This window comes from Rhinopithecus roxellana, chromosome 9 (genome assembly GCF_007565055.1).
Source record: "Rhinopithecus roxellana isolate Shanxi Qingling chromosome 9, ASM756505v1, whole genome shotgun sequence".
Lineage (NCBI taxonomy): Eukaryota > Metazoa > Chordata > Mammalia > Primates > Cercopithecidae > Rhinopithecus > Rhinopithecus roxellana.
The window spans coordinates 20,159,868-20,448,225 of record NC_044557.1 but is presented as its reverse complement, the minus strand read 5'-3'; the positions used below and the strand labels follow the sequence as shown (position 1 = coordinate 20,448,225).

At 43.4% G+C, this 288,358-nt stretch overlaps 1 protein-coding gene across 15 annotated transcripts; it reads left to right on the top strand.

Moving 5' to 3' along the window:
* The first annotated feature begins 148,022 nt into the window (after positions 1–148,022).
* TACC1 (transforming acidic coiled-coil containing protein 1) lies at positions 148,023–274,867 on the top strand. 15 transcript variants are annotated; one of them, XM_030937343.1, is made up of 14 exons: positions 209,126–209,664; positions 210,626–210,741; positions 241,892–243,008; positions 246,354–246,389; positions 247,667–247,727; positions 249,551–249,671; positions 253,538–253,590; positions 258,265–258,390; positions 260,606–260,682; positions 262,381–262,424; positions 264,433–264,593; positions 265,440–265,546; positions 268,520–268,640; positions 269,777–274,867. In XM_030937343.1, exons 1-14 carry the CDS (start codon positions 209,504–209,506, stop codon positions 269,843–269,845), a joined length of 2,370 nt encoding a protein of 789 aa, XP_030793203.1. In that variant the 5' UTR covers positions 209,126–209,503; the 3' UTR covers positions 269,846–274,867. The 15 variants fall into 15 exon arrangements, with proteins under 15 accessions (XP_010383562.1, XP_030793194.1, XP_030793196.1 ...); XM_030937342.1 differs by having other exon boundaries at positions 249,551–249,758; XM_010385260.2 differs by lacking the exons at positions 209,126–209,664; positions 246,354–246,389 and adding an exon at positions 148,023–148,419 and having other exon boundaries at positions 249,551–249,758; positions 269,777–272,601.
* Positions 274,868–288,358: the final 13,491 nt, after the last annotated feature.

Sequence of the window (288,358 nt, the reverse complement as noted above, 5' to 3'; positions counted from 1 at the left end):
TTTTCTTTTTTTTTTTTTTTTTTGTAAACACAGGGTCTTGTTGTGTTGCCCAAGTTAGTCTCAAACTCCTGGCTTCAAGCCATCCTCCTGCCTCAGCCTTTAATTTGCCGGAGGATCAGATGTTAATTTGTCAATATGGTGAACTAATATAATTTGGGAATTCTTCTGATACAAAACAACTGGAAATCCTAAATATGATATAACAAATACCACTTTCAACATATAACTGAACATGTAAAAAACTAAAGAAATTCCCGGATTCAAAATTAAAGAGTAAACTGAAAAATAGACTGATAAATATGTGGTCAGAGATTGTGGCAGCCCTAGTAGGAGCATGGCTTGTTTTCAGACCTGGTGATGACCAGGGGTTGGGTCTGAACCTTCTCAGGGACACAGCTTTGGGCCTGCTTCAGGCAGAGGGGTTGGAACCAAGGCTCTTGCTTAAAGTTAGAATCATCTGTGGGCCTCATGCACAGTAAAATAATGGATTAAAATACATTCATTCACCAGCAGAAGGAGACAGCAAGGAGGCCTATCTGCTATGACTTGGGTCTGGATGGGAAGAAGGACCCCCTGAGAATTTGTAGTCACAGCCTGTACCTTGGCTGAGTTTGGTTCTAATTTATACTATCTGGGTGGTCCAGGAATTCTCCAGCTAAGACTTTAATGTTAAAGTGTCCTAAGGCTGATGCTACTGACGGCCTGGAGAGACGGGCAGCAGCAAACACAAAATCCCACTGGAAGGACACACCCTGATCCCTGGCTTTAAAGGATTTCCACAGATGGGATTCTGCTGGATGCGGCTCAAAATTTAAAACTCACTGGGAAACAATCCATCATGAGTTTACATCAGCGGCCATGACTAATAACTTCTGAAAATGGAACTACTAGATAGGAATTCATAAAAGTATATGCTCAAAAAGATTGAAGACATAAATGAAGTGATGAAAAATGTAAGAAAAGAGAAAAATATGATGAAAAAATGACAGGCACATGAAATGAAAAATATAGGCACCAAAATTAAAATATAATATTGTATAAAACAGCACGTTTATATAAAACAGAACATAATAAATAAACTTAAATCTAGAGTTAAAGAAATTGTCCATAATTCATTGCAAAGGTTTGAAAATACATAAAATGTAAAAAAGATGTTAAGAGACATGAAGGATGGACTAAAAAGGTTCGCTATGTATCTAACAGAAGTTCCAGAAAGAAAAATAAAAACAATGAAGCAAAGACAATATTTTAGAGGAAATGGTTGATAATTTTCCAGAGTTGATGAGCGACGTGAATCATAGATTCAGAAATTATAGGGGTCCCAGGCAGACTAAATTAAATGAAATAATAACTAGACACATTATGGTCAAAATGCAGAGCCTCAGAGACCAAAAGGAAGTGTTAAAAGCAACCAGGGCACTCTACAAGGGGAGAACAATTAGACTGTCATAAGATTTCTCAACAGTCATAATTGAAGCCTGAAAATCATGTATCAAAATGTTCAGAATCCTAGTAAAAAAAGAACAAATTTATACCTGGCTAAACTACCACTTAAGAGTGAGTGCAGGCCAGGCGTGGTGGCTCACGCCTGTAATCCCAGCACTTTGTGAGGCTGAGGCAGGCAGATCACTTGAGGCCAGGAGTTTGAGACCAGCCTAGCCAACATGGTGATGCCCCGTCTCTACTAAAAATACAAAAATTAGCCAGGCATGGTGGCACGCACCTGTAATCCCAGCTACTTGGGAGGCTGAGGCTGGAAAATTGCTTGAACCCAGAAGGCGGAGGTTGCAGTAGCTGAGATTGCTCCACTGCACTCCAGCCTGGGGGACAGAGTGAGACTCCATCTAACAAAAAAAAAAAAAAAAAAAAAAAAGTGAGTGCAAAATAAAAACATTTTCAGAACAAAGACAGAGACACTAACACAGTCCCTGAAAGAGGATATACTTCAGGAAGAATAAAGTTGAAAGCAGAAGGAAGAATTAAAATGCAAGAAGAAATGATGAACAAAGAAATCAGTAAACATATGGTCAGCCCTTTTTATCTGAGGATTCTGCATTTGTGGATTTAACCAATTGTGGATCAAAAAATACGCAAAAAATACAACAATAAAATATAATTATGGTCAGATCATGGTGGATGGGAGGCAGGACTAGACTGCAGCTCCAACTTGAACAGATAGAGCAGCATGCGGAGACTCACACCATGAATATTTGCTCCAGTATGACTGCAGGAATAAATCAGGAAACCTGAGAGGACCCACAAACCCCCCTGAAGGACGTGGATTGCCCCTGCAGGACCCGGAGGACACCCTAAATACTGTGAGGGCCCAAACTGTGGAAGCGGGGAAGGGAGATCGTCCACCCCCGAACACACACCCCCACTGGAGAAACTGAAGGCCTAGATTACAGGAGAAGATTTTGACCTTACCTGAAGCTGAGTTAATTTAGAGAGCCGAGCAAAATACAGGGGTAGAGGAAGCAGCGAGAAAAGTCCTGGGAGCTTGATGAGTGCCCTAGTAAGATGTTTTTGCCTGGCCTCACAGGAGTCCTTCGGGAGGGTGGCCAGAAGTGCTGGGAAAAGTCCACAGGGAGAAGAAAATCTCCAGCTGAACTTTGTAACAATTTGAACTAATGGAGAAGCCTCCTGGCCAGAACCTGGGGGAGGGCGTGAATCTGGTGTGCAGACTCCACAGGCAGGGGAAGAAGGAAAGCCATATTTGCTTTTGCAGCTGGGAGGCAGGTAACCTGGGACAAGTTCTCAGTCCTGCTTGCCCACTCCCTGGAAGCAGACTTGGTGCTGTTAGGGGGTGCACAGTGGGAGTGAGACTGGCCCTTCAAGTTGCATGGGAGCTGGGTGAGGCCTGTGACAGCCGGTTTTCCGCCACTTCCATGACAACTTGCATGACACAGTAGAGACAGTCATAATCCTCCTAGGAACATAACTCCATTGACCTGGGAACCTCATCCCCATCCCTCACAGCAGCCACAGCAAGACCCGCCCAAGGAGAGTCTGAGCTCAGACATGCCTAGTTCTGCCCCCACCCTGTAGGTCCTTCCCTACCCACCCTGGTAACTGATGACAAAGGGCATATACTCTGGGGAGTTGTAGGGCCCCACCCACTGCCTCTTCCTCCCCATATTACCACCTCTGATGCCCTTTGGAAAGTGCCACCTCCTGGCAGAAGGCCAACCAGCACAAAAATAGTGCATTAAATCACTAAATCTAAGAACCCTCACAGAGTCCATTTCACCCCCCTGCCACCTCCACCGGAACAGGTGCTGGTATCCATGGCTGAGAGACCCACATATGGTTCATGTCATAGGACTATGTGCAGACAACCCTCAGTACCAGCCTGGAGCCCAGTAGACTTGTTGGGTGGCTAGATCCAGAAGAGAGATAACAATCACTATAGCTTGGCTCTTAGGAAGGCACATCCATAGGAAAAAGAGGAGAGTACTACATCAAGGGAACACCCCATGGGACAAAGGAATCTGAACAACAGCCTTCAGCCCTGGACCTTCCCTCTGACAGAGCCTATCCAAATGAGAAGGAACCAGAAAACCACCTCTGGTAATATGATAAAACAAGATTCTTTAACACCCCCCACAAATTACACTAACTCACCAGCAATGGACCCAAACCAAGAAGAAATCCCTGATTTACCTTAAAAAGAATTCAGGAGGCTAGTTATTAAGCTAATCAGGGAGGGACCAGAGAAAGGTGAAGCCCAATGTAAGGAAATTCAAAAAATGATACAAGAAGTGAAGGGAGAAATATTCAAGGAAATAGATAGCATAAATAAAAAACAACCAAATCTTCAGGAAACAATGGACACACTTACAGAAATGCAAAATGGGGCCGGGCGCGGTGGCTCAAGCCTGTAATCCCAGCACTTTGGGAGGCCGAGACGGGCGGATCACGAGGTCAGGAGATCGAGACCATCCTGGCTAACACAGTGAAACCCCGTCTCTACTAAAGAATACAAAAAACTAGCCGGGTGTGGTGGCGGGCGCCTGTAGTCCCAGCTACTCGGGAGGCTGAGGCAGGAGAATGGCGTAAACCCGGGAGGCGGAGCTTGCAGTGAGCTGAGATCCGGCCACTGCACTCCAGGCTGGGTGACAGAGTGAGACTCTGTCTCAAAAAAAAAAAAAAAAAAAAAAAGAAAAAGAAAAAGAAATGCAAAATGGTCTGGAAAGTCTTAGCAATAGAATTGAACAAGTATAAGAAAGAAATTCAGAGCTTGAAGACAAGGTCTTTGAATTAACCCAATCCAACAAAGACAAAGAAAAAAGAATAAGAAAATATGAACAAAGCCTCCAGGAAGTCTGGGATTATCTTAAATGACCAAACTAAAAATAATCAGTGTTCCTGAGGAAGAAGAGAAATCTAAAAGTTTGGAAAACATATTTGGGGGAATAATCAAGGAAAACTTCCCTGACCTTATTAGACACCTGGACATCAAAATACAAGAAGCACAGAGAACACCTGAGAAATTCACCGCAAAAAGATCATTGCCTAGGCACATTGTCATCAGGTTATCTAAAGTTAAGATGAAGGAAAGAATCTTAAGAGTTGTGAGACAAAAGCACCAGGTAACCTATAAAAGATAACTTATCATATTAACAGCAGATTTCTCAGCAGAAACCCTACAAGCTAGAAGCGATTGGGGCCGTATCTTCAGCCTCTTCAAACAAAACAATTATCAGCCAAGAATTTTGTACTCAGTAAAACTAAGTTTCATATATGAAAGAAAGATACAGTCTTTTTCAGACAAATAAATGCTGAGAGAATTTGCCATTATCAAGCCACCACTACAAGAACTGCTAAAAGGAACTCTAAATCTTGAAACAAATTCTGGAAACACATCAAAACAGAACCTTTTAAAGCATAAATCTCACAGGGCCTATAAAACAAAAATACAATTTAAAAAACAAAAACAAAAAACCAAGGTATACAGGCAACAAATAACATGATGAATGGAATGGTACCTCACATCTCAATATGAACGTTGAATGTAAATGACCTAAGTGCTCCAATTAAAAGTGGAGCAAATATGCTTCTAAGACTGGAGCTCCCAAATTTATAAAGTAATTCCTACTAGAACTAAGAAATGAGATAGACAGCAACACAATAATAGTGGGGGACTTCAATACTCCCCTGACAACACTGAACAGGTTATCAAGGTAGAATGTCAACAAAGAAACAATGGATTTAAACTATACCCTGGAACAAATGGACTTAACAGATATATACAGAACATTTCATCCAACAACAACAGAATATACATTCTATTCAACAGTGCATGGAACTTTCTCTAAGATGGACTATATGATAGGCCACAAAATGAATCTCAATTCAAGCACTCTCTCAGACTACAGTGGAATAAAGCTGGAAATCAACTCCAAAAGAAGCCTTCAAAACCATTCAAATACATGGAAATTAAATAACCTGCTCCTTAATGATCATTGGGTCAAAAATGAACTCAAGATGGAAATCAAAAAATTCTTTGAACTGAATGACAATAGTGACACAACCTACCAAACCTCTGAGACACAGCAAAGGTGGTGCTAATAGGAAAGTTCCTAGCCCTAAACGCCTACATCAAAAAGTCTGAAAAAGCACAAACAGACAATCTAAGGTCACACCTCAAGGAACTAGAGACAAAGAACAAGTCAAACCCAAACCCAGCAGAAGAAAGGAAATAATCAAGATCAGAGCAGAACTAAATGAAATTGAAACAAACAAACAAAACCATACGAAAGATAAATGGAACAAAAAGCTGGTTCTTTGAAAAGAAAAATAAAATTGATAGACCATTAGCAAGACTAACCAAGAAAAGAAGAGAGAAAAATCCAAATAAGCCCAATAAGAAATGAAATGAGAGATACTGCAACTGACTCCACAGCAATACAAAAGATCATTCAAGATGACTATGAACCTTTATATGCATAAACTAGAAAACATAGAAGAGATGGATAAATTCCTGGAAAGATACAACCCTCCTAGCTTAAGTCAGGAAGAATTAGATACCCTGAACAGACCAATATCAAGCAGTAAGATTGAAATGGTGATTTAAAAATTATCAAACAAAAAAAGCCCAGGACCAGGTGGATTCATAGCAGAATTCTACCAGACATTCAAAGAAGAATTGGTACCTTTCCTACTGACACAATTCCACAACATAGAGAAAGAGGGAACCCTCCCTAAATCATTCTATGAAGCCAGTATTACCTTAATACCAAAACCAGGAAAGGACATAACCAAAGAAGAAAACTACAGACCAATATTCCTGATGAACATGTATGCTAAAATCCTTAACAAAATACTAACCAACCGAATCCAGTAACATATCAAAGAGATAATCCACCATGATCAAGTGGGTTTTACATCAAGGATGCAGGGGTGGTTTAACATACACAAGTTAATGTGATACATCACATAAACATAATTAAAAACAAAAATCACATGATTGCCTCAATAGATGCAGAAAAAGCATTCAACAAAATCCAACATCCCTATATTATTGAAACTCTAAGCAAAATTGGCATACGAGGGACATACCTCAATATAATAAAAGCCATCTATGACAAACACACAGTCAAGTAATACTGAATGGGGAAAAGTTGAAAGCATTCCTTCTGAGAACTGGAACAAGACAAGGATGCCCATTCTCACCACTCCTCTTCAGCATAGTACTGGAAGTCCTAGCCAGAGCAATCAGACAAGAGAAAGAAATAAAGGGCACCAAAATTGGTAAAGAGGAAGTCAAACTGTTGCTGTTTGCTGGTGATATGATCGTTGACCTAGAAAACCCTAAAGACTCCTCCAGAAAGCTCCTAGAACTGATAAAAGAATTCAGCGAAGTTTCCAGATACAAAAATTAACGTACACAAATCAGTAGCTCTTCTATACACCAACAACGAACAAGCTGAGAATTAAATCAAGATCTCAACCCCGTTTACAATAGCTGCAAAAAAAAATAAAATAGTTAGGAATATACCTAACCAAGGAGGTGAAAGACCTCTATAAGGAAAACTATAAAACTGCTGAAAGAAATCATAGACGACACAAACAAATGGAAACACATTCCATGCTCATAGATGGGTAGAATCAATATGTAAAAATGACCATACTGCCAAAAACAATCTACACATTCAATGCAATTCCCATCAAAATGCCACCATCATTCTTCACGGAATTAGAAAAAACAATTCTAAAATTCACGTGGAACCAAAAAAGAGCCCAGGTGGCCAAAGCAAGACTAAGTAAAAAGAACAAATCTGGAGACATCACATTAACTGATTTCAAACTAGACTATAAGGCCATAGTCACCAAAATAGCATGGTATTTGTATAAAAATAGACACATAGACCAATGGAATAGAACGGAGAACCCAGAAGTAAACCCAAATACTTATAGCCAACTGATCTTCAACAATGCAATCAAAAACATAAAACAGGGAAAGGACACCCTTTTCAACAAATGGTGCTGGGATAATTGGCTGGCCACATGTAGGAGAATGAAATTGGATCCCCATCTCTCACCTTATACGAAAATCAACTCAAGATGGATTAAGGACTTGAATCTAAGACCTGAAACTATAAAAATTCTAGAAGGTAACATTGGAAAAACCCTTCTAGACATTGGCTTAAGCAAGGATTTCATAACCAAGAACCCAAAAACAAATGCAATAAAAACAAAGATAAATTGCTGGGACTTAATTAAACTAAAGAACTTTTGCATGGCAAAAGGAACAGTCAGCAGAATAAACAGACAACCCACATAGTGGGAGAAAATCTTCACAGTCTGTATGTCTGACAAAGGACAAATATCCAGAATCTACAATGAACTCAAACAAATCAACAAGAAAAAAAACCAAACAATCCCATCAAAAAGTGGGCTAAGGACATGAATAGACAATTCTCAAAAGAAGATATACAAATACCCAACAAACATATGAAAAAATGCTCAACATCACTAATGACCAGGGAAATGCAAATCAAAACCACAATGCCATACCACTTCACTCCTGCAAGGATGGTCATAATCAAAAAATAAAAAAATAGTAGATGTTGGCATGAATGTGGTAAATAGGGAACACTTCTACACTGCTGGTGGGAATGTAAACTAGTACAACCACTATGGAAGACAGTGTGGAGATTCCTTAAAGAACTAAAAGTATAACTACCATTTTATCCAGCAATCCCACTAATGGGCTACCCAGAGGAAAATAAGTCATGTGAAAAAGATACTTGCACATGCGTATTTATAGCAGTACAATTTGCAATTGCAAAAACGTGGAACCAAACCAAATGCCCATCAATCAATGAGTGGATAAAGAAACTGTGGTATATATATATACACACACACACATATATACACACATATGTGTATATATGTGTGTGTGTGTATATGTATATATGTGACGGAATACTACTCAGCCGTAAAAAAGAGTGAATTAATGGCATTCACAGAAACCTGAGTGAGATTGGGGACTATTATTCTAAGTGAAGTAACTCACGAATGGAAAACCAAACATCGTATATTCTCAGTCACAAGTGGGAGCTAAGCTGTGAGTATGCAAAGGCATAAGAATGACACAATGGACTTTGGGGACTTGGGGGAAAGGATAGACGGGGGTGAGGGATAAAAGACTACAAATAGGGTGCAGTGTATACTGCTTGGGTGATGGGTGCACCAAAATCTCACTGTTCTCCACTAAAGAACTTACTCATGTGACCAAATACCACTTGTACCCCAATTACCTATGGAAATAAAAGTAAAAAATATAAAATAATAATTATGTTTAAGGAAGTGACACCTGTTATTTATCCTTGCTTGCCTAAGGCCTTGAAGCAAAGTATTAAGTAGACCGCGGTCATGAATGATTTCTGGAAGAACAGCTCCCTATTAAATATTTGGTCCTAACCCCAGCTTACTATGTAGAAATAATGTGTCATGTACAAGTGTGATGGCTGTCTCAGTGCAAATTCATCCACAGCTCTTGCTTGGGAAAAAATCCAGAGAGAAATGCCTTACTCAGTAGTGCCATAGTAGTTTTATTTTGAGAAACTTTATTACCTATAACTGCAACTTTCAAAAAATATTTTTAAAAATGTTTATAATTATAATGTTTCTTCATTTGTATAAATAACAATTATTTTAAAAAATAATTCAAATAAAAAGGTTCAGTATAACAACTATTTCCATAGCATCTACATTGTATTAGCTATTTTTTTTTTTTTTTTTGAGACGGAGTCTCGCTCTCTCTCCCAGGCTGGAGTGCAATGGCATGATCTCGGCTCACTGCAACATCAGCCTCCCGGGTTCAAGTGGTTCCCCTGTCTCAGTTTCCTGAGTAGGTGGGATTACAGTTGCTGGCCACCACGCCCAGTTAACTTTTTGTATTTTTAGTAGAGATGGGGTTTCACCATATTGGCCAGGCTGGTCTCAAACTCCTGTCCTCAGGTGATCCACCTGTCTCAGCCTCCCAAAGTGCTGTGATTACAGGCGTGAGCCACCATGCCCGGCCTGTATTAGCTATTATAACTAATCTAGAGTTGCTTTAAAGTATGCAGGAGGTTGTGTGTAGGTTATATGCAACTACTATGCCATTTTATATCAGGGACTTGAGCATCTGAAGATTTTGGTATCCAGAGGAGCCCTGGAACCAGTTCCCTGTGGATACTTACAGAAGACTGTGTATGAAAATATGAACATGCATTGACTGAATAAAACAACGATGATTAACTCTGGGGGTGTGACAAGAAGTGGGATTAGATACTGGGCACCTACATTGAATATGGGCGGAAACGATGAGTCATAATGCTAAATTCTAGTATTATTTAGAAAGGGGATTAAAATGATGATGTAGGCAAATATGCATGTTATAGCGACATAGAAATGTGCTGCCTAACTTTCTCTTCAAGAAAGAACTTGAGGCTGGGCACCGTGGTTTACACCTATAATCCCAGCACTTTGGGAGGCCAAGTGGGAGGGTTACTTGAGCCCAAGAGTTTGAGACCAGCCTAGGCAACATAGTGAGATCCCACCTCTACAAAAAAAGTGTCTCTCTCTCTCTATATATATATAGACACACACACACACATACACACACATATATAATTTTGCTTGTGTGTGTGTGTATATATATATATTTATTTATTATTATTTTTGAGACAGGGTCTCACTCTGTTGCCCAGACTGGAGTGCAGTGGTGTGATCTTGGCTTACCACAACCTCTGCCTCCCAGGCTTTAGTGATTCTCCCACCTCAGCCTGCCGAGTAGCTGGAATTACAAGCAAGCACCACCACTGCCTGGCTAATTTTTGTATTTTTAGTAGAGACAGGGTTTCACCATGTGGGCCAGGCTGATCTTGAACTCCTGACCTCAAATGATCCACCTGCCTCAGCCTCCCAAAGTGCTGGGATTACAGGTGTAAGCCACTGCAATGGATAATAATAATATAATTTTGTTTATACATATATATATATAAGCAAAAATGGACAGACTGTTAAGAAGATATTGGTAATTTATAATCACATTGGTAGATTTTTACATTTCTCTCAGTAATTAATAGATCAATCAGCTCAAAAAATTCGTAAGCATATAGAAGATTTGCATAATACAATTAGTAAGCTTGATATAACAGATATATAAAGATCCCTGTGCTCACTCTGTTCACCCCCTTCTCACCCACCAATTATAATAGTCATTTAGTGGGAAAGAAATTTTAAGTATGACACAAAATCCAGAAGACATAAAAGAAACAAAATTGATACATTTGATTACATAAAGACTAACACTTTCTCCATGGCCGAAAATACTACCAACCAAGTCAAAATCCAAACAACAAACAGTAAGATATTTACAACGGAAACAGCAGACAGAGGATTCCTTTCTTCAATCTATATGGAGCTTCTACAAACTAATAAAGACCCCCATGCAATAAAGATAAAGGGCATGCACAGAATTCACAGAAAAGGACATCCAAGTGGCTCTTAAATTACATGAGGCTGGGCCCCGCGGCTTATGCCTATAATCTCAGAACTTTGGGAGGCCGAGGTGGGCAAATCACCTGAGGTTAGGAGTTTGAGACCAGCCTGGCCAACATGGCAAAACTGTGTCTCTACTAAAAACACAAAAATTAGCTGGGCATGGTGGCAGGCAACTGTAATCCCAGCTACTTAGGAGGGTAAGGCAGGGAGAATTGCTTGAATCTGGGAGGCAGAGGTTGCAGTGAGCTGAGATTACACCACTGTACTTCAGCCTGGTGACAAAGCAAGACTCTGTTTAAAAATAATAATAATAATAATATGAGAAGATACTCAGTGGCACTCAGAAAATAAATGCAAATTTATTTTATTTTATTTTCAGACAGGGGCTCACTCTGTTGTCCTGGCCGGAGTGCAGTGGCTCAGTCATGGCTCACTGCAGCCTTAACCTCCCGGGCTCAAGCAATCCTCCCACCTCAGCCTCCTGAGTAGCTGGGACTGCAGGTGGGTGCCACCACACCAAGCTAATTTAAAATTTTTTTTTTTTCTGTAGAGACAGGGTCTTGCCATGTTGCCCAGGTTGGTCTTAAACTCCTGGGATCAAGCAATCTTCGCATCTCGGCTTCCCAAAGTGCTGGGATTACAGGTGTGAGCCACTGGGCCTCACCACTATTACATGTAAAATTTGTGTAACTACCACTCTAATTAAGTACAGAATAGTTCCATCACCCCCAAAGATCCCTTGTGCTATTCCTTTTTATTTCCTTCCTCCTTCCAATCCTAACCCCTGGCAATCACTGATCTCTTCTTCATCACTATAGTTTGCCTTTCTTAGTTTGACCCTCGTTGTTGTTTTGGATTCTAAAAAATCATGCACAGGTATTATCAATTAAAAACTAAATATATTTGGTTATTCATTGCCCAAATACTACCTCTTCCCTGAAGCATTTCCTGATTCCCTCAACTGGATAATTTCTCCTTTTCTGGGAAATCTCATGCCCTTCATTTTTATCTTTTATGCCACATATTATATTCTGTCTTGTGTTAAGGTTGTGGACATGTTCTAGATCCTTCCTCCTGAATTTTTAGCTTGAGAGCAGAAACTCTGTGTTGACCATGTTTCTTTGCCATCTGGGACCCAGGAAGCACTGCCCCATCCAGGGTTAGCTAATTCCTAGAGCTAACACACAACTTTCCTGTAAACTCCTTTTAAAAAAGTATTTAATTTTTTTTATTTCTATAGGTTTTGTGGGGAACAGCTGGTATTTGGTTACATAAGCAAGTTCTTTAATGGTGATTTGTGAGATTTTGGTGCACCCATCACCCAAGCAGTATACACTGAACCCAATTTGTAGTCTTCAACTTCTCACCTCCCCCAACCCTTTTCCCTGAGTCCCCAAAGTCCATTGTATCATTCTTATTCCTTTGCATCCTCATAACTTAGCTCCCACTTATGAGTGAGAACATACAATGTTTGGTTTTCCATTCCTGAATTACTTCACTTAGAATAATAGTCTCCAATTCCATCCAGGTTGCTGTGAATGCCATTAATTCACTCCTTTTTATGGCTGAGTAATATTCTATCACATATATATATAATGTATGTATCACAGTTTCTTTATCCACTCGTTAATTGATGGGCATTTAGGCTGGTTCCATATTTCCTGCAAGCTCATTTTTGATATGCAAACCAACCAATCCCAAGTCCATAGCCACACCAGATCTGAAGGCCAGGACACTAATCCCCTGCCCTAAATTGCCTGAGGGCCAGGTACTGGATAACCACCTCTAAAGCCCAGAGCCTGCCAAAATTATTCAAAGTTTTCATTCCTAGAGCTGTTGAGCTGCTTACCCTGCCCTGCCCATTCCTTTCCAAGATAACCACACACAGGCTGTTACCCTTGTTTCTTCTTGACTGACCCTGGTGCTTCCCATGGGACCGTGGGTGGTGGGTGCACTTCCTCCGCTTGGGAACAGTTTGAATGGCAGTTGTCTCCTGATCTGCTGTTTTCATCATGCCTAGATAAATCCCAGGTACATTTTATTATTATTATTATTATATTATTATTATTATTTTGAGATTGAGTCTTGCTATGTCACCCAGACTAGAGTGCAATGGCACGATCTCGGCTCACTGCAACCTCTGCCTCCCAGGTTCAAGCAATTGTTCTGCTTCAGCTTCCCGAGTAGTTGGGATTACAGGCGCCCACCACCATGCCCGTATAATGTTTGTATTTTTAGTAGAGATGGGGTTTCACCATGTTGGTCAGGCTGGTCTCGAACTCCTGACCTCAGGTGATCCACCCGCCTTGGCCTCCCAAAGTGCTGGGATTACAGGGGTGAGCCACCTCACCCAGCCAATCCCAGGTACATGCCTGGGATCTATTAAATAGGGCCTATTAAAATAGACCCTGCCCTACTGATCTTTCTATTCCTAACTGTGCCTAATACTATTTCATACATGCAATGGGGTTTCCGTAAATATTTGGTGAATTAATTCTAATTGAGTTGTTTGATCCCCATATGCCAGCAAATTTTATTTTGCTTTATTGATTATTAGCAAGCCACTCCCACTCCTTCTTCCAACAGATTTCCATGGTGCAGCATCTTCCACAATGCTTTTTCACACTTTGCCCTAGAGCAGTAACAAGCTCAAGAAGTTGAAAGCCCATAGCATTTTTCTCCCTGGTATGTGTCACTCCAAAAAGCCTCATTCTGTGAAATATATGGTGGAGCTGGCTTCTTGGTAGCCTGGCAGCCCTTACTTAGCCTTGCCTCCTTGGATAAAGTTTCCTGATGTCTGACACTTGCAACCTGAGGGGAGGGATATTGAGATCGTCTGAGGACGGATGCCAACAAAGACCTCTTTGTGCTGCAGCCTGTGTAGTTCTGTGTCTGGCTTTGGAGTGACGAGGGCTGGGACCTGTTCTCACCTGGGCATGTCACTGCTGCAGGAAGACAGCTGTCTGAGCTTGGGTCCCAAGTGCCAGATGAAGGGCACAGCCTAGCTGGTGGAGGCAGCAGCCTGCATGTGACACTTTTACAAATCAGGTTCAGAGCAGCTCATTATAACTGGTTAGATGGAGGAGTCTGAACTGCTGAGGTGTGAGCTTGCAATGGTATGATTTATTTTCCCCAATTGCTGCTTTCATTTATATAGTGTAGACCCTCTGTCCCACTGCTTCACATGCCCTAATGCTTCCCTGGATGGGTGCCATGCCTCCCCTGTCACTTTTGGACATTCACACAGTCTCATTACAGCATTTAAAGCTTGGGCCTGCTCACATTTCCAAACTTCATTCTTAAGCACAATGCAACGCTGTGTCCTCCCTCCTCCTGGGCTGGTGAGAGCATTGGCTCCCAGCAGCCTGGAGAACAGGAGGACGGTGTAGTCTGCCTCTGCAACCCTCCCTCCTTTTCTCTCTCCTTGATGGGGCTACGGGGCAGGAAGGAGGGGTAGAGGCAGAGCTTTTCCTATCTGACCAGCTCCCACCAGTGTGGGGAGACTTCCGGCCTGGCTTTCTTGGGGGCAATACTTCACTTCGATTTCCTCCAAAATGAGGAACCACTTCAAGGGTGGGTGGCAGTCTCCCTTTGGGTGCTTGTCCCCCTCTGGTTTAGGTGTCCTACTACCCAGCTCTGTGGCTGTCCTGGAACTCCTGGTTCTTTTTTTTTTTTTTTTTCAAGACAGGGGTCTCACTCTGTTGTACAGGCTGGAGTGTACTTGCACAATCATAGATTATTGCAGCCCCTCTTGGGCTCAAGCGATCCTCCCACCTCAGCCTCCTGAGTATGTGAGACTACAGGCATGCACCACCATATGGTAGATAAGAGGTTGCCCATGCTGCTGTCGAACTCCTGGCATCAAGTGATCCTCCTGCCTCAGCCTCCCAAAGTGCTGAAATTGCAGGTGTGAGCCACCACGCCTGGCCACCAGAAGCTTCCCCCTGAGGTCCTCCATATAGAGAACTGGAGCGGGGTGGGAGTGGCCCCATCTTCTTTCTAGACTCTCTATGCTACAGTCCCTTCAGATCCGCTGGCCACTCCAGTGAGCCTCACTTTCAGAAATCTTTAGTTCAGAAACAGGCATCGGTATGTGTTATGGGATGTATTCCCCAAAAAGATACGTGGGAGTCCTAACTCTGAGTACCCTATGCCTTGCCTTATTTGGAATTAGGTTGTTGCTGATGTAATGAGTTAAGATGAGGTCATCCTGGAGTAGGGTGGGGCCTTAATCCAACATGACTGGTGTCCTTGTAAAAGAGGAGAAGAGACACAGAGACAGAGTCACACAGGGACAAAATGGCTGTGTGATGATGGAGGCAGAGGTTGGAATATTGCAACTGCAAGCCAAGGAATGCCAAAACATATTCCTGCAAACCATGAGGAGCCAGGAAGAGGCAAGGAAGGATTCCTATAGGTTCCAGAGGGAACATGGCCCCACCACACCTTGATTTTAGACTCTCAGCCTCCAAAACTGTGTGACAAGGCATCTCTGCTGTTTAAGCCACCTGTATGTAGCACGTTGCTACGGCATTCCTAGGAAGCTAATGCAGCATCTCTGCTCACCAGTTTCAAAAGGTCAAGGAACATGTGCCAAGTACACTCCTTTTGGCCTCCATAGGTGGAAGAGGGGAACTAAAATGCCATGCACCATGGTCCTGTTTCCAGAATGTTCTCTGAAGAGTTTTTCAGCACCTCCACTCCAATAGACACTGTAGCTCAGTCATTATCTGGTGGGGATGAGAGGTCAGTCCTTCCTTCTTTCAGGCCTTGCCAACATTTCCTAGTGGTTCCCCTGGAGTTCCCCTCACTCCTCTTCTGGGCAGGGAAAGCCTTCATGCCCACTGCAGTGTTCCAAAGACTAGGGGCCCTCCTTCCTGTCCTCGAGCCTCCTCCTTTGGGCTGTGTTTGTGGTGGGCAGGCTGGGTCTGGCTCCTCTTAACTTGCCCCATGTGACCTGGTTGGCAGCCCTCTGGATGTAGGATATGAGGTCGTAATTTTGGTTTTTCTTTCTTGCCCTTACCCTTGGTCCTGGCCATAATTCTGGGTAACCAGAAGAGCTCGGTTCAACATCTTGTCCCTTCATTTAGGGCACACCCACTGCTTCACCAAAGCAGCCCCAAGGGGCTCTGCCCCGAGGTTGCCCTAGGAAGAAGCTCATCAAGGCTTTGGGCTCCCTCCAGGGAGGGCTGGGTCTCAGAAGCGGAAACCTCATTATGTTTCTTTCCCCCAGTCAGTATTGGAGGGGGAATCTTACTCTTGTCTTTTGTGAGCATCTAGAGCAGAACTGAAAATGGAAGAGCTGATTCTGCTTGAGGCCTGAGGTGGGTGAGGAGATGAGGAGAGTCACCCTCACCTTGGTTCTAGTGAAAAGGAAGGGAAATGTCCTCCGAGGAATCACAGCTTCCCACCCTTGCGCTCCACAGATTCCTCTCTGAGGGGCTGCTTATTTTTCAGAGTAAGGCTTATGGTTTGAGGTCTCTAGATAGCTCTGTTGTCCAGGCCCACCATGAAGACCATGGAGACAAACATCTGATGTCCTGTGGGGGCTTGAGCAGGCCACATTGGCCACATGGGAATAAAGAAAAATCTTGAGTTTCTTCAAGGGAAATTCCAGGCACCTAGCTGGCCTAGAGAGTAGATGAGCAACTCAATAAGCAAGAAGGTAATAGTAGCCTAAAACAGTAGCCAAGAAATGAGAGGCAGAAGATGTTTTGTCCCTTACAGAAACTAAAGATAACATCTAAGCATATGTCCCTGAGCTGTTTTTCAGAAACCTGGACCCCTACCGAGTGGATCTGCTGGCACACAGACCTCAGATAAGGGGGAGCTGAGGACCGAACTTTGTCTGCTGTTCTTTGTCTTGAAGATCTTCCTGAGGGGCCTGGAGAAGGTCATGCCCTTGGGCCAGAGCTAACATTCTTGTCTGCTGACCCTAAGGTTTCAGACAAAGCTTTTCCTCCTTGACAAAAGACTTCTCGCACATTATGAGAAGTGCGTCTTAGGCGATTTGTTATGTGAACATCACAGAGTGTACTTATATAAACCTAGATAGTAGAGCCTGCTACACACATAAGCTATTTCATATAGCCAATCAGAATTTCTTTAAATCCACCTACAGCCGGGCGCGGTGGCTCACGCCTGTAATCCCAGCTCTCAGGGAGGCAGAGGCGGGAGGATAGCTTGAGCCCAGGAGTTCGAGACCTGCCTGGGTAGTATAGCAAGACCCCATTCTCCACAAAAAGGAAAAAAAAAAAAAAAAAGATAAATCCACCTATGATCTATGCCCCCCCCACTTCAAGATGTCCCACCTTTGAAGCTCAAATCAATGTATAGTTTCCAATACTTGATTGATGACTGTACTTGTAACCTCTGCCTGTTTGCTTTTAAAAACACTTACCTCTAAGCTGGCCAGGTGTGGTGGCTCATGCCTGTAATCCCAGCACTTTGGAGGCTGAGGCAGGTGGATCACTTGAAGTCAGGAGTTCGAGACTGGCTTGGCCAACATGGTGAAACCTCGTCTCTACTAAAAATACAAAAATTAGCTGGGTGTGGTGGCGTGTGCCTGTAATCCCAGCTGCTTGGGAGGCTGAGGCAGGAGCATTGCTTGAACCTGGGAGGCGGAGGTTGCAGTGAGCCAAGATGGTGCCATTGCACTCCAACCTGGGCAACAGAGCAAGACGCCATCTCAAAAAAGCAAAATCAAAAACAAAAACCAAAACAAACAAACAAACAAACAAAAGAACAAAAACCGTTCCCTCTAAGCTATTGGGGAGTTTGGGTCTTAAACCTGAGCTGCCCAATTCTCCTTGCTTGGCGCCCTGCAATAAATGCCTCGCTTTCTCTTGCTGCAGACCCATGTCAGTGTTTGGCTTTGCTGCTTGGAGCAGTTGGGCCCAAGTTTGGTTTGGTAACAATATCTAGAGACTCTGTCTGGGCACAATCAATGTTTTTGCTTGCCTCTGTCATTGGCAAAGAATCAATGCTTTCCCAGACCACCTGGAGCAAGGGATCATGTGGTGCCTGAGCTCTGGAATCAGAGAGCTGCTAGTCGTGAGGGGCCTCTGGGAACTGGCTTCCCGCCCTGAGCTCTCTGGGGCCATGTGGTGTCCCGGTCCTGGCAGGCTGGCTTCTCCTATTCTGGTGTGTCTCATTTCTGACCAGCTTCCCAACCTTCTCTTTTTGTCTATGCCAAATGTGGAGGAAGCTTGTCAGATGGGCAGAATTCTTCATTCCAGGCCTGCTCTAGAGTTGCCAGCCAGCCGGTGGGTGGGATGCCCTTGGTCACATGTTCAACTCTGGTCCAATTATAGACCACCCTGGGCAAAGAGCAGCAATCCTTGGCCCCTCCCTGAGCTGAGGCCATGGGCAGACAGGATGAACTCAGCAACTTCATAGCAGACACGTCCAGTTTAAGGATTTGCTTTGCAGTGATTTCTGCATCCCTCCCTAACTTCTCCTTTTCTTTCTAAATCAGCCCTGGGTGGGCTAAGGCTATAATTTTCCTCAGTGTAAATTCCTCTGGGACTGGGAACAAGAGGCATTAGGAGGGCAATGAGTGCTGGAGAAGTAGATGGAGGGGCTGGAAGTTGGGAGAAAGGGCTGATGACTAACTCAGCAATTTTTGTCCTGCCTGGAGAGGTGAGACTATGGACACTTTAATGATGACAAAGTCCCAGGAATCCCCTCCCGCCCATGCCCAATGAGGGGAGTGACTTAATGTCTGCCAAAGGTGATGTGTGGAGGCCAGCATTCAGGTCACCTCCTTGACTTGGCTCCAGGGCTCCCAGCCCCTTCTCCCACCCTTCTGAAAAGAGGTACAATGTCAACAAATCCAGCAGTGCTGTATCTGACAGTAAGCCTATCTGTATACCTGGACACAAGAGAAACCACGGCTCTCCCCGGCTTGAATCAACCCAGGTATGAAAGTGCTGGCATGTATCTAGCTCCGATATTTAGGAGGGAGACATAAAATCTGTCCCCAAGGAGCTTCCAACAGAATTGAGATATCAGTCATCTCTAAAGTACCGTCATATGTTGCTTAATGATGGGGCTACATGCGGAGAAGTGCATCTTTAAGAGATTTCATTGTTATGTGAGCATCATAGAGCACACTTAACACAAACCTAGAGAGCAGAGCCTACTAAACATATAAGCGGCCGGGCGCGGTGGCTCAAGCCTGTAATCCCAGCGCTTTGGGAGGCCGAGACGGGCGGATCACGAGGTCAGAAGATCGAGACCATCCTGGCTAACATGGTGAAACCCCGTCTCTACTAAAAAATACAAAAAACTAGCCGGGTGAGGTGGCGGGCGCCTGTAGTCCCAGCTACTCGGGAGGCTGAGGCAGGAGAATGGCGTAAACCCGGGAGGCGGAGCTTGCAGTGAGCTGAAATCCGGCCACTGCACTCCAGCCCGGGCGACAGAGCGAGACTCCGTCTCAAAAAAAAAAAAAAAAAAAACATATAAGCTATTTGATATAGCCTATTTCTCCTAGGCTACAATCCTGTAGAGCATGTGTACAGAATATGGTAAGCAAGTATAATACAACGGTATTTGTGATCTAAACACAGCTAAACATAGAAAAGGCACAGTAAAAATACCGTATTACAATCTTATGGATCATCATTGTATACATGGGCTGGCGTTGACTGAAACGTTGTTATGTGGTGTGCATGACTGTGCTGAATAATGCAGGCAGTTACAAATCAGTCTTGAATGATCTGCATTGAACCCTATATGCTACTGGCAACCCCAGGGTATTACAGTGCAGGCTTCCTAGAAGGAGGGCTTCCTAGAAGTCAGTGAACAGGCAGTTCTCACTAGGGATGAGAGAGGAGGTAGGATTAATATTGGAACTACTTGGAGCTTGTAATAATTACAAATGTTTCAGTCTCTTCCCCTGAGATTCTGACAGTTCCTCCAAGGGGATGGGAGAATTTATTTTGAAAAGGTTCTCCAGGGGATTCTGATTCTCTCGCCTACTCCACACAGATCTCTCTGAGAACTGCTGCTCTACACTCGTGGTCTCTAAGCTTTTTTGATGAGGCATTCCATAGATAAAATGTTTAGGGTATGTGCCTTCAATATTTGGGTATTTATTTATTTAAAAATAGCACCCAGCAGGGCATGGTGGCTCACACCTGTAATTCCAACACTTGAGAGGCAGTGGCGGATGGATCGCTTGAGCCCAGGAGTTTGAGACCAGCCTGGGCAACATAGGGAGATGCTGTCTCTACAAAAATAAATAAATAAATAAATAAATAAATAAATAAATAAATAAATAAATACAAAATTAGCTGGGTGTGGTGGTGTGCACCTATAGTCCAGCTACTTAGGAGGCTGAGGCAGGAGGATCACTTGAGCCCAGGTGGTCAAGAACCATGACTGTGTCACTGCATTCCAGCCTGGGCAACAGAGCAAGACCCTGTTTCAAAACAAAACAAACGAAACCAAAACCAAGAAAACCTCTCATATACTTCTGTATTCATGTATTAGTCATCATAAAGGAAGCACAAACATATAGTTCAACAGGGGCAGGCTTAAAAATAAATAGAAATGGAATTTCTAATATTTTCTTATTGACTTTTAACAGATCACCTGGTTCCCCCCCTAAGGCATACACCGCCTTTGGGAATCACTGCTCTCGGTTCATATATGTATCCCTCATGCCTAGCTCAGTGTCTGACAAGCAGTAGGTGTCCAATAAATAATTCTGTTGGATGGATGAATAACAAATGAATGCATTAGGGCAAGATCTCCAAGAATATGAATATTTTGAAAATATGCAAGTAGGGAGATGGAATGAGCTGAGATTCTCCTTTATGGTTTACCATTATGATGCATTGACTTTTCTTAACAGTAACATGAAGATTAGATCTTGGAGGAGGACATTAACTCTGAGTAATGATGGATCGTTTAGTTAATTAAATTGAATGTATTTATTTATCACTCATTTCCATTAGCATAGCAGCCCCATATTCCCACGTTCTGACTGCTTGACCATCTCCCAGCCAGGCCAATCCACACTGTAAGATTCCATCAGCCAGACAGGGACGGGCTCTGGGGGAAGGGATTCGGTGAGGAGTCTCCCAGGAGAAAGAAGCCCCAAATCTCAGCTCTTAGTTAATTAGGTGCTCTGTAAAACAGGTTGGACGAGCTGAGTGAAAGGGATTATTACAGGCTCCTAATGGCTGTGAACTGATTTATTAGTGTGGCACCACATTTGCATGTGAGTTGGAAAGCTGGTAACAGTGCAGAGTGGAGTTTTGCAGGCAGTGGGATGGAGGGTTCAGGGTTGCTGGGGTACTCTCTCCAGGGATTTTTTTTTTCTTTTGACACAGAGTCTTGCTCTGTCACCCAGGCTGAAGTGCAGTGGCGCGATCTTGGCTCACTTGCAACCTCCACCTCCCAGGTTCAAGCCTTTCTCCTGCCTCAGCCTCCCAAGTAGCTGGGATTACAGGCATACCACCATGCCCAGCTAATTTTTGCATTTTTAGTAGGGACGGGGTTTCACCTTGTTGGCCAGGCTGGTCTTGAACTGCTGACTTCAGGTGATCCACCCACCTCTGTCTCCCGAAGTGCTGAGATTACAGGCATGAACTGTTGTGCCTGGCCATCTGGGGATTTTTAAAAACATTTCTCTTCCTACCCACTCCAGGAGCCTTCCTTGGGGGACGAATGAGGCACTCTCCTTCCAAGCAAGAGGCCACTCTCAAAGACGGCCTCCCGACTTTGTCAGTAGAACACCAGGGCAGGCCAGGCTCCTGCCTCATTTTGTAGATAACAATACAGGCTGAGAATCCCAAATCTGAAATTTTCAAATCTAAAATGCTCCAAAATTCAAAGCTTTTTGAGAGCTGACACGATGCTCAAAGGAAATGCTAATTGGAGCTGTATTAGTCCATTTTCACACTGCTGATGAAGACATACCTGAGACTGGTTAATTTATATATGTGTGTGTATGTGTGTGTGTGTGTGTGTTCATCTATCTATATAGATATATATAAACACACATATATACACACGCACACACACATACACACACATATATGTATATATACCCACATATATATGTATATATATGTACATATACCCACATATATGTATACACACATATACACATATAAATTACCATATATACATATATGTATATATGTATATACGTGTGTGTGTGTGTATATATATGTGTGTGTGTATATATATATTTTGAGAGCGGATCTTTTTCTGTTGCCCAGGCTGGGGTGCAGTGGCTCAGTCTCAGCTTGCTGCAACCTCTACCTCCTGGGTTCAAGTGATTATCCTGCCTCAGCCTCCTGAGTAGCTGAGATTATAAGCACCCGCCACCATGCCCAGCTAATTTTTGTATTTTAATAGAGATAGGGTTTCACCATATTAGACAGGCTGGTCTCGAACTCCTGACCTCAAATGATCTGCCCACCTTGGCCTCCCAAAGTGCTGGGATTACAGGTGTGAGCCGCCATGCCTGGGTAATTTATAAAGAAAAAGAGGTTTAATGGACTCACAGTTCCATGTGTCTGGGGAGGCCTCATAATCATGGTGGAAGGCAAAAGGCACATCTTACATGGAGGCAGGGAAGGGAGAATGAGAACTAAGCAAAAGGGTTTTCCCCTTCTAAAACCATCCAGTCTCGTGAGACTTATCCACTACCACGAGAACAGTATGGGGGAAACCACCCCCATGATTTAATTATCTCCCACCAGGTCCCTCCCACAACACATGGGAATGATGCCAGCTACAATTCAAGGTGAGATTTGGGTGGGGACACAGCCAAACCCTATCAGGAACATTTCAAATTTTTGGATTTGGGAGGCTGAATTAGTATAAATGCAACTATCCTGAAATCTGGGGGAAAAAAAAAAAAGACTTCTGTTCTTTAGCATTTCAGATAACGGATACTCAACCTGTAATGACACTTCTGTGATGTTTACTTATAGCACAGTTGCCAGTCTCTGTTCTTAAACTGCTTCACACATATGTTGACATATTGAATCTTTTACAGCAACACTGAGGGAAGGTGCTAAGAGTTTCTTTCTTTTACTGCTGGGGAAAGTGAGACACACAGTGACTAAGTAACTTGCCCAAGCTAGTTAGTGGCTAGTTAGTGGCAGTCTAGGATTCAAACCCCAGCAAATCTGGCCCGAAAAGCAAGCCTTTAACCAAGATATCACTGATGAGTGAGCAGAACTGCCCCTGACTTAAATGACCGGGTTTGCCTTTGACTCAGTTCAGAGCCCGGTTTCTGCTGATCTTCTCATTTCCCTTCTCCTCAGAACTCTGGTATCCTAGGTGCCCCCACTCCTAAGTCTCTAAATTAATTTGTCCTTAGCGCCCTAATTCACACTAAAGGGTAAATGACTATGAATCCCTTAAAGGGCTAGCCTCTCTGGGAAAACAGGTAAGCAGCATCCAGAATGTTAAAGGAAGGGATGAAGTGTCTTCAAAGGTGGAATCTGAAGCAGCTTCTGGGATGTCTGCTGTGGGATGGGTATTCAGAGGCTCAGGGTCAGAGTACACCCGCTGGCAGGCAGGCAGGCAAGTGCTTTTTCCTCTGGGGGTGCAGCCTCCCAGATGCTGGAGTGGAATGCAGCCCTGGCCTTGCCCCTCTCTCCTTGGTGGTCTCTGCTGGAACTCCGGGGGGAGCATCATGGAAAAGAGCAGCTGCCAGCCACCAGCGACGCCATCGTTAGAAAACTGGGCACAAAGTTTATAGCACATTTCCCAGTTTTAAAAGTGTTTGTTTGATATAAATCTTCTCAAACTACTCGCCCTTGTGAGGCAGGTTGGTTTGTCCTCATGCCAACGCCGCAGCCATCTTGGACACGTGGATGTTTGAATGGCAGTCCCTGCAGCTGGGTTCAAGGGTAGGGGTGGGGGCGCCCTGGTGACAGCCACAGCCTCTTGGAAGGCTAGGGAGAGAACAGAGACCCCACTGAGTGGACACAATCAGTCTGGATCCTTATCAGGTGTCGTTACACCTGTGGCCTGCAGAGTAGGGGCTTTTGATGGGGTTCAGGGGAGCCCAGGGTGGAAGGCGGGATCACAGAGACTTCTGAGGCTCTGTCCACAAGGGATGCCGGCCTCGCCTGGGCTCTGTGACTCGTGTGTGGCCTTTATGAGCCGTGACCAATGGCTCAAGGCCTGGGCTGGCAGCCGTGAGCCTTCATCCTAGGCAGGAATTCTAATTAAACTGGGGCTCCTGGGTCTCACTTACAAAGAGCTCAGCCCCAGACGCTGCTTTCGGGGCCCCACCCAGCTGGACATACTCTTTCATGCAACCTGCTATGATATGCAGCTCAGGGAATCCCTGCTTCATGCCGCTGTGGGCTGTGGAGGGCCGGGACCTGTGCTGATGCTTGGGATGGGCCCTGAGCTTTGACTCAAACAGATGTTTAGAGAAAACTCTCGCTGGGCTCTGGGATCATCCAGGGGCTTGGCTTGCAGATGCTGCCCCGGCTCTCTGTGCTGCTATTTTCTATCTATGGTCATCTCTTTCCCTCACAGTAAATGTGGTTGGTTTAGGTGTTCAGGGATCCAGGGAAATTCGGGGTGGTGGAATCCTCTCATCCAAGCTTCACCAAGGGACCAGTGGGAGGGGTTTCATTCAGCAGTGCCCAACCGAGTACCATGTGGACTGTGAGCTTTGAGCAGCCCGCTCCCCGATTCTTGAGAGCTGGATGAGGAACGGGGTGCTTTCCAGAGAGCTGACCTGAGGGATGGGTAAAATTTGTGTAGTCAGAGAGGAAGCCTGAGCGACAAGGACATATCTGCTTTACACATATTAAATAATATTGGAGGGCTGGGTGAGGTAGCTCAAGCCTATAAATCCCAGAGCTCTGGGAGGCTGAGGCAGGAGGATTGCTTGAGGCCAGGAGTTCAAGACCATCCTGGGCAACATAGGGAGACGCCCATTTCTACAAAGACAAGCAAACAAATAAAAAAACAAAAAAACAAATCTGGACATGGTGGTGCTGCCTTTAGTCCCAGCTACCGGGAAGCTGAGGTGGGAGGATCGCGTGAGCCTAGGAGGTGGAGGCTGCAGTGAGCTGCGATTTCACCACTGCACTCTAGCCTGGGTGATAGAGCAAGACTCCAACTCTAAAACAAATAAATAAATAATTAATAAACAAAGTAAATTAGGAGGTTTATCTGCACATCAGACATCCTTAATTCTCAAATGTGTCTGATTCTGCTAATTCCCAAAGCAAAGAACTGAAACAACTCTGCTGCTCTTCCACATTCAGCAATTAGGTTATCCTGTGGCTTCTTATTTTTCTCTTTAAATCATGTCCATTTCAGTCTAATTTCAGCAGTATAAAATGAAGACGTGTGTGGATGTGGCTGACAGGGGCTGTGAGGGGGGGTTTGACTGAAGTTGTGTCGACAGATATACGACTGTAGTCGCTCTGTCCCTGCCTTCTCTCCAGGGCCTCCTGTCCTTGCCACAGCCTCCCACCACCCCAACTCAGTCCAGGCCTGGGTCCCCATTGACAGGTTATCCTCTGAGTACTGTTCATTGGTGAACAAAGAGCTCAGTGAAAAGAAGACAGAGGGCCTGGGGGTGAGAGAAAATCTCCGAGGGGGACCTGATGCAGCCTTGGGGGAATAGAAGCTGCCTAGCTTCTTGAGGTCTGCACAAGCTAAGGCCTGGGCTCCGGGCAGACTTTCCTACTAGCCCAGAAGATACCTACACACCCAAACCACTGGAAACGCGGCTTGCTGACCTTGGCAGGAAGAAGGGCTGAGTCGGCCTTTTGCGTAACATAAATACTCAGCACAGTTGCCTATGACCTGCCCACTTGTCAAATCCAAGAAGGAAGGGACCTGCTGGCCAAACCCTTTTTTTCCCACTGGACATCAGACCCCAAGGAACTTGGAGTCTGCTCAAGTGAGTGATTTGGGCTCTTCACCCTCCCAGAACTGGCTGTTGATGGAAGAAACCCCTGCGTAGGAAGGATGGTAAGAAAATCCAAGGAGCTGCCTGTTCTATTGGGAAAATAAAAGGTCTGCTTTGAACAAGCATTCTTGGGAAGCTCCCTATCAACTCTTGTAGGGAAGCTCTGAGCCTTTTCACCTAAGCTGATCCAGGAGGGAGGAGGGAAGAAGAAAGCACAAAATAACTTGGCAAAAGAAGTTGTATTTCCCGGTGCTTTGCTCACCCATCTCAACACAGATGCTGGAGCCTTCAGCACCCTCCCAGCCCTATACTCAGGGTCGATCCTGACTCAATCCTTTGTTCATAATGTGCTGTCACCACCCCCAGCCCTTGTCACCATTTGCAAAGTTTCCCTTCCTTCCCTCTCTCTGTTTAGGTCCCACACATCCTTCGAGATCTGATTCCAGTCCCACGACTTCCATGAAGATGTGTTCCGCTTACTCTGACTTCTGTCTTCTTGGAACTCCTGTCACCCTGGATTCAGTGCCACACACATGGTTAACACTTAATTTTTGTCTAACGGTTTTGTGAAAATTAGATCTGTCCTATCAGCACCTTGTCACTATATAGTGAGCACAGCCCAGATGGATACTAGTAAGTGCAGATTGACAACGACTTCCCAGAAAGATGGCAGGTTCTTCCAGCAGCTGGGGATGGGCCACTGTACCCGTTTTCTGGGGCCTACCAGACCACGGGGCACATTGGAAGGAGGATCTTTGGTCTTGAAATTTGGAGGTGAGTCCCCAGCAGGAAGGAGAACTGAGGTGACAGATGTATCCTTTTGGATGGGGCCTGGTTTGGGGGCATTGCATAGTCCCACGCCAATCCCAAGGCGCCATTGGTAGCCCCTTTGTGAGGATTTGTTAGGGGGAGAGTGGACAAGATGTTGCCTTAGCATTTTAGGACCACAGTTTCCTTATCTGTATGAGTGGTTTCAGTAGGTGACCTCAATTTTGGGGAGACTGAATTGTGTCTTCCCAGAATTCATACATTGAAGCCCTGATCCTCAATGGGGCTGTATTTGGAGATAGGGTTTTTAGGAGATAATTAAGATTAATTTAGATCATAAAAATGGGGTCCTATCCAATAGGATTGGTGGCCTTATAAGAAATCTCTCTCGCTGGGTGCGGTGGCTTATGCCTGTAATCCCAGCACTTTGGGAGGCTGAGGTGGGCAGATCACGAGGTCAGGAGTTTGAGACCAGCCTGGCCAATATGGTGACACCCCGTCTCTACCAAAAATACAAAAAAAAAAAAAAAAAAAAAAAATAGCCAGACGTGGTGGCTTGCTCCTCTAGTCCCAGCTACTTGGAAGGCCGAGGCAGAAGAATCGCTTGAACCCAGGAGGCGGAGATTGCAATGAGCTGAGATGGTGCCACTGCACTCCAGCCTGGGTGACAAAGCAAGACTCCGTCTGAAAAAAAGAAAAAAAACACAAAAACAAAAACAGAAGAAAGAAATCTCTCTCTCTGAGTACACTCATGGAGGAAAGGGTGCAAGAGTACACAGTAAGAAGGTGGCCGTCTGCAAGCCAGGAAAAGAACCTTTACCCAAAGTCAAACCCTGTTCGACCTTGATCTTGTGCTTTGTAGCATCCAAAACTGTGAGAAAATAAAATTATGTTGTTTGAACCACCCAATCTATGTTTTTTTGTTGTGGCAGCCTAAGCTGACTAATATAAGAGTGTTCACTGTGTGCCAGGAACTCATACCTGTACTGAGGTTGTAGCAGTGAACAAACAGATAACAGGCCCTTTCCTCATGAAGCTTACACGTTTTAACAGGGGAAGACAGATTAAAAACAAATGAAGTAAAATAATAGTATGTCAAATGGTGATAAGTGCTACAGAGAAAAATAAAGCTGAGAAGGAGACAGGGAGTGCTAGAGAGGTGTGTTGAGGCAAGGCCAGGGTTCCTGATGGGTTTGTCTAGAAGACCTCACCAAGAGACATTTTGCAAAGACCTAAAGGAGGTAAGCAGGTCATCCACAGGAATATCTGAGATTTTAAAAATTACACTAAAAATATCCATTGTACAAGTAAAAGTTATGGAAACTGAAGTCTAACATTGGTTCGTAATTTAGGGATTTAGTTGACTGCAAGTTCACCAAGAGTCCTGGGCATCCTGTGGCTACTCAGAAAGTTAATGATACATGAACAGAAGTATAGTAGACAGATTGGGTAGTGATATTCCAACTGTATCCAGACTTTTGTATAGACTCAGAGGATGTTGCATAGATGCCTCCTCTATCCAGACTGTTGCATATCTAGACAGTTCTGAGCACCGCATAAGACCACTCCAGACCACAACAGCGAGGCTGAGATTTGGAAACCACGTGCTTGGGAACAGTTGAGGGAACCGGCAATATCTAGTCTGGAGAACAAAAGATGGCCAGGCATGGTGGTTCATGCCTATAATTCCAGCAGTTTGGGAGGCCAAGGTGGGATAATTGTTTGAGGCCAAGAGTTTAAGACCAGCCTGAGCAGCATAGTGAGAGCCTTTCTCTGCAATAATTAAAAAACTAGCTGGGCAGGGTGGCATGCCTATGGACCAGCTACTCAGGAGGCTGAGGTAGAAGGATTGCTTGAGCCCAGATGGTCAGGGTTGCATTGAGCTGTGATCATGCCACCACACTCCAGCCTGGCAACAGAGCAAGACACTGTCTCCCCTCAACCCCCACAAAAAAGAAAAGATTTGTACGGCTGTGCAAGGGGATCTTTTCCACTAGATGGAGGATTGCTAGAAGGGCTTATTGTGTGGAGACAATGCAGAAAAAGAACTGATCGGCAATAATCCCAAACCCAGCAAGTCAGTGCCGACAATGGGACAGAAGTCAGGCAGGTATACTTGATAATTAGACTTTCCCCTAGGATTGGTGGAGGATGATTGCTCAGGGGTTGGAGGAGGATGATACACATGGTCACACATCAAACATGCTGGGGAACAGATGCCAGCACCGGGGAAAAGCAAGGACTGATGGGTTTTTGGTCCAGTCAGCTCTAAGGGGTCAATCAGAATGTGCATAGAGTACCATGGAATAATGGGAAGTTACTGAACTGGAAAATGGGACCCTTCTACACATCAATTAACCTCTCGGGTTCAATTGTCTCCTATGAAAAATGTGGAAAACAACACCTGCACAGTTCAAGGGCAAGGGCAAACCACATAATTGTTTGAGAGTCTTTCCAGCTTAAAGATCCACTAATCTAAGTTACAGGGAGGAAGGCTGCAGTCCATCACAGAGAGCATTTCTAACCCTAAGTGCCACTGGACATGGAAGGAGTATCTCACCAATGGATTTGTTTCTGTAGGAGCTGGAAGGCATCCAGTGAGACACACTAGAGGAGAGATGACCTCTGAGGTCATTTCCAGCACTAAGGGTCTTCTGTAAGATGATAACTCATGTGTCTATGCTCCCTGCTCTGTCTTCAGCCACGCATTAGCCACTTATACTCAAATGTGACCCCACATTTTACCCTAGTATGAAAATCAGAACACGGCGTAGAGCAAAGTCAAACTGTAAGATTCTCCAGTTTCCCAACTTGATAGCTATTACCATTTGCCCCTTGAGTAGTGGAGTGGTTTTTGTCTCAGGACCTAGGTCTTCCAGTCATGGAAGCTGAAATAGGGTAAGATATATCTTGCAAAGACAGCTAGTGAGATGGGGGCTTGTAGAGGTAAGAATATATGATGGATACAGAGCAAACAGCTACTCAATTGGAGGACACTTTCTGAAAGTGACAGGGGCTTACTGCTCCTCCTGGGTTCTTGCAGAGCAGCCTAAGCTTCTCTTACTTCTTCATCAACTGCCCACCTGTCTTCTTCCAGACCTCTCTGTGTTCCATTCTAATAGGCATCCTTATGGATCGACAGAATCCTAACATTTCTGATCTGGAAGGTTTTTTTGAGAATATGTAGTTCAATGTTTCCCCAAATGTCAGTCTTTCACAGTTTTGCCATATACATATGCCAACTGTTCTATTATTTACTCAAGGTTTTATTTAAATTGAGACTTTTCAAAACGCTGCATGTTTTTATATTACCAACATAAATTGAAAACCAGCCTTACCATACATTTAAGATAGCCATGATTAATACAAACATTAAAATTTTAAAATATTTGCCCATTTACTCATGTAAAAGCATCTTAAGTACCTTATCATAGTGCATCCATACCATACTTTGGAAACGGATCCACAGCAATGCTCCTCCTAAACAGATTTGAAAGCAATGACCCAGAAAGGTGAAGTGACTTGCTCAAGTTCCACGATGGTGAGTGTCCTAAACTCTTGACTCCCAACCAAAGTCTCTTGGCTTATTCTATTTTATAACTCTTTAGATGAAGCTGATGAGGATTAAAGATATCTACCATATGAATTAGGGTTCCTAGGGCTGCAGTAACAATGCATCACAAATTGGGTGGCTTAACACAAAGAAATGTTTTGTCTCACAGTACTGAAGGCTCTAGTCCAAACTCGGGGTATTGATAGGACCATGTTCACTCTGAAGTCTCTAGGGGAGGATGCTTCCTTTCCTCCTCCATCTTCTGGTAGCCCTAGATGTCCCTTGGCTTGTGGCAGCATAACTCCAATCTCTGCTTCTGTCTTTACATGAGGTTTTCCCTGTGTATTTCTGTGTCATGGCCATTTTGTTACAAGGACACTATCTTCTTACAATGATACCAGTCATATTGGATCAAGGCCCCACCTTACTCCCGTATGACCTTATCTTAACATACCTAATTACACCTGCAATGACTCTATTTCCAAAAAAGTTAATGTAACATATCTTTTTAGGGGTATACAACTCAACCCATAACACCATCTGAAAGGGACCTGAATCTAATAGGGGACATTGAAAGACTTCAGATATATCATGAATAAAAGTAAAATGTTGGGACTACATACATTAATAATATATTAACTTGCACTGGCATTGTACACTGTGGTATGCAAGCACTATCTCAGTGGTTCCTCACCACAGCTCTGTGAAGCAAACAGGTATGGTAGATTGTTGCAGTAACAGTCCCCAGTGAATCATTCTCCCTGTGTCTATGCCTTTATGTAGCCCCTTTGACAATGATTCTGGGTCTGGCCATGTGGCTTGCTTTGATCAGTGTGATATTAGCAAATGTGATGCAAGCATAGGCTTGAAAGTGCTTGTGTATTGCTGTTTTGCCTTCTCTTGCTACCAGGAACTCTCCTGCTATCATGTGAAGCAGCATAGACTAGCCTACAGAGGATGAGGCCTCATGGAGCAGACAAGCTGTCTCAATTGAGGCCCTCAAAACCAATCAACCTTCAGCTGAACTGCCAGGTGACTGCAGCTGCATGAGTGACCCCAGGCAAGATGAGCAGAAGAGGCACCAACTGAGCCCAACCCAAATAGCTGACTTACGGAATCATGAACAAATAAAACGGTTGTTTTAAGCCACTAAGTTTTTAGATGGTTTGTTACCCAGCAATACATAATTGGTTTATCAGATATCACGGCTATTTTATAGATGAAGAAACTGACTCTCCAAGAATTTGATTGACTTGCACATCAGGACAAGGACTGGGATGGAAAAAGAAAGCCATGTCCTTCTTTGGTTTAAGAACCTAACAGACAAGTACAGTGTAATGACATTCTGATACTGGAAAATTAGTAATACATGATGGGTTTGAAAAATTTTGGAAGACAGAAATAAGGTATTCTAGGGGCTGAAGTCTGGCCAAATATAAAGAGACTGCAGAGATGTGGTCCATTTGGATTGGAAAGTCAAATGTGAATTGGCAGAAGTGAAGCCTGCAGAAACATGTTGGATACAGACTTGGCTCCCAGGGCTGAGAATTATAAAACTGAGGAGCAGGGTGCAGACTCCAAGCTCAAAAGAGGCAATTTTAGGGCAAATTTTTTAATTTTAATTTTTATAGATTTAGGGGATACAAGTGAAGTTTTGTACATGAATACATTGTGTAGTGGTTAAGTCTGGGCTTTTCATCTAAGCATCATCCAAATAGTTTACATTGTACCCAATAGGTAATTTCTCATCCCATCCCATCTCATCCCACCCCCTCCCATCTTCCACCTTTTGGAATCTCTATTGTCTATTATTAATTTTAGGATGAATTTTTAAAAAGGACATCTTTCCACAGTGGGCATGAAATTAATGGAACTCCTTAATTTCAAAAGCAGTTAAGTTAAAAATATAAATAGTTTTGTTTATGTATTACTATATCATGTCATATTTACTGAGGGCCTACTATATGCTAGGCATTATGTTTGGAGATGGGGATTCAGAAATTAGTAGAACATGATCAGTTCCCTCATATTCCAGCAAGAGAGATAGACAATCTGACTAATCCATCTACATGTGGTTATTGAGTCCTATGTGCAGATCCTGTACTATTTCCTGTGCTAGTTCTGCAGATGGAGGAGTGAGCAAAACAAACTTGCTTCTGCTCTCCTTGAGCTCACAGTTTGTTGGAGAAGGCAGATATTAGATAAATAACTAACTAATCATAATACATGATTGATTATTCATAGTGTTGTAAGATAGAAGTACAAGGAGCTTTAGAAATAGATATAAAAGGGAGTCATTTTCTAATCTGGGGAGCCATAAAAGACTTCCTTGAAGATTTTAGTCTTTTTTTTTTTTTTTTGAGACAGAGTCTTGCTCTGTCGCCCAGGCTGGAGTGCAGTGGCCGGATCTCAGCTCACTGCAAGCTCCGCCTCCCGGGTTTACGCTATTCTCCTGCCTCAGCCTCCTGAGTAGCTGGGACTACAGGCACCTGCCACCTCGCCCGGCTAGTTTTTTGTATTTTTTTTAGTAGAGACGGGGTTTCACCATGTTAGCCAGGATGGTCTCGATCTCCTGACCTCGTGATCCGCCCGTCTCGGCCTCCCAAAGTGCTGGGATTACAGGCTTGAGCCAGAAGATTTTAGTCTTAAGCTGACACAAGAAGGCTGAAGATAGGTGAGGTTGGCACATACAGGAGAAAAATCTTCATAGAAGAATCATCATTCAGCAAAGGGATGAAAAGAACTGTTTGAGGAACTGAAAGACGTCCAGTATGCCTGTGCTGGAAGGAACAACAGGGCAAAACCAGGCTGGAGAAGGTCCTACTCTGTCCTGTTGTGCACCCCAGGCGGGTGACCACTGAGACTGTGCCTCCTGGGCTCCCTTGCCCTCTGGCTTCCAGTTGGGTGTGGGTGATGGGAGGCATGAGTAGGAGATAAGAGAACAGAGGGAAGAGAAGCCATGGCCTTTCCCCTCCTGCTTTCTCCCTGCCTGGGTGCTGAGTTTCTGGTGGTGTCTGTATTCTACAATAGCAGTTCCTGTTGGGTGGCCCCATTCCCATAGCTCCAACTTTGTTGGTTCTGGTAGCACCTTTTTCCCTTGCCCATTCAGGCCTGGGAGTCACAATGGCTTCCCACATGTGCTAGTCCTGGAATGCATTAACTTCTCTTTTTATTTCTTTTAACGTTTGTATATAGTCTCTTTATCAAACCATCCTTGAAATTCTGGTTGAAGGTAATGTGATGGTCAATCTTATGTGTCATCTTGATTGGGCCAAGGAATGCCCAGACAGCTGGTGAAACATTGTTTCTGGGTGTATTTGTGAGGGTGCTTTTGGAAGAGATTAGCCTTTGAATTGGTGGACTGAGTAAAGTACTTGGCCCTTCCCTGTGTGAGTGGGCATCATCTAGTCCGTTGAGGGCCTGAATAGAAGAAAAGGTGGAGGAAGAGTGAATACACTTTCTGCCTGATTGCTTGAGCTGGGATATCAATCTTTTCCTGCCCTCAGTGCTCATGTTCTTAGGGCTTCAGGATCAGACTGGAACCTGCACCATTGGCTTTCTGGCTCTCGGGACTTTGAAATATACCTCTGGCTTTCCTGGGTCTCCAGCTTGCAGATGGCAGATTGTGGGAGTTCTCAGATTCCATAATCATGTGACCCAATACCTTCTAATAAATTTATTTATAGATATAGCTTACTGGTTCTATTTCTCTGGAGAGTCAAATGTAAGTTGGCAGAAGTGAAGGCTGCAGAAACATGGTGGAAAGGTGGATACAGACTTGTCTCCCAAGGCTTTACAGGTGTAGTCTGTCTTCTGCTCAGGAGTCTAACTGAAGGGCTCACTAAGGATTTTGGAATTTAAGGGCAATGATAAAATGTTTATAAGATTTTAGCAGAAGAGTGATATGATATTTGCTTTTTAAAAAGATTATCCTGAATTTTCTGCTTCCAGTAATGATAGAATAAGGTCTTACCCAACAGACTTTTCTATAAAAATCTACTAAAAATCTGGATAAGTAGCCAAAAGCAGCTATGTGAGAGTAAACAGAAGCAGACAGGCCCTTCTGGGGGAAGTACACCCTCCAAGGTAGGGAGTTTTACAAAGTGAGTTCTCGTTTTTGTGGCTTCTTTCCTGGGGCCAGGTGCAGTTGATGTGACCCTAGAGGAGGCATGGATGCTGGTAGAAAAACTGGAGTCTTTCTGAATTGGGAAACTGGAAAACTGAAGCCAGGAAACTTGTAGTTGCTGAAGAGAGTGGAGGAATCACAGAAGGGAAAGAGCCAACCAGAAGATCCTGAGTGCTGACCGCCATACCTCTCAATGACTCCCTGAATGTGCAGATCAGACTGAAAGTGATTCAGCAAAAAATAAAAATAAAAATAAAAAATTTGAACAGACACAGGAACTGCCATCCAAGAAGCAGGATTTATAATTACCATAAAAGAAAAATGACAGAATCCCCCTTTTCCACAACTTAGTATTTGTAATGACCAAGATACAATCTAAATTTACAAGACATACAAAGAACTATGAAAATGCAAAACTTAAGAGAAAAGAACATCCACAAAATGACCCCGAGATGCTCCAGATATTAGAACTAGCAGACAATGATTTTTAAATGATGATTATAACTATTTTTAATGAAACAAAACAAATAATGAATGAAAAACCAAGAAATCTTAGCAAAGAAAGAGAAATGATTTTTAAAAGAGAACTCAGTGGACATTTTAGAACTGAAGAATACAATGTCAGAAACAAAAATTTACTGCATGAACTTAGCATCTCCAGTGGAGATGACAGAGAAAGCATTAACAGTAAGTGACCTTGAAAATAAAGCAACAGAACCTGTCCAAATTGAAAAACAGAGAGAAAAAGATTCATTAAAGTCAAACTGTGGAAAGTCAAAAATAAAGGGCATTTTTTTTTTTTTTTTTTTTTTTTTTGAGACAGAGTCTTGCCCAGGCTGGAATGCAGTGGCGGGATTTCAGCTCACTGCAACCTCTGTTTCCGGGGTTCAAGGGAATCTCGTGCCTCAGCCTCCTGAGTAGCTGGAATTACAGGCACGCACCACCATGCCTAGTTAATTTTTGTGTCTTTAGTAGAGACAGGGTTTTGCTATGTTGACCAGGCTGATCTTGAACTCCTGGGCTCAAGTGATCCTCTTGCCTCTACTTTCCAAAGTGCTGGGATTACAGGTGTAAGCTACCGTGCCCGGCCATAAAGAACAAATCCTGACAGTAGCAAAAGAAGAATGACACAGTATGTACAAGAAAACAATTCAATTTAAAGTTGATTTTTCATCAGAAATTGTGGACTTCAGAAGAGTAAAATACCTTTAAAATGCAGAAAGAAAAAATTGTCAATCCAAAATTCTATAACCAGTGAAAAGAACCTTCAAGAATCAAGGTTAAATACAGACATTTTCAGGTGAAAGAGAATTTACTACCAGAAAACCTGCACTACAAGAAATACTAAAGGAAATATACATATATTATACATCATATATATAAAATATATACAGTATATTTCAACTGTAACATGAAGAATACGGCGAGACAGAGGAATATAGACCAGTGCAGTTGCAAGAGTTCCACAATGTATGTGAAATGGTACAATGTTCATTTTAAACATGCTGTAAAAACTTAAGGATGTATATTATAGTTTCCAGAGAAACTGCTAAAAAGAATGCAAAGAAGAATAGTTTAAAAGCCAATAGAGGCCGGGCACGGTGGTTCATGCCTGTAATTCCAGCACTTTGGGAGGCTGAGGTGGGCAGATCACAAGGTCAGGAGTTCCAGACCAGCCTGACCAACTTGGTGAAACCCCATCTCTACTAAAAATACAAAAATTAGCCAGGCGTAGTGGCACACGCCTGTAATCCCAGCTACTCAGGAGGCTGAGGCAGGAGAATCACTTGAACCCGGGAGACGGAGGTTGCAGTGAGCCGAGATCGCACCACTACGCTACAATCTGGGCAACAGAGTGAGATTCTGTCTCAAAAAAAAAAAAAAAAAAAAAAAAGTCAATAGAAAACAACCTATGGAATACCATAAAATATTTGCACACCATACATCTGATAAAGGGTTAATATCTACAATATATAAGGACCTCAAACCACTCAATAGCAAGAAAACAAATAATCTAATTAGAAAAAGACATGAACAGATATTTCTCAAAGAAAGACATACAAATGGCCAACAGGTATATGAAAAATGCTCAGCATCACTTATCACCAAAGAAATGCAAATGAAAACCACAATGAGGTATCACCTCACACCTGCTAGACTGGCTACTGGAATGTAAGTTGGATCACTTACATTATCCAATTTAAAAACTTACCATAAAGTTATAGTGACCAAGACAATGTGGTATTGAAATAAATATAGATATTAGATCAATGGAACAGACTAGAGAGTCCAGAAATAGACCCTCACTTACATAGGGAATTAATTTTTAAAGAGTAGACTTTTCCCTTCCTTTTTTAAAAATAGACTTTATTTTTTAGAGCAGTTTTAGGTTCACAGCGAAACTGAGTAGACAGCATAGAGAGTTCCCAGATACCCGCTGCCCCTACACATGAATAGCCTCCTCTACTATCAACATCTGGCATTGGAGTGGCACTTGTGTCACAAAGAGGGAACCTATGTCCACATGTTGTTATCATTCAAAGCCCATAGTTTAGGGATCGCTCTTGGTATTGTACATTCTCTGGGTTTGGAAAAATGTATAGTGACATGTTTCTACCATTATAGCGCCATACAAAATGGTTCTACTGTCCTGAAAATTGTCAACTGACTTTTGACAAAGGTGCCAAAGCAATTCAATTAGGATAAAGAGTCTTTTCAACATATGGTGCCGGGACCACAGAAGATTTGTATGAAGAAAAATCAACCAACCAACCAACAAAAAACCCCAAACACAAAAAAACCTAAATCTTGTTTCTTACCTTAAACCATTCATGGTTTAAAATGAATGCACTCAAAATGTATCAATAAATACATATATCATAGACCTAAATGTGAGAACTAAAACTAAAAGAAAGTATAAAAGAGGAATCTTTATTACATTATGTTAAGCAAATATTTCATAAAGATATAAAAGGTACAAATCCAGCTGATAAAATTAGCTTCATCAAAATTAAAGAATTTTGCTGTCCAAAAGGCAGTTAAGAAAACAAAAAGCAAGCCACTGACTGAGAGAAAATATTTGCAGAGCATACATATAACAGAGAGCTTGTACTTAGAACAAACAGAGAGCTCTTAGAATTCAATAAGACTGGTTGCTTAACCAGTGGAAAAGAAGCAAAGGATTTGAATAGAAAATTTTCAAATGAAGATATATGAATGGCCAATAAACATGAAAAGATGCCAACAGTGCTAGTAAAGCGGTAAATGCATGTTAAACCTCAGTGACATACACAGCCACTAGAATGAGCAAAGGTAGAAAAAAAAGACTAAAGCAAGTGTTGATGAGGATGTGAAGTGACTGAAACTCTCCCGCAGAGAACACAAAACGGTACAGCCACTTTGGAAAACTGTTTCACAGCACTTTTTTCTCTTCTTTTCTTTTCTTTTTTGAGACAGAGTCTTGCTCTGTTGCCCAGGCTGGAGTGCAGTGGTGTGATCTTGGCTCACTGCAAGCTCCGCCTCCCAGGTTCAAGTGATTCTCCCGTCTCAGCCTTCTGAGTAGCGGGGATTACAGGCACGTGCCACCATGCCTGGCTAATTTTTATATTTTCAGTAGAGACAGGGTTTTGCCATGTTGGCCAGGCTGGTCTCGAACTCCTGACCTCAGGTGATCCACCCACCTTGGCCTCCCAAAATGCTGGGATTACAGGCGTGAGCTGCTGCGCCCGGCACAGTATCTTATAAAGCGAAATATACACTTACCCTATGACCCAGCTATCCCACTCACAGGTATTTACCCAAGAGAAATGAAAATATATGTCCACAGAAAGGTTTGTATGTGAATGTTCACAGCAGCTTCATTCAAAATAGGTCAAAACTGGAAAGAACCCAAACTTCACTGCTGAGTGGATAATCAGACTGGGGTATACTCATACACTACTCAGCAATAAAAATGAATGAAATTATTAATACATGCACCATAAATGAATCTCAAAAATATCATACTAAGTGGAAGAAGTAAAACACAAAAAGCATGTTGTCTGATTCCATTTATATGAAATCTTAGAAAAGGCAAAACAGAGCAATTGTAGTTGCCTGGGTAGGGGTAGGGAGAAGATATGGACAGCAATAGTTACATTAACAAAGTTTTTATGGTGATGGAAACATCTATACCTTGATTGTGCTCATGCTTACAAGACTGTGTAAAGTTACTAACATTTCATCAAACTACCCAATTAAAATGGGTGAATTTTGTGTATAAAATTATACCTGGCTGCAGTGTACTGAACAGAACGGGAAGTGCGCATGAATGGACGGAGGGAGGCCAGTTGGAAGGTCTCTCTTCCCCGCCACCCCCTATTACAGAATTCCCTTCCCAATAGCTTTGCAGCTGGGGAGTCTGCCCTAACAGAATTGGGGAAACCTAGTTCTTTTCCAACTGACTATCATACAAAGGACCAAATCACCACTGCTGCTCTCATCTCCATCTCTGTCTCCCTGGCTGGTTCCCAAGGATGTTATTAGGATAACTGAGATCTTGTCTACAAAGCAATCCCAGTTCCATGGCGACAAATATCCACTAAGCCCAAGGAGGTTAAGCGGCTTATCCATTGCAACTTTATTTCTTTAGCCCCTCTGCGTTCCTATCTGCAAAAGGAAGGGCTGAACTACATGGCCTCGAAGGATCCTTTGAGCCCTAACAGCTTGTGATTTTAAGTCGAATGCAGGTTTGAGTTATTATTTATAGTCTTCATGTGTATGCTCCTCTGCAGGAATGCCCTCTCTCTTCCTCAGCACCCGGTTGCATTTTACTCAGTTTCCAAAGGCCAGCTGAAGTTCCCTTCACACTCCATGAAGCCCCTTCTTACTATTCTTAAGTTCTGCTGATCTGGACTCCTCTTGCAGTGACAGCCTGTACTGAATCATTCAGCACTTCCATATGATAGAATGCAAACTGCTTTGGGCTGTTATTATGTATATAATAATGTTCTTTTCTCCTCAACCAGTTTGCAAGAGCCTTGAAGGGCTTCTATTTCTTTCTTTTTTCTTTCTTTTTCTTTTTCTTTTCTTTTCTTTCTTTTTTTTTTTTTTTTTTTTAGACGGAGTCTTGCTGTGTATGCCCAGGCTGGAGTGCAACGGTGCAATCTCGGCTCACCGCAATCTCTGCCTCCTGGGTTCAAGCAGTTCTCCCGTCTCAGCCTCCCGAGTAGCTGGGATTACAGACATGCACCACCACGCCAGGCTATTTTGTATTTTTAGTAGAGATGGAGTTTCTCCATGTTGATCTGCCTGGTCTCAAACTCCTGATTTCAGGTGATCCACCTGCCTCGGCCTCCCAAAGTGCTGGGATTACAGGTGTGAGCCACCATGCCTGGCCCAAAGGGCTTCTGTTTCTTATGTTCTCGCCTTCCCCAACCTCCCTGCCCTAGCAAACACGCACACACACACACACGACTGAGTTTTGAGCATTAAGTACATTGTCAATCCAGTCTTGTTAGATTCTTGTTGCTCTTTTTCTGCGTCTACAACTTGCTTCTCTTTAATTGTTTAATTTTCACCTTCTCATCTGGCTGTCCTTGTGCAGGAATCAAGGAGTTCGGCAGCAAGTACTCAGAAATCAGTAGGAAGCAGAAATCTTACCCACAGCCCTGATACCTCCCACCGTCCTCACTGTCCCTGCTTTCACTAGAAGTTGGCAGTGTGTGCACTCAGAAATCTTCCCACCAAACAGATGTGTGGCCGGGCAGTGAGGAGGAGGAGACCCACACGTGAGGACTTTCTCCATATTCTCTCAGAGACCTTCACTGGCTCTAAAGCATGATTTGTTTTAGACATAGATGAATTTCTATTTGGCCTTAAGCACACGAGTCCCATACATGTGTGGATCAAGGCTTATTTCCAGGGTTTTATAGAAATAAAATGAATTTGCCAAATGTTGAAATGTGTGGTCCTGGAAGTCAGCTAGACCTAGGATGGAGCCCCGGATCTGCCACCTATACACTGTGTGACATTGGTCTAATTGCAGAACTTCTCTGTTTCCCAGTTTCTATATCTTTAGGATAAGGTTTATGAGAGACATGAAGGAAATGACACAGGCACCGTGCTCCGCACAGGGGAGACAATTAATTGCTCAACAAATGGTACGTGTTATTAGGTTTTCCTGTCACGCATAAAATGTAGGGTGCAAGGCAAAACAGTTCTCCTTTTCCAGCGGGGAGACCCCAGCGGGGTGTGCACTGGAGGGGTAGCTGCTTCCATCCTGCTCTATCCACGGGGCATGTTCTCTGATTCCCATCCTGAGGGATTCTGGAGGGCCCTGCCAGGAAGTGGGAAAGGCTGCAACTGGAGACTGTAGGATTCTGGGCGTGTCTGTGCAGGATTCAAAGACTCAGTGTTTTCCTTTTGAAGAGGAGTCTTTGAAGCTCATTAGCTCTGTGACAGAGGCCACCAACCAAATCAAATAGGGGTCCGACTTAGCCTCTGCGAGGTCCCCCAGCGACCTCTGCATGGGGATTTTGGAGAAGAGAAGCTTGTTTGCACTCCACTTTTAGACTAAAGCTCACTGTGAGGAGAGGCTGAGTGCAGAGCAGGATTGTATGAGTATCTAATAAGCAACAGCTCTTGGTGCTGATGAGAAAGCTTCCAACACAGCACAAGGACTCGCCTTCACTGCCCCGTCACAGTGTCATGCACATCTGGACACTTGGAAGAAAATATCATTGATGATGATGTTGCTCCTCCCCAGCCCCTGATCCACCAAAGAACTCTCTGTTGAGATGCACATTAAATTCCAAGACAAATGTGCCGCTGCGGTACTCACCACACACTCGTCAGTGGCACGGTTTTGATCCGTGCCGTTGAGTGAAAGGGTGGGGCTTCTTATTTTTTCCAGCATGGGTAGAAACTATGGGTTGGGACCATAGAGAATCTCACAATCACGGGGCGCCTGGAAGATCCAGCCCAGGATTCTGTGTCGAGGCAGGAATGTGTCTAGGTTAATCTAATTGTAATGAGTACACTGAGTTCTGTCTCCAGACCCCTGGGAGGTGAGGGAGGGAGGGAGATTTCACAAGTCCCCTTGTTCACCACTGGTGGTATTTCATAGCCCTTTCTCTACCCTGGAAGTGAGGACAAGAAGCTTCCATTCACGGGTTGGGGATGGAAGCTGTCTTCAGAGAGAATTGCGTGTGTAGTTGCACATATAAGTCTACACTGAGAAAATGCAAAGAACACTTTGCCCCCCATAAACACCTTTCCCCAGGCTGGTGCTGCTTGATGTAATGTTAAAGTCTTTAATCCCACAATTAGGGAAGATTAAAAGGCAAATATCTCTAGGTAGACCTAACACAGGGTTTTAAATTCACACATACATAAAAATGACTGAGGTTGGGAGACTTTTCTTCTGGGGTGGAGATGGTTAGGTTTTACAAACCCGGAGGAAGTGGGGCTATGAAGGAGCAGAAATGGTGTCAGAGGCGATTGAACCAGAGCATCTGCATCTTGAATAGGGGCTGGGTACAATGAGGCTGAGACCTACTGTGCTGCATTCCCAGACGGTTAAGGTATTGCAAACCACAGGGTGAGATAGGCAGTCAATACAAGATACAGGTCATAAAGACCTTGCTGATAAAACAGGTTGCATTAAGGAAGCCAGCTAAAACCCACTAAAATCAAGATGGTGACGAGAGTGACCTCTGGTCGTCCTCACTGCTACACTCCTACCAGCGCCATGACAGTTTACAAATGTCATGGCAACGTCAGGAAGTTATCCTATATGGTCTAAAAAGGGGAGGTACTTACTGACCGGGCGTGGTGGCACAAGCCTGTAATTCCAGCATTTTGGGAGGCTGAAGTGGGCAGGTCATTTGAGGTCGGGAGTTCGAGACCAGCCTGGCCAACATGGTGAAACCCTGTCTCTACTAAAAATACAAAAATTAGCTGGGCAAGATGGTGCATGCCAGTCATCCCAGCTACTCGGGAGGCTGAGGCAGGAGAATTGCTTGAGCCCAGGAGACGAAGGTTGCAGTGAGCTGAGATCACGCCACTGCACTCCAGCCTGGGTGACAGAGTGAGACTGTCTCAAAAAAAAATAAAAAAAAAAAGGAAAGGCATGAATAACCCACCCCTTGTTTAGCATATCATCAAGAAATAACCATAAAAATGGGCAACCAGCAGCCCTTGGGGCTGCTCTGTCTATGGAGTAGCCATTCTTTTATTCCTTTACTTTCTTAATAAACTTGCTTTTGCTTTGCACTGTGGACTCACCCTAAATTTTTTCTTGTGTGAGATCCAAGAATCCTCTCTTGGGGTCTGAATTGGGACCCCTTTCCTGTAATAATGGTGTTGATAGAAGAGTGCTGCCTGAGGCCTTTACTTGGGATCATTAGTTAAAGGCCTGTGTGGACCAGAATGGCCTTTCTTTATTAGAAATTGGCAGGGTTGGATGTGGACCCATTGGTGAGTATGGACTATGCCAAGTGGTGGGTGCTTGCTACTGATTTCAGATATACTCCTGGCCTCAGCAGGCTGACATTCTGATGGCCTTTTGCCTTCTCTATGTATTTAAGATGCCAAGATGCCTAGATGTCCCCAAGGACGTGAGAATGCCAACATTCTACCTCATTTAACCAGAGGAGACTCATGGGGCAGGAGGAGAAGGAAGGCAGTGGACAGAGAGAGACACCTCGGAGAGAAGGGGGTGGGAAGACAAATGGATTCAGGCACTTTTGAGTGTCAGAAAAGTGGGACTGGGGTGGAATTTGAGATGGGCAGGGAATTGGGGGTGAAGAATGAAGGAAGGAGGGAATAGGAAGCAAGAGAGTGTTTTTATTTATTTACATTTAAATAAACAAGTGCATGGAGAAAAAGAGAAGGAAAGAAGGGAAAGAGATGAGGGCAATGTCACACAGAGAATCTTCAGACACTTTAAAATGGACCTTTACTTCCCTGTAGCAAGGAATCAAGACAGTTTTTTTGCGAACATGTTTTCTCGTGCAGCTGTGCAGGGTAGATCTCACAAGAACCAGATCCTGGTTCTTCTGAGAATATTTTTTGAGGCTTTTTCTTGCCTTCCTGAGGCTGCCTGGCTAGCCAGCTAATAGTAAAGGCTCTCACTTTTCCTCCCCTCCCCACCACCCCATCCCCAGCTGCCTCTCCCTTTCCTCTGCCCCGCTGACCTCCCTCTCCTCCTCTCCTGGGCAAGCCCAGGCTCCTGCAGGAAAGGGCAGCCAGGATTGTGCCAAGCAGCCCACAGCTCTCGCAGAAAGTGCTGGAGAAACTTTAATGAATTCAAGACCTGCTGGGCTGTCCCAGAGAAAGAGCTGGGCTTCAGCCTTGCAGGAAGAAGCAAAAAACTGCCCCCTTGTCGGGAAGATTTACACCCTGGAGGCCCAGCAGGCCCTATTGCATCAGGCAAGCAATTACTTGGAAAACTACATTTTGTTGAAACAAAGAACACATAAAAAAACATCGAATTCCTTGCTGCTACCTCCCCCACTGCTGCTGTACTTCCCCAAGTCGCAAAGAACTGGGATTTGGCTGCTTTGAAATCAAACGAGTGAGCTGCAAGGCTGTACCCAGAGGAGAAGCTGCCCTCTCTAGGGAGAGGAATGTGGAGGCAGTGAACCGCCTCCAGCCCAGGAATTACCTCTTGTTTGAACCCTTTGCCCTTCTAGTGCAAGCATGTTGGAATTCCCTCATGCTGGGGTGGGGCGGTGTGGGCTTCGAACTCCAGAGGCAGTTTCCAGCCCTGCAGCCCTGCTACAAGATCAGCGGCAACCAGGCTCTGCCTAGCTCCAAAATCCCAACTGGTTAGGAGCAGCCACAAAATGTAGGTCCCCAAAGGCGGCCACAAGTCTCTAGAGAGTTCTCTGTGGGACTTGATTACTGTTTTCAAATACTTAAAAGGCTGCCATTTGGAGAGGGATAGATTTATTCAGTGTGGAGCCAGAGGATAAAATTAAGACCAAAAGTGGAAGCTGTAAGAAAGCAGATTCAGGGCTCAAGAAAAAGAACAGTTTTGCTGCTAATGTTATCAGGCAGTGTAAATGTATGGCCCCAAGGCCATACATTTACACTGCCCCAGCACTGGAGGTGTTGAAACAGAGAGAATTTGGAGAAAGTCTTTTCAATGTTTGCTGTCTCCCCCATGTGCTTCTGGGCGATAGGTACTCAGCTTTTCATGTCTATATGCCATGCCTGGCACAAACATAGCAAGGATTGGATGGCTGTTGAATGAATTAATGATTCAGTGAGTTACATTAAATGGCATTTAAGATCTTTTCCAACAGTGATGTGCTGGGGGTTCTGAGTGTTTTCTCACTCTTCAGAGGCCAGGAATGAGACAAAGTTTTGCTGGGAGAGAGCTGGGTCCACATATCGAGCTCCTGGGAGGCCAGCATGGGGTGAGGAGCAAAGCTGTGGGGCTCCTTTCCTGTGGCTCAAAAGACCAGGCTGGTTTCCAGTGGGATCCAACCCGCATACATGGGTTTGGGGCAGAGATCTCTTTCCCTCTCATCTTTGAGTAGAACTACTCACAGCTCTCTGAGAGAACCCCAGGGCTCTGTGAGCCTTCTCAAATGGGGAGTGACAGGGTTGGGGTGGGAGCAGATGGAGTGGGACTTTGGCTCCACACTCCCTAGTTTGAACAAAGCCACTTTGCTTTCATCTGTCTTATATATTCGGATTCCTTACCATATTTTTTGAAGAAATTATTATACACTAAAAAGTTGAATATCACAGGCCTGCAGGATTCATTCATTTGTTTATTTTTTGAGATAGAGTCTCACTCTGTCATCTAGTCTGGAGTGCAGTGGTGCCATCTCAGCTCACGGCAACCTCTGCCTTCTGGGTTCAAGCGATTCTCCTGCCTCAACCTCCTGAGTAGCTGGGGCTACAGGCACCCACCACCATGCCTAGCTAATTTTTTGTATTTTAATAGAGACAGGGTTTCAGCGTGTTGCCCAGGGTGGTCTCGAACTCCTGAGCTCAGGGAACCTGTCCACCTCAGCCTCCCAAAGTGCTAGGATTACAGGCATAAGCCACCATGCTCAGCCTCATTCATTTATTGAGTACTTACTGTGTACTAGACAGTGCTCTAGGCACTGGGGATACAGCAGTGGATCAAACTGACAAAAATCCCTTCTTTCATGAGCTTGTATTCTACTGGGGTAGACAAACAAACAAGAAAGTAAAGTGTAGCACATTAGAAGGTGATCAGTGATATGGAGAAAAATAAAGCAGGGAAAGAAATCAGGGTGGTCAGCCGGGTGTGGTGGTTCATGCCTGTAATTCCAGCACTTTGGGAGGCTGAGGTGGGTGGATCACCTGAGGTGAGGAGTTTGAGACCAGCCTGGCCAACACGGCGAAACCTTGTCTCTACTAAAAATACAAAAATAAGCTGGGCGTGGTGGTGGGTGCCTGTAATCCCAGCTACTCTGGAGTCTGAGGCAGGAGAATCGCTTGAACCTGGGAGGCAGCAGCTGCAGTTAGCCGAGATCGGGCCATTGCACTCCAGCCTGGGCGATAGAGAGAGGCTCCATCTCAAAAAAACACAAAAACAAAGAAAGAAATGAGAGTAGGGGAGAGGCTGTTGCAATTTTCAGTAAGGTGATCAGAGACAGCCTCACTGCTGTGGGAAGAGCATTCCAGATGGAGGACCAGCTGTGGCAAAGGGCCCAGGGTAGCAACATGCCCCACTGGTTCAAGGAACAAGGAGGTCTGCGCAGGTGAAGAAGTGGGGTGTGGTAGGCAGCGTCTATGATGGCCCCCAGTGAGCCCTGCCTCCAGGATCCCTGCTATTGTGTAGTCCCTGTTGTTGAGTAAGGGCTGGACCTGGGGATTTGCTTTAAACCAATAGAATATGCCAAAAATGCTGGGTGCCATTTCTGAGAACCAGTTACCGAAAGACTCTGGCTTCTGCCTTGCTTGCCTTCTGCTGTCGTGTAACTTGCTTGCTCTGCTGGAAGCCACCTGCTGCATCGTGAGCTGCCCCGTGGAGACATCGCCATGACAGGGCACTGAGGGAGGCCTGTGGTCGACAGCAAGTGAGCAACTGAGGCCCTTGGTCCATTGGAACTGAGGAACTGAGTCCCTCAACAACCAGGTAGATTCAACGTCCAGTTGAGAGGACCACAGTTCCAGCCGACACCTTTATTTATTTATTTATTTACTTATTTTTTAAATTTTCATTTATTTATTTATTTTTCCAAGGAAAATAGAGGTAAACTGCGAGGTTTTATTTAGATAAATTAAGCTTCTGTTTCACTCATTTCACAGCCCCAAGTCTTAACTGGCTTTTTTATTTATTTCAAGATATAGAAATCTCTACCGAAGAGAAGGAGGATACTAGAGATCTAAAAGATAGCTCTCTTTTAAAAACAAAAAGGAAACATAAGAAAAAACATAAAGAGAGACATAAAATGGGAGAAGAAGTTATACCATTAAGAGTACTATCAAAGTAAGTCTGTGGTTTAAATCCTGTCATTGGCTTAACAATCCACAGCCGATACCTTGATTGCAGCCTTGTGAGAGTCTGAGTTGGAGGACCTGCTAAACCACACCCCACCTCCTACCTGGAAACAGTGAGATAACAAATATTGTTTTAAGCCATCAAGTGCTGGGGTAATTTGCTATGCAGTCAAAGATAATAGCTACACAAGGGAGACTAGTAAGAGATGAGCTCACAGAGCAAATGGGAGCCAGATCATGTAGGATCTGTTGGTTATTAAAGCCCTTTGACATTTCCCTGTTGGCAGTGGGAAGCCCTTGGAGGGCAAAGGAGAGAAGGGAGATAGGTCATCCAACTTAAAAACCTATTGTCATAATCCAGGTGAGAGAAGATGACGGCTTGGACCATGGGGGTAATAGTCGAGGGATGGAAGTGGCCCAAATCTGAACATATTTTGAAGTAGAGTCAACAGAATTTCCTGCTGGATTGGATGTGAGGTGTGACAGAAAGAAGAGTCAAGAATGACTCCACGTGTTTCAACCGAGAGGTAGAAGAATGGAGTTGTCATTAAATGAGATAGAGAAGCCTGGGGGAAGATCAGGTTTAGGGGAAAAACTGACATGCTCATATGCTAAGTGAAATACGCCAGTCACAAAAGCACACATTCTGTATGAGCCCACTTATATGTGGTACCTAGCTTAGTAATATTTATAGAAATAGGAAGTAGAATGGTGGTTGCCAGGGGTTTGGGCAAAGGAGGAATGGAGGGGGCTTGTTTATTGGGTAAAGGGTTTCAGCTTTGCAAGATTAAACGGGTTCTGGAGATCTGTTTCACAACAATGCTAATGTGCTTGATACTACTGATCTGTACTCTTAAAATGATTAAGTTGGTAAATTTTATGTCATATATATATTTCCACAATTAAAAAAATTGGCCAGGCCCGGTGGCTCACGCCTGTAATTCCAGCACCTTGGGGGCCAAGGCGGGCAGATCACTTGAGGTCAGGGGTTTCAGACCAGCCTGGCCAACATGGAGAAACCCTGTCTCTAGTAAAACTACAAAAATTAGCTGGACGTGGTGGCGGGCACCTGTAATCCCAGCTACTTGAGAGGGTGAGCAGGAGAATCACTTGAACCTGGGAGGTAGAGACTACAGTGATGTGAGATCACGGCACTGCACTCCTGCCTGGGTGACAGAGCAAGACTCCATCTCAAAAAAAAAAAAAAAAAAAAAAATTAAGACAAAAGAAAAAGTAAGCAAACACTGGCTTTAAAAAAAAAAATGAAGAGGTCCAAGCCAGAGCTCTGGGGTACTCCAGTGGGAAGAGGTCAGGGAGATGTGGAGGAACCAGAAAAGACTGATCACAGGGAGCATCTCATGAGGTAGGGGGAAGACTGGGACAGTGTGGTATGTGGAAACCAAGTGAAGAAAGCATTTCAAGGCGATGGTGTTGATCAACTACGACAAATGCTCTTGAGGGGTCCAGAGAGGTAAACATTGGTTCGAACAATGTGGAGGTCATCAGTGACCTTGAGAAGTACAAGCTGAGCATCTCAAATCTGAAAATCTGAAATTCAAAATGCTCCAAGATCAACAATTTTTGGAGTGCCCACATGATGCTCAAACAAAATGCTCATGGGAGCATTTTGAAATTTGAATTTCAGATTTGACACGCTTAACCGGTAAGGAAATTGCCAATATTCAAAAATCTGAAAAAAAGTCCAAAATTTGAAACACTTCTGGTCCCAAACATTTGGGATAAGAGATACTCAGGCTGTATAGTCTCAGCAGAATGGTGAGTGTGAGAGCCTGAAAGGGTGGGCTGTGAGAGGTTAGGAGAAGGAAAATTGGAGACAGTGAGTGTAGCTAACTTTCTAGGAGCTTTGTTCTAAAGGTGAGCAGAGGCGTGGAGTCAAGGAGGCTTTTGGTTTTGTTTTGAGATAGGTAAAATAATAGCATATTTGGATGTTGACAGGAATGACATAGGAAGGGAGAAACAGGAATGCTGCAGGAGAGAAAGGGGAAAATTGCTGGAGGGATGTCCTTGAATAGGCAAGAGGGGACGTGATCTAGTGCACCCATGCAGGAAAATACACTCCAACCTCAAAACCCCAAAGGTTCCAGTAATCCCCAACTGTCTAGCCAGATTCTCCCCCTACTCTGTATTTTTTCTCATGGTGCTTCCTCCCCTAGAAACATTCTCCTCTTACTGTGGCACACTGAACTCCTGCCCTCAAAAGCCCTGCTAAGTGCTATCTTCCTCTCAAAAGTCTTCCCTCATCACCCCAAGGAGAGGAAGTTTCTCCCTTACCCCCACTGCCCAGAGTTCTTCATCCATGCCCTCTTGATTTTCTTTTCTCCCTTGAATTGCAGTTTCATCTCCGTCCTAGATGGAAAACTGCCCACGTGAATGAGTCGTACCTCAACATCATCATCATCATCACAGTTGTGCAGAGCTTACTATCTGCCAGCACCACGCTAAGTGCCCTATGTCATTTAATGAAATTGAAGCTTAATTTTACAAAGGAGCAAACAGAAGCTTGGAATAACTTGTCTGAGTCACAGAGACAAAAAGTGATTCATAGAGAGGTCTGTGTGACTCTGGCTGGTGCTAACGGTGGCTTGTTCCTACCTCTGTACTCCTTGCTACATCTCCCACTGCTCAGGGCCCGGCACACAGCGATGCTCAATGTACAGACAGATCTAAAGAAATACAGCCTGCCCCAGGAGGAACAGCTCCACAAATGTGACCGACTCTGCCTCTTATCTGAACCAATTTTTTAAAGCAGGGAAATAACTAGACACCACAGCCTGGCTTGCTGTGGAGACTGTGGGCCCCAGGGCTCTGCTGTGTGCCGGGTGTGTGCTGCACAGAGGCAGCGAGGGGATGCAGGGATCATCTCTAGAAGAGACCTGGAGACTCCTGGCACCAGCTCCAGGAACTCTCCATGATGAGGAATCACTGCCAAAGAAACACTTGAGAAGCAGGAGGAAAAGGAGGGGGACGAAGAGGGAGAGAAGACTTGGGAGGGCAGAGGAAAGGAAGAAAAGGCGAACGAAGAAAGAAAGAGGAGGGGAGGAAGAAGGACAGGAGAGGAGGGGTGAAGGGAGATGAGGAAAACGAAGAAAAGGGGGAAATGAGTTGGGGAAAGAGCACGAAAGCAGAGGACAAAGTGGGGAAAGAGGAAAGGCAATTCCTTGGGACATTTGATTGTGTGCTGCAGGTTGACTATGTGTGTGAACCAGTGGGCTGCTTGAGCTATGCCGTGGCTCTGTTCTAAAGAGAAGGGGTGCCCGTAATCCCAGCACTTTGGGAGGCCGAGGCAGGTGGATCACTTGAGGTCAGCAGTTCCAGACCAGCCTGACCAACATGGTGAAACCCCATCTCTACTGAAAATACAAAAATTAGCTGGGCGTGGTGGCGCATGCCTATACTCCCAGCTACTCTGGAGGCTGAGGCAGGAGAATTACTTGAGCCTGGGAAGTGGAGGTTGCAGTGAGCTGGGATTGCACCACTGAACTCCAGCCTGGGTGACAGACTGAGACTCCATCTCAAAAAAAAAAGAAGAGGTCTTTGTGACTTTTGTGGGAAGCAGAAAGGGGCCTTCTTCATTCTGTTCACTCAGCTGCACTGTACTCAGACCAACAAGTCAAGAGGAGTCAGGCGCAGAGCCTGGGTCTCTGGCCAGTGGAGAGCACGCTCCTAATAGGGCTGGCCTAGCACAAACCTTTCTCTACCTCTTGCAGCCCTACTTCATCCAATGTGTGTTCAACATGCTCTTAACAACCACTGTGTCAAAGTAGTTACCTTTAAAAGGAGGCTGGGCATGGTGGCTCATGCCTGTAATCTCAGTACTTTGGGAGGCTGAGGTGGGAGGATCACTTGAGCCCAGGAATTCAAGACCAGCCTGGGCAACATAGCAAGACCCCCATCTCTACAAAAAACAAAAACAATTAGCCAGATGTGCTGGCACACATCTGTGGTCCCAGCTACTTGGGAATCTGAAGCAGGAGGATGGCTTGAGCCCAGAATTCGAGGCTGTAGCAAGCCATGATCATGCCACTGTACTCTAGCCTGGGTGACAGAGCAAGACCCTGTCTCAAAAAAAAAAAAAAAAAAAAAAAAAAAAAAGCAATGTTTCTTTTGATAAAACTACATGGGTTTCTCAGGTCCTTGAGAGCAGCTTTTGGCTGGGGAAACGGCTGCTGGGGCACCGAATTGTGGGGAATGAAAGAACAGCACAGAGTGTGATGCAGAAGGAGCTGGAGTTGTGCCCAGACCACAGCTCAGCTCCCGAACCTACCCATTTTGAAGGCCTCTGAGGCCCAAATGTCAGCTCGGATATGCTCTGTGGACTCCATCAGTGCTCCATCAGCGCACTCCAGGGCCCAGGTGACAGGCCTTGGCCGTTGTTCCCATCCAGTGATCCCGGTATATGCTGGGACTTCCTGGAACTGAGCGAGCCTCCTGAGCCCCTCCTTAGGACCCTGCCTTCTGAGGCTGTGGGGAGGTGAGACGGTTAAGGTTTGAACCTTGGGCCCATGACTTGGGGCAGTGTAAGGGGCAGGGAATGTCCTAGAGCAGAGCCACCGCCTTCTGCACAGAGGATTTGACTTCAGGCCTGAGTCATTAAGGGACTGCCATGGCTATAAAAACAAGTTTGGCAGGTTTTTAAAGAGCTCAAATAATTGCCTATGCATGCCAACAGCTCATTAGCTCAAGCCAGATGCTTCAGTGCGGACAGGAAGCCTCGCACCCTGGGCAGGGGGCCCTGCGTTCTTCTGCCAGCTGGGAAGGGGTGCTACAGCTTGGCCTGCCTGGGCAGTCAGCTCCCCGTCCAGCCAAGAGATGAAGTAGACAGGCGTTTATCAGACAACGGGCACCTCGGCACTGAAATACCTCCAGTTTTTTTTTTTTTTTTTTTTGAGACGGAGTCTCACTCTGTCGCCGGGGCTGGAGTGCAGTGGCCGGATCTCAGCTCACTGCAAGCTCCGCCTCCCGGGTTCACGCCATTCTCCTGCCTCAGCCCCCCGAGTAGCTGGGACTACAGGCGCCCGCCACCTCGCCCAGCTAGTTTTTTGTATTTTTTAGTAGAGACGGGGTTTCACAGTGTTAGCCAGGATGGTCTCGATCTCCTGACCTCGTGATCCGCCCGTCTCGGCCTCCCAAAGTGCTGGGATTACAGGCTTGAGCCACCGCGCCCGGCCAATACCTCCAGTTTTAACACTTTCAGCTTCCAACTACCCAGTGGAAAAGCAGAAGAAATATAGACAGGAAGAACCCTGGCTGGAAGTTGTGTTCCCTTAGACAAGAACAACAGCCTTAGAAAATGGCTTTATTCATAGCTGAGAACCATCTCCACGTGGCCCAGGGAGTCTTGCGATTTGCAGACATGCTCACCTTCTTGCCATCCCACCTTTCCGTTGTACAGAACTCAGCATTTTTTTTAATTAAAAAAATTTTGATTTTAGACTCATGGTGTACACATGCAGGTTTGTTATATGGATATATTGTGTGATGCTGGGGTTTGGGCTTCTAATAATCCCATCATCCCAGTAGTGAATATAGTACCCAATAGGTAGTTTTTTCAACCTTTGTCTCACTCTCTCCCTCCTTTCTTTTGGGGTCCAGTGTTTACTACTCCCATCTTTGTGCCTATGTGTACCCAATGCTTAGCTCCCACTTATAAATGAGAACATGTGATATTTGGTTTTCTGTTCCTGTATTAATTCGCTTAGGCTAAGGGCCTCCAGCTGCATCCATGTTGCTGCAAAGGACATGATTTTGCTCTTTTTTATGGCTATGTAGTATTCCATGGGGCATATGTGCCTTATTTTCTTTATCCAGTCCACCATTGATGGGCACTTGGGTTGATTTCCATGTCTTTGCTATTGTGAATGGTGCTGCAATAAACATTTGAGTGCAGGTGTCTTTTTGGTAGAATGATTTATTTTCCTGCACCCAGTAATGGGATCGCTGGGTTGAATTGTAATTCTATTTTTAGTTTTTCAAGAAATCTCTAAACTGTTTTCCACAGTGGCTGAACTCATTTGCATTCCCACCAACAGTGTATAAGGGTTCCCTTTTCTCTGCAGCCTTGCCAACATCTGTTATTTTTTGACTTTTTAATAGTAGCCATTCCTAACAAGTGTGAGATGATATCTCGTTGTGGTTTTGATTTGCATCACTTTGATGATTAGTAGTGCTCAGCATTTTTTCACATATTTGTTGCCCACCTGCATGTCTTCTTTTGAGAAGTGTCTGTTCATGTCCTTTGCCCACTTTTCAGGGGGGTTATTTGTTTTTTGCTTGTTGAGTTGTTTGAGTTCCTTATAGATTCTACATAATAGTCCTTTGTCATTTGCATAGTGTTTGTAAATATTTTTTCCCATTCTGTAGCTTGTCTATTTACTCTGTTGATAGTTTCTTTTGCTGTGCAGAAGCTCTTTAATTAGATTCCAATTTTCAATATTTTCTGTTGCATTTGCTTTTGAGGACTTAGTCATAAATTTTTTGCTTAAGCCAGTGTCTAGAAGGGTATTTCCTAGGTTTTCTCCTAGGATTTTTATTATTTTAGGCCTTAGATTTAAATCTTTAATCTATCTTGAGTTAATTTTTGTATATGTTAAGTGGCAGGTGTCCAGTTTCATTCCTCTGCATATGGTCAGCCAGTTTTCCCAGAACCATTTATTGAATAGAGCATCCTTTCTCTATTGTTTATTTTTGTTGACTTTGTCAAAGATCACTTGGTTATAGACATGTGGGTTTGTTTTCAGGGTCTCTATTCTGTTCCATTGGTGTATGTGTCTATTTTTGTACCAATAGCATTCTGTTTTGGTTACTGTAGCCTTGTAGTTTAGTTTGAAGTCGGGTAATGTGATGCCTCTGGCTTTTCTTTGCTTATGATTGCCTTGGCTATTTGGGCTCTTTTTGGTTTCACATGAACTTTAGAATAGCTTTTGTCTAATTCTGTGAAAAATGACATTGGTAATTTGACAGGAATAGTGTTGAATCAGTAGATTGCTTTGGGCAGTATGGACATTTAATGATATTGATTCTTCCAATCCATAAGTATGGTATGTTTTACCATTTATTTGTGTCAGCTATGATTTCTTTTTTTTTCTTTTTCTTTCTTTCTTTTCTTTTCTTTTTTTTTTTTTTTTTTTTTTGAGACGGAGTCTCGCTCTGTCACCCAAGCTGGAGTGCACTGGCCAGATCTCAGCTCACTGCAAGCTCCGCCTCCCGGGTTCACGCCATTCTCCTGCCTCAGCCTCCCCGAGTAGCTGGGACTACAGGCGCCCGCCACCTCGCCCGGCTAGTTTTTTTGTATTTTTTTAGTAGAGACGGGGTTTCACCGTGTTAGCCAGGATGGTCTCGAACTCCTGACCTCGTGATCCGCCCGTCTCAGCCTCCCAAAGTGCTGGGATTACAGGCTTGAGCCACCGCGCCCGGCTCTTTCTTTTATTTTCTTTTTTTTTTTTTTTTGAGACAACGTTTCGCTCTTGTTGCCCAGGTTGGAGTGCAGTGGTGCAATCTTGGCTCACTGCAACCTCCGCCCCCGGGATCAAGTGATTCTCCTAAGTAGCTGGGATAACAGACACCCACCACCTTACCTGGATAATTTTTTGTATTTTTAGTAGAGATGGGGCTTCACCATGTTGGCCAGGCTGGTCTCAAACTCCTGACCTCAGGTGATCCACTCACCTCGGCCCCCCAAAGTGCTGGGATGAGCCACCGTGCCCAACCCTATGATTTCTTTCATCAGTGTTTCGTAGTTCTCCTTGTAGAGATATTTCACCTCCTTGGTTAGATGTATCCCTAGGTATTTTATTTGTGTGTGTGTGGCTATTGTAAATGGGATTAGATTCTTAATTTGGTTCTCAGATTGAATGGTATTGATATATAGAAATGCTTTCAATTTTTGTATGTTGATTTTGTATCTCAAGGCTTTGCTAAAATTGTTTATCAGATCTAGGAGAATTTTGGCAGAGTCTTTAGGTATAAAATCATATCATCAGCAAAGAGAGATAATTTGACTTTCTCTTTTCCCATTTGGATGCCTTTTATTGTTTTCTGTTGCCTGATTGCTCTGGCTAGGACTTCCAGTACTATGTTGAATAACAGTGGTGAAAGTGAACATATTTGTCTTGTTCCAGTTCTCAAGGAAAATGCTTCCAGCCTTTTCTCATTCAGTATGATGCTTGCAGTGGATTTGTCATAGATGGCTCTTATTATTTTGAAGTATGTTCCTTCAATGCTTAGTTTGTTGAGGGTTTTTAATCATGAAAAGATGTTGTATTTTTTGATGGGAGGGGAGATGGTGTTTCTCTCTGTCATCCAGGCTGAAGTGCAGTGGCACAATCATGGCTCACTACAGCCTTGACCTCCTGGGTTCAAGCAATCCTCCCACTTCAGCATTCTGAGCAGCTGGGACCACAGGTCCACAGGTGTGTGCCACCATGCCCAGCTAATTTTTAAATTTTTGGTAGAGATGGGGTCTCACTAGGTGGCCCAGGCTGATCTTGAACTTCTGGGCTCAAGTGATCCTCTCATCTTGGTCTCTCAAAGTGTTGGGATTATAGGAATGAGCCACCGCACCTGCCTGGATGTTGGATTTTATCAAAAACTTTTTCTGTGTTTATTGAGATAATCATATGGTTTTTGTTTTTAATTCTGTTTATGTGATGAACCACATTTATTGATTTGCTTACACTGAACCATCCTTGCATCCCAGGAATAAAGCTCATTTGATCATGATGAACTAACTTTTTGATGTACTGCTGGATTTGGTTTGCTAATATTTTGTTGAAAATCTTTGTGTCTATGTTCATCAGGGATATTGACCTGTAGTTTTATTTTTTTTGTTGTTGTGTCTTTGCCAGATTTTGGTATCAGGATGATACTGGTTTTACAGAATAGGTTAGGGAGAAGTCCCTCCTCCTCAATTTTTTGGAATAATTTCAATAGGATTAGTACCAGCTCCTCTTCGTACGTATGGTAGAACTTGGCTGTGAATCCATCTGGTCCAGGTCTTTTTTTGGTTGGTAGGCGTTTTATTACTGATTCAAATTTGATTACTCCTTATTCGTGTGTTCAGGATTTCTGTTTTTTTGTTTTTGTTTTTGTTTTTTCCTCAATATTGGGAGGTTTGTGTGTTTCCAGGAATTTATCCATTGCCTTTAGATTTTCTCGTTTGTGTGCAAAGAGATGTTCATAGTAGTTTCTGAGGATCTTTTCTATTTCTGTGGGATTGGCTGTGATGTTGTCTTTGTCATGTCTGGTGGTGCTTATTTGGATCTTCTCTCTTTTTTCTTTGTTAATCTACCTAGCAGTCTATCTATCCTCCAAAAAAAAAAACCAACTTTTAATTTTGTTGATCCTTGGCTTTTTTTTTGGGTCTCAATTTCTTTCTTTCTTTTTTCTTTCCTTTTTTTTTTTTTTTTTTTTTTTTGAGTCAGAGTCTCTCTCTGTCACCCAGGCTGGAGTGCAGTGGTGCAATCTAGGCTCACTGCAATCTCCACCTCCCAGGTTCAAGCGATTTTCCTGTCTCAGCCTCCAAAGGCTGACGCCCAGCTAATTTCTTTGTATCTTTAGTGGAGATGGGGTTTCACTATGTTGGCCAGGCTGGTCTCGAACTCCTGGCCTCAAGCAATCCACCCCCCGTGGCCTCCCAAAGTGCTGGGATCACAGGTGTGAGCCACTGCACCTGGCCTTGGCTCTCAATTTCATTTCAGGAACTTGGCATTTAAAGTCAGAAGGTTTCTTGGCAGGAGATTTTGCTTTGAATCCTGTCTTGCCTATTTATCAAAAGTGTAACCTTGGGAAGGCCAGTTGGTCCTTCTGAGTCTCAGTTTCCTCATTTCTACATCAGGATTGTTGCGATTTTGTGAGATCATATGTGAAAGTGCCTTATAAATAAGGAATCCAAGACATTGTGGGTGGAGAAATTTCAAAATTAGTAAGTGTCATAATGGGGCCTCATTAAATCTGGCTAATAAGGTCTGGCTTCCAGGACTATTTTATAACTCTCTAGGTCCTCATGGTAGAAAAGGAGAAGACATCTTTGGGGCCAATGTCTCAGTCTACTAGGAAGGTAGGCTTGTCTTGTCCCAAGGATAATGAAATATACAGCTTTAAAAAGGAAGGAAATTCTGACATATACTACAACATGGATGAACTTTGAGGATATTAGGATAAATGAAATAACTCACACAAAAAAAAACAAATACTATATGAATCCATTTATATGACATATCTAGAGTAGTCAAATTCATGGACACAGAAAGTAAAATGGACTGGTAGGAGGGGAAATAAGGAGTTATTGTTTAATGAGTATAGAGTTTCAGTTTTGCAAGATAAAAGAAGCTTGTGGATGGATACTGGTGATGGTTGCACAACACCATGAATGTATTTAATGCCACCGAACTGAATACTTTAAAAATGGTTAAGATTCTAAATTTTATGTTGTGTGTATTTTATCACACTTAAAATAATAATAATAAATGAATGTTTTTAAAATGGCCACCCAAATTTTATAAGCTAATGCCCACACAATTGGGATCTACTCTTGTACATATGGTATATAATAAAATATCATCTGATAATTTCTTTCAAGGAAAATCAAGATATAAATAAAGACTACTATGTTGGGCATGGTGGCTCATGCCTGTAGTCCCATCTACTTGAGAGGCTGAGGCAGGAGGATCACTTGAGCCCATGAGTTTGAGGCTCCAGTGAGCTATGATCATGCTGCTGCACTCCAAGCTGGGTAACAGAGTGAGACGCTCTTAAAAAAAAAAAAAAAAATCAAACATGTAGCAATAAATCTAACAAAAGAGGTATAAGATCTCCTTACTGAAAATTATAAAACATTACTGAGAGAAATTGAAGAAGAGATAGATGCTTTAGTTTGAATACTTGTCCTCTCCAAAATTCATGTTGAAACTTAATCCCTAATACAGCAGTATTGAGAGGTCAGGCCATTAAGATGTGATTGGGTCATGGTGGCCCTGCTCTCAGGAATGGATTAATCTGTTCATGGATTTATGGGCTAATGGGCTAATGGATTAATAAGTTGTCATGGGAATGGGACTGTTGGCTTTATAAGAAGAGGAAGAGAGACCTGAACTAGTACACTCAGCCCCCACCATGCAATATTCTATGCCACCTAGGGACTCTGCAGAGAATCTCCACCAGCAAGAAGGCTCGCATTAGATGTGACCTCTTGACCTTTGACTTCTCAGCCTCCATAACTATAAGAAATACATTTATTTTCCTTATAAATTACTGAGTTTCAGATATTCTGTTGTAAGCAACAGAAAACAGACTAAGACAGTAAATATATACCACGGTCAGGGATTGGAAGTCTCAGTGCTGTAAAAAGTCAATTCTCTCAAAATTGATCGATAGATTCAATACAATTCCAATAGAAATCCAAGCCAGGTTGTTGTTTTTTTGGTAGAAATTGACAAGCTGATTCTAAAATCTATGTGGAAATGGAAAGGGCTATGCATAACAAAGACACTCTTGAGGAAAACAAAGTCAGAGGAGTTATATGATCAGATATCAAGACTTATCTTAAGCTATGATAATTAATATTGTATGGAATTGGTACAAAGACAGACATAAAGACCAACAGAACAGAACAGGACCCAGAAATAGACCCACATAGACACAATCACCCGGCTTATGTCAAAGGTATCACTGAAATGTAACGAGATGAGGGTGATCTTTTCAGTAAATAGTGCTAGGGTTAATTAGAAGTCCAAATGAAAACAAGTAAATTTGGTCTCTAGAACATGCCATACACAACAATCAATTCTGGGTGAACCACAGACATAAGTATGAAGAGTAATACAATAAAGCTTCTGGAAGGTAACATATGTGAATATTCTCATGATATTAGAGTATGTGAAGATTTTGTAAACAGATCAAAATAAAACCCCCTTGTCAAAAAGGGATAAAATACTGTGAAGATTAAGAATTTCCATTCATAAAAAGACACCATGAAATGAGAGAAAAGGCAATATATATTTCTGTATTGCATATATCTGACAAAGGACTCATCTTTAAAATATACAAAACACTTCTATAAATCAATAAGTAAAAGAAAGACAACCTAATGAAAAAGAACTTGGCAAATCAGTATAGGCACTTTACAGGAGAGGGTCTCTAAGTAGCCAGGAAGCATATGAAAAGGTGCTTGTTGATGCAGCTATAGTGTGGAGCTCAGGTCACCCTCTGGGACTAAAGCCCTCATCTCCCTAGCTTCTGGGAGCCTTCTCCTCCCCTGTGGTCCTCTCTAGGAACTGCCCTTGGCAAAAGAGAACTCTACTACCCAGTCATACTCCTTTTCAAAGACAACCTGCATTCAATGATTGGTCAAAACCACATTAAGTGATTACTGTGAAGGCCTGGCCCCCTTGCCTCAAGGAAGACAACTCTGAAGAGTCAGGCCAGCTCCTGAGTTCCCATGGGATCAGCAGAAGCCTATTACAATGAGGCGTCCATCCTGTTGCCTTCTGTCTCTGACAGGTGTCCATCTAAGGGCATTCCCCAATCAACTTCCTCATGCAAACCTCCATCTCAGTCTGTTTCTCGAGGGACCTGACCCAAGACAGTAGTCAACTTCATTCGTTATCAGAAAAATGCAAATTCAAATGACCATGGGTCTAAAATGACTAAAATTGAAAATATTGACAATACTAAGTATTTGGGAGGATGAGAAGTTGTGGGAGTGTAAATTGGTACAAGCACTTTGGTAAATTGGCATTATTTACCAGAGTTAAAGGTACACATACCCTGTGGCCCAGAAATTCCACTTTTGGGTTTATATCAAAATGAAATGTGAGCATAAGTTCACCAAAAGACATATATAAAAATGTTTGTAGCAGTATTATTTGTAATAGCTCCAAACTGGAAATAACACAAACATCCATCAACAGTAGAGTGGTTAAATGAATTGGTATATCTATATGATGGAATAAACAAGAACAAACTGCTGTAATATCAGATGAACCTAAATATTGAAGAAAAGAAACCACACATAGAAGAGTACTGATGTGGCTTGACTCTGTGTCCCCGCTCAAACCCCACTTCAAATTGTAATCCCCATGTGTTGAGGGAGGGACCTGGTGGGAGGTGATTAAATTACGGGGGCAGTTTCCCCCATGCTGTTCTCTTGATAGTGAGTAAGTTCTCACGAGACCTGATGGTTTTAAAAAGTGTTTCGCAGCTCCCCTCTGTGCGCTCACTCTCTCTCTCCTGCTGCCATGTAAGACCTGCCTTCCTTCCCCTTTGCATTCCTCCATGATTGTAAGTTTCCTGAGACCTCCCCAGCCATGCAAAACTGTGAGTCAATTAAACCTCTTTTGTTTATAAATTACCCAGTTTCAGGTAGTATCTTTACAGCAGTGTGAGAACAGACTAATACAAGTACATACTGTGTGATTCTATTTCTATGAACTACAAAGACAGGCTCAATTAATTTGTGATGATAGAAGTCAGACTAGTGGTTATTTTTAGAGGAGTGGTAGTAACTGGGAGGGGCACTAGGGTGCTGGGGTGCTGGTAATTTTCTGCATCTTTATTTGGGTGTTCCTTAATAAAAATTCACTGGGCTTTAATGTATATATGTTATGCTTCAATAAAAAAGTTAGAGAGATTCAGCCATAAACAGAAAGGCGCTCTCAAACCATTAAAAAAAACAAAAAACAAAAAAAAAACAACAAAAAGACCTTTAAAGGCACATTGCTAAATGAAAGAAGCCACTCTGAAAAAGCTATATACTGTATACTTCCAGCTGTATGACATTCTGGTAAAGGCAAAACTATAGAGACAGTAAAAAGATCAGTGAATTCTGAGGGTTAGGGTGGGAGAGAGGAGGAGTACAGAGGGTTTTTAGGGCTGTGAAAGTATTCTGTAGGGTAATGTTGGGCACATGTCTTTCTTTCTTTTTTTTTTTGAGACAGGGCCTCACTCCGTCACCTAGGCTGGAGTGCGGTGGCGCGATCCTGGCTCACTGCAACCTCCACCTCCTGGGTTCAAGTGATTCTCCTGTCTTAGCCTCCAAAGCAGCTGGGATTACAGGTGCCTGCCACAACACCTGGCTAATTTTTGTATTTTTGATAGAGACGGGGTTTCGTCATGTTGGTCAGGCTGGTCTTGAACTCCTGACTCAAGTGATCCGCCTACCTTGGCCTCCCAAAATGCTGGGATTATAGGCGTGAGCCACTATGCCTGGTCAAGGGTACATGTCTTTACATTTGTCAAAACCCATAGAATGTACAACCCAAAGAATAAAGATGTTAGTAACAGAGGAAACTAATGGGGAGGGTCTGTAAGAAAATTCGGTACTTTCAGTCCCATTTTCCTGTAAACCTAAAATTGTTAAAAAATAAAGCCTATTTATTAAAAAAAATTAGAAACTGGGTGTGGTAGCTCACACCTGTAATCCCAGTGCTTTGGGAGACCGAGGCAGGAGGATCACTTGAGCCCAGGAATTCAAGCTCAGTCTGGCCATAATAGTGAGACCCTCTTCTCTGCAAGAAAATAAAAAATTAGCTGGACACAGTGATACACACCTGTAGTCCCAGCTACTTGGGAGGCAGAGGCAGGAGGATTGCTTGAGCCCAGGAGGTTGAGGCTGCAGTGAGCTATGATTGTGCCACTGCACTCCAGCCTGGGTGATAGAGTGAGATCCTTTCTCAAAAAAAGAAGAAGGAAGGAAGGAAGGAAGGAAGGAAGGAAGGAAGGAAGGAAGGAAGGAAGGAAGGAAGGAAGGAAGGAAGGAAGGAAGGAGAGGGAAGGGGGGGCAGAAAAGGAAGAAGGGAGGGAGGGAGGGAGGGAGGGAAAAAAAAAAAAGAAGAGAAGAGAGAGAGTATGTGAGAGCCCCAGAGCAGTGAAGCAATCTGCCGGCTGGAGCCACTGGACTGGGGCATGCATTTGGCTTGCCTCATTCCCATGCCCTGTGATCTTGCTGCCAGTCATTGTTCTGGGTGCCATTCAGGTCTGCACTCCCTGGGGAAGGTGTTTCTATTCTGAACCTTGCCTTTTAATATGTATTCTCAAATTGTTGAAAAAATGGTAAGTAATGATAATAGAGGGTTTTTTTTTTGTTTGTTTTTTGAGACAGAGTCTCGCTCTGTCACCCAGGTTGGAGTGCAGTGGTATGATCTTGGCTCACTGCAGCCTCAACCTCCTGGGCTCAAGCAATCCTCTCGCCTCAGCCTCTTGAGAGCTGGGACTACAGGGGTGTGCCACCACACCTTGCTAATTTTTTATTTTCTGTAGAGACAGGGACTTCCCTATGTTGGCCAGACTGGTCTCAAATTCATGGTCTCAAGTGATCCTCCCGCCTTGGCCTCTTAAAGAGCAGCGATTACAGGCATGGGTCGTCCTGCCCAATGTACCAGTGGTTGAGGATTGTTCCTCTTTAGGGTGTTTTCATTTGAGCTTTCAGGAATGGTGCCAGAGGAATGGTGGTACTTGTGAAAGAGGGAGGGAGGCTTCTCCGTCTCCATAGCCCTCTCACTATCCCAGGGCATTCTGAGAGGCTTGCTGACTTAGACATTTTGATATTGAAATGATCTCTAAATACCAGCCTCCTCCTTCCTTCACCACTGTAGCAAAAGCTTCTGCCCATTGAAGACAGAGAGGGAAGGAATGAGGGAGGGGAAGATGTGAGAAGCTATTTTTTGGCTTCAAAATCACAGGATCTTTAGGTAGTTGCCATCCTGGGCCATAGGAAAATGATTGCACTCATTTCTGAAGTTTGAAACACCCTCAACTGACAATCAGCTAGGACATAAAGTATCTAACATTGTACGTGGCACACAAAGAATGCTCCATAAATATCAAATTTCCTTTTCTCACTAGGGTGTGGCATGATCTGAGGATCCTAGAGGGGATACAAAGATAAGGCACTATCCTAGCCTTTAAAGAGCTTAGTGACTTAACAATATTCGGCTGTGAATCCAACCCACCGGAACGAAGAAAAAAGCACAGAAATCCCTCCCCACTGAGCCCCAGCCCCTTTGGAAGTGAAAATCAGAGGCATCAGTTTCTGCCTGCTAAGCCTCCTGCCCCTCTCTTTCCACCCCCCAAGTTTAATCTGTTTAATTATTTCTTCATGTGTGCTCTGGAGAGCCTGTTATTTTTATGGGTCTGTGTCTATTAATTTTTCTTCCCTAACCTTCCCTCTTTCAGCACAACCAGAGCGGTGCAGACAAGAGGACTGGAGTCAGGCTCCAGTGAACAGAGATTACACAGATATATATAGAGATGAGAGGAAGAAGTCAAGAAAATGTGGTTACCTCTGAGGCTGCAGAGAAGCTGTTAAGTGCTGGAGATTTAAAGCTTCATTCGCCTCTGTACTAACTTCAAGCTGTTCTAAGCACAGTCTTCCAGACGACAAAACTCAGACCAGCTGCGAGAGAAAGGATATGACTCTCTTGGGAGCCTTGGGTCTGATTTAGAGGGTGCTTAGAGGGACAAGTGGGAAGGAAGGAGTTGAACAATCAGAGTTTTATTTCTGGGGAGACTTTCTGTGCTGAAGAGAAGGCTAAGGACAGAGAGAAAACACTCATCGGTGATTTGTCACAGTTACAAAGAATAGGTTGAGAACTGGGCCTAAATTAGGGCAGGAAAAAACTTTTAGGTGAGTTCTTTAATCTAAGAAAGAACTCACCTAAAAGAGTGATTTAATAGTAGCAGAGTGAATATAGAGTGCAATAATTGTCTCAGTAAGATTTGGGCCACGCGCGGTGGCTCACACCTGTAATCCTAGCACTTTGGGAGGCCAAGGCACACAAATCACCTGAGGTCAGGAGTTTGAGACCAGCCTGGCCAACATGGTGAAACCCCTTCTCTACTAAACCCCTTCTTTACTAAACCTCTTGTCTACTAAACCCCTTCTCTTCTCAAAATACAAAAAATTAGCTGGGCATGGTGGTGGGCGCCTGTAATCCCAGCTACTCGGGAGGCTGAGGCAGGAGAATCGCTTGCCTCCAGGAGGCAGAGGTTGTAGTGAGCCAAGATTGCGCCATTGCACTCCAGCCTAGGCAACAAGAGTGAAACTCCATCTCAAAAAAAAAAAAAAGATTTGGATAGTCACCTATCTAGAAGCAGGAGGCTGGACCAGATGACCTCAGAAAGTCATTTCCCACTGTTTTGTTGGTTTTAAGAGCCGGTAGCCCGGGCACCCTGGAGCATGGCAAATCAGGTTTCCAAATGCAATTGAATTTGGTGAAGGTGGCAGTACCTTTGTAAGATTTTACCTAGCTGGCTCCCCGACTAGAGCAGAAATAACCTTACGGACCCTGCAGTAGAAAAAGCCTGGATCTGGAAAAGGAGCCACAGAACAAATGCTTTTTTGAGTGGCAGTTGGGAGGGAAGGTGGAAGTTGAGGATAAGCAAAGAGAAAGAGAATTTCATCTGTGGAGAAACTGGGAGAATTTCAGAGGTTAAACTGAGTAATCATTCTTGCAAGGGCGGCTGGGGTTGATCCTGGGCCTGACTGAATGAATCCCAGTGGCAGGGTTCGGGAATATGAGGGGGAGTTTGAGCTGACTGCTGCTGAGGAGGTGTTGTGTTCATCCCCAAGTCAGTAGCAGAAGCTTTCTCCAATGAGGGGTTCTCTGGGACAGTTTTGGAGCTGGCTAGCACTCAGGTTTAAGGACCTACGGATAGAAGATGACTTTGTTTCCCTTCCAAAGGTGTGTGATTGGGCAAAACAGAGAAATACTACATTTTCCTGTAAAAAGTGTCTGGGATGTAACTGCTACAGGGAGCAACTGGGCATGTGCCCAACAGCCTGTGCAGTCTTGGGCCTGCCTCCTAGGCTGGAGCCATGCTAGTGGCCTGCATGCATAGTGGGAATTTCTTAGATGGGCTTAGCCTTAGCAACAGGAAAGTTTGAATCTTGTTCTAGGGTTTGTTCATCTCCAAAAGCCTTCCTCAAAATCTACCCTGTTCCCCTTTCATCTGGGACTTTCCTCCATCAGTGTTTTGCCTTCCCAACCAAGGGGTGGCTGAGAGTCAATGAAAAAAAAAAATTATTATGGCCGAGTGCAGTGCTGCACACCTATAATCCCAGCACTTTGGGAGGCTGAGGCAGGGAGATTGCTTGAGCACAGGAGTTTGAGACAGCTTGGGCAACATGGTGAAACTCCATTTCCACAAAAAACACAAAAAAAATTAGCCAGGTGTGGTGGCACTTGCCTGTAGTCCTAGCTACTTGGTAGGCTGAAGTGGGAGGATCACTTGAGCCCGGGAGGTGGAGGCTGCAGTGAGCCAAGATTGCACCACTGCACTCCAGCCTGGGCAGCCAAGTGAGATCCTGTTCCCCCTGCCACCGCCCCCCGACCCCCCGCAAAAAAAGAAAAAATATTTATTGAACCCACTATTCACTAGGAAGCACAGTGTCCTTCATGTCACCCCCTTATGCCTCAGCTGCCAGAAAAACAAAGGCCAAATTTGTTGCTAAAATATCAGAAGCAGAACATCCTCAGTGCCTGAAACCATCAATGCCTTCTGATTCCTTCAGGTGGATTCCATTTAAACTGCTCCTGAACTGTATCCTTCTTTGGTGCCACCTTGAGTCACCTTGAAAATAAATTGAGCATAAGAGTAAACATTAACTTTCATGCTCTGGACTACGCTAGGCAAGTAGATGGGGTCCAAAGAGCATTTTCTCTGCATCACTCTTTCAATAAACACAAGAGGGAAGACCAGATGCACACAAAGGCGAGAGCTGCATCTCAAAATGGTTTGGCCCTATGTGATCAGAGCTAGAATTGAATGTAAAGATAACTCCCTCTTTACCCTTCTACCCTCCTTTCAATCAGAACTTGTCATTGGGCTTAACTAGAATTTCCTGCTGCAAGTTAGAATTTCTCTTAGTCATCTTACAAAGAGGGATGTTGTGGTCCAGAGAGGAAAAGTGATTAGCCCAAAGTCACAGAGCAAGTCCCTGGATGAAAAGTGCCAAAGTCATGCAGAACACTAGGATTTCAGAAAAGAAAGAGAGCCCTTTTGCACAAGATAAGAGGATCTGGCACCCTCAGTTCCTCTCCAGGGTCTGTAACAGAGAACTATGGAATAATGGAAAGCTTCAAGGTTCCCAAGGAATCTAATAACGGGGTTCAGAAGAGAGCAGATTTTTTTATTTGAGAAAGGAAGGCATCCCTAAAACCTCTAAAATCGCCTGATTGTGTGTAAGTCTGGGCCTGAGTCTAGTCTGTAGTTCTGAACACTTTTCTCATAAGAATGGAAGCTTCTAGGGCTTCACCCTTACAACGTAGCAGAGAAATGTGGCAGAATGTGTCCATGGAGAGGGAGTGAGTTTGAAGAGAGAAAACAAGGGTATACTTGAAAGAGAAGAAGCATTCAGGGAAGGAAAGAGGGGGCAAGATGCTGAAATGCCCAAGCTCCGTAAAAGACAGCAGAGAGGCATGAACTTCCCTCTTGAGGACTCTCTGGGTGCTGTGTGAACTCTTCCTGGAGAGCTTAGGTCCTCCCAGCTAAGACAATGATTGCATAACCTCTCACTTTCAGCCGACTAATGGGCTGCATTAACAGCTTTTTTTATTAGCTTTTTATGAGCGGATGATCTAGTCCTGGCTCTTTGGTAGTTAGTCAAATTGTCAAGTTGCTCATAAACCAAGACAAATTAGAAATGACCATCCTCTCTTCTGAAGGATTCTGGCTTGCCCACTGGCCATCTTTTGAGTGTTCAGACAGGAAGGCAGTGGTGGTGGGTAGAGCGGAGGTTATTCGGTTGTTCCCTAGAGCTTTATGCACTTTTAATTCAGCAACCCCAGGGATAAAGGAAGAATGTGATTTTGGACTCAGGAGCAAGAGGCCAAAAACAGAAGTCGAGAGTTATGATTTAATGGAATTTAATTAAGTACCATTCTCGTTTGAGGAAGATTTTCTAAGTCATTAACCTGTAATCTTCCTATTACAACCGATTGCCCCCAGGGAGAAAGGGAGAAAGCTTCTTCTTCCATTAGAAGGAATGAAGCAAAAAGATTTCAGGAATTTAATACCCAAATTCTCCTTTGTGAAGATGTCTCAGAACCCCACAAGCTTAGGAAACCCTAGGGCAGAGATTTGGGGTTTAGTCAGAAATATGTTAAATTTGGGTTCAAAGATGGTTTCCAAATGAATTATGTGAGGTAAGAGCTAAAAGAGTTTAGAGATTATTTCTCTAAAAGTGCCTCATTTTTGTAGATGAGGATTGGAAAGGAAAAGCCATCTACCTCACCCACAGGGCAGAATGGCAGAGACCCACCTGGCTCTGTGACTCCTATTCCCTTCCTACCTTGTTACATGGCCTTTCTCCCATGGAAGCTAAACATCCTCTTTGGCTGGGTGACCATACCAAGGAGCACACTTTCTTTTTCCCTTGGTAGTCCCCTCCTTTCTTCTATTCTTCTCCTTGATCACTGGATCCTACTTATCCTGTTACATTCTTACCCATCCCATATAGCAAGGATAGAGCAGGGTGCTTTGCATTTGTATCAATGCATAAAAGAAGGACAAAACCCAAGAGATTCCATCTACAGCTTGAGATGCTCAGTCTTTCCCAGTGCTTGCTGCAATGGCTTGTCTTAATCTTGAAAACACTAGACACTCACAATGGCTAAATCCTGCAGCTATTCATGCTTGTTCCTTCTTTATTCTGCCCTTTCTCCACATTCTATGTGTATCCATGTGGCTTTGGTGCTGGGCAGGTGAAACACTGCTGCCTTCTAACTCCAGAACAGATTTAGAAATGGTGGGGAAAAGCTGCGCCCGAGGGGTATCCCTTCTCAGTAGAATGTCCCCAGCTCTGTCCGTTACCAGGAAGAGGCCACTGGCCACAGCTTTTTATCTTTTTACAGAGGGAGACTGGAGCCATACAGAAGGTGAATGATTGCCCAAGGTCAGAGTTAGGGACACTCTTGGAAATAGAATTCAGATCCTCTGACTTGTACCGTGGTTCTCTTTCTACTACACTTCACTTTTTAAAATCAATTATCAATGCACTATAGCTGGGAGAATTCCAAATTAATGGAATCTCAAATTAATAGAATTCTTCAGGTATTATTAATTTGCTAGATTTTTAGAGCTATCTTTCCAAAAAGTTCAAGACACATTACATAGACATTGAGTCTTGCCATGAAAAATAAAGGAGATAACAAAATTATGTGGAAAGAAAAGAAAGCGTCGATTCATTTTTTCTTAATTAAGAAAATATTAATTCATGCTTTTATCCAACCTGGGTTTATGGAGGGCTTGCTATACTTCAGCACACCACGTTTGCTGCTGAAGGAGATAGAAAAATGTAAAACGATATTGCCTCTTCATGGGTTTATACTTAATTAGGGAAACACAGAAGGAAAGATCAGTGGCAGCTTGAGAGGTCAGGAAGGGCTTCATAGATGAAAATAAACTTGAGGTAGACCTCAGAATGGGGAACAGATTTGGACTGACCTGAAGAGAACAGGGGATTCCAGGCAGGAGGAAAAGCTGGGGTCAGAATAAGCCTGACTTCTGTTAGTTAGCCTTGCTGAGCAGTCGTATTTGCTTTGGGAAAGGAACAGGAGATAAGTTGAGTAGGTAGGGTAGGGCTAGAGCATTGAATGCCAGGAGAAGGTAGAGGGTATGAATGGAAATGGGATGAGAGCCTAAGCAAGGTTTAATTTAAAACTTCCAGCAAACTGAGATCAAAAGAACGTGGCCTTCTAGCCAGTCTTTCCGTGGAGACAACCGAGGCGCCTGGGATGGGCAAAGGACCCTCGGGCTTGAGGTGGCTACGGGCACCCCAGAGGGACGGAGGGCACCATAACGCAGTTGCCATGTTCCTGCATGTGTTTGAAATCTGGGCTGACAAGACGAGCTGGACAATTTTGCTCCGTTACGTATTGAATTCTCTTCTCTGTGGTACAGGATCCCCTTGAAGCGTGACAGCTGCAATGACTTCCAGATGTCCGCCTCCTGTCTCCTAGCCGACTGAGGTGGATGTGGTAAACTCCACGATGGAAACCAAAACCCCCACCAGATGTGGCATGTCAACGTCAGCCTCGCGCACATCTGGCTTCAGTGCCGGCCGCCAACCCCAGAACAAATGGCTGCTTTCCCGCTGTATTCGGCTCGTGAGCGTTTCCCGGTTAAAAGGCGCTGGGGCAGGGACCGCGCGGGCCTTCGGCGGGGACGCGGCGAGGCCCGGCCTGGGAAGGGGCGCGGGGTGCGTGTTCGCTGCGCTGGGTCCGGGCTCCCGGGCGGCTGAGCCCCGGGCGCTCTTTCCTCGCGGCGCTGCGGTGGCGTGGCCGGGAGGGCAGAACTAGGGGCTGCAGGATGGTGTTCGGGAGAAAATCGTGCGAGTTTAAAAACATCCAAAGTGAGCCGAGCTGGGCCCCAAGCCTCGGCCTTGCGCACTCGCCAGGCCCAGGAGGCGGAGCAGGCGTCGGGACGGCGGCGACCAGAGCCTGCTGGACAGGCAGGGCCGGGTCCCTCAGCCCGGCCTCCTCCTGGCCTCCCTCTCCCCAGCTCACGCATCCACCAGCAGGACCCCCTACAGGGCGGGCGCAGGAGTAAATCTTAGCTGTCACTACTCCCGAGGTGGTATTTTCTAAATGAAAAAATTCAGACAAATGGATATTCTGAAAACAGTACAGAGCGAGTGAAACCTGGGCTCATGGAAGGATGGTGACCACACGCAGGCCCGCTTGTCCACGGCAGCCGTAGGAGCGGGCACTAACATGTTTACGAGCTGCCCTTGTGCCTACCCACGAAGTCTCATTTACTCACAACAGATGCTGTATATTGGAAAAGGCCCCCAACTGAGCACCGAAAGACTTGGGTGTGGGTCCTGGTTCCAAATGAGCCAGGAGATGTGGGGTATATCTTGGTTCTTCCTTTATAAATTGGAATATATACCTATTTCTTTCTACTTCATAGAGTTTTCTGACTCTTAATTTAGCAAAGTTTACAAAGAGAAGTGAATTAGATCTAGAACTAGAATTCAGTTTCCACCGATAACTGGCTGTATAATTTTATGCTACCCACTTCGGGGAAATGGAAAATGAAAAACGTCTCTGAAAAGTCTGATGTGCTTTACACATGCAGGCTTTATTACATTTATTGTTTGCAAAAAGAAAACTGAGTCTCAGGGAAATTAACCGACTTGCTCCAAAGCCATGTAGTAGATAGACACATTTCATTATTACTTTGGTTTTACCTGGGTTGACACATAATTAGGGTTTTATCAGTCACCTTATGGCTTTGCAGTTCATCCTTCCTTCTATCTTCAGCTTTAAGGCCAGAGCTGTTTCTCTCAGCTGACTTGGTCACCGAGGAAGAAGGAATCTCATGTTAGAGGCCCAAATCAAAACCACTCTGCATAAAGCCTAATTCAGTGGCTTCTCTGGATTCTGCCTACAGAATTTCCATGAAGTAGTTGCTCCCTTCTGGGTCTATAGCCCATGACAAATGTTCAATGTGTCTCTGCCCTGTCTTGTTGAATCTCATCCCTTCTCATTCTCTCTGGCTCCCTTAAATCTGCTTGTCCTTCCTCCAAAAACATCAACCTTTTGTTTCCACTTCTCTGTGGACATTTCTCTCTCTCAATATCTCTCCCTCTTTCTGTAACTTTCCCTGTTGGTTACCTTGCATACTTGACCCATTCTCTAAGTTAACTTAGCCAAGGGCATTCTTTTTGCCATCTTTTATTAAAAGAAAAAGTTTATTATTTATTTATTTATTTTTACAAAGCACCAACCACTGAAGAATAAAAAAAATTACTTTTGACTGAAGTGATGTTTAAAAGCGTTTAAAAGTCAAACGTTACTACTAGACTGTAACAACAATAAGAAAAACAGCAATCCTTTGACCACTCCCAGTTACCCCCCAGCCAGAAACAATCACTTTCAACTCTTTTATCTGTTTCTTCTTGGTATTTCTGTCCTTATTTATGAATCACATTCATACCCAGTTTTTCTTGGTTTACTGATTTTAGGAATTGTCTTTTGACTTCCTATCATGGAAAATGTGACCATATAGCATACTAGTGGAGAGTATGGACTCTGGAGAGAAATTACCTTGCTTAAATCCCCCGTCCAATACTTACTAATTGTGTGAGTTTGTACAAGTTTCTTGACTGCTATAGGTCTCAGTTTCCTCCTGTGTAAAACAGATGATAATGTCAGAGGTGTTTGAACCACAGCAACTCCATCTTGTATAGGAGCTGGGTAAAATGAGGCTGACACCTAATGGGCTGCGTTCCCAGATGGTTAAGGCATTCTAAGTCACAGGATGAAATAGGAGGTTGGCACAAGATACAGGTCATAAAGACCTTGCTGATACAACAGGCTGCAATAAAGAAGGCAGCCAAAACCCACCAAAACCAAGATGGTGATGAGAGTGACCTCTAGCTGTCCTCACTGCTACACTCCCACCAGCGCCATGACAGTTTACAAATGCCATGGCAACATCAGGAAGTTGCCCTATATGGCCTAAAAAGGGGAGGCATGAATAATCCACCCCTTGTTTAGCATATCATCAAGAAATAACCATCAAAATAGGCAACCGGCAGCCCTTGGGGCTGCTCTGTCCATGGAGTAGCAATTCTTTTATTCCTTTACTTTCTCAATAAACTTGCTTTCACTTTATGGACTCATCCTGAATTATTTCTTGCACAAGACCCAAGAACCCTCTCTTGGGGTCTGGATCGGGACTGCTTTCTTGTAACAATAATAGTATCTTCCTCACAGAGTGACTATGAAGATTAAATGTTGAAAATATAATGGGCTGAGAATAATGTCCAGTGCACAGTAAGCACATATAAACATTACTTATTATCATCATTAAACTGGCCTGCACACACTTTCCCTTTGCTCAATCTCCCAACATAGTTATGCCACCATTTTTGGTAAAATCAACATTAAATATTTATTTTATGACTATGTAAATATTATTCCCAGGTAAGCCACATAGAATCCTATAATTATGTTTCCTTTTTCATTCAGTCTTTTGTTTTCCCTGGAATTAAGTTTTCTGTTTTTGTATTTTCTTTAGTTTTCTATGTACCTATTATTAATTCATCCACAAAATCTCCTGTCAATACATTCAAATACAGGTATTCTCTTGTTTCATTATTTTCATTGGCCGCCCTTCCTAGAGCTTTTTGGCTTTTCTGTTCCTGTCTGGACTCTGCTCTGTGGCCTGATTTACAGCTTTAGCCCTGTGAACAGGACATTCTAGGGGTCCCTTAAACATCATCTGGGATTTATCTTTGTTGGAGTCCTGTTGCCTGGATTATACATATGGTGGAAACTGCTGGTTATCCTCCAAAATCCTTTCTTTCCTTCTTTCATTGTGATAGAAATGTAGCTAATATGAGATTGCCCAACTAAACACTACACTATCCAACTCACCTTTAAAGCTAGGGGTTACCGCATGACTAGATTTTGCCAAATAAATGCTAGTGGAAGCAATGTATGTTACTTCCTGGCCTGGTCCATAAAAACCTCCACACTTTTCCCCTCTGGTGACCTGGAAAATGAAAGTACCTGCAATCAAACTTTCATCATGCAGAAAAGGATAATGCCCTAGGATAGTCATCTTCAAACTTTAGCATGCATAAGAATCATGTGGAAGTCTTGTTAAAACACAGATTTCTGGCCTCTACACCCAGAATTTTTGATTCATTAGGTCTGGTGTTGGGACCTGAGAATTTTTGCATTTCTAACACGTTCTCAAGTGATGCTGATGCTACTGGCCTGAGGATCACATTTTTGAGAACCATTGCCCCTAAGACGTGGCAGAAAAACAAGATATGCAGAAGGAAACACAATCTCTGAAAGGAAGTAGTTGTCCTGTTGACCTGAAATATTTATCTTGGGCTGTTATGTGAGAAAAAAGTAAGTTTACATCTTCATTAGCTATTCAATTATTCTTGGTTTTCTAAATTACTGCAGTCAGCTTTCCCATCACTGTGTCTTTTTCTCCTTTTCATACTCCCATATTTTAGGAAGCACACCCACCAATGGTTTCTTGAGACAAGAAGATAAATTTTTTTGAGACTTTGAATGTCTGAAACTGTTTATTATATTTGGTACACTTGAGTGATAGTTTGGCTGGGTATAGCATTCTGGGTTAAAATCATTTTCCCCAGAATTTCTCCGTTACCTTCAATTGTCATTCCAATTCTCAATCTTTTATAAGTGACTTGTATTTTAATTTTAAAATTTCATTTTAGAATTTTCTATGACCTTTTTACTCCTGGTGCTATGAAATTAGAGAATGAGGTGTCTTGGGTATGTTTTTTCTCATTCACTGTATTGTGCATCACTCTCCTTCAGTTCAGACCCAGTATTGATTCTTTAATGATTTCTTCCTGTTTTCTTGGTTCTCTCTTTCTGGAACATCTGTCTCAAGTTTTCTTATCCTTTACATCTAACTATATCCTTTATCTATATTCCTTATTCTATGACTTTAGCTTTTTCTTCTACTTTTCTGGGAGATTTCCTTGACTATCTTTCAAAAGTTGATGTTTTCCCCCTCATATATTTAACTACTCAGAGCATTGCCTTGTTTTCTAATTTTTTAAAATAGGCTCCTGTTATCATTTCATGGATGCGGTATTTTTTTCTTCTGCTTCCTGCCCTGGTTTTTTTTTTTTTTTTTTTTTCCTGAGCTTCTCTTTTTGATTAGTTTGGTTTCTTTTGGTGTATTTCATATTTGGAGCTTTTCTCAAAAGTGATCCTCTTCCACATGGAGTGGGGAGACTTGTCAGTTGTTGGACTTCACTATAGCTTGTGTGGGGCCATTCCTTAGGGGAAACTCTGTAGCCTTTTCTCTTGGACTCATTAGCTGCTCTCAGAAGCATCCCCCAATTTCCCACCAGGAAGCAAGGATGGGGAAGGGGAAAGAGTGTATGAGCCTGGCTGCCAGCATTCTGGGACTTGAGCTAAGGAAGCGGCTGGGAGTCTTATTTTTCAGCGGGTATGTCAACTTTCACTTAAATACATCTCTTTCATGAAGATGCCTCATCCTACCCTCAGCAGTGCCTCCTATTTCTGGTTCAGAATGGTCTGATTCAGCCTCTCCAGAAGGTAAATTGTCTGTCTTCTTTTAGGGCTACAGAGGGGATCAGAAGGATCTAGCTGCTTCATTTAAAGTCAGTGTGGAGTTTTAGTCATGGCATGAATTTTAGTTTCCTCTGATCCACAAAGTCAGTTATTGCTCATCTGATCTAGTTTTCAGCTCTCAAAATGTTGTTCACATCTTTTGGCTGTTGACATCTCCTATTCCATTCTTTTTAACATTATGAGCTTATGAGTTTTTTGTTTTGTTTGTTTGGTTTTAGTTCTTCCTTGTCATTTCAGTGAGTTTCAGAAGGGAGCAGAAATAATAAACATCTGCCCATCTTTTACTTGAAGCTTCTATCTCTTCTAAGGAAAAATAAAGTCACTGGAAGTTCTAAATTGCCCAAATTATATTAGTGTGTATTAGTATAGTGGAATTGTATTTTTCCTTTTCCTTATTTTCTGTAATGCACTTATTCTTTTTAGAATATTTTAATTGCATTTCTTTTGATTCAGTGGTTCTAGTTCTGGGAATTCATCCTAAGGCAGCAACTAATGATGTGTGCAAGAAACCTCTACAAAGCAGTTCCTCAGGGGGTATTTATACTATCAAGTATTGGAAACAACCTAATTGTCTAACAATAGGAGATTGGTTAAATACGCCAGGGTACATTCATGTAATGGCATACTCTGCAGTGTTAAAAATGTTGTTCTGGGAGATTAATGATGTATAAAAATGTTCATAATACATTGTAAGTTTAAAAATGATTACAAAAACCAGATGTAAAGTGTGGTTTACTTTAAAAAAAAGAGTATATGTAAATGTATATATTCATAATTAAAATGGCAAGGATATATTTATTAATATATATTATAATGCTGATTGTGATAGTGACATTACTGAGTACCTACTATTTGCCTGGTGATATTCTGAGCCTCTTATGTGGATGACTTTAGTTCATTCTTGTAAGAACTATGTGAGGTCAATGCTATTATTATTTCCATTTCACAGATGAAGAAACTAAAGCCTACAGAATTAATGTAATTACCCAAGGGCACCTAGAGCCATGACTCACACTAAGGCTGGCTGACCCCAGAGTCCATCCACTTAATCATAATCACTATACAGCAAAATATAAAGGCTGGTGGTATTTCAAGTGACCTTTATTTTGTGTGTGAGTGGCTGAAGTGAAGAAGAGGGAGGGTGAAGAAATAGAAGGGATATGAAGAGGTTGACCTTTGTTGCATTGTTTTCTTTGCAATTAATTAATGGAAAGACATCCCTCTCCGTGCTTGCACAATTTTGTTTTGGAGGTCTGGGATCTAGACAATTTGTCTCTAATATATGTTTAAGGCCAGTACTTTTTTGGTGCTTGTCACATATCATTAGATGAAAAGTCATTGGAAGGCATAAGCTGTCCACATTAAGCCAGGTTTCATTAGAAACCAAACCCTGTGACAAAAAATCTGAGCAACAGAAAGAGACACAAGCCCAACTTTCCGACTTCTTTTGAGCCACATTCTGTTGACTGAAGTTGCAGCATTTTTTTTTTCTTTTCTTGTGTTTTTTCATCATACCTCATGCAGAGTGGTTTATGGGCTCTCAGCAAAGGCTGTGGGCCCGCTGACCAGTTGTGCTGAGCAATAATTTGAGAAACCAGTGCTGTTGTTGCTGCTTCCCCTCCTCAATGTTGGTGCTTTGAGCCTAGGACTCACAGAGCTAGGCTCAGGGCCTCTTGGGCTACAGTCAAGGACAGGCACTCTCAGGAATATTTGTGGGATGCTTGTACCTGTCATCTGCCTAGCAATCCCTGCAGGTCCCAGCTGAATCTGATTAAAGGTTCTTCCTGATTTATAGAGTCCACCTCCTCCCACCCCTTCCCCCATTCTCACTCTGCTTGAGTTGCTTGAGCTAGATCATTAAGATGCAGCAGGTGTACGATATTGTTTTGCTATAAAACTAAATGGGTTTAAAGTGTTCAGAGATAATGCATTCCTGTATCAGAGTATTTATGAAAGAGTAAAGATATTCTGGTTTGGCCCCTTTCCCAATGTATGCTCTTTTCCAAGCCCCACACATTAAAAACTGTGAGTATTTTTATTACTTTCCTGTTTTTAAAAAAATGTTTTTTTCTACAATGGTTGCCTCTGATTAATATCCTCGTGCTCTCTGAGACCCAGAAAGTGGTTGAGTTTCCCTAGGACACTTTAACAATAGTGTGATTTACAGAGCAATTCATTGGAGCCAGGGGGCAATGTAATATAACAAAGCATTTTTCACAGCCTTTCTTCCCAGAGTTACCGCAAATGCAAAACCATTGTGCAGACAACACAGGAATGAAGGTAAATTCACTGAAAGAACAAAAGTCACAGGTTTTCCAAGGTCATTTTTGATAATCAAACATCCAGTAGGAACACATTAACCTTGGTAGACCAAAGCTGAGTGAAAAGCAGACAGAGGTGGAGTGGGGCCAGGTTGCCCTCAGTGGGATTCTAATCTGAGAAACTGGTGTTGCCACTTAGCAACTGCAGAGTGCAGTTGATTGGCACCCCTGTCTATTGTCACCAGCACTGGGCTGAATACAGCATCCCAAATCACTGAGAGTTGTATGATTTGGTACTAAGGAGCAGACTAGAATCAGAACCCTATGACTTACTGGTGTGTATGGATGACATTGTGCAAGGCCAGTGGCCCTTCTGCTCTGCAGAGCAGACTTGCTTCCCATGTCAGAAGCATTTCACAAATACTGGAGAGGTTTAAAAAAAAGTTCTGCTTGTTAGGAACCATTTCCTCTGGAAGCATTAGTGTTCACTTGGTGGAATGCACACAACCAGCCCACAATGTACAGGAACATGGCTTCCAACAGCCTCATGAGTTAGTGGGCAGCTCAGTGCAAGAAAGGCTGCATCATTAGCCCCAGCTAAATGCATCAGGCAGTCTCTGAGCCTCGGCCTAAGAGTCAGCCTTCTTCCCCTAGCTGGGATCAGCAGCTGCCTATGGAGTTTTGCTCTGGACTTGAGTGATGATTCATCCGACCAAGTTTTTTCCTTGCTGACTCCTCAAATTCCCAGACTATAAAAAGGAGGATTTAAGGAGGGTCTTGAAGTCAATCAGTCAGTGAATAACTCTTGATTAAACAACCACCATGTGTCTAGCAGAGGGCTTGCCACTGTGGTCCCTTACAAATAAAAGAAGACATATGTTCCCTTCTCATAAGGAGCCTACATTCTAGTTGGGGAAGTCATATAAGTACATGCAGAACAATAAAAAGTGATAAAGTGCTGAACTATATATAGTGTTGCTTCTAAATGCAGCTGAAGTTGCATTTAGAGGGCTGGCACTATGCATGGAAGGTTCATGAATGGAGTGGGCTGGAAATGCCGGGTCCACTGGAGATCAAAATGTAGGCAACATAAAGTGTTCAAAGTTTCCTATACTGTGATCAAGTTGGAAAAAAAAACCTAAATGTAAGCCTCATAGGTTGAATTGTCTTTCCTTCTGGCTGTTTACCAGATTCTGTACAGGATCAAGGGCTCACCAAAACTTTCACAGCATGGTAACCATCCTCCAAGATGGCTCTGGGGGGATCTCTGCCTCCTGGCATTCACACTCTTGTGTGATTCTCTCTCACATTGTGCCAGGAATGGTCTATATGACCAATTAGAATATGGCAGAAATATTGGTATGCCACTTCTGAGATAAGGTTATAAAAGATACTGTGGCTTCCACAGAGATCTGAGTCTCTCTTTGTCTCTGTGCCACCCTGTCTTTCTCTCTTACACTGGGCAAAGCCAGATGCTACATGCAGCCCAATGGAAAGAAGCCATGTGGAGAGGCCAACATGGCAAGGAACTGAGACTTCTACCTACAACCATGTAAGTGAGCTTGGAATTGAATCCTCCAGCCCCAGTCAAGCCTTCAGATGACTGCAGCCCTAACCAATAGTTTGACTGCAACCTCATGAGAGACCTCAAATCAGAATCACCCAGATAAGCTGCTCCTGGGCTCCTGATCCACAGGAACGATGTGAAGGAATATAAATTTGTTGTTTCAAGCTGCTATCACTGAGCACTCTTCTTTTCTGGGCCAGCCCCAACTCTGTACTCCAGTCTACAGCTCAGGCTGTGCTCTGTCTTCTTTAGGTTCAGTAGAATGAGGACATCTGATTGCAACAGTCTTCAACATGGGATCAAATTCATACTAGCTCTTTCAAATTCAGGACTGTCAAAACTTCTCTCAGTAATCAGATCAGCCTCTGCTGCCACAGTGGATTTTCAGGAATAGTCAGAGACTTCCCTGGCTGTGGGTACACCACACAGCACCACTGTGTACAAGCATGAGTCTTCAGCCTGCTGATTGGACAGGATGTGTAGTCTTCTTTGTGGTTTGTGAAAACCACAAGCTGGAAAAAAAATCTGCAAGGAATGAATGGCATCTCCACCTTCCCTGCAGTAGTGGACATGAGAACATGAGATGTTCATTCAGAGACCTTTCAGCGGCTTTTGCAGTTGCAAGAATGGTCTGAATCAGAAATTGTGAAGCTGCCCACAGACATTATGGTGAAATCCTGCCATTGGTGAAGCACTTGCTGAACACACAGTTTTCTTTTGGTCAAAGTTGAGAACTGATGATGTTCTCAAAGTGACTGGACTGTGTGACACTTTGAGAGGATGGCAAAGAAGCAGATTGGGAAACACTAGTGGACTGTTGGGGAGAGGAGAGTCATGGTTCTGCATCATGGACACTCTGCCTTCATGGGAGCACAGTTGGCTTCTCCTCCCAGTATTCTCTGTTTTGGTGACAGGCAAGACCTTCACTTAGTTTTTTTTAAATACATGGGAGGGAATTGTTTTGGAGCCCTCACAAGTCTCCATCTCCTTATTATGTCATTGAGTCTTGTAGAGAACCTTCTATTTTTCCAACCCTTCTCCTCTTCTTCATCCCCACTGCAATTGTTTAGTTTGGGCTTTAGTCATTTCTTGCCTGGATTATCACAGTTGCTTTATACCTGAGGATCAATGTTATCATTCCATGGCAAAGATCTGATAAGTGTTGCAGGAAGTCAGAGACCCCGAACGGAGGGACCGGCTGGAGCTGTGGCAGAGGAATATAAATTGTGAAGATTTCATGGACATTTATCAGTTCCCAAATAATACTTTTATAATTTCTTATGCCTGTCTTTACTTTAATCTCTTAATCCTGTTATCTTCGTAAGCTGAGGATGTATGTCACCTCAGGACCACTGAGGTAATTATCACTGTGATAATTGTGTTAACTGTACAAATTGATTGTAAAACATGTATGTTCGAACAATATGAAATCAGTGCACCTTGAAAAAGAACAGAATAACAGCAATTTTTAGGGAACAAGGGAAGACAACCATAAGGTCTGATTGCCTGCAGAGCCATATTTTTCTTCTTGCAGAGAGCCTATAAACAGACATGCAAGTAGGAGAGATATCACTAAATTCTTTTCCTAGCAAGGAATATTAATATTAATACCCTGGGGGATGAATGCATTTCTGGGGGGAGGTCTATAAATGGCCGCTCTGGGAATGTCTGTCCTATGCGGTTGAGATAAGGACTGAGATACGCCCTGGTCTCCTGCAGGACGCTCAGGCTTACTAGGATTGGGAAACTCCACCCTGGTAAATTTTTGGTCAGACTGGTTCACTGCTCTCAAACCCTGTTTTCTGTTAAGATGTTTATCAAGACAATACGTGCACCACTGAAAATAGAACCTTATCAGGAGTTCTGATTTTGCCCTTGTCCTGTTTCCTCAGAAGCATGTGATCTTTGTTCTGCTTTTTGTCCCTTGAAGCACGTGACCTACTCCCTGTTCATACAACCCCTCCTCTTTTGAAACCCTTAATAAAAACCTGCTTGTTTTGCAGCTCAGGTGAGCATTATGGTCCTACTGATATGTGATGTCACCCCTGGCGGCCCAGCTGTAAAATTCCTTTTTTTGTACTCTTTCTCTTTATTTCTCACCTGGCCAACACTTATGGAAGATAGAAAGAACCTACATTGAAATATTGGAGGCAGTTTCCCCCGATAGATAAGGTAATACATCTGCTCAAAAGCATTCAGCATGGGCCAGTCGTGGTGGCTCACACCTGTAATCCCAGCACTTTGGGAGGCCAAGGTGGGTGAATCATGAGGTCAAGAGATTGAGACCATCCTGGCCAACATGGTGAAACCCTGTCTCTACTAAAAATACAAAAATTAGCTGGGCGTGGTGGTGTGCACCTGTAGTCCCAGCTACTCAGGAGGCTGAGGCAGGAGAATCGCTTGAACCTGGGAGATGGAGGTTGCAGTGAGCCGAGATTGCGCCACTGCACTCCAGCCTGATGACAGAACAAGACTCCATCTCAAACAAAAACAAAAACAAACAAACAACAACCATAGAAAACATTCAGCATGGTGGACAGAGTTCTTCTACTTCCATTACTGAAAAATCAAAATAGGCTTTACCCACATGGTGTAAAGACCCTGGCTTGAGTTCTGGTTCCACTGCTGATTAAGTTCTCTAAGCCTCAGTGATCTCTTTTGTAAAATGAAATAATAGTGCTTGCCTGCTAGAGAGACTGGCACATAGTAGGTGTGCCTCGAATAATTGTTGATTGAGTGTATATATTTTTTATAAACATGCAAATATCTCTTATATGTGGTAGTGGTGTTAGAGAGAGTGTACGTATTAGATGACCCTGTTTCTTAATTGTAATGGTATTACTGTTACCAAATGTGTATATTTTAAGCAACAGTTACCAAACAACTTCTTATATACTCTGACCTGTCTCTTTTCATCCTCATTCAGGCATGACAGTCATTCTTTAATTGTGTCCTCACGTGATTGGTCTTCTCTATATAAACTAGTGTTTTCTTTATGCTTCCAGTGAACTTTTTTCTTTTCTGTTATTTTTTTTTTTTTCGTTTTTTGGTTTTGGTTTTTGTTTTTTTCTTGTAGGTTTACCAAAATTCTTTCGAAAGAGTAAGCCTGTTCTTTCAGGTATTGTCAGACCTGTCAACCCCTCTCTTTTTCTCACAGCACTTGTGCACACACTCTTCATGTCCTCATTACTTGATAGAAATATGGTGAGTCCATACCTACAGGTCACTTTCAGATATTACTCCACTGTATTAAAGCCCTCAACAAAGAAGCCTTCTACATCCTTTCTCAGTCATTAGCCAAGCAAAAGCAATTGTCAATGCCTCAAGTAAGTAGTATCTCTCCTCTGATTCCAGAAACTCCAAGACCAAGAACAGAGAAAATGATTTATTTGGAAAGACACAGACTTACCTAAGACAATTCAACATTATGTCAGCAAAATAGTAGAACACATGAAGAAAAGAAATCAAATGAATGTATGCAAATTCCTGATACATGATAAGCATGAAGGACTCTATCTCTCCCTGTGCTTCACTTTATGTTCATGTCAGTTGATGTTTTCTGGTTGCAAATAACAAAAACTAATTGTACTCCACTTAAGGAAAAGGGAATGAATTAGAGAGATTTTTATTAGGTCCCGTGCTGGAATGAGTGCTCACTAAACTTTTTTGTGTACATGTCTTGCTTCATTTCACTCTATCTTCAAAGCTCCAGGAAAGAGAATCTGGCATTCTTAGTGTGGTCTGACTTGTGACAAGTGTCCAACCTGTAGGTGCCATTTGGAGTGGTGAATAGGTGGGTGGTCAAAGAATCAACCAATGTCCACTCCATGACACGTAAGAGACTTCCCAGCCTGACTTCCATCTGCACCTCCTCCCTAGATGTGCTCCAGTCTCACAACACACTCTTTCCTACCCTTAAGATGTTTGTTACTTTATTCCTTCTGCATGATATTACCTTCCCATCTCTCCCCTTAAAAGTCCTTAGCCAGGCATGGTGGCTCAAGCTTTGAGTAATCCTAGCACATTGGGAGGCTGAAGCAGGAGGATCACTTGAGTCCAGGAGTTCGAGATCAGCCTGGGCACATTGTGAGATCTTGTCTCTAAAAAAAAAATGAGCAAAATTATCAGGGTGTGGTGGCACGCTCCTCTAATCCCAGCTACATGGGGGACTGAGGTTGGAGGATCACTTGAGCCTAGGAGGCAGAGGCTGCAGTGAGCTGTGATTGTGCCACTGCACTCCAGCCTGGGTGACAGAGCAAGACCCTGTCAAAAAACAAAAACAAACAAACAAAAAACAAAAAAACAAAACAAAAAAACAAAAAACCCAACCAAACAAAAAAGGTGCTATTCATCTTTCAAAACTCAAATGTCATCCCAAAGAAGACATGAAAATGGCCAGTAAGTACGTGATAAGATGCTCAACATTACTAAGTAATAGGGAAATGAAAATCAAAACAACAATGAGATACCACTTCACACCTATTAGGATGGCTACTAGGAAGGAAGGACGGGAGGAAGGAAGGAAGGAAGAGAGAGAGAAAGAGAGAAAGAGAAAGAAAGAAAGAGAAAGAAAGAAAGAAAGAAAGAAAGAAAGAAAGAAAGAAAGAAAGAAAGAAAGAAAGGAGGAAGAAAGAGAGAGAGAGAAAGGGAGAGAAAAGAAGAAAAAAGAAGACAGATAGAGAGGGTGAGGAAGAAGGAAGGAGGGAAGTCCTCCCCAGCCTAAAAAAAAGAAGGGATAGAAACTCCCTCTCTAATAGGGAGGAAGGGAGGGAGGTTAGGGAGGGTTGGGCGAGGATGACTTCAGTCCTAAAAAAAGAAAGAGAAAATAATAAGTGCTGGTGAAGATGTGGAGAAATTGGAGCTTCTGTGCTCTGTTGGTGGAAATGTAAAATGGTACAGCCACTGTGGAAAGGTGTGGCAGTTACTAAAATGATAACAATAATAATAATAATGAAAAATAGAATTACCATATGATCAGCAATTCCACTTCTAGATATATATCCAAAAGAACTGAAAGCAGGGTCCTGAAGATATATTTGTAGACCCTTGTTCATAGCAGCATTATTCATTACACTCAGAAAGCGAAAGCAACCCAAGTATTCATCAACAGACAAATGGATAGGCAAAATGTGGTATATACAAACAACGAAATGTTATTGACCCTTAAAGAGAAAGAAAATTCTGGCTGGGTGCAGTGGCTCACACCTATAAACCCAGTGCATTCTGAGGCTAAGGCGGGAGGATCCCTTAAGCACAGGAGTTCAAGATTGCAGTGAGCTATGATCACACCACTGCATTCCAGCCTGGGGGTGACAGAATAAGACCCTCTAAAAAAAAATTCTGACACGTTACTACATGGATGAATCTTGAGGACATTAGGCTAAGTGAAGTAAGTCAATAGCAAAAAGACAAATATTGTATGAGTCTGTTTATATGACATACGTAGAGTAGTCAAATTAACAGAGATAGAAAGTAGAACGGTGGTTGCCAGGAACTGGTGCAAGGGAGAAATAAGGAGTTATTGTTTAATGGGTACAGAGTTTCAGTTTTGCAAGATAAAAGAGTCCTGTGGATGGGTAGTGGTGATGGTTGCATAACACTATGAATGTACTTAATGTCACTGAGCTGAATACTTATAAATAGTTAATATGGTACATTTTGTTATGTATATTTTACCACAATTAATAATAATAATAAATGGATATCAAAAAATGCCCACCCAAATTTTATAAGCTACTTCCCCCACAAAACTGGGACCTACCCCTGTATATATGATATATTATAAAATATCCTGTGATAATTTATTTTAAGGAAAATAAAAATTCAAATAAAGGCCAGGCTCAGTGACTCACTCCTGTGATCCCAGCACTTTGGGAGGCTGAGGCAGGCAGATCACTTGAGATCAGGAGTTTGAGACCAGTCTGGTCAACATGGTGAAACCATGTCTCTACTAAAAATACAAAAATTAGCTGGATATGGTGGTGTGCATCTGTAATCCCAGCTACTCGGGAGGCTGACGTGGAAGAATCGCTTGAACTTGGGAGTCGGAGGTTGCAGTGAGCCAAGATTGAGCCACCGTACTCTAGCCTGGGCCACAGAGCAAGACTCTATCTCAAATTTAAAAAAAAAGATAAAAGAAAAAAGAAAAATAAATAAAATAAAGACTATTACTTAAGAAACAGAAAACAAACCCCTCAAGTGTCACTGCTTCTGTACACTCTTCTCAGAACAGTGACTCTCAGATTGGCGAGTGGTGCTCAAAATTCGGTGTAAATGAGAATTATATGAGAAATGTGTTAAAATACATCCTCCTGGGGGCCTTCCTCCCTGGGATTCTGATTTGGAAGATTTGGAGGCCTGAGAATCTACATAAAAATGTAGATTAAAGACAAGTTAAAAAGTCTGAATCTGCTTCCTGTGGTCTGTGCACAGCCAAGAGAGTTCTGCTTTGTACTGGTGGCTCATTCAACATGTCTCTATTACGGTCTTTACTCTGTCCTATTCCCTCCGTTCCTGCCTCTGCCTCTTTACCCCAAAAGAGATTCCACTCCAGGTGCCTGGTATCCTTGGTACCCAGCACCGTGCCTGACATGCAACAGACACTTTTCATGTATGCTTATTGAATTAGTCTCTCAAGCGGTGTTTGCAAGTGTCGATAATCAAAAGACACTTGTAAAGCATCATATTTTAAAACAGACTGTCACTGACATGCAAGTCAGCCAGGACATCCCCACTCCTAACCTGAACCAGCCTCATGGGTGAAGGAGAAGATGGCAGACCCTGCAGGGTGAGGGTAGGTGGTGATTATGGGAGTTCTGGAGTGAGAATAAGATGAAGTTTATCAATAGACACAACCAACGTCCTGAAATATACCAAGAGAGAGAAAAAAGGAGGAGGAAGATGACTGTTTTTGGCCAGGAAATCCCCAGAAAAGAGCCCTGGCTTTTCTGCCTGCTTCAAACTAGCTACTTAAGAGAAGCGTGCCCTGCCAGAGAGTCAGGAAGACAGGCTCAGGCAGAGCCGCCAGCCTGGGGGACTGCCAGCGCCCGCTGTCGGGCCCCTCCACCAGGCACAGAGGCTTTTTTTGTGAGGAAACGAGAACAACGAATAATCCCAGTTGGCAGGGCACCCCCAGAGGAAGTCAAGAGGCTTGGCTTGCAGTTGCCTTCACTTCCCATATGCCGGTGTGTTTGTTGGCATCGCATTCTTGTTAATTAAAGGAAGTGTGTGCGCCTTGGGCGCTGGTACCCTGGCCCCAAACATCATTCTTTCCAGGGGTCTTTACCACAGTGCTGCCGCCAGTGGAATCAATTAGGCTCCCTCCCAAAAGTCAGGCTGATTTCCAAGCCCGGAGGTAAAACAAATTCCCCTGCTGCTGGAGCCTGGGGCTCACACAGCAGCCTCACGTCCCACCCAGGCCCAGGAGCTCCCTGGGCAATCGCCAAAATGGATTGAAAAAATAACTCATCGGGGCAACTCACTATCCTGAGAGATCCAGGGGCTGGGGGGAATCTGCTTGTTTCACAGACTGGAGTCTCTCATAATCCATCACAATCCTGCTATACTGTTTAACTTTATTTGGGCCTGGCCTTATAAACAATTTTTTATGAAGCCAGAGGAAAGGTGCCCCAAGCAGAGGTGAGCAGTCTTCTCTAGGAGTCAGTAAAAGCTTTTTTTTTTCTTTTTTTTTTTTGAGACAAGAGTCGCTCTGTCACCCAGCTGGAGTGCAGTGGTGTGATCTGGCTCACTGCAACCTTCACCTCCCAGGTTCAAATGATTCTCCTGCTTCAGCTACCTGAGTAGCTGGGATTATAGGTGTGTGCCACCATGCTCTGCTTTTTTGTATTTTTAGTAGAGACAGGGTTTCACCTTGTTGGCTAGGCTGATCTCAAACTCTTAGCCTCAAGAGATCTGCCTGCCTTGGCCTCCCAAAGTGCTGGGATTACAGATATGAGCTACTACACCTAGCCTCCTAAGAATCATTAAAAGTTACATCTGAGGCCTGGTGCAGTGGCTCATGCCTATAATTCCAGCACTTTGGGAGGCTGAGGCAGGCAGATCACCTGAGGTTGGGAGTTCGAGACCAGCCTGACCAACATGGAGAAACTCCGTCTCTACTAAAAATACAAAATTAGCCAGATGTGGTGATGCATGCCTGTAATCCCAGCTACTCAGAAGGCTGAGGCAGGAGAATCTCTTGAACCTGGGAGGTGGAGATTGTGGTGAGCCGAGATCACGCCATTGCACTCCAGCCTGGGCAACAAGAGTGAAACTCCGTCTCAAAAAAAAAAAAAAAAAAAAGTTACACCTGAAGTATAACAGTCATCATTAAAAGGACACCCGGGAGCTTCCAACAGTCCAGCCAACTCTCCAAGCCATTTACCCAAGAGCCAAGATAGAGAATAGACCCATATGGGTCATGTTTGAGGAAACCCGAGGCTGATGGGCTGCTCCAGACAGGCTCTGGGGGCTCTTGAAGGGTGTTGAAAGGACACATATTCATTCCTTTCTCAGTTCTCAAGCATCATCATGGGGAAGGCTGGTTGACCAGCAAGATGCCTTGGGCACTCAGACTGTTACTAAACTGCACTGGGGTCTGCTTGCCGGTGCAATAAGAACAGATATCCGCACTGAGGTTTGCAGGGGAAGAAAGGAAGGCATTTATTTGCAGCGACTGAAGCAAGGAGGACCAGGCAGCCAACTCTGAAATCTGACCTCTTCAATGGCTCATGGGTAAGGGTTTTTAAAGGCAAGCATAAATTTCAGGAAATTAGAAGTTACCGGCAAAATCATAAATCAATACCTGGAGGTTACACCTTGGTTTTGGCCTAAAAGGGTGGGATATCTTGAAGTGGGGGCTTATAGGCCATAGGTAGATTCAAAGATTTTTCTGATTAGCAATTGTATAAGGAAGAGAAGCTTTATTTTAAAAATTGAGCTCAGTAGAATAGAATGTTAGTTCCAGCTGATGGGTGTGGTCCCCTCCCAAGGCCCTTCGGAAAGAAAGTTAGAACAAAGAATCATCATCTGACTCCAGTCCTCACTGCCCCCTTATCTGAGGTCTGCATTATGGCAGATCTATTGGGCAGAGGTCCAGGTTTCTGAAACACAACTCAGAGATGTACGTTAAGATTTTTTTTTTATCACTGATCCTTAGAGAAATGCAAATCAAAACCACAATGAGATACTATCTCACGCCAGTCAGAATGGCAATTATTAAAAAGTCAAGAAACAATAGTTGCTGGTGAGGCTGTAGAGAGATAGGAACGCTTTTACGCCAGTGGTGGGAACGTAAATCAGTTCAACCATTGTGGAAGACAGTGCAACGATTCCTCAAAGACCTAGAACCTGAAATACAATTTGACCCAGCAACCCCATTACTGCGATATGCCTAAATCATTATGTTATAAAGATATATGCACGCATATGTTCATCGCAGCACTATTCACAGTAGGAAAGACATGGAATCAACCCAAATGCCCATCGGTGATAGACTGGATAAAGAAAATGTGGTACATCTACACCGTGGAATACTATGCAGCCATACAAGGAATGAGATCATGTCCTTTGCAGGGACATGGATGGAGTTGGAAGACATTATCCTCAGCAAACTAACACAGGAACAGAAAACCAAACACCACATGTTCTCACTTACAAGTGGGAACTGAACAATGTGAACACATAGACACAGGAGGGGAACAGCACACTGGGGCCTGTCAGAGTTGTTGAGGGGAGGGAGAGCATCAGGAAAAATAGCTAACGCATGCGGGGCTTAAAACTTAGGTGATGAGTTCATAAGTGCAGTAAATCACCATGGCACACGTTTACCTGTGTAACAAACCTGCACATCCTGCACATGTACCCCGGAACTTAAAATAAAATAAAATTTAAAAAAAGAAAAAAAAGGCCGGGCGCGGTGGCTCAAGCCTGTAATCCCAGCACTTTGGGAGGCCGAGATGGGCGGATCACGAGGTCAGAAGATCGAGACCATCCTGGCTAACATGGTGAAACACCGTCTCTACTAAAAAAATACAAAAAACTAGCCGGGCGAGGTGGCGGGTGCCTGTAGTCCCAGCTACTCGGGAGGCTGAGGCAGGAGAATGGCCTAGACCCGGGAGGCGGAGCTTGCAGTGAGCTGAGATGCGGCCACTGCACTCCAGCCTAGGCGACAGAGCGAGACTCCATCTCAAAAAACAATAAATAAATAAATAAAAAATAAAAAAAAGAAAAAAGAAAAAAATGTTATGTTTAATTTCTACAAGGGAACCAAATATCCTACAATTCTAGCTTCCTTGCTATTGTTTTAGGCTACTATTACCTTCTTGCTTAGCACATTGCTCATTTACTTCTTAGGACTAACTCAGTGTCTGGAATTTTCCTTGAAGAAACTTAAGACTTTCTTTTATTTCCATTCTTGGGGGTGGTGGAGGTGTGCAGGCCCCTAAGAGTGGGGGTCCCTGCTGTCTCAATAGGAGGCCAGCCTTCAGGGAGTTCACTGGGGCTCAGCACAGCATGGGCTCTGGCAGATCCTGGAGCTCCGTCCTTCCTGCCCCCATGCTCACTGCTCTCATGATGTCCTGACATTACAGAGTCATTACAGAAAACGCTCAGGGACCACCCCACAAACCACACACATTTAAAATATTTTATTTTATTTCTTTGAGACAGGGTGTTACTCTGCTGCCCAGGCTGGACTGTAATGGCACTATTTCAGCTCGCTGCAGCCTTACCTCCTGGGCTCCCTCAATCCTCCCACCTCAGCCTCCCAAGTAGCTGGGACTACAGGCGCTCATCACCATGCCCAGGTAATTTTTTGTATTTTTAGTAGAGACAGAGTTTCCTCTATGTTGACCAGGCTGCTCTTTAATTCCTGAGCTTAAGCAATCCGCCCAGCTCGGCCTCTCAAAGTGCTGGGATTACAGGCATGAGCCACCACGTCCAGAACATTTTAAGTCTTAATTATAGCCTTATAGTGAGACAGGGATAGTTGTCGCCCATTTAGAGATGAGATAACTAAGGCAGACAAAGGGGGTTGAGTCAGAATTAAACCACTTTTCTTTGGACTCCGAACCCAGAATTCTTTCTGCTAAACCATTTTCTCGCTGGACTTCCTGCTCCAGTTGACTCATTTGCCTCAAGCTGCTTTGGACTTGGTGTGCTTTAATTTCCAAGAGTATTTCAGATTTCCTTCTTTTCCTCCACCAGTAATCTTAACACTGGCGGGATTGCTAATAACAGCAATGGAATGAATAGCAGAGCCCACTAGGGGAGATTACTGAGAGGAAGGTCGCCCCTAAAATTAAGCTACAAAAGCAAGTTACTTTGAGTCCCTCCAACTCTGAAGGAGAGAAAATTATGTCAAAAACCCGCCAGCCCTGAGGTGGTTTTTAGCTCCCATGATGGTTTTATCTGAAAAGGTTTGACTCTTCCTTTTAATTGGCCTTTGCAGCCACAGCACAAAATCAGCTAAAAAGTTAAATGAGCAAGAATGTGAAAGTAAGAAAGAAGATAAACTTTAAAGAAACACCTGGCCAGGTGTGATGGCTCATGCCTGCAATCCTAGCACTTTGGGAGGCCAAGGCAGGAGAATTGCTTGAGGTCAGGATTTTGAGACCAGCCTGGACAACACAGCAAGACCCTATCTCTACAAAAAAATTTAAAAAATAAAGCTTATCTGGGCATGATGGCACATGCCTATAGTCTCAGTTACTCAGGAGGCTGAAGTGGGAGGATCGCTTGAGCTCAGAGTTTGAGGCCACAGTGAACTATGATTGCACCACTAAAAAAATATGTACACATATATCATTACCAGTTATAAAGGAAATTTAGAAACTGTAGGGGTCCGAAATCCCAGCCTGGAGATTCTTTCCAGAGGTTCTACGTGTTGGAGCCAGTCTGTGGGTAAATACGTGACAAGACTCTCGGCCCCAGGGCTGGGGAGGATTCCTGAAAATGAGGTACACCGCAGGACTGCTGAAGGAGTGGGGTCAGCTGGGACCTTGTGCCCTCAGCCAGCAGAACTTGAGAAGGATTGGAGGGAAATATTGTGCAGCCCATCATGGCTGAATACCTTCCTCTCCTGGAGGCTTTGGAGCCAGGCTCCTGTTAGCAGGAGAGTATGAACCACCGACAAGCTGCTGTGAGGTTTGCCACGATATAATGGATTTGGGTGGAGCACTTTGGCCACCTAAGGAAGCAAGGTTTGGAAACTGGTGTCCTGTTTGCCAGCACTCTTCAAATACAGCCATTGTGCTGGCTGGAGAACCAAATGAAAGCCCTGGTAGTGCTAGCTTCAAGGACCACACTGCTTCTTTGACAGAGCCAAGCCCTGCACCCCTGTGGCTTGGATGAGTTCCCTTTGACCACCAAGGAAGAGGAGGAAGAGGAGTGCACAGTCCTCGTGCAGCAGGTTCTTAGGATCTGACGAAAGTCTTGGATCTGGGGTGGAGAAATAGAGAGACACTGGAAACAGAATCTTTTTCTTTTTTTAAAAAAGAGCATCTTGTACCAAGTTGTTCCAAGTTCACGAAAAGCTCCCAAGCTCCCAACATGGAGTGGCTGTTAGAGGAGTTTGTTGTACATGATTCAGAGCCACATGGATTAAATTTCTCTTAAAATATACATCAATTTGAAAATTAAAGGGGAAAACGCTTGAGACGAGACATGTTTGGATTTCTGTCAAACTCAGGGCCTTTGGAAAGCAGCTCAGAAGCCAGGATGTGGCTTCTCGGGGCTCTGCCTGTCCTCTGCCTCTTTCCTTTGTGTGTTCCATGCTCAGGTCATCCTCCAGCTCTGCAGGGCTGCACTGGCTTTGGCTTTGTCAGATCCTGGAGATAAGAACCAATTTTATGTTAATTTCTTGGCTTGGGGTTCCCTTCTGATGCAGATAGTAGATATTTGGACTCTAAACTTCGGCCAAGCACATGGCTGGGGTTTTGATTTTTCACAGGGGTCTGTTCTTTCCCCCAGCTGGAGCCAGGGTAGAGATGAGCTTCCTTAATGTCTTTCCGGATTGATGGTTGGCTTTTCTCAGAGCACCTGGGTTTTATTTTATGTAGGGGACTCAATTCCAACTAGTCGCTTTATCCAGGTGTGAGGCCTCATCTCCTGTCCCTGCATGGGTGTTAAAAGCCAAGCCTTTGGCCATAACTGGACCTGATTGTCTCCCCACGACCACTGTTTTCAGCTCTCAGCTTCCTTTTCACTTCAGCATGTGGGGACTTCCTTTTTTACCTTGCAAGTTCATCCATGCATTATTTGTTAACTTATTTAATTTTATTTTCAAAAATTGTGTTAAGATACGCATAACATAAAATGTAACACCTTGGCCAGGCATTGTAGCTCACACCTGTAATCCCAGGACTTTGGGAGGTGGAGGAGGGCAGACTGCTTGAGCCCAGGAGTTCGAGACCAGCCTGGCAACATAGTGAGACCCCCATCTCTATGAAAAAATTAAAAATTAGCCGGACTTGGTGGCACATGCCTGTAGTCCCAGCTACTTGTGGGGCTGAGGTGGAGGATCACTTGAACCTGGGAGGTCAAGACTGCAGTAAGCGGTGATCATACCACTGCACTTTTGCCTGGGTGACAGAGCGAGCCCCTGTCTCAAAAAAAAAAGTACCATCTTAACCATTTTAAAATGTACAGTTCAGTGGCATTAGGTGCATTCATGTGGTTGTGCAGCCATCACCACCATTGAGCCACAGAACTCTTCTCATCTGGCAAAACCGAAACTCTGTACCATTAAATGGTAACTCCCTATCTCCCCTCCCCCAGCCCCTGGCTTTCAGTCTCTGGATTTGAGTGCTCTTGGTACCCAGTCTCATTCACTATTTGCCCTTTTGTGATTGGCTTATTTCACTCAGCAAAATGTCTTCTCCGTGTTACAGCACATGTTAGAATTCCTTTCCTTTTTAAGACTGAATAATTGTCCATTTCATATACATACATACTACATTTTGGACATTCATTCTTCTGTTTTTTTTTTTTATTATTATACTTTAAGTTCTAGGGTACATGTGCATAACGTGCAGGTTTGTTACATATGTATACTTATGCCATGTTGCCCTTGGGCTCGTCAACGTTTTGGCTATTTCAAATAATGCTGTTCTACAGTATGGTATACAAATACCTCTTTGAATCCCTGCTTTCAATCCTTTTGGGTATATACCCAGAGGTGGAATTGCTGGATCATATAGTAATTCTACTTTTAATTTTCTGAAGAACTGCCACGCTGTTTTCCATAGTAGCTGCACTATTTTACATTCCTACCAAATGTGTACAAGGGTTCCAGTTTTCAATTTCTCCACATCCTCACCAACACTTGTTATTTTCTGTGGGTTTTCTTGTTGTTGTTGTTGGATAGTAATCATTCTAATGGATATGAAGTGGTATCTCACTGTGGTTTTAGTTTGCATTTCTCTAATGACTAGTCTAGTATCTTTTCACGTGCTCCTTGGCCATTTGTATATATTCTTTGGAGAAAATGTCTGTTCAAGTCCTTTGCCCATTTTTAAGTTAGGTTGTTTGCGTTTTGTTGTTGTTGTCCATGGATTTTAAGAGTTTTCTTTTATCTATAAATCATTTCTATGTGTTTATAGGGAGGACTTCCATGCTACCCTTTGGCCATTTTGCTGGCTCTCGGAGTCTCTGCCTTTCTGATGACTTTCACTGTACCCTCTCCAATAACCCGTTTAGTAGCCAAGAAACTTCTCTGCATCCTTAGCCTTTTCTGGAATGTGTCCTGTCTGCTTCCTTGTCATAACAGACCTGGTTTTGCCCTGATGAGACCACTGTCCCTGAAACCCTTTCAGGTGAAGGACCCAACACTCCCCTCCTACCCTTTCAAAGTACACACAGGGGGTCTCAAGTGCAGGCGAAGAGCTTAGCATTTATTAAGACGTTAGTCTCCTCCCCACTCCCACTTCTGCCATCCCCTTCCGTGCCCAGGCTGTGATCCCATTCATCGTCTGAGCCTCAGAGTCACCTGATGGTGTGAACAGAAGCTTCACTCTGGAGATAGATGGATGTGACTTCAAAATTCCATTTCCATGATCACTCTGGTTCCTAATCACTCTGCACTTTAATCTCCTTGCCTACAAAAAAAAAAAAAAAAAAAAAAAAAAAAGATAGGGTAAGAAAACTTATCTTAAGAGGTGGTTATAAAATTCAAATGAGATAATGCATTTTGGATTGGACGCCCAGCCCAGCCAGTTGTTAGCACAGGATAAGTGCTTATGATGTTTATTTCAATTTCACTTCACTTCCACTCCATTTTCAACAAGCAGAAAACTGAAAGCTACAAGTGGTACTTTATTCTCACTCAGAGCGACTCTCCTGTGTGATGTGGAACCCTGGAGTTCTGCTTTGTGGCCCTATCTTCCTAACCTGCTGTATTGGTTTCCTGTGGTTGATGTAACAATTTACCACTGGCTTGGTGGCTTAAAATGATAGAATCGTGTGCTCTCATAGTCCTGGAGACAAGAAATCCAGAATCAGCATCACTGAGCTGAGACCATGGTGTTGAGAGGGCTCACGCCTCATTCCCTCTGGAGGTGGCAGGGGAGGATCTTGTGTCTTCCAACTTCCAGTGGCTGCTGGCCTTGTTCGGTTGGAGGCTGCAGCACTCCAATCTCCACCTCTGTGTTTACTTTGCCTTTTCTTCTTCTGGTGTCAAATCTTTCTCTATAAGGACATCTATGATTGCATTTAGGATCCAAATGGGTAATCCAAAATAATCGCCTCATTTCAAGATCTTTCATCACATCTGCAAAGTCCTTCTTTATCCACATAAGATGACATTCATAGGGCCCAGGGACGAGGATGTGGATGTGTTTTGGAGGGCCATTGTTCAGCCTAGCACACCATTCTCCCTCCCATGCCCCGTCATGCCGAATCTGCTTCTCAACTGCGTGATGTTGTTCAGCCCCCGTTACTTCCTATACTTAGAGTTATCATTGGTCCCCTACCTTCATCCCCCTCCTCCCCACACACCCCTCCCTCACGACGACACTCCATTGCTTGTCATCTCCACCACACTCCCCAGAACCTTCCATGCCCTCATCCCTTTGGCCTTCGGCCATTTTAGTCCTTCGAATCCACCCAGGAACACAGACACCTTTAGGTGGGAACGCTCCGAATTCCTTTCCCTTTCCTCTAAAGTAATAAACATATTTCCTCCCCACTCCTCTTTTCTCTCCCTCCTTCTCTTTATCCATATATTTCTCTACTTTTGGGTGTAGGTTGTGTTGAATGGAATGGGGTTTGGGGGCTGGAATGAGTGGAAGAGAAGGAGGGGTCCGAACACAGACCTGATGGGCAGGAGGGCTCTGGGACATCTGGGAATGTGACGGTTTCCCTTGGTTCAGCCAACAGGCCATCAGCCCAGCCAGAGTCAGAGCCAACCTAGGAAGATGTGATGGTCAGGCTCTTGCTGCTGGAAGTGAGGAAGTGCGGGTGGGGCACTCTCACTTACTAACCAGGTGGCGGGTCACATGAGGCAGATGGTGCTGTGGATATGAGGGTTCCTGCATAGTGAGAAGAGATAGCATCTCTCTGGGTTGTGTACTATCTTTGTCTATGTATTATGTTGGTAAAGTCTCCCCCTTGTCCCTTGGAGGTGGTGCTGTAGTCACCTTATCCAGGTGTGTGTGAGTCCCAGAGGTGGTTTCATATCTAAACAGCAAAGCCGCACTTAGCCCTCCTCCCTGGATGGTTTCCAAAGTCCTCGAGGAGATAAGATATTTCACTCTTAACAACACGGTGCTCTACACAACGGACATGCAGAGGTCAGAAGGAGATCTTAGGAATTTAAAAAACACATTAGAGATTAAAATTTTAATAGAAAAGAATGATGATAGAGATGAAGAAATCCCTAGAAAGTAGAACAAAAAGAGAAGTAATTGGAAAATAGGAGAGAAAAAATAAGAAAATTAGAGGACAAATCCTGGGGATTTAATATCCAAACAATAGGTCCAAAAAGAGGGAACAGAGTCTATTTGGAAGGAAGAAATCATTAATAAAACAACTCAATTTCTCAGACGCTAGGTCTTGTGATTCCTGATTGAAAGGGCTTCCTGAGCGCTTGGCATGGTGGATGAAAACAGAGTTACACCAAGTACATCATCACGAAATTTCAGAATGTTGGGATCAAGGAAAAGCTCCAATAAGCTTTCAAAGAGAGAGAGAGAAAAAAAAGTTACATGCAAATTATCAAGTGTCAAAAAGGCACTGGATTTCTCAACAGCAACCCAGAACGTCAGAATGCAGTGAAGCAATGCCTTCAAAATTCTGAAAGAAAATTATTTCCAGTCTAAAATTCTGTATCCAGCCAAACTGCCAGAGAGAATAATGTGTTTTCAGATAGTCAAGGCGTCAAACACTTTACTCTTACTTATGCTGTCCTCAGAAGCTCCTGGAGGACAGACTCCGCAAAAACAAGGAAGAAAACCAAAACAGAGGATGGGAAGGACAGAGGATCCCACACAAGAAAGAGTGGAATTCCCCAGACTTGTGCTGAGGAGGTGTCATCCTGCCATGGCCTGAGGAGGCGGCTGCTGGAAGTCACAGGGCAGTGAGAATCAGTCCCTCAAGAGATTTCAACCTATTGGGAGGAGAACAATTTGATGCACTCTTGGGGTTGAATAAGCAGCAAGTATACAGAAAACTAAGAAAACAAAGAAGAGGACAGTCCTAATAAGAATGTTGATGTAACCAAATTATAACTGAGTTGAGCTGACATGGGGGCTGGGAAGTGGGAGTTTGTGGGCTGGGGTGAGGACGCCAGAAGAGAGTAAATTATTATTTTCCATTGAGGAAAGTCAATAGGTAGTTAAAGCCAAAAAATGAAGAAGTAGCAATATAAGCACCTAATTAGAAATATGAGAGTAAATATTAAATACCCTATAAATCAGCCCAGAGAGTTGAAGTTATTGTTTCTGGGAAGTGAGAAGCAAAGAATAAGTCTTCGCTGTTTGGTTTGGCCTGTTGTGTTTTTCTTCTTCTTTTTTCAGAAAGCATCTCACTCTGTTGCCCAGGTGAGATTATAACTCACTGCAGTCTCGAACTCCTGGGCTCAAGTGATCCTCCTGCCTCAGCCTCTGCAGTTGCTGGGACTAAAGGTGCACACACCACACCCAGCCAATTTTTAAAAAATGTTTTGTAGAGATGGGGTTCCACTATGTTTCCTAGGCTGATCTCAAACTCCTGGCCTCAAGCAGTCCTCCTGCCTCAGCCTCCCAAAGTGCTAGGTTTATAGGCATGAGCCACCCACTCAGCCATGGTCTGGTTTTGAATGTGTTTTTCAGAACTGCCCATCTCCCTCAAATCTAAGTCAATGGTTCATATCACCACTGCATATGAGAGGCACCCAGAGAACTTCAGAAACACCAGTACCTGGGCCATCCATCCAACAGATTCTTACTTAGTTTTTCTTCAGGGAAGTCTAAGCTTCAAGATTTTGAAACATTCCCCCAGATGAGTCTAAATTTTAGCCCTGTTTGGGAACGACTAAAAACCATGCATGTATAACTTTGATAGAAATTAAAACTGACTTTGAAAAAGATGAATGTATAAATGAAGCATACGGGATATTTCTGGGTGCTCTGTCCTTAGATATTAATGCTTCCAGTGGGGCTTGTAAAGGTTCTGGAAAAGGGTGGCTTGAGATACTCAAGGCAGGCCTCACTCAGAACCTCCAGAATTTGATTCTTGTCTGCCAAGAAAACACACCTCAGGATCAACCTGAAATTCCTTTAATAGACGACAGCCTTTCATTTGGGGTTACAGCTGAAAGGAAATAGTGGCAGATGCCAGAGGATTAACTTTACAGAGAGGTGTGAATGGTGTGCAGCTGATCCTGCCTTAGCAGGTCAAAGGGCAGAGGTCAAGAGAGTGATGCCTGAGAAGGGGAGGAAAAGCCTTGAGATGGGAGAGGATAAAAGAGGGGTTGGTTGAAACAAAAGAAATCAAACTTCAGCTCTTTTTATCTAATTCTAAATAAATAGCCTCTTCTACTGCTCTCTTAAGAACCTCTTGAAGAAGCCAATTTTGAGTCTGTACATTAACTCATGGCCCTGGCTAGTTGCTGGTGACTTTCAGAAGGGGGAGTTCGGCTGGGCACAGTGGCTTCTGCCTGTAATCCCAGCACTTTGGGAGGCCAAGGCAGGAGGATTGCTTGAGCCCAGGAGTTTGAGACCAGCCTGGGCAACATAGTAAAACCCTGTCTCTACAGAAAATTTAAAAAATTAGCCTGGCATGGGTGGTGGGCATCTGTAGTCCCAGCTGCTTGGAGGGCTGAGGTGGGAGGATCGCTTGAATCCAGGAGGTTAAGTTAGTGGAGTTAGTTCAGTGGTTGTACCACTGGACTCCAGCCTGGGCAACAGAGCAAGACCCTGTCTCAAACAATAATAATAATAAAATAAAAATAAAGGAGAACCTCTGTCCTTAGTTTCTATGGCATTATTCTCACCATAGTCCTCACTCTTTTCTTGAACACATCCACAGGTACACCGACCCTTTTTTACTGTGCCTCACACAGGCTGTTTTTTTCCTCTGCTATCAGCCTGCTCAGGATACAGGAACCTGTTATTCACCATACAGTATACCGTTATCCCCTTTGATTTGCTGCTGTTTGAGCCAGATGATGTCTGTCTTCTAGCATTTCATCCTTTGAAAGGTTGAAGGAAGCAATTTCTGTGAAGGATGGCTCCTTATGAAAAAGCAAAGTCGGCCGGGCGCGGTGGCTCAAGCCTGTAATCCCAGCACTTTGGGAGGCCGAGACGGGCGGATCACGAGGTCAGGAGATCGAGACCATCCTGGCTAACACGGTGAAACCCCGTCTCTACTAAAAATACAAAAACTAGCCGGGCGAGGTGGCGGGCGCCTGTAGTCCCAGCTACTCGGGAGGCTGAGGCAGGAGAATGGCGTAAACCCGGGAGGCGGAGCTTGCAGTGAGCTGAGATCTGGCCATTGCACTCCAGTCCGGGCGACAGAGCGAGACTCCGCCTCAAAAAAAAAAAAAAAAAAAAAAAAAAAAAGAAAAAGCAAAGTCATATTACACTTCATGCCAATCTCGCGCAGATTTCCCTGTCTCCACTCCCTCTCTCAGAGATTAATGAATGAAGAAGTACATTTTGGTGGCTTTAAGCTGGCTGTCCCGTGAGAAATGCCAGCATATGCCAGTGATTATGAGGAGGCTGGAGGTCTCAGCTGCTGGTCCCTTTTCTGCACTGAGACCCCCAACTCTATCCTGCATCGTAAATCTAGGGGAACGTGAATCCCCTTTCTATAAAAATGATGCTCTTCCTCAAGGCATGTGAAGTGCCAGGAATGGAATAGACATGGTCTTGAGAAATTGCTTTTGAAAGAAAATTTAAAAGCCTTTCCATATTGAATCATTTGTATATCTTGAGTAATTTTTTCCCATTGACTTGTATTTCCGTGTTTAGATATAATGGGAAAGAGATTGACAAAATAAACTAAATCACCCTTCAAATAATTCAGTTAGCACTTTAAAAACCTACAATAAACAAAACTGTGAAAAAAATCCCACTCAGATGAATGAATCAGAGATGTCCAACATATGACTTGCAATCCAGTGGAACCCTCCAATCAACTGGGGACAATGGCTCTTATTGAATCTTATAGATGCTACAATTAAAACTTACATGGTGACTGGGTATAGTGGCTTATGCCTGTAATCTCAGCACTTTGGGAGGCCAGAGCAGGAGGATCACTTAAGCCCAGGAGTTCGAGACCAGCCTGGGCAACATAAAATAAAAAATGAAAAATATAAACAACATAAAACAAAACATAAAACAAAAATTTTTTTAAAAATAGCCAGGTGTGGTGGCGCACAGGCCTGTGATTCCAGCCACTCCAGAGGCTAAGGTGGGAGGATTGCTTGAGCCCAGGAAGTTGAGGCTGCAGTGAGCCATGTCCATGCCACTGCACTCCAGAACTCCAGCCTGGGCAAAAGAGTGAGACCCTGTCTCAAAAAAAAAAAAAAGTTATATTGCATCCTCTGAAACCTAAGACATGAGGGCATCTGAGTAACTAATATTAGAGAAAAAGATATTTTTATACAAATAAGTCTAATAGAAAAAAAGCACTTAAAACAGTGTCTGGCACAGAGAAAAATACTGAGTAAACACTTACTGGAATATTATTTTAACAGGAAAATGTGGGCTCATGGCTCTGCACTCGGTACCCACTATGTGTGTCCAGAGCCATGGGGCCACGGTTTAGCTAGGTCAAGATACATGGTTCCTGGTTTAGTTAGGGATAGGAGACAGAGCCTAAAAAGAAGAAACGATGCATTTTGGGGTGTGAGGTGTGAGGGGAGAGGTTGAAATGTTTTCTGAAGGAAGAGATCTTCGATCTGAGTCCTGAAAAATGAGAAGGTGTTTCCTAGATGGACCCAAGAGTAGGGCTTTTCCAGGCCTAGAGAGCAGAGCTTGCGTATACGTGAAGGTGGGAAAGCAGTTGGAAAGTAGTGGTGGAAAGAGAGGGTATGTTTCAGGGAAGTTGGACAAATGACGGAACTGGAAGGTAAGCAGGGCTCAGGTACCGGCAGACTCTTAGGTCCCACTTTAAGGACTTTGGACTTGACTCAGTGGAGCTGCGGAAGGGTTTTCAGCACAGGGTGTGTTTGCATGTGTATTTGGCATGTTTGGGCTGTGTTGAATGACCACAAACATTAAGGCTTTCTAGGGGTTAAAGGACAATTCAGGAAAGGAGCAGAGATTAGATGAACGAGTTGAATAATGGACATGATCCAAAGGCACCCAATAATCTAGGAGCTACTCAGATAGTTGAGACAATGGAGAAAGACGTTAAGGAAGGGGAATCTTCTAGGAAATGTTGCTAGGGGTGGAACTGTGGAAACTGCTGAATGTTACCTCCTTCCTCTGGGTGGGGGGTGGATTATGAGCTCCTCTCACAAGCCTTTACTGAAGTGCAGTTGGTTTGAGAACTGGGAGGTGTAAATAGCTCCGCAGGTGATTATAATACATATTAATCAGGACTTGAGTACTGCTTATTTGTGTTGGGGACACAAAAGAGAAGGGAGAGACGAGGCGAGAACTCATATCACAAGCTTGCTAGGCAGAGGTGATCCCCACGTGAGAAGCAGCCTACAATCTAGAACCTGGGCCACGTCTAACCTGGGCAAAAGCGGCCTCCATGCATCTGCTCCCTTGACTCATAGATGGTCTACATCCTGATCAGCTCTCACCCCAGCAGAGCAGTAGCTTTGTGCTCTCCTTAAAACAGCCATGTATGTGTTGTGCACAAAGCCAGGGCAGAGGAAGGAGACATGAGAACAAGCCTGGAAGAGCTGGGTCCGACCATCACACCGCTCCTTACTGGCTGGGTGGCCATGAGCAAATCGCTTGACCCCTCTGAGCTTCAAGATGATAACTTTTTAAAAGAAGACAATGGAATCTACCCCAGCTCCCTCACCCGGCTGTGGTGAGGGTGGCTAAGGGGAGGGAAGAACTGCAGCCTGCATTGGTGGTGGGCCCCAGAGTGACAAGGAGGACAAGCAGCTCCAAGTGAGGTCAGAGCTCAGTACCACTGTAAGACCTGCATGTGATTAAACATTAAACAGTAGCTGGGTGAGGTGCCTCACGCCTGTAATCCCAGCACTTTGGGAGGCTGAGGTGGGAGTACTGCTTGAGGCCAGGAGTTTGAGACCAGCCTGGGCAACATAGTAAGGCCCTATATCCACGAAAAAAAAAATTTTACAAAAACAAGCCAGGCATGGTTGTGTGCTCCTGTAGTCCCAGTCATTCAGGAGGCTGACAGGGGAGGATTGCTTGAGTCCAGGAGCTGGAGGTTGCAGTGAGCTATGGATCATGCCACTGTACTCCAGCCAGGGTGACAGAGTGAGACCCCATCTGTAAAAAAATGAATAATAAAATAAACAGCAGAAAGGGCACAAGGGGATTTCCTGGGACTTTGGATAGGGTCTATAGTCTCAGGTGCTAGTTAACTGAAAGTATGTATTTGTCAAAATTCATTGAGCTGGCTGGGCACAGTGGCTCACGCCTGTAATCCCAGTACTTTGGGAGGCTGAGGCGGGCAGATCACCTGAGGTCAGGAGTTCGAGACCAGACTGGGCAATATGGTGAAACCTTGTCTCTACTTGAAACACAAAATTAACTGGGTGTGGTGGTGCATACCTGTAATCCCAGCTACATGGGAGGCTGAGGCAAGAGAATCACTTGAACCTGGGAGGTAGCTGTTGCTTAAAAAAAAAAGGGAGCTGAGATCGCGCCACTGCACTCCAGCCTGGGCGACAGAGGGAGACTCTGTCTCAAAAAAAAAAAAAAAAAAAAAAAAATTCATTGAGCTGTACGCTTAGGATTTGTGCGTTTTACTGTATATTGATTTTGCCTCAATTTTTTAAAAAAAGAAACAGGAAGACGAAAACATCTGCATTGAGAGTGGCTAGCTGTGCTTTCATCCCTGGCACACGCAGCCACAGCAAGGCCACAGGGAAGGGCCACTCCTCAGAGCCGAGCCCGGGGCTGCCAGGTTCTGGGCCGCAGCTCCCTCCCCAGATTCCTCAGCAGAAGGCCAGCACAGCTCTTTCGAGTTGTTCAAAACCTGCTGGTTTCAGTGCATTCTGGGAAAATTGTTGGCTTTTAAAAACAAACAGGATGCCCCGTGCTGAAAGGAGGGGGAGCCTCAGAACCACAGCTGAAGTAATAATGAAAAACGCAGCCGTCAGTGAATCAGTGGGAGAACAAAGTCCCTGGAACACTCTGGCAGAGGGGCCCGAGAATTCTGGAAAGACGTCTTCATGAGATAAATGTGTATCCGTTCACTGATTTTTGCCTCCTAACAGGACATGCTTCTCTAGCAAAGTGTCTGTATACAGTTGTGTAAGCGTCACAACCCTGGTGCCCGGGGCTCTTTGTATCACACTGATTTGCACTTGACGATGAATGTCATTTCCTGTTGGCTCCCTGAACGGTGCTCTCTCTCCTGAGAGGGGGTTCTGTCAATGTGGCTGCCTGACTGTGCCTCCTGCGACCTTAGCTACCCACAGCAAAACACATCTTTTCCCTCTAAGCCACATGACCTCCTCTGATGGAACAGAACACAGTTCCCTGAGTTTACAGGGCAAACATTACAAACCACCTCCCTGAGGGGGTGTCAAGTCGTCACTGGTCCAGGCAGGAAGCTTGGAATCTAAGCAGCCACCTTTCCTGCAAGGAACCGTGGGGGCAGAGACTCCAGGCCCACGCTCCTCTCACTCACCTCTGGAGGCCAGAACCCTGTGGAGGAAAAACAAGGCGGGGAGGGATCCAGCTCTCTCCAGAAGACAGGAACACGGGAAAATGATCCCACTGCTGTTTCTCCTGGGAGCCACTGCAGGGATCATTTCAAATTCTCCTGTACGGCTGTTGTAATTAAGACAATAACTCAAAAGTTTTAGTGAGGCAGCTAACATGAAAAGTCAAGGACCTTAGCCATCCAAATGTTCACGGTACCTTCCCACATGTTCTGCAAAGGGGAACTTTCAGATAGGGCAGCAGGAGAAATACTAATGTGGATGGAGAGTGGCAGGGAGCGGTGATGGAGCTGGACTACAGAGCTGAATAGTGGCAGAAAGCCAGCTCCTGGCCCCATCAGGAGCAACTCATTCAGCATTTCTACCTTTCCCTCTGAGCCTTCTAGCAAAACGCAGCCTGGACTCCCTCTGAAATGAGCTCAGAAACACTGGCTCTCCCCCTGTCTCTCTGGGACCTCTCAGTGTCTTGGGGGCTCTTCAGGGTCACCAGGGGCTTCTACCTTTCTCTGACAAGTTAAAGGGCTTAGTTCTTTTATTTCCAGAATGCAAACCATAATCACTTTGCCTCCGCTGTGGTGCTGGCTGGCCCCTTGCATGACGGTTTTCATCAGAGAAACACCCGTGAGTTGCAGTGGTATTCAGAATGACGTGATGCCAAGCCGAGGGGAAAAAATTATTCAGAGACAGTTTACTGATATAAAACCGGCCAGGCCTTGAGGGAACAATGGACAAGTTCCTGGTTCCCCACCCAGTTGTACAGGCTGCAGGCTTGTCCTGGTGGCTTGTGTGACCTTGCCCCGGTTCCTCCCCTTGTAACTTCAGTTGGTTCCACTTCTGGACCTCAACACATGCACACACAGAAACATGTATGCACACAGAGACGCACACAGACACAGAGACACATGCTTGCACACACAGACACATGCATGCACACACACATCACACAGACACACAAAGAGTCCTGGGCACCAGGGTTGTTATCCTCACACAACTGTATACAGACACACGTGCACACACAGACACACACATGCACACAGAGACACACGCATGCACACACACTCTCACAGCCTTCTATCCCTGTCAGTAGTCTGGGGTTGCACTAAATATCAGAAGCATCAACATACATTTTACAAAGATTAACCTCAAACAGTGCAATGCCTGGAATTTCTACCTACTATGCGTTCCTGCAAACATCTCAATTCACCCAATTGTGACAATTATAAATGAAGGGCCTTATTGCAGTCTCATGCTGTCTTTTCAGACTTGGTAACACATTTTGAGGGCTGGTTTTAGTCTTTGAGGTAAGACTGATGTCAAAGTGTCCAGTTTTTCCATTCAGCCGCAGAGTTTGCTGCCTGCAAAACATGTCTAAAGTTATCCCTAATTCCAAGTCCTCTCTACACAGTCAACCTCTCCAATGTAATAATTCCAAAACCTTTCTTGACTCCTGCTTTTAATAAAGTACATTTACAGAGGATATGAATTCCAGATTTGATTTCAAACTCTAGGGATAGTATATTCCTCTTCTGGAACTTGTATATCCGGTCCTGGGATGAAAAAAAAAGGGGGAGGAGAGAAAGAAAGAGAAAAAAGAGGGGGATGGAGGGCCCATAGCATCACAAGCATTCCTTGTATTTCTTCTGTCTTTTACATGCTGAGCATGTAGAGCAGAGACAAGCTGATGCACAGCATCTGGTTAAAGTCAGGTAAGTAACACTCTGGGGAAAAAGCCTGAAGTCTGTTGCCAACCTCTTTCTCTTTCTAGTGTGTTTTTGCAGATGGATGAAAACTGCAGCCAATAAAGTGTTCCATTTTAGGTGAGAAAGAAAGAAAGATGAAAGGAAAGAAAGAAAAAGAAAGAAAGAAAGAGAGAGAGAAAGAAAGAAAGAGAGAAGGAAGGAAGGGAGGGAAGGAAGGAAGAGAAAGAAGGGAAGGAAGAAAAAAACAAAGAATAAGGAATAAAAGCCCCCTAGGTAAGGACGGATAGAAATGAGGAATAAAACGAAGTAGGAAGAAAGCACTCCCCAAATTTGTTGGGTTGTTTTCGCTCCTCCCTCACCTAGAAACCCCTCCTCTCCCTCCCTCCCTCCCTCCTCCCCTCCCTCCCTCCTCCCCTCCCGCCCGACCGCCCTACAAGAACGAAATAAAGAAGAAAAAGGAATGACGCAGCATGAAGTACTGACGTAGGTCACGGTACTGGATTAGTACACATTTTCTCAATCACTGCCCTATCAGCTCCATGCCATTTGGAACATTTGACACAACAAAAGGAACATGGAACCATGCCACCCCCAGGCGTCACCACGCCAGGAACATCTTCAGCTATGGATTCACCTGAATGAAGGCTGGAATATATGACTGGGCCTGGACACAGGAAACTGAAGGTGTGCTTCTGAACACAAACTCCTGTCACCATTGTTCCACGGGCATCTCCTGCAGTCATTGAAGAGGCTTTAATAAGGGTTCACGGCAACTGAAAAACAACTCACAACTTGTTACATAAAAGTCGAACCAGACTGGTCTAATGCAGTTACACTTGTTCTCTCCATATGTCAGATGGGGATATTAATATGCCTCCCCTCTCTCCCACACTGGCCCAGAGTGCAGAGGAGCCTCTTCTCATACCTTTTAAGAAGAAGGTTAGAGTGTTGTGCAGAGTCCCCAAGGCACTCACCCTACTCAGAGTACAGAGGACTTGTGAAAATGCTCTGATTTTTCCTAGGAGCCCCAGCCCCACCATGACGCGGGAAACTAAATTTACTCCACCCTCTAATCTCAGTCCAAGCTCATGCTCTAGAAGTTTTCTTAAGATTTCTCTTTTGGAGAAATACCCAGAGTTTCAGATGTCTCTCTCCTTTCTTTCTCTCACCAAGATGGTGCCAGGGTGTAAGAGGAGGGTGGATTGTATTCTCATGGCAGGAGAAGGGCAGGCTTGATTCCACATGGTGTCTTCTGGATCCACGCTGTGTTTGTTGCATGGTGGCTGATCTGGGCTGCCCCGTGGACTGGTGACCACTGATGTGTGGCTTGTCCCATTCCTTGGCATTCTGCCAGTGTCTGCCGAAGACTGTGGGTTGGGTAGCTTGTGGTTCATTTCATCTCTTGGGTAAGTCACAGTCCAGCCCTTTTTTTTCCTTTTTTTCCTAATTTAACCCCCTTGGCTCTCTATTGCTGTGGGTCCCTGGGTCTGGCTATGACTCCGATGAGGTCAGAACTCAGGCAGTTCATTTTGCAGCCCTTGGCCACAGCACCATCTTGCCCCCCACCACAGTCATCCTCTCTGGTAAGTTCTCCAGCCAGACTCAACCAGCATCTGTGCCCCACCCCTGCAGGGGCATGCAGGAGATCCTGAATTCTTTCCACACCACACAGGAACTTAGGGCAACTTGGGAAAGCCAAACTTTAGCCCTTCCACTGCCTAACCACACTGGACTGCTGAGTTTACAATGACGTGGCCGCTTCCAGATGGACCTGGAAGCCTATGTTTCCATGTAGAGTCTTGAATATGAAATGGGGGGAAAGAACCCTGTGTGGACTTTAACTTATTGAACACACCCTTCCCTCTGGGCAGTCCAGAAACAGAAAATCAAGATCAGTGTGTCTCTCCAGCATCTGTCTCCATTCTTCCTCTCATGGTCCTTTGGGACCAGAAATGGGCAGGCTTTCTGCCTCTACAATTTATCATTCTCCTTTTACCCTAAAGCCTCTACCTCCCTTCCTGGCCCAGTCATTTTAAACAGAACCAGTGCTTGCAGGCATGGAAATGACGCTGTGATCCGAGTTTTACCTACAAGCTTGTTTCTCAGATGTTCAATGGGAGCTACAGAAATTTTAAAAATCCTATTTCTCTCCCAACAAAGCCTAGGTTTTGCAACTATTATTTCTACAAAAATCCTACTTTTGATTGGAAGACTTTCAATATTAACTTTTTTTTGCACTGATGCTATAGAAATCTAAAGATAAGTATATCTCTGGCAAAAGGGTAAAGGGTAGTTCAGTCAATAAACACAAAAGAGAAAAGTATATTAATGTTATTCCAAAAATGTTATCAGACGACCTTCAAAATGCCTTCCAACTCAAAAGTATTTGATTTCTGAGATGATGGTGCTTGAGGATTCAGTTTGGAAAGATAACACACTTTTCAAGTGTGTACATATATACTAACTTTATTATTATCTTTCTTATGTTTTCCAAGTGTTAACCCCTCAGAAGCTGGCCCAGGGCAACGTTAACCTTGACGAATGGCCATTTAACCTGCTGATTCTGAATGATGCTTAGTAACATCTAGCAATGTCTATTCTGGCAAAACTGTTTCATGAATTATTCTGAAAACTCTGCCTTGAGCTACTTTCTACTCTGATGTGTCACAGTCCTCCTATTCCCGGTTCTGCATGTACAGACTCACCCAATCGGATGGGGATGGAAAATATTGCAGGCGGGGGAATCCACAATAAAAATTAGGCTGGGTGCGGTGGCTTGCACCTGTAATCAGCACTTCGGGAAGCTGAGGCTGGAGGATTGCTTGAGCCCAGGAGTTTGAGACCAGCCTGGGCAATATAGCAAGACCCATCTCTACAAAAAACTTATTGTAATTAGCCAAGCAGCACGGCCTGTAGTCCCAGTAACTTGGGAGGCTGAGATGGGATGATTGTTTGAGCCTGGGTGGTTGAGGCTACTGTGAGCCAAGATCTGCCATTGCACTCCAGCCTGAGTAACAGAGTGAGACCCTGTGTCAAAACAATAAGAGTAAGAATAAGAATAATAAGAAGAAAACAATACAGGCCAGGTGTAGTGGCTCACACCTATAAACCCAACACTTGGGTAGGCTGAGGTGGAACAATGGTTTGAGCCCAGGAGTTCGAAACCAGCCTGGGCAACATAGCGAGACTCCATCTATACAAAAACATTTTTAAAAATTAGCCAGACTTGCTGGTGTGCATGTGTAGTCCCAGCTACTTGGGAGGCTGAGGTGGGAAGATTTCTTGAGCCCAGGAATTGAAGGCTGTAGTGAGCTATGGTTGCATCACTGCACTCCAGCCTGGGTGACAGAGTGAGACAGGAAAAAAAAGAAGGAAAAAAAGAGAGAGAGGTGGGGGGAAGGAAGGAAGGGAGCGAGGAAGGGAGGAAGGGAAAGAAAGAAAGATGAAAGAAAAAGAGAAAAAGAAAGAAAGAGGAAGGAAGGAGAGGAAAGAAGAAAGAAAGAAAGAAAGAAAGAAAGAAAGAAAGAAAGAAAGAAGAAAGAAAGAAAGAATCTAGCAATCAAGAAATAATAGTCTAGGAAAATAACAGAAATAAAGAGCAGATAAGCTCCCTAAGCAATACATAGTAACAACCAAACTCCAACCTAGAACTCCTCCATCCAGAAGGAAGAGAGAAAGGAAGAAAACAATACAGTATAGTAACTATTTACATAGCATTTCCATTGTTTGAGATATTATACATAATCTGGAGATGATTTACAGTATATGAGAAAATCCAGGCATGGTGTCATGAGCCTAGAATCCCAGTTATCTGTGAGGCTGAGGGGGAAGGATCCCTAGAGCCCAGGAAGCTGCAATGAGCTGTAATGGCACCACTGCACTCCAGCCTGGGCAACAGAATGAGGATGTCTCTAAACTAAGTAAATAAATAAAATAAAATATATGGCGAATGGGCATAAGTTACAGGCAAATACTACACCATTTTATATAAGGGACTTGAGCATCCTCAGATTTTTGTATCCTTGGAAACCCTGGAACCAATTCCCCATGGATCCCAGGAAACAACAGTGCTTTGGAGATTAGGAATCAGATTCTGCTTGCTGTGGCTTTTCACTTGGGTGACTCACTTTATCCCCACTCCACCCCTTCGTTCTCATACCTCCTAAGAGAACCAGCTACCATGAAGTGAGAGAGGAATTAGAGAAGATGGGTTCCTCAGTTGCTCAAGAAAGTGGACAGGCAAGTCTACTACGGAAGAGAATTGGCCTTTTCAGTGAAGGAGATAAAATTAATACTGACACAAATAGAAAACAAAATTAAACATTAAGTACCTTCTATAAGAGAAATATAAATCCAAGAAGAAAGACTGGTCTGAGAAGATTTCACAGATGACTGGAAGGATGTCTAGATTGCGATAAGCATGAGAGAGGAGAAACGCCTTAGCAGGGGAAATAATAATGAAGGCATAAGCACAAGAAGATGGGCAAGAGATGGGGACTGTGAGGAGACCCACTTGACAGGAGAGCAGAGAATGGAGGACCCAAGAACCACGGCTACTGTGACAGACAGTGGAGTGCCACTGGAGGCTCATAGCATGCAATGTGATGAGGACCGCTGATCACATTGAGGACCATCTTTCTTTTAAGATGACTGGGGACAAGATGGTTATAATGTGGGAAGTGCCTAGAGCTGGAAAGGCTGTTGTCTGATTAGTCAACTGAACTACGGTCATGGCGGTAGAAGAGAAGAAGAAAATGCAAATTCTAGAGACACGTACAACAAATAAATAGAAATTCCTGATAATTGGCTGGATATGGGAAACGAAGGAGAAGGAACTTAAAGGATTTTGGTATCAAAGATAGGGAGAAGGGTGATGACTTTGTGAAGAAGAAAGTCAGCTGACTGGAAAGGAGGCCTATGATAAAGTGGAAGGGTAGCAGAGGAAGAACCCCATCTAAAAGAAGAGTAATTGTTTATCTTGGTTATTGGTAACTTGACCTCCCAGCTGGTAAAGTCAAATCGGACCCGAATAATACCAAACACTTTGGCAATGTGGATGGTTCTGTCTACTATCAATTGGACTTGTGGCTCTCAATCATCAATTAAAGAAGTCATAAACCTGCCTGCTTCACCAGATGGATGTGAGGACAGGAGGCTGCACACCACTGCAAGTTAGGTTCTGGAGCCATGCTGACTATTTTCAAATCTCTGCTCCACTACCTACTAGCTGTGTGGTTTGGGTAAAATACGAAACCTCTCTGTGCCTTACCCTCACCCATAACAATAGGGATAATTATACCTACCTCATAAATGAAATCATTTGTGGTGAGCACTTGATACTCAACATAATGACTCAACTTAATCTCGACTCAAAAATTGTTAGCTATTTATTAGTATCATCAAATACAATAATAAAAGTACTAAAATAATTTATAAATTTCAAAGTTTTCAACAAAGGGGAAAGATTTTTTTTTTCTGGTAAAGACAGCGGGTGGATTGGAAAAAGTACTGGACTTGGAGTCTTGATTGTAATCAAGACTAATGTCTAATACCAATTTTGTTACTTGAGGCAAACTTTTTTTTTTTTTTTTAAGTAGAGACAGGGTCTTGTTCTGTTGCCCAGGCCAGAGTTCAGTGGTGCAATCACAGCTTATTGCAGCCTTGAATTCCTGGGCTCCAGCAGTCCTCCCACTCCAGCCTCCTGAGTAGCTCAGACTACAGGTGCATGCCACCAACCTTGGCTAAGTTTCAAAAAAAATTTTTTTGCAGAGATGGGGGTCTCTCTATGTTGCACAGGATGATCTCAAACTCCTGAGCTTGACTGACCCTCCTGCCTCCGCCTCCCACAGTGTTGGGATTACAGGCGCTAGCCACTGCACCTGGCTAGGGCAAGCTTGTTAACCTCCAAGAAGTCTTAGTTTTCTCATGCAATTAATGTGAGTAATAATAGGGTTCTGAAAGTAAAAAGAGATGAGTCATGTGAACCTATTTTGTAAACTATAAATATTTTACAAAGGAAAGGTATTAATTAGTTATTATCATGACGGATATATTAAAAACCCATACTTCATTTATGTGCGATGGTCAGAATGAATACCCAATTCTTGGAAATGCTTTTACCATGCCTCAAAATAGCATTCCATCGTAACCTTATTTGCACAGGTTCCATGGTTTAATTGCCATAGAAGATGTTCAGTAGTCTTGAGTTACTTTACATTGGCCTGGGCTTTGGAAATGGAGGGCAGTTACTCTGAATAGAATCATTGTAGAGCTTTGCACATTTATTATTTGTTTTAGTTAGGCCAACCCACAGGGTGGGGATGGATGTAGAGGGGCCTGGTCAACCACGAAACAGTGAATTTCCAGCTCTAATCAATCCTTTTAGAAAAAGCCCCAGCCTTCCTAATTTCTAAGTAATGTCCATCATGAACCGCACCTCCTTGAAGGTGAAGGCTCTTCCCGGGCCCTCCCTGGCTCAGCAGTGCTGAGTCATTAGTATGGATGGTTCATAAGAAAACAAAGCTTTGAAAGGCAGGACAGAAACAAATTCTGACTTGACCCCAAATTGCTCCCAAAGCCCAGGGTTTATTTTCCCACTCTACACATCAATCTCAGCCCTCGGGGGGCTAGCAAGATGGGAGCAGAGTTCACGGCACCCTTCAATCAGGAGTGGCGCTTTAGGCAGCAAGGACAGGCCATGAATTATGTGAGCTCATTAAAAATTTCTTTCTTTAGTCATTTCATATTCCTTTATAGAATGTAGCTCTATTTTGACCTTGGACCAGATGGAACAAAGATTTTAACTTAACAACCCCTTCATCTGCTAATGAGAGGACACCTCTTGCACTTCAACTTCCTTTCTTGCTTGAATGTTTTTTTGGTTCAGTTTTAATTTTTTGTATTGCATTCATTTATATGCTCAGTTTAGGTAATGAAAGTTCTCATTGTTGCCTGCAGAAAGGGTACAAGCCTCACAACTTTTGCCATGAATATGCATAGAGATTGACCTTGGGGAACCATTGTGCTACACTTCAGCATGGGGCCAGTCTGAAATCAGGGTACATTTTCAAGTCACCAGGTACAACTTACAGCTCCATAAACCAAGACCTGTCCTTGGCACCATTCCCCCTGGCCTGTGGCAATCACAGTAAATGGAACTGGCTCCAGTTCTGGATCCGGCCTTACGGCTCTGAGCAAGAAGCTTTGTCTGCCACTTCTGGTTTCCAGTAATCCTCATATGAGTAACCTTCAGGAATAAAGCACATTCAGAGTGCCTAAAAAATAAAATGTAACTACAGAACATTTCAGAATGTGTGGCTTTATCTTTTACTTCACAGAGTATTGAGGTGATATTTGGAAATCACAATTAAAGTGTAATTTAGTGCTATTAATATGGATTTAAAAGATAGAGAACCAGTAGTTTGGTTCTTGACATGAATTTTTCTTCTTCTTCTTTTTTTTTTTTAGAGATAGGGTCTTGCTTTGTCACCCAGGCTGGAATGCGATGGCTTGATCTTTACTCACAGCAGCCTTGAACTCCTGGGCTCAAGTGTTCCTCCCACCTCAGCCTTGCCACATATTTTAAACTGACACTATTCACCCTCTCCAAATTCTTTATTAAATCAGAATGGGGGAAGAGAGGTTCAGAAATCTGCCTTCTACTCTAAAAATACAGGCATTTTCATGTGCATTACAAGCGTATTAAAATATATATGCATTTTGAATTTATCTCTGTTTAAATGGATTCACATTAATGAAACCACTGTCACAGGGTTAACTGGAATTATAAGACAGGCTTTAGGCAGAATTATAGCTAGGCATTGTCTGGGATATGAAAACTGATGCATTTTGACCCATTTCCCTGCAGCTGCTAAGTAACCAGAAGTCATGTAGCTCACTGACCACGTGTGCCCCCATTGTTCCCATAGATAGAATCTCTAACGACTGGACCTTTTTACCCAAGAATTGCTTTGCTTGAGGTGTTTTTCAGATCCTGAATTCCAGCAGAATGGCTGACATCAACTGGTCTGAAGACCCCCATCAAGGAACTGACTCAGTGCTGGAATGCAGTTTCTTCATCTCCCTTTCCCATGAGGTCACCCCTCACTTCTCACTTCTCAATGAGTCAGTGATGATCATATGTTTTAGTCCTTTGCCAAACAAGATCCCTTAAATGCTCCATCCCCAAACCTCTTGAGGAGGCAGATTTGAGGTTTCTTCCCATGTCCTCATTTGGCTGCCTTACAATTATTAAACTCTTTCTCTGTTGCAACTCCTGCTGTTCCAGTGTATTGGTAAGTTACCACACAATGGGCAATTGAATCTGGTGGTCTTGTAACATTAACATCTGACTCAATTATTTTACGGCAGTGTATCTGGGAATGAAGTTGTGATTTTCAGTCTCCCAGCTAGCCTGCCCACCACAGTAGATTTGGATAGAGGAAACAAAATAACCTAAGTAATTTCTAACAAGATCCTATTTCTCTTGCAGCGGGAAATTTTCAGTATGGGAAACTGCAAATTTTTGACTTTGAAAATAATTACCTAATAAAAATTAAAAACCTACTTTGGGAGGCTGAGGCAGGATTACTTGAGGACAGATGTTCAAGACCACCCTGGAAAACATAGCAAGACCCTATCTCTATAAAAAAGTTAAAAACAAAAAAATTAGCTGAGTGCAATGACGTGTGCCTGTAGCCTAAGCTACTCAGGAGGCTGAGTGGGGAGGATTGCTTGAGTCCAGGAGTGTGAGTCCAGGAGTGTGAGTGTGACATGGTTTGGCTATGTCCACATCTAAATCTCATCTTGAATTGTAGCTACCATAATCCTCATGTATTGTGGGAGGAACCCAGTGGGAGGTAATTGAATCAGGAGGTAAGTATATTCCATGCTGTTCTCATGATAATGAATATGTCTTCTGAGATCTAATGGTTTTATAAAGGGCAGTTCCCCTGCACATGCACATGCTTTCTTGCCTGCTGCCATGTAAGATGTACCTTTGCTCCTCCTTTGCCTTCTGCCATGATTGTGAGGCCTCTCCAGCCAGGTGGAGCTGTGAGTCCATTAAACCCCTTTTTCTTTACAAATTACTCAGTCTTGGGTATTTCTTCATAACAGTATGAGAACAAACTAATACAGACCTATAATCATGCCACTGCACTCTAGCCTGGGCAGTGAAATGAGATCTTGTCTCTAAAGAAAAGGAAAAAGAAAAAGAGAAAGAAAAACGTTAAAAACCCTGAGATACTTTAGCTTAAAGTCTTACTTTAAGCTAAATCTCACTGTTGCCAGACTCTGGGTTCTCCATTCTCAGCTAATTCAGAGAAGTAGATTTCTGCAAAGAAATTCTATACAGAAGTACAAATCATTCTGCAGTTCCAGCCCAGGGAGTCATAAGAAGCTTACCCCATCATCCTTTCTTCTTTCTTCTTTCTTCCAGTTCTAGTAAGAAGACAGTTTGGAGGCCAGGCATGGTGACTCATGCCTGTAATTCCACACTTTGGGAGGCCGAGGCGAGTGGATCACCTGAGGTCAGGAGTTCGAGACTAGCCTGGCCAAGATGGAGTGAAACCATGTCTCTACTAAAAATACAAAAATTAGCCGGGTGTGGTGGCAGGTGCCTGTAATCCCAGCTACTCGGGAGACTGAGGCAGGAGAATCACTTGAACCTGGGAGGCGGAGGTTGCAGTGAGCCGAGATTGCACCATCGCAATCCAGCCTGGGGGACAAAAGCGAGACTTTGTCTCAAAAAAAAAAAAAAAAAAAAAAAAAAAAGACAGTTTGGCACCATGAGGAATTTGCTTATGTATATCATTCTACTGCCATCAGCTGAATGCCACCTCATTTTAGGCACAAGATAGATAGTAATATTGTCTTTCAGTCACTGCAAACCATGTCATCAATGATGTCAAGAGGAAAACAGTTTTCCCTAATTCTCTTTGTGGGTTCCCTCTAACCAGTGTACTAAAACTTCCATAGCAATAGACAGGGCAGCTGGATAATTTCAGGCTCACAAATAGATAGAGCAGCACTGTGTCCTGTCACATAAGTGTTGTTCATTTCTCATTTACAGTGCATTGCGAAGAGCCTAGGTAGGGAGGCTGAGTGTGTCTTAACTCCCATTTGGATAATTGGCACTCAGAGTCTATGCAAAGAAAAGAAAGACCAGTCAATAAACTCTCATCACTGCCCAACATTCTGCACATCTGAAGTGACCTATGAAGCTTCTTTCACTTTCTGGGGCCCCGAAAACATGCCACCAACTGATTCAGGGTCAGAACCAATGAGTACAGGATTAACAGGCTGTTGGGGACCCTTGCCTTCCCTGGGGTTGGGTTGGCCTGCTTGGCTGACCTGAGTCTGGAGTCTAGTGTGCCTGGGATGAGCACCTCCAGAGACTGAGTGTCACCCAGAACATTTGTCTTGCCTCCAGCCATCCTAGGGTTGACTTCAGTGTTCCAGGCCCTTGAACTTGGTCATTTGGACTGTTGCTCCTCCCTGACAGGAATCTGATGGCAGTAGAATGATACACATAAGCAAATTCCTCATGGTGCCAAACTGTCTTTTTTTTTTTTTTTTTTTTTTTGAGACAAAGTCTCGCTTTTGTTCCCCAGGCTGGAGTGCAATGGTGCAATCTCGGGTCACTACAACCTTTTGTCCTCTTTCATAGTAGACAGCCTTGACCTCCTTCCAGTGACAGGTCCTACAGGTGACCTGCCACCAGTCTCTATATGACTCACATTTACAAGATACTTGCATTAGAGTAGGCTAGGTTGTGCTGTGATAACAAATTAACCCCCAGATCCCAAAGCTGAAAACAAAAAGTTTATTTCTCACATTTGCTATATGTCCATCGCAAGTCCAAGTTGGACATGTGTGTGTATACTTTTGTATATAATGAATAAGTACCAGGCACCACAAGAAAGATGTCACTCTGAGCAGCGCAGACGTTTCATGAATCCTCACAAGTTTGCCTCTGTAGCCTCAAGCAGGCACATGCAGGGTTCAGAGGTTTCTTTTCCTCCCACTGAAGAAGTCAAAGACCAAAAATGTTTTCAAGGGTGCTGTTTCAGATAGCCAGGCTCCAGGGCAGCAACTTGGATGCCCTAAACAGTGGGATCCATGCCACACTGAAACAGCCCTTAATGAGTTAATGCCAGAGCAGTCTGTGGTGCTGTCCGCTTCAGGCGTGCATACTTGGTTGGCACTTAGAATTCATGTTGAGCATGGTAGGCCAGGCCCGCTCTGAGAAGCCAGAGTATAACTTACTGGAACAGAAACCACATCAAAAAGCCTCTCACATGAGGAACCCAAACCCCACATCAGAATGCTTTGGATAGTGTAGAAGTCCTGAAATGTAATGTGTATTCTTCCCTGGGAATTAAGAACATGTGGGTCCAGTGCTAATTATAGCCCACCCTTAATGTGTTTTTAATTAGAGATTGAGACACTTGGGTTTTAGGGGCCAGAACTGACCTGGCTATGAGATGGAGGCCCCACTGACTGTGTCTAACTTCTAGAGAACTTAAATAAGCTGCACACTGTAAGTGCTCAAAAAGTTGTTCTTTAGAATGATGATATCTTGTGTGATTTATGGTGATAGGGATAAAACTCAGCTGAATTTACTCTGCTGGTTATTTAAAGGATAAAGACACATACCCCGGTACGGCCTTAATTTCTTGGCAGCCAGTAGAAAAAGCTGGTTGCTTTCAGGATCTGAGAACCACCAGCAAACTTTAGTTATTAACAACAACAATAGTATTTTTTTTTTAATCATTCATTGTATGTCTACTTAGTTCTAAGGCACCGTTTGAAGAATTTAGCACAAATTATTTCATTTAATCCTCACAACAGCCTATAAGGAAGGGACTATTATTATCTTGTTTATACAAATGAGGAAACTAAGGCCTAGAAAGTTTAAGGAACGTGTCCAAAATCCCGAATTTTAGAAATACTGGAGCTGAGTTCTAACATGGGTATGTCTGATTGTAAAGTCCACACAGGTTTCAGAATAATTTCCTTTTAACAACCCAACTAATAGGAAAATTTTAAAATATTAAAGTGAAAAATTAATAGGATAAATGTCATTTGTCATCTACTTTTCGGAGATATTCACTCTCACAATTTGATGTGAGGATAGCTTGGACTTCTCCAAGCTATTCCAATGTTGCTCACAGGAGGCTGGACTTCCTTGTCCTTCCTCTTTGTCTACCTCCAATGTACGTCAACATTCCCCGGGATCATCCCCCTAAAGAATCCAATCCAACACAGAAATAATTGCCAGGTACAGTCATGCAGCTTTTACTGACATGTTTGTAGCAATCTAGAGAAGACTACACACAGCCATCTAGCCAAATCATCCCCCACCCCAGCCCTCTGGACAACTCGTTGTCTGTCCTTTTGTCTCCTTCAGACACCTCTTCCTTTCTCATGAAAAACAATTTTTTCACTCTCTTCCCTTTTCTAATTTGCATCCTCACCTATCACCCTGCTCTGGAAAACAGCAGGTTCTTCTCAGGATACTCTCTTCTCAAAGGCAGGGGTCAGAATCATAAACAATGAATAAATTTACTCTCATATCTCACACATATTTCCTTACAAAGATAAGTTTATACTGTTAAGTAACCAACTTTCCTTTCCTCAAGAGTATATTCTGTTATAGAGGAGAAATCTTCAAGTTCTGTTTGTGATTATTTTTCTAGGTTGATGAGGAAGGAAGAGCAGGTTGTCAGCCTGTGCACTGGGAGATTTCTGGTAGAACAGTTTCAGTCATATCCTTTTGAGTCATGAAAGTCATTCTGACTATATTTAGGTTAGTATTTAATATATTTTGGTTTAAAGTATACTATGTGAAAGAGAAAACTTTGTACAGGTCACCAAGACCTGACCAGATAAATATGTTATTTCTTCTATTAGTCAAACTCTGTTTTATTGAGTGAGAGAAAGCAATGGCACCAATAATAGACTCTATTTTTCTTACATTGTCCTGCACCTATTCTTCTGACTACAGAGTCAACAAGCCACTAAGACAGAAGTCTGAGCCTCATTTCCGATGGAACATTCTTTGTGAGCTGCATGGGTGGAGCCAGGCAGATCAGCTTCTGGCGGCCAGGAATTCTTCATGCGAGAGTGCTGAGGCCCAGTCAGAGGAGTGGGGCTGTAGGACACATTTGTTTGTCTAAATTATTGGTCTTCAGACACTTGTGATCACATATTATGTGGTAGATTAAAGATGGCCACAAATTATTTGGCAGACTACTCATTAACAGATGGGGTCTATCCCTTTAGCCCTTGAATCATGAATGGGCTCTTGAACTGCTTTGACTAATAGACTATGATGCAGGTGATGTTACGGCGTTTTTTTGCTCCAAGCCTTACGAGACTGGCAGCTTCTACTTCCTGTCTCTTAGAACATTTCCTCTTGGAACCCAGCCACCATACTGTGAGGAAGCCCAAACAGCCCATTGGAGAAACCATGTAGAAAAAAACTGAGGCTCCCCTCAGCCAACAGCCTTGACTGAGCTCCCAACTGATAGTCAGCACCTACTTGCCAGCCATGTGAGTACGCCATCTTGGAGGCAGCTGCTCCATCTGATGCTACCTGGGGCAAAGATGAACTGCCCAATTGAGTGCTTTACAGATTCCTGGTCCACAAGATTATGAACGAGCCACCAGCTTTTCACTTTTAACTGAAATAAACTCTTGACTGAAACAAACTTTTCAGTTTGTTTGTTACCCAGCAATAGATGACCAGAACATACTTTACCATCAAAAACATTTTAATAATCTTTGCATATTTATTTGTCATATACTATCCTGTTTTACTATGTACATTATAAAACACATTACTTATAAGGCACATGTATTATGTTCATTATAAAACACATTTATTATATTTTTACATTAAAAAGGGTTAACTAGAAATAGAAGTTCTAAGATTTTCTTTTCACAGACCAGTGCTTTATTTTGAGGATACTTATATTTTTGTGACCATTGGTCTAGAGTAGATGATACTTTGAGACCCAACTCAATGCCAACAAATAATCTCCTAATATTAGTGAAATATTTGAAAATTGGAGCATGTATAGATAGCACCAGCACATGTTCTAACAGGAAATAATTAACCTCATATCTATGGACAGCCAAATTTTACCCAAGCAAGGATACCTAAGCTTAATTTTTGCCACTTCTGTACATCTCTCTTTTTAAGGTCCACAATACATAAGTAGGGGTTTTTGTTTGTTTGTTTGGCATGGGGTTAAGAATGATTCATTTGATTCTTGCTGCAGCCTAGGGAGAATTTACTTATTATTTTATTTTATTTTATTGAGGGAGAGTCTCACTCTGTCACCCACACTGGAGTGCAGTGGTGCAATCTCTGCTCACTGCAACCTCCACCTCCCAGGTTCAAGCGATTCTCCTGCCTCAGCCTCCTAGTAGCTGGGATTCCAGGTGCACGCCACCACGTCTGGCTAATTTTTCTGGTTTTGTAGAGATGGGGTTTCACCATGTTGGCCAGGCTGGTCTCAAATTCCTGATCTCAAGTGATCCACCCGTCTTGGCCTCCCAAAGTGCTGGGATTACAGGTGTGGACCACCGTGCCCAGTCAGCCTCGGGAGAGTTTAAATACATTAGTCTAAAGCCAATTCACAATATATGAATATTATCCCAAGTCAATAAATGAAAGTCCACGTCATTATTTTAATAAATACATGGTATTCCAATTGGTGGACAGATCATTTTTTTAAATCTATAATCATTGGATATTCAGGCTGTTTTCCAACTTCTGGTGATTATAACAATCATTCTCATAGCTAAATCTTTGCATATCTCCTTATTTATGTAATTATTTCTTTCAGATGCATTCCTAAAAGAAGAATGCTTGATTATAGACAAACAATGGATATGAATAAGCACTGTCAAATATATCTCCAGAAGGTTTGCACCAGTTTATAATTTCTCCAACAATGTTAATTACCCAGCACCCTTGTAACTTAAAAAATATATTTTGGGCCAGGTGCTGTGACTCCCGCCTGTAATCCCAGCACTTTGGGAGGCCAAGGTAGGCAAATCACCTGAGGTCAGGAATTCAACACCAGCTTGACCTACATGGTGAAACACCATCTCTACCAAAAATACAAAAATTAACTGGGCTGGTGGTGGCAGGCGCCTGTAATTCCAGCTACTTGGGAGCCTGAAGCTGGAGAATCACTTGAACCCAGGAGGCAGAGGTTGCAGTGAGCCGAGATCACGCCATTGAACTCCAGCCTGGGTGACAAGAGTGAAACTCTGTCACAATAATAATAGTAATTTTTTATCAACTTAATATAAAGATTGTACTAAACATATACACATATATTTCATGTATTATACACCCTTTGTGCCTATTTTTCCTATTTACTTTTTTTTTTTTTTTGAGACGGAGTCTCGCTCTGTCCCCCAGGCTGGAGTGCGGTGGCATGATCTCGGCTCACTGCAAGCTCTGCCTCCCGGGTTTATGCCATTCTCCTGCCTCAGCCTCCCGAGTAGCTGGGACTACAGGTGCCCGCCACCACGCCCAGCTAATTTTTTGTATTTTTAGTAGCGACGGGGTTTCACCATGGTCTCGATCTCCTGACCTCGTGATCCGCCCGCCTCGGCCTCCCAAAGTGCTAGGATTACAGGCGTGAGCCACCGCGCCCGGCCTCCTATTTACTTTTATAAGCTGCCTCTTTTTTTGTGGGAAGGAATAAAGCATATTGTAAATAAACAGTTTTAAAGAAGTATTTCCTAATTCTTGGAGAGAGAGAAATGTCAGTTTTATTAGTCAATAACTCCTTTCATTTGCAAGTGTCACAAACACGACTCCAATTGGCTTAAGCCAAAAAGGAATTTCTTGGCTCACTGAAGAGTTTCAGGCACAGCTGAACTCAATGGTTCAAATAATAACATCAGGACTCTCTCTGTCTCCACGTCTCAGCTTTGTTGCCTCTGCTTGCCTTCATTTCCAGACAGACTCTTGCTTCATGGCAGCAAGGACCTAGAGAAAGAAAAGAGCTTTAACAAAAGGCCCAAGAAGACTGATTGGCCAGCTTAGGTCATGTGCCCATACCTGAGCCAATTGCTGTGGCCGGGATTGTGGAAGACTGACTGGCGAGGTCTTAGTTACGTATCTTTAGTAGAGGACAAGGAGGGTTTCACCACAGCCAAGCTAGGTGAGTCATATTATACAATTGGGGGCTGGGAGATTCCCTAAGGAAGGAAAGTTGGACAGATGAAAAAAACAAAAGCATATTTCCTCTTGAACAGATTTGATAGATTTTGACCAACCCACAACTCTTTCTGGGTTCTGTAATGAAAGGCAATCGGATGCAATGGAAATCGTGTCTAGGAGCCAGGAAACCTGGGATTAGTTCTACCTTGGTCACTACTATGTGTAGTAGCTCCCTAAGCTCAGATATCTCATTCTGATGACATAGGGAAAGATAAATGTCCACCTTACCTAAAATGATTCTGGTAAAACTTCAAATGAAATTATAATGCAAAAATGTCAAGAATAAAGGATCATGCAAGTGTATGTTGCATGCAAATAAAAATAAAACCAGGAAATCTGTGTTCCCCATTGCAGTTTCACATACCTTCCCTTTGAGAAACCAAAAGAAAAATCAGTGCATTGTGACTCTGAGGCCCATACCTCGCTTAACCTTGGCTCTAAGGCAGTTCACTTTAATTGTGCTCAAAGTCATGCTGAAATGTCTTCAGGAAGCAGGAAAGGGTAGCAGCTAAAAGTTGAAAACAGTACTGACGTCACACTACGCTAGTTTCTTTCTAGGAACATTTGTATCCTGTCTGTCTTTGCTTTCCAGCTAATTAACAAGCCCGTGACCTTCCTTAGCACGGGGATGACCACAATCCATCGTGGAGCAGCAGCAGGAAGTGGACGGCCATGGAATTGCAACCCAGCTGCGTCCCAGCTTGGTGGAGGGCCAGAGAAAGAAGCCAGGCATGGGGGGCTCTCTGAGAAGCTGAGCACTTCTGGTTGGGAAATTTGTTTAAAAGTAGGCATATGCAGGCAAGGGGTGAGCACGTAGAATTATGCACAGGGCCTGTGTTTCACCCAGTTACCCAGAGAAACCTGCACTAATTGTTCTCAGCCAACAACACAGAACAGTTAATGCTCTGCGCCTAACAGGAAGGCAAGGCTTTTGCCCACGTTCCTGCTCATGCCTGCCAGACTATGGGAGGCGCAGTCAAAGGAAACTCCAGCCAGCTTCTAAGCAGGGAATGCTCATGTGTAGGTGACTGTCTGCAGAATGGGGATTTGAGAGGTATACCCGCTCCACAAATGCAACTGTCTTATCCCCCCAACAGCCTGCCAAGTTGCTGCCTGAAATCCTCACAATTCAGACAGTTCTTCTAGAGGCACAGTATTGTCACCAGAAAGCCTGGTTAAAATGCAGATATGGGGAGAGGGTAGATGGTGAGAGAGACTAACAAACCCATTAAACCATTATCCTCCATTGAAACACTATCCCCCAGGAAAGGTAATATCGGGGGAAGGGGATTCAGAGAGGGTGATTAAATAGGGGACCAGAATGAGGACCCGAGATACTTGAGGGGAATGAAGAGTACTGAAGATACATTTTGCCTGTCTCTGATGCTGTTAAAAATCACTTAAAATGGGGGCAGGGTGCAGGGGAGTGGGTATGATTAATGGGTACAAAATAAAAGTAAAAGAAATAAATACGATCCAGTATTTGATAGCACAACAGGATGACTGCAGTCAACAATTTATTGTACATTTAAAGAATAACTAAAAGAGTATAACTGGAATGTTTGTAACATAAAGAAATGATAAATGCTGCCAGGTGTGGTGGCTCACGCCTGTAATCCCTGCACTTTGGGTGGCCAAGGCAGGTGAATCACTTGAGGTCAGGTGTTCAAGACCAGCCGAGCCAACATAGTGAAACCCCATCTCTCCTAAAAATACAAAAAATTAGCCAGGCATGGTGGCAGGCGCCTGTAATCTCAGCTACTAGGGAGGCTGAGGCAGGAGAATCGCTTGAATCCAGGAGGTGGAGGATGCAGTGAGCTGAGATTGCACCACTGAACTCCAGCCTGGGTGACAGTGAGACTCCCTCTCAAAAAAAAAAAAAAGAAAGGAAGGAAGGAAAAATACTTGAGGTGATGGATACCCCATTTACCCCAATGTGATTATTACACAGTGCACAGCTGTATCAAAACATCTCATGTACCCCATAAATGTATACACCTACTATGTACCCAAAAAAATTAAAAAGAAAAAAAATTCCTTCAAATGCCTTACTACAAACTGTAACATCTCCATGCACTTGGTCACATCCGACCTCACCTCTTGATTTACATAAAGAGAAGACAACAGCCTTCGTCTGTCATTTTGACTCCGGATTTTGCTAAATGATTGTTTACATCTCAGTGCCCTGCTGGAGACTTCTGAGATGTGAGGTTCCCTGGCTGGAGCAGGTTTTCAGTAGAAATCTGTAAAAACAAACTCTGAGTTTTGATTTCCAGATGGTATCCGTTAATGTGAACACTGCTGCTTCAGGGACACTTTCAAGCTCATTTTCTCCTCCTAAACAAAATGAAGCTCTGGGCCCAGGGCAGCTTCCTTCCATTTTGCACTGCTTGGGTTCCTAGCAGCCTGGTCTTTCCCTCTTTCTTAGTAGTTCTGCGTTGGCCCGGGATTAGGGACTAGAACTGTATTTGCTTTCCTTGGCTGTGGCGCCCCCATTCAGAGCATTCGTATTACCTCACAACATATGGCACAGTGCACACTTTTGAAAGCAAGGAACTGGAAACTTTCTCTTTTGGCAACATTTCCCCCAGTCGCCCTGGTGATTTCCACATGCAACACTTTCCATACTCATTGAGCACGGAGTTTAGAGGGTTTGAAATAAAAGGCCTCTCAAGCTTTCAGTCCTGGCTAAGAAAGCCCTCTCCACTGGATGCCAGAACAACGGGTTACTCCAAACACTTTGGATCTGACATATCAGTCAATGCAGAGGAATTCAGGGGGCTCATGTCTCTTTGTACGGGTAGCCTTCATGGTAGATTTTTTCCCCCGTGGTGACATTTAGCCCAGTTATGAAATCAAGCAATGAGATGGTCAGCTTTTGCAAAGGCAGAACTTCTGCTCCTTAAAAAGAAATGCAGTCAGCTATGCCGACGGGAGAAAGATAAGAATTACCTTGGGGAAGGGTGGCTAGATAGCCAGGGCTGCAGGGAGGAATTGCCATATAGGGACCTAATGTCAGTTTCAGAGAGGCAGACAGCAACAGGAAAGCCACGACGAAGCCACATCAATGTATTGCTTTGCACTGTGGTCAAGCCGAGAGAGCACACATTAAATAGCCTTTGCGCCACCTTAGAATGCCAGGCAAGTAGTCACCAGGTAGACACAGGAAGCCCCTGAACATAAAGAATGCTGAGGACGTGTCCAAGACCCACCCCACAACCCCGCCACTGTCCTGTGTGACCCACACACATCTCTTTCTTTGTGTACCCAGACAGGGGTGAGAAGTAGTATCTTAGGGTGAGAAGTAGGCAGAGCTAAAGGCTGCAAGGTGTAGCATTTTTAACGTATCAGAGACTGGACACTACCCAAAGTGACAATTTAAATCATCGAAGCTTTAAACTAGGTTGTCTGGACGTTAGTGACTTATTTGCCTTCTAACCAGAATGTGAAACGGGGAGGGGGGAAGGCCAGCAGAATTACAGACAACATAAACGAATTACCTCTTTCTGTACAGCCCGCTGAGATGGGGTAATTGTCATTTTGCTACAGGAAAGGCAGGACCTCTCTCAGCCCACACTGTTTCTGTATCTTGCCACACAAACAGAACCTTCTGGGCTTTTGCTCCTGCCCAGATCCTCCCCGTGGATGAATACCTGTGATTTCACTTACAATCTGCTCCTGGAGACGTGAGCTATCAGGCGCTCCATCCCTCACTTGCATCCGCTGGCAGTGCCGGCACATTTGGCATTTGCTCATTTTCCCTCTGCACATTCTTCCCGAATCTTGCACTCCAGGGAGTTCCCCTTTGTCCCCTCCTGCAGTCCCAAGGGGCAGGACCAGACTAAAACTCAAACTGACTTCAAAGCAATGAATGAAAATGCAGAAAGAAATCTTGGAGAAGGGTCTCAAATCAACATGCAAACTGACAAAAGGCAGGCAGGCTCCTTTAGTGCATCTTACATGGAAGATGCAGTCCACCGTAGACCCACGATGAAGGCCAAGAAAAGATGAACCAGCCTTTTGTGCTTCTAATTATTCCCTGCTAAAGACAGCGCCTCCTCTTTTACCTCATTCCCACTTTCACTCTACCTACACCATGTCTGTCCTTCTTGTTTGTATATTTTGTTCTTAAGGACTCTTTTTTTTTAGAGGGGGAGTGGGGACAGGGTCTCATTCTGTCGCCCAGGCTGGAGTGCAGTGATGTGATCATAGCTCACTAAAGCTTTGACCTCCTGGGCTCAAGCAACTCTCCTGCCTCAGCTTCCCAAGTAGTTGGGACTATAGGTATGCACCACTATGCCCAGCTATTTTTTTTATTTTTTGTAAAAATGGGGCCTCGCTATGTTGCCCAGGCTGGTCTTGAACTCCTGAGCTCAAGCAATTCACCTGCCTTGGCCTCCCAAAGTGTTGACATTACAGGTGTGAGCCACCATGCCCAGACCTTAAGGACTGTTAATAAAAAATGATGACAATAGCAAATGCTTAGTGAGCACTTCCTATGTGCCAGGCTCTCTGTGAAGGGCTGGTCCTATGAAGCCATGTAATCTCCTCTGAGATTGAAAAAATATTTAGGATTGAAAAATAAGCTGAGGAAACTGTGGTAGGGGATGTGGAAAAGCCGACTGAAGCTGCTGGCTTGGAATAGGAACAAGACACACACTCACAAAATACAATGCTCCACTCTCCTCTTTTTTAGCTAATTTCCAGACTTCCCACTTCCTTTTGCTGCCAAAATCCTCCACATTGTGGCTGACACTCAATGCCTCCATCTACTATTCCCTAAACCACGGACTTCCACCCCCACAATTCTATTGAAACTGCACTTGCTGGAGGTTGCCAGGACTTTCTTCTGGCCAAGCACAATGGTTTCCCCCCTAGTCCTCAGCCTTGCTGACCTCAGGGCAATACTTGACATTGTTAATGACCCAGCCTTCCCAAGGCGCTTTCCCACCTTTTTCTCTCCTGTTTACATATTTGCTGTGTCTTCCAAGTGTGCCCCTGAGCATGGCTCTTTTGCAGGGCTCTCATCACCCTGGGGGCCCTCTCTCCCCTAGGCAGCTCCTCTCATGGTTTTAACTAGAAGATCTCTCCTATGACTCCCAAATTTACCTCTTTATATGGTTTGACTCTGTGTACCTACCCAAATCTCATTTTGAATTGTAATTCCCATAATCTCCATGTGTCAAGGGCAGGACCTGGTGGGAAGTGATTGGATCATGGGGGCAGCTTTCCACATTCTGTTCTCATGATAGTGAGTGACTTCTCATGAGATTTGATGGTTTTATAAGTGTTTGACGGTTCCTTCTATGCGTGCATTTGCTCTCTCTTACCTGCCGCCATGTAAGACATGCCTGTTTCACCTTCCACTATGATTGTAAATTTCCTGAGGCCTCCCGAGTCATGCTGCACTGTGAGTCAAATAAACCTCTTTCCTTTATAAATTATCCAGTCTTGGGCAGTTCTTTATAGCAGTGTGAAAATGGACTCATACACTTTTCCAGCCCAGACTCTGCCCCTGTGCCCCTGGGTGCTCCCTGGTTCCCCTTGGCCCTTGAAAGTTTTGCTGGAAAATCAACTTGCAAAAGGCAGATTCATTGGAGAAAAGGTATACACATTTATTTAATGCGCATGCTTTTGGAATGAAGACCCAAAGATGCAGGGGAAATTGTCCCTTTTTATGCTTAGGTTCAACAAAGTATGGATAGTCCTGTAGAAATATGATAGGACAAAAAGAGAACCATCTAATGCTGATAGACAGAGTGGGGACATACCCAGCAAGGACTGTCTGTCTGGATTCTTCTTGGCCTCTCTGAGCAGCACTCCTTCCTTCTGGGTGTAGGGCAGGACCCTCTCTGGAAAGGGGGTCCTATGACCTACAGTCCAATCAGAGAGGTCAGAAAATTTCCTTATGGCAAATTTTTAAACAGAAGGCAAAGGGAAAGTTAGAGAGTAATATTTTTAGTTTTTATGGCTTGCTTTGGGGGGAAGAGGTTCTGGTTCCTAAGACTTGCCTTGGGGAGGAGATTCTAGTGTCTCTGGCTAGCCTCTGGGGAGGATGGGACTGAGAGGGCAGGAGAAGATCAGAGAAAAACTTTTGCTTCTGAGGCCTCCATTTTGAAGTATTGTTTTCTGAGCCCCAGTAACCCAAATCCTGCACATCCCTGAGTAAATTTATCTTCTTCCCTCAAATTAGTTCCTCTTCCTAATATGCCCATGTCCCATTGTCTCTAAGGAAAACCCAAGCCCAATACCCTGAGTCATCTTCTACTCCCTGACCTCTTCCAATCTACACATCCAGACTCCAAAACTGCCCCACTGCGTGCTCTCTCTCTCTCTCAGAGATGCTACCTCTCCATACCTCAATATTTTCCTAAAGTACTTCACTTGAAAGCAGTTTTTGCTAATCAACACTTTTAGAATAGACATTCCACTTACAGAAATCTATCCTAGGGAAATCATCAGAGATGCATGAAAACAAAGGCTAATGTGTCTGAATCTCAAATAGGAGCAACTTAACTGAAGAGGATGGAAGGCCTTAGTTAATACATTGCGGTGGGTCCACTGCAAGGGAACGGCGCGGCCCTTCACAATTGGGCTGCAAAAGGATACTTGATGATATGAGAAAATGTTTATCCTATATTACTAAGCGGGAAAAAAAAAAAGACAAGGCAGAACACAGAGGATTTTTAGGGCAGTGGAAATATCCTGTCTGATAATACAATGAGGGATCTATTATGTCATCATACATTTGACCAAACCCTGACAGGTCTTAGAAACCAGAACCCCTTTCCCCCAAACCAGTCATAAAACCTAAAATATTACTCTCTAACTTTCCCTCCACCTTCTGTATAAAAATTGGCCATAAAGGGCCGGGCGCGGTGGCTCAAGCCTGTAATCCTAGCACTTTGGGAGGCCGAGACGGGTGGATCACAAGGTCAGGAGATCGAGACCACCCTGGCTAATACGGTGAAACCCCGTCTCTACCAAAGAATACAAAAAACTAGCCGGGCGACGAGGCGGGCGCCTGTAGTCCCAGCTACTTGGGAGGCTGAGGCAGGAGAATGGCATGAACCTGGGAGGCGGAGCTTGCAGTGAGCTGAGATCCGGCCACCGCACTCCAGCCTGGGCGACAGAGCCAGACTCCGTCTCAAAAAAACAAAAAAGAAAAAAAAGAAAAAAAAATGGCCATAAAGAAACAATCTGGCGCGATGGCTCACGCCTGTAATCCCAGCATTTTGGGAAGCCGAGGTGGGCAGATCACTTGAGCTCAAGAGTTCAAGACCAGTCTGGCCAACATGGTGAAACCCCGTCTCTACTAAAAATACAAAAATTATCCAGGCATGGTGGCAGGTGCCTGTCATCCCAGCTACTTGGGAGGCTGAGGCAGGAGGATCGCTTGAACCGAGGAAGTAGAGGTTGCAGGGAGCTAAGATTGTGCCATTGTACTCCAGCCTAAGCAACAAGAGTAAAACTCCATCGAAAGAAAGAAAGAAAAAGAAAGGAGGGAAGGAAGGAAGATAGAAAGATACAAAGAAAGATAGAAAGAAACAGAGAGAATAAAGAAAAAAGAAAGAAAAAGAAAGAACAAGAAAGAAAGAAGAAAAAAGAAAGAAAAAAAGAAGGAAAAGAAGAAGGAAGAAAGGAAGAAGAAGGACGGAATGAAGGAAACCTAGTAAGAAAGACCTGCAAATAAATAGGTCCCTCACTGCCTCACTCCCGTCCCTCCCCCTCCACTCCCTCCCGACCCAGACAACACGACATAAAAAGAGAGAAAGAAAGAAATCTGACCTACCTGGTTTGGCTGTAGGTCATCAGACCCCAATTCCAGCAGTGTCCTGCCCCATGCCCAGAAGGAAGGTGCCCTGCACAGAGGCCAAGAAGAATCTAGGCACACAGGCCCTGCTGGGTCTTTCTGCTGAGCCTGTTAGCATTACGTCATTCCCTTCTTATCCAATGTATAATAAAAGTTAAACAAAATGTACAACACCAACGGTGAACCCTAATGTAAATTACACTATTTGGATTATAATGATATGTCAATGTAGGCTCATCAGTTGTAACAAAAATACACCTCTGGTGAGGGATGTGGATAATGGGGAAGCTGTGCGTGTGGGGTCAGTGGGTGTATGGGAAATCTCTGTTAGGTCTTAAAAAAAAAAAAAAAAAGAAGAAGAGGCTGGGCATGGTGGCTCATGCTTGTAATCCTTGCTGAGGTGGGTGGATTACTTGAGGTCAGGAGTTCGAGGCCAGCCTGGCCAACATATGGTGAATCCTGTCTCTACTTAAAAAAAAAAAAAAAAAAAAAATTAGCCAGGAGTGTTAGCGGGCACCTGTAATCTCAGGTACTCAGGAGGCTGAGGCAGGAGAATTGCTTGAACTCTGGAGGTAGAGGTTGTTGTGAGCCGAGATTGTGCCACTGCACTCCAGCTTGGGTAACTGAGAGAGACTCTGTCTCAAAAAATAAATAAATAAAAAGAAGAAAAAATAAGCTTTACCTTGACACACACACACACACACACACACACATACACACACACACCCTACAAATGGGAATGTACACCATGCATCCTATCTCAACCACTCTCCTCCTGGCTCATTATACCCCAGCAACCTCCTCTTCTTTCATTTCTCTTAAGCTCTTTCCTTCCCAGGACATTTGCAAACATCAGGACAAACTGTGAAAGGCTTTGAAACGGGGGAAGAATTTGTAGACATTCTGACTTACTCTTCCTGGTCATCTCCATCTTTCATTTTCTGAGCTAGAAACAACTCTGCAAGTTGTAGACAAGTAAGAGCAATGTAAGGGTTATTTTCCATATGCCGATACATTCTACCCAGTGGAGGGACAACTGACCTTCATCCACCGAATTTGGAATCTTTGACATGTTCATTTCAGCATTCCTGATTGACCTATGTAAGTGTGGTACTTTGAATTCGCCTTTGAACCAGTTGTAAGAGCTTAATGTTTCCCTCATTCATTAATAAGGTTAAAAAAAAGTGAAAGATTAAATAAAATATTTGACAGATGTTCATCTTATGATTCATCTGTTTTTTTTTTTTTTCTTTTCTTTTTTTTTTTTTTTTTTGAGGGTCTCACTCTGTGGTCCAGGCTGGAGTGCAATGGTGTAATCATGGCTCCCTGCAGCCTTGACCTCCCAGGCTCAAGTGATCCTCCCACTTCAGCCTCCTGGGTAGCTAGGACTTACAGGTGCATGCCACCACGCCGAGCTAATATTGTGTGTGTGTATGTGTGTATGTGTGTGTGTGTGTTTGTGTGTGTGATTTTTCTTTTTGTAAAGATGGAGTTTCTCCACGTTACCCAGGCTGGTCCCAAACTCCTGGGTTCAAGCGATCTGGCCATCTCGGCCTCCCAAAGTGCTGGGATTACAGGTGTAATCAGCCTCTTAAAGAAATGCATCCTTTCACACACCTGTTATGTGCTTCTCTCTCTCTTCATCCATCTCAGCCCTGCTCATCCTTCAGGTCTCAGCTTCAACGTTGCATCCTGGGAGAGGCCTCCTGTATTCTAGATCAGGTCTCTCTGATTTATTCTCTTGCTGGTTTCTTTCTTCGCAGCACTTGTTACAGTTGATAATTATGTATTCTGTGAGCTCACTCATGTCTGGGAATGAAATTACCCGTGATTTGAATCTCCTCTTTTATATTTTTCTTCATCTGACACGTTTCTATAATGAACATCTACACTTTTACAGTTTTTAAAATGTTATCTTTAATCACTACTTTCAAAAGGAAAAGAAAAAAAAACTGTGGTATTTTTACTGCCAATTGCCCTATGCAGTTCCAGGGAAGGCTCCCTCCTCCAACTACCCCAGCCCACCCAGATTGCTCCCGTACACAAACTCCTATTGCAATTCTAGTCAGTTTCACGCGATTATACTCACCAGAGCATCTGGTAACAGCATCATGAGCATCTATGTGTATAGCACTGTGCTGGAAGCTATAGGGGGTGAGGGGATGCATGAGACCCTAAAAAGGGTAAATTGTGCTTCCTACTCAAGAGGAATTTATGACCTTATGGGTGGCACAAGACATAGAAGAAAAGTTAGATAACAATGTGCAGTATTATTTAGTGAAGAGCCATAGCTTTACATAAATCTTCAGGCTTGAGTTTACCGAAGGCCAGAATGGTCATGCAGCCTTATCGTATGAGCCCACATGTTCATTAGTCTTGTGAGTTAGACTAGGGTGCAACCTCATGGATGGCAGGACCACATCTTTCTTGGCTTCCTTCCTATAAACTACAGTAATGAACACAGAGCCCAGGTGCATAGCAGAGGCTTCTGTCGATCGATTCACTTACTGTCCAAGACAACTGGCTGGGTCAGTTCTCAGCACACAGCTTATCTGGGAGATAGGAAGTTTTACTGAGCCGCTCCTCACTCCAGCATAACGTGGATCTAGTCTTACCATGTAAATGCCCCACGTTGTTGAAAAGTGATGGGTTTGCAATGGTTGGATTCCTGCTGGATCTGCTTAGGGAGGTGATAGAGAATCTTGCAGTGGCTAATAAGGGCCTGGGCATCTGGGCAGGAGATTTTTCTACAACGGTGGGGCAGCAATGGCCACTTCCGGCAAGTGATTCTGTTCCAAGATCCCAGGGCTCAGAGAGCAAGAATGTTTCCGGGAAGATGGGCCATTGCTTAAACAGAAGCTGGAGATTCACCACCTTTACACACCTGGTCAAAATCTCTAACTCTTTGGTCCAATCACAGCAGAGTCAGCTGTTGGAAAACAACCTAGTCCTAACGACCACCCCTAGTTCAGGAGCATCGAGGTCAGAGCTCCGCCATCACCCTGCTGTTTTGCATCGTGCGTAACACCTGCCTTCTCTCAGGCCTCCTTGAAAATGCTCCCCACTATCCGTAGCTGAACCCCTAGTATAGAGACATGGCCTGGCCACTTCCAGAATGGATTTACAGTGTAGCCACAATAAAATACAGTGGACTAGGCCAGGCATGGTGGCTCACGCCTATAATCCCAGCACTTTGGGAGGCTGAGGTGGGTGGATCACCTGAGGTCAGGAGTTTGAGACCAGCCTGACCAACATGGTGAAGTTCCATCTCTACTAAAAATACAAAGATTAGCAAGGCATAGTGGTGGGTGCCTGTAGTCCTAGCTACTGGGGAGGCTGAGGCAGCAGAACCGCTTGAACCCAGAAGGCAGAGGTTGCAGTGAGCCGAGATGGCGCCACTGTACTCCAGCCTGGGCAACAAGAGTGAAACTCATTCTTAAATAAATAAATAAATAAAATAAGATGGACTAGAGGAACTAGGATTGGAGAGAGAACTACTTTTTTTTTTTTTTTTTTTTTTTTTTTTTTTTTTGAGACGGAGTCTTGCTCTGTCACCCGGGCTGGAGTGCAGTGGCCGGATCTCAGCTCACTGCAAGCTCCGCCTCCCGGGTTTTACGCCATTCTCCTGCCTCAGCCTCCGGAGTAGCTGGGACTACAGGCGCCCGCCACCTCGCCCGGCTAGTTTTTTTGTATTTTTTAGTAGAGACGGGGTTTCACACCATGTTAGCCAGGATGGTCTCGATCTCCTGACCTCGTGATCCGCCCGTCTCGGCCTCCCAAAGTGCTGGGATTACAGGCGTGAGCCACCGCGCCCGGCCTGAGAGAACTACTTTTTAATCATAACATTCTATATGTGGTATACCCTGCCTTTTTTGTTTGTTTGTTTTTAAGAGACCCAGTCTTGCTCTGTCACCCAGGCTGGAGTGCAGTGGCACGATCTTGAATCACTGCAGCCGTGATCTCCTGGGCTCAAGACTGCCTCCCGCCTCAGCCCCACAAGTAGATATAGGCATGTGCGACCATGCCTGGCTACCTTTTTTTTTTTTTTTAGAGATGTGGTTCCATTGTGTTGCCCAGGCTGCTGGTCTCAAACTGCTGAGCTCAGGCAATCCTCCTGCCTCAGCCTCCCCAAGTGCTGGGATTACAGGAGTAAGCCACCACGCCCGGCCTACTCTGCCTTCTTTAGGTGGTCTTAGAAACTAAAAATATGTTTCTCACTTTTCTGACCTCGAATTAGTTTAAACTTCCTCCTACATCCTTTTTTATTTAACTCCTTGTTTGTACAATCTGACTCTCTTCATGAAATGAGACACCGAGAGGCCGATTATCTCTTTCTCTCCTTCTCTCTCTGCTTTAGGAGGCATCCTTTCTCTTTAAGCCCGACATCAAAGCAGTAGCTATGTTGTCCTCCAAGTTCTCTGTGATGCTGTTTTCAGGAAGGTCTCCTGGGTAGGGTGGAGCCAGGCCTAACTCATCGTGGTGATGATTCCTGCTCTGGAGGGGCATCGCTGGGTCAGGGTACCCGGGCATGTCAGCCATAGACACTGGGTGGTGGCTGGGAAGGGCAGCAGGTTCCCAAGACATGGGACGCTTGGGGCTCAAGAGCACTGTGGGGGCCCTGTCTGAATGTGAGAGTCCAGAGTGTCGCCAGAGCAGCCAGGTGTGGGCTGGAGTGCCGGGGCAATTGTATTAGTTCCTCATCCTGGGGCCTCTCGTCCAACCCCAGGACGGGATAAACGAGAGTCATGTAAGTTTTGCAACTTGGCTGGGATAATTTGCTCACGGCATGTGGGCCACATTGTCCTACTCCTCTGGCAGATCTTTGGCTCCGGAAGTGGTGTGGCACTCACTCCCCCTCACTGGCTCACTGCAGGCCTTCCCTCCTGGCAGCTCTGCTCTGGGGCCTGTCTGCCCAGGCCCGATTAATGCAGCCCAATTTCGCCCAAAGGTACCTTGGAGGTGGGGGGGGAGGTGCTCAGTGAAGTCATTCTCACAGCCTCATTGACTGATCATTTTTATTTCTCCTTTGCTGTGGACTTCCTGTTTATTGCTCGTTCCAGCTTATGCGAAGCCATTTGCAGCCACATGATGTTTTAAGATTCTCTTTATTCAGGGATAGTCAAGAGACAAAACTGGAGTCTGCCTGGAAAAAACAAAAGAGGCAATAGTTCCAGAGCATTCAGGCTCTGATTCCCCCGTTGCGGGGGTGGCTGCCGACTGCCTTGCCCTGCGATGTGATGATTGCCAGTTATTAAGCCTGTCTGGTGGAGGGGGGAAGCCAAGTGAAGAAAACAACAATAAAAGGAAATAAATGGTCTGAGGGACTGAGAACCGTGCAGATCAGAAAAAAAACCAACACACACACACACAGCAAAACAAAACAAAACAAAAAAACCCCTGCATTCTGTTTAGAGTTCATAGCCAGGAGGATAAACACCACTTAATTTGCAAACAATTACCATTTGGAGATGAGACAAAAAATTAAATATCACTGGAAGAAAAGTTTACACAGAAATCGCAAGATCCTGTGCTGGGAACATTTGTGAATTCCTCCCCAGCCGCCTCCTGGACGACAGTTCATGGCTAGACTCCACGGCATCTATTCCATGGGTGGTTCGGTTTAGTGGCTCTCAAACCAGGGCAATTTTGTTACCTTCTCCCTCTACCTCCCCCAAACAGTTGGCAATGTTTGTAGACATTTTCTGTTGTCACAACTGAGATGGGGAGTGAGGGCTGCTAGCAATTCGGTGTAGAGGCCAGGGATTCTGGACAGCCCCTCACAATGCACAGGACAGTCCTCACAACAACAAAAATTTCCAGTCCAAAATGTCACGAGTGCCCAAATTGAGCAAGACTAGTAGGAAGGTTTCCAAGGGCAGAAAGGAACACACAGAGTTGAACTGGGCTTGAGTTCTAGCTTTCTCCTTGGAAGAAGTCAGGGTAAGGGCAGGAGGTCCACCCAGGAAGTTCCAGACTTCCTGGAAACACACCAGGTCAGTAAGGGCTGTGGAACTGTATTCTTATCTTGGTATGATCAGAATGTCTCTAGGGTCTTCTAAAATCTAGGTGAAGTTAACGGGCGCGGTGGCTCACGCCTGTAATCCCAGCACTTTGGGAGGCTGAGTCGGGCAGATCACAAGGTCAGGAGATGGAGACCATCCCGGCTAATATGATGAAACCCTGTCTTTACTAAAAATACAAAAAATTAGCTGGGCGTGGTGGCACGCACCTGTAGTCCCAGCTACTTGGGAGGCTGAGGTAGGAGAATCGCTTGAACCCAGGAGGTGGAGGTTGTAGTGAGCTGAGATCTTGCCACAGCACTCCAGCCTGGGCGACAGAGCGAGATTCCGTCTCTAAAAAACAAAACAAAACAAACAAACAAAAACTAGGTGAAGACGTGGACACCCATCACTAACCGGCTAGTGGGCCAAATGGGTCCGATGTCCATGTGTGTGCAACCACTGCCCTCTAGGGGCAGAATTGTGTGGGACTGCTCACCATGGGTGTGTGTTTTGAGGCCGCACCATAAACCCTCAAGGCTCCTTCTTCGCTTTAGGGGTCTAGGGAAAAGAATACTAATTGTATGGTTACCTTTAGCTCTACCATTTGCTCACAGTGACAAACCTCGTAACCTCTCTGAGCACCAGGCGTGCCCTTTGTTCTTCACAGGTCATGGGAATCTCACGAAAGCATGGATGAGGAGACACTGTGTATTAAAACATCACACAAATAAACATCCATTGCTGAAATACCTCTGGAATCTGATGGTCAGAGATGTCTGATCATTAACAAATAGGCATTGAGGGCTTACGCACATGAGGAGGTGCATGGTGGGTAGAGAAAGATGTGATTTCAGATGGTGTAAATTGTTATGAAAAGATCATATGAGACAAGGGACACAGAATGGTTGGGGTGGGGCGGTATGGATGCCACATCAGTTATTCAGGGTGGCCAGAGAAGGCCTTTCTATAAGGAGGTACCCAGGAGGCATGAAAGAAGGAACTACTCTTGGAAAAGGGCAATAGGGGCCCCTGTCCTGGGCCTGGGGATTTAGAGGACCCCAACCATTCTGATTATTTAACACGCTTCAGACTCCAGGGAAACACTTCTCCACCACCTTGTCCTAATGCTGTCAAGGTTGTGGGTGGTGCTGGAAAGAATTTGCATGGCAAAAGTGCTTAGGTGACAGAAGGGACAAAGTAATTTGTTCAAACCTTTCTCAAAGACAGCATCAGAGCACTAGATTATTGCATGAAGAAAAATTGTTCCCCAGAGTTCTGAGCATCTGCCTTTTTCTTCTCTTTCTTTGTGTTCTGGAGATGCTCATGGATTAAAGAAGTATTTGGGACGTTTGCACATGATGGATGAAGAACATTTGCAATGTCAAGTAATTCACATTTCCCTTCAATGTGTGTATGTATGTTGGTTTAGATGTAAGATCCTCAAAGCATACCAATTATTTACCTTGACAGCACTGAACAACAAAACTGAGACACGTTTTCTTTTTTGTTTGTTTGTTTGTTTGTTTGTTTTGAGAGAGGGTCTCCTTATGTTGCCCATGCTGGAGTGTAATGGCACAACCATGACTCACTGCAGCCTCAACCTCCTGGGCTCAAGTAATCCTCCCACCTCAGCCTCCCCAGTAGCTGGGACCACAGGCATGCGCCACCACATCTAATTACTTTTTAATTCTTTTGTGGAGACAGAGTCTCACTATGTTGCCCAAGCTGGTCTCAAACTTTTGGGCTCAAGTGATCCTCCTGCCTCGACTTCCCAAAGTGCTAGGATTACAGGAATGAGCCACTGTGCCCTGACAATCTTTCTTTTTTTTTTTTTTTTTTTTTTTTTTTTTTTTTTTTAAGAGATAGGGTCTCACACTGTTCCTAGGCTGGAGTGCAGTGGCATGATCGCGGCTCACTGCAGCCTTAATCTCCTGGGCTCAAGTGATCCTCCCACTCAGCCTCCCTAATAGCTGGGACTACAAGCGTGCACCACCACACTCAGCTAATTTTTTTTTTTAATTTTTGTAGAGACAGGATCTCACTATGTTGCCCAGGGTGGTCTTGAACTCCTGGACTCAAGTGATCCTCCTGCCTCTGCCTCTCAGATTGCTGGGATTACAGGTATGAGTCACCATGCTCAGCCTGAGAATTTTTTTAAAAAATAAGAATATCTAATATAATTTAGCTAGATTTTCCAAAAAAATTTTTCAACTTTATTTAAATCATTGTAATTTAAACGTTTCATATTCACTAATTAGAACATGTATTTGCTTAATTATAAATAATTTTGAATATCTGAGAAAAATAACTTTTTTGAAAGGATATATGAAAAGTATTTTAATTTTCAAATATTTACTTTCAGTTATATTTTAATGATAATATATTTAAATATTTTACACTTTGAGGACAATAACATTTTTTAAACTATTTTATATCATTCATCTCAATAGAACACAATTATTTGAAAATGATTATATTAGTGATTGCACTGAAATGAAACAAAAAAATAAACTTTGTGGCCGGGCGCAGTGGCTCAAGCCTGTAATCCCAGCACTTTGGGAGGCCGAGACGGGCGGATCACGAGGTCAGGAGATCGAGACCATCCTGGTGAACACGGTGAAACCCCGTCTCTACTAAAAATACAAAAACTAGCCGGGCGAGGTGACGGGCGCCTGTAGTCCCAGCTACTCGGGAGGCTGAGGCAGGAGAATGGCGTAAACCCGGGAGGCAGAGCTTGCAGTGAGCTGAGATCTGGCCACTGCACTCCAGTCCGGGCGACAGAGCGAGACTCCGCCTCAAAGAAAAAAATAAATAAATAAAAAAAATTAAAAAATAAAAAAAAAATAAACTTTGTGGAATAAACATATAAGTCATAGATAATATATATGTCTCTATTTTAGTACTCATTCAAATATCACCAAACAATCAACAGAACAGTTAAATATGCACAGTAATAAATTTAATTTTCTTTTGTATTTTGCTAATTTGCAGTTATCAAAGCCATGTGTTTACATATATTTTTCAATCTTGTCATTATGAAGGCATTTGACATGATAAGAGGCTAGAACATGTTTTATGTGATAGGTTTTAGAGTGGTCTATAGCTTTTAAATACTTGGAGATATGGTTTATGGGTTTCCATTCCTGCCCTTGTTCCTGGACCTCACTAGTGTTAGAGGTTGGGGTGTGTATGAAGATCTGGAGAAAGAGGCAATAACACATTCTAAGCCTTGAAAGAGCAAAATGCTTGGCCTGTGTGAGGGACAGAAAGGTCAGAGTGCCTGGGCCTCAGACAGATGTTGAGAGGTAGGCAGGGAACATGCCAAAGTGGTAAGGAGTTTGGATCTCCCTGGACTAGCAATGGAAACTCATTGGAGGATTTTCAATGGGAAATGATGGTCCTGGATGCTCTCTAGAGAATGATCTTTAGGGGAACAAGAGTAGAGGCAAGAGAACAAGAGAGGGGGCTGTTACATTTACTCTGACATGATGACATGACTTTCACCTGCGTTTTAGCAGTGGTGGTGATGATACACAGGTAGGGGACATATTTGAAGGAAGAGAGGATTGAATTTGCTGACGGACTACAGGTTAGAGGCAGGGAAAAGAGAGAATGGTTTCTAGGCTTTCGGTGTGTGCAACTGAGTGGATGGTGGAGGGAACCCTAGAGAGAAAAGTGGGGAAGTACAGAATACCTTGTATTTGGAACGGAAGTCCCACTTTTGTAGAAGTACCTGTGTTACTGATAATGGCTAGAGGAGAAACTAACAAGGTAGGATCAATTTCACTTAAGTATCTTCCTCTCTCCCTATCAACAGCCTGCAGCATCACTGGGGCTGATTACCCAGGTGCCACTAAGAGCCGGTCTCATCCCAGTTGCCTGTCAACGATCCCTGCAAGGTTTTGATGGGATAACTGAAATATTACTTGCTAAATCCTTTCTAGCCTTGAAATCCTAGGATTTTAAGGTAATGAAGTGGCACCCAGAAAAATTTGAATTTTTTTTTTTTTTTTTTTTTTTTTTTTTTTTGAGACGGAGTCTTGCTCTGTCGCCCGGGCTGGAGTGCAGTGGCCGGATCTCAGCTCACTGCAAGCTCCGCCTCCCGGGTTCACGCCATTCTCCTGCCTCAGCCTCCCGAGTAGCTGGGACTACAGGCGCCCGCCAGGTCGCCCGGCTAGTTTTTTGTATTTTTAGTAGAGACGGGGTTTCACCATGTTAGCCAGGATGGTCTTGATCTCCTGACCTCGTGATCCACCCGTCTCGGCCTCCCAAAGTGCTGGGATTACAGGCTTGAGCCACCGCGCCCGGCCAAAATTTGAATTTTAAAAGAGTACTTGAATTTTAAAAGAGTACTGGCCGGTTTTGATGGGATAACTGAAATATTACTTGCTAAATTACAAGTAAGTGTGAACCCGGGAGGCGGAGTTTGCAGTGAGCTGAGATCCGGCCACTGCACTCCAGCCCGGGCGACAGAGCGAGACTCCGTCTCAAAAAAAAAAAAAAAAAGAGTACTTTCTGAAGACAAAAAGGAATCAAACTGCAAAGGTAGGAGGGTTTGCAGGACAATCTGCCAATTGACCACCACCCTGGCCACAGCATTGTTGTCCACAATCCTTATCTTGTTGCACACTTTGGTGCACATTCCCGTACACAGCCTATTTTTAGAACTAGCAAGTTTGCTTAGATGTCATCATGCATTCTGTGAACTCATAGCTCAATGCACTCAAAATAAAATAACAGAATATCAGAACGAGAAATAACTTGTTCAGCAGCTCTGATTCTTTGTTGCCCTGATAAGGGAAGTGAGGATTCTGACATGTGACTGTCGATGATCACACAGCTGGCTTGTGATAGACGTGGGCCAGATCCCAGGCTTTGAGACTTTCTGCCTGGTGTGCTTCCCACAAACACAGCCTCTGCCCCAGGGATGAGTAATAGGTAGTGCAGGGCGAGGAACTGACATTAAAATAAGTCTCAGATTTCTTCTTGCAACGGCTGCATATTTATGTCATTTTCTGCAATGTAGAATATAGTCATATTCCCAAGAGCTCAGAGCTCTTTCATAAATATAATAATATTGATCTCCACCATCATTCATGTAATCAGCCAACATTTATTGAGTGTCTCCTTTGTGGACAAGCCCAGTGATGCTGAGGATGTAAAGAACAGGGCGTGCCCCCAAGGAGCTCCCACTGCCTGTGTGTGGTGAGCAGGGTAGAGACACTGACACTGAGGACCCCAACGCAGTGTGTGTGGTGCTGTGATGGAAGTGTGCATATGATCCCACAGGATGGCCCAGCACTGACAGAAAGGAAGGGTAGGGAAGGCATCTGGAGCCATTGCGCCCTGGGCTCTGCAGAAGGACTAACAGGAATTAAATAGGAGAGAAGGAGCGGTTCCAGGACAAGGGAACAGCATGTGCAAAGGCAAAGAAGGCAGCAGAGTTGGACACATTTGAAGAATTGCAAGAACTTGGATCTGCCTGGAGCATGGAGGGGGAGGAAGGAAAAAGCCATAAACGGGATGGCGAAGTAGGTGGGGACAGGAGTTGGGATCCCCATTACACTGGTGGTGCATCTAAAGCAGATATCAAATTGGCAGCAGGGTGAGTTTCCCAGGCCTTCATGCGATTTACTCCAGAGAGTCAAGAAATGCCCAGGTGAGAGCTGCATTCAAGTCACACCTTCTACCTCCATCAGCCATCCCTCCTCAAGGGCAGAAGTTTTAAACAGGTGAAATCTTCAGAGTGAAAATAAAGGATATGATTAAAAGTTTAGGGATGGTGGAAAAGACATCTGTGGACTGAGTCTATGAATGGGTTTTTCCTCTTCCCTTTAACAGCACCTGCTGCAGCCTCCTCTTCTTATTCTTCCTCCTCCTCCCCCTTTTTTTTTGAGAGAGGGTCTCAGTCTGTCACCCAGGCTGGAATGCAGTGCTACAATCATGACTCAGTGCAGCCTTGACCTCCTGGGCTTAAGCAATGCTCCCACCTCAGCCTCTGAGTAGCTGGGACTACAGGTGCCCGCCAACTCATCAAGCTAATTTTTAAATTTTTTTGTAGAAAGGAGTCTCACTATGTTGCCCAGGCTGGTCTAGAACTTTCGGCCTCAAGCAATCCGCCTGGCTAATTTTTTAAAATTTTTTGTAGAGACAAGGTCTCATCATGTTGTCCAGGCTGGTCTCAAGCTCCTGAGCTCAAGTGATCCTCTCGTCTTGGCCTCCCAAAGTGCTGAGTAATTTGCAGAGCCCAAGACAATCCCCGAGTCTTCCCATAAGGATGGCACAGGCTCAGCGGGAGACAATAACCTTATTAATCACAGAGTATCTGGCACATATTAAGTAGGTGCTTAATATGTATGTATCAAATGAATGAATGATGTGAGTGTATCAACAGAGATTCTTTGTTTCCCCCCCTGGGATTTCTCTGATTTGCCAGGACCCCAAGTGTGATTGGCTTGGGTAGGAGAAAGAAGAGTTCTTGGGGGCCGCCCAGGTGCTTCAGGCAAGCTGTCTCCTTTCATCCTTACAACACTCTTTACACCCTTCCATTGTGTGCAACCGAGTGGATGGTGGAGGGAACCCTAAAGAGAGAAATGGGGAAGTAGGTAATACCTTGTATTTGGAAAGGAAGTCCTCCTTTTGTAGAAGTATGTGTGTTATTGATAATGGCTAGGGGAGAAACTAACAAGATAGTATCAATTTCACTAAAGTATCTTCCTCCCTTCCTTCTTTCCTCCCTCCTCCCTCCCTTTGCAGTCAGTATTTCAGATTTACAGTCTCTTACCCTAGAGCCGGGTGTGCTTCAGGATTCTGGATTTTCTCAGGTTTTAGGAAGGTAACACAGCCCAATATAACTTTCATTATATCAAGCCCCCAGTGGGCTAGGGGAGCACTTTGTAATCAAACATATAAACCCTTTCTGCAGTGAAATGTGAGAATATTCACGCTAAGTAAAATAATACATAACTTCAGGTCAGTTGAGGTCAGGTCTTGCTGCCCCATGAGTTACGAAATGCTTGTGGTTTCCAGAGTGGGGAAGTTTGGAAATGTGGATAAGGGATCGTGTACCTGCGAAACCATCACTTTTTGGATGAGGTAACTGAGATTCAAAGAGGTGAAGTAATGTGCCCAGGGTCACTCTACTGGGCAGAGGAGTCCAGGTTAGGACACGATGGTGTTGGGTTCCAACACCCATGCGCTCTCTACTGCATAATTCTGGCCTGCTTCCTGTTGCCCCGTACAAAAAGGAGAAAACGGCAGTCCCTCCGGTGCTCAGCGGCAATGGCAATCAGACCAAGTTTACAAAGAACAGTGTTCTTTCTGGAACAGCAATGCCTCCACCTACTGGACATATATGAGAATGACACCTGACTCTCCGCAAAAAACAGAGTTTATTGTTCTGGTAATGGACTCTTAAAGGAGGGCAACGGAATTGGCTTCTGCGACTCTGCAAATGACATTTCAGGAGCCAGGAAGTGGTTACTAAATTGCTGTTACATAACTATCCTTCAAAATAATAATAACAACAAAACAACAATAATAATTTTGGAACCGCCAATGAGATTTGTTTGCTTGCTTGCTTTCTCTACTGGACTCAGCTCCTGCCCCGTGAAATGTACCTGGAATAAAATAAGAGGTTGGGACGGGCGCTGTGACTCTTGCCTGTAATCCCAGCACTTCGGGAGGCCCAGGCTGGAGGATCGCTTTAGCGCAGGAGTTCAAGCCCAGTTTAAGCAACACAGGGAGATCCCTGTCTCTACAAAAATAATTTTTTAAATTGCTTTTAAAAATTTTCTCTTTCGTCCAACTGCCAGAAATTATATTGCTAAATTGCCAATTTCACCATTCTCAGCATCTCCAGAACATCCATTCTCAAACATGGCACTCTCCAAACCTTTCAGGAGCTCCTTATTGACTACAGACACCTGCTGCTCCAGCAGATTTGCCACGTCCTATACCTCTGCCCTAGATGGGCCCTTATCATACCGCTATATCCTATTATAGTGCCCAGAACCGCCTATGAGATGTGTTTGGTTGATTGCTCTCTTTACTGGACTCTTAACTCCTGCACCTTGCAATGTACCTGGAATAAAGTAAGAGTTTGGGTTGGCCACGGTGGCTCATGCCTGTAATCCCAGCACTTTGGGAGGTCAAGGCCGGCGGATCGCTTGAGCCCAGGTGTTCAAGACCAGCTTGGGCAACATAGGGAGACCCCCGTCTCTACAAAAATAATTTTTTAAAAAATTAGCTGGACATAGTGGCATGCCCCTCTGGTCCCAGCTACTCTGAAGGCTGAGGCAGGAGGATTATTTGAGCCCAGGAGGCCAAAGCTGCCATAAGCCATGCTCACATCACTGCCTTCCAACTTGGGTGACAGGGCAAGATCCTGTATCAAAAAACAAAAGAAAAAACAAAACAGAAAACCAGAAACCAAACAAAAAAGAGTTTAGTCATTTTTATTTCATAAAATTAAAACAATAAACAATTTTTACATTAATTAAATGCAAAGATAGTCATCATTGCCTTCTAAATTTCTGAGTGATTATACGTTTAAAATCCTTTCTTGAATATGTATTTTGGTAGAAGGCAGGATGGAGAGAACTCGGGAATATACATGTTGCCAAAGGAGGGAGATCTTCAATGAATGTGATAATCACAATATACAGGATACTGTGTTCATATGAGAGATGGTTCTTTCCTTCAGTCTCCCACATCATCTCTTCTTTTCTCAGACAGTGCCTTGAATTTCTCAAAAATACCTCTTTCTTTCTTTCTTTTCTTTCTTTTCTTTTCTTTTTTTTTTTTTTTTTTTTTTTTTTTTTTGAGACTAAGTCTTGCTCAGTTGCCTGGGCTGGAGCGCCCTTAGAATGAATTAGCCAAGGAAACAAAAACGTGTACATGGAATGTGACACTTTGGAAGCTGGAATGGTTACAAGATAAGTGGATAGTTATTTTTTCAGGTATGTGTTTTGTTTCTACAACAGTTCTCTATTTAGATATCATTCACGTACCATAAATTCATCCATTTAGAACAGCAGTTCAACAATTTTTAGTATATTCACAAAATTGTGCAACCATTGCTGCAATCAATTTTAGAATTTTTTTTTTTTTTTTTTTTTTTTTTTTTGAGACCGAGTCATGTTGTCCATGCTGGAGTGCAGTGGCCTGATCTCCTCGGCTCACTGCAACCTCCACCTCCCAGGCTCAAAAGATTCTCCTGCCTCAGCCTCCCAAGTAGCTAGGATTACAGTTTTGCCCACAACACCCAGCTAATTTTTGTATTTGTGGTGGAGATAGAGTTTCACCATTTGGCTAGGCTGGTCTTGGACTCCTGGCCTCAAGTGATCCACTCGCCTTGGCCTCCCAAAGTGCTGGGATTACAGATGTGAGCCACTGCATCCGGCCTAGAACATTTTTATCATTCCTAAAAGAAACCCCGTATCCTTTAGCTGTCAGCCCCCAAGCTCCCCACGCCCCCAGGCACTGGCAACCACTACTTTCCATCTCTATAGATTTACCCATTCTGGACATTTCATAAAAATGGATAATATAATATGTGGTGTTTTTTGACTGGCTTCTTTCACTTAGCATAATGGTGTCCAGTTTCATCTATGTTGTAGACAAACTAGTGAATGTATCAGTACTTCATTTCTTCTTAAGGCCAAATAATATTCTATTGTGTGGATATACCACATTTTGTTCATTCATCAGTTGATGGACATTTGGGTTGTTTACGGAAGCAGCTGTTATGAATAATGCTGCTATAAGCATTTGTGTACAGGTTTTTGTGTGGACATATGTTCGCATCTCTCTTGAGTATAGACCTAGAAGGGGAAATGTTGAGTTAAAATGAGACAGGTATTTTTAAGCCAGGCAAAGTGGCTCACTCCCGTAAGTCCAGCCCTTTGGGAGGCCGAGGCAGGCAGACCACTTGAGTTCAAGACCAGCCTGGTCAACATGGTGAAACCCCATCTCTACTAAAATACAAAACTTAGCTGGGCATAGTCGCCTGCACCTGTAGTCCTAGCTACTTGGGAGGCTGAGGCAGGAGAATTGCTTGAACTCGGGAAGTGGAGGTTGCAGTGAGCCAAGATTACAACACTGCACAGCCCAGGTGACAGCAAGACTCAGTCTCAAAAACAAACAAACAAACAAAAAAAAAAAAAAACAAAAAAAAAGAAAAAAGAAAAGAAAGAAGGAAAGAAAGACGTATTTTTATCTCATCTCCCTTCTAGATTACAAACATCCCTAGGGTAGGGTTTGAGTCATTCCACTCCTGGCCCAGTGCTATGCACATTGGTATTTATTAAATATTTACTGACTGGGACGAATCAATGGATGACATTTTCAATTTTAACATATAACATGGTAGGGAGTTGCAGGACTAGACAGGCATCATGAATACAATAAATCTTTTTTTTACAAAAGCAAGAAACTCAGATCATGAACAATCTTAACACTGACAAGTAAAATTGCAAAATATACATCTCAGAACCTAAGCTCCTCTTCTGTAAAATGAGAGCAACAATATTTTATAGTGCTGTTGTATGAAAAATTGTGTTCTATCTGAGAAGGCCTCAAACAGACCTGGCACATGTAGTAAGCACTCAATCAATGCTATGTAGCCAGTTAAATTCAGTATGGTCCCTCATCCACAAACCAATCCAGCATTTGGCCTTTTGTGAAATATTGTTTAGCTTTCACCTTGAAAAGCCTGGGTTTTATCTCACCTTCAGCTCTGTCTTTTGCTGTTCAACAAGAGATTTTTATACTTGTGTCTATATTCATGATATCAAAGCAAGTAGTTTAATAATTGCAAAAGAGGTGACTGATCTAGTGAATCTTGCTCTCAGGGTAAGAATCAGAAGTGCCGGCCAGGCGCGGTGGCTCATGCCTGTAATCCCAGCACTTTGGGAGGCTGAGGTGCGTGGATCACGAGGTCGGGAGATGGAGACGATCCTGGCTAACACGGTGAAACCCCAACTCTACTAAAAGTACAAAAAGATTCATGCCTGTCATCCCAGCACTTTGGGAGGCCAAGGCGGGCGGATCAGGAGGTCAGGAGATCCAGACCATCCTGGCTAACAAGGTGAAACCCATCTCTACTAAAAATACAAAAAATTAGCCAGGCTTGGTGGCAGGCGCCTGTAGTCCCAGCTACTCGGGAGGCTGAGGCAGGACAATGGCGAATGGCGTGAACCCAGGGGGCGGAGTTTGCAGTGAGCCGAGACTGCACCACTGCACTCCAGCCTGAGCAACACAGCGAGACTCCGTCTCAAAAATAAAAATAAAAAATAAAAATACAAAAAGATTAGCCAGGTATAGTGGCAGGCGCCTGTAGTCCCAGTTACTTGGGAGGCTGAGGCAGTAGAATGGCGTGAACCTGGGAGGCGGAGCTTGCGGTGAACCGAGATCACACCACTGTATGCCAGCCTGGGCAACAGAGCGAGACTCCGTCTCAAAAAAACGATAATAAAAAAAAATAAAATAAAATAAAGAAAGAAAAAGAATCAGAAGTGCCATCCCACTAACTCTGCTAGGCAACACTCCCATATCTCTGGTCAGATGTGTTCATGAGGCTACATATTCTTCAAATCTGTGGAATTAGACTTCTGCCCTTAAGTGGGGGCATAATTAATCTTTTAAAAACTTAGTTCGTCTATTGTTTAGATATCAGATAGACTCAATCTGTCTACCTCTTTTCAGAGTCTGGTTCTTGAGATCATATGTTTATTTTAATATTATGTTTAAATATGTTAGACTATAAAATAGACATCTAACTACATATTTTTAATGCTGGGTTAAAATTTGTTGATTAGGATTATCTCCACACTACATTGAGTTTGAAATGATAGAATATCTAAATTTCAGAATATAAATGCATTTCAATTACTTTCGAGTTTAGGTACAAAACTTAAGCCAGAACAGAAAAACATCACCTGGGGTCAGTCTTGCTTCACTGACTAGATAAAAATTATGTGTAATCAGTATCAACTCAACAATCTAGAAATTGCTAGCCTTAGTCTGTTATACATACAGTATAATTTTTGTAAATGAAAGATACTCCTAAAACATTTGAAACTTTCTAACCCGATGAATTGGCAATTTTTATTTCTTTTCTTTTCTTTTTTCTTTTTTTGAGATGGGGTCTTGCTCTGCTGCTCAGGCTAGAGTGCAATGGTACAATCATAGCTCATTGCAGTCTCGATCTCCCAGGCTCAAGTGATCCTCCTGCCTCAGCCTGCCAAGTAGCTGGGGGTACAGGCACCACCACACTGGCTAATTTATTTTATTTTAATTTTGTAGAGACAGGGCTTCCCTAGGTTGCTCAGGCTTGTCCTGAACTCCTGGACTCAAGTGATCCTCCTGCCTTGGCCTCCGAAAGTGCTGGGATTACAGGCATGAACCACTGCACCTGGCCTAACAAATTATTTTTTCTTACAATCTTACTTGCACTATGAATGTGCAAGTAATGATAATAATAGTAATAATAACAATAGCTGGTAAAAGATTGCAGTGCAGGCCAGGTGCTGTGGTCCCAGCACTTTGGGAGGCCAAGGTGGGCGGATCACCTGAGGTCAGGAGTTCGAAACCAACCTGGCCAACATGGCTTCTAATACATAGAACAGAGGAGATATTCTCATTTCCTGCTTGTGAACAAATTCCCAATTAACACTATGAAAACGACTGAGTTTTGTTGCAGGGGACAACGAGTACCCTAAAGATTCTCAATTTGTGGTGGCATTTGACAGTTCACAGACATGCTACCCCCTGGGCAGTTACCAACAACTGAATCTTATGATTAGCCTCTCAGCCCCATTACTTCCACCCAATCACCTCCACAAATCACAACCAGGGGTCTTCCAGGCCTATCCCTGGGGTGGGGAGCGGGGGTGGGGAGCAGAGGAGATAGAGTTTGTAATTTGAAATGGGACCCCATTTGAAAAAGGTAGCCAATTCCTGTGTGACCATTATAGAAAGACCTAGAACTAAGAGACACCTTTGAAGACCGTCATTACCCGCTACACCTCTTTACCACACAGGATGCACACTGTGCTGTGGGGAACACAATCACACAGACAAGGCTGAGTGAGGCAGCATCCTTCCGCCCACAGTCTAAGAACAAGAACACCCGCATTGCAATCTTTTTTTCTTTTCTTTTTTTTTTTTTGAGACGGAGTCTCACTCTGTCACCCAGGCTGGAGTGCAGTGGCGTGATCTAGGCTCGCTGCAACCTCTGCCTCTGTGGTTCAAGAGATTCTTGTGCCTCAGCCTCCCGAGTAGCTGGGATTACAGATGCCCACCACCACACCTGGCTAATTTTTGTATTTTTAGTGGAGATGGGGTTTCCCATGTTGGCCAGACTGGTTTTGAATTCCTGACCTCAGGTGATCCGCCCACCTTGGCCTCCCAAAGTGCTGGGGGATTACAGGCATGAGCCACAGCACTCCACCAGCACTGCAATATTTGACCAGCTATTGTTATTATTACTATTATTATCATTAGAGACAAGATCTCACTCTGTTGCCCAGGCTGGATTGCCGTGGCTCAATCATAGCTCACTGCAGCCTCCAACTCCTGGGCTCAAGTAGTTGGGACTACAGACACAAGCTACTGTGCCAGGCTAATTTTTAAATTTTAGGTAGAGACAGGGTCTCGCTATGTTGCCCAGGCTGGTCTCAACCTCCTGAGCTCAAGCAATTCTCCTGCCTCAGCCTTCCAGAGGGCGGGGATTATGTGCCCAAACCACTGTGCCCAGTCCAACCAGCTATTATTACTATTTTTCAGTTAGAAGGAGAAAAAACAAAAAACAGAGGGATGTGGGTGTGTATGTTTCTTGGAATCCAAGCGATCGGGGGAAAAAATCCGTCAAAAATGTTCTCAGTACAAAAGTTGGCAAAACAACTCTCTTTTTTTAAACTGAACTTTGTAATAGGAGAAATACTCTCACAAGGAGAGGATGTTTCTGAGCCAAGTTGAAGCAAAAGAAACTTTTTCCAGCATGTCAGGAATGAAGCTGACGTTCCATTAAGAAAGAAAGAAGAAGAAGAAGAAGAAGAAGAAGAAGAAGAAGAAGAAGAAGAAGAAGAAGAGGAGGAGGAGGAGGAGGAGGAGGAGGAGGAGGAGGAGGAGGAGGAGGAGGAGGAGGAGGAGGAGGAGGAGGAGGAAGAAGAAGAAGAAGAAGAAGAAGAAGAAGAAGTGCTAGAGGAAGGAGTAAGAGGGCAAAGGCACCAGAATTCAGACGCAGCTTTAAATTCCAGACAGGGCCAGCGTCGGGAGCATGTAGGAAGCGCCCCTCTGAAAGGAGCCAGAGCCCCGGCTGACTTCGCACTTGAGCTCCAGCCCCGTGGACATTTCCTGTTCTGCCTCTGGAAATTCAAGCTGAAAGTTACAAAACATCCTTTTCTCTGGAACCAAGTGCTTGGTTGGGAGACCATGCCCTCCCCTTCCTTCCTCGGAACTCCTCCCTGATCGCCCCGCGGCTTCCCCAGGAGAGATGCCAAATCAGCGGTAGCAGGTGGCGCAGAAGGGAGAGGGGAGCGACCCTGGGGACCGACTCTGGGGACCCCCGCCGAAGAGGTAGGAAACTGGGGACTGCACGTTCCTGAGGCCACTTCACACTTATTGAGCAAAACGAAGTGCTCGTCCTTTAAGCCCGGGGCTGAGGTGTTTCCCTCGCTTGCGTATGCGCTGGGTGGTGGGTGGACTGGCCACGAATCTGGAAGAAGTTCAGGCATTCCTTTTCCCTCTCTCTTTCCAAGTTGAACTTTAATTATTGGGTCTCTGGAACCACATATTTTGTTTCGTGTGGGAGGTATTAAAAGGCAGAATTCTAGGAAATACATGTTGTGAATCCCTGATTTTTCTCTTTTCTTTTCTCTTTTCTCTTCCCTTTGCTTCTCTCTTCTCTTTTCTTCTTTTTCTTTCCGCCCCTGAAATGCCCAGGAGCAGTCATAAATACCTTCATCTGGGAGTAGATTCGGGGAGAAGTGAGAAGGGGACAGGGCTGGGGAAAACATTCTCACCACCGTGAGCTGGGCGTGGCTGTTTCCCGGGACCTGGGCCATGTGTTCTTCTGGCCCAGATGCTCTCTCCCTCCCTTCCTTCCACCCATTGCCTTGGAGACAACTACCTTGAGTTGTTTCTCTGGGTGCAGGGATGTGGCACAGACCCTGGTGAGGGTCCTTGAGCATCAGTGCTCTGCGTTTATGGACAGAACCCAGGTGCTGTCTAAAACGTTTCTGTCTGGGGCAGAGCTAACTGGTCTACCCAGTAACCTGCCTGTAGCCCTTGCCTTCGTGAGGCACGGGCTCCCGGCAGTTGGTCTCTGGAAGGCCAGCCTTGGCAATACACGTGCTGACATTGGACCTGCTCAGAGAACTCAGCATGGCTTCTGCATAAGGACTACTCAGCTGGGTTCGTGTTTATTATATACATTTGTTTCTCTTAGAAAATGGCTTTTGAACTTAAAAAACATCTTGTGTGGCTGGGCACAGTGTCTCACACCTGTAATCCCAGCACTTTGGGAGGCCGAGGCGGGCAGATCACTTGACGTCAGGAGTTCGAGACTAGCCTGGCCAATATGGTGGAACCCCATCTCTACTATAAATATAAAAATTAGCTGGGCACGGTGGCAGGCACATGTAATCCCGGCTACTCAGGAGGCTGAGGCAGGAGAATTACCTGAACCTGGGAGGTGGAGGTTACAGTGAGCTGAGATCACACCACTGCACTTTAGTTTGGGCAACCGAGCAAGACTCTGTCTCAAAAAAAAAAAAAAAAAAAAGAAAACATCTTGTGATCTAAGGACACCCTTGCTCCTGGGAAGGGATGCAGGTTCCCTTTGTGGCGTTCGCCATGGAGCCTGGGGGCACCTCCTCTTCCCACTTCCAACAAAGTAGCTCCATCCTTACCTGACTTTTATGTCGAGGTTCTCAGTTAAAAGCATGCTTTTAAAACAATTTGCAGAACTGCTGACCTGCAATAAGCAGTGCTTTGCCTAGACTGAAAATGACTGCTTATGGAACAAAGGTGATTGATGGAGGGATTTTTAGCTTGCCCCTGTCTAGGCTCTTACTCGGTCCTCCCATCCGCCTCCTTTAAAGATTGCCTTCTGCCCTTGGGAACCTGCTGGAGGTGGGAGTGCCAACCAGGCTCAGCAAGCGAGCTGTTTCATCTCAGGCACCTGACCTCCTGTGCAGGGACAGACAAGGGGCAGAGCCCCAGAGAGCTGATAATACAACTCGGCCTCTCTCTCCAAGTCTTTTCTGAATTTGTCCTTCTAATTGTGCTCACGGTTATGAACTATGTGATCAATAATTGTAACAGCTAATTATTGATCTTCCTTTACGATATCAGATTACTTACTGAGCCAGGCATGGGACTGAGCACATTACACAGATGAGCTCATGGAATCCTCACAAAGCCCTGTAAGGTGGCTTTTGGCATGACCCCCACTCTGCTGTGTGGAGTGGGAAGGAAGAGCCACTGAGTGACTGGCTTGAGGGCACCCGGCCACTTAATGGTGAAGGAGGGGCTGGGGTCCCTCCCCCTGAGTCTGAGCCACACTGCCTTGAATATTTTTGCAGCCCTGTTTGACAGAAGTAAGAAGGACATTGTTGTGAGTGTGGCTTTTTTGTATTTTGTTCAAGAATGCCCCTGAGAATAGGCTAGGAGGAGCAGGGTCACAGGGTCAGGACGGAATGTTCTGTGGGAAGGAAGAGTGCTCCTAAGAATAAGTGGAGTTAGGATTCTTGTCCAAACTGCATCCCTGATAAACATCACTTTTTTTTTTTTTTTTTTTTTTTTTTGAGACGGAGTCTTGCTCTGTCGCCCAGGCTGGAGTGCAGTGGCCGGATCTCAGCTCACTGCAAGCTCTGCCTCCCGGGTTTACGCCATTCTCCTGCCTCAGCCTCCCGAGTAGCTGGGACTACAGGCGCCGGCCACCACGCCTGGCTAGTTTTTTTTGTATTTTTTTAGTAGAGACGGGGTTTCACTGTGTTAGCCAGGATGGTCTCGATCTCCTGACCTTGTGATCCGCCCATCTCGGCCTCCCAAAGTGCTGGGATTACAGGCTTGAGCCATCGCGCCCGGCCAACATCACTTTTTTCTCTGAGAGTTGGTATAGTTTTTGTTTGTTTGTTTTATTTTTTAGATACAGGGTCTTGCTGTGTCATCCAGGCTGGAGTACAGTGGCACAATCCTAGCTCACTACAGCCTCAACCTCCTGGGCTCAAGTGATTCTCCCACCTGAGCCTCCCCAGGAGCTGAAACTACAGGTATGCACCACCATGCCTGACAATTTTTAAAAATTTTTTATTGTGTGTGTAGAGATGGGGGTCTCCCTATGATGCCCAGGCTGGTCTTGAACTCCTGGTCTCAAGCGATCCTCCTGCCTCAGCTGCCCAAAGTTTCAGGATTACAGGCGTGAGCCACTGTGCCCTACTGAGGTGGTAAGGTTCAATGGGAAAGTGCCAGGCTCTGTAGCCTGACTGCCTGGGTTCACATCTCAGCTCTGCCACATTTTAGCTTGGTCATCTTGGGCAAATTACACAAACCTGTGTGCCTCAGTTTCTTCAAAATAATATCCTCTTGAGAAGGATGATAACAACAGTACCTATTTCACCAAGATATCACAAAGATAAAATTAGTTAATCCACATGAAGCATTTAGAATTGCATCTGGCATATGGTAAACATTCAATAAATATGTTATGTGTAAAAGAGGTTGTTGTGTTAACCCAAGGAAAAGTAGCTTGGGGGCAGTCTGGAAACAAGAAGTAACTGGTATTTGAAACTATAAAATGGACACCAACAAATGCAATGTAATTTCAGTTTGAGCTGGGGAGAGGATTGTGCTTGGACTGCAGCTAGGAAGGACTCTGGGAGACAGCCTAGGACCTTCAGGGAAGAGCTTATCTGTTCCTCCAGAGATAAAACTGAAAACAACAACAACAAAAAGTAGTCTTTAGGGTTGGCATTGCCAAATCACACCCTTGCATTAAATGAAGTAAGTGTAGGCTGGGCATGGTGGCTCATGCTTATAATCCCAGCACTTTGGGAGGCCACGGCAGGCAGATCACTTGAGGCCAGGAGTTTGAGACTAGCCTGGCCAACATGGTGAAACCCCATCTCTCCTAAAAATACAAAAATTACCTGAGTGTGGTGCCAGGTGCCTGTAATCTCAGCTACTCCAGAGGCTGAGGCAGGAGAATTGCTTAAGCACAGGAGGTGGAGGTTGCAGTGAGCCAAGATTGTACCACTGAACTCCAGCCTGGGTGACGAAGTGAGACTGTCTCAAAATAACAAGAAAAGAAAAAAAAAAAGAAAAGAAAGAAAAGGAAAGGAAAGGAAAGGAAAGGAAAATGGTATAAGTGTAATTTATTTACCTTTGTAGTTGTGGAAATGAGTCCCACCTCTGACCTAATGTTATATAAAGCAAAAATATGGTTTTTTCTTCTCTCTCTCTCTCTCTCTTTTTTAAATCAATGTAATTGGCTGAACCACTTGTATTTTGGGAAGGATGACTTTAGGATTTCCAACTGAGATATGAAATTGAAGAGCTAAATGTAGCTGATTTAAAACAACGACAACAACAAAAGTAGATCATGACTTACAAAAGAATTCTGTGGTCTTTTCCAAGAACAAATTTGTGAGCTCGGCCTGAGTCTGGATTACATGCATAATGATCTTGAAACTAGTTTGCCAGTTTTTACTTGAAGTAAAAGTAGATGAGAAATAAATCAATGGCTGACATTGACTGAGCGCTTACTAGGACCCAGGCATTGTGCTAAGTGCTTCCCGTGCATCACCTCATTTGTTTAATCCTCATGGCCGCCTGTCAGGTGAATACCATTATTATCCCCGGTTTGCAAATAACGATAGCAAGGTTTAGAGAAGGAGATAATATGCACAAAAGCAGATAGCTAGTAAGTGCTGGAGTTGTCATTCTAATTTAGGACTATCTAATTTGGGTATGAGTGTTTAAACCCAACATTATAGTTCTAGTAAATCTAATAATTCCATTTGTGTCTGTTTGAAGAGTATGGCACATAGAAGCTGATGAACAAGAGTCATAACTCTTGCAACATGCGCACAGCGCTAGTCTGGGCGAAACACACGTTTTGGAGAGCAGAGTTTGGAAGATTCAGAGGGCACGGGACAGGAGATGCACGGCGTCATTGCATCTGAGCAAGGAAACTGTTCCAGGCAGCTCCAGGTGTGGGTAAAATCGTAAAGCAAGTTGCCTTCTTCACCTTTCTCTGTGCTCTCCCAGTGGCTTCCCTGCTCATCCCAGGCCACTCAAGGTGTCAGGGATATCTTTTTCTTTTTTCCAGACATCTCAGTCATGCTCTGACAAGACAGAGACGATCCCAGCTGTGGACTCCCACCAAGCCCCGTTCTGCAATAAATACCCTCCGTCTGTCATACCCAGAATTGATCCTCTTTTTTATTTATTTTGGTCCCTTTAACCAGCACTTGATGTTTAGCAAACTGTTTGAAAGTAATCAATGAATTCATACACTGGTGCAGCTCTCTTGGGGGACTTTTAGGCTTCAGTGTGACAGTGACTAGGGGAGATGCACTTAGGGCAGGGAGATTCCCAGGAAACCCCTTGCCCCATGCCACTGTGATTATCCGTTCCCTGGCGGGAAAGGCACTCTCCTTTCTGAGGGTCTGAGGTCCGGACCGCAGGCTCTTGCTGTGTTCCTTCACAGAGAGGCTGCTTACCTGAATTTTCCGAACAATTCCTAGCACGAGCTCAGCAGGCACAGCGCCCGGCAGCAGTAGGAAGTGGATGTGATGTTCTTCCTGGGTGCCCAGAGCCCTTTCCCTCTGTCCTTTTTCTGGGTGGCCCCTCTCCCACCCCATTCCCAGCCTCTCCCAGGCTCCCCTTCCTTCCTCACCTCCAGGAAAGCCTCGAGGCTCTTAATTCACCGGACAACCTTAAAACATACACTGGCCAAGCGTGGGCATGTTTATAACAAGAATCAAATTATTTTGCTGGAAACAAGAGGACAATGGAATTTAGGAATCAGCAGTTCTGGGAGAGTTTTTTTAACATGTTGGAATTCAGGTCCTCCTTAGATGTCCCTGCCTCAAATAATGCACTGTAAACTGTTCTCATTCATGGTCCATCAGTCATTGCGCAGGGTCCTAGTTTAATAAGTAGGGGGACTGGGGAAAGGAAGGGAAACCTGTTGCTCATCCCAGGTCTCCCAAGATTTAGGGGATGGCAGAGAGGGGAGGGCTTCCACACCTTCTGCACTTTCAATCTTCTAGAGGCAATGAAGACACCAGATACCTTCTTCTTTAACTTCAGTCTTTTTTTTTTTTTTTTTTTTTTTTTTGAGACAGAGTCTTGCTCTGTCATCCAGGCTGGAGGGCAGTGGTGCAATCTCGACTCACTGCAACCTCCACCTCACAGGTTCAAATGATTCTTCTGCCTCAGCCTCCTGAGTAGCTGGGTTTAAATGCACCTGCCACCACACCAACCTAATTTTTGTAGTTTTGGTGGAGATGGGGTTTCACCATGTTGGCCAGGCAGGCTGGTCTTGAACTTCTGACCTCAGGTGATCCGCCCTCCTTGGCCTCCCAAAATGCTGAGATTATAGGTGTGAGCCACGTGCCCAGCCATAAGCCTGTATTTTTAAAAGGAGGTTCCAGACCGATACAAGCAGAAAGGAAGAGGTGCAAAAGCAGACACAATAAAGAACAAAATGCCCCAAGGTGGCAGGGAGGGCTTGGTATGTTTATTATGCAACGAGGGACTCTCCTGGCCCTTGGAACTTTCCATAGTTTGACTTTCTGGTTAAACATTACCATCTGCATGGCTGCTGGCAGCCAAGGCTTTGCTTGGCCTGCCGGGCCTGGCAGTCGCGTTGCTGGCCAGCCTGAGGGTTGCACCAGCCATAGTTAGCTGCGATACCCCCTAGAGTTTCCTGCGGGAACAACCAGGGGTGCCCGCAGCCTGCTGACACAGCCGGGCGGGGAGTGGCTTGCCTTATGCCTGTCTCCTTGTCTAGCAGATGGCTCTCCAGGGTCGGTCTGGTTTTCGTAGTCTCACGTTTCCTTTTCCGGCACGCCTGTGCGTCTGCATACCACGTGAGAACACAGCCTGCTGTCTTCCTTGGAGTGGCTGGATTTCCAGCAGGCACCGCACGTGCTTGTTCAGATGCAAGGATACGTCATGGAAAAGAGAGGCCTGGATAAATGTATCTTAGTTCATACACAGCTGTCAGGACTTGAGGCATGCATCAGCCGAGCCTGGGAAAAAGCATGAGATCTGCTTGTAGAATCATGAACACCAGAACTGAAAGGGATCTTACTCTCTATTCGAAACCCTTCATTTCACAGCTTTGGAAAAAGAGGCTCAGAGAGGTGGGGAGTTGCCCTGGGTCACAGAGCAAGGTCCAGGGGTCCTTCTATTTCTTGAAACTAAACTGGTTGTGTGGAGAGTCTTGAGAGGAAGCTAAAGTTACATGGGTGCTGGATTTTTCCATTTGGCCTTAGCAATCACTCTCCACCATTTTCCGCCCACACTGTGCCTGGGAGGCTGGCCAGACTGGCACCCTTACATCTGGCTTCCAGGTAGATTTAGCCAGAGGAGGGCACCTGCAGGTAAGTTGAGAGGGAGGGGAGTGTGCCATGGAGGATTTAGTCCACTTCTTCCTTTCCTGCTGCTTCCATGGGCTGGTGGTGTCCCCTGACTGAAGGCCAGGACTCCTGTCAGCAACCGCCCCCTGCACTCAGCATTCTCTGCTGACCCTTCAGGCCTAAGGCAATGACAGCATCTCCTACACCGGGCAGCCCTGGGCTACGCTGCTGTTTCCTGTGGCCTCCCAAACCCTCCTCAGACCTTTGTAAATGGTACCTTTATTAAACCCTCGAGTCAAAGAGTGTTACTTGCTGGGATCCTGATCCTGACTGACAGAATGGATCCTGACCCACCTGAGAGGTGGCTTTGTTTGTTAGCTTAAAAGAGAAAATCTGTAGGAAAGGAAGATGTCCCTGAAATTTAGGAAGAGGCTGTGTTAGTTTCCTGCGGCTGCTCTAACAAATGACCATGAACAAGGTAGCTTAAAACAGAACAAAACCAGAAATGCATTCTCTCCCAGTTCTGGAGGTGAGAACTAGAGTTGACTGGCTGGTACTCCCTCCAGTGGCTCCAGGAAATCATCTGGTCCTTGTCCCTTGCCTCTTTTGGTGTCTGGTGGCTGCCAGCATTCCTTGACTTGTGACCATATCCCTTTGATGTTGACCTCCGTGGTGACATCGCGTGTATGAAATCTTCCTTTGCCTCTCTTGTATAATGATGCTTGGGGTTGCATTTAAGCCCCACCCAGATAATTCAGGATAGTCTCCCTCTCTCAGAAATCCTTAATTTCATCACATTAGCAAATACAGTAAGATATTTACGAATAATAAAATATTGTTCCAAATGAGATAACCTGGCTGGGCACTGTGGCTCATGCCTATAATTCCATTGCTTTGAGAGGCGGAAGAAGGAGGATTGCTTGAGCCCAGGAGTTCGAAATTAGCCTGGGCAACACAGTGAGACCCCTGCCTCTACCAAAAAGAAAAAAATTACCCAGACGTGGTGGCACATGGCTGTAGTCCCAGCTACTTGGAAGGCTGAGGTGGGAGGATCGTTTGAGCTCAGGAGGTCAAGGGTGCAGGGAGCTATGATTGCACCACTGCACTCCAGCCTGGGCAACAGAGCACGACTCTGTCTCCAAAACAAAAGAATAAGATAACAATAACCTTTACAGTTTCCAGGGATTAGGAACTGATAAATTTGAAGTCATTATTCAGCCTCCTGCAGAGGGTAAGAGAGGCACATCAGAGTTCCCTCAGGACATCTCTAATGACACCCTTATGCTTGACAAAAGTAGTGACCAGTCTCAGGGGGGAGACACATTTCTGAGGATTCTGTTCAACTCCAAACTCTCTAATTCTCTTATCTTTGTGGCTGGCAGCCAGATATCATTGTGACGGTCCCATTCTGAAGTCAGCTGTTTTGTCTACTAGGCAAAGCACTCAGAGAAGACAACATAGTGGGCTGCGATAAGGACACAAAAATTGTGGAAGGGCCCAGCGTGGGGACATTTAGGGTATGGAAGTCATTTGACTCAAGGGTTGGATCCTAGAGAACAAAAATTGGGAGGCCCTCAGAAATGACCTAGCTCTGCCACCTCCTTTACCAGGCAGGGAAAATTAGTCCTGGAGTGGGAATTTCCTTACCCGCAGCTGGTCAGCGACAAGGCCTAGACTAAAAGAGAAGTCTTGGCACTCAATCTAAGGACTTCTCCGCCGTGCCTCCCTATCACGGCTTCTCACCACCTGTCCTCCTCCCCAGCAGTCTATGAGAATTCTTTGCAGGAATTCTACCCCCAACAGTTTCATTTACTGAAAGGTAGTGGGAATGTACTCGATGTCAAGTCTGTGATGCAGCATGAAAGAAGAAACAGCGCTGGGGACGGTGGCTTTGCTCAGTGCCACTCACAATGTCAGTTCTCAACGAGATCATGGAGAAAGTCTTGCTGTGGAGGCCAGGCAGGGGAGCAGCAGTGCTTAGTGAGACAACTGGCTTAGCTTCTGCCACAGGCTCCTTATCTCAGCACTGGCCAGTGTGATGGTCCCTGACTGGAGAACGCCAGGAAAAGCATTGCCTCACTGCTGCTTGAGCAAATCCACCTCCCAAATAGGGCATGGTGGTAGAAGAATATGCCAGAGAAGACAACAATCCCTGTGTCCAGATCCTATCTAGACAATAGAGCTCAGATTGGGAGCCTTTCTTTTCTTTCTTTCTCTCTTTCTTTCTTTCTTTCTTTCTTTCTTTCTTTCTTTCTTTCTTTCTTTCTTTCTTTCTTTCCTTCTTCTTTCTTTCTTTCTTTCCTTCCTTCCTTCCTTCCTTCCTTCCTTCCTTCCTTCCTTCCTTCCTTTCCTTCCTTCCTTCCTTCCTTCCTTCCTTCCTTCCTTCCTTCCTTCCTTCCTTTCTCTTCCTTTCTTCCTTTCTTCCTTTCTTCCTTTCTTCCTTTCTTCCTTTCTTCCTTTCTTCCTTTCTTCCTTTCTTCCTTTCTTCCTTTCTTCCTTTCTTCCTTTCTTCCTTTCTTCCTTTCTTCCTTTCTTTCTTTCTTTCTTTCTTTCTTTCTTTCTTTCTTTCTTGATGGAGTTTTACTCTTGTTGTCCAGGCTGGAGTGCAATGGTGTGATCTTGGCTCATCGCAACCTCTGCCTCCCGGGTTCAAGCCATTCTCCTGCCTCAGCCTCCCAAGTAGCTGGGATTACAAACATGTGCCTCCATGCCTGGCTAATTTTGTATTTTTAGTAGAGACGGGGTTTCTCCATGTTGGTCAGGCTGGTCTCAAACTCCCGACCTCAGGTGATCTGCCCACCTAGGCTTCCCAAAGCACTGGGATTACAGGCATGAGTCACCGCGCCCAGCCTGGGAATCATTCTTTAAGGGAAGTAATGATATTCTAGAGATCTTCCTGTAGTTCCTGACTCACAGAGCACAATTTTTGTGAAGATTAGAAGAGGCTGGGTATGGTGGCTCACACCTGTAATCTCAACACTTTGGGAGGCTGAGGCAGGAGGAGCTCTTGAGGCTAGGAGTTCAAGACCAGCCTGGGCAATATAGTGAGACCCCCCCATCTCTCCAAAATGTGAAAAAAAAAAAAATTAGTTGGGTGTGGTGTCAAATGCCTGTAGTCCCAGCTACTTGGGAGGCTCAGGTGGGAGGATGGCTTGAGCCTGGGAGGTCGAGGCTACAGTGGAGCCTCAGCCTCCCAAAGTGCTGGGATTATATAGGTGTGAACCACCATGCCTGGCTACATAAATTACTTGGAATTCCATCATGGACATTTGTCTCTTCTCTTCATTTATTTATTTGTTCAATCATTAACTTATGTCTGTAGGGACTCATGGATTTCTTTTAATACTTTGGGTTATAATCAAATACTGATTTATTAATTTTGTTGCTCAAATTGTTCCAGCTTCACCCATTGAACACTCTCTTATTTGGCTAGACCCCATTATTGTGGGTCTTGGTGTTGTATTTGTATTTTGAGCACTTTTTTTTTTAACCTTCTGGTGCTGCAAGATACTCCAGGATCATCTTATATGTTCCCTGACCGAGTCCTAGAATCAGCCATTTCTTCAAGTATCCCTGGTTCCTTTCACTGGTGCATGATGTTGAAAACCAAAATCTTGGTACTAGATGTGCTTGTTGATACTGGGGTGTCATTGGTTCTAGGCCCTCTCAGCTGATAGGGCAAGAAGATATATGTGTGTGTGCTGACTTCTTTTTTTTTTTTTTTTTTTTTTTTGTGATGGAGTTCACACTCTGTCGCCCAAGCTGGAGTGCAGTGGCACGATCTTGGCTCACTGCAACCTCCACCTCCCAAGTTCAAGCGATTCTCCTGCCTCAGCTTCCTGAGCAGCTGGGATTACAGGCACCTGCCACCACGCATGGCTAATTTTTGTATTTTTAGTAGAGAAGGGGTTTCACCATGTTGGCCAAGCTGGTCTCCAACTCCTGACCTTGTGATCTGCGTGCTTTGGGTTCCTGAAGTGCTGGGATTACAGGCGTGAGCCACTGCACCCAGCCCGTGTGTGTTGACTTCTATGTGTAGCCATCTGTATCTATATTAAGCTAAACATGAATTCATATTGATGTCTGCAACTCTAGTTCATTGTCATATGGGTCACTCTAGAACTCCCCTTGCTTACCTATAACTTTCCACTATGACCTGAAACCTGGCTCCCACCATCTGCCATTCATCTACTCAATTGTTCAACTGCAATGTACACATATAGTGGCATTAGAGTTGTTAACATGGTTCCCCATGAGAAACAACTTTATCAACTAGATGACAGTGCTTATGTACAGTTTCTTTCACCTTTCATCTTAACAGACTCCACTCATTCCTAAAGTTACTTAGGTCAACAGTTTTTCCCTATTCCATCTTCAGTGCAGTTGTTTTATACATTTGTAATACAGTTAGATTGTTTTGTCAGAGTCTGCATTTCATCTGCATTTCCTCTGAATGCCTAAATGATTTTTCTTCGATTTGCATACATAAAAGTTCACTTTCTGTGCTATAAAGTTCTATGTGTTTTGACAAATGTATAATGTTCTGTTTCCACCATTACAGTATCATATAGAACAGTTTCACATCCTAAAAATCCCCTGTGGTTCACCTATTAAGGCTTACTGAGGAGTAACACCTAGGGGAGGAGAAGGACAGAAAGCAGGATTGGATAATAGAGCCTTCAGGCTGTGATGCAAGAAAAACAAAGTCTCTGCCTGCTCCATGGGGAGCACCATAGCAAAGCTTGGCCCTTAGAGGAGTACCCTGTTGGGCAGCAGTGGCCAGGACTTTATCCTACTGCCTTGCTCAGCCATTGTTTGGGGGCTGCCAGAGAAGACTGATTTCAGCTCAGGAGAAGAGACAGACCCAGAAGGCACTAACAGCTGGAGATTCTCAGCTGACTACATTTCTTGAAGCTGGCTTGCTAAGTCCTTTCTTGGAGAGCGATCTGAGTGCTGTAACTCTGGGTGTGCCAGAAATATCTCTGAGGATTCCAAGCAGGGGTTGGCTGGCCACTGGTCAGGAATCTTGAGCAGAGGATTCCTCCATCAGGTGAGATTTGGGACCAGATGATCCCATTGGTCGCCGTCAGCCTGCTTCAATCCAGGTGATCCAGCCATTCCATTCCACACATTCAGCCCACTTTGCTCAAGCCTTTGCTTCCCTTCTTGCATTAATTATCTTATGCTCTGCTGCATCCTAGAGGTAGGCTCAGAACACCTCCTTTTCCCCAGGGACCGTTATTGGAGGGCCAGAGAAGCCAAAAGACAGAGTCTAGGGTTGCCCGCACCTTTTTGATCCCAAATGCTCAAGAAAGTGGTTACAGTACCCATAGCAATATAGATCAAGGAGTTGAATGTGCATAAAAAGTTTGTGACGATGGGCAAGAAAATGGAAACATTCTAAGCTAAGACTTCAAAAACCAAATCTTTGTCTGAAATGTCTCCTCCCTGTGGAATGTGCAAAAAGCAAAACAGCACTCCCTACTGATCTATGCGTATACCACACCTGGCAGGTACCATCCTTTTATTTTCTTCCCTCTTAACTCTCATTCTTATAGTGCTCCTGGATTTTCATTGGCAGGCGCAGAGTCATTTTAGTGCAATTCTAATCTTTCTCCGCAGGAAGATGGAAAACTTTCAGACCTCTTGAAGAAAGCATGGCTCTGATGTTGTGTTCTATCTGTCCTTATTCTTCCTTGTATTTAACCTCCTTCAGGTTAAAAGCCCGTTGTGTTTTGTTGTACCTTGGCAGCTCTCTCTGGCTCGCAAGTATCCTAAAGTCACTATATGGCCTCTAGGGACAGTCTTGACGTCTAAGCCAAAAGAACCTTTTATTTTACTTTGTCTGTCTTTAGAGATTTCCTTTGAATGTTTGCTTCTGTTCTGAAGCATTTTCAGGCTCCATAGACCTTGATTGTTTTGCTCAGCCAGGGCATTTTAAAAAATATTCATGCTGCATTTTTTTTTTTTTTTTGAGACGGAGTCTCCCTCTGTTGCCCAGGCTGGAGTGCAGTGGCATGTTCTCTGTTCACTACAACCTCCATCTCCCAGGTTCAAGCAATTCTCCTGCCTCAGCCTCCCAAGCAGCTAGGGTTACAGGTGCCCACCACCATGCCCGGCTAATTTTTTTGTATTTTCAGTAGAGATGGGATTTCACCATGTTGGCCAGGCTGGTCTCAGACTCCTGACCTCAGGTGATCTGCCTGCCTCTGCCTCCCAAAATGCTGGGATTACAGGCATGAGCCACCGCACCTGGCCCATGCTGTTATTTTTACACAGTGAACTATGCATACTGATTTTAATTCCAAAGGCTCACAAATTAAAGAGCTTCTTTGAACCCAGGCCCTCAGGATTCTTGCAGTCTCCTGGTTTTTCTGTCTGCTTTGTCATTTTGCAGTGGAATGACTAAAGCCAGACCTGCTGGGTTAGTGAGTGGAAATAAAGTATTGGTGGATGAATTCCTCCTGCTCTGCCCTTCGACACAAGACTGTGGGGTTGGAATCCATGTTTCAATACTCAAACACTGCACCAGCTCACGACTGCAAAATTAGATGAGACCCAAAAAAATACAAAGAGTCAATATTCCAAGAAGATACTTGCGGTTACTGGGTCCAGGATGTTTGAATTATAGGTAGACTCTGTCTCTGCCAGGGACTAAAATACTGCCAGGGAATAAAAAATAGCCTGTTTTTTTTTTTATACAAATCAATAAAAATCTCAGAAAGGGCACACTGTCCCTGAACCATTATATACGAAAAGAAGTGACAAGTAAATGGAACAAAACACAAGAAGATTATAAAAACAAATGCTTTTGTTCCTCTCCCTGAAAATACAGACTGACATTGTACACTTGGCAGCTGTTTCCACAGCAGGGAAGCAGGGTCGCAGGTCTGAAGCATGAGTTCTCTTCTGGAAACCTCCTACTTATAGGTGACAGTTGCATCACCTTGAAATGGAGGAATAAAGACTTTTTTTCTTTTTTGCCAGAATTCAGCATTGCTAGCACAAAGTGTTACAGAACAGTGACATACCGAGTGGCTGGTAGAACTGCAGAGGAATTTCTGAAAGCCTTAGGCAAGAGGTTGGAAACTTGCGCTGGAAACTTACCTTATGATTAAGCATGTGACTCCCACCTGACTTAATTCTCTTCCAGTCCCAAGGGTTCCAAGGCCAGAGAAAGGTCCTAGTCTTGATTGCTGGCATGTTTACTCTTGCAAGTACACTGAGATTAAATGCAAAGACAAACCATCAAAGGTAATTCTTTTCTTTGACATGGAATATACCTGGGATGGATTTTAATGTAAAAATTTTTATTTTCTAGTGAAAAATAACAGATGTGAAATCTTTGTATTTGGATTAAGTGTGAATGAAGGAAATAACGATCGAGGAAAGAACAAAGGACTGGGTGGCGGTGATGAAAGCTGAGTCCTGGTTCTGGCTTTGCTACTAACTATAACTTGGGCAAGTCTCTACTTCTGCTGCATAGAATAAATTTACTTACTTCTTTTTCTGTTTGTTTGTTTTGGTTTTATTTTGAGACAGAGTTTCACTCTGTCTCCCAGACTGGAGTGCAGTGGCACGATCTCAGCTCACTGCAACCTTCGTCTCCTAGGTTCAAGCAATTCCCCTGCCTCAGCCTCCCAAGTAGCTGGGGCTACAGGCACGCACCACCACACCTGGCTGGTTTTTGTATTTTTACTAGAGATGGGGTCTCACTATGTTGGCCAGGCTGGTCTCGAACTCCTGACCTCACGAGATTCACCCGTCTTGGCCTCCCAAAGTGCTGGGATTATAGGCGTGAGCCACTGCACCCGACCAACTTACTTCTTTACTTGTGTGAATGAAAGAAGGTGGAACTACATGGCCTCTGAGGACCTTTCCAGCTCTGTTCTGTGAGTCAGTTTCTTAGTTTTGATTTTTCATTGTTTAGGCAGTGGCAAAACAATAATGTAAAGTGGGTTATGGTACAGATTTGCAAGAGGTTCATCCTGAGGCTGGTAGCAGGCCCCAAAAAACTCTTACCTCATCCATCATTTTTGCAAAGATGAATGCAGAGTAAGACAGACATCAAGGTAGGCATTCAGTATGTATTTGTTGAATGAATGAATGAATGAGTGAATGAATAACTCAGGCAGCCTTGAGGAGGAAGAGAAAGGAAACATTCTGCCAGAAGAAATATAAGAGGAAATGTATTTGGGACAGGGGATGGATTTGCTTGATAATAATGGCTGGGAGGCAGTTTTATAGACATTTTCAGCTGCAGCTGAATTTTAGGTCTGGGCAGTATTAGGGTTAGGGCTAGTTTACAGAGCACTCCTTATCTATAGAGTAGGGTGAAATGATTGCTGGCAAGGCTGCTAAGAAATACAGTTCTTCCAGGTACAGGTGACTTGACTACAAGATAATGGTACTCTTTTTTGCCCCAATTTAATAATGAGTGTTAATTAGGATTTGATCTGGCTGACTGTTATAGAAACTCAAAATAATAATGACTAAATGATATATATGTTTATTTTTCTCTCACATAAAAGAAATCTGGGCCAGGCTTAATAGCTCATGCTTGTAGTCTCAGCTATTTGGGAGGCTGAGGCAGGAGGATCACCTGAGCCCAGGAGTTGGAGGTTGCAGTGAGCTACTGCACTCTAGCTTGGGCGACAGAGTGAGACACTGTTAAAACAAAACAAAAAAGAATTCTGGGTGGGCAAGCTAGGGCCAGTTCAGAGACTCCATGGTTTCAGGCATTCAGGCTCCTTTAACCTCAGCACATGGCTTGTACTTCAAGATTAATCACGGCTGCTTGATGGCTGGTCCAAAGGTAGTGAGTTATGTCTTGTTCACAGTCAGTTACAGATCAGACTCCTTGTTCTACTCTATCCCCCCTTCTCACTAATGCACTCGACAGGTCTTGAAAAATAATACATGGCTGCTTGAATTCAGCGATCCCATCAGCATCACAGCCAGCAGGGAGAAGAAAAGACCAATAAAGGGCTCACTTCTGCATTCCCCATTCACGATAGTTCCTGGAAGTTGAACTTGACACTTCTATTTCTTTTTTCCTTGTTTGTATTTTTAGTAGAGACGGGGTTTCACCCTGTTGGCCAGGCTGGTTTCGAACTCCTGATCTCAGGTGATCCACCTGCCTCAGCCTCCCAAAGTGCTGGGATTATAAGCATGAGCCACCGCACCCAGCCTGACACTTCTATTTTCATCCCATTGACTAGAACCTAGTTACGTGGCCAAACATAGGTGTAATGGAGACTGGAAAATGCAGCTTTTATTCATAATAGCTGTGTGCCTAGCTACCAGGGTTGGGTTTTGTTTATTTGTTGGTTTGTTTGTTTTACTTAGAAAGGGAGAAGTGCTACTAGGATATAGTAGCTTCTGCCACTTAGAGAGATTACAGACTTATTCCAACCACGTGATGATGCCCCCATTGCTCAATTCCTTTGGCTTGTATCCCTTAAAATTGCCCATCAGGGGCCATAGGAACTATTTTTGGTATTCTTTGATTTTAAAAGTAGTCTAAGTCCACACAGGACAACTGTGATGAGTGTGTGTGTGTGGCGGGGGGCGGGTGATAAAACTGAATGTGACCATAAGAATAATATACGGGCTTCTGCTTCTGGCTATTATAGATGATTCTGGGTATTATGACCATTCCTGCAGAAAAAAACTCTAAAATCTGGACATGATACACAAAGTGACTGCCTGAAGGAGTTGAAGAGAGGGCAGAAGTGGATCGCCTCTGCTGTTGCATGTTGGTTTGGAGAACAGAAGATGAGGAGCCAAATAAGCAATTCCTTCAGCCCCAGGCTCCTAGCACTGGGCTGCGTGTAGGCTATGCATTCTGGGGAGTGAGGAGATCAGGAATGCTGAAAATAAATGAAGGAATCCAGAAAAGCAAGAGTCAAAGAGGGCATCTGCAGGCCAAATCTCTGATCAACCCTTGACCCACATATACACAAAATACACTCAAAGCAGCTCAGCTAAAAGACAAAGGATCTGCACTCAGACTAGAGCTGCCTCCCCAGAAACAGAGTTTGCAGTTCAGGCCCAGCAAGAAAATTACCTGCAAAACAGAAAACAAACAACATCCGTCAGAGAAAAAGAACAGAATCTGGAATCTTCACAACTTAGCATTCATCATATCCAAGATTGAAACCCAAATTACATGACATATTAAAAAACCAGGAAAATGGAATATAGTCTTAGGAGAAAAGTCAATCAAATCTGACCTGGAGATGAATGATATATTGAAACTTAAAAGGTAGGGGTTTTAATTTTGGTTTTCTGGGTTTTCTTCTGTTTGTTTGTTTTTGTTTTTGAGATGGAGTCTTGCTCTGTAGCCCAGGCTGGAGTGCAGTGGTGTGATCTTGGCACACTGCAGCCTCTGCCTCCTGGGTTCAAGCAATTCTCCTGTCTCAGCCTTCCGAGTAGCTGGGACTACAGGTGCACGCAACCACGCCCAGCTAATTTTTGTATTTTTAGTAGAGACAGGGTTTCACCATATTGGTCAGGCTGGTCTTAAACTCCTGACCTCGGGTGATCCACCTGCCTCGGCCTCCCAAAGTGCTGGGATTACAGGCATGAGCCACCGCTCCCAGCCTTGTTTTCTGGGGCTTTTTTTTGAGACAAGGTCTCACTCTGTCACACAGGCTGGAATGTAGTGGTGTGATCCCAGCTCACTGCAGCTTTAAACTCCTGGGCTCAAGCAATCTTTTTGCCTCAGTCAGCATGCTTGGCGAATTTTAAAACATTTTTTGTAGACATGGGACTTGCTCTGTCGCCTAGGCTGGTCTTAAACTTCTGGCTTCAAGCAATCCTCCCGCCTCGGCCTCCCAAAGTGCTAGGATTACAGGTGTAAGCTCTCCTGCCCAGCCGGCAAGGGTTTTAAAGTGTTATGTTATTTTTTTAGAGTTATTTTATATGTTATTTTATAGTTTTAGGAGGTTTTATAGCGATCTACAATGAAGTTTAAAAATTAAGAAAAAAAAGCTTGCTTTTGATGAATCAAAATCTCAGCACAGAAATGGGACATTTCATCAGAGAAACAGATACAATAAAGAAGAGCCAAATGGAAAGCCCCCTTTTTTGGTTGCTCTCTTTCTGCTTTCAAGGTTTATATTAGCTTGGCTTAGATGTGCATTGGAGTGGACTTCGATATGTTCATTCTACTTGGTGTTTGTCTAATATCTTGTATCTGAAAATCTCTGACTTTTATTACAGCTGGGAAGTGTTTGGTTATTATTTCTTTAAATATTTTTTTCTACTTCAGTTTCTTATCTCCCTCTGAGATTTCAGTTACATGTATGTTTGTTTGATATCATCTAACAAGTCTCTGAGATTTTGTTCATTATGTTTTAAATCTTCTTCCACTCTGTTACTCATTTTGAGTAATTTTGATTGATCTGTCTTAAAATTTACTCTTTCCTGTAACATGTCCACTTGGCTGTTAACTCCATCTGGTGAATTTTCTACTTAAGAAATTATACTTTTCAGCTGTAGAATTTACATGAAGAAGTACATTATCAACTGTAAATGGGCCATGAAAAGCTAAGGTTGAATTTTGTAATTTGTAAATCAACTATTAAACATAATGCAGAATAGCTATAAAGCATCAGGAAAATTAAAATGGAATACATCTTAAAATATTAAATAATTTTTAAAGGCAGGAAAAAAGAAATGAAGAAACAAATGTCAGAGGAGACAAATAGAAAACAAAATAAAACAAAAATGATAGATTCATACCCAACCATTTCAAAAATTACATTAAACATTTATGAGCTAAGCACTCCAATTAAAAGATAGAGATTAATAATTGTTTTTAAATGGATACAAAAACAAATATAGCATCTCACCAAAGAAGATACACAGTTGCCAAAAAATTTGAAAAGCTGTTTAATAGTATATGTTATTAGGTAATCACAAATTAAAACAACAATGAGATACCACTACATATCTACTGGAATAGCCAAAATTCAAAATGCTAACACCACCAAATGATGTGGAACAACAGAAACTGTCATTCATTGTTGATGGGAATGCAAAATGGTTTGGCCACCTTGAAAGACAGTTTTGACAGTTTCTTGCAAAACTAAACATACTTTTACCATATGATTCAACAGTCTTACTCCTGGGTATTTACTCAAATGAGCTGAAAACTTATATCCACACAAAACCCTGCACATGGATGTTTATAGCAACTTTATTCATAATTGCCAAAAACTGGAAGCCATCAAGATGTCCTTCAGTAGGCAAACGGATAAACTGTGATATATCCAGACAATGGAATATTATTCAGTGTTAAAAAGAAATGAGCTGTCAAGCCATGAAGACATGGAGGAATGTTAAATGCATATTACTAAGTGAAAAAAGCCAGTTTGAAAGGGCTGTGTACTGGATGGGTCAAGCTATATGACATTCTGGAAAAGGCAAAACTATGGAGACAAAAAGATCAGTAGTTGCCAAGGGTTGGGTGGAGAAAGGGATGAATAGATGGAACATAGAAGATTTTTAAAGGAGTGCAACTATTCTATATGATACTGTCATGGTGGTTATATGTACATAAATACATTAGACATTTGTCAAAACTTATAGAATATATAATACCAAGAGCAAACTCTAATGTAAACTATGGACTTTGGATAATAATGATACATCAATGTAGGTTCATTGATTGTAACAAATGTACCACTCTGGTATGGGACGTTGATAGTGGGGAGTCTGTATGTGTAGGGGTAGGGGGTGTGTGGGAACTCTCTGTACTTTCATCTCAATTTAGCTGTGAATCTAAAACTGCTCTAAAAAAATCCGTTTTTTAAAAACCCAAATATAAACTGTGTGCAAAGACATACTTTCAATATAAAGACAGAAGGAAACCAAATATAGATGGATAGAAAAAGATATATTATGTAAATAGTAAGCACAAGAAAGCTGGAGTGGCTACATTAGTATCAAATAAAAATAGATTTCTTAAAAAAGTATCATAAAAGATAAAGAAGGGCACTTCAGAAGAAGAAAAGGAATAATTGTTCAAGATGACATAAAAATTACAAATTTGTTTGTGCCTAATAATAGCCTCAAATTACATAAGGCAAAAACTGATAGAATGAAAGGAAGAAATAGAAATTATAATTGGAAATTTTAATGTCACTCAGAAGTTGATAGAGTAACCAACAAAAAATCAGCAAAGACAGAAAATCTGAACAACGTTATCAATCACTTTGACCTAATTAATATTGTTAGAACATTTCACTCAACAGTAGCAAAATGCACATTCTTTTCAAGTGCACATGGAATACTTACCAAGGTAGGCCATATTCTGGACCATAAAAAAGTTTTAATAAATATTAAAAAGGTTGAAATCAGATAATTTGTTTTCTGACCACAATGAAATTAAATTAGAAACCAAAAACAATAAAATAACTAGGAAAACCCCAAATATTTTGAAACTAAACAACACACTTCTAAATATTTATTGGGCTAAAGACTAAATCACAAGAGAGATTGAAAATATTTTGCACTGATGATAATATAAATACACGTATCAAAATTTGTGCAATGTAGCTAACGTAGCACTTAGAGGGAAATTTACAGTTTTGAAAACCTATAAGAAGTGGGGAAAGGTCTTAAATCAATGATCTTAACTTTCACCATTAAAAAATAGAAAAAAAGAGTAAATTGAACTCAACGCGAGCAGAAGGAAGAAAATAATAAAGATAATGACAGAAATCAATGAATTAGAGAACAGGAAAAAAGAGATTAAAAAATCATTAAACCCAAAAAACAGTCCTTTGAAAAAACTAATAAAATTGATAAATCTCAAGCCTGACTGGCAAAGAAAAAAAATGAACAATATCAAGAATGAAAGAAGGGACGTTATTACTTGGGATAGTAAAAGAACAACAATTCTCTATTGTTATGAACAACTTTATGACATTAAATGTGTCACAGATGAAATGGACACATTCTGGGAAAGACATAAATTATAAATCTGATCAAAGATGAAATAGAAAGCTTGGACAGCCCTGTATCAATTAAAGATATTGAATTTGTAATTAAAAACTTTCTGACAGAATTCTGGGTTCAGATGCTTCATTGGTGAATTCTAACAAACATTTATGAAAAAGTAGTACCAATCCTACAAAAACTGTTTAATAAAGGAGGAGGCATGATTTTATGATGCCAGTATTATTCTAATTCTACAGCCAGGTGAAGACATCTTAAGAAAAAAAAATTACAGTCCAATATCCCTCATGAATATAAATGCAAAAATCCTCAACAAAATATTAACAAGCCAAATCCAGCAGCATATAAAAAAGGCTATACATGTGATCAAGTGGCAATGCAAGGTGGTTTTTTTGTTTGTTTGTTTTGTTTTGTTTTGTTTTTTGAGATGGAGTCTTGCTCTGTTGCCCAGGCTGGAGTGCAGTGGTGTGATCTCAGCTCACTGTAACTTCTGCCTCCCAGGTTCAAGCGATTCTCCTGCCTCAGCCTCCTGAGTAGCTGGGATTACAGGTGCACACCACCATGCCTGGCTAATTTTTGTATTTTTAGTAGAAACAGGGTTTCACCATGTTGGTCAGGCTGGTCTCGAACTCCTGACCTCATGATCCACCCGCCTCAGCCTCCCAAAGTGCTAGGATTACAGGCGTGAGCCACCACGCCCAGCCAATGTAAAGTTGTTTTAACAGCTGACAGTTAATCAATGTAATTCAACAAATTAATAGAATAAAGACAAAAACACAGGCACAGTGGTGCAATGTAGCTAACGTAGTACTTAGAAGGAAATTTATCATTTTGAAAGCCTGTAAGAAGGGGATAAAAGGTCTTGTAGTCCTAGCTATTCAGGAGGCTGAGCCAGGAGGTTCATTGGAGACCAGGAGTTAAAGGTTGTAGTGTACTATCATTGCACCTGTGAATAGCCACTGCACTCCAGCCTGGGCAACATAGCAAGATCCTGTCTCTTGAAGAAAAAAAGGAAGAAGGTGAAAACAATGTGATCAGTTCAATAGGTGCAGCAATAGCTTTTGTCAAAATTCAACTCCTTTTCATCATTAAAAAAAAAAAAAAAAACTTTCAGCAAATTAGGAATAAATTAAAACTTCCTCAACCTGATTAAGGGCATCTACAAAATCTATCAGCTAACATCCTACTACAATGTGAAAAACCAATGCTTTCTACCTAAGATGAGGTAGAGGGCAAGGATGTTGGCTCTCACCATTTTTATTTAACTTAAATTGTATAGGAGTGCCTAGTCAGTGCAACAAAGCAAGGGAAAAATAAGGTATACATGTTAGAAAGGAATAACTAAAATTGTCCTTATTTACAAGTGACATTGTACAGAAAACCCTAAGAAACCCACAATAAAAGCTATTAGAGGACAAGTTTGCAGGATAAAATATACAAAAATCAATTCTATCTCACACACTAGCAACTAACATTTGGAAAGTTAAATCATAAGACACTTTGTTTACAATAGCATAAAATACTTAGCAAAAGACATGTATGATCTGTAGGCTGAAAACTATAAAACATGACAGGAATATCTACATAAATGAAGCGCTATACTGTGTTCATGGATTCAAAGTGTCAATAATGTTAAGCTGGCAATCCTTTTTGAATTATTCAATAAATTCAATGAAATTCCCATGAAAGTCCTAACAGGTTTTTTTTTTTTTGAAAAAAATTTACAAGAATATTTTAAATGTTATATGAGACGTCAAAGGACCTAGTATAGCCACATCATTTTGAAAGAGGAGAACAAGATTGGAACACTTCAACTATCTGATTTCAAGAACAGTATGTGGCTCTGAAGAAATGAACCAATTTTATTCTTTGATCTATAAATTGGCATTTAAATAATTTCCAAATGAGGAGAGATGGATAGCTCTGAGATAAGCATGGGACTTCCCAAGGTGGCTAATTTGAAGGGTAATTCTCCTTTGGGATGATTGCTAGGGGCAAAAAAAAAAAAAAAAATCCATATTGAAATTAAGGTTTGTACTCAAGACAACTGGATTTAAGTATTGGATGCACCATTCAGCTCTCTAAAACTGAGTTTCTTCATCTTAAAATGGGATGTGCAGTGTAAGGATTAAGGCAGTAAAGTATAGAGGGTAAGCCATGTGCTATAGTGTTGGAGCTATCTCACCCAGGTTTGAATCTAGCTTTGCCGTTTTCTAGCTATGTGGCCTTGGGTATGTTTAACCTTACTATGCTTCATCTTGCTCATTTGTACAGGCTCTGCTCGTTTTATTGCATTTCACTTTATTGCACTTCACATATATTGCATTTCTTAAAATTGAAAGTTTTTGGCAACCTTGTGTTGGGTAAGTCTATTGGTGCCATTTTTCTAATAGCATGTACTCACTTCATGTCTCTGTGTCAGCATTTTTTAGCAATAAAGTATTTTTTAAATCAAGTAATTTACATTTTGTGGACATAATGCTATTGCACACTTAATAGACTATCGTATAGTGTAAACATAACTTTTATATGCACTGAGAAACTGAAAATTTTGTGTGATTCGCTAAAATGCAATATTCACTTTATTGCAGTGGTCTGCAATGGAACTTGCAATATTCTGAGGTGTGCCTGTAAATGAGAATACTAAAAGTGCCTAGCCATAGGGTTGTGGTGAACAGTAAATGACTTAATAAATCTAAAGCACTTAGAACAGAATCTGGGCACCAAAGTGCTCTGTAAGTATTACCCACTGTTATTTTTTTCCCAGTGCTATAAGGCCCGAATGTGGTTACTTTTGTTAACCACCAAGTGTAGTTCCTAGTATCCAACAAATGTTAGTGCCCATCCCTCTGCAGAGCATAAGTAGCTCTGGGGATAGAGTTTGACACTGAAGGATGTATTTTGCAATCTTATGGGCAACCTTGAGTTTCAACGGCTTAAATTTTCTTTCCTTGCTATTTTTCCAATGTTTAAAAAATATCTTCTTGGCCAGGCACAGTGGCTCACACCTGTAATCCCAGCACTTTGGGAGGCCAAGGCAGTGCGGATTGCCTGAGCTCACGAGTTCGCAACCAGCCTGGGCAACATGGTGAAACCCCGTCTTTACTAAAATACAAAAAAATTAGCTGGATGTGGCGGCGTGTGCCTGTAGCGACTTGGGAGGCTGAGGGAGGAGAATTGCTTGAACCTAGGAGGCGGAGGTTGTGGTGAGCGGAGATCGCACCACCGCACTCCAGCCTGGGCAGCAGAGCGAGATTCCGTCTCAAAACAAAAACAAAACCCCAAAAAACCCGAAACCAAAAAACAACAAAAAAACACTTCTTGGCCGAATTGTAATGTACAAGTGGAAACCTTAACCATGGACATGAAATTCTACCCCACCTGGACTCCATCACAGGCCATGTGTCCTCTTTGGCTCCAGCTGGTCATTGTGTTCTGCAGCCCACTGACCCAGAGACTAAAAAATAAGGGTTGCTTCCCTCCCTCTCTTTTCATTCTCCTCCTCCTCCTCCTTCTTGTGTCACAGTCAGGTATAAATTACAGGGCACCAAAAAGTAGTAGATTTTATTCTATGTTCTGTATCAAATGCAATACCAAGTAGTGTCCAGCTATGATCCTCCTGCCCTCTACTTGAAGGAAAACTCCTCAGTTCTGTGAACGGTTCTGAGCCCCAGAACTGGCATCATAAAATTTCTCAGTCATTGGGGGCAGACAACAGCAGGGTTGCCCACAACTTACAGCTGGCCTCTGAGTGTACCATTTTAGAACCACGCCAAGGGAGAAGGCATGTTTCCATTTCTTTAATAACTTCCATCAGAGCAGAAATTGTGATTGCATAATGACAATCCAATATCATCATTAGGGATACTGAAGTGTTTTGTTTTGTTTTGTTTTTTGGAGACAGACTGTCGCTGTGTTGCCCAGGCCACAGTGCAGTGGTGTCATCACAGCTCATTGCAGCTTTGATTTCCTGGGCTCAAGGATCCTCCTACCTCACCCTCCTGAGTAGCTGTGAGTGCAGGTGAGAACCCCACCATGCTCAGCCAACTTATTTTTTATTTTTTGTAGAGACGGGGGAACTCTCTATGTTGCCCAGGCTGGTCTTGAACTTCTGGGCTCAAGAGATCCTCCCTTCTTGGCCTACCAAAGTGCTGGAATTACAGGGGTGTGAGCCACCGTGTCCAGCCTTTTGTTTTTAATTGAAATATAAAAAGCAAGAAAGAGTTTAAACCCAGGGACGTTAATCAGACATCCCACAGTCTATGCCTTTCTTGGAGATCTGCAGCCAAGCCCTGCGATGGAGAAACAGATCTTGGTTCTGCTTCCATGAGAGGGACAAAGCATTATATGTTGTGGGGTAAGAGGTGTCTGGGGATCTCTGGTCTGTCCTGGACATTTTTCCTGAAAAGCCCTCATAAGTTTAGTCACAAAGACAACACTTCCCTTCACTGTGTTCACTCGGCCTGGCCCAAAGCCCCAGCTGCCATGCCAATTAGGGCAGCAAACCCAGTAAACAACATAAAGCAAAACCAGTCAACACACAAGCATCTTTGCAGAGATGCCCTTTGGGTCCCATACGTTAAATCTTTCACATTATTTCACAGAGTTCCTTTTTCCCTTGTCTCAATTTCTCTGTAATACAAGAGGGTGTAGGCTTTACTCTTTCCTCTTTCTTTTCTTTTCTTTTCTTTCTTTCTTTCTCTCTCTCTCTCTCTTTCTTTCTTTCTTTCTCTCTCTCTCTCTCTTTCTTTCTCTCTCTCTCTCTCTCTCTCTCTTTCTTTTGTTTTTTGGGTTTTTTGTTGTTTTTTTCTTTTTTGAGGCCGAGTCTTGCTCTGTCACCCAGGCTGGAGTGCAGTGGCACAAACTCCGTTCACTACAACCTCTGCCTCCCGGGTTCAAGCAATTTTCATGTCTCAGCTTCCCAAGTAGCTGGAATTACAGGCATGCACCACCACGCTCGGTTAATTTTTTTAATTTTTAGTAGGGACAGGGTTTCGCCATATTGACCAGGCTGGCCTCAAACTCCTGAACTCAAGTGCCACCCGTCTCAGCCTCCCAAAGTAGTGGGATTACAGGTGTGAGCCACTGCATCTGGTCTTTTTCCATTACTTTCAACCATTTTAGTGGCGCCACCCTGTGCCTTTCTGCACTAATTAATAGTAATAAGATTCTTCCCAGCAGCCCATCTTGTCTACCAGAGACAGAAAACTTCCCCATTCCCACCTTCTTCTCCTGCCGCTCCCCCTCCTGTCTTCCCTCGGAATGACCGACTGAGAATAAAGACCTTTCTCACTAGGAGAGGCTGAGTGTTCCTCTGAAGGGAATTGCAGCTCTGACAGGGTTATGTTTGCATTATCAATGACACTTCAATCACATTGCCATAGTGTTCCAAACAGACTGTGGGAGGGACTTGAACTTAAAAGAAAAATTACCTCAGGAGTTCAAGGCTGCAGCGAGCTATGATCATGCCACTGCACAGAGCAAGACCCTGTCTCTAAAAACAAAAAATTATCTGCCAAGAGTCAACTTTTCTTTAGCCATTTGAAATTCTTCATAAAAAAATCTCAATTCCAGCCTCACTATACTTTTACTAATTTTTATTTTCCCACTTCAAAATACTGTTTATGTCTACCATGTGTCAACATCCTGGACCCTGGGAACTTTCTGGCTAAGTAGACTAAAGATAATTTATAAACAGGTAGTCAAAGTCTGATACATAAAAGAGAGATCTGGCAGGGCACAGTGGCTCACGCCTATAATCCCAGCACTTTGGGAGTCCGAGGCAGGCAGATCACAAGGTCAGGAGTTCAAGACAGTTTGGCCAACATAGTGAAACCCTGTGTCTACTAAAATACAGAAAATAGCCGGGCATGATGGAGCATGCCTGTAGTCCCCAGCTACTTGGGAAGCTGAGGCAGTAGAATCGCTTGAACCCGGGAGGCGGAGGTTGTGGTGAGCCAAGATAGTGCCACTGCACTCCAGCCCAGGCAACAGAGCAAGACTCCATCTCTAAAAAAAAAAAAAAAAAAAAAAGAGATCTGTTGTAAATGTAAATCTCTATTATGCGTTTTCTGATTCTTTCTGGAATTACTAAAATGTAGTCACATATATCTTTATTTCCCTATAGCTTCAAGAATGAAGTTAATGTTGAACACAATTCTGTGTGCTTCACCACTGGATCATTCATTCATTCAGCAAATAGTTATTGTATATAAACTAAGAACCAGGCACTGTGCTGGGCACTAAGCTAGAATACAGAGATAAGGAGCATTCCTGACTGGGCCTGGTGGCTCACACCTGTAATCCCAGTGCTTTCAGAGGCCAAAGCAGGAGGATCACTTGAGGCTAGGAGTTTGAGACCAGTCTGGGCAACATAGTGAGACTCGATCTCTAAAAAAAAAAAAAAAAAATTAGCTGGGTGTAGTGGCATTCACTGGTGGTCCCAGTTGCTGAAAAGGCTGAGGCAGGAGGGCTGCTTGAGCCGAGGAGTTCAAGGCTCCAGTGAACTATGATCGCACCACTGCACTCCAGCCTGGGCAACAGAAAGAGACATGGTCTTTCAAAACAACAACAGCAAGAGTGTTCCTGCCTGTAAAGAACTTATATTTCAGGCCGGGCGCGGTGGCTCACGCCTGTAATCCCAGCACTTTGGGAGGTCGAGGCGGGCGGATCACGAAGTCAGGAAACCGAGACCATCCTGGCTAACACGGTGAAACTCCGTCTCTACTAAAAAATACAAAAAAAAAAAAAAAAAATTAGCCGGGCGTGGTGGCGCGTGGCTGTAGTCCCAGTTACTTGGGAGGCTGAGGCAGGAGAATGGCACGAACCCGGAAGGCAGAGCAGGCAGTGAGCCAAGACCGAGCCACTGCACTCCAGCCTGGGCGACAGAGCGAGACTCCTCTCAAAAAAAAAAAAAAAAAAAAAAAGAACTGATATTCCAGTGAAAGATAGACAAGTGAAGAGATAATTATTATTATTATTATTATATTAGAGATGAAGTTTTGCTCTTGTTGCCCAGGCTGGAGTGCAGTGGCGCTATCTCGGCTCACTGCAACCTCCACTTCCCAGGTTCAAGCGATTCTCCTGCCTCAGCCTCCTAAGTAGCTGGGATTACAGGCGCACGCCACCACGGCTAATTTTTGTATTTTTAGTAGAGACGGGATTTCACCAATGTTAGTCAGGCTGGTCTCCAACTCCTGACCTCAGGGAATCTATCCCCCCACCCCCAGGCTTCCCAAAGTGCTGAGATTACTTACAGGCGTGAGCCAGCGCGCCCGGCCATGAAGAGATAATTATAAAATAAGATGGTAAATACTTCGTTAGCATAGTTAACAAGTGCTATAGGAACCCTGGGAAGGACAGTGATAACACGGGTGTAGGATGCCTGCATCCATCAACAATTGTGAGCGCCCACTGTGCCAAGCATGTTTGAGGAACAGTGAAATCAAAACAGATTCCCTGTCTTCATGGAGCTTACGTTCTAGCGAGGGAGACAGGCAGTAACAAAGAAGATGTAACATCAAGATGCAGGATGGTGTCATAGAACGGAGGTTTGGGGAAGGATTCCAGTCTGCTGGAAAAAGCGCTAGAATAAGGAGAGGTGGTTGGAGAGGAGGTGGGTGGGAGGGAGGAATGGGTGAGGAAGGGCATGAGAGATGCTCTAAAGGGAGTTGCTAGGTGCAGATGAGATAGGGATAGGTTTTTGTTTGTTTGTTTGTTTGTTCCTTACTACAGAGTTTGGAGGAAAATTCATTGCTTGCTTATCAGCGCCTAAAGGGACACTAAAAGCTAAAGATGAACATACTCCCTTGTTTTACAGATAAAGAAAACAAGCCTCAGAGAGGGTGAAATAACTTGTTACAAGTTACTCAGCTAGTTGGAGGCAGAACCAGGATGCACCCAGTTTTCTGTGCAGTGCAGTCCAGGCCTCCCTCCCGTCCCAGGAGGCAGAAGCGGTTTGGGGTAAAGGCCACGCCCTTTGCAGGGCCGCCTGGGTCCCCCGACCCCGGCACACACCGCCCCCTCCTGCCGCTTCTCTGAACAGCAGCTCCCGGGGCCTCTTCCCGCCGCTTCCCTTCCAGCCCTGGACCCAGCGGGCGGAGAGGGCGACGTCTGCGGATCGCGGGGTCCCGGGGGCGCCCGCAGGCCTCGCGCCCTCCACCTGCTGCTAGGGGCTCCCTTGCCGGACGAGGAGGCGCCACTACACGGGCTCTCCGCAGCACTGCGCGCCCCAGGCGCTCCGCATCTCCAGGCGTCCGCACCCGCGGGGCCCTGCAATCCGCGGAGAAGTTGGCGGCTTCTGAAGCCACCTCCTTCCCCGCTTTACCAGCGGCGGGGACCCTACAGCCCAGCGCCCCACCCCGCCCTCCCTCGCCCCACCCCGCCCTCCCTCGCCCCACCCTTCCTCCCGCCCCACCGCCTCCCCGCCCAGGGTCTGGGCACAGCCGCCCGCCGCCCAGCCCAGGCGGGTGCAGCCCGGGCGCCAAGTTCCGCGCCATGGGAGGCTCCCACTCTCAGACCCCGAGGGGCCGAGAACCCGCCGGGGAGAGGCACCCGAGACCCACGGAGACCGCGTGAGTCCCAGAGCCCACTCCAGGGGCCGCCTTTGGGGGTTTGCGTGCCAGCCAGGGATGGAGCGCGCAGGGTCCGTCCCAGAAAGGCTGGGAAGGTGGGGTTCCCGCTGGCGGCAGCGGGGCACAGGCGCTCCGGGTTTGGTCAGCAGGGCCCCGGGGGCGTCCGGCTGGGAGCGTCCTGCCCCACCGCGACCTGATCGCGTCCGGGCGTGACCGTAGTCCTGTCCCAATCCACGCTGCACCGGCGAGACAAGGGGACCCCGGCCTCGTCCAAGCAGAAAACGCACGTGTCCTAAAGAGCTCTGAAACATTCACAAGACAGAGTTATTTGCAGGGAGGTGAAACTATGAGAGAGGCACTCAAGTCTCAAAACGCAGCTGGCGTTGGCCCTCAGGGTCCAGGAATTTTGACGCAGTGCTTGCTGCTTGCAAGAACTCCCTCTCTTGTTTGCTCCAAGGGCTTCATGATGATCTCAGAAAAAAAGGGCAGTATTGTAGCAGCAGCAATTAGGCTTTTGTTCTGGAACAGCAACAATTGGGGACACCAAGTACTGTAATGAAAGCTGTGAAGGGAAAGTTTTAGAGAACGTGATTAGGAGCAAGTTCCACGGTTTGAAAGATGGTCAATGCTTATTGACAGAGAGGGGATAACAATTTATTTGGAAACCAAATAGTCTTTAAATGTTTATTTATTTTTTGAAATGCATGCGTGTTTTGGAATTGCAGCAGTGTCAGGGAATCCATACTTTTTATTTTAATTCAGCCAATGTCGAAGCTATTTTGTTTGAGAAAGATACGCTTAACCATCACAAAAGCAGTCTGGACTGTTGGAGGGCTTTTGAATCATCTTTTCAAGGCAAAGTAGCTTTCGGAATATCCAAGTGCTAATTGTGGCTCCTAATGTTACCAATGTTCACAAATCTAAACTTACTTCAGGCAGCTTATTAATAAGAATAGCTGAGGCCGGGCGTGGTTGGCTCACGCCTGTAATCCCAGCACTTTGGGAGGCTAGGGGGGCGGATCCCCTGAGGTCACCAGTTCGAGACCAGCTTGACCAACATGGTGAAACCCCCGTCTCTACTAAAAATACAAAAATTAGCCTAGCCTGGAGGCATGAGCCTGTAGTCCCAGCTACTTGGGAGGCTGAGGCAGGAGAATCGCTTGAACCCAGAAGGTGGAGGTTGTGGTGAGCCAAGATCACACCATTGCACTCCAGCCTGGGCGGCAGAGGGAGACTCCATCTCAAAAAAAAAAAAAAAAAAAAAGTAGCTGAGATTTACTGAGCACGTGATATGTGCAAAACACTTCTAAATGCCCCACATGTTATTTAACCCCTAAGAGGACTGAGCTATTATTGTTCTTGTTACTATCTTCATTTTACTGGTGAGGGAACTGAAACACAGAAAGATCAAGTGTTTAACCTCTCCAAGGTCACACAGCTAGAAAGTGGTGGACCCTTGGCCGGGCGCGGTGACTCAAGCCTGTAATCCCAGCACTTTGGGAGGCCGAGACGGGCGGATCACGAGGTCAGGAGATTGAGACCATCCTGGCTAACACGGTGAAACCTCGTCTCTACTAAAAAATACAAAAAAACTAGCCGGGCGAGGTGGTGGGCGCCTGTAGTCCCAGCTACTCCGGAGGCTGAGGCAGGAGAATAGCGTGAACCTGGGAGAGAGAGCTTGCAGTGAGCTGAGATCCGGCCACTGCACTCCAGCCTGGGCGACAGAGCGAGACTCCGTCTCAATAAAAAAAAAAAAAAAAAAAAAGAAAGTGGTGGACCCTAGAGCTCATGCTGCAGCCGCCTCCCACCCAAGAGTTGGAACTATCCTAGGAAACAATCAAAACTTGTTTCAACTGGCAGAGCACACCCTCCTTTTTCCTTCAATTTTGTTTGAATAGTGAGGAAATCTGCAATAACAATGCTTGGTAGCTAATAAGACAAAATTGCCAAAGCCAATTTAACTTTCAAAAAACAAATGTGAGAGGCAATATAACACTGAGAAGAAGTTAAGAGTCTGGGAGGCAAAGAGCCGTGGGTTTAATTTCTAGGTGCTGCTCCTTAATGCTGGAGATCTTTTATCTATTCCTTAACCCCTCTGTGTCTGTTTCCTTATGTGTGAAACAGGAATGATAACAATATCTACTTCACAGGCTATTCTGAGGTTGACATAAAATCATGTATATATGAATAATAAGTTATAGTTTATCTCTGAGCAATATACTCTTTTAGCTGAGGATGAAAGTTGACTATTTTTTGTAAATGTGTGGCCAAGTTTACTGTGTAACTTGAAAGTAAATAATGGAGTCATTTACTGATGGTATGCTGAAGAAATAAACTCAAGATGCGAGGTAAGGTTCAGTTGTTAGGGTGTTATCAGTTGTTAAATTATCCAATGGCTTGGCAGCCTACTTGTTTTAACTGTATAATGTAAACATGTATAAAGGATCTCTCTCTTCATTGAGGCTCTGCATGCACCTTGAATATTTTGCAGAGCTTCCCTAAAAACAATCAGAATGAAAGCCCATCCTTGGTCTTTGCCTAGGAATACAGCCCTTCCCTACTCAAGTGAATACATGAAGCAAATAAACACATGCAATCAGTACTGGGATTACTGGCCTCATCTGCATGTGTAGATTCTGCTCAATGAGGCAGCCTCACAAATCATTTGGCATGCCCAGGTGAAAGACTCTAGAAATGCAAGATTCCAACCTGTAATATACATGAAAAGCAAAAAGGATGCTTTTTATCCAAGTTCTGCCTTGTTCAGATGTACAAGCGACAAGTCTCTCCAAGATACGAGAAAGTAGGAGGTTCATTGTTAATGTTACCCGGCTACAGACTTCCTGCCGAACATATGGCTGTCGTGGATAACGCTGACCTCAAGGAAGTTCTCCTACTCAGGCTGTAGCCTTTTCAAAATCTATTGTTCTTTTTTAAAAAAAATACATAAAAGTCACATGAATAATACATCAATGCTGGCATTTGTCTTTTGAGGGAGAAACTATGTTTCAGAATGTTCACAATTTGTATTTCAGAATAATCTAATCAGGTACTAAAAGTAACTAGATTAAATCTCTTTTACAAGGACTCTATTGTGAAATATAAACAAGCATATATGTACATGAAAAGAAATGTCTGATTTTAAGATACAATTCATTATTATTGAGAAGCATAGCTGCTAACCTTCTCCAAACCCAAGAAGCCAATGAGCCAGCTTTGGTAAAAGCTAGTGGAAATTTCACTTCATTTATTCAAGGAGGCCACAAAGAAAGGTGATTAAGAGCAGAAATTGTGGAGTCAGGCAGACCTGGGTTGTAACCCCAGCTAGATCACTTAGGAGGTTAGTTTAGGAAACATTGGAAATACAGTTATTGAACTCCTCAGGCAAATTTCTACGCCTGAAAAATGGCAATAATAATGAGACCTTTTTTTTTTTTTGAGATGGAGTCTCACTCTGTCACCCAGGCTGGAGTGCAGTGGCACGATCTCGGCTCACTGCAACCTCCAGGTTCAAGTGAGTCTCCTGCCTCAGCCTCCTGGGTAGCTGGGATTACAGGCGAATGCCACCATGCCTAGCTAGTTTTTATTTTTAGTAGAGATGGGATTTTGCCATGTTGGCCAGGCTGGTCTCAAACTCCTGACGTCAAATGATCCACCCCCCTCACCCTCCCAAAGTGCTGGGATTATAGGCGTGAGCCACTGCGCCCGGCCTCAGACCTAATTTTTGAAGTGGTGTATATTAGTAACACAATGGCCAGCACTTAGTGAGTGTGCAATACATAGTTATGAACACATTTGCACATATATGTACCCATGAACTAGAAGCTATGCTGGGCTCTTTGGAAGGTATATTCATGAGTAAGGCAGGGTCTCTTCTGCAGGGAAGTTTGATTTGTGTGCCAATTCTACAAAGCCTGTGAGAAAAGCAAGGCAATAACTTTTTTGAGTTAATTTTTCCTCATTTTTCACTTTCATTTTCCAGAAAGTTGTACTACCAAGAGGATGGAAATGCATTTGGGAATATGATAGTTTGATGAAATGTTTGAAATCACTCATTCCTTAGTTGTTTATCTTTTGGCGATGTGGCCAAGGTAGGTTTTCTATGAGTAGTGGGGAGTGGGGAATTTGTGGAGAGATTTGAAGGATGAGACAAAGCAGAACCTGTGATTCATTGGGGAATATGGCATGTAACTAACTCATCTGGCGTTTGTTGTTTACCTTCTCTGCCTGGAATGTAAGATCTACACCTGTTGTCAATTCTTACTAGTTAAGTTTCCAGACCAATCGTTTGCGTTTGGAATTTAGCATAATGAAAAGGTCAGTAGCAAAGTCAGGAGGAGTTTCTGACATCTTCAGTGATTTTGCCGTCTGAATTTCTGATCAAGTAAATTAGGTGCAGGCTATGTGATATTCTAGCGAACTGCAAAGTCAGCAACAGCTAGGCTGAAGTGCCTTTTAATGAGCACGTCACTGTGGGACACATGTCCCTGACACTAAGCGGGAGGTGCTGGCTTGGAGGTTTTAGACACAAGAAAATATGACTTAAAATAACTAAACTTAGAGAATAACATTTGTAAATTCATTGCTTTCAGATTTATAATATTGTCTACCACCTTCTCAACATAAAATGTTCGTTGTCATTAAAAGCATGTCAGTTCCCATTTGCTATAGAAGTTTTTTAAATGTCCATGTGAAAATGTCTTAGTATATAATTAAGAGAGAGATTTAGAGCAAGTTTGTGGAGAAGACCCAGAGCAACCGCCCTGTGATGAAAAGGTAAAAGAATTGTAGTATTTAACTTGGAGAAGGGACCCAAGACATGTGGAAATATATAATTTTTAGGAGATGTTGGCTGGCTCCATCTCCTGTGAAGCCAATCCCGAAGGAAATGGTTTGAATTGCATGACAAGGGAATTATTTGCATCTACTGAATTTAGATATTGCAACTTCTAGACTATGAGGGTAGTTGAAATAGGAAAGAGTTAATAATGGGAAGAAAAATTCCTCTCTGCAAGCCATTAAAAAGTAAGATAGATACTCTATCAAGAGTGCAACTCTGAGGGAATTCAGGTATAGTTTTGCTCCACAATTTCTTCTGTCTTTTAGTTGTAGTGTATAACTGGCCCCCCCCGCCGCCGCTACCCCCCGCCACAGTCTCTCTCAGCTGGTACGTGGTTCAAGTATTAAAAATCAAGAAGAACCTGGGCGTGGTGTCTCATGCCTATAACCCCAACACTTTGGGAGGCTGAGGCCGGTGGATTTCTTAAGTCAGGAGTTCGAGACCAGCCTGACCAATATGGTAAAACCCTGTCTCTACTGAAAATACAAAAATTAGTTGGGCGTGGTGGTGCGCCTGTAGTCCCAGCTACTTGGGAGTCTGAGACATGAGAATTGCTTGAACCCGGGAGGTGGAGGTTGCAGTGAGCCAAGATTGCGCCACTGCACTGTAGCCTGGGCGATGGAGTGAGACTCCATCTTAAAAAAATAAAACAAAATAAAAATCAAGAAGAGAAACGAAAAAAAAAAAAAGAGGACAACTGCTGATGTTCTGAGATAAGGAAGTGGATTATTTGTAGTCTAAGTTGGTTGATAGCCAGGGTGGGCTATAGGGTGCATGAATTTGCTAATCCAAGGTCTGGAAATGCACTGGTGCCGTCCACCTGGTCATGGCACATGGAGGGCCTCCTTCTGAGGAAGCTCACTCTGGCTACTGTGGGTGCTTTTTGGTTGTTGTTTTTTATTGTGGTGAAAGATACATAACATAAAATTCACCATTTTAGCCACTTTTAAGTATACAATTCAGTGGCATTAAGTACACTGGACAACCATCACCACTACCCATTTCCAGAACTTTTTCAGCATCCCAAACAGAAATTCTGTACCCATTAAACAATAACTTCTCACTCCTCCTTCCCCCAGCCCCCGGCATCCACCATCCTATTTTCTGTCTCTACACATTTGACTACAGTAAGTACCTCATGTAAGTGGAAGTGTACAGTATTTGCCTTTTTGTGACTGGTTTATTTCCCTTAGCATAATGTCCCCAAGGTGTGTCCATGTTGTAGCATGCATCGGAATTTCTTTATGGCTGAATGATATTCCATTGTGTATATATACCACGTTCTGTTGATTCATTCATCTGTGAGTGAACATTTGAGTTGTCTCCACCTTTTGACTTTTTTGTTTTTTGTTTTTTGTTTTTTTTTTTGAGATAGAGTCTCACTCTGTCACTGAGGCTGGAGTACAGTGGCGTGATCTTGGCTCACTGCAACCTCCACCCCCCAAATTCAAGTGATTCTTCTACCTCAGCCTCCCTAGTAGCTGAGATTACAGACATGCGTCACCAGGCCCAGCTAAATTTTGTATTCTTAGTAGAGACAAAGTTTCACCATGTTGGCCAGGCTGATCTCAAACTCCTGACCTCAGGTGATCCACCTGCCTTGGCCTCCCAAAGTGCTGGGATTACAGGCATGAGCCACTACACCTGGCCCTACCTTTTGGCTCTTGTGAACAATTCTGCTTTGAGCACTGGATACAAGCATCTGTGAGTCCCTGCTTTCAGCTCTTTGGAGTATATACCTAGGAGTTGGATTGCTGGATCATGTGATAACCCACATTACTTTTTGAGGCACCACAAAACTGTCTTCCATAGTGGCTACACCATTTGTCATTCCCACCAACAAATGCATGAGGGCTCTAATTTTTCCACATTCTAACACTTGTTATTTTCTGTTGCTGTTTTTAAATAGGCATCCCAATGGGTGCGAAGTGGTATCTCATTTGTTTTTGCTGTTGTTGTTGTTGTTTTTAGACAAGAGTCTCGCTCTGTCACCCAGGCTGGTGTACAGTGGCACAAACATAGCACACTGGAAATTAAGGAATTCAAAATGGCTAATAAACATAACCTTCCCTTACTAATGAATTAAAAAATTAAAACAAGATTGCAATTTTTTTTTTTTTTTACCAAGTTGATTTAAAATGATAATGCCCAGCATTGAAAAGGATGCTCTGGGCCAGGTGCAGTGGCTCATGCCTGTGATCCCAGCACTTTGGGAGGTCGAGGAGGGTGAATCACCTGAGGTCAGGAGTTCAAGACCAGCCTGGCCAACATGGTGAAACCCTGTCTCCTGGACTGAAACAATCCTCCCACCTTAGCCTCTTGAGTAGCTGGACCACAGGTGCACACCAACATCCCTAGCTGTTTGTTTGTTTTTTTTTTTTTTTTTTTTTTTTTTGAGACGGAGTCTCGCTCTGTCACCCGGGCTGGAGTGCTGTGGCCGGATCTCAGCTCACTGCAAGCTCCGCCTCCCGGGTTCACGCCATTCTCCTGCCTCAGCCTCCCGAGTAGCTGGGACTACAGGCGCCGCTACCTCGCCCGGCTAGTTTTTTGTAGTTTTTAGTAGAGACGGGGTTTCACCGTGTTAGCCAGGATGGTCTCGATCTCCTGACCTCGTGATCCGCCCGTCTCGGCCTCCCAAAGTGCTGGGATTACAGGCTTGAGCCACCGCGCCCGGCCGCTGTTTGTTTTTAAAAAAAAAAAAATTTGTGGAAATGGGGCTCTCGCTATATTGCCCAGTCTCAAACTCCTGGCCACAAATAATTCTCCCCCCTCAGCCTCCCAGAGTGCTAAGATTACAGGTGTGAGCCACCATGCCTGGCCTCATTTTGTTTTAGCATAAACAAGACATCACTTTGGAGATCTAAGGATTTTAGGAGTTGCATGCCAGGAAGTGGAGTCAGAAACCAAATACATTATTTACAATATCACAATTGTAAAGAAAATAAACCACCCATAATCTCATCATCCGGAGATAATTGTTAACATGCTGGGACATTTTTTATAGTCTCTCTTTGTCCACTAAGTATATTTTTTAAAAATGGAGTTATGGGCCGGGCGCGGTGGCTCAAGCCTGTAATCCCAGCACGTTGGGAGGCCGAGACGGGTGGATCACGAGGTCAGGAGATCGAGACCGTCCTGGTCTACACGGTGAAACCCCGTCTCTACTAAAAAATACAAAAAACTAGCCGGGCGAGATGGCGGGCTCCTGTAGTCCCAGCTACTCGGGAGGCTGAGGCAGGAGAATGGCGTAAACCCGGGAGGCGGAGCTTGCAGTGAGCCGAGATCGCGCCACTGCACTCCAGCCTGGGCGACAGAGCGAGACTCCGTCTCAAAAAAAAAAAAAAAAAAAAATGGAGTTATGATCTGTCTTTTGTATTCTCATGTTTTCACTTAACATTGTAAACATTTCTCCATATTACTTTACTGAATTCAAAAATATGATTTTAATGCTAGCTTAATGGTTCATTATCTGTACATACCATAATTTATTTTTTTCCTAAATGGTTGATATTTAGGTTGGTTATCATTTTTGTTCATATAAACAACACAGTTAATAAACATCCTTGTCATTCTTTGTGCATTTCTGAGTAATAACTTAGGATACATTCCTAGAAGTTCAATTACAGGGTCAAATAATGTATAGCAAGATTCTAAAATTTGCTACATATTACTATATATTGTCAAATTTCCCTCCTCCCCCCAATTAATACCAAGTTATACTCCTCCCAGTACTTCATGACAGTGACAGTCTCAGAGCATGCTTTTCTTTTCTTTTTCTTTTGTTTTTTTTTTTTGTTTTTTTTTTTTTTTTTTGAGACGGAGTCTCGCTCTGTCACCCAGGCTGGTGTGCAATGGTGCGATCTCGGCTCACTGCAACCTCCACCTCCCTGGTTCAAAGGATTCTCCTGCCTCAGCCTCCTGAGTAGCTGGGATTACAGGCGCCCACCACCACGCCCAGCTAATTTTTGTATTTTTAGTAGAGACAGGGTTTCACCATGTTGGCCAGGCTGGTCTTGAACTCCTGACCTCAGGTGATTCACCCTCCTCGACCTCCCAAAGTGCTGGGATCACAGGCATGAGCCACTGCACCTGGCCCAGAGCATCCTTTTCAATGCTGGGCATTATCATTTTAAATCAACTTGGTAAAAAAAAAAAAAAATTGCAATCTTGTTTTAATTTTTTAATTCATTAGTAAGGGAAGGTTATGTTTATTAGCCATTTTGAATTCCTTAATTTCTTGTTATTTCTCCCTGCCTGTTATTGACTGAGATATTAATTTTTCCATATTTATTTGTAAGAGTTCTTTATCTTTATATGATGAGTCCAGCTAGCATTTATTGAGCACTTACCATGTGCTAGGAAAATGCGAAGGTCTCAGTCGGGTGCAGTGGCTCACACCTGTAATCCTAGCACTTTGGGAGGCCAAGGCGGGCAGATCACCTGAGGTCAGGGGTTTGAGACCAGCCTGGCCAACAACTTTGAAATACCATTTAAAAAATTCAGTATCAGGCCGGGCATGGTGGCTCATGCCTGTAATCCTAGCACTTTGGGAGACCAAGGTGGGTGGATCACCTGAGGTCGGGAGTTTGAGACCAGCCTGGCCAACATGGTGAAACCATGTCTCTACTAAACATACAAAAATTATCTGGGCATAGTGGCAGAAGCCTATAATTCCAGCTACTCAGGAGGCTGAGGCAGGATAATCGCTTGAACTGAGGGGATGGAGGTTGCAGTGAGCCGAGATCACACCACTATACTCCAGCCTGGGTGACAAAGTGAAATTCCGTCTCAAAAAAAAAAAAAAAAAAAATTATGTATCATAACCTCTCTTTCTAACTCTTGATGGTTTTTCTTTTTCTTTTTTTTATAATGTGTAATTTTATTTCTGCCTCATTAAACCTCCTCTTTGTCTAGGCCAACAAGAGTTTCCTCCTTCTCCAAGCACACACGTATTGGGCATTTGATTGTGAGAAAATCCTCAGATCATTGGAACTTGATATGAAGTTACATACCTGTCCCTCCCCTCCAACCTGTGTGCTAATTATATTATGGAAAATAATCTTTATCTTGCTTTTTTCTCCCAAGAAAGCCTTGAGTCTCATCCAGAAGTCAGATAAGTGCTGGATCTCTTCTCTTTGCTTGAATGACAAGTAGTTTTTTCTGATTCTAAAGAAGGAGATTGTTGTCCACACATGAATATCCACAAGGCTAACACTGCCCCTTTATTAGTCAGGAAGATATTTGGTTTTCAGCTTTCCCTTGATGGTTTTGTCTTTTTATTCCCATTCATTGAACTAATGTTAATCTTTTTCTATTCACTCTCTTTCATTCAACAAGTATTAATTGAATACCTTCTTATGTTTAGGCACTGTGAACATTATTATGTATGTGGGAATTTACATGAGCAGAAGAAAGCATTTCTAGATGTATGAAATCTGAACATTTGTTTGTAATACTGCAGACAGGACATATGCTGAAAAGTCAAACAAGAGGAAATGACCTTGTGAATGGAGGGGGATGTGTGAAGCTGGAAAAAAATAGGACATCTATAATTGAGCTTTTCTCATAGATTTTTTTTTTTACATCAATTTTCAGTCCATCTTAAGGTTGCATTTTAAGCATTTTAGCTTCCTCTGCTGAAATGGTGGCACCTTCAAATGCTGTCGGTCATCAGTATGCTTTGTCAGGCATACATTTTTCAGGGACAGTCTTTAGAGTTTATTTTTTATAATAATAGGACATAAAGCACAGCAGATTTAATATAAGGAATGGCAAATGATGTACCACTGTTCTCTGCTCTTCCTTTATCTTCCAGCTCCTTTACTTTTATTTGTGGAGACTTGGTATCCTTGAAGAGTGACTATCTACAAGGATCCCTGACTTTGACATTGCTTCATGCCCAGAAGGCTTACTGTAACAGAGACTTTGGATGTAATTTTTTCATTGTTTGTACAATTGCACAATAGTACAGTTTTATCTTTATCAATCCTATATGTCTGCTACATATGATATTAATAACACTTCTAGGCAAAATACATTATATTTAGCCTCCTTAAATTTGGGAATGTTACATAGAAACTTTAGAGTCCTGTCTATTTTTGGAAGGTAGAGTAGTTCCATTTCTGAGAAAACCCATCCTGTTTATCTGTCTTATACTCTGCATGTTCTCATAAAAACTTGACGGCATGGAATGTCACTGGTAAAGATGGGAGCTCCCAGAAACCTTACAAAGATGCTTTGCTGTACAGCAATAGTTCTGAAAACTGTTCAGAGATCCCTTGATAATATGATCAAACTTAGGGATCTTTCCCTGTGAAAATACACATATACACAATATGTGAAATGAGGACTGTCAGAGACCCTGAAACCTATCCATTATCCCATTTAATCCTGTCATGGATCCCATGAAATAGACATTATTATCTGCATTTTACAGATGAAGAAACTGAGGCCTAGAAAAGTTGAGAAACTAAGGCCACAGAGCTAGGTTTCAGTCCTGATGAACCTGGCTGAACCAGAGAACACAAATTACCAGTCAATTCCAGAGTGTTTCTGCCACCCAGACAACTCATTAACCAGTAGAGGCTTTTGTTTATCTACTAGAAAAGGAGTTTTTATGGCTATTTCCTACTGATAAGATAGTTTCAGGGAAGTAAATGTTTGAGAAAACATTGTCCAGCTCATTCTATAGCTAAATAGCTATAGAGAAATCCTGTATTGCTTTTACACAGAACCGAAAGAAGACCTCTCCTGGGTTTCTTTGCTGAAGTATTTTTGTTTATGAGTCTTGCTTTCCTAACAACGGCAAAATGTTATGTTTCTATGGCTACATCAAAATTTTTCTTAAATAGGGGTTTGAGAAAACAAAACTAGGAAAGCTTGGGCAAGATATGAAGGTAGGAAGATGATTGATACTTCCTTTGCCTTTTCACACCTGTGTATCCATTGGCCTCAGAAGACCGTCGAACCCCTTGATGACTGAATGATATTCAGGCAGTGGCATTTCCGGGCAGATGTGTGTGAAGTCGTGATTCCTAATAAGTGCCCCATGGGCCATAGGAACAGCACTTGGGAGCACAGGTCAAGTCCTTATAACCTGGGCCCTTCACAGTTGATACCCAAAGCAGAGAATGGGAGGTTCTCTTCAGGACAAAACTAGAACCAAGAGATGTGCGCAGATTTCAGGAATACCTGGCAATAAGGGGGAAAGAAGAGAGACAGAGAGAGTAGAGTCTAGAGTGGGCTGCTTTCACCTCTTTTCCATCTCCTTCCTGCTTCTTGCCAGGTGGAGGGCTCTGTTCTCCCACCAGGGGGCGCCAGCCACCATCCACTAAGTTTTTGGCTTAGTTTTTGACAGGGCCATTCAGATACTGATTTGTAGTACACGTAAGAGAAAAGAAAATAGATTAGGGGCCGGGCACGGTGGCTCACGCCTGTAATCCCAGCACTTTGGGAGGCTGAGGTGGGAGGACCACTTGAGCCCAAGAGTTTGGGACCAGTCTGGGCAACATAGCAAGACTCTATCTGTACAAGTAATTTGTTTAAAAAATTAGTCAGGTGTGTTGTCGGCACCTGTGGTCCCAGCTACTTGGGAGGCTGAGGCGGGAGGATCTCTTGAGCCCAGGAACTCGAGGCTGCAGTGAGCTGAGATTGTGCCACTGCACTCCAGCCTGGGTGACAGAGTGAGATCCTGTCTTGGAGGGGAGGGGAGGGGAGGGAAAGGAAGGGAAGGGAAGGGAGACAAAATTGACCTTTTGACGCCTCATTCCTTCTCCTGGCCGGGATCCTGCCTCTCAGGGGTGTGTCTTCAAATCCTGTGATTCACAGATAACTTTCTGTAGCTTCTGAGAAGTTGGGAGTCTCCCTTCTGCAGTCGTTCAGTGCTTGTTCATTTGTATCCGCTGGTTAAACTGCAGTATAAACACCCTGCATTGGATGCAGAGGGGACTCATTGTGACTTTTTGTATTTATAGAAATTCAAATGTTGAAGAAATTCTCTTCACATACAAATGTGTTGATGGGCGGTGTGTCGGAACGTTCTGGTGCCCTCTGGTGGCTGCTGCGGCTCCTGGCTGGTGAAGCTGCACAGCAGAAGGAACGGGAGTGTCAAAAGTTCAATTTTGTCCTCCTCCATCCTTGATAATTGTGTGCTTGTTTGACTGATTCCATACCCCTGGATGAATGGTCCAGGGGCTGAGCAAGAAGCCGTGTGTTAGGACTGAAGTGCTTGAGTGTGTGTGTGTGTCAGACACAGACTTTGAGGGGTATATGTGCAATATGTGTGTGTCACCATATATATTTGAAACTGTGTGTGGGAGGTGTCTGTGTGACTGTGGGCTTATATGAGAGTGCGGGGGAGATGTGGTGTGTGTGGTTGTATGTATACAGGAGACTCAGTGTGTGGGTGGGGATGTGTGGTGTGTGTGAGACTGTGTTTGTAAGACTGTCAGGGGTGGTGTGTGTGTGACTGTGTGTGGTGTGTGTGACTATGTGTGTGGGGTGTATATGTGTACATGAGACTGTGGGAGTGGGGGTGTGTGATATGTGTGGTGTGTGTGAGACTGTGGTGTGTGTATATGAGACTGTGGAGGTAGAGGTATATGGTATGTGTGTGAGACTGTTGTGGGGGAGGTGTGTGTGACTGTGTGGTGCATGTGTGTGTGAGACTGTATGGATGGGGATGTGTGTGGTATATGTGTGACTAGGTGTGTGGTGTGTGTGTATGAGACTGTGTATGGATGGGGGTGTGTGGTGTGTGTGACTGTGTGGTGTGTGTATGTGTATGAGACTGTGTATGGGTTGGGGGGTGTGGTATGTGTGACTACATGTGTAGTGTGTATATGTGTATGTAAGACTGTATGGGTGGGGGGTGTGTGTGGTATGTGTGTAACTAGGTGTGTGGTGTATGTGATACTGCATGGGTGGGGGTGTGTGGTATGTGATTATGTGTGTGGTGTGTGTATGTGTATGAGACTGTATGAGGTGGGTGTGTGGTGTGTGTGTGACTGCGTGTGGTGTGTGTGTGTGAGACTGGGTATGGGTGAGGGTGAGTGGTGTGTGGCTGTGTGTGTTGTGTGTGTGTGTATGTGAGACTGTATGGGTTGGGGGTGGTAACTGTATGTGGTGTGTGTGTATGTATGTGAGGCTGTATGGGTCAGGAATGTGGTGTGTGTGACTATGTGAGGGGTGTGTGTGTGTGAGAGAATGGGTATGGGTGAGGGTGTGTGGTGTGTGTGACTGTGTGTGGTGTGTGTGTGAGACTGGGTATGAGTGAGTATGTTTGGTGTGTGTGTGGTGTGTGTGTGAGACTAGGTATGGGTGAGGGTGTGTGGTGTGTGTGATTGTGTGTGTGGTGTGTGTGTGTGTGTGTGAGCCTGGGTAAGGGTGAGGATGTTTGGTGTGTGTGACTGTGTGTGGTGTGTGTGAGACTGGGTATGGGTGAGGGTGAGTGGTGTGTGTTTGACTGTGTGTGTTGTGTGTATGTGTATGTGAGACTGTGTATGGGTTGGGGTGTGGTGTGTGTAACTGTGTGTGGTGCGTGTATGTATGTGAGGTTGTATGGGTCGGGGTGTGGTGCGTGTGACTATGTAGTGTGTGTGTGTGAGACTGGGTATGGGTGACGGTGTGTGGTGTGTGTGATTGTGTGGTATGTGTGACTGTGTGTGTGTGAGACTGGGTATGGATGGGGGTGTGTGATGTGTGAGGCTGCTGGGGAGGTGCATGTGTGACTGTGCATGCGAGTGGTATGTGTGTATACATGAGACCCTGTGTGGCGTGGCGTGTGTGTGAGTGTGAACACGAATTCTCCCTGTGCTGCCGGCTCTGGCTCTCCCGGATCCTTCCTCACACAGCAGCGCAGGTTTGGCCACAGAGGTCAGGAGCCCGTGGCTTCCCTGCTGAGCTAAGAGCCCTCTTCAGGCCCTGTGGTGTCACTCTAGCTGACAGTGTCAAGTCCACGATTTCTCACGCCCTTTATGAAGCAGAGAGGGGTTTTGATGCGGCATTGTTTAGCAGCATGCAGACATCTCCCTAGGGGCGGTAGATTTCCTGCCTTCTGAACAATCTGGAGGGGAGTGTGGATTTCGGTCCCAGCGCCACCCTCGGGTTTTCCCTTCCAGGCCCCCTCCGCCGCGCTCTCCCCCTTCGCACTTTCGGAAACCCTCTTGGGAGCTGAATCATGTTCTCTCCTTTTTTGGTCCTAGTTGAGCTCTTCCACTTTCATTACCAGAGGCTTGAGATCTGTGAAAGAATCAGTTCCTCGCAGGCTGCGGTCTGCACCGCGCCTGCTTTGTATGTCACATTCAGAGAGGAGCAGTGCCCTTGGAGTGCCCTGCTCTTGCTGAGAGTCACGCGATAGATGCCTTTGAATGACTGACTTTAATTAAAGTGTGGCTGGCTGGAGATAAAATGATTCTGAATATCTTATTTGGGGAAGAAAAAAAGCCAGCTTCTTTCTTACAGGAGAAAAAAAGGACTCCAGTACCAGGAGTCTCTTCTGTATCCCTGAGAGTCGGGGGAACTCTTTAAATGTGGCCCTTGATGGTGTTGTGGAGGGAGAGTGAATTCTGGGAATCTCTCAGCAGCTTTTTGCCAAACAGATGGGCCAGGAGCCGCGGAACCAGGCTGAGGAATGTTGCCTCACGATCTCACATATCCATTCCTGGCACCCACCAGCCCAGGGAATGCCTCTACCAGTTGTCAGCGTGAGGCTTACACAGCATCTTAAATAAAGGGGATTATTGAACCAAGAGGCCGGGGACTGATGGAAATGCCCACCTTGCTGGCTCATTGAAAAGGTTTGGCGAGGTTGTCAGAAGACATGAATTAGATGGGCTTGGATCTTGTGCCCTTTGCTAAACCAAGTGCTGTATTGGGAAAGAGACGGGGAGAGACAGGGGTAGGAGACGCTCTTTAGTCAGGCCTGAGTCACTTGCCCAACCCTGCGTTGGAGTGGGGGATGGAGCCAGGATCTCCAAGCCGCAGGCCCCTAGAGTTTCAGAGAAAATGTGGATTGTGGATGGAAGATGGGGGGGTGACAGAAGGCAGACAAGGACAGAAAATCCCTCTTCCAGCTATGATTTGGCTGTGAGTTTGGCGCTCATGACACCATACACTTCTGAGGTTTGTTAAGGGGTTTCAGGATATTGTGGACAAAAAGGAATAGCAAATGATGTTCAGTCCATAAGTACCATTTGGAGGAGGAAATAATTGAACTTGCTGCTGATCAAAAGCTTTTTGTCTCCAGTTTGGATGTTGGAGACAGGTTTCTGTGTAAGAGAGCGAGGGTGTACAACATGACTGAGAAAGAAAACATAAGCGCTTATGGGCGTCACCTAGAGGCCTTCTTATAACATAGATGGCCAGGCCCACCCCAAGTTTCTCATGCAGTAGAGGTGGAGCTCAAGAATGTGCATTTCTATTTTATTTACTTTATTTATTTTTGAGACAGGGCCTTGCTCTGTTGCACGGGCTGTAGTACAGCGGTGCAATCGTAGCTCACTGCAGCCTCCAACTCCTGGGGTCAAGTGATCCTCCCAACTCGGCCTCCCTCCCAAGTAGCGAGGACTACAATCACACGCCACAATGCCTGGCTATAGAATTTGCATTTCTAAGGTGTTCCCAGGTGATGCTGATGTTGCTGGCCCAGGGGCCACACATTGAGTACTGCTGTTTAAGGCAAAAGACTTAAACGCTCCATTTTATGAAAGACAGAAGGAAAGAAAGAGAGAGGAAGGAAAGAAGGAAGGAAGGAAGGAGGGAGGGAGGGAGGGAGGAGGGAAGGAAGGAAGGAAGGAAGGAAGGAAGGAAGGAAGGAAGGAAGGAAGGAAGGAAGGAAGGAAGGCAGGCAGGCGGGCAGGCAGTTAGGCAGCCAATGCTTCAATAAATCCATTAAAACACATTCAAACTTCAGAAATAAACATGTTCAAATAAGACCAGCAATCATTGGTGGTGGCTTATCATTTCACCCATTTGACAGTTTTAAAAGATTGACTGAACTCAGTATTGATTAAGGTTTAGGGGAAAGTCTATCTCATACACTGTGTTTACAAATGTGAATGAGTACAGCCTTTCCAGAGGGCAGTTTGGCTATATGTATCAAAATATAAAATGTGCTTGTTTTGACACTACAATCCTACTTCTAGGATTTTACTCTACGAAATGATAAGTGTGTGAAAAGATACATATGCATGGGGTTGCTCATCACAGTTTCATTTATAATGAGGAACAACAAACCCATTAAATATCCCTCCATGGGGAGCAAGTCAGGCAAATTCTGTACAGACACTCAAAGGCATGTTATGCAGTGAAGAGAAGGAGGCACACGTGGGTTCTGCAGAGAGGCAGATCCCAGTGAGGGGTCAGGACGGGACTTGGCTGCACATCCTGGTTTCCTCTTCCTCCATGGAGAGCAGAACCTTATGAAGAAAACAAGCAGCATAATGAATAAGTACTCACCTTTAGTAAAAGATAATATGTATAGTTATATCAATAAATATTAATTTGTTAATTTAAATGTTAATAAATATTAATAATGTTCATATAAATTAACATATTGATTGAAATATTACTGTTCCTTAATAAGAGAAACAATAAATTGATATTGTGAACATTAAATATTAATACATATTTATGTATTAATATAAATAAATACTAAGAAAATTAATAAATATTTAAACATACATAAAGTACTCACCTCTATTGATTAAGGTTTGTATTAAGGTTTATAATATTAAGGTTTAATAATTAAGGTTTATTGTTGTATTAATACTTAACTGAATAAGTATTCACCTTTAGCAAAAGACAAAATGTATACTTAAATTAATAAATAGTAGGCCAGGCGCAGTGGCTCATGCCTGTAATCCCAGCACTTTGGGAGGCCGAGGCGGGCGGATCATGAGGTCAGGAGTTCGAGACCAGCCTGACCAACATGGTGAAACCCCATCTCTATTAAATATATAAAACTTAGCCTGGCATGGTGGTGGGCACCTGTAATTCTAGCTACTTGGGAGACTGAGGCAGGAGAATTGCTTGAAATCGGAAGGTGAAGTTGTGATGAGTCGAGATTGCTCCACTGCATCTAGCCTGGGCGAAAGAATGGAACTCCGTCTCAAAAAAAAAATTCATTATTTTAAATATTAACATAAATGTCAATATGCATATCAAATAAATTAAAATATTAATATAATATAAAATATTTTATATTTACATATTAATGTTTCTGTTAAATAAATATTAATATAAATATTAATATGCATGCCAGTAAATATTAACAAAATCAATAAATATTTAAATATGCATATTGTCTTTTGCTAGATGTGAGTACTTATTCACTATTTGTGTAAAAGTATCTATCTATCCATCTATCTATCTGTTGTTCCATTTGTCTAAATAAGTACATGCTTGTGTGTATATAAGAGAGAGATTTGCAATCTTTATTCAGCCATCAAATATTAAGCAGAAGAAACAAGACAGGCAAGGTACTTTGTGTTCATGGAGCTTACATCTAGTAGGGAAAGACAGATTATAAGTATTAATAGAAAAATATAAATATTTCAATTCCAGATGTAAAAAGTACTTTGAAAAAGAGGGAAAAAAGGGTATATTGCTCACCAACATTTTAACAGTGGCTGTTTATGAAAGACAATACTATGGGCAAGTTTTTTTTCTTCTTTGAACTGCTTGTGTTGTCAAAAATTCACTTTTTCAGAGGCAAGGATCCTTAACATGGTCTTCTAGGCTGTCATGCCTTGCGCCTCTCCTCCCTCCAGCAGCTGCTCTTCAGCCACGCTTGCTTGAAACTGAAGGCTGCTTCTGTCCTTAGTGTCTTGAGGAGGGAATGCTGTTACCCTACATTTCACCCAGGTAGCTTCTGCCTATCCCTGAGGCTTCAACCTGTCACTTCCTCAGAGCAACCTCCCTTGACATCTCCACCGATGCCCTCCACCAGCCATTCTCAGAGCCCCTTGCAATTTTTATATTTCATACGTGATAACTTATATATTACATATTTATTTGTTTGCTTACTAAGCTCACTCATGTGCAAGTTCTATGAGGGCAGGAACTGGGTCTCTTTTGTTCAACACAGTGTTCAGCAGAGGCTGGCAAAGCTTGGTCATTTGTCAAATTTGTGGAATGAATGAATGAATGAATGTACATATGTATTATTTTGCCTTAAACAGTAAAGGTATTTAAAAATATGTTTTTTGTTGTTGTTTTGAGACACGGTCTCACTCTTAGCCCAGGCTGAAGTGCAGTGGTAGCATCACAGCTCACTGCAACTTTGAACTCCTGGGCTCAAATGATCCTCCCATCTCAGCCTCCCAAGTAGCTAGGACTACAGGTATGCGTTGCCACACCAGGCTAATTTTTTTTGTTTTTGTTTTTGAAGGGATGGGGTCTCACTATGTTGCCTAGGCTGTAAAATACTTTTAAAGGCCAGCCACGATGGCTCACGCCTGTAATCCCAACACTTTGGGAGGCTGAGGTGGGCGGATCACGAGGTCAGGAGTTCAAGACCAGCCTGGCCAACATGGTGAAACCCCATGTCTACTAAAAATACAAAGATTAGCCAGGCATGGTGGCACATGCCTATAATCCCAGCTACTCAGGAGGCTGAAGCAGGAGAATCGCTTGAACCCCAGAGGCGGAGGTTGCAGTGAGTTGAGATCGCACCACTGCACTCCAGCCTAGGTGACACAGCGTGACTCCGTCTCAAAAGAAAACAAAAACAAAATAACTTTTAAAACAAAGTACAAGATTATTTGTATGTATTTGCTTTATAAAATGATTTACATTGCCTTCTAAAATGAGGTGAATTTTGGGGAGAAGTCATATCTCTATTATACATACCAAGTGGGCTTATATTTTGGGGTTGGGGGGAAACTCCAGAATTCGTACCTTCCTTGCAAGGGTTATGAATCCTAGTTGTGGCAAACTTTGGTGCCTGAGTAAACCTCCTTCCAAAAAGAAGGATATTGGACCTAGTGATCTTTGGCAAAGGTCCTTTCCAGCTAAAAATTCCTGTGGTTCTATGAGATCTAAGATGGATACTTACAAGTCAGTGATTATCTTAGTCTGTTGAGGCTGCTATAAGGATACCATTGCCTGGGTGGTTTATAAACCACAGTCATTCATTTCTGGAAGTTCTGGAGGTTGGAGGAAGGCCCATGATTAAAGGACCAGCAGATTCCACGTCTGGTGAGGGCTGACCTCCTGGGTGTCTTCTCCCTGTGTCCTCATTTGGCAGAAGGAGGGAGAGGGAGCTGTCTAGGGTCTCTTTTGTAAGGGCGCTGACCCCAGGAAGAACCCTCATGACCTAATCACCTCCCAAAGGCCCCACTTCTTAATATTCTCACATTGGAGATTAGGTTTTAACCTATGAATTTGGGGGGGATATAAACATTCAGTCTGTAGCAGTGATTTATCGTTTGTTCAGAAAATAATGTAAAACAAATATATTCTCCTCAGTGTCTATGCCTTGGCCAAAGGAAACAGAAAACACGTATGATATTCCTATATCGTACATGATGAGGTACAGGGAAGACCAGTGAGGATAACCTTGCTCTTGGTTGTCATAGTTCTATAAAATAATACAACAAAATAACTTGACTAATTGAGCCCATAAGAAAACAATCTCTAAAAAAATTGTGCGTGTGTGCTAGAAATTGTCACTAGCACCAGTTAGTGTTCAAGCCAAAGAACAGTGATTAATTCACTTATAGGATTTGGGTCAGTTATTATTTATTATTATTATTGTTTATCCTTAGAGTTGGGCAAATATTGGAGTTATACAATCATATTATTTCAAGGAAATCTTCCCAAAGAAGATAATAACCTTCATCAATATGTAAATCACATTCTACTTGGCCTTTGTGGAATCTAACTATTGACTTCCTCCCTCTTCAACGTTTTTGTCCACATCAGTCATCTTTAAAAATGCAACTGCCTAATTTCTAGAAAGTCAGTATCACAGCTCAACTCATTATGGCAGAAGGAAGGGTAGTCTCAGTCCTGTTTTTAGGATAATTAGGACATCCTCCATGGGGCGGGCTTGAGTCTTGTGATTCGGGAATTATCTGCCCTGAGAAAAGACATCATTGAGATACAGGTAGAGTGTTCCTTATCCAAAATGCTTAGGACCAGAAGTGTTTCAGATTTCAGATTTTGGAATATTTGCATATACATAATGAGATAGCTTGGGGATGGGACCCAAGTCAAAACATGAGATTCATTATGTTTCATATACACCTTCTACACATAGCCTGAAGGTACTTTTAAACAACAGTTGTAATAATTTTGTGCATGAAACAAAGTTTTGACTGTGTTATGACTGTGACTGGTCACATGAAGTTAGGTGTGGAATTTTCCACTGTGGTGTCATGGTGACAAGCAAAATGTTTTGGATTCTGAAGCATTTCAGATTTTAGATTGTTGGATTAGGGATGCTCAATCTGTGTAAATTTATCATTTTTAAAAATGCATCAATCTTTGAAGGGAATTTAATGTAATCCTGTTCAGAAGAATGTAGAATGAAATTTAAGGCAGGTTCTTCCCGTACCTAAGGAAGCTTAGATGCTGAAATCCCCCAGAGGAGGTTGTAATGTGAGGGCAGAGGTGAGGCTACCATTACAAAGGGACCCAGTGACACAGTCCTGTAAAGAAGATAGACTTTTAGGCTGGGCACGGTGGCTCATGCCTGTAATTCCAGCACTTTGGGAGGCTGAGGCAGGCAGATCACTTGAGATCAGGAGTTCGAGACCAGCCTGGCCAACATGGTGAAATCCCGTTTCTACTAAAAATACAAAAACTAGCCCGGCATGGTGGCACATGCCTGTAATGCCAGCTACTCGGGAGGCTGAGGCAGGAGAATCGCTTGAACCTGGAGGTTGCAGTGAGCTGAGATTGCACCACTGCACTCCAGCCTAGGCAACAGAGTGAGACTCCATCTCAAAACAAAACAAAAAAAAAAAACAAAAGAAGATAGACTTTTCTCTTTCACGGAACAGTTCTCAGGCAGCAGTTAGTCTAGGGCTGCAGGCTGCTCTGCTCCCTGGTCAGCCTGGCGCGAATTCTGTCTGTTCTGTAGCTCCATCCTGTTCAGAGCGTGGTCCTCACACAGCAGAAGTTGTGACATGCAGTTCACAACTTCTTCGGCCAGGAGAAACTGCACATGCACTTTTCTTTTTAAAGACATTGGCCCAGGGGCCAGGCGCAATGGCTCATGCCTGTAATCCTATTGCTTCTGGAGGCCAAGGGGTGAGAATCGCTTGAGCCCAGGAATTTCAGACCAGCCTGGCAATACAGCAAGACCCTGTTTCTAAAACAAACAAACAGACAAACAAACAAACAAACAACAACATTAGCCGGACGTGGTGGTGTGCACCTGGAGTTCCAGCTACTCAAGAGGCTGAGGTGGGAGGACTGCTAGAGCCAGGAGCTCAAGGCTACAGTGAGATATGATTACACCACTGCATTTCAGCCTGGACAATAGAGCAAGACTCTTTCTCTAAAAGAGAAAAAAAGACACTGCCCCAAATTTGCACTTACCCCTTGTGCTCACATCCCATGGGTCATAACTGAGTCACAAGGCCACACCTAGGTGTAGAGAAGGAAACGTGGCCTCTTGCTGTGTGACCATGTGCTCAGCAAAAATTCAGAGGGTTCTTTTACCAGAACGAATAAGGAAATGATGGATACGGGATGTGGGGTGAGGGAGTTAGGCTCTACCATAGTGATCTTGTGGAAATTCAAAGGGTAGAGGTGCATAGACACACAATGTTAAAGAAGCATTATAGTTTTTCTTTTCTATCTTTGTGTGTGTGCATGTGTGTAGAGATGGGATCTCACTGCGTGGTCCAGGCTGGTCTCAAACTCCTGGGCTCAAGCGCTCCTCCTGCCCTCGTCTCCCAAAGTGTCGGGATTACAATCATGAGCCACTACACCTGGCCTTTTGCTTTTTTATCTTAATAATTAAAATCGTGCGCACGCGTGCGTGCGTGTGTGTGTGTGTGTTTACAATGGGTACAGAAGGAACAGAGCCATGAGTTATGTTTCACAATCTATGTAGGAGATATCTTTTGACAGTTTTATCCAGTTTTCAACAGTTAAATATTTTAGTTTCCTCTAAGAAGATAAAGGTCAGTGTGACCCCCTCGCTCCATCAATGGACATTTCTCTTACTGAGTTGAGGCCAGCTGAACCACTCCTGAGCCACAGGCAGGGATCTCTTTTGTTCTCTGGGCAGAGCTGAATTTACCGTGAAGCTGAGGAAGCCTAAGCTTCAGGCCTCTCACTTGCTTGGGCCCCTTCATACTAGCGTGGCCCTAACACTGTGTTCATGGGGTTCTTTAGCACTTTTCTTAAAGAATGCTTCCCCAGTTTTTAAGCTTCCTGCTTCACAAAATCAGGCCTTGGCAACCCGTTTCATGCCTCCTTTCTTTGCTGAGCCCTCCTACTTTTTCCCAGATGGGGAGAGGCTCCTGGGTGTCGTTTCCCTCATCAACATAGTTTCTTGGAAGAAACCACCCTAAAAGGAAGTATAGCGAAAGAACATCCCAAAGAAAGAGATGTTAAAATTAATCCTTTTGCACCTCCCACATAAAGTATGCCTTTTATGCTCTGGCCCAATTTTGTGTGCCTTTGAGGATTCCCATTTGTATCAGTAGGGGTCCTTGGGGTTTTTTTTTTCTTCTTTTCTTTTGAGACAAGGTCTCACTCTGTCACCCAATCTGGAGTGCAATCCTACAATCACAGCTTACTTCAGCCTTGACCTTCTGGGCTCGAGCAATCCTCCTGGGCTCAAGAGTAGCTGGGACTACAGGTGAACACCACCATGCCTGGCTACTTTTTAATTTTTTTGCAGAGATGGGGTTTTGCTATGTTGCTTAGGCTGGTCTTAAAGTCCTGGGCTCAAGTTATCCTCCTGCCTAAGCCTCCAAAAGTGCTGGGATTACAGGAAGACGCCACTATGCCTGGCTGAAAAGCTTTTTATTTTTTTTATAGTACTTTGGCTCAACTGGCAAATGCCTACTTGAAATGAACATTTCACACTTTGGTCACCACACAGTCACTTAGATGGAACCCACAGGCTGCCCAATGCCACAGGCTCCCACTGGGCATTTGGAGAAGGGCACACCCTTCCTGGAGTGGTGAGCACTGCTAGGCCTGCTCTCCACCCTTTTCCACCCTCTGGATGTCTTCAAAACTGGCTGTTTCCTCTACTAATTTCTGGCAGGTCTGGATTTTCCATGTAAGGGCTTCTTTGGCCAGTACTTCCTTGTACTGAAGAATCTTATATTAGTTCCACTTTCAGATTCAAAAATCAATCTTTAGTCAACCTAAAACATTATTCCTGGAGTGGAGCTTGACTGTATGTGGGGAAGAGGAGAGGGAGAGACTGATGCAAATATGCTCACACACATACTTTTTGCATACAATTTCAGGGAGGCCAGGACCTTCTGAAACCCTTCCTTGCTAAGCCCAGATCAACAGCCTCTGCTGTAGAGGTGAAAATGCAACCAACTTAACTTGTTAACAACAACAAAAAGGCCATAACAATACTTTCCTCATGAGACTGTAAGAGTAAGTGGAGGTGATTAAATGAGACGATTCATGTAAAGTGTAGTGTCTAACACATGGTAAGCAGTTGTAATTGTTCACTTTTCTTTTGGGGCTTCAATGATCTTACTGGTTTTCACGAGTTCCTTAGGTAATAACAATACTAACAACCTTTGTTTTTCCATGGCCTGTTGTTTGCCTTTTAACTTGAAGGCACACAGTCAGAAGCTTCATTTTTATTAATGTAGCCAAATCTATCTTTATTTTGTGTCTGACTTCATTAATTACTTCTAAGTTGGATCCTCACCCTTGCTACAGAGCTCTGACAGATTCTGTTGCTTGTAGACCGCTTTCTCCCAGTGGTTCGATTTTTATTATTTAGCCATCTAATCCATCTGGAATTTATCCTGGTATATGCTCTGAGGTAAGGGTTTAACTTGATCTTTTTTCCCATTGCCAGCCAACTATGCTCCAATCATAAATCTTCTTTCTCCTTACATATTGTAACATCTTCTTTATTTTGTTTTTTTTGTTTTTTTTTTTTTTTTTTTTTTTTTTTTGAGGTGGAGTCTTGCTCTGTTGCCCAGGCTGGAGTGCAGTGGCACGATCTCGGCTCACTGCAACCTCCGCCTGCTAGGTTCAAGCCATCTTTTTTGGTATATAATAAATTCCTGTATCTTGTAAGATCTTTTCCTGGGCTTTCTGTTCTGTTTTACAGAACAAAGATCTGGCTATTTTTGCATAAATGTGTCTCAATATCTTGTAGGACTAGTCTACTCTTAACTCTTAGTTGTTGTAGGTTTTTTTTTACAAAGTCTAAAATGTGTTCACCAGTTTATTTTTCCAGATAAACTTTTAAACATTATTGATGAATTCTATGAAAAATCCCCTAGGAATTTTGATTGAAATCAAATTAGCCCTATAAGTTAACTGGGTAGTATTGCCATCTTAGCAATAGTGTTTTACTAACTTGGAGTTTCAGGATCAAAATACAGTAATCAAACTTTTACTCTAAAGAGATAAAAGCTGGAGTTTACAGGATGCTGCGTATCATGTCACAGAGTTGGCTACTTATTTTCCCATCTTTTTATCTCCTAGAAATACAGGAAGATTATTGGTCACAAACATGTGAGTTACTGTAATGAAATCCCCCCAAATCCCTAGACTAAGGAATTAAGTTGGCGTGGGTGTCACAGTTATTTTCGAAAGCTTTTTGTGATTTTATTCTTTTCCTCTAGGTGGACCTTTTCTCCCCACATCCTCCTACCAGTGAATCCGCTTTTGCCTTTCACTGCCCCTTCCAACCACCATCCCAATCTGTTACCTTGTAACTTCTTAGTAACAAGAAGATGTGTGGTCTCCTGAAGACTCACAATATATTTATGAGGATAGTGAGTAGAATATTTTATATTAGGATGATCTTGAAACATTTGGGCTATATGATTAATGTTCTTCTAATCCATGAGGATGCATTGTTTAGGACATTTATTTTATTTTGGAGGTGGAGAAGAGAAGAAGGAATAAAATGGCTGTAGGTGAAGAAATATTCTTCTTCTTCTTTTTTTTTTTTTTTCTTTTGAGGCAGAGACTTGTTCTGACCCCCAGGATGGAGTGCAGTGGCGCGATCTCGGCTCACTGCAACCTCTGCCTCCTGAGTCTGAGCGATTCTCTCATGTCAGCCTTCTGAGTAGCTAGGATGACAGATACGTGCCACATGCCCAGCTAATTTTTGTATCTTTAGTAGAGACGGGGTTTCACTGTGTTGGCCAGGCTGGTCTCGAACTCCTGACCTCAGGTAATCCACCCGCCTCGGCCTCCCAAAGTGTTGGGATTACAGATGTGAGCCACTGTGCCTGGCTAGGAATATTATTCTATTTAAATGTCCTGAATTCCTTCAGCCTCTTTAATTCAAGTCTTAAATTCCACCCTCCCCACAAACAGGTAAGTGTAGTAAAGCAGATATCTCAAATTTGAAGTAATGTCCTTTACTAGAATCTTAAATTTATAAACAACATAGAGGAAGTTTCAGATGGTTTTCTTGTCTGAGCTCTAGGTATAAAACTCTCAGACTTGGACTTGGACTTGGACAGCCCTCTTTTTTAACACCTCATCTGCTCGAAAGGAATCTGAGTTCAACAGAAGGAAACAAAATGTGCTAAATCAGTAAGAGTAATCCTCCAAGACGATATTCATGTTTAACAGGCTCTGTAAATACAATATTATTTAGCAGGAAAGACCAAACATGTCTATAGAAGGTATTCCTAAATTTAAAGATTGTTCACTGCTTTAAGTGGAGCTTTGTGTTTGCTTTTGGTTTGCTTGTTTTCAACTTTGGCGGGAAGAATTAGGGATAATGTTGGGATTATTTTTCTTCACTTAGAATAAACAGACTGACCTAACTCTGTTTACATCTTTTGCACTCAACAACTGCTTCTTTAATACGTTTACATCACAGAGTAGAGAACTAAAGTGAACTTTCTTATAAAGTCAATAAACATATAGTCATGAATATTTGATGGAAATGAGAGAATCTCATAGAACTGGCTCTTCAATTACACTAGTATAGTGTAAATACTACATTTATATGTATATATATGTGTATGTGTGTGTATATATATCCCCCCAGCTTCTCTAAAAGCTGACACAGTGTAACTCTTCTGTGTGGCAGTTCTGCTATAGGCTTGATCTGTGACCTAGGTTGAATGGCATACTTTCTGGGGAAAGCAAACTTTTCTTTTGTGATACAGAAGAAAATAGATCAATGGGTGGATATGAGAAGAGTTGTTCACCAGAGCAAAGCCTGGGCAAGGGTCTTTGAGCAGACCCCAGGTGGGGGGCTCAGCCAAGTCTTTAATAAATGCAGTTTGGACCTTTGTTAATCTTCCTGGAACTCTGAAAGAGTATTTATTTTATTTTATTTTATTTTTGAGATGGAGTCTCACTCTGTTGCCCAGGCTGGAGTGCAATGGCATGATCTCGGCTCACTGCAACCTCTGCCTCTCCAGTTCAAGTGATTCTCCTGCCTCAGCCCCCCGAGTAGCTGGAATTACAGGCACCCACCACCACACCTGGCTAATTTTTATATTTTTAGTAGAGATGGGGTTTCACCGTGTTGGCCAGGCTGGTCTCGAACTCCTGACTTCAAGTGATCCTCCTGCCTTGGCCTCCCAAAGTGTGGGATTGCAGGTGTAAGCCACTGCTCCCAGCCTGAAAGAGTATTCACTATGGACATACTCTGAGGCCTCTCTTTTAAAAAAATTGGAAAGGTGCTTCTCTTTATAATTTTCTGTATAAATGCATTGTACACATCCCTGATTTCGGTGTGTTTGGGTAGTGGAAGGAAGATTATAATTCTATAGATGATTGTAGTCTACAGGTAAAGGATAATTAGGTCAACATCTGATCTTGCAAGGTTAAGACTGTCATGTTAACATATTTGAATGCGGTCAGATGCTGTTACTGGCAATGTTGTCTTGATTAGACATCATCATGCCCTTGCCTGGTTAGACCGAGGAAGGGCAGAAAAGCAGATAGGGTAGCCACAGCCTCCTGTTGGCAATGGCACGTCTTCACTGACAGGGCTACAGTGTTCCTAGTTGTGACTTTGCAACCTGTGCCAGGTAAGAACGAAGCCAGGACTAGGAGCAGCACACTGAGAGGAGCGGTCCAGCTGATGGACTCATATTCATCACTGCTCACACTAAGTTCAAGAACTTGCAGAGGAGTGATTTTCAGAAACCTTAGGCATTTACTTGCTTGTCCAGTGTCAAGAAGTTGCTGCAGGCCGGGTGCAGTGGCTCACACTTCTAATCCCAGCACTTTGGGAGGCCAAAGTGGGCGGATCACCTGAGGTCAGGAGTTCAAGACCAGCCTGGCCAATATGAGGAAACCCCATCTCTACTGAAAAATACAAAAATCAGCTGGGCGTGGTGGCAGGAACCTATAATCCCAGATACTTGGGAGGTGAGTCAGGGAGAATTGCTTGAACCCAGGAGGCAGAGGTTGCAGTCAGCTGAGATTGCGCCACTGCACTCCAGCCTGGGTGCAGTGTGAGACTCTATCTCAAAAAAAAAAAAACAAAAAAGTAAATTGCTGCATAGGTGAGGCTTAACCTTACTGGGGCCATCACTGGTCCTGGGTTCTGTTATTTTGTGACCCGGAAACTAGATTTCCCTAGGAGGAGTCAGGCTTTAGGAATTTATGTCACCCTAGCCAAACTCACAAGGACTATTTGTAAACTAGAATGTTTGTTTTTTCTTACATATGTGTTGAACACCTCCTGGGTGTGTGGTTCTGTCCTAATTTCTGGGGGAAGTTCCAAAGCGGGCTAAAGTTCCTTTAGAAGCTTGTGGGACAAATATGTAAATAAATACGTTATATATAGTGTGCTAAGTGTAGAATGGCCTTACATCCTGGTCTTCTGGAGACACTCCTGGTTTATGCCTGTAGTCCCCGTGTAACTGTTAAGAATGCTCTCTTTCACTTTGAGATCTAAGGCCACAGGAAGAGTTCTTTATGGATGTTTGGGGTATAGAAATGATAGAAAGGAAGGACAATCAGCCTGCTTCCCCCTGTGGACACTTGAGCTAAGTGCTGAAGGACGTTCGGGCAGCCGAAGCCTGGGAACTTGGGGTGGGCTGAAGCCTGGGAACTTGGGGTGGGCTGGGGTTGGGGAGGAGGTGTGTTCCAAGAATCTGCAAAGCTCTCTCTGCAGGCAAAGGGAGACTGTTCCCCAAGCAGCAAGCAGTTGGTTCAAGTTAGGCACTGTTTCCCAAATTTACCCTGTGATAATAGTTCCCCAGGACACTCAGTGAACATACAGATTTCCAGACCCTGTTGGTAATTTGGATTTTTTTTTTTTTTTTTTTTAAGAAGGCTAGTGGATGATTCTTGGGCATATTAAAGATTGACAACAAGTTCTCTACTGACTGTGGCTAGGAATACAAAAGGATGGGCATAGAGGCGAATGGGAACCGCAAGATTAGAGCACGAGTCACTGATCAGCCAGGCAGGGGTGACCTCAGGCAAGAAAGCCTTCAGAGGTAAAACCAGGTGGGAGTTATTTACAGTAGATCATGAAAGATGGGGAGTGCGGGAACTATGTCAGTCACCACGGGAATGCAAGGGAATGAAAAGATGAGAGAACTATTCAGGAGGAAAAACAGGACCTAGTGTATGCCAGTTACTAATTTGCTGGGGTAGTATTATTTCCTAGCAACAGAACACTGTGTGAAATCCAAGAGCCTGGGGGACCGTAGAACCTGAAGTTTTATTGGGTGAGCATAAACCTAAAACTACAACAGTTGGATAAGTGGTGTGATATACTTCACATGGACCTCCTGCCTAGTTCACTTCTTTATAGTCGCTAGAACAACTCATGACAGTTTATTTCTGGGAAAAAGCCAGGATGAATTCGAAAGCATCCTGACACCCCACCCCTTTCTTTTCTCTAGACTTCAGCCTAACTCCTGCCCTTCGGTTTTGGTAAAACTACCCTGCCAAGTCTTATCTTGTATTTCGCTCCTGTTTTTGTTATCAAATGTGTAAAACAGTCACGATGAATAGACATGCCAACTGCTTTCAGAGGCAACGGTTAGTCTCTTGCAAGTTTCAACGTGCACATTTTGGAGTTGCTGTCTCTGTGGGAACCTGCAGGCACCTCACGGATGCACCACAACTTGGAAATTACAGTACCACCCAAAACACCTTATCCAGGCAAGGGGATCATTAAGCCTGGTGTTTGAGGCAATCGATTCACTTGGAAGAAGGTGCATTGGTGGTTTTGAGAGGAACAATCCCTACATGAAATCCTTCTATGGGAAATGGAGAACATCAGCTATTTCCCTTTGCCTTCAAACCTAAAGTTGTCACCAGGCCTCTTGGCTTGTTGCTGAAGCAGCGAAAGAAGTCAGAAATCAAAGACTTAGAAGTTATGAAAAGAAAATCTCAAAAAGGAGAATGGGGTCAGGCGCGGTGTCAGGCCTGGAATCCTAGCACTTTGGGAGGCAGAGGCGGGAGAATCGCTTGAGCCCAAGAGTTCAAGACCAGCCTGGGCAACATATTGAGTCACCCATCTGTATTTTAAATAAATATGGAGAATGGGAAACCCATCAGGCTGTAATCTCACAGGGAATTTAGCACCCTACCTAAGACAAGACCTGGGCACTTGGGAAGCCTCCCCGAGTGCGGTTTGGGGAAGGGGAGGGCATCTTAAATTCCAGTCCTCGGTCACTCTTGTGGCTTTGCGGAGGGATTTTCAAATCCCGGGAATGCCAGGGATAGAGATGAACAAGCTGAAATCCCCCACGCTGCCAGGGTTAGGGAGGGGAAAACAACAGTCCACAGCGGCCGCGAAGTTTTGTTTTTGTTTTTTTTTTTTTTTTGGTAACAAGGGGCTTAACTTGCGTGCGGTCCAGTATCACCATCGCCGTGAAGTCACAGTGGCCAGATGAAAACGTTTAAAACATTTTTAAAAAGAATAAGGAGAGAGGAAGAGCGCGGCGTGTCCCAGCTCAGAAAACCGTCCTCCTCCGCTCGGGACGCCGGCGGAGCTTTAGGGGGGCTACCGGGTCTCCCCAGGCGCCGCCGGGAAGCCCCGGCCCTCAGTCGGGGCGCGACCAGCGTGACGCCGCGGCGGGGGGATCCGGCGGGCGCGCGGCCGACTTCAAAGCCCCGGCGCCGCCGCCGCCCCCGCGCGCGCGCGCGAGTAGTACGGTCCGAGGGGGAGGCTTCTGGGGCGCGGCTCCGGCGGCAGCTGATGCGCGCCCCGCCGGCCGGGAGGCGGGAGTCCGCGAGCCCGGAGCGGGAGCCGCCAAGGTCTAGCCGCTGGGCCCTGCGGACCGGGGGCGTGAGGAGGCCACAGGACGGGCGTCTTCCCGGCGAGTGGAGCCCGGCGCGGGGCCCGCTGCGGCCGCACCGTGTGGGGAGTAGGCCGAGGAGGACGCGGCGCGGCAGCCGGCGGGAGGAAGCGCTCTACCAGGGCCCCCGACGGCACTCGTTTAACCACATCCGCGCCTCCGCTGGAAACGCTTGCTGGCGCCTGTCACCGGTTCCCTCCATTTTGAAAGGGAAAAAGGCACTCCCCACCCCTTCCCCTGCACCTAGGAGCTGGAGCCGGAGGAGCCACGCTCATGGCGTTCAGCCCGTGGCAGATCCTGTCCCCCGTGCAGTGGGCGAAATGGACGTGGTCTGCGGTACGCGGCGGGGCCGCTGGCGAGGACGAGGCCGGCGGGCCCGAGGGCGACCCCGAGGAGGAAGACTCGCAAGCCGAGACCAAATCCTTGAGTTTCAGGCAAGTACAGGGCGTCCCCGCCGAAATGCAGACGCGCTTGCCTCCATCCATCTGCGGCTCCCTCTGTGTGCGTGTGTATGTATGGTCGCCACCCGCGAAACCGTCCTCACTGCGGTGCCGTGTCCCCGCCCGGAGCCAGGTCCCCGTGTGCGTCCAAAAGTTCGGGATCTTCTGTCCTCCCGTGTGTTTTCTGGCCCCCGTTTCGCTAGGAGCTTTCCGAACCCAACCCAGAATCTGCAGTCTCCGCATCCTCGCTGGCCTCGGTCACTTTCTCTAAGCTTCGACCCCCAGCCCCCGCCCCTCCACACAGGAGCAGCGTCACTGATCTCACCCAGTGCAACTTAGGGCCCCCCCGTGGGGAAGAAGTCGCTCCCCGGCCCTTCCCGCGGCCTTACCGTGTACCCAAAACGCGGCCGCGGTGAAGAAGGTCGCGTGATGACAGGCTCCTGGCAGCTGCTGGGAAATGGTGGTCTCTGCTGGGCTGTCATCCGCGTGATTGCGGAAGGCAGGTGACAGCATTCTTAGCCTCGGGCCCAGGGAGTTCCAGCAGGTAGAGGCCTAACCAGCAAAGAGGAATGCCTAGCATCGGCCTAACTCGGGGGTGGGACCAGTATTAATTGTTAAAGCCTCTGGGAAAGGGCTCTTGTGACAAAAGGAGTCTGTTGGAAAAGCGCATTTTTCAGGTGTCTGAGGGAAGGATGACCTCAAAAATAAATGGTACTGGAGAAAAGCTCCAGGGAATGGAGGAGCTTTCAAAGAGACAGGATGCCAGCCTGAGAAGCACAAGGAGGGCACTGCTCAGAGACCGCAGTTGCCTCCGCAGGTCAGACCCTGCTGAGGACCGGTTGGTTATGAAGTTAGACAAACATGCTGGACTTTTAGCCTTTGTGAATATGTAGATTTCAAAGGGTGTCGGAAATACCGTTGAAAGTGGTAATTCCTCATTTTTCCTCCTTGGCAGCTCGGATTCTGAAGGTAATTTTGAGACCCCCGAAGCTGAAACCCCGATCCAATCACCTTTCAAGGAGTCCTGTGATCCATCACTGGGATTGGCAGGACCTGGGGCCAAAAGCCAAGGTAAAGAAAAACTTGCATTTTTCCTGCCTGTTTTGTTTTAAAAGTTTTGAAAAATATCAATGAAGGAAGGAAAAAGTGTAAATTTAGAACCATTTAAGAGGGTTTGACCAAGAAAGAGCTGTTTGAAACCTCCTGGCATATATATTTTTAGGCGTGTGGTGATCGAGGCTTTCTCCTCCGAGTAGAGTTTGTGCATTTGCAGTATGAGATTATCATTATCTAACATTCCTACTAGGTCTTTCTCCTCAGCCCCTAAAAAAAAAATGTGTATAGTAATGAAGTAGGAAGATCATGTTTATATTTGACTTCACAAATTTCTCAGGCTAAGTTGCTTTCTACTGGGGTGTGGCTGGAGACAAAAATTACAGGTAAGACTTGACTTAATTTTTGATAGGGAGAGTTCTTAAGAAGCTATTTCAGAATCACTCACCTCACCCACTTCCATGCAGGGATGTGGTGAGAGCCCTTCAGTCTACTTAGGAAAACCTGGCACATGGGTTCCCTCCCAGCCCCTCAGAGCCCATCTGCAGGAGCTTCCACTGTCTCACTTAATTAGTAGAAACCTTTTTTGTCACACAGCCAGTTCGGAATAAAATTTCACCTGTCCCCACATAATTCATATGCTTATTCACTAAATAGAGTGCACCGTGATTCAGCAATGAAGTTCTGCTCTCTTGAGCTAACATTATGGAGGCAGAACCTGTTAAGGGTCAAGTGAAATATCTATGTCAGCTTGTGTGAAGCACTGTGGAGAAAAATAAAGCAGGGGAAGAGAGAATAGGGAATATGGGGTGGGGATAGGGAAAGCTGAAGGGGAGTTAGGGGGAGCATTCATGATTAGGTTACTTGAACAGAGACCTGAAGGCAGATTGAGGGAGCAGGCCTTGGAGGTTCCTGAGGTAGGAACCCTTCCAGCAGAAGGAGTGGCATCTGCAAAGGTCTGACAGCACCAGCCTGCTGCAGGTGAGGCCCTAAGGTGGAGGGTTCATGGTACAGTTTGAGGACCAGCCAGGAGGTCAGTGTGGACTGACTACTCAGAGAGCAGGAGGAGCTGAAGTCAGCGTGGTCAGAGGAGGTCCAGATGCTGCTGCATTGAGGATTTGGTGTTCTTTCTGAGTAAGGTGGAAAGCCGCTGGAGGGTATATGAATTTCCAAGGACTGCCATAACAGAGTAACTGAGTGGCTTACAATAACAGAAATTTATTCTCTCACAGTCCTGAGTAATTGAAATCAGAACCAGAAGTCTGAAGTCAAGGTGCTGGCAGGGCCTTACTCCTCTGAAGGCTCCAGGAAGAGTCTGTCCTTGCCTCTTCTAGCCTCTGATGGGTGTCTGCAATCCTTTGTGTTCTTTGGCTTGTGACAGCAGAACTCCGGTCTCTGCCTCAACACGTGGCTGTCTTCTCCCTATGTATCTGTCTTCCCGTGCCCTTCCTGTGAGGACACCAGTCGTTGACGTTAGGGCCCACCCTAATCCAGTTTGACCTCATCTTATCTTGGTAACGTCTTCAAAGATACTATTTCTAGATAAGGTCACATTCATAGGTACTAGGAGTTGGGACTTTAACATATCTTTTTGACAGACGTAATTCAGCCCACAACAGAGGGCTTTGAGCAGAGGGATTGTGCTTTGACTTCTTTTATAAAAGGCTCCCTGGGCTGCTGTGTGGAGAAGGGACTCTAGGATGGAGGTCCTTTTTATGTTGTTTCTCTGTTCCAGGATCTGACGCTGTCACCCTGAAGTGGCAGAGCCAGCTTTCAGTTATCTAGCTACCTAAATTTTGCACTGATTGTGACTTTCTCGTCTCCCCAATAAGTATTTTTATTGCTTAGCAACTTCTTCGTAGGTTACCTAAGGAAGTCAAGTTACTCTGGTAATAGACTGCATGATGGAGCTGGAATTATTGGTAAAATGACATCAGCAAAAAACTGGTTTGGTTTAGCTTTAAATTGATTGCTCCATGCTGTGCTTACCCTGTTGAGAATTCAGCAATACCCGCAACTTGCCCTGGGCTGCGTTTTGCCGTTGTTCTAGGCAGGGACAACATGGGAATAGGCAAATTTATATACTGGAGAATTTGTGTGTGGCACATAGCTGTGTAGCACTCTCATTGATGAAGATAACACTTGTTTCTCATAGCTTCCCTTCTGTAAAGATTGGCAGATCAGAAGGGAGATTTTGAAGCTTGAAAGAACTATTTGGTGGCCTTTCCATCAAATTTAAAACTCGTAAGACACGTTAAGGAACTGTTTGAAAGCCTTTTTGAATTGCCATCAGCTTGGGCGGCCCTTCCTCGTCATTTTGTCTGCTGCTAGACTGATTCATCCCACCAGATTCTTTGCCAGTTGCATAGAGGCCTGGATGACCTAGGCCCCCAAAACCACAGAGACCCAATTGTTTGGTCCTTCCTGTACCAGTGACTCTCACATTCTTTTTCATTCTCTCTAAAAGGAAAACTTTTAAATGTTTATGGATCAGGAAAGCTCTGTGCGGTAGTTCATGAATGCAGACTATAATTTTAGGGGTGGAGGAGTGTCCAATCCAGGAAACAACCCTGCATATTATGAAGGCTTTCAGTTTAGGGTCTTTTAACAATAGGATGATTGCTCATCAACCTGGTAGTACCCTGACTTCCAGGGTCCTTGTGTACAACATCCGGAGCTAGTCCAGAGCACTGCTGATGGCCTTGTCACACATACACAGAAAATGTGCAAAGACAGCCACAGAACAGGTCTGACTGGAGGGGGTTTCAGTGGGCAGAAAGCCCTGCAGAGTCATATCATATTGAAGTTTAATTTCTGGGACTGGATAAATTCCTTTCTCCCAAAATTATTGATTGTTTTGTTCCTGGTAAAGATCAGTCTTTTATATTTTTGTGGTTCCAAGACATGGTTGGACAGCAGTTATAAATTATGTAAGATTAAATCATTCTGGAGAAATGATTTATGAGGAGTTAGGAGTTGTAGTTGAAATATGTAAAAGATTCTGGCTTCCTGGTATATAATGGCCCTCAAACGTGTGGGCTACATATACCATACCCATGGCTCCCGTGCTGACTTCCGTATAATTCTTTGAACTCAGGGGAACATCTAAGACTATTTTGAAATGACTTTTCTTACACTGGAACTACTTTAGGACCTTGCAGTATCTAAACTGTATAATGACTCTTCCTAAGAGTTGTATGCTAGAAGTTAAGTGGTGGATAAGGTTGTAGATTTTTTTTTTGAAGCCACATACAGAAGCAAGTTTTAGGCTTACTGGTAAAATAAAACTCTAGCTAAAGAGATTTCCTGAAAATAACCAGACTGTTAGCTGTAAAGCTTGGGCTGGTCTGTATTTGCTATCTGTCTGTTTTCGCCCACTAAAGGTGTTTAAAGCTGCTGCTATTGTGGTGGTCTTTCTCTTTGCTGAGAAATATATTGGTGAAGAAACATCCCCTAGGCATGGGCTTTTGAGGAGGTATAATCTCAAGTTCATCCTCTGTTTTGTTTTGTTTTCAGACAGGATCTCTGTCTAGACTGGAGTACAGTGGCATGATCATAGCTCACTGTAGCCTCCAACTCCTCGGCTCAAGTGATCCTCCTGCTTCAGCCTCCTGAGTAGCTGGGACTATAGGCACACACTACCATGCCTGGCTAATTTTTAAATTTTTTTGTAGAGATGGGGTCTTGCTATGTTGCCTAGGCTGATCTCCCAACTCCTGGCCTAAAGGGATTCTCCTGCCTCACCCTCCCAAAGTCCTGGGATTATAGGCATGAGCTACCTTGCCTCGCTTTTGTGTGTGCTTGTGTGTGTTTTTGGAGGACTTAGGTGCTATGGCTTTGTGTAGCTGTTTTAGTCACAAAAACTGCAGTAGGTGCCCTCTGCCCCTTGAGTTTCTCCTTCACCAACAGCCCCCCTTCCCCAAACACACACACCTTTATCTACAGATTGTTACCTCTTTCTGAGAAACAGAATCGTAATTAGTGTAGAAGCTCTCACATCACCCTTGGAACAACTCTGCAGTTTGATGTGTTAATTAAATGCCTAGGTATTTCAAAGACAAACTGTAGTTCTCTGGAATTTTCCCCAGAATAGGAGGAAAGAGATAAATGGGATCTATGCACAGATACTTACTGCCTCAGGCCTGTGAGGGAATGCCAAGTTGTTTGTTGACACAGTTTTGGTAGTCTCGATCAGAATCAGCAAACTGTGGCTCATAGACCAAGCCCTGCCTGCCCCGTTTTTTTGCATGGCCCTCGAGCAGAAGAATGAGTTTTACATTTTTTGATGGTTTAATGGTGATATGTGAAAATAATGTGAAATTCAAATTTCAGGGCCCATCAAGTTTATATATATATGTGTGTGTGTGTATATATATATATGAAATATGTATTTTGGTAGATACAGGATCTTGCTATGTTGCCCAGGCTGGTCTTGAGCTCCAGGGCTCAAGTGAGTGATCCTCCCACCCCCGCCTCCCAAAATGCTGGGATTTCAAGTTTGAACCACCACTGTCATCTCCATAAAGTTTTATTGGAATACAGCCATTCTCATTCATTCAGGTATTGTCTGTGGCTGCTTTCACTCTACAATATTTGGTTTGAGTACTTGGAACAGAGACCAACTGTCTGGCAAAAGTCTAACATATTTACTATCTTGTACAGAAAAAAAAGTTAACCTATGTCTATACTTATGACAATTTCAGTAAAAATACAGAGTTTAATTTGGAATAATGGCTTTAAGAATGAAAAGGTGGCAAGGTTATACCTGCTGAACAAATGAACTGTGGGCACGAGGTGCCGTTAGTCTAGGCCTGCATGTTCAGGGAAGGCCCAGGGGAGAGCCTGAAGTGGCCTGGCTATTTGTCATCTTTGCAAAAGGGAAGTGATGTAATTGGTCTGTCAGTGAACTTGATTATCAATTGACTGAAAGATCTAAGGAGAAATAAAAATTATTTAAAAAGGAAATTAGGGAAGAATGGGGAGAATATTGGAATCATTTAATGGAAGTACAAACACATAGACTTCTAACTTTTACCCATTAAATTTTTTTTTAACATTTTATTTTCTTAAAAAAATTTTTTTTAAGTAGTGATGGGGTTTCACTATGTTGCCCAGGCTGGTCTCGAACTCCTGGGCTCAAGTGATCCTCCCACCTTGGCCTCCCAAAGTGCTGGGGTTACAGGCATGAGCCAGCCGCACCCAACCCATTAAATGTCTTTAATGTAACTTTGGGTATATGAGAATTTGTAAGTTGACTGTACAGATCTCTTAAAAGGTTGATATGGTATATTTTTAGAATGTTTTAGACTGTGTGTGTGTGTGCGTGCGTGTGTGTTATAGAAAGTACAGAACGGAAACCTTGTTAAAATCCGAGCCTTTGATTTTTTATTCTAAAGCTTTGGGTTATGTGTTTAATCAGATACTATGTGAAAATTTTAGTTAGGTACACATTGAAGTGTTCCATTCAAGTCTACAAGTAAATCCTGCTAGGGATTTAGTTTAACATCCTTTCCCTGCTCCAACAAGGGAATTAGAGTTTCCTAGAAATAATGGGACTAATTAGGACCTTTCATATTACCTAGTCCAGCAGTCCAACCCATGTGGCTCCTTCAACAGCATTGCAGGCTGGTGCTTTTAATTTTAATTTTGTAATGTTTTGCTGTGATTGCCTCTTTCACAGTTTGATTGTTTTGTGTTATATCATTCCATTTTAAGGTATTTAAAGCTTGAAAATCTTAGCAGTATGATGTAGTTACTTTTTAAATGTATTTTTAGCTCTGAAGTTGGAGATTCCAACCAGCTAATAAATGAGATCAGAGTCACGTGTTTTTTGTTGATGTTGTTGCTCTATCACAATGTAAATGTGCGCCTAGGAAGCACCTCGGCTTCTATATGGTGCCTTACCCGAGGGAATGTCTTTCTGGGGAAAAAAGTGTAGTTTTTCCAGCAGAAATTTGCGAGAGTGCAGAACCGCAGAGGAGCAACATTGTCTGAATAAAAAACTCCAGGAAGCAAAGTCTACCTGCAGAAGGGAAAGATTTCAGTAACTGTCAAATCAGAATTTTTCTCTTAAGATGAGTGATAAAATCAAGACCTTGCACGCCTCCATTTTGGGTTTACCCAAGCATCAAATAAAGCAGTAGAATTTACTTTGGTACTTGTGGGTGGCAAAGACGCTTTCTACCTGTGTATGTGTTTTGGGAGCAGGCAATCCTTCTGAAATTATGTTGCTGCCATGTAATGTCCTACCTACAAAATGGTTGTGGCCCAAAGCCATTTAAACATTTAAATGAAAGAGCAGTTGCAGTCTTTTTCAGGTTACCAGTTATACTGCCCGGAGGAAGTCTTGTGGGGTATAAACCATTTTGTCACACTCTCCTAAATCCAGAGTGGTGATGGGAGATCATGGTTTATCCACCCAAAACAGCCCTCTCAGTGGAGATTTTCATAACCAAGGTTGCTAAATTGCCTGGTGACTATTAAATCTGGGCTTAGAAAGGCTTTGCTGCTTGTGAGTTGAAGATCTCACCCTCACCTTTGCATTTACATGACCTAATTTTATGAGTTCGCACAAACATGATTAGATCCCCAGGGTTTAGATTGATGATGGCCAAACTCACAAGGGAATAATAGTAATGGCATGGAGTATTTTATTCACAAATGAAAAATGTATCTTGACAGTTCTGTTTGGCAGATGCAGATACTCTCCTAGCCAGTCGAGATACCCTTTTTCTTATATCATTGCTGGAAATATGACAATAAATGATTGATCTCCAGCTTTCCCATTACAATATTCCCACCTGGCAGATCAGCAGCTATCTGTTTCAGCCGTATTTATTTATTAGATGTGTTGGGAACAAATAATCTTTATTTGCAGCATCTTATTTGATTTTTATGACCGTGAGTCTGTGAGATAGAACACAAGTGATTTCCATTTCACAGATTGGGAAATTGAGGCCAGAGCCTTTACTGCTAGTAGTGGACCTGGGTTTTGAATTCAGCTTTTAAGATTGCAGATTGAGAGCTCTTTGGAACATATTATACAGCTTTTCTCTCCAGGAAATTTGTGAATCCCTCTCTCTTGTTCACTATCTGAAGAGAACACGTATCAGAGGAAATAAAGGTTCTTAAAATGTTGCCAGAGCAGGGTGTATGATGGGGGAAAGCATCGTCTTAAGTATTCTGTCAAGCGATAGTAGTTTAAAAAATCAGGAAATACGTCTTCCACATGTGTGAACTTGGCACGTATTATTCTGAAGTATGAAATGTATTTTAGGAAGTTGAAACATCAGAAGTTTGGAAGCTTGCAGCACAATTTAGATATAGATTAATAGTCAAGCAAAAATCATCACTGGATAAGCAGTGCAGTGGGATTGAAAACATTTTGCTTCCTCAGTGCCTAGCTTCAGCTCATCAGTGAAAAATAAAGAAGGAGTGGACAAATTCAGTACTAGCCTTTGCATTCTGTCTCCACCTGAGTCATGCATGGGTGAGAAGAGGCAGGTGTATGGAGGTGTGTGCAGCTGCCTGGGGCTCTGTGCCTGTTTTGTGGTACATAGAGGAGTTTTTAAGAGGCCTTTATTGGTGATCTCTGGCTGCATAACAAATTACTCCAAAACTGAAAACCATGAACATCTCACATAGTCTTTGTAGTTGGGAAATTTGGGAGCTGGGTGGTGTGGCTCAGGTCACTTGTAAGAATGCTCTCAAGATGTCAGCTGGGACTGCAGTTGTTTAAAGACTTGACTGAGGCTCAAGGATCCTCTCCAAAGGCGACTAACTAATTTGTCTGGGCTGTGAGTGCTGGCTGTTGGTGGGAGGCTGCAGTCCTCACCATGTGGACCACTGCTTGGTTGCTTGAGTATCCTCACAATGTGGCAGCTTGCTGCCCCAGAGTGAGTGATCCAAGAACAAGCAAGATAGAAACTGCAGTGTCTTCTGTGACTTAGCCTCAAAAGTCACACTTACTTCCACAGTATCCTTTTGGTTACACAGGTCAGTCCAAGGGCATGTGTACCAGGAGGTGAGACTCATTGGGGCCATATTGGAGGCTGGCTACCACAAGGCCCTTTTCCACTTTTTAAAAAACTTGCATGAAAGGATATACAAGGGTATACATTCTTAGATGGCGAAGCTTTTCCCACTACCTTCTTCCTTTGGCGTCTCTTCACTGCCCTTCCCAACCCCACTCCTTCCTGCTGCCCTCTTTCTTAAACAGGAGCAGAACTGGCCGAAGAAATTATATAGCCGCCTATTGTCTTGTGGTCCTGCCGTGGATGTGTCTCGTGCACCCAGCATGCTGGGTGAGATTGCTCTGTCTGGAGGCCCCTCTCTTGCTAAACATTCCTCCCTCTTCTTCTTTATCCAGCATCAGCTTCTCAGCTCCGTGTAGGTGGTTGCTACTTTGTGAGAGAGGCAGTTGGTATTTTGAATTTTCCAGTAATTATTTCTGAAGAGATGCACATTATGGTTGTTTGGCAGCAACAGATTGAAGTTACACAATCCCAGATCTCTGCACAGGAGCCCCATCTGTTAGCACGTGCTCTTTCCCCCCTTGCTCTTCCTGCCAGAATAGCTTGGGAATGGGGGAGACGTTTTGTGGGGAGGGCCTTCTATGATTTCTGTCTGTGGAAGGGGATTTCTAATGTATCTAAAATATAAACTCAAACAAATCCAGATGGTTCCAGAACCCATGGGCATCTCATGAGTGAGAAGAGAGGACACATTCATTGCTGGATTGGCTTCCTTGGAGGAAGCTTTGGCTTCCTGGTGGGTGGATACTTCCTCATAAGCAAGTCCCATCCTCTTACCTTATAATCTTGGCCTTCAGAGATACCGTTTGGGTCTCTTTTTATTTTTATTTTATTTTATTTTATTTTTTAAGAGACAGGGTCTTGCTGTGTTGCCCTAGCTGGAGTGTAGTGGTACAATCATAGCTCACTGCAGCCTCAACTCCCAGGCTTAAGTGATCCTCCTGACTCAGCCTCCCAAGTAGCTGGGACTACAGGCATGTACCACTACACCTGGCTTGGGTCTCTTTTTAAATAAAATAGCATAAAGTGCTGTCTTGGAAATTTGAAGTGCTTTCTTCATCCTTAATACAAGCTTTTTTCAGTTTATCAAGTGGTTTTCCAGATTATTCCTTAGCTGTAGAGTCAGGTTTTAGGGGGAGCCTCTCTCAGGAGTTAGAAGCTTATCTCAGGAGAACAGCAGTGCAGCTGGTGCCCTGTCTCTTAAAAAAGCAATGAAATTTGCCCTCCCTTAGCTTCTGGGTAATGTTTATGTTTGGTGTTTTTTTGGAGGTTAGGAAGGAAGGGTTTAAAAAGGTAGTTTGTTGTCTGGGTTCTGCCAGTGTGTGTGTGTGTGTGTGTGTGTGTGTGTGTGTGTGTGTGTGTGTGTGTGTATTTTTCTGCTTTGGTTGGTGAGACATCTTAAAACTATGATGTACCTAAGAGGATGGTCTGCCTTGACTCACCCACTCAGAACCCCCCTGACCCACCCCTCTCCCATGGTTCTGGGGAGCCTGGGCCCCAGTGGTTGTCGGAGCAATGTGAGCTATGCAGCCCATACCCTTAGATTCTATCCTGCATTCCTGGAAAAGGGCCTATTGTACGGTTGTTCCAACCCTGGACAATAAATTGTCTACTTCTCCATTTTAAGGCTGATGACTAAGTGAGAACGTACATATATAAAATACACTTCAACTTTGGAGGAATCAGAGACACTGGGAACCCAAAGACATGAAACTGGGGGGGAAAAAACACTCACATTTTGGACTTTTAGCATTAATGCTAATATACGCCTGATTAACAGTCTCCTCAGGGCAGACCACTTGAGCAGAAAGGGTTGGTGCCAGAATCATGCTTTTTTCCCTCCTGAAGCCCTTGATTCAGCGTCGGGGAAGAGGGCTGGGAGGGCAAGACCAAGGCACAGAAAGGAGGAGTGGGACCTTCAGGGTAAAGGACCAAGGGAGGAGCTATGCCAAGCCATCCCCCAGCCGTTAGCCTGGAGCTGAGCTGCAGCATCACTGAACGGTTAGCTAGGCCTTCTCAGTATGCGACAGATCATCAGGTGAGAAGGGGTCCTTCATGTATCAGACACTTGCCCTACAGTGGGCACTGATCGAGCATCATCTCTGTTTTGGGTACCCAGTTTCCACTTCCAGGGATACACAGTAAGGCCCCTGTGGGGCTCTTGAGTCTGGAGGGAGCTAGCCCTGTCCTGTTTCCCAGACCTCTTGGCCTCCTTGGTGTCCCAAGAAGTTTTAGCAGCAAAAGATAGGGAATTTGTGAGGGAAGAAATTCCCCCATTAATCTGGAAGTAGAATGTTAGAAGGAAGAAGTCAAATGTTAAAAGTTTGAATTTTAAAAATCCCCCTGCCCACAAAGTAAAAAAGGCCTTTTGGGCTTGACAATTATCATAACTCTAGAATGTTTCACATACCATACTTGGCTATATCTGTTGTGGAAAAGAGGGATGATGTCATTTTTTTCACCTCTTTCTGTAAATAGAATTTATGTAGCACATGTGGGCTTCCTCAAGGGAAATTTAAAACCCCAAATTGATCGGATGGTGAGACCTACCACCTCTCTCAAGCATGTGTCTCTCCAAGTGACACACATAAGACACTATTTAAAGCATGTACTGTGAATGTGTGTGCCGGCTCACTCCTGTAATCCCAGCACTTCAGGAGGCCAAGGCAGGAGGATTGCTTGAGACCAGCCTGGGCAACAAAATGAGACCCTGACTGTACCAAAAACAAACAGACAAAAATTAGCAGGGCATGGTGGCATGTGCCTTTAGTCTCAGCTGCTCAGGAGGCTAAGGTGGGAGGATCACTTGAGCCTGGGAGGTTGAGGCTGCAGTGAGCTATAATTGCCCCACTGTACTCTAGCCTGGACAACAGAGCAAATTTGTGTAGTATAGTTGAACATTTTATTAGAAATCACAGGACACTCCTCCTCCTCCATTTCCCTCATGTCTGAGCCTCCATGTTCTTTTTTAAAAACTAGTTTTATTGAGATATAGTTTACCTGCCATACAATTCCCCATTTAAAAGCTTTGCAGTAGTTTTTAATTTATCGACAGAGTTGTACAACTATTGTCTCAGTTTAATTTTTAGAACATTTTATCACCCCCAAAGGAAACCCTATACCCATTAGCAGTCACACTCCATTCCTCTTCCTTCCCACCTCCAGTCCTAGGTAACTGATGATCTAGTTTGTGTCTCAGTAGATTTGATTATCTGAACATTTCATATAAGTGGAATAGTAGAATATGTAGTCTTGTATGACTGAATCAGTTCACTAACTGTAATGTTTTCAAGGTTCAGCTGTGTTGTAGCAAGTATCAGGACTTTATTCCTTTTTTATTGTTGAACAATATCCATTTTATTGATATACTATATTTTATTTACTTGTTTATCAGTTGACGGACATTTGGATTATTTCCACTTTTGGCTATGATGAATAATGCTGCTATGAACATTCACATTCATCGATTTATGTTTTCATTTCTCGGGTATATACCTAGGAGTAGAATTGCTAGGCCATATGGTAACTATGTCAAACATTTTGAGGTACTGCCAAACTTTTTCAAAGTGGCTGCACCATTTTACATTTCTGCCAGTAGTATTTGAGGGTTTCAGTTTCTCCATATCCTCTCCAACACTTCTTATTGTCTATCTGTTTGGTTATAGCCATCCCAGTAGGTGTGGAGTAGTTTTGATTTACATTTGGTTTTCATTTGCATTTCCCTAATGGCTGATGATATTGAGCAACTTTTCGTGTAGCTATTGGGTATTTGTATATATTCTTGTTTTTTTTTTTTTTTTGAGACCGAGTCTCGCTGTCGCCCAGGCTGGAGTGCAGTGGCCGCATCTCAGCTCACTGCAAGCTCCGCCTCCCGGGTTTACGCCATTCTCCTGCCTCAGCCTCCCGAGTAGCTGGGACTACAGGCGCCCGCCACCTCACCCGGCTAGCTTTTTGTATTTTTTTTTTTTTTTAGTAGAGACGGGGTTTCACCGTGTTAGCCAGGATGGCCTCGAACTCCTGACCTCGTGATCCGTCTGTCTCGGCCTCCCAAAGTGCTGGGATTACAGGCTTGAGCCACCGCGCCCGGCCTTGTATATATTCTTTAGAGAAATGTCTATTCAGATTCTTTCCCCACTTTTTAATTAGATTATTTATCTTATTTATCTCTAAGTTATATATTCTAGATGCAAATTCCTTATTAGATATGTGACTAAATATTTTCTTCCATTGTGTTTTCATTTCTTGATGGTATCATTTGAAGTGCGAAAGTTTTTAATTTTGATAACATTCAGTTTACTTGTTTTGTCTCTTGTGCCTTGATGTTGTGTCTAAGAATATTTTGCGTAACCCACAATCACAAAGATTTACTTCTCTGTTTTAACAGTTTTATAGTTTGAGCTGTTACATTTAAATCTGTGATCCGTTTTGAGTCAGTTTCTGCATGTGGTGTAAGGGAGTAGTCCAGCTTCATTCTTTTGCATGTGGATATCCAGTTGTCCCAGCACCATTTGTCAAAAAGACTAATCTTTTCCCCATTCAATTAACTTTGTACCGTTGTCAAAAATCAGTTGGCTATAGGTACCAGGATTGATTTCTAAACTCTCAATTTTGTTTCTCTATATCTCTTGGTATGCTGGTACCACCACACTGTCTTGATTACTATAGCTTTGTAGTAAGTTTTGAAATCAAGAAGTATGAGGCCTCCAAATTTGATCATTTTTTCAAGATTGTTGTAGCTATTCTGAGTCCATTGCATTTCTATATGAATTTTAGAATCAGTTTGTTAATTTTTGCAAAGAAGGCAGCTGGGATTTTGATATGGATCGTGTTCAGTCTGTAAATAAATTTGGGAAGTATTGCTCTCTTAACAATATTAAATCTTCCAATTCATGAACGTGGGGTGTCTTCCATTTATTTAAGTTTTCTTTAATTGCTTCAAGCAATGTTTATTTGTTGTTGTTGTTTGTTTGTTTTTTGGTTTTTTTTTTTTGTTTTTGAGACGGAGTCTCACTCTGTTGCCTGGGCTGGAGTGCAGTGGCCGGATCTCAGCTCACTACAAGCTCTGCCTCCCGGGTTTATGCCGTTCTCCTGCCTCAGCCTCCAGAGTAGCTGGGACTACAGGCGCCGCCACCTCGCCTGGCTAGTTTTTTGTATTTTTTAGTAGAGACGGGGTTTCACTGTGTTAGCCTGATCTCCTGACCTCGTGATCCGCCTGTCTCGGCCTCCCAGAGTGCTGGGATTACAGGCTTGAGCCACCGCGCCCGGCCTGTTGTTTGTTTTTTGAGACATGGTTTCACTCTATCACCCAAGCTGAATTGCAGTGATGCGAGCATGGCTCACTGCAGCCTCAACCTCCCAGGCTCAGACAGTCTTCCTGTCCAGCCTCCCTAGTAGCTGGAACCACAGGCACATGCCACCACGACCGGGTAATTTTTAAAATTATTTGTAGAGAGAGGGTCTCCCTATGGTGCTCAGGCTGGTTTCTAACTCCTGAGCTTAAGTCATCCTCCTGTCTGCTGCTCCCAAAGTGCCAAGATTACAGGTGTGAGCCACTGCTCCTGGCCTTGTAGTTTTTATAGTATAAGTTGTCTCAGTCCGTTTTGTATTGCTGTAAAGCGGGAGTCTCCAACCCCTGGGCCTATTAGGAATGGGCCACACAGCAGGAGGTGAGCAGCAGGGTGAGCAAGCATTACTGCCTGAGCTCCGCCTCCTCTCAGATCAGCGATGGCATTAGATTCTCATAGGAGTTCAAACCGTGTTGTGAAAGGCACATGCCAGGGATCTAGGTTTTGCACTCCTTATGAGAATCTAATGCCTGATGATCTGAGCTGGAACAGTTTTATCCCATACCCCCACCTCCCATCTCCCTCATCCATGGAAAAATTGTCTTTCATAAAACCGGTCCCTGGTGCCAAAAAGGTTGGGGACCACTGCTGTAAAGGAATACCTGAGGCTGGGTAATTTCTAAAGAAAAAAGGTTTATTTGGCCCACAGTTCTATAGGCTGTAGAAGAAGCATGGCACAGGCATCTGTTTCTGATGAGGGCATCACGGAGCTTCCAATTATGGCAGAAGGCAAAGGGGGAGTAGGTGTGTCACATGGCAAGAGAGGAGAAGGAGAAAGAGAGAAAGAGAAAAGGAGGCGCTGGGCTCTTAAATAATCAGATCTGAGAAGAACTAATAGAATGAGAACTCACTCATTACCTTCAGGACAGCAACAAGCTGTTCATGAGGGATCCACCCCCATGACCCAGACACCTCCCACTAGGCTTCACCTGCAACATTGGGAATCAGATTTTAACATGAGATTTGGAGGGGACAAATATCCAAACTATATCAACATCTTATATTTTTTTCATTAAATTATTTCCTAAATATTTTATTTTTTGATGCTGTTATAAATGGAATCGTTTTCTTAGAATTTTTTTTTTTTTGGAATTTTCATTGCAAGTGTATAGAAATACAATTGATTTTTACACATTGATCTTACATCCTACAGCCTTATTGGTTTCATTTATAGTTTTTTGGTGGATTCCTTAGGACTTTCTGTATGCAAGATTATCTCATCTGCAAATAGAGATAGTTTTACTTCCTTTCCAATAGGGATACCTTTTATTTCTTTTCTTGCCATTTACCTTGGTTAGAACTTCTAGAACAATGTTGAGTAGACATTTTTGTCTGGTTCTTGACCTTAGGGTGAAAACATTCAGTCTTCTATCATTAAGTATGACATCAGCTGTGAGTTTTTCATAAATGCCCTTTATTAAGTTGAGGAGGTTCCTTTCTAGTCCTAGTTTGTTTAGTGTTTTTACCATAAAAGGGTGTTGGATTTTGTCAAATGCTTTTTCTGTGTGTATTGAGATGATCATGTGGGTTTTGTCCTCTGTTCTGTTGATCGTTGTATATTATATGAATTGATTTTCAGATGTTAAAGCAACCTTGCATTCCTGGGATAGATCCTGTTAGTTTGTGGTGTATAATCCTTTTTATGTGTTGCTGGATTTGGTTTACTAGTATTTTGTTGAGGATTTTTGCATCTACATTCAATAAAAGATACTGGTCTGTAGTTTTTTTCCCCCTTGTGATGCCTTTGTTTGGTTTTGGCACCAGAGTAATGTTGGTGTGATGGAATGAGTTGGAAAGTGCTTCTTCCCTCAGTATTTTTTGGAAAAGTTTACGAACAATTGGTATTAATTCTTTAAATGTTGGGTGGAATTCATCAGTCTGGTTCAGGTCTTTTCTTTGGGGGAAGTTTTAAATTTACCAGTTTAATCTCTTTGCCTGTTTTAGATTCATTCAGATTTTTTGTTTCCTCTTGAGTTGGTTTCAGTAGTTTGTGTCTTTCTTGGAATTGATCTATTTTATCGAAATTGTGTAATTTGTTAGATACTCATGGTATCTTTTCATATTTTTTAATGGAATTAATAAGCCCTGTTGTGCCTTTTACACAGGGTTAATTTGAGGATCAGGTTAGGTAATGTTTATGGAAGTGCTTTGAAGGCTGTATAAGTGTGAAGTATTTTATTTGTTCTAAATTTTTAATTACAGGAAAACAATTGTTCTAGAACAAATTTTACATTAAATTCCTTTGCATTTTTCACACTCAACGTCAAGAGTAGCCCAGTGTTCACCACTGTTGCAATTTTTTTTTTTTTTTTTTTTTGAGATGGAGTTTCACTCTTGTCGCCCAGGCTAAGTTCAGTGGCACCATCTTGGCTCACCACAACCTCCGCCTCCTGGGTTCAAGCAATTATCCTGCCTCAGCCTCCCAAGTACCTGGGATTACAGGCACCCACCACCATGCCTGGCTAAGTTTTTTTTTTTTTTTTTTTTTTTAGGTGGAGTCTCGCTCTGTCGCCCGGACTGGAGTGCAGTGGCCGGATCTCAGCTCACTGCAAGCTCCGCCTCCCGGGTTTGCGCCATTCTCCCGCCTCAGCCTCCCGAGTAGCTGGGACTACAGGCGCCCGCCACCGCGCCCGGCTATTTTTTGTATTTTTAGTAGAGACGGGGTTTCACTGTGTTAGCCAGGATGGTCTCGATCTCCTGACCTCGTGATCCGCCCGTCTCGGCCTCCCAAAGTGCTGGGATTACAGGCTTGAGCCACCGCGCCCGGCCAGTTTTTGTATTTTTGGTAGAGATGGGGGTTTTGCCGTGTTGGCCAGCCTGGTCTCGAACTCCTGACCTCAGGTGATCTGCCCACCTCAGCTTTCCAAAGTGCTGGGATTACAGGCATGAGCCACTGCACCCGACCTGTTGCAATTTTTTATTTTTCGGATGTGGTCTCACTCTTTTGTCCAGCCTGGAGTGCAGTGGCACTATCACAGCTCACTGCAGCCTCAACCTCCTAGGCTTAAGCGACCCTCCTGCCTCAGCCTCCTGAGTAGCTAGGACTGCAGGTAAACACCCCTGCACTCAGCTAATTTTTAATTTTTTTGTAGAATCAGGGTCTCCCTATGTTGTCCAGGCTGATCTCAAACTCCTGGGCCCAAGTGATCCCCCTGACTTGGCGTCCCAACTGTCTACGGTTTATGAAGTTTTTTAACATTTGTGATTCGTTCCTCCTCTGTGAGTTGCACTTGAGGGGAGAGATTATTGCCCTTGTTACCAAAGGAATATGAACTAAGATTGAGTTGAAAGGACAATTAAAGTGATTTTTGGACCTACTTCCCTATTTCTTGAGGGATAGCAGAACATAGATCCTATAGTATCAGGCTCAAAGGGCATCAGTGCCCCATTAGGAAGTCATCTTTGGGCTCTGACCCATTTGTTTCTGGCTAGCATTGAGAGCAGCTGTTTCCTTTCTTCTCTGAAGAATCACTGAGCATGATCTATCTGTTCTTTGGCTTCCTAACCTCTCTCATAGCCCATACCTTAGATGAATTATATACATTCCCACCTGTTCGCAGCTTACTTCTAAGTCAATAATAAAGGTCCTTTAAAAACACAAATCAGCTGGCCTTCAAAAATAAAGCATAATTTTTTCTAGAGGTTTCTTCTTTTGCTGAATACAAAAACAAATTTAAAAAGGAAGTAACTCATTGAGAAAGGGAATCTGGTGACACAGGAAATGACTCCTTTAAAAGCAGAAGTCCAGCTGCAGGGTTTTCTGTGCAAATGTGTTGTGGGCCTTGAGGTGGCAGTCCTGAGGCGGTGATAGGGCTTTCCTCCTGACTCAGTACTCAGCTGGTCTCAAGGGGCTTTGAGTGTGACTTTTGCCTCCTTAACTGGATGCTGAATAGGCCCCTTGCACTTATTTTGGGACTCCATTGTGCTTGTGCCCAGCAAAGGATGTGCTGCTGGTGGTAAGGACCTGTGCTTGGTTGGTTGGTTGGTTGGTTGGATGGTGATCTGAGAAGATACTCTGTGGTTCAATAGTGGGCCTCAGGTCCTGGCAAAACTACCAGTTTAAATGAATTATAGAATACCAACATTGAACATCTGGTTTGGATGTTTATTAGAATTTCTTAATACTATGGCTTACAGTCAGTTGCTTTTATATGTTTGTAAAATTTCACCATTAGTGCTGAGCCTTCCAAATTTGTGGCATCCTTTGTGTGTCTTTTATGTGGCCCTCAGTGGCAGAGATGCACACTTGGGGCTTGAATTCAGAAATCTAGGCCACTGCCTTGGTAACCAGGGTTTCTATTCTCTTGTTGTCAGAGGCTTCTTAATATGAAACATATTGCAACCTGGGCAGTTGTGTGAAGCTGTGAGGTCACCTCCACTAATGAGGACAGAATAGAGGAGCTAGGGGATAATTCCATCTGTTTGAGATACCTGGCTCCAGTGTGGTCATGTGGGTTCCCTGTCTGACTTCTGGGTGCTCAGAGGCATGGCCCCAGGGGTTTGTTCTAGAGACAGGCCATCTGCTTCCATCCTGGCTCCATGCCTGCCTGCTCCCAGTGGTGTGACAGCACAGAGCAATGTCCTTGACTCCATCATGCCATCAGCAGGAACCCTGGAGCCCTTCTTCCTTGGTTTATGGTCCACTTGGGTTTTCTCAGGTTCATCCTGTGAATGAAGAGAAATTAAATGAATGAAGATAGCTCTAGAATTAATTGGGGGGGGGGGCCTCTAGCATGATTGAGTCATGGTCTGCCTGTGTGTGTGTGTGTGTGTGTGTGTGTGTGTGTGTGTGTGTGTGTGTGAGAGAGAGAGAGAGAGAGAGAGAGAGAGAGAGAGAGAGAGAGAGAGAATATAAATTCCATCCCTCTATCTTGGGAGGAGGAAGAGGGATGGGGCTGGCTAGGTTGAGAATGGGAGTCCTGTGATGAAGTGGAGGCAGAGGAGAAATGGGTAGAAGGGGACTTGGTTTTGGGTAAGAAGATATTTTTGTGCTTACTAAGAAGGATTCTAGGCCTGTATTCTTGCTGCTCAATAGACTGTGTTTATGTATCAGTGGCTAACCTGTAGCTTGTGGAATATGCAGTTCTTTTCTATACTAGTTCTCTGATTCTCCAGCCCCAACTGGGTTTTCAAAAAGTCAGTTCTATTCTGGTACTTATTTCCTCGAGTTAGCCTCAGACTCCAGAGGCTTAAGGGCTCAATCTCACAAAACTGTTCTCACTTCAGATGCCAGTTGCAAGTCCCATGTCCCAGTCACCTGCACTTCTGTCTGACTTTTCTACAAATTTTGGGGTGTTCATACCCTCGCCCAGGTTTGATAATTCATTAGAATAACTCTGAGAATTCAGGAAAATGCTAAAGTTTACTGGTTTGTTATACAACTCAGGAAGAGCCACATGGGAGAGCTGGGTATAAGGAGGAGCGCACGGAACTTCCATGCCCTCTCTGGGAATGCCACTCTCCGTGCATATCTGTGTTTGCCAGCCCAGAAGCTCTCTGAAGCTCATACTTCCAAGAGTTTTTATAACTTGGTCTCCAGCCCCCTTCCCTTCTTCAGAGATGGGGGTGGAGAGTGCTGAAAATTCCCGTCTTCTAATCCTGTGTTTGGTTTTTCTGGTGGCCAGCCCCCATCCTGAAGCCACTTGGATATGAGAAACTGTTTATGTGTTTTGAGGTCAGAAAGAGAGCCAGCGTGTGTATGTGAAAATACAGGAGACTTGTCCAAATTCTGGCAGCTTTCTCAATTATCATATCAGATGTTTAGAAACCCATAAAAAGGACTATCTGTCTAAAGGAGAGAAAGTGGTGGACAGATCTAAAAGGAGCTCTTAGACAATATTTTGCCATGCAGTTAAAATCTGGGAGGGAAAAGTCAAGCATAGCTGAGAATAATGCCAAATCTGAAGTGTTAATGTACATTGTTTTCCAAGTGGTTGCTGTCTTATCTCTTCTTAAATGAGATTCTACATGTAAAAGCAGCTAACCAGTTGATTCTCAGTATGTTAGTTGAATACATTTTTCTGAAGTTTCAAAAATATTTTGTGATAACATTTCCCCTATTCTAAGACTTTCAAGTTTTTTCGTAGATTTGAATTTTAACCCAGTATATATTCAGCATACCAGAGTGCAAACTAGAATGTTAAGCTGTTTCCCTTAATCCTTAAAATTTTGCATTCCGTGCCTTTTCTTTTAAAAAGATATATAGAGAGGGAAGAACTCTTTTTACTGAGAATAGTCTTTACCCTGAATAAGCATAAAAAGCATCTACTGTTTAAGATCACCCGTGGGCGATTCACACAACCTTTTAGATTTAGGGAAAGCTGACTATTGAAAGGAAGAGTTTCATTAACAGTAACAAATGGACCAGAAGTGGAAATTTTGGTCTATTTGTGGATTTCCTCTGTGTGTGCTTTTAATTCATTTACTGATCTAATCTCTGTCTGTATTCACCAAGCCACCAGGCAATGCTGTGCTTGTCAGAATCAAACTCATCAAACTCATTCTAGAGAGAGAGCCTAACAGTGCCCTGGAAGAAGGTGTTTAGGGAACACAGGATTTCTATAAAAATGGAAAGGCCCATAAAGGTAGGTTAGTTGCATAACAGTGCTTTCAGATGAAAAGCAAGGCCTGACTGCTGTGGCCCAAACTCTTTGTTATGGGAGATTGGGACCCGGAGCCTACTGAGGATCTGGATATGTAACTTATTACTAAAAGTTACTTGTGGTGGGATACTTGAAGTTTAGGTTCTTTCCTTTCCTTTTTCTTTTCATTTCCCAGGGACTTGCTGTGTTGTCCAGGGTGGAGTGCAGTGGTGTGATCATAGATCACTGCAGCCTCCAACTTCTAGACTCAAGTGGTCCTCTCACCTCAGCCTCCTGAATAGCTGGGACTACAGTCATGTGCCACCATGCTTGGCTAATTTACTTTTGTTTTTTGTAGAGATGAGGTTTCACCATGTTGCCCAGGTTAAGCTTGAACTCCTGGGCTGAAGCAATCCCCTACCTTGGTCTCTCAAAGTGTTGGGATTACAGGCGTGAGCTGCTGGGCCTGGCCTAGCGTTTTAGGGCAGCACTAGGTATGTGGGGTCAGCTGGTACTGAGACACTTGCTGATAGTGTAAATGCAAATAGAATCTTACCCAAACATACCTTTTCAAGTTATGTGGTTAGTTTGTTTTTCTCTCTTTTTTTTTTATTCTCAGGGCTCCCCAAACTGGTTTAAGTAAATGAGCATTCCTCTCCCACCCACTGCCTCTGCCTGTTTGGACCTTCTCTTGGTGACTGAAGGTGCCAGACGGAGATATGGCGAATGCAGTGACTTGGTGTAGGGCTGATCAAGTTTATTTACCTGGCACCTGCCCTGAGCTGGCCAAGAAATGACTCAGCGGGGGTGTCTTTTCAGTGGAGTTCCTTCAGCCCTCTGCTCAGCCTGGGGACTGAGTGGGATGGTGTTTGTTTTCCTTCTCCATTCCACCATGACAGGGCCATGCGTTTTACAATGTAGCAGATAAGGCTCACTGTCACTGATGCTAACTTTGCATAAATCTCTTGATTCCCAGCTGCTTAACTGATGTAGGAACACAAGTACCAGTGAGAGGAGCATGTGGGGGTGAAGCCATCTCCCACAGTACTACCCTTCCTAGGTGTAGGGTGAGGAGATGACACGGCTGTTCTTAAACTGCAGAGCGTTTGGTGTCCAGGGACAGTTGCTGGGACAGGGTCAGACTTAGAGCTTTTGTCTTGTGCTGAGATGTGCTCCTTTTTCTTTCCTCCTCCTTCCCCGGCTCTCAAGTGGCTTTGCCCTTGTCACTGATTGGTGCACACCCCGTTTTGAGAATCTCAGGGACTCAGTTTGGCAAAAGCAGCTGGTGGAGATGATGGAGAGAGGAGGAAGACTCTAAAAGGAGTGGGTACATGTGGAAGAAAGCGGGAAAGGCCCTGTCCTTGTGTTACAGAGATTAGGGCAGAAATAGAAAGCTAGGAGAGAGTTTGGCAAAAGGTAATTCTCATAGACTCCTTTCTTTGGGGGCTGTGGGATTGATGGTGAAGGAGTCTGGGTGACAGAAAAAAAAAAAAGAACCCCAAGAGGTGGATGAGTGTGGGACCTACAGAAGGAGGGGAAAAGGGCTTCTCAGCTCCTGACAGCTGAGCGTTGGTAGCGCTTTACTTCCCTTCCCTTTAACCCTTAGGTTTTCTGGAAGCTATAGGGAAAGAACACATAGCCCTGGATATTCCGGCCCTGGGATCCTATGAAGGAGAATGGTAGTAAATGTTTAGGAGTCCATGACAAAGAGAGTGAGAGAGAAATTATGTAACTGTAAAAAATCTTTAAAAAACTAGGATCAGCTTCCAACACTACATATAAAAGTAGAACTTGTATTCCCATTGCCCAGATAAAGGACTATCAAGATTTTGCCATGCTTGCTTCCACCATCCTCCCTTTTTTGTTTTTTCATTTTGTTACTTAGGTATTTTTAAAAGCAAATTCCAGATATCATGATACCACCTATGATCATGTCATTATACCTATGATGTAATTATCAATAATATTACTCTTTTAATTTAAAAATCTGTTTAAAATTCAGGTTTTATCTTATCTTAGATTCATATTTTTTAGGTAAACTTTTTTTTGAATAAACTTCTGGCTGGGTGCAGTGGCTCACACCTGTAGTCTTAGCATTTTGGGAAGCCAAGGCAGAAAGATCAGTTGAGGCCAGGAGTTGGAGACCAGCATGGACAACATAATAAGACCCCATTTCTACAAATTTCTTTTTTTAATTAGCTGGGCACGCTGGCCATATGCCTGTTGTCTCAGTTTCTCAGGAGGGTGAGGCAGGAGGATTGTCTGAGCCTAGGAGGTTGAGGCTGCAGTGACCTATGAGTGCTCCATTGCACTCTAGCCTGGGTGACAGAGCAAGACCATGTCTCCAAAAAATAAATAAGTATTTAAAACTTAAAATTAGGATTTAAAATATGTTAAAGCTCAAAGATGAAAGTGTAGAATGGATATCACTTATTATTATGTTGTATTCAGTGTGAATTACGGTGATCACATCTATATCCATGGCTCTGGTGATGTCAAATATTATTCCCAGCCCAGATTTCTTCTCTGAACATACTTCTACCTATTCAACATCTCTGCTTCAAAATCCCCAAACAGGCCAGGCATGGTGGCTTACACCTGTAATACTATCCCTCTGGGAGACTGAGGTAGGAGGATGATGTGGGCCCAGGAGTTTGAGACCAGCCTAGGCAATGTAGTACGACCCCCTCATCTGTACGTAAAAATTAAAAACTAGCTGGGTGTAGTGGTGTGCCTGTAATCCCAGCTACTTAGGAGGCTAAGGAGGGAGGAACGGTTGAACCCAGGAGATTGAGATTGGAGTGAGCCAGGATCACGCTACTGTCTTCAAGCCTGGGTGACAGAGTGAGATCCTCTCTCTAAAATAAATAAAGTATAGCAATGTATTAAGCTATGTTTAAATTTTTTTTGAAATGAAGTGTGGAATGATGGGAAAAAAAAAAACAAAAAAAACCTGAAACAGATCTCAGCATGTCCAAGGCCAAACCCATGGCCCCACTTCAACAGTCCCTAAGCATTTACTAGTATTTCCTGAATCTCACTGAATGGCACTAGTCTTCTAGTTTCAAAGGCTCAAACTTACCATCATCTTTGCTACCTCCTCCTACTTCAGTCCTGTATCCAGCTTATCACCCAGCTTTATCAGTCTCACCTCCTTATTTCCTCTCTAGAGTATAACTTCTCTTCCTGTTGTGGGAAGTCAGGGACTCTGAACGGAGGGACCAGCTGGAGCTGTGGCAGAAGAACATAAATTGTGAAGATTTCATGGACATTTATTAGTTCCCAAAATTAATACTTTTATAATTTCTTTTTTTTTTTTTTTTTTGAGACAGAGTCTCGCTCTGTCGCCCAGGCTGGAGTGCTGTGGCCGGATCTCAGCTCACTGCAAGCTCCACCTCCCGGGTTCCCGCTATTCTCCTGCCTCAGCCTCCCGAGTAGCTGGGACTACAGGCGCCCGTCACCATGCCCGGCTAGTTTTTTGTATTTTTTTTTAGTAGAGATGGGGTTTCACCGTGTTAGCCAGGATGGTCTCGATCTCCTGACCTCGTGATCCGCCCGTCTCGGCCTCCCAAAGTGCTGGGATTACAGGCTTGAGCCACCTTGCCCGGCCACTTTTATAATTTCTTACACCTGTTTTTACTGCGGTCTCTGAACATAAATTGTGAAGATTTCATGGACATTTATCAGTTCCCAAATAATACTCATAATTTCTTACACCTGTCTTACTTTAATCTCTTAATCCTGTTATCTTCGTAAGGTGAGGATGTACGTCACCTCAGGACCACTATTGTACAAATTGATTGTGGAGCATGTGTGTTTAAAAAATATGAAATCACTGCCCCTTGAAAAAGAACAGAATAACAGCTATTTTCAGGGAACAAGGGAAGACAACTATAAGGTCTGACTGCCTGCAGGGTCGGGCAGAATAGAGCCATTTTTCTTCTTGGAGAGAGCCTATAAACGGACATGCAAGTAGGAGAGATTCTTTTCCCATCAAGGAATATTAATAATACCCTGGGGAAGGAATGCATTCCTTGGGGGAGGTCTATAAATGGCCGCTCTGGGAGTGTCTGTCTTACGCAGTTGAGATAAGGACTGAAATACACCCTGGTCTCCTGCAGTACCCTCAGGCTTACTAGGATTGGAAAATTCCAGCCTGGTAAATTTTGGTTCTCTGCTCTTGAACCCTGTTTTCTGTTAAGATGTTTATCAAGACAATACGTGCATAGCTGAACATAGACCCTCATCAGTAATTTTAATTTTGCCCTTTGCCTTGTGATCTTTGCTTTGCCCTTTTCCTTGTGATCTTTATTGGCCTCAGAAGCACGTGATCTTTGTGACCTACTCCTTGTTCATACACCCCCTCCCCTTTTGAAATCCTTAATAAAAACTTGCTGGTTTTGCGACTCGGGGGACATCACAGACCTACTGATATGTGATGTCACCCCCGGCGGCCCAGCTGTAAAATTCCTCTCTTTGTACTCTTTCTCTTTATTTCTCAGATTGGCTGACACTTAGGGAAAATGGAAAGAACCTACGTTGAAATATTGGGGGTGGGTTCTCCTGATACTTCCTATTCATTAGCATCACCCTTGTCAAAGCCCCTAGAATAACATACTAGCAGTTTTACGTGTTCCATTTTTACCCTCTTTAATCCTTTTCCACATTGCAACTGGGGTCTGTTCAAAATATAAACCTGAGTATATTCTCTGCTGCTTAAAAACTCCTTATGGCTTCCTGTTGCTCTTAGAATAGAACCAGATTCTTGACAAGGCCTGCATGATGCCTTTCTATTTTCCCAGCCTCATTTCTCCCTTTCATTCTTTCAGTAATTATTTAATCAACATCTCTCTATCCTGCTAGTCTCTAAACTGCATGAGAACAGAGCCCTCCTCTTTTTTGCTTGCTGTTACATCCCCAGTGCCAAGCACAGAGCCCAGTATGTAAAAATGCTTTGGGTATTTGTTGAATGACTGAGTGAATGTGTGAGTGAAATGGAGGAGTGGACCATTCCTGATGGATAGGGAGCTGGCTTCTCTTTGCACTCAATGCATGTTTGTTTGTTTTCTCTTATACTGAGTTGAAATCCACTTTCCTCTTAATAGTTGTCCACATGATCCTAATTTTATCCTCTGAAGCTACAATAATTCTAATCCCTTTACCTCAAGTGCCCTTAAAATATTTGCAGACTCTATAGTGTTTCTTAGTTTTCTAGGCCAAATATCTTAGACTGATTATTTACAGATACACCACCTTGATCCACATTCCTCTAAGGACATTCATTTTTGTTCACAATTTTTTTAAGATGAGGAGCTTAGAACTGAATTCAGAATCTTAACTGAATTCACAATCCCAGATGTTGTGTAATCGAGGAGACTACAAGAAACTTTTCTGGCAATCAAGAGATGAATTTAATCTGTGGTTTAGTACCCAGGCCTTAGAGTCTGGACAGATTTGGGTTTGCCTACTGGTAAAGACTGGTGTCTTGGTTCAATTAGGATAATCCTGGTGAGCTCTTAGTAGCCCATTGCCTGGTCCATCCAAACCCTCAGTGCATTTTACTCAATACTGTTGTCATTGATGTTTCTGTTTATCTGTTAATGGGATCTGAGATTGCATTTGCTTTGTGCTCAGTTATGCCACCATGGGTTGTATTTAGTTTGCAGTTAACTGCAATCGTGTGTAAGAAAATGTTGGCCGGTTGTTCAGGTAGGTCTCTCATCCTGTACTTACGTGCAGGTTTGCTCTTCATCTCTGAGCTCCTTGAAGACATTGCATAGGGCGTGATTGTAATGCCCATCCTTTCATATCAGAAGGATTTATGTATTTGTCTCTCATTAGGTGACATCAGTTGATCTCAGAATTTTGGGACTTGAGTTCTCTGTGCACTTTAGTTTGGATACATTTGGTCTCAAAGGGTAGAAATCCACTCAGACTAGCTTAAATACGTATACATCATTGAGAAAGGGGAGTTTCATGGAAATTAAGCTGGGGCAGTGTAGGTAGGCCTTTGTGGGCATTGAAAAGTCCTCAGGTACCTCTGTTCTCTATCACTTGCCAACTGGTATAGGATGGTCTTCTGTCTCTATTTTATCCTGACCTCAGTCTCCTACAGATCCACTTACTGTCTTAATTCAGATTCTTGAGAGAGAATCTGTTGATTTTTTTTATCACTTAGATAATGCAAATAGAATTTATTTAGGAAAAGACTAAGTAGAGCAAGGTTCTACTGCAGTGTATCTGATGTGGTATTAACATTCTGTAGGTCCAGAGGAGCCATTGGACATCAACAGCTTAAATGTGAGGGATGCAGATCGGTACTGAGTTTCCAGGCACAGCCTGACAGTTTCAGGGTTAGAATTTTATGCAGTGAGCAGATTTGAATGTTTGGAAGTTAAAAATACAAATACAGTCATTCACCACATAATGATGTTTTGATCAGTGACTGACTGCATATATGATGTGATCACGTAAGATTATAATACCATATTTTTACTGTACCTTTTCTGTGTTTAGATACACAAATACTTAGCATTGTGTTACCATTGCCTACAGTATTTCAGTACGGTAACATGCTGTTCAGGTTTGTAGCCTAGGAGCAATAGACTATACAATAGGTATGTAGTAAATATACCATCTAGGTTTGTGTCAAGTGCACTCTATAATGATCACACAGTGACCTGCACAATGACGAAATCACCTAATGACAGATTTCTCAGAATCCGTTGTTAACGAACACATAACTGTATTCCCTATTCCACAGAACAGGGTTTAAGTAATCAGACTGTTTCAAAAATAAATGGAAAACCTCCCATATCTGGCCCAGAATCACCTCTTTATAGACCAAAGTACTGAAATAACCAGATAAGAAAATCCATTGGAAAACAAATCCAAAGCAAATGAAAGGAGGTAGTTCTTGTCCTAACATTTAATATAGGCTAATTAGTTTATGGGTGAATATCACTTTATAAATTGTACACAAGAAAATACATGTGTAATACCAATATTTTAGAAGTAGAATTTTTATTTTTACCAAATCCATCATGATTTAGTTAGGTAACAAGTTCTTCCAGTATATCAGTTTGATTTATCGTAAAATGTAGTATAAAATAGTTTTCTAGATGGAGAAACAGTGGCTCAGGACCATTTCTTGCTTGTCAGCATATAGAAAGGGTGGCTCTCCCACCATGCCACGCCATCTACTCCTGGGCGCACCAGGATGAAGACGTTAAAATACAACCTCTTGTATAGGATTTTCAAGATCTGTTATTTACAGTGAGGTCATCTGTAGTACAACTGAGAGATGCTGAAGTTCTCCTTAAAAGGACACGTGTATTAAGTTCCTAGAAGGCTTATTCATCCCCACTTACTTCCATATCACCATTTTTAGAGATGCACTCTCCACTTTAACCATAGTTTTCAAAATCTTAAGGCAGTAGAATCTTTTCCTCAAAAAAAAAAAAAGAATTATGTGGACTCTAGTATATAATAGACTTTAAGGTGACATATATTATAGTTGTAAAGATTAAAAACATTAGTTTTGAAAACAATGAGATTTGTGAGATTGAAACATACAAAATAACTAAATCAGAGTCTAATTAAAAACTAAGCCGGATGTGGTGGCATGCACCTGTAATCCCAGCTACTCAGGAGGCTGAGGCGGGAGGATGGCTTGAGCCCAGGAGTTCAGGATCAGCCTAGGCAACATAGTGAGACTGTGTTAAAAAAAAAAAAAAAATCAAATTTATTTCAGTAGTGTTTGAGTTACATGATTGAAAGAACCTTGATTTATGCAGGTCAGTAGTTGCAGATAAGTTTTTTAATAATTCAGCTTAGTGCCTGAGAGCATGCCTTAATTAAACTATTCCAAAAGTCTGAAAGAGGAGCAGAGGGGAATTTGTGTTTCAGATTTGAGTTATTAACAATATCTAACAATTCATCCAATTTATTAATTTTATAGATGTAAATTTTAGAAATAGTACATAAAGTGGTTCCTCATAAGTTTAAATCTTTTTGGTAGAAAATACAAAACTGAGATAATTAGAAGTATCATTTTAAAAAAGCTCAGATAATTTAGTGCTGTGTCTCTTAAATAGTCACTGTTAAAAGGCACATTTCCTGTTCTGGGTGTTCTCAGATTCTCCAGCACCAACTGGGTTTCCAAGAATTCAGTTCATTTCTTACACTATCTAGTGCAGACCCCACAAGATAAGGTCTCAGTCCCACGAGACTGCCGCCACTTCAGATACCAGTCGCAAGTCTCAGTGCTTCTGACCAACTGGCTATAAATTTGGGGATTCTCAGAACTCCTCAGTTTCAGTAATTTGCTAGAACGACTCACAGAACTCTGGAAAATACTTATATTTACTGGCTTATTATGAAGGTTACAACTCAGGAACTGCCAAATGCAAGGGATACATAGGGCAAGGTATCCCCATACCTGCAGGGGTGCAGAGCTTCCACGCCCTCTGGGCACACCACCCTCCCAGTAAGTCAACGTGTCCACCAACCTGGAAGCTCCCTGTCCCTGTCCTTTGAGAGTATTTATAGAGGTTTCATCACATAGGTATGATTGATTAAATTATTGGCCTTGGTGATTAAGCTCATTTTCCAGCCTTTCTCAGAAGGAGTGGGGACGATGCTGAAAGTTGCAACCCTCTAATCTTGGCTTGGTCTTTCTGGTGACCAACCCGTTCCTGCAGCTGTCAAGGGACCCCCAGCACCTAGTTATTCATTAGCGCACAAAAGACACTCTGACCAGTCAGGAGGTTCCAGGGGTTGTAGGAGCTCCGTGCCAGGGACTGAGGACAAAGGCAAAATACATATTTTTACCATCTGTGTTGAATCTAAAAAGCTGACAATAAGCACCAACACTTAAAAGGAGTGATAACTATCTAAACCTTGATATAATCAAGACTCAGTGTTGTACAACTGGCTTGTCTTTTAACTGAGCCAGTTGTACATGGAAACACATGGATATTTGCAGCCCTAGGGTATTGATGGCTTGTTTTCAGTTGTCTGCATCCCCATCATCAGCACAAAGAAACAATAACACATTTAAAACAGTTCGCATACATGGACAGAGATAATAGACTCTGTACACATAAGTGAAATTGTCAGTACAGTTTAAAATGTTCTTGTTAAAATTTTGTATGTATTGCAGTTGAGTTTTTAAACTTTCTATTATGAAAAGTTTCACAAGTGTATAACAGAGAAAATAATACAATGAAAACTCCCATATACCTATCCCTGGACAACAGTTACCAAGATTTTGCGATACTTACTATCTCTTTTAAAAAAAATCCTTTTGAAATATGTTAAACCAAATTCTGGCTATGAAGCACTGAGACTTAGTATTAATAATAAACATAATATTTATAAGAAAAATTTTAATTGGACATTTGTAGAATATCTGAAGTATATTTGTGAAGTATAATTTATAAACCACTACCCAATAATAATCATAAAAGATTCATGAGAAAGGTGTGTGAGTGCTTTAAAAAAACTATTCTAAATCCCAGCTACTCAGGCAGCTGAGGTGGGAGGATTGCTTGAGCCCCAGAGTTTGAGGCTGCAGTGAGCTGTGATCACACCTCTGCACTCCAGGCTGGGCAACAGAGTGAGAGACCCCTTAAAAAAAAAAAAAAAACAGGCTGGTGCAGTGGCTTGTACCTGTGACCCCAGCACTTTGGGAGACCAAGGCAGGCAGATTGCTTGAGCCCAGTGAGACTAGCCTGGGCAACTTGGCTGTCCTATCTACGTAAAAAATAAAATAAAAATTAACCGAGCTTGGTGGCTCATGCCTGTGGTCCCAGTTACTTGGGACGCTGTGGTGGGAGGATCACTTGAGCCTGGGGAGGTCAAGGCTGCAGTGAGCCAAGATCAGGCCACTGCACTCCAGCCTGGGTAACAGAGACACTGTCTCAAGAAAAACAAAAATAAAAACTATTGCTATGATATTCCAGTGGTACTTGACTCTGCCCCTGGATTAGGATTAGGAAGTAGGATTAGAGGATCATCTCTTAATTTCCTTTAAAATCATGAGATATTATAACCAATTCACTGAGTTTTCTGTGCTACTCTTGTTTCAGATATCTATGTCAGGAAATCACTTTGTGCTTTAATGAAATTACCTCATTCACACTTTCCTAATATTTGCAGCACTTATCCTAGTAAGACCACAATTAAAAAGGATTTTTATTTTTCACAAGTGATTTAGAGAATTCCTGGTCTGGCTTAGAGGCAGAGGTTCTAAAGAAAAAATAACTTTTTTGTTTTATAATTTGTGTCTTAGTGAAATAAGGGCTATTTGTTTTAAAACCATTTCCATATCTGGTTTTTCAAATTAGCTTTCTTATTTGGTTCTTTTAGTTTTTAGGTCTACAGAGAGATGATTCTGAGTTGGTCACAGTAGATTTTTTAAATTTATTTTTGAAACAGTCTTTTTAAATTCTGTTCTGTGGATACTTGTGGGTTTTTTTCTTTTTTTCTTTGAGACGGAGTCTAGGCTGGAATGTAGTGGTGCAATCTCAGCTCGCTGCATCCTCCGTCTCCCGGGTTCAAGTGATTCTCCTGCCTCAACCTCCCGAGTTGTTGGGACTACAGGCATGTGCCACCATGCCCAGCTAATTTTTGTATTTTTAGTAGAGATGGGGTTTCACCATGTTAGCCAGGATGGTCTCGATCTCTTGACCTCATGATGTGCCCGCCTTGGCCTCCCAAGATACTTGTGTTTTTAACATCCAAAGATTCAAATCTGTTCACTGCATAAGGTTCTGACCCTGAAGCTGTCTGGCTGTCCCTAGGAACTGTCTCAGCGCCAATCTGACTCCCCTGCACTGTAGCTATTGATTTCTAAAGATTCCTCCAGACCAGTTTTACCTTACAGAATGTTAACATCACATAATATACATTGCAGCAGACTCTTGCTCTATTTATCCTTTTTCTAAATAGTCCTTTTGGTGTACTTGCCATTTGTATCACTTGGATAATACGCGTACACAACTTGGGATAGGAAAATTCATTTTAGGGTGTTGTGCTACTCTTCTCTTTTAGGCTGTGCTGCCATCCTTGCTGAACTTTAGAGATGGTTAATAAAAGCAAAAGGGGAAGAACTTGCTATTTGTTTATATGAATTCAGGTAGGAAAAGATATTTACCAATGACAGAAAGATAATTCTTTAATAGATGGTTTTTGTGTTTCATTGTAGAATCACAAGAAGCTGATGAAGAGCTTGTAGCAGAAGTGGTTGAAAAATGTTCATCTAAGACTTGTTCTAAACCTTCAGAAAATGAAGTGCCACAGCAGGCCATTGACTCTCACTCAGTCAAGAATTTCAAAGAGGAGCCTGAACATGATTTTAGCAAAATTTCCATTGTGAGGCCGTTTTCAATAGAAACGAGGGATTCCACGGATATCTCGGCAGCCCTTGGAGCAAAAGCAGCTCATGGCTGTGTAACTGCAATCTCAGGCAAGGCTCTGCCTTCCAGCCCGCCAGACGCCCTCCAGGACGAGGCGATGACGGAAGGCAGCATGGGGGTCACCCTTGAGGCCTCCACAGAAGCCGATCTGAAAGCTGGCAACTCCTGTCCAGAGCCTGTGCCCAGCAGAAGAAGCAAGCTGAGAAAGCCCAAGCCTGTCCCCCTGAGGAAGAAAGCAATTGGAGGAGAGTTCTCAGACACCGACGCTGCTGTGGAGGATACACCTCTCCCCAAAGCATCCTACCACTTCAGTCCCGAAGAGCTGGATGAGAACACAAGTCCTTCTTCGCTAGGAGGTGCCAGGTTCCAGAAGTCTCCCCCTGACCTTAAAGAAACTCCCGGCACTCTCAGTAGTGACACAAACGACTCAGGGGTTGAGCTGGGGGAGGAGTCCAGGAGCTTACCTCTCAAGCTTGAGTTTGATTTCACAGAAGATATGGGAAACATAGAGGCCAGGAAAGCCCTTCCAAGGAAGCTTGGCAGGAAACCGGGTAGCAAACTGATTCCCAAGATGCAAAAAGATGGCATCAGTAAGTCAGCAGGTTTAGAACAGCCTACAGACCCAGTGGCACGTGACGGGCCTCTCTCCCAAACATCTTCCAAGCTAGATCCTAGTCAGTGGGAAAACGCCAGCTTCAACCCCTTTGGGAGCCACTCTGTTCTGCAGAACTCCCCATCCTTGTCTTCTGAGGGTTCCTACCACTTTGACCCAGATAACTTTGACGAATCTGTGGATCCCTTTAAACCAACTACGATCTTAACAAGCAGTGACTTTTGTTCTCCCACTGGTAATCATGTTAATGAAATCTTAGAATCACCCAAGAAGGCAAAGTCGCGTTTAATAACGTGAGTGACAGTGGGCGCTGGGTGTCGTGCTCTGTGTCTTCTCTGTGAGTTTGGCAGCTGGCTACTTTTGGCTTTGGTGAACTGAGTTTACCTTTGAGGTGCACCAAGGTTGATACAAAGCTCGTAATGTTATCCTGCAGTCTTCACTATTTGGCCTGTTGTGTGGAATCGGAAATACCAGAGGTTTCCTTTTCCAATTGTTGCCTTATTTCTGAATCCTCAGCTTAATCAGCTAAGTTCTTTTCCCCTGGCCCTAGAGACTTTTTTATGTTTTAAAAAAAAAGGCTGGGCGTGGTGGCTGACACCTGTAGTCCCAGCACTTTGGGAGGTTGACACAGGTGAATCACTTGAGGTCCGGAGTTTGAGACCAGCCTGTCCAACATGGTGAAACCCGTCTCTCCTAAAAATGCAAAAATTAGCTGGGCATGGTGGTGCATACCTGTAGTCCCAGCTACCCGGGAGGCTGAGACATGAGAATTGCTTGAACCCAGGAGGCAGAGGTTGCAGTGAGCCGAGATCACGCCACTGCACTCCAGCCTGGGCAACAGCAAGACAGCAAGACTCCATCTCAAAAAAAAAAAAAAAAAAAATGAGATAGGCAGGTAGAGATTTCATGGTTTTCAGAAATCCTGGCTGGGCTGTTAGGAGTCATGTTATAGACAATTCAAATGCAGTGCTGGCCACCGTCTTCGTATTCTTTATGGATAAAACAGAAATTCCAATCCTGTAACTTAACTTACCTCTGTAGCATCAATAACGTGGGAAATGGTCCAAAAGGGTCTCGTAGAAAGAAGACTTTTTACATAAACAGAAAGCTGTGATTTTTTTGGGAAACAAACCTACCACTAAAAATTGATGAGAATTCTTGTCTCCATGTGTAATTTCTGGCTCATTGCCCAGAAGGTAAATTTTTAATAAGAATCAAGAATATTTTACATGATCAGTTAAAACTGAGTAAAGTAGTCGGTTTAGTCAATCCCCCATCTCTCCTGGGAAATTATCTGACTTTTGCAAGGTCCTTGGAGTTTTCAGTATAATTACCTAAGGTCATATTCCATATCAAGTTTCAGTTTAACTTTGCTACAGGATTACTTTATCACAAAACTTGAGTAGATGATAATACAATCATACATCACTTAGCCACAGGGTAAGCCACAGGGAAGTGCATCCTTTGGTGATTTTGTTGTGTGAACATCATCAAGTGAACTTACTCAAACCTAGGTTGTGTAACCTACTACGTACCTAGGCTATATGGTACAGCCTATTACTCCTAGGCTACAACCCTATACAGCACATTATCATACTGAATACTGTAGGTGCTAGGTGTGGTGGCTCACACCTGTAATCCCAACACTTTGGGAGGCCAAGATGGGAGGATCCCTTGAGGCCAGGAGTTCAAGACCAGCCTGGGCAACATAGAGCCCCCCACCAGTCCCCTGTCTCTTTAAAAAAAATTTTTTTAATTAGCTGGGAGTGGTGGTGCATACCTGTAGTCCCAGCTACTCAGGGGGTTGAGGCAGGAGGATTGCTTGAGACCAGGAGGTTGAGGTTACCGTGAGCCATGATTATGCCATTATACTCCAGCCTGGCTGGCAGAGCAAGGCCCAATCTTAAAACAAAAACAAAAACAAAAACTACTATAGGCAGTGTAACACAATGGTAAGTATTTGTGTATCTAAACATATCTAAGCATAGAAAATGTACAGTAAAAATATAGTATAAAAGATAAAAAATAATAGACCTGTGTAGGGCCCTTACCATGAGTGGAGTTTGCAGAACTGGAAGTTGCTCTGAGTGAGTCAGTGAGTGGTGAGTGAATGTGAAGGCCTGGGACATTACTGTACACTACTGTAGCCTCTATAAACACGGTACACTTCAGCTACACTAAATTTATTTAAATTTTTTTCCTTCATTAATAGATTAAGTTTAGCTTACTGTAATGTTTATTTTATCAACTTTTTAATTTTTTAAGAAATTTTGACTTTTGTAATAATACTTAGCTTAAAACACAAACACATGGTACAGCTATACAAAAATATTTTCTTTCTTTGTATCCCTATTCCGTAAGTTTTCTTTGTGTAAAATTATTTATTTCTTTATTTACTTTTTAAAATTTTTGTTAAAAACTAAGACACAGACACACACATGGTACCTAGGCCTACCCTGGGTCAGGATCGTCAGGACATCACTAGACAATAGTTTTTAAATTCCATTATAACCCTACGGGACCACCATCGTATACACAACTGAAATGTCATTACATGGCACCTGACTGTGTATCCTTTTGTGGCCCTGTGACATTTTACTAAAAAGTTTGAGTAAAATGTAGATATAAAGAAGGACCAATGAGATGCAGGATGAAATATGTACAAGGAGTATGAGAAGCACTGTGCTTGTAGTTCTCACTATAGATCGGTTGGGGAAATGCTTCTCAGCATTGCTATGACTTAAAGAAAAACTCTGGATATCATGGTGACTTACAGCAGAAAGGAAGATGCCCAGAGGTTTAAAGAGCAGAAGGATCGACTTCAGGACCAAGAAAGTAGAGAGATGTAGGAACCAGTTCCTCAGCAGCCCCAGAATGGCTAAGGGGAGTAATGTCATTAGTAGCTCTCGATCTGTTCCTTGATTGTATATAAGCAGTTAAATGGTTGTTGGAAAATATTATTGATTGGGTGCCCTCTTTCGTGGCTTTTAAGGTTGGTTACTTCTCTCTAGACAGCACTTAGGGTATGTACTGGGCACATCACTGCCTAGGTACTTCCTCCCCTAAATGTGGGATGCTTCTGCCTACTGAAGTTGATAAGGAGTCATTTGTGGATCTTTCAGTTGCATGCCACCAATGCATTAAATAAGATGAAATCTGGGCCAAAGAAAGGGTAATTTATTCTACACTTTATATTCAGCAGCAAGAAGCACCATCTCTCGAGTCCTACCACCCTCACCCAGTAACCTTTTTCCCCTATTCTGTTTTTGTTGAATGAACTTCTTGATCTAATACACTTAATAGGGGTTTAAGTCCTTATGCAATCAAAAATCTTGTCGTCTTGTTCTTCTTAGAAGAAAGGCATGCTAGACCTCTTGGAAGTTTATTTTTCATCTATAAATTTGAATTTGTGGCATTTCTGAGTGTTTCTACCAGTCTGTTTTGTAGATGAGGTCTGTTCATCATTCACTCACTAGTGATAACATTCATGAATACATTTTTAATTTGTATCTCACCTCATAGAAAGAATTGTGCAGCTTTTACATCTGCCAGACTAGAGTTGAATATTCCAGTCTTTACATGATTTTTTTCTCCATCTGTCTGTCTCTTTCTTGTCTCTAATTTGGTTGGTGCATCAGGACTACTGAACAAGTGAAATTTCTCTGTTTTCTGTTGTAAGTACTGCTGTTTCTTTTGTCACTGGGACCGTTGGCAGTTTCCTCTCCCCCTTCCCCCAGCCATCTCTCCATAGCATGTTTGCTTCTAATTCTGAGTTTGATCTTCTGATGATTTTTTTTGCATTTCATCAGTCACTTCATGAGTCAGCTTAGCCTTGCAGTTGTCCATACCTAAGGGAGTGGGGCTTGGTCTTTACACCTTAGGTGCTAGAGCTTGCGCTCCCTGGCTTGGCAGGTGTCACGTGGCGCTTTGACAATACCAAAAGCTGGCTTGGCCCCAAGATCATCGCAGCAGTGGTTTGAGGGACTGTTCTGCTATTTAATATTGGAGATCATTGGCTTTTTTGGTATGATAAAGCTACTGGCTTGGAACAGTTAATAAATTTTACTGAGTCAGCTCAACTTGAGTTTGGTGGCAGAGGGTAGCACTCAGTAAGAAGATTAGGGAAAGAAGATCATGAACTAGTGATTATGCACATTCTGGTAACTTATGTGCTTGTCTTTGTATTTTTTCTCACAAAAGAAAAAAGTTGCAAATAATTTTTTCTCTTTTTTTTGGTCACAGTGGTGTTTTTACTGGAAATTCTAAGTTTATTAGAAGAGAATCTGAATTAGTCCTGTGATCACAAATTGTGTGCTAATCTACAAATAACAGGTGGTTCAAGCTTCCCCAGTTTCAGGCTTTGTGCAGCATGTGACATTCATCTTCCATCTTACTACTTAATAGAAATGGTAACAGTTTACCCACATATTTTTATTTTTATACTTTTTATTGACAGTTCTTCTCTGTGAGCACACAAGTCTTAACTGGAACTGTTTTATGAGACGTCTATGGGTTTTAGTGCAATAAAGAATTTTTAAAGAATTTGGTCCAGTGTGATGATTTTTCTAATGAATGTCAAAGCCAAGTGAGTGAGGCTCAGAGGAACTGAATGTCTCCAGCTGCTAAGGCTCTACTGTCTGAAAAGCTTTTGGTGGCGTGTAATTAAAAACCATAGACATAAGAGTGCTACTGTTTGACAACTCACAGAAGCAAGCGGAGGGGGTCTTTTCAGAGAATGAGCCCCACTGTAGGTCTTTACTTACTTCGTCTCTCTGGAGAAAACTCAGAGGCATAAAAGGTGTCCCTGCCTCTCTCATGCGGCGATGTATGATTTGTGTGGTGCTGTACGCTTTGGCTTCTATCCGCACACACTGCTCTCTGCTCCATTTCATGCCTTGACAGTTGTCAGTGTGATTGCAAACTGGCTTGTTTGTGTTTCTTCTCTTTCTAGGAGTGGCTGTAAGGTGAAGAAGCATGAAACTCAGTCTCTCACTTTGGATGCATGTTCCCAGGTGAGTCTGTGTCCATCCCCAGAACTTCTCTTAGACCAGGGGTCCCCCAGTGGGAGTTTGCATCCCCCTGGTGGGTGGTTCAAAAGGACTTTCCAATGGGTGCCTGAGTACTCAGTTTTAAGCAGATCCTTACTGTCCCTGAAGAGAAGGTACCTGAAGACAAGGGAACCCTTTCACAATGACTTTTTTTTTTTTTTTTTTTGGTAAAATTCCCACTTTAAGTGCTACAAAGATGCATCGCCATCACCACAGGGGGTGAAAGTCTCCAGGGCACCAAAGGGAAGATCTGAAATATTGGTGTAGGTGCTAAGAAGATAATTGACTAATAACTGGATGGTATTTTTCTTAAGTCAGATGGTTTTCTAATTCATTGCTTTCAACAATAGAGGAAAACCTGAGTTGTCAACTGATCTAAAAATAATGTTTGATGATAGATTTTTTGGGGCACGTAACTTGGAAAGGGGTTCAAAGAATTGAAAGGCACTTATGTTACAGAAAGAATTACCTTCTGTTTCATCTATTGTTTGTATAAATAAGGTTTCTTAATGATTATATTTATAAAAATAGAAACCAGGAATAAAATTGATATTGACCTTTGTTACATTCTAGCAATAAATAGTATCCATCCATGACCATATAGACTAATTGCAAAACAAATAAACTGAAACCCAGGACCATCTGATTGCAGTGAGATCCTTTTGTTCTTTTTAAAACTTTGTCAGTATACTTATTACAGGAATACATTCATTGTTTAATAGAGTTCAATTTAACATAACTTATCCTATACAATTTGGACCAGAGACTTGGTATATGATGTAAAATGTAAAAAAGGGGTGTGGTGGGGGAAATTTGCAATCTGAGTTATTTTTCATCTGTTACAAATGTGTAAAAGATTCTCCCAGATTTTGCTAAAGTAGGCAGCAAGAACTATGAGAAATTTATCTTTGGTCTTCTTTAAAAAAAAAAAAGAAACCCCAAACCCATTTATTGGATATAAAATAAAACCCATTTATTGCACTGTAAAAGTTTTTAAGAATTAGTACAATAAAACATTTTGTAATTGATATAACAACGTACTTTTGTGTCTGATAATACTTATCAAAACTTACAATATTTTGAAAATAAGTTATGCATTAATATAATAACTCTCCAGCAGAAAAAAATTTTAAGACCTATAGTCAAAGAAAAAAGTTTCACAGAGACATTGGATAGAGACCTTTAAAAGACTTTCAGCCATGCAGATGTTTTTCATTTGGATTTCATGATGGAAGTGAAATGGAAATACAGATTTAGAGAGGAAAAGGAATAACATAAACTTCTGACTTATTCAGGAACTTGTTAGTGTAAATTTACATATGGTATCAAATCACCAAGGTAACTAGATAGCGTTAATTAAGCAAATTCAATATTTAGAACATTCCAGATATTACATTCTTTGTAATTATTTAAACTTATGCCAAAAAGTTTTTAGCTGTCACTTGAAAATGCAATGGGGTGCATAGATTTTTTTAAAAATTAGAAGGTATACAAGCAAAAAAATGGAAAACCATTGTCTTAAACCACTTAAACTGCTTGCTTATAAACTTAACCTAGAGAAGATCATTTTTTGAAACCTCAGACTCAAATTACAGAAACTAGGTTCTATAAAACAATATCTCACAATTGAAAGACTCCAACTTCCTCCTTGCTTTGTACCCTGATCTGTGATTAACCTCTCACATATCTGTATGGAGTTGTGTCTACCTTGTTCCATTCATGGGATGTCACTTTTCCCCATTGCTTGCCCTCCTAAAGGGTAGCATCTTCTCTGTTGTGTTTCTCAGGATGAAGGAGCAGTGATCTCCCAGATTTCAGACATTTCTAATAGGGATGGCCATGCTACCGATGAGGAGAAACTGGCATCCACGTCCTGTGGTCAGAAATCAGCTGGGGCCGAGGTGAAAGGTGAGCCAGAGGAAGACCTGGAGTACTTTGAATGTTCCAATGTTCCTGTGTCTACCATAAATCATGCGTTTTCATCCTCAGAAGCAGGTATGGAAGCATATCTTCATCTTTCTAATGTACATAAGCATGGAAATGCCTGAAAGCCTAATAAAGCAGGAGGCGCCTTACAGAGATTAAAGAATTGGGTCACTTGAAGGATAGATTCAGGATGCTGACCTATGCTTTGCTTCTTTACCCGGAAAAAGGACACAAAAAAAGGGCTTCTTGAAGTACTAGGAACGTAGGGATACTTGTGACAAGTTGTATAGGAGATGCTGATGTGTTTGAGACTCCTTGAATTTCTTTATAATTGTATGTGAATATGGCCATATCTTAAAGTATAGTGGTGTGTTAGTTGATTTGCGTTGCTGTAAAGGAATACCTGAGAATGGCTAATTTATAAGGAAAAGAGGTTTATTTGGTTCATGATTCTGCAGGCTGTAGAATAAGCATGGCACCAGTGCCTGTTTCTAGTGAGGGGGACTTAGTAAGCTTCCAATCATGGTGGAAGGCAAGGGGAAGCAAGTGTGTCACATGGCGAGAGGGTGGGAGGAAGAGAGGGGGAGGAGGATGCCAGGCTATTTTAACAAACATCTCACAGAAACTAACAGAGCAAGAAGTCACTTATTACCACAAGGAGGGCAGCAAGCTATTCATGAGGGATCCGCTTCTATGACCCAGCCACCTCCCATTAGGCCTCACTTCCAACTGTTGATCAGGTTTCAACATAAGATATAGGGGGCAAATATTTAAACTATATCAAATGGCCTATAAATATGTCATACGTTTGACTTTTTTGTGATTGTTATACTCATTGTTTAACTTAGAGAAATAACAACTAACATGTATGGTGCCTTACCATGTACAGGCATTGTTCTAAGTGCTTTGCATATACTCATTCATAGCAAGGTGTTACCTTTTTCTCCCTTCTTCAGAGAGACAAAGTAAGTCAAAGAAGTTAAGTGACTTGATTAAAGTCACTTGGCTAGGGTAGGACAGAAAAGCAGTATCTTTTTCCTCACCCACCACAAGGTTCATGGCTGAGACATCTCTAACAAAAGATCAACAAGAGAAAAGCATACAAATGTATTTAACGTAAGTTTTACATGACATGAGAGCCTCCAGAAATGAAGACCCAAAGGAACAGGGAAAACTGTACTTTTACAGATAGTTGTGCAGAAGTGTAATTGGAGGACAGAAGGGCATGATCTATGGTAATAAACCAGGGGAACTTAGCAAGTCCTGTTTGTTTCATTTCCTCTTGGTGTCTGTGTCTTTCGGGATAAGGACATTGTTTTTCTCTGTGTACAAGGAGGTCCCTCTGTAATGAGGTCTTATGACCTATTTTCGGGGGAAGGTCTGAGGGATTCCTTTATGGCCTGCTTCAGGGAAGAGGGCAGGATAGGGGCTGAGAGACCCCCCTGCTTCTGCTGTGTCCTCTAATGCGAAGGCACCACATTTTGGTGAAGTGTGTTCTGAACCTCGTCATTAGTAAATGGCAGAACTACATTTGACTCTAAGCAGTCTGGTTCCATGGTCTTTTAGCCACAATGCCAAAGTATGCAGAGATTATTTTCATGATACTAGGCTACTGTAAATTTTTCTGGTACAGATGTGGTAAGTTGAGATTGACCAGTGGTAAGTTGAGATTGACCAGTGCACTGTAAAATCTTTCGTAACATGCTAATGAGGAACCTGGACTAATCAGGGCTGAAACCTCTTACTGATGGACTTGTCAGATCATTCTAGAGCTAAGCCCCTCTTTTGGGACCCCAGTTACGTCCTTGGCCTTGAACCTTACTTACGAAAAGTTTAGAACCATGTTCCTGACTACATTAAACATTATTAAAAACTCAGATCTTCTTAACATAATTTTATTTGTGGGCTTTTATGCATAGAATTTTAAAAGTCATGATCTGCCATTAAGCCAGGGAAGCAGATGGAAAGTAAGAACTTGGAGCAATTTATTCCCCCGGCCTCCTCCTCATCCCAGGCCTCAGTCTCTCATATGTAAAATAATGTGCCAGGCATTGTTCCTGATTTATTCCTATACTGCCTTCTGCCCTGACATCTTTCCCTAAGCCCTTGTTTGCCATTCCCGCAGTTTCTTGGGGTTAATCCTGAGTATTCTTAACACCTGCCTTGGTTTTTTTCCATCTGAAGTGTCTTCCTTTGCCGCCTCCTACACAGATCTGCACATCCCTTCAGGTCTCTGCAGCATGCTTTATGCTCCCACATTTCCTTTCCCCCTTCCTGTTCCACAGTACCTAGTGCAGTGTGTTAATTACAGGAAGGTAATATTATAAACTTACTGAGGTTGGAGACTACCAGACAGTCATCTTTGAATCACCTTTGACACAGTACATGGTAAACATTTATTGAATTATATTCTTCCCCACTGGAGGAAATTCCTTGAACAAAAATTTATGTAGAGAGCTGGGACCCTGTGCATACAGTGCTGTCTTCAAAGTTAGCAACAGCAAAGGGAACAGATTTGAACAAGTGGTTACATTGTAACTGATCAGCCACATCACAGGCAAGTGGAGGCTGCGGTCCTGGGTGTGGGAGTGGCTACAGGCCCTGTTAGGTGAATCCCGACTGTGTCCTGGGGAGTGTCCCCTTGGAACTGGGTCCTGATGGATACTTACTAAATGTTCTCCAGGAAACGAGACTTTTACACAGCCATGGGAAGGAAGCTGACATGTTGGTAAAAGGCCTGGTTGTTTTCTGTAAGTACCTGGCCAAGTGGGAAACAAGGTCGTGACGTGGAATCTGGGCTTGATCCTATAGGTAGGGAGGGGGAGGTTGAAGGTTTTTGAACAAGGGAGTGATGGTCACATTTGTGTTTTAAATAATTAGCTATTGACAACAATAGTAGTGATTGCCACGTGGAGGATTGTAACTTTAGATTGTAAACTTTTATATGCTTTTCTGTATTTTTATGTTTACTTTAATGAGTGTATCTTCTGGTTATTTTATTTTTTATTTTTCTTATTTTTGAGACTGAGTTTCGCTCTTGTTGCCCAGGCTGGAGTGTGGTGGTGCTATCTCAACTCACTGCAACCTCCACCTCCCAGGTTCAAGCGATTCTCCTGCCTCAGCCTCCCAAGTAGCTGGGATTACAGGCATGCGCCACCACGCCAAGATAATTTTTGTATTTTTAGTAGAGACGAGGCTTCGCCATGTTGGCCAGGTTAGTCTCCTGACCTCAGGTGATCCACCCACCTTGGCCTCCCAAAGTGCTGGGATTACAGGCATGAGCCACCGTGCCCAGCCATCTTCTGGTTATTTTAAATGTCACCCTCTACCCTAGTAGAGTAGAGGATAGACCTGAGACAAGGTAGCCCATTTGAAGGGTGTGGAGGGGAGAATGAGTTTAGTTGTGCTGGCTTGAATTTTAAAGCTTATTATCTTATCTGCTGCATTAATTAGATCAAGGCCACCATTCTGGGCTGGAATTTAAATTCACTCCAACTTGATGATAAAAAAATCAGTGTTACACAGTGTCCCCTTTCTGAAATAATGCCACAGTTAGTACAACGCATTTTTCCAAACTTTAAATGGACACAAGGGGGCAGCCTTGCTGTTCTTTCTGCCTGAAGGCTGACGACCTGTTCTGGCGACTAACCACGTGCTCCTCTTCTGAATGCCATGGACTTATAACAACGCTCAAGAAAATGCCAGCGTTCCTTTTAAATAAAATCTTAAAATGCTTTTCATGTGTTCGTAGTCATTCTTGGCCTGCACTGGCGTTTCCAAGAGCCTTTCACTAGGGAGGAAAGGAACCAACTTCTTGGGATAACTATAAAAATGACTTTCTGTCTTAGGCATAGAGAAGGAGACGTGCCAGAAGATGGAAGAAGACGGGTCCACTGTGCTTGTAAGTTCCTGAATGTGGAGGGCCGGGTGGGGCTCAGATTTCTTTCAGTGTTTGTTTTGAAGCCCATGTGAATTTGTTAAATTCTGGTCAGTGTTAGGTGATGAGGATAAAATGTAAATAAGATAGTTTCTTCACTTGAGGAACACGTAGTCTCTGCAGTGTTCTGTAGAGTAGCCCTAGCTGCAGGTAGCTGTTGAGCACACTTGAACTGTAGCTACTCAGAAAAAGAGGCAGCATAAATGTCTCAACTTTTTATATTAACTACATATTGAGATAACATTTCAGATGTATTGGGTTAACTAAGGTTTTTATTATTATTGTTATTATTATTATTTGAGACAGTCTCACTGTTCCCCAGGCTGGAATACAGTGGTGTGATCTTGGCTAACTGCAACCTCCACCTCCTGGGCTTAAGTGATCCTTCCACCACAGCCCCCCAAGTAGCTGGAACTAGAGTTGCATGCCGCCACCCCCAGCTAATTTTTGTATTTTTTGTAGAAATGAGGTCTTGCCGTGTTACCTAGCTGGCCTCAACCTCCTGGGCTCAAGCGATCTGCCCACCTCGGCCTCCCAGAGTACTGGGATTACAGGCATGAGCCCCCGCACGTGGCTGGTTTACTCGGTTCTTTTTTTTTTTTTTTTTGAGACCAAGCTTCACTCTTGTCGCCCAGGCTGGAGTACAGTGACACAGTCTCGGCTCACTGCAGCCTCCGCCTACTGGGTTCAAGCAGTTCTCCCTCAGCCTCCTGAGTAGCTGGGATTATAGGCATGCGCCACCACACCTGGCTAATTTTTGTATTATTAGTAGAGACGGGGTTTCACCATGTCGGCCAGGCTGGTCACAAATTCCTGACCTCAGGTGATCCACCCGTGTTGGCCTCCTGAAGTGCTGGGATTACAGGCATGAGCCACTGCGCCCGGCCCGTTTGTTTACTCAGTTCTTAAACTTTCAACTTCCTGATTCCCCACTGATACATCCATAAAATGAGTAGCACCCATCTGCCTCATCAAAATGGTTGTAAGGATAAGTTAAAATGATAACGTGAAAGATTTAAGCTGTAAAGTGCTAGAATACACTAGTGGTGTGCTAGAATACACTGTTGTGTTAAAATACACTGGTGTGGTGTTGATAGGAAACACGTGGAAATAAGAGTGAAAAAGAAGAGTGAAAAAAATGGCAAACACTGTCTCTGAAGGCAGCTGGTGAGGAACATATCATATGCTGTGACCTTTTAAAAGCAACTCCATTTGAACTTCCCAACATAAATTAACTCCTACTTCCTTAGAACATTGAATAAACATTGTATAAAGAAATTTCACCATGCAAAACATTGAATGAAAAAATCATCTATTTAATCCAGCATTCACTTTTTAAGTTTCTCCGTGTTGCTCTGAAGTTCATTCCAATGCGGTCTTGTGCCCAGCGGTAGGTGATGGCTGGACTGAGGCCAGAGTACAATCAGTGGTGGGAGTCAGTCTCTCCTTGCTTTTCAGCTGTTGTTCCACAGCATTTTTCATATAAGAAATTAACTTTTCTTTTTAAGTTTAAAATTTTTTAAAAGGTGAGTTCATTTGACTTTTTCGGGCATGTCTCTATGTTAGAGTACGGCAGGGGCTGGTACTGCTCGGTTGTGATCGAGGACAAATGAGCACAGTCAGCACACTGCCACAGATTAGTGGTGCGAATTCTCCTGCTGCGAGGACACAGCCACGGGAATCTGTGGCATCTGTGCTCACTGTAAATTTGCAACCAGGAGTACATTGAGTTCTGTTGTCTACTGGTCTTCGTTGGTCCTCAGTTGTGAACGTTTTGAGAGACTGGGAGAAGCATTGGCAAACATGAAATGAAGCCCTTTTGGAAGGATGTGATTGATTGATTTAGCATCTTCATTAAAGACATACTAGATGGCCCAGGCCTAAAAGAGATCTTCTGGCCAATTCTCTATAACAAGCTTGTCCAGCTTGCTTAATTTTGTTGTTCTTATTGCTGTTCTGATTGGTTTCGTTTTAGGCTGTTAGCAGCCTGAAGCCATGTTTTTTAGTTTCTGTCTCTAGTGATAAGCGGAAAAGAGGGATGAGGAAGGGGCTTTACTGGCCCAACCAGAAACAGAAACTAAGAACCCATGACTGCATTCTCTTCCTTGGACACCCCTGTGAGATGTTCTGCACTTTTTGATAAGCAACCTAAAGGACTAAGGAATGTAAAAAGTTAAATCCTAGGAGACTGGAAAAGATGGCTAAAGTAGGCAAGGGCATACATTCCTGCCCTTACACCTGTAAGTATTGTTGCATTTTGAGTAGTGAGGCTTGTAAATGTGGCCAGGCAGAGAGGAGAGTGACTGGGGAAAGCCGGCAGGCTGAAGAGCCCACTCACCTGGAGACATCAAACACCATCTAAGGTTTAATCTCCCACCTCCTGCTCAGGATGCTGCCTCTTCTGGACCCTACATGTGTTAGCATTGAGTTGTTAAGCAGACAGACTGAATTCATTTACCCTTTTAACAAATGAATGAGATGCTGAACTCTGTAATGGACGTTGATGTTTTCCTGGCTATGAAGATTTTTAGGGGGCTTATTTCCCAAATTCTCACGAACCTGGTAGCCATGGAAAGCACGGAGAGTCTGTTTCCTAAAGTTGACTCAACCTCGTGGCTTAAACTAAGAACTCACAAGAGACAGACCCATGAAATGTTATTAATTTAGAATCAGAAGTGTAACAGTGAGGTGAATCAAGTCTCAACCTGACCTCCTGTATTACCTGCCTTTAAGCAAGTAACAGTTTCTTGATAAGAAACAAGGCACAGGAAGTTAATGAGATGATTCAGATGTCCAGGTGTGTATCAGCTATCTGCTGCTGTATAACACATTACTCCAACACTTAAAGCAAGTGTTTATTATCTCATTGTTTCTGTGGGTCAGGAATCTTGGGCAGGTTTGCTGGGTGCCTCTGACTCAGGGTCTGTTGCAGGCTGCAGTCAAGGTGTTGACCAGGGCTGCAGTCATATCCAGGCTTGACTTAGGGAGGATCCTGGGAGGATCTGCTTCCAAGCTCACTCATGTGGTTGTTAGCAAGTCTCGGGTCCCCACTGGCTGTCGGCAGAGACATCGGCTCCTTGCCACATGGGCCTTTCCCTGTAGCTTCTCAATACATAGAAGTCAGTTTGTTCAGAACCTAACCTCAGAAGTGACATCCATGACATTTGCCATATTCTAATGAGTCACTAAGTCCAGCCTACACTTGAAGAGATTACAGAGGGAGAGGATTAGTACTGGAGGTAGGGGTTATTGGGGGGCATTTTAGAGGCTGCCCACTGCAAGTGCCTTCTGGTTCTAGTGGTAGATCTATCCCAAGAGAGAAAAGAGAGGTTTTGTGGGGACCTTGGACTTGTGTTGGCATGGTGGGCTGCCCTCCCCCAAATGCTGCTGGAACATGGGCACTGCCGGCTTGTGGCTTTTGTATTTTGCTTTTCTGTGGCTTGAGACAGGTTTCTGTTTTGGGCCCGTGGCTGAGGTCTGTGAGGCCGCATGCTAAAATTCTGTTTCTGAGCATTTTCTAGAGAGAGGGTAAAACTATATAATGACTCTGAAAAATTTAAAAGGCACTGGTCTACGTTCACCTTGGACTTTCTGTTTAGTGTTGATTCACACAAGATGTAACTGATTGATTATAATCAATAACTAATTGATTAGTTATCCCACATTTAAGATTAAGATTATTCCAGGTCATTTTGGCATTTTGGATGTTCCCAAGGTATTAGATGACTCATTTATATAAAAAGTTTACTTCCATAGGTGGGAGGAATAGCCGCCAAAAACATCTTTTAGGAAGGAAAATAGTAGTACAAAGTCCGTGTTCTCATGGAAAAAAAAAAAAAAAGTTTGCCAGTGTTTCGCTGTGGAACCTGAGTTTATGATAGAAGTGAGCAAGCACCTCAGAGAGTGAAGTGCTGCCAGAAGGGAGTGGAAAGCTTAGTAGCAAGGAGGAATCAACGCACAGGCACGGACCTTGACTTAAGTATGGCCGTTTTGCATATGGGCAACAGTGGCACACACCCAGCAGGCAGGGTTACCGCAGGAGGTCTCCGCAGAGCAGTGGAAGTTCAGGATGATCCTGAATCATCCGGGTGAAAGGGTGGGGGTGAGAGTTCAAAGAGTTCAAATATTTTTGCTATTTCTGCTTCCTTAGGCCTGAAAGTTAGTATTTTAGAAACATTTCCATCTGCAGTGGCTAAATAAAAATACATACAAAGCATCAATATGCAACAGGAGCAGCTGTCACTTGTTTTTGTTTTTTCTTTTTTAAAAAAGAAAATTCCATTTACATGGAGCTTATCCCCAGAAACTTAATCATGGGTGTGTTTCTCTGTCATCCATGTGGTTCTTTGGTGACTGACTACTATTATAAGCACACTTTCTCCCTTTTAGATCAGAATAAAATTTCTCTAGGTTATCTTTTCAACAGAAGCTAAGACCACTCTGAGAGTCATTATAACAGTTTTTCTTTAGTTAGTTCCATAATTAGATTTGTTTTGCTCCCCGCCCCCCGTCCGCTGACTTTTCTTTAAACATGGTTTTAAAGGGTGTGATCAATTTAATAATGAGGAAGTTGTTGAAGGATGTCTGGGGTTAAGAAGCTGAAAGCTGATGTATTCAATGTAATCCCTTTCTCCACAGGGGCTGCTGGAGTCCTCTGCAGAGAAGGCTGCTGTGTCAGTGTCCTGTGGAGGTGAGAGCCCCCTGGATGGGATCTGCCTCAGCGAATCAGACAAGACAGCCGTGCTCACCTTGATAAGAGAAGAGGTAAAAGCTCTCCTATTTGGTCTGCTTATCACTCCATTTCTTTGTAAGGCCCATGTACCAGCAGGTAGATTGTATCTCTGCTGGCTCAAGTTATCCCAGGCTGGAAGTTCTTATTACCTGCAGCTTGTTTAGGTCGTAAAAAGGGCCCCCTGTGGCAGTGGTGCTGGAGTCCTGACATTCTGGTCTCCAGGGTAAAATGTTGACAATCTGAAATATTCTTAAGAATTTTGTACCCTTCTTTATCTTTCAGTCCTGACATTTAAAATATCTAATTTTGCCAGCTTTGCTCACATGTGTAACAAAATCAGTGCTTTTATTTTACAGAGGATATATACTCATGCTTAAACATTTGTAATTTTTTTGCAGTAATACACAGTTGTTTCCTACTTTCATTTATTCTTTAAACAGTTCAACTCTCTGATTCCTGTATTGTGTTTCTTTAACAGCCTTTGTTCAAAATTGATCACTGCTAGGCCTTTCCTGGTTATCTGAAAAATATGAACGACAATGTTGTGTACCATTAATCAGTTACCCACCGTCTCCTGTCCTATTTCTATGCTGTATTTTGTGTGTTTGGTTTGTGTGTTTCTTGACAATTCCACCTGTTCTTAAAGGACTGTGTGGCAATTTTATTTTTGTAGTTTTTAGTTACATAGTTTTTTTTAGTTTTAATTTTTATAGTATGCTGAAAGTGGTTAAGCACCTCAGCTGTAGGTCTTTTACAGCTTTATAAAATAGCATCAAGTTGGTAATGAGGGATGTCAGCTTGTCCTGTTTTCAAAACTTGGGAGCAGTGGTAAGAAGACCCACCAAAAGCCTTTTTTTTTTTTTTTTTTTTTTTTTTTTTTTTTTTTTTTTTTTGGGAGACAAAATCTTGGCACAGTAGCTCACACCTGTAATCCCATGACTTTGGGAAGCCAAGGCAGACAGATCACCTGAGTTCGGGAATTTGAGACCTGAGTTCGGTAATTTAGTAGAGACCAGACTGTCTCTACTAAAAAAAAGTATTAAATTAGCTGGGCATGGTAGTGCATGCCTGTAATCCCAGCTACGCGGGAGGCTGAGGCAGGAGAATCGCTTGAACCCGGGAGACAGAGGTTGGGGTGAGCCGAGATTGCGCCATTGCACTCCAACCTGGACAACAAGAGCGAAACTCCATCTCAGAAAAATAAAAGTTTAATAAAAGACAAGATCTCACTCTGTCACCCGGGCTGGAGTACAGTGGCACTATTATAGCTCATTGCATCCTCGAACTCCTAGGGTCAAGCAATCCTCCTGCCTCAGCCGCCTGAGTAGCTGGGACTGCAAGCATGCGCCACTGTGCCTGGCCAAAATCTTGTAAATGAGAAAAATGACTTGATCTTTTTCCTGGGAGTTAAACTATGAGATCACCACCTAATGGATCAAAGTAAAGAGATGCCTGATTACCTGAAGCACACAGGATGCATCTTTCTATGTTCTTGAGATCCTAATAAATATAACGAAACTACCAATCAGGAAGAGAGAGGCACGGTCAGGGAAGTACAGTAAGTGGAGCGCCATGGCTGCCCATGCAAGCCCTGCCCAGGGCAAATGGAGTTTGAGGCAATGAATTTAGAATATTTCCTTCCAGTTAGCAAGAGCATCCCAAATATGAGCCTAGGTTCCAGGCTAACTAGCAAGACTCTACTGATGGTGACGGATGCTATAGCTAGATGTAGCCAGCTCATCTGAGCCCCCTCCTTCTGACTCCATTTTTATGAAGCTGTCAAAAATCTCTATAGAAAGATAATGTGTTGCTCATGCCAACTTCCAATGCTCTGATTTTGTGGTAATTTCATTCTCTGGTGGCCTGGCATCAGCCGCGATTACATGGCCTTAGAGTGAATACCTGCCAGTCAGATGGCTCTGTTCTTGGTGTCTGTCCCAGTCAGGGCCTGGCCCTGCAGAGCTGAGAGCTAGACCCTGGACCAAGGTAAAGTTCACAGACGCCGTAAATACCACTTGGAATTTCTGGGAGATGTTCTACTCATCTCTATTCCCGTGTTTACATCCCAGCATCCTGTGTGGCTTAGAGTAGACTTTTCCAAATGTTTACAAACATTAAATATTGAGGTTTATATTTCTAATATAGATTGAGTATCTTGGGTTAGACGTGTTTGTGTGCTATTTCAGTTCCCAGTCTCAAATGCAAATTGTAATAGATTGGGTAAAACTAAGCTTTATTATACTTTAGATAATCACTAAAGAGATTGAAGCAAATGAATGGAAGAAGAAATATGAAGAGACCCGGCAAGAAGTTTTGGAGATGAGGTTAGACTGGAGGTTTGGGGAGGGGCTGGATACTTTTATGCACTGTTAGATTTGATACAGATGAAGTGATGACAGTGTTTGCTTGCCACAGAACCAAGTGTTGAGAGCTTGAAGGCTTTGCTGTTTGCATCTTGCTTTGTGATTGAGAATGTTATTTCAGGAGTTACTGGTAACCAGTTATTATATTCAAATACTGTAGTTTATCTTGTGTTGTCCAGAACATAACATGTAAACAGAACCCACATAATTCTTATCTTCTTAGAAGAATTGACAGAAATTTGTATCAAAATATCCATTTAGAATACTGAAAAATAAGATTTATCCAATCCAATGATAGAGACATTGGAATTCATAATACTACTTTTTTTTTTTTTTTTTTTTTTTTTTTTGAAGCAGGGTCTCACTCTGTCATCCAGGCTGGAGTGCAGTGGTGTGATCATGGCTCACTGCAGCCTCAACCTCCTGGAATCAACTGATCCTCTCACCTCTGCCTCCCAAGTTGCTGGAACTACAGGCATGCACCACCATGCCTGTGTAATTTTTTTTAGAGATGAGGTCTCACTCTGTTGCCCAGGCTGGTTTCTAACTCCTGAGCTCAAGCAATGCACCTGCCTCAGCCTCCCAAAGTGCTGGGATTACAGGCATGAGCCACGGCACCTGGTCCATAATACTTCTACAAAATTAATTATGCATGACAGTTTCAAATTATGTAACCACCAAATAGATGATAGAAAGCTTGTTAACAGGAAACAAAATTGATTGACTTGAAATTAAAATCTTTTTATTTTTCCTCACTTTTAGAAAAGAGAGTTATGAGCCATGAAATGACTAAAGATGAAATCAAAGTAGAGGAGAAAAAAAGGCGTAAATAATTCACACACTGTGTGGTCAACACTTGAATGATTAAAAAACATTTTAAATATATCCCTCTAATTTGTTGCTCTTGTATTATTTGTCTTTTAAGCATTTCCTGGGTGTAAGGCCCTTTGCTGGGCTTGATGGAAAGGAAGGGACATTCCTGCTCTGAGAGAGTGGTAGCCATACATAATAACCAACTTGGATATGACGTCAAAAGTGATGGGGGCACCACTATGGAGGGCAGAGGAGGACGTGATGTGGCTCACAGAGCACCCAGCACTGGACTGGGTCAGAAGGACATTGTCACTCTTCACTAGAAGAAAGGTTAACCCAAGAGGATGATCTTTAAAGTCTTCGAATAAGTGAAATACTTTTGGAATTAGGTCACAAAATAAAACTTGTAACTGAATCAGAGGTAGAGTGTCTGAAAGGGTGGATTGAGGTCAGGAAAGCCTAAGGTCAGATCGCATCTCTTAGGAAGAGCCCAGAAGAATATCTTTAACTTAGTTTGTAAAAGATTGACGCGTCTAAGCAAAATGAATCTATTTCCTTGCGATATTCAAATAGGTGCAAAGAGAAAGGGAAGGCAGTTGTTTCTATAAGTAAAATGTAAGTTTGACTAAACATAAAATCTTAACAGAAACCTTTTCTGAACCTTAAGAAACCTTATATAATGTAAAAAAAAAGAGAGAGAGAGATAACAAGAGCCCCAAAGCAGATAAATGGATTACATAAATTGGTGGTATACGTTAATGTGCTTAATTGTTTGGGGCAGCATTTCTCCAACTTTCATTGTCTGAAAATCCTCCCCTGGTAATAAGTTCTTTTTTTCTCATTTAGGAAAATTGTAGCTGAATATGAAAAGACTATTGCTCAAATGATTGGTAAGGAGAACATTTTGTTTTTCGAGGGTATGAGCCATAGGATCTGTCTTAGTCTATTCAGCCTGGTATAACAAAATACTGTAAGCTAGGTAGCTTATAAACAACAAACATTTTTCATAGCTCTGGAGACAGGAAAGTTCAAGGTGCCCACAGATGAGATGTCTGGGGAGGGCCCATTCCTCATAGAAGGGACTGGCTAGCTCTCTGGGGTCTCTTTTATAAGGACACTAATCCTGACATGATCACCTCCCAAATTCCCTTCCATGCCCACTCTCACCCTGAACATACTCACACACTGGGGATTAGGTTTCAATACACAAATTTGGGGTTGGGGGTAGCATAAACTGTAAGACCATAGCCGGATGCCTGGATGATTTTCAGACCATGTCACAAACTTTTATTTGTCTGTCACTTAGATACAGTCGTCTCATTATTCGTGGGAGGTATGTTCTGTAAAGTTGCTGCAAACACCGAATTAGTGAATGCTAAACACTGCTCCTAGCCAGGCGTGGTGGCTCACACCTGTAATCTCAGCACTTTGGGAGGCTGAGATGGGTGGATCACCTGAGGTCGAGAGTTCGAAACCAGCCTGACCAACATGGAGAAACCCCATCTCTACTAATAATACAAAGTTAGCTGGACGTGGTGGCGCATGCCTGTAATCCCAGCTACTCGGGAGGCTGAGGCAGGAGAATCGCTTGAACCTGGGAGGCGGAGGTTGTGGTGAGCAGAGATCGTGCCATTGCACTTCAGCCTGGGCAACAAGAGCAAAACTCCATGTCAAAAAATAAATAAATAAACACTGCTCCTAGGGAAAAGACAGAGTTAGATTCCTGCATCTGGCCACAACATTTTCATTGACTGATCAGTATATAACCTTGTCTTATGTGTGTTCCTGTTTAAAGACACCTTATTTAATATATATGGTTGATTCATTAACATTGAGCTCACAGTCAGCAGCACTTTGGCTCACATCTGAACACAGCTTCTGTAATGTATGTATTTTAAGGAGCCTCACTGTCTTCTTGTGCTTAGTATCACTAGACAGCACTGTAGCACTGCCCTTGGAGGCCACTCAGAACAGTGAGGTCTCCAGCAAAAGAACACAAATGCAACAAATGTGGCCCGAATAGACCACAAGAAGAACACTTGTTTATGGAATGAATCAAGAAGGCAGAGTGTTGCTTTGTTCACTGTCAGCTGAGAGCGTGCTTATCAGGTGACTAACGCATTTTTGCCACTCTGCACACATCCACAAATGACTATTGTAAGTGCAGGACGATAGATTTTAGGATGACAAATTTTAGCAAGTAGGCGAATTTGGAAATATGGACTTGGTGAATAATGAGGGTCAACTGTAGTTAGGTTCATTTTAGAGGATGGCAGGCCTTGAATTCTGTGACTGTTGGTGGCCTGGTCATATCATTAACACCCGCTGGGAGCATCCTGTTTTGGTGCAGGGTTCTTACTCTAGTGCAGGTTGTAATTTCTCTGCATCAGACCCAGTGGTGCCTTTACAAAACAACAGAGATTGAGCCTCCTGCATTGAATTTAGAGTCTCTTCTCATCCATAGCATAAGGATCGACTCCCTAAACCAAAGTCTGGCCTTTCTCCACTAAATTAGTGAAATGATACTTTCTACTGTCCACATCACCTAACACCTTCCCAGCTCCGGGCCTTACCACAGCTGTTCTTCTCTATAGAATATTCTCCCAGGTAGCTGTATGGTTCACACCCTTGTTTCTGTCTGGTCTCTGCTCGAATCTCTCCCCTGAGAGCGGGTACTTTCTGTACAGCCCCCTCCTCACCCCCATTCCCCCTTACCCTGCCTTGATTTTTCCCCATCGCTTGTCACCATGCATCTCCCCTGACTAGAATGTAAGCCGTGAGAGCAGGAACTTGGTCACATCCCCAGCTGTAGCCCTATCACCGAGAACACTGCTTGGCTTCTAGGGAGTCTCTATTTGTTGAATAAATATGTCGTTCGTTTTGACTTGTGATTCCCAGAAGATGAACAAAGGACAAGTATGACCTCTCAGAAAAGCTTCCAGCAACTGACCATGGAGAAGGAACAGGCCCTGGCCGACCTTAACTCTGTGGAAAGGTCCCTTTCTGATCTCTTCAGGAGATACGAGAACCTGAAAGGCGTTCTGGAAGGGTTCAAGAAGGTAAGAGTGTTTTTTCCCTCTGTCTCCTGGTGTATTTCCAATGGTGTATTTCCTTGGTAACTGGTCATCAAATACATATGCCAGACGTTGTGGGTATCCTTTTAAATAGGAGCTCAGGACCTACTGGCCTTGTATCCTCTATTCCAGTGAAGCTGGATTTTTCCACATTTTTCCTTCTTTGGTTGGTCAGGCATCTGGCCCAATGGGTGGCCATGTCTTGGCCACTCCTCTCCTGTGTCAAGCCAATAAACCCCAGGCTGTGGCGTAAACTGCAAGAACTATTAATTGAACCCTCAGACCTCAGGTGAATTCTAGAAATGTTCTTTCTGATAATTCACCGTTTCAGTTTTAGTAAAAGGGATTAGAAGGAATTCCATGTCACTGAAAAATTCAAGCTGCATATTCTAGAAGAATTAAGTATAATATTTCAAATTTAGATATAAATGGGCCTGTTGATTTAATTTAGCTTTACCATATCAACCAGACACAATTATAGCAAGGAAATGTCTTTATTTTCATATTAAAATAAAAATGAAACTGGCCAGTTTATCAAATATGGAAGTCAAATTGCCATTCAGTTTTGAATAACTGCCTTCCTAAAGTAGGCATATTGGTATAACTGACCCTTACTGTATGATATTGAAAATTAACACATGAAGACATTATGTAGAATTTCCTCAATGAAGAATTACATGTGGCTATTTCAAATTACTGCAGAGTATGAATAAAAGGCAGATATCTGAATTAATTAGATTTTTCCATTCTTTGAAAAGTGAAAACTCTGATACGTGGTAGATTAGAAGAAACAAAATGACCTGTTCAGTTTCAATTTTTGCTTTGGAACAGAATGAAGAAGCCTTGAAGAAATGTGCTCAGGATTACTTAGCCAGAGTTAAACAAGAGGAGCAGCGATACCAGGCCCTGAAAATCCACGCAGAAGAAAAGCTGGACAAGTAAGAGCTTGTAAATTTTGAATTTCACTCTTCATGATGTTGTGGGAAGATTGACAGAGGAAAAAAAAATTCACTGTTTTGCAACTCCGGGTTGTATTTGTACGTGTTTATTTCACTTTTTAAACCCTTTTCCCATTGTTAAAACATTAAAAAGTAAGAAAAGGTATATCTGCTCCTGCCTCCTTCCACTGGGTTCCCATTTTTCTCTATGCCAGGTAATCACTGTTGTTGGTTTCTGTTTTTTCTTCCTATTAAAATTTTTTTCTCCTTTTTTATATGATTATAGCATACTTCGCTGTTTTTGCTTAGCAATATAATTTTGAGAATCTTTCCCTGTCAGTGCAAGAAGAGCTTCCTCTTTTTTTTTCTAATGGTATTCCATTGTTGGAATGTATCATTTATTTAACAGTCCCCTCCTGTTAGCCATTAAAGTTAATTCAAATATCTTGCTGCCACAGACAGTGCTGTAGTAAGTGACCTGGTAGGTGATCGTTTTGCATGCCTGTGAGTTATCTTTATGATCTGTATGTTAGAAGAGGAATTGCTAGACCAAAGCATATATGAATTTATAATTATAAGTGTTATCAGATTGGCCCCATTAGACTTTTATCATTTTATAGCCTTATATAATACATGAGAGCATCTCTTTTTTCTGCAGCTATGCCAACAGATCAACGTTTTTATTTTCTGCAAATCAAATAGGTGAAAATGGTATTTCAACATAGGTATTTGTTTTTGGCAAGCAGCAGAGCATTTATTTATTTATTTGTTTGTTTATTTTTTTTTTTTTTATGAGACGGAGTTTCTCTGTGTCACCCAGGCTGGAGTGGAGCAGTGCGATCTAGGCTCACTGCAATCTCCGTCTCCTGGGTTCAAGCAGTTCTCCTGCCTCAGCCTCCCAAGTAGCTGGGATTACAGGCACACGCCACCACACCCAGCTAATTTTTTGTATTTTTAGTAGAGACAGGGTTTCACCATGTTGGCCAGGCTGGTGTGGAACTCCTGACCTCAAGTGATCGCCTGCCTCGGCTTCCCAAATTGCTGGGATTACAGATGTGAGCCACTGCGCCCAGCCCCAGAGCATTTATTTTAATGTAATTTTGATTTGCATTTATCTTATGAATGAAACTGAATATATTTCAGCATTCATTTATTAACATATTTGCTTTTCTATGAATTACTCTATTCTTTGCCCATTTTCCTATTGTCAGTTTATATATTTTATATATTAGGGACACCAGCCCTTTGTGATAAGAATTTTGAATAATTTTTCAAGTTTATCATTTGTCTTTTGCCTCTGCCTGTGGTGTTTTTTGATATTCAGAAATTTACTTTTATGTGCTGAAATGTATTAGTCATTTCTTTTACAGCGTCTGGATTCCTTGTCATAGTAACAAGTATCTTCCCCATGCTGGATAGAAAATATTCTACCATGTTTTACTTACACTTTTTGGCTTAGTTTTTTAAATCCTTAAATCTAATGCATTTGGAGTTTATCCTGGGGAGTGTTATCCAACTTGATTTTTTGGTTTTTTTGAGACAGAGTCTCACTCTGTCACCCATGCTGGAGTGCAGTGGCACAACGTCGGCTCACTGCAACCTCCACCTCCTGGGTTCAAGCGATTCTTCTGCTTCAGCCTTCCGAGGAGCTGGAATTGCAGGCACCCGCCACCATGCCCAGCTAATTTTTGTATTTTTAGTAGAGACGGGGTTTTGCCATGTTGGGCAGGCTGGTCTCGAATTTCTGACCTCAAGTGATCCACCTGCCTTGGTCTCACCAAGTGCTGGGGTTACAGGCATGAACCACCGCGCCTGGCCTCCAACTTGACTTTTTAACTAAAAGGTAATACATACTTCTGCATTTTGCTGCCTAAATTTCTATTTGTAGAAACAGAAGTTACCCTGCCCCCTTCCCACTCCCATAGTACTGTATTAGGTTTCTTGTGTATTCTTCTCCATAGGTTATACAGATCCCTCTATGTGTTATACATAGGTTTATTGTATATCCCTCTAGTCTTTTCTTTGTGCCTGTATAAATACTATGATTTTGAACTGTAAAAAATATTTACAATATTGGAATCACATTAGACAAATTTCCTTTTTCCCTCAATAGCGTATCACGGCCATTTTTTCACGTCAGAACATACAGCTGAATCTCATTCTTTTTATTAGGTCGTGGAACTCTAGCATTTCTTTATTGATGGGCACTTAGACAGTTACAAACTTTCTTCCATTGAAGGTAACACTACAGCGAACGTCCTGTGCACTCATCTTTGTGCCAGGTGGAAGTATTTCTGTGAATACATAACTGAAAGTGGGATTGCTGCGTTGGAGGGCGTGTACACTTTAAATCATCCTGGTGACTACCGCATTGCCTGCCACAGGGCAGCGCCAGTTTCCAACCGCCCATTGGCACATGAGCCTGCCTGTCTCCTTGTATCTCGGCCCACACAGGACTATCCTTGTTAATTTTTGCCAATTCAATTTTCAAAGCTTATCATTTTAATTTACATGCCTCTGATTACCAATGAGGCTTTAGCATCCTTTCATCAGTTTACTGGCTGTTCATCAACTGACATTTATGGTTTTTAAGAATGTCTTTCACTTCTCATTAATAAACTCATTCCCTGTAGGCCCGTGTCTCACAGATGTCAGTGGTTAGTATCCCGACTCTAGCTGTGATCGTCTCCAAAATTATCCAGTCCGCTTTTGTACTGGGCTAAAAAAAAAAAAATCTAAGACTGTTGTAGAAATCATTTGCTGTGAGATACAAATTTTGAAGTTGTCTGTAAATTGAATTTTTATAAATTAAAATGAGATTATTTAGGTCACCGATTTTTGTTTTTTCTTTTGTCATGCAGTCAATTCTTTGGGGGCTGTGCCTCCCAGATGTCAGTGGTTAGTATCCTGGCTTTGACTAGTGGCTAATCATGTGCTTTTTGTCTCTGTATTCCACCCAAACACCATAAACAGAGCCAATGAGGAGATTGCTCAGGTTCGAACAAAAGCAAAGGCTGAGAGTGCAGCTCTCCATGCTGGACTCCGGAAAGAGCAGATGAAGGTGGAGTCCCTGGAAAGGGCCCTACAGCAGAAGGTACAGAAAGGGGCCTGATCTGGGTGGCCACAGAGATGTTTGGTTTTCCTCCTCAGCAGTGACTCGCTTATGACAGATCTGGGTGAAAGAGGCCTTGGCTTTCTGCTCAGACACTTCAGTCCATCTCCTTTCTGAACTGATCCAGGTGGAAACAAACAAGTCAAACCATTAAATTTACAAGCACATCATATGGAAATCATCCATAGGCAGGGTGCAGAGAGAAAGTTGCATTTTAACTGAAGTTCAGAACACCTTCCTAGTTGGGGTCTTGAGACTGCCTTTCTTTCTTTCTTTTTGTTTTTATGCAATATATTAATATGAAGCCATCTCCCCCTTCATTGCTTTGGATCAGTGGTTTGCAGTTGGGGGCAGTTTTGCCCTCCAGGGGGTGTTAGGTGTTAGGTAATGTGTGGAGATATATTCGTTTGGTTGTCACCACTGGGAGATGCTACTGATATAAAGTGCAGGAAGCCAGGGATGCTGTTAAACATCCTGCAATGCACAGGACAGCCCCTAAGAATACACTCACCCATCCGAAAACATCAGCAGTGCTGCTTTGAGAAACTGCTATAGATCAGTGAAAACCAGGACTAGCAACAATCCCTGTTTCTCACTAAGCAATTTTTAGCTTTCCATTTTTATATGTTTCTGGTGTATTTTCCTTACTGCATTTCCAATTATGTACTCATACCTGTGCCATCCATTCATCAAGAGCAGGAGTTTTTATCACAGGGTCTGATAGCCCCTAGAACGGTGCTCCCTAGGAGATTCAGACTCCAGCATCCCTGGAGATACTAATGGATTGAGTGAGACCCAGATACTTATGTTTTTGACAAGTACCCCAGATAATTCCTCTGATAACAAGAGAATTGGGGAACTAAGAGATTCATGGACAAGTTTCAGAGGGCTGGTGACTGTCTTCACCCTTTACTCAATTTAAGCATGATTTTATGAGTACATTGTTCTTGAGATGTGTAGCCTTTTTTTCTTTAAAGCATCTCTGATGTAGAAAAGTTAAAAATCACTGAATTGGGATGTCTAGGGTAAGGTATATCCAGACTTGGGACTAGTTAACTCTGTTTGCCTTTATTTCAGAATACAAAGTGGCCTGCATAATTGTGTCTTTTGTCTTTCAGAACCAAGAAATTGAAGAACTGACAAAAATCTGTGATGAGCTGATTGCAAAGCTGGGAAAGGCTGACTGAGACTCCCCCTGTTAGCTCAACAGATCTGCATTTGGCTGCTTCTCTTGTGACCACAATTATCTTGCCTTATCCAGGAATAATTGCCCCTTTGCAGAGAAAAAAAAAAAAAACTTAAAAAAAGCACATGTCTACTGCTGCCTGTCCCGCTTTGCTGCCAATGCAACAGCCCTGGAAGAAACCCTAGAGGGTTGCGTAGTCTAGAAAGGAGTGTGACCTGACAGTGCTGGAGCCTTCCAGTTCCCCATATGAAGGTTCCGTTAGGCTGCTGAGTTTGGGTTTGTGATTTCTTTATGTTTAGTTTGTTTTAAAGTCATCTTTACTTTCCCAAATGTGTTAAATTTGTAGCTCCTCTTTGGGTTCTTCTCCACCACCTGTCTGATTTTTTTTGTGATCTATTTAATCTTTTAATTTTTTAATATCAGTGGTTTTATTTAAGGAGACAATTTGGCCTATTGTTACTTCCAGTTTATAATCAAGAAGGGGCTCTGGGTCCCCTTTTATTACACACACTCTCACACACATACATGTATATTTATAGATGCTGCTGCTCTTTTCCCTGAAGCATAGTTAAGTAAGAACTTGTCTACAGAAGGAGATATTTCCTTGGATGTGAGACCCTATTTTGGAATAGAGTCCTGACTCAGAACACCAACTTAAGAATTTGGGGGACTAAAGATATGAAGACCACAGTCTTGGGTTTTCATGTCTGCAGAAGACTATTTGCCATGACATTTTGTTGCCCTGGTATTTGGACACGCCTCAGCTTTAATGGGTGTGGCCCCTTTAGGGTTAGTCCTCAGACTGATGGTAGTGTCTCCTTTCTGCATGAACGACAATATGGGAGTCCTTCCAAGCTAGGGTTTGGCAAATCTGCCCTAGAGTCATTTACTCTCCTCTGCCTCCATTTGTTGATACAAAATCAACATTTAGTCTTCATTATCTTTTTTTTTTTTTGAGACAGAGTTTTGATCTATTTTAAATATGTGAAGAAAATCTACTTGTAAAAGGCTCAGATCTTAATTAAAAGGTAGCACCGTTACCAATTACAAGGCGAAGAAATGTTTTTTTCCCATTGTTCTTCAGATGTTGAAAAGAAAGCAAAAATTACCTTCTAACTTAAGACAGAATTTTTAACAAAATGAGCAGTAAAAGTCACGTGAACCACTCCAAAAATCAGTGTGCATTTTGCATATTTTTAAACAAAGACAGCTTGAATACTGAGAAGAGGAGTGCAAGAAGAAGGTCTGTACTAACAAAGCCAAATTCCTCAAGCTCTTACTGGACTCGGTTCAGAGTGGTGGGCCATTAACCCCAACATGGAATTTTTCCATATAAATCTCAATGAATTCCCTTTCATTTGAATAGGCAAACCCAAATCCATGCAAGTGTTTTAAAGCACTCTCCTGTCTTAATCTTACACCCTGAAAGTCTTCATGGTGATGTGCACTATATTCAGTATATATATGTTTTCCTATTTCTCTTGTAAAACTGTTGCATGATCCAACTTCAACAATGAATTGTGCCTAGTGGAGAACCTCTAGATCTTAAAAAATGAATTTTTCTTTAGCAGTGTATTACTCACATGGGTGCAATCTTTAGCCCCAGGGAGGTCAATAATGTCTTTTAAAGCCAGAAGTCACATTTTACCAATATGCATTTATCGTAATTGGTGCTTAGGCTGTATTTTCAAGCCTATTGTCTTAACATTTTGTATAAAAAAGAACAACAGAAATTATGTGTCGTTTGAGAAGTGGCTTGACAATCATTTGGGCTTTGAAAGCAGTCACTTGTGGTGTAATATGAATGCTGTCCTAGTGGTCATAGTACCAAGGGCATGTGTCTCCCCTTGGTCTAACTGATTTCCTCTTTAGTCCTCTACTGCTAAAGAAGTTAATTTTGCATTTTGCAGAAATGTTGATTGCCAAATCTTTTTGCTGCTGTGTTTTGGTGTTTTCATGTTTACTTGTTTTATATTGATCTGTTTTAAGTATGAAAGGCTTATAGTGGCCTCCACTGTAAATCCACAGTCATCTTTTTAAGCTTATTGTGTTTAAGAAAGTAGCTATGTGTTAAACAGAGGTGACGGCAGTCCTTCCCTAGCACACTGGTGGAAGAGACCCCTTAAGAACCTGACCCCAGTGAATGAAGCTGATGCACAGGGAGACAGGGAGCACCAAAGGACCCTCGTTAAGTGATACTTGCCCTGGCCTCTTAGCCATGACCATTACAAGGAAATATCCCCCATTCTAACTTAACAGATGTCGCCTCTCCAAAGAGAATTAAAATGTAGCTTGTACAGATCAAGAGAATATACTGGGCAGAATGAAGTATGTTTGTTTATTTTTCTTTAAAATAAAAAAGGGTTTTGGAACTCTGGAGAGTAAGAATATAGTATAGAGTTTGCCTCAACACATGTGAGGGCCAAATAACGTGCTAGCTAGGCAATAATAAACCCTGTTACAGAAGAGAAAAAGGGCCGGGCACAGTGGCTTATTCCCGTAATCCCAACACTGCGGAAGGCCGAGGCAGGAGGATCGCCTGAGTCCAGGAGTTTGAGACCTACCTAGGCAACATGGCGAAACCTTGTCTCTACCAAAAATATAAAAATTAGCTGGGCATGGTGGCATGTGCCTGTGGTTCCAGCTCCTTGGGAGGCTGAGGTGGGAGGATCACTTGAGCATGGGAGGTCAGGGCTGCAGTGAACCATGATCATGCCACTGCACTCCATCTTGGGTGACAGCAAGATCTTGTCTCAATAAAACAACAAGAAAAAAAAAAAGAAAAGAAAAAACAAACCAGAAGTGAAAAAGGAAAGTAGAAGGCAGCTGTTGGCCTATATGGTGGTTTGGGAATATTAGGTGATCCTGTTGAGATTCTGGATCCAGAGCAATTTCTTTAGCTTTTGACTTTGCCAAAGTGTAGATAGCCTTTATCCAGCAGTATTTTAATTGGGGAATGCAACGTAAGGCCGACTGAACAATTCCCCCCGTGGCTGCCCGGATAGTCACAGTCAAGGTTAGAGAAGTCTCCTTCCAGCCAGTGACCTACCCAAACCTTTTGTTCTGTAAAACTGCTCTGGAAATACCGGGAAGCCCAGTGTCTCACGTGGTTTCTAGCTTCTTCGACTCAGCCCAAATTAGGAAGTACAGAAGCACATGATGTTGAAAAACCTAGGATTTGGCAGCCTACCAGAATGGTATGGAATCTGAGGGAAGATTTATGTTTCGTTTTGGAGGACAGCTCAAGTTGAATTTTCTTTCTAGCCAGTTACCCTTTCAACCTACCCATACTTTGTACAGCTCTCACACAAATACTTAAGATATTTATTAGACAGCCCTGAATTTGCTCTAATTATAAACAGGGAGAGTAAGCTGCCCCCAAATGTTCCTGGCTGGGTAAAAGCAGCTGGAGTGAAGCACTCATTTTCCATAAAGGTAACAAAGGGTTCAGTGGTCACTCTAAGCTCAAAAGGGTTTTTTAAGAGCAAGCATTGGTTAAGTCTGTGTATACTGATTGGAAGTGATTCAGCACATTCTTTTTTAGTGGAGTAAAATTTCTGAAGCCCCCTTTTAACTTCCTTTTGGTTTTTCATTATAACTGGTAGCCATCTCATGAACTGTCTCTGACTGTTGTCTCTGCCGTCATGTGATGGTGAGCTTGCTCTCTGACTTGCATTTCTGACTTTATCCTGTTGTTGGGAAGATAGAAACAAGGTTTTGAAAGATTACATGATTCAAGTGAGGGATTTTAAAGTAAAGATGTGTATATTCTGAAGAATCTAAAAGATAACAGATTATTATTATTTGCTTATGAAAGAACAATATAGTCTGGGAATCCCAGAATGTCAAGCCAAAGGTCTAAGAAGTCTTATCTTCTTCAAATATTTTAGTAAAGAAGTATTTCAAGGAGATACCTGCCCAGAAAGGTTTGACTAGCCTCCAGATTCCAGTTATTTTTAAAAAGCAATTTACCACTAAATCCTTGAGTCTCCATAGAGTAACAGTAAAGAAACTAATATAACAGACTCTCCTCTCAAAGGATCTCCTCTGGAAGAGAGTATCAGCGGCAGCATTCTCCAGGGAAGACCCATCCCCTAGTGCCAGAGCTTGCATCCTGGAGACTAAAGATTGCACTTTTCGTAGTTTTTCGTCCAAATGCAATCCCATTTCTGTGCCTCTTAGCATGCAGTTAGATTTGGACAAACAAGATTCCTAAGGAATGACTTTATTAACTATAATATGGTTACAGCTATTATATAAATATATATTCTGGTTATAGTTCTAATATGGAGATGTTGTGTGCAATGCTGGCCTGTGGCGGTCTGTGTAATGCTTTAACTTGTATGGAGGAGGCCAGACTCAGAGCTGAGATGTGGCCTGAACCTTCCCTGTATCGATCCTTTAATTTAGAACTGTCAAGATGCCACTTTCTCCCCCTCTGCCTTTTAGTGGTATCTGAAATATACTCAAAACAGTAATTTCCTGGTCACATCATTAACTGCTAATTCTGTATTTATAAAGAATTTTCAGATGGACATATACAAATCTGAACTCAAACCATCCCCAGTCTAGATACAGGGCAGCGTGTAGGTGACCACACCAGAGCCTCAGCCTTGGTCCTTCTCAGCCATCGGGATAGGAACCAGGCATTTCTTTTAAATCTCAGAGGTAGCAGTAAACTTTTTAGTATTGCTGTTAGCAAGTGTGTGTTTGCCAATAGATATCCATTATACTAATGTGCCAAGTAAATGTTCATTGCACATCTGCTTCCACTGTGTCCCCACGGGTGCCATGAAGTGTGTGAGGAACCCCTCATCTGGAGGGATGAGCGCTGCATTGACTACTGCTATCAGGATTGTGTTGTGTGGAATATTCATCTACATAAATTTTATATGCACAGTAATTTCCCTTTTTATATGTCAAGTAACTATTTGTAAAAGTTATACTCACAAATTATTATAATGATTACTAATATATTTTTTCCATGTTTCATTGCCTGAATAAAAACTGTTTACCACTGTTAGATTTGGGAGTGTGTGTGTGTGTGTGTGTGTGGTGTTGGTACTTTTCCTGGTTATAAGTTATCCCTGAATGTGAAAATTTGTGGCAGCCCTGCTTTTATGAGCCTCATATTTCAACCTAAAAATAGGAAAGATCACATTTTCTCTACACTCATTTTATGCGTGTGGTTGGGTGTGTAACTAAAAACAAAACAAACTTTGGAATTCGGATACTGCCATGTAGATGTCATGCCTTTGCATCTGTGCAAACAAAGTTTTTAGCTGGGTGCTTCTTGGTTTTGCTTAGAGACTGGTTGTCTGCCCTGGCATTTTTCAAGTCACCCCAAGCTTTCTGACTCGAAGGACCTGGGGTAAGGCAGAACTATGTAAATAGTGCAGAGCAAAGAGTTGCTGTGTTTTGTTTCTTCTAGGTTCAATGCAGTACCAGGAATAACTTTTTAAATACTAGCTAAGCCAGCTGTCCGCTTTAAAGGGACAGAAGATGGGGCAGGAAATTTTGTGGGTTGTATTACAGGAAAAGACAAATTAAGAGGATAGTTAAGGCTTCGTTTTACAACTAGCTGGAGATCCACTTAGGAAAATCAGAGAACTATCACTTTTCTTGCTGTTTGCCACATCTTCAGACAGTGCAGCCTCTACAGTCCTCAAAAGGCATATTTCTCTCTCCTGCGCTCCTGAATCACCAGGAGAGAATCTTCTAAAAAGTCTGTGATGGAGATTGCCATTTGCAGAATGTGAAACAGTAGAAATCTGTTTCTGAGAATTACTGAGAAGAATAAGATGGAAATTAACCTTGCTACTCTCACAGAATTGTATTCTTAGATAATTTAAGACCACCAATGTTTTTCATACTTTTACAAATAGGGGATCATGGGGCCTGCTTCATGGAATTTGTTACGGATGAAAATGAATATATGTGAACTTGGTCATGACAAAAAATGACTTTCTTGCTGTGGCCAATGGTGAAAGCATGAAAAACCCTGATCTAGCCAACTGAAGTCCTTTTACAATGGAAACAGGCCCAGAGGGAGAAGCAATGAAGCCAAGATCCCATGACTTGTTTGTGAGTAAACATTGTTGCCCTCGCTCAAATGAGGGAAAAAAAATTAATTGCCACTTAGTTCTTTTCAAGCTCTTGAAATCCAAGTCCTAGGTTTGGGTAGTATTTGTATCATTTTCCAAGTTTGTAGGCACTTAAGGACCAATGAAAGCCAAATACCTTTTTCTCAACATTTATTAATTAATTCATTCACTCATTTATTTGCAGAGTTTAAAGTGAAACACGAAAAGTTTGAGGGACAGTTAGCCAAAGAAATTGTTTTTATGTTTTATTGAAACAGCATTTAAATATAAATAATAGGGTAATGAAAATGATTCTTCTGGAGAAGAAAGCCATCCCTAGGTTACATTTCTTGAAAGAAAAAATGTAGTTGTGAGTTGTTGGTTGGTTATTATCTAAGTGAGTTATTGCCTGAGAGTGGAGAGATAGTGGTGCTTACGATCTATCAGATAAATCTAACCCAAACAGGCCTGTATTTTCTGCTGGGGTTTTTTTTGTTTGTTTGTTTGTTTGTTTTTGAGACGGAGTCTCACTCTGCTGCCCAGGCTCAAGTGCAGTGGCGTGATTTCAGCTCACTACAACCTTCACCTCCCAGGTTCAAGTGATTCTCCTGCCCAGCTTCCCAAGTAACTAGGATTATAGGCGCATGCCACTATGCCCTGCTAATTTTTGTATTTTAGCAGAGACGGGGTTTCACCATGTTGGCCAGCCTAGTCTCAAACTCCTAACTTCAGATGATCCACCCGCCTCGGCCTCCCAAATTGCTGGGATTACAGGTGTGAGCCATCGCCCCCAGCCCTATTTTCTGCATTTCTGAGAATTAACAAAGTGTGCCAAGTTAAGATGTGCAAACTCCTAATCACAAACATTCAACTGTGAGACGTTATATAGACCAAGAAGACTTTTGTTTCAGACATCAAAAATGACGGCACAATTAGCTAATTGGGTGCATTCAGGCATAATCACAATATTTTACTAAAATATTAAGGAGTCCAGATAGCGTCTCTTGGATGTGCAATGATGAACGTACCTTCTATTTCACTGTAAGACTGGCACTCTAATTTGTCTTTTATGTAGTCCGTACTTTTCTAGATACATGTTTTTTTCTTTCTCCCTTTCAGTTGACTTGTATAACATCATGAATTTTCAGCACAAATGCCATGTGTAAAATGTGATTCAGTAAAGCATGGTGATTCACGCCTGTAATCCCGGCACTCTGGGAGGCTGAGGAGGGTGGTGGATTGCTTGAGCTCAGGATTTTGAGACCAGACTCTAACATGGCAAAAACCTGTCTCTACAAAACACACAAAAATTAGCTGGGCGTGGTGGTGCACACCTGTAGTCCCAGCTGCTCGGGAGGCTGAGGTGGGAGGATTGCCTGAGCCAGAGGTCGAGGCTCCAGTGAGCCGTGATTGCACCCCTGCACTCCAGCCTGGGTGCCAGAGCAAGACCCTATCTCAAAAAAAATTTTTTTTACATTAAAAAAATTTTTAATAAGCAAAATATGATTTTACTTCCTACGTCAACTTTCAGTGCAAATGAGTATGAGTGGTCACAGGAGGGTTCCATTCCCAAAGGCTTATTCTCTGTAGGGCCATGTCTTTCAAACTGCAGGTCAAAACCCATTTTAGAGGTTATGAATTAGAACAGAAGAGTGAACGTTTGTTGTAAAAGCAAATAGTGAAGGTGTGCTGTTTCATGAGATTTTATTACACTTACATGATATCATATATGGGTAATGAGTTGTAATTTTAAACATCTTGGTTTGGGGGCCTAAAAGTTAAAAAAAGCAAGTTTAAAAAAGCATAAAAGCCACTAACTTTAGGTCATGGGGAGACAGTTTTTGGATCAGTCAAGGATTTTATGGGAGTAAAAACAATGATTGCAATCTCCATTTGTTAAAAGTAAGTTACAGAGTTAAAACATTTAGTAACCCACAACCACAGTTTATGGCAACTTGAAGAAGAAATCAAAACTTCAGGACGGGAACATGAAGCTCTGTTCAGAAAACACGACCTAAAAATTCCTTTCTAATCCTCAATTGAGATGAAAAGAAGAAAAGAGAACGTTGGAACGGGCCTACGTAAAGAATAAAAACCTGTAGACCTAACAAGCCCTCTAGAAAATAAAGTCTACTAAAAAATAAGAACGTGGCTCAAGCCTGTAATCCCAGCACTTTGGGAGGCCGAGACGGGCGGATCACGAGGTCAGGAGATCGAGACCATCCTGGCTAACATGGTGAAACCCCGTCTCTACTAAAAATACAAAAAACTAGCCGGGTGAGGTGGCGGGCGCCTGTAGTCCCAGCTACTTGGGAGGCTGAGGCAGGAGAATGGCGTGAACCTGGGAGGCGGAGCTTGCAGTGAGCCGAGATTGCGCCACTGCACTCCAGTCTGGGCGACAGAGCGAGACTCCGCCTCAAAAAAAAAAAAAAAGAATAAACGTAAAATTCTTCCTTCCTTCTGCGTCCCCAACATAAACTCATCCTCCTTGAGGCAGCAGAGGGCGGGCTACTCAGGTTCAGAGACACATTTCTGTTTTGCTGTCACTGCCAAAAACTAACCCGATTCTCAACTGAAAAAATTAAACCTCCTCTGTTAGAAGTAAGAATTCTCCTTGATTACAACTTCTTAGACTTAACTTTCTTTGCACAGTTCAATTCTAAATTACAATTGTTCCTATCAGCTGTAAACAATATCTTTCATTTAAATCTTAACTAGATGTTGGTGTCTGTTCTTCCGATGCCACACTTCAACTGAGTAACTGCAAGGCAATGAATACGTGTGTATGAAGTAAGTGACCAAGTCATGAGGTTCCACATATTTTCAGAAATGTGATCAGATTTGAAGTTGAATGTGAGGGTTTGAGTTAAGGAAATAAGCTTAAGGAGACAAGATCATTCACCACAACGTCCACAGGCAGAAATCAGATACAAATCAGAGAAGGCCAGAGGTGTGATAAAATAGTTGGTTAATTGGGGCCTGGCACAGTGACTCATGCCTGGAATCCCAGCACTTTGGGAGGCTAAAGCGGGCAGATCACAAGGTCAAGAAATCGAGACCATACTGGCCAACATGGTGAAATCCCGTCTCTACTAAAAATACAAAAACTAGCCTGATGTGGTAGCATATGCCTGTAAACCCAGCTACTCGGGAGGCTGAGGCAGGAGAATCATTGAACCCAGGAGGCTGAGGTTGCAGTGAGCCGAGATCGCCGCACTGCACTCCAGCCTGGTGACAGAGCAAGACTCCATCTCAAAAAAAATATATATATATATATATATATAGTTGGTCAATTGGGATGTTGGTGAAAATTTCTCTAAACATTTAAAAATTATTTTGGAATCATTTTAGATTTGCAGAAAAGTTGCAAAGATTCTCTAAACTTTCCTTCCTGTCATGGCTAGCTCTCTACTTCCACCCTTTCCTGGTTCTTCCTTTCTTTTTTTTTTTTTTTTTTTTTTTTTGACAGGGTCGTTTCTCTGTCACACAGGCTGGAGTGCAGTGGTGCAATTATACCTCACTGCAGCCTTGACCTCCTGGGCTCAAGTGAGCCTTCCCCCTCACCCTCCTGAGTAACTGGGACTACAGGTGCATGCCATTGCACCTGCCTATTTTTTTTTTTTTAATTGTAGAGATAGGGTCTTAATATGTTGCCCAGGGTGGTCTTGAACTCCACGGCCTAGCCCGGGCTCAAGTGATCCACTCACCTTGGCCTCCCAAAGTGCTGGGATTACAGGTGTGAGCCGCCGCACTCGACCTCTTCCTTATTTTGTATCCTGCTGGTGTTTGGATATTAATTGGGCATTTGCCATGTGCTGAGTCCTGGGTAGGCGCTGATGGGAGAAAGCTATCTTTCCCCCTGCGCACGTCTCCTTATACAAGCATGATTATGAGGAAAGGCTATGAACTCCTCAGCCCTACTTTAGAAACAAGCATTACTGTGGTTATAGCAAAGTGGTGGTATCATGGACCATCTCTTTTCCAATAAGATACAGTTAATATATTTTTAAAGCTGTAAAAGGTCAAATCAATATTTGATAATTTGCCATAGACGAAAACAAGGCCACTTTCCTTTTCCTCCCTGCATCTTCTGTACAAAGAGCTTGGGTCAAGTTGAGAAGAGAGCTGGGTTTGAAACCTTGGCCTGTGACCTGGGGCCCTGGGACCGTCACTCTCATGCTGTGGACCTCTTTCCTCACCAGTATATCTATAAAATACCAGAACTTTGGGCCAGGTACAGTGGCTCACGCCTGTAGTCCCAGCACTTTGGGAGGCCGAGGCGGGTGGATCAGCTGAGGAGTGTGAGACCAACCTGGCTAATGTGGTGAAACCCTGTCTCTACTAAAAATACAAAAAGTTAGTTGGGTGTGGTGACAGGCACCTGTAATCCCAGCTACTTGGGAAGCTGAGGCAGGAGAATCGCTTGAACCTGGGAGGCGGAGGTTGTGATGAGCTGAGATGGTGCCATTGCTCTCCAGCCTGAGCAACAAGAGCAAAACTCCATCTCAGAAAAAAAAAAAAAAAAAAAAAAAACAGAACTTTGGACTAACTCTATGTTCTTAAACTGCATGTGTTTAGGTGTTCTAACATTTTATATTTGTCTTTAAAACTTGGAGCTCTTTTCCAACCTCTTCTCGGGTTTCCTTCTTATTCCAGAGACATTCTCCTGACACAGCTGTTCTCCTAGTTTATTTGGTTATAATCCTGCATTGAGAAATGCTACTTTTTATGGAATTCCTGTTTGAAAGTCCACTATCTAAATTTGCCTGAGCCCTAAATGAAATCAGATCATAGGCCCCCCCACCAAAAAAAAATGGAATTATGAACTCCTAAGCAAAAATATAGCTGTACCTTTGTGTGTGTAACTTTAGTAACTCGGTGTTCAAGCACACATGATCCTCAGGGAGGAGAGGGCTCACTTGGCTGGAGGCAAGTGCTTTTGTTCTGTTTGGGAGACAATATGAGGGAAGGGGAGGGAGGCGTGGGTACCAGGAGGCAAAGTAGGCAGCATCTGTAGATTCCAGTTGGGCCTATTTCAATTGTGTAGGTGGATCAAATGCTGGGCCTATTTGTGCTTTTGGACAGGGATCTGCCATTTTCCTAATGCTGGAAAATTTCTAATTCTGGTCTATAAAATTGACCAATGCCAGTATAATATAATTCAACATTTTCCTAGCTTGTTTAGAAGAGGCATGTTGCAATGTGACTTTGATCACATTTTTTGATCAGCAGATAAATCTAGATTTATCTATAATTCTGTTTTGTTCTAAGAAGGACTTAAGGCAGTTTGCAGGCAGGGTACAGAACCATCGATGTCGCTTAAGATTGTCAGTTAAGAGTGATGATGACAAAGGACTCAATTGATGCAGCTGGGTCCAGTCACTTCCACCCCACCCACATGACAGGCATGGCCAAGACAGCCATCATCTTGTCATTCCTGCAAATGGAATCTTCCTGAAATGATTAGCAAGTCACTTTCCTAAAATGAGAATGACTTTTACATTTTAATTTGTTTGTTTGTTTATTTTTTTAGAGACAGGGCCTCACTCTGTAGCCCAGGCTGGAGTGCAGTGACACAATCATAGCTTAGCGTAATCTTGAACTCCTGGGTTCAAGTGATTCTCCTGCCTCAGCCTCCCGAGTAGCTAGGACTACAGGCTCACACAACTTATTTTTAAATTCTTTCTAGAGACAGGGATCTCAAGGACAACTTTGCCCGTGCCCACTTCTACATGGTGACCGAGCACCTGGAAAAAAAAAAAAAAAGGAGAGAGAGAGAGCATCTCACTACGGAGAGGCCCAAGCAATCCTCCTGCCTTGGCCTCTCCAAAGTGCTGGAATTATAGGCATGAGCCACTGCACCCAGCTGGCTTTTACATTTTTTAATGGTTGAGGAAAAAAAATCAAAACAAGAATGATATTTGATATCAGGTGAAAATTACATTAAATTTAAATTTTAGTGTCCATGCATAAGATCTGTTTATAACACAGCTACACACATTTGTTTACATACTGCCTGTGTCTGCTTTTGTACAACAGAATCAAGCAGTTGTAACAGAGGCCATATGGCCCACCAGGTGTATAATATTTACTATCTGGTCCTTTAAAAAATGGATTTGCCAGCCCCTGTTGTTTGTTTGTTTGTTTGTCTTTTAGAGGAAATCTCGCTCTGCTGCCCGGGCTGGAGTGGAGTGCAGTGGCACGATCTCAGCTCACTGCAACTTCCACCTCCTGGGTTCAAGCAATTCTCCTGCCTCAGTCTCCTGAATAGCTGGGATTACAGGAGCCCACCATCACACCCAGCTAATTTTTGTATTTTAGTAGAGACAAGATTTTGCCATGTTGACCAGGCTGGTCTCAAACTCCTGACCGCAAGTGATGGCCCTCCTCAGCCTCCCAAAGTCCTGGGATTACAGACATGAGCCATTCCTATTAGAGCCCAGCCCCCTGTTCTAATTTATTCATTATTCAACTGATTTATTGGCAGTGTACTATGTTCGTTGTGCTTGGGTTCTTGGTGCTTGATTACTGTTCTCAGTGCTGGAGTTAGAAAGGTCCTAACCTTAATGGACCTTACACTGTAGGTGACATCAAAAATTATATCATGGTGAGTTGAGTCCTATCCTGTAGATATTAACAAGAATCATTAACATGGACGTGCTTTCTAGGTGCCAAGCACTACTCTAAGGATTTCATATGCATGAATTTACTTAATCCTCACAATAACTCTGCAGTCTTCAAGGAATCTTTAGAAGAGGATACAACCATGACTTTCATACAGATACACAAAATCAACCCATGTCAAAGATTTTATTAAGCTCATTAGTTAATCAGGGAACCAGGAAATGTTATACCTGGTTCAAAGAAGAACTAAAAAAAAAATATATAGAAAACAAGGAATTGCGAAATAAATGTATACACAGATGAAAAATGGTTCTATCCTCAAGGCCCTTATCATTCTATCGGAGGCAGTCCATTTGCATTTCTATGGATAACTGGCATTTACAGAGTTGTGCAAGAGCTCAAAGACAATAAAAGACGGAGATTCTGGGTGCGGTGGCTCAGGCCTGTAATCCCAGAATTCTGGGAGGCTGAAGCGGGAAGATTACTTGAGGTCAGGAGTTTGAGACTAGCCTGGGTGACATAAGGAGACCCCATGTCTACAGAAAATAAAAAAAGACAGAGATAACACAGGTAAGCAAATTTAAGCACCCACTAAGCTTTTCTTGCCTATTTCAGTCTTTCTCAGTTTTTTTCTGACAGAAGCCAGGACTACGGTATGTCCGTACAGTGTATTTGTATAGACTGAAGATGTCCTTGATGACACTACAGGCAGACCTCCCTTTACTGCACTGCACTTTATTGTGCTTTGCAGAGACTGTATTTTTTACAAAATGTGGCAAGCCTGCATCGAGTGAGTCCACCGTGAGTCCACCGCCGCCGTTTTCCCAAGAGCATGTGCCCACTTTGCGTCCCTCTGTTACATTTTGGGAATTGTTACAATATTTCAAACGTTCTCATTATTATGATATGTGTTATGGTGATCTGCGATCAGTGCTCTTTGATGTTAGTATTGTCTTTGTTTTGGGGTGCCACAATCCACATCCACATAAGATGGTGAACTTAATAAATGAATAAATGTTGTGTGTGGTCAGACTTCTCCACCAACCAGCATTCCCCCATCTCTCTCCCTCTCCTTGGGCCTCCCTATTCCTTGAGACACAACAATATTGACATTAATAACGCTACCATGTCCTCTAAGTAAAGTGAAAGGAAATGTGTCATACGTCTGTCTCTTACTTTAAATCAAAAGCGAGAAATGACTGAACTTAGGAAGACATGTTGAAAGCCAAGACAGGCTGAAACCGAGGCTTCCTGGCCAAACAGCTATGAGTGAATGCAAAGACGTTTCTGAAGGAGTTTGAGACCAGACTGGGCAACATAGGGAAATCCCATCTCCAAAAAAAAAAAAAACAGGCCGGATGCAGTGGCTCACGCCTGTAATCCCAGCACTTTGGGAGGCCAAGGCGGGAGGATCACTAGGTCAGGAGATCGAGAGCATCCTCGCCAACATGGTGAGACCCCATCTCTACTAAAATCCAAAAAAAAAGAAAAAAAATTAGCCAGGCGTGGTGGCAGGCGCCTGCAGTCCCAGCTACTCGGGAGGCTGAGGTAGGAGAACCGCTTGAATCCAGGAGGCAGAGGTTGCAGTGAGCTGAGATTGTGCCACTGCACTCCAGCCTGGTGACAGAGCGAGACTCTTGTCTCAAAAATAATAATAAAATAAAAATTAATTTAAAAATGAAAATAAGCTATTTCACTTCTAGCTTTACCTATTTCTAACAACAACAACAAACAAAACCACATTTCTTCCTCTTATGCAGAGAAGTTAAATGATTCTTCCATGTGATCTTTTTCAGGCTTTGTCACTCCCATCTTTTAATACCTAAATGCCTCTTCGAGATAATTTCCTAAACAAAAACAATGCTCTTCTTTAGAGAAATTCCTGCAGAGGACTCTTTAAACACATTTTTAACACTGAAAGATGACCTTGCATTCACTCTAATTTATATTTTCAAAACCACTTTCAAACTTTGGTTCCCTGAGTGTCAATTAGTAATAAATTATCTGCAGTACACTCCCGAGTCATTGAGAAGCACTCGTCTAATTGTCCAGTTTTGCACATGTGGTAGATTACAGATTGATTTCAAGGTTCCGCAGTACTGTTTCTGTACTTGTCTCCTTACAGCCAGAGCATCTGACAAAGGGTTTGTTGCATGTAATAGACTAAAAAGAAACTGTCTGCTGTACCTCTTTTCTAGGACTTCGTGTTGTAGAACTGCTCCGGAATTAGTGAAGTGTTTCTTCGCTGTCCTCCACAGCACTGGTTTACAACATTTGCCAGATAATGTTGGCCAAGTTATGATTTGATAGGGAACAAAACCCAGGAGGAACCATGATTCCACCCCACATCTAAATGCTTGGAACGGAACGCTTTGTTTCCTAAACATCTGAAGTTATCAGATCAACCTTCTTGCCTCTTCTTTTGTTTTCTTTGCAAAAGTGAGATCCTAAAGGGCCACAGCTGCTATAGGACCTCAAGTGACCACGTCAGCTAATTCCTCAAATTAGTGCCTCTGTTTTTAATGGTGCAGAAAGATCCAAGCTCAGAAAATCAAGGAAGAGAATTGGCACCGGGAACTTGCCTCCACAGTGTTGCAAGAAGAGAGCTGAAGTCAGGACTGGACTGAGCAACTTGACACGCCCAAGTAGTGAAGGAGTTTAGGACCTGCCACCCCAAAATACGCTGCCTTGGCATATTAATTATTTTGGGCTAAATGCACTTCAAAAAGAGCAGATGCGCTGGGTGCAGTGGCTCACGCCTGTAATCCCAACAATTTGGGAGGCTGAGGCGGGTGGATCACTTGAGGTCAGGAGTTCAAGAAGAGCCTGGCCAACATGATGAAATCCCGTCTTGACTAAAAACAAAAAATTAGGCGTGGTGACTCATGCCTGTAATCCCAGCTACTTGGGAGACTGAGGTAGGAGAATCACTTGAACCTGGGAGGCAGAGGTTGCAGTGAGCCGAGATTGCACCACTGCACTCCAGCCTGGGTGACAGAGGGAGACTCCGTCTCAAAACAAAAAACAAAAAAATCAACAACCAAAAAACCCAGCAGGTGCAAGAAGGACTCTGTTCTCCCCTTTTCCTCCTAAAAGCAGGAGATGGAACTCCCCCATGAGAGATGCCCTCCCTAAAGTAGGAGGAAACCAGCATTCTTATCACTAGAGATGAGGAGTCAAAACCGAGAGAAAACTACAAACAAACTTTGTGACACTAGCCCTTATCTTTCTGGTTACTTTTCCACAATATACTACTCATCATTCAATTTAGTAGGGAAACCTTCAGCTCTCTGTATAAGCTGCTTCTCTGTGCCTTTATTTTTCTTGTGAGGGCTCCCATGCACATGTCAATCAATTGCATCAATCAAATCTGCGTGCTTTTCTCTTGTCACTCTGCATGATATCAGTCCCAGCAGGAGACTCCAGGAGTAGGGAGGAAAATCTGACCTTCCCTCCAGTGTGGATGGAAGAAAATGTCGACCTGAAGCTCCAATCATGATACTGATGGGCCAAAGCAATGCCACTTTCTCCTGGCCAGAAGATATTATTGCCAAAGGGCAAGACCCTTAGAGATGATCCAGTACTGCTCTGTGAGTTTATGGATGCAAGATATTAATAGCAAAGTGACCATCCAAGGCCAGACAGTAACTTGGTGGCAGTGGTAGGATTATTACTTAGGGATTCTTGCCACGCAGCCACTTTACTTTTCTTGATGTATGTAAGAAAAATAAAGGAGGCTGAGGTGGGAGGATCACTTGAGTCGAGGAGTTTGAGGCCTGCCTGGGGAACCCAGGGAGACCCTTTCTCTACAACGAATACAGAAAGGGCACTTGAGTTCTTGGCGACAGAAGAGAACTTGATTGGCCTGCTTTTCTGACTGTGGCTGCCAGGCTCCTGTCAGCTGCTCAGTGAGAAAGCTGCTCTCGTCCTTGCTCAGCCTGGGTGCTGGTCCTCTACCCAACTCTGCACCCGTCTTGCTGGTCCCAAGTCCGCCTTGTCAGGGCTGCCTGGCTTCTCCGCGGATGGCACTAGGGCCAGACAGTGATGCCTCCGGATGAGCTTCCCCTCCCTGACCTCTGCAGGCTTTGTCCAGCCTAGTCGACCTCGCCTTGGCTACAGCCCAGGGAAGATTTGAGAAGTGGGAATTTCAGGAAGTCGGGGAAATCTTTTTTGGTTGGGGGACAGGGTCTCGCTCTGTTTCCCAGGCTGGAGTACAGTGGAACTATCACAGCTCACCGCAGTCCCCAGCACCCAGGCTTAAGCCATCCTCCTGCCTCAGCCTCCTGAGTAGCTGGGACCACAGGTATGTGGCACCACATGCAGCTAATGTTTTAATTTTTTGTAGAGACAGGGTCTTGCTATGTTGCCCAGGCTGGTATCGAACCCTTGGGCTCAAGCAATCTGCCCACCTTGGCCTCCTAAAGTGCTGGAATTACTGGCATGAACCACCATGCCTGCTCGGGGAAATCTTTTAACAGACAGTAGAATCAATTTGAATATGAGCTGTTGAGAAATGGGGAAGTTGGTGGTTGAGAGAGCATCGAGCTGGGGGTTTGTGAAGGGAACAGAATAGGAATCAGTCTGACTGGACACTTGAAAGAAGTTTCCTTAGAATATGAAAATAATTTTGCAGAGGAATGTTTACACAAAAAATGATCTAAAGAAAAAACAGCTTACACACCGGAATCAAAATGTCACTTGATTCCCAGAGGGAATGAGCTCAGAAGTTAAAAAGAGAGGGATCCTTTCCAACTATTAAATGTATTTTTAAAGGCCCTTTTGGGTTTAAATTGGTTCCCGGAAGAACACAGGCCCTTATCCCAGGGGAGGTATCTTTGCAGATGCAAACAGAAGGGCCCAGAAGCTCACCATTTAGAATGGGGGTGGCGGGGGCAGAGGGCAGAGGGTAGGGAGGGCAACCAGAAATACCCCATCAATGGTGGTTTCAGCCAATAAATTCAGCCAGATTTTAAGATCAAGCATTTGGAACTTGAGAACTTCCTACTAGGGCTGCTTTTGTTTATCCTACTTCCCTGGCTGTTGCAGTTCACAGGGAGTGGTATCACTGGAAGAACTTTGAAAGCAGGTCCAAATTTTCTAAGGCACAGCTTTCGGAATGGAAAACAGTTCTGCAAATTGGTTTGCAACAGTCATAAATAAACTGAGTGGGCAGTTTTAATAAGTGTGCTGCCTGAGCAGTGAAGGAAGTTGAAAATGCAACTGCCCAACTGCTAGCAGCTAGCTGGTCACTGCAAGAAAAGGGAAACAGGGTTCCCGATTCCCAGTCCGGTGCTTTTATTATAAACTTGATCCTATGGTCTAGAAGTCAACCTTGTAAGTAGAAAAATAGCTTCAGAAGTGAAGCTGACTTACATATGAAGTACAAAATAAGATGCCTCGTATTTCCAAGCACCACACAAAATCTGGACCTCTAAGCAACTTGTCACCATCTAAGGCCATCAAATGAAAAGGAAACAAGAAAGATGTTCCTACCTAGTTGAGGGGGAAGAAGGGGTTTGGGGGCCTGGGGCCTCAGGAGCTGACAGGTAGGCAACTCTTAAAGGTACTGTCATTTTGGGAAATTCTTACTTCCGTTTCTGCAAACCTCCAACTTCCTCCCCTTCCCCCAAGGCCCTATAGAGCATCCTTTGTTTACTCCTGGACACACTTTTGTCACTATGTCTTAAGACAGTGGTCCCCAACCTTTAGCGGTCTCCAACCTTTCTGGCACCAGCGACCAGTTTTGTGGAAGACAATTTTTCCATGGACCAGGGGAGGCAGAGTGGGGAAGGTTTCAGGATGCAACT

What these genes read in the sequence shown, in the direction of transcription:
- TACC1 (XM_030937342.1), top strand. Translation starts at nt 209,504, where the DNA reads ATGGCGTTCAGCCCGTGGCAGATCCTGTCCCCCGTGCAGTGGGCGAAA. An exon ending in AAATTTCTCTGTTTTCTGTT is followed by an intron (nt 246,390 to 247,666) that starts GTAAGTACTGCT and finishes TTCTCTTTCTAG; the next exon opens with GAGTGGCTGTAAGGTGAAGA. An exon ending in GTTTTCATCCTCAGAAGCAG is followed by an intron (nt 249,759 to 253,537) that starts GTATGGAAGCAT and finishes TTTCTGTCTTAG; the next exon opens with GCATAGAGAAGGAGACGTGC.